The 237067-nt window shown below is 40.7% G+C and overlaps 14 protein-coding genes and 1 long non-coding RNA gene across 21 annotated transcripts; 7 read left to right on the top strand and 8 right to left on the bottom strand.

Annotated features, from left to right (window-relative positions):
• The first annotated feature begins 314 nt into the window (after positions 1-314).
• gtpbp6 (GTP binding protein 6 (putative)) lies at positions 315-4139 on the top strand. Of its 2 annotated transcripts, XM_053322190.1 has the most exons (10): positions 315-996; positions 1076-1213; positions 1295-1365; positions 1444-1574; positions 1682-1752; positions 2596-2754; positions 2839-3047; positions 3145-3293; positions 3675-3827; positions 3906-4139. In XM_053322190.1, exons 1-10 carry the CDS (start codon positions 588-590, stop codon positions 4030-4032), a joined length of 1617 nt encoding a protein of 538 aa, XP_053178165.1. In that variant the 5' UTR covers positions 315-587; the 3' UTR covers positions 4033-4139. The 2 variants fall into 2 exon arrangements, with proteins under 2 accessions (XP_053178165.1, XP_053178164.1); XM_053322189.1 differs by having other exon boundaries at positions 2596-3047.
• Positions 4140-4387: 248 nt separating this feature from the next.
• si:dkey-66a8.7 (PI-PLC X domain-containing protein 1) lies at positions 4388-7391 on the bottom strand. The gene is made up of 6 exons (XM_053322375.1): positions 6986-7391; positions 6438-6574; positions 5411-5539; positions 5171-5326; positions 4890-5073; positions 4388-4743 (listed from the first exon to the last, which is right to left on the bottom strand). The coding sequence occupies exons 1-6, from the start codon at positions 7065-7067 to the stop codon at positions 4490-4492; spliced, it is 942 nt and encodes a 313-aa protein (XP_053178350.1). The 5' UTR covers positions 7068-7391; the 3' UTR covers positions 4388-4489.
• A 3139-nt stretch (positions 7392-10530) lies between these two features.
• Positions 10531-20348, bottom strand: plcxd1 (phosphatidylinositol-specific phospholipase C, X domain containing 1). Its single transcript, XM_053322506.1, has 7 exons — positions 20328-20348; positions 12917-13046; positions 12670-12812; positions 12441-12569; positions 11554-11709; positions 10879-11059; positions 10531-10775 (listed from the first exon to the last, which is right to left on the bottom strand). The coding sequence occupies exons 2-7, from the start codon at positions 13038-13040 to the stop codon at positions 10531-10533; spliced, it is 978 nt and encodes a 325-aa protein (XP_053178481.1). The 5' UTR covers positions 13041-13046; positions 20328-20348.
• Positions 17495-27602, bottom strand: jade3 (jade family PHD finger 3). Its single transcript, XM_053322505.1, has 12 exons — positions 27465-27602; positions 25583-25651; positions 25375-25434; positions 25190-25272; positions 24940-25097; positions 24640-24830; positions 24258-24469; positions 22770-22937; positions 21523-21639; positions 19988-20446; positions 19139-19256; positions 17495-18983 (listed from the first exon to the last, which is right to left on the bottom strand). Exons 3-12 carry the CDS (start codon positions 25421-25423, stop codon positions 18166-18168), a joined length of 2373 nt encoding a protein of 790 aa, XP_053178480.1. The 5' UTR covers positions 25424-25434; positions 25583-25651; positions 27465-27602; the 3' UTR covers positions 17495-18165.
• A 1626-nt stretch (positions 27603-29228) lies between these two features.
• Positions 29229-33655, bottom strand: rp2 (RP2 activator of ARL3 GTPase). The gene is made up of 5 exons (XM_053322054.1): positions 33370-33655; positions 31596-32264; positions 30719-30833; positions 29848-29933; positions 29229-29759 (listed from the first exon to the last, which is right to left on the bottom strand). The coding sequence occupies exons 1-5, from the start codon at positions 33532-33534 to the stop codon at positions 29676-29678; spliced, it is 1119 nt and encodes a 372-aa protein (XP_053178029.1). The 5' UTR covers positions 33535-33655; the 3' UTR covers positions 29229-29675.
• A 3069-nt stretch (positions 33656-36724) lies between these two features.
• slc9a7 (solute carrier family 9 member 7) lies at positions 36725-60652 on the top strand. The gene is made up of 16 exons (XM_053321799.1): positions 36725-37269; positions 39722-39924; positions 40005-40082; positions 41754-41830; positions 41949-42061; positions 42155-42260; positions 42638-42779; positions 42911-43016; positions 43907-43995; positions 44414-44527; positions 44801-44912; positions 45007-45160; positions 51396-51459; positions 52272-52354; positions 53615-53720; positions 56284-60652. The coding sequence occupies exons 1-16, from the start codon at positions 37011-37013 to the stop codon at positions 56545-56547; spliced, it is 2070 nt and encodes a 689-aa protein (XP_053177774.1). The 5' UTR covers positions 36725-37010; the 3' UTR covers positions 56548-60652.
• A 1752-nt stretch (positions 60653-62404) lies between these two features.
• On the bottom strand, positions 62405-65851 carry chst7 (carbohydrate (N-acetylglucosamine 6-O) sulfotransferase 7). Its single transcript, XM_053322175.1, has 2 exons — positions 64518-65851; positions 62405-63065 (listed from the first exon to the last, which is right to left on the bottom strand). The coding sequence occupies exon 1, from the start codon at positions 65817-65819 to the stop codon at positions 64548-64550; it is 1272 nt and encodes a 423-aa protein (XP_053178150.1). The 5' UTR covers positions 65820-65851; the 3' UTR covers positions 62405-63065; positions 64518-64547.
• A 736-nt stretch (positions 65852-66587) lies between these two features.
• On the top strand, positions 66588-75807 carry tubgcp5 (tubulin, gamma complex associated protein 5). Its single transcript, XM_053322004.1, has 23 exons — positions 66588-66934; positions 67056-67109; positions 67429-67537; positions 68123-68219; positions 68324-68403; positions 68527-68662; positions 68837-68954; positions 69620-69709; positions 69849-69942; positions 70038-70290; positions 70950-71152; positions 71244-71359; positions 71471-71739; positions 71855-72053; positions 72467-72655; positions 72760-72942; positions 73058-73142; positions 73227-73347; positions 73861-74012; positions 74648-74773; positions 74877-74965; positions 75196-75296; positions 75410-75807. The coding sequence occupies exons 1-23, from the start codon at positions 66801-66803 to the stop codon at positions 75454-75456; spliced, it is 3045 nt and encodes a 1014-aa protein (XP_053177979.1). The 5' UTR covers positions 66588-66800; the 3' UTR covers positions 75457-75807.
• Positions 75808-78449: 2642 nt separating this feature from the next.
• cyfip1 (cytoplasmic FMR1 interacting protein 1) lies at positions 78450-106495 on the top strand. Its single transcript, XM_053322732.1, has 31 exons — positions 78450-78788; positions 85082-85202; positions 85546-85635; positions 86144-86221; positions 86342-86443; positions 86530-86711; positions 86908-87004; positions 87210-87338; positions 87473-87577; positions 88267-88358; positions 89447-89564; positions 90100-90222; positions 90436-90561; positions 90645-90811; positions 91530-91677; positions 92749-92902; positions 92997-93153; positions 94456-94552; positions 94712-94788; positions 95510-95618; positions 95721-95840; positions 95995-96194; positions 98089-98176; positions 102363-102506; positions 102744-102834; positions 103425-103555; positions 103768-103840; positions 104491-104585; positions 104702-104940; positions 105041-105188; positions 105801-106495. Exons 2-31 carry the CDS (start codon positions 85086-85088, stop codon positions 105963-105965), a joined length of 3762 nt encoding a protein of 1253 aa, XP_053178707.1. The 5' UTR covers positions 78450-78788; positions 85082-85085; the 3' UTR covers positions 105966-106495.
• On the bottom strand, positions 98690-99590 carry LOC128362090 (fibronectin type III domain-containing protein 9). The gene has a single exon (XM_053322740.1). The coding sequence runs from the start codon at positions 99383-99385 to the stop codon at positions 98729-98731; it is 657 nt and encodes a 218-aa protein (XP_053178715.1). The 5' UTR covers positions 99386-99590; the 3' UTR covers positions 98690-98728.
• nipa2 (NIPA magnesium transporter 2) lies at positions 106414-110216 on the bottom strand. Its single transcript, XM_053322739.1, has 6 exons — positions 110051-110216; positions 109111-109341; positions 108628-108684; positions 108171-108261; positions 107903-108063; positions 106414-107655 (listed from the first exon to the last, which is right to left on the bottom strand). Exons 2-6 carry the CDS (start codon positions 109247-109249, stop codon positions 107006-107008), a joined length of 1098 nt encoding a protein of 365 aa, XP_053178714.1. The 5' UTR covers positions 109250-109341; positions 110051-110216; the 3' UTR covers positions 106414-107005.
• A 799-nt stretch (positions 110217-111015) lies between these two features.
• On the bottom strand, positions 111016-113938 carry nipa1 (NIPA magnesium transporter 1). Its single transcript, XM_053322335.1, has 5 exons — positions 113806-113938; positions 113618-113665; positions 113371-113461; positions 112560-112720; positions 111016-112354 (listed from the first exon to the last, which is right to left on the bottom strand). The coding sequence occupies exons 1-5, from the start codon at positions 113936-113938 to the stop codon at positions 111846-111848; spliced, it is 942 nt and encodes a 313-aa protein (XP_053178310.1). The 3' UTR covers positions 111016-111845.
• A 1470-nt stretch (positions 113939-115408) lies between these two features.
• Positions 115409-158520, top strand: herc2 (HECT and RLD domain containing E3 ubiquitin protein ligase 2). 5 transcript variants are annotated; one of them, XM_053322729.1, is made up of 91 exons: positions 115409-115457; positions 116404-116512; positions 117794-117887; positions 118048-118179; positions 120226-120448; positions 121576-121676; positions 123526-123667; positions 123772-123876; positions 124000-124171; positions 124398-124571; positions 124790-124978; positions 125087-125238; positions 125655-125812; positions 125911-126024; positions 126112-126363; positions 126443-126636; positions 126715-126915; positions 127071-127299; positions 127414-127538; positions 127977-128155; positions 128241-128425; positions 128542-128697; positions 128785-128970; positions 129106-129267; positions 129380-129483; positions 129577-129727; positions 129823-130037; positions 130137-130269; positions 130472-130599; positions 130736-130931; positions 132514-132647; positions 133052-133228; positions 133348-133484; positions 133651-133994; positions 134110-134297; positions 134402-134594; positions 134676-134858; positions 134942-135126; positions 135391-135538; positions 135630-135826; positions 135953-136183; positions 136293-136431; positions 136707-136853; positions 137000-137032; positions 137359-137501; positions 137622-137889; positions 137976-138118; positions 138220-138318; positions 138410-138578; positions 138673-138798; positions 138913-139021; positions 139107-139246; positions 139340-139530; positions 139629-139734; positions 139816-139907; positions 139989-140164; positions 140597-140708; positions 141518-141599; positions 141685-141919; positions 142025-142202; positions 142474-142555; positions 142809-142980; positions 143076-143220; positions 143679-143904; positions 144351-144522; positions 145630-145816; positions 146519-146662; positions 146764-146955; positions 147048-147201; positions 147289-147396; positions 147478-147609; positions 147749-147907; positions 148008-148126; positions 148657-148782; positions 148866-149021; positions 149118-149432; positions 149572-149786; positions 150199-150376; positions 150610-150771; positions 151536-151627; positions 151730-151869; positions 152055-152242; positions 152414-152611; positions 152704-152787; positions 153305-153446; positions 153574-153768; positions 154032-154144; positions 156220-156410; positions 156500-156605; positions 156686-156898; positions 157557-158520. In XM_053322729.1, exons 2-91 carry the CDS (start codon positions 116441-116443, stop codon positions 157827-157829), a joined length of 14508 nt encoding a protein of 4835 aa, XP_053178704.1. In that variant the 5' UTR covers positions 115409-115457; positions 116404-116440; the 3' UTR covers positions 157830-158520. The 5 variants fall into 5 exon arrangements, with proteins under 5 accessions (XP_053178704.1, XP_053178703.1, XP_053178702.1 ...); XM_053322728.1 differs by having other exon boundaries at positions 129091-129267; positions 133055-133228; XM_053322727.1 differs by having other exon boundaries at positions 129091-129267.
• Positions 158521-168985: 10465 nt separating this feature from the next.
• oca2 (oculocutaneous albinism II) lies at positions 168986-210923 on the top strand. Of its 2 annotated transcripts, none has more exons than XM_053322734.1 (23): positions 168986-169227; positions 172843-172938; positions 173859-174056; positions 174341-174398; positions 175142-175214; positions 175393-175550; positions 175642-175724; positions 176056-176209; positions 179086-179157; positions 179699-179764; positions 180374-180430; positions 182218-182342; positions 183455-183593; positions 188500-188632; positions 190512-190659; positions 191231-191288; positions 191465-191573; positions 196700-196827; positions 197433-197492; positions 198334-198438; positions 199820-199913; positions 200716-200809; positions 210836-210923. In XM_053322734.1, exons 1-23 carry the CDS (start codon positions 168986-168988, stop codon positions 210921-210923), a joined length of 2538 nt encoding a protein of 845 aa, XP_053178709.1. The 2 variants fall into 2 exon arrangements, with proteins under 2 accessions (XP_053178709.1, XP_053178708.1); XM_053322733.1 differs by having other exon boundaries at positions 172837-172938.
• An 18899-nt stretch (positions 210924-229822) lies between these two features.
• LOC128362091 (uncharacterized) lies at positions 229823-230146 on the top strand. The gene is made up of 3 exons (XR_008321615.1): positions 229823-229892; positions 229968-230038; positions 230114-230146. It is a non-coding gene; the product is annotated as an uncharacterized LOC128362091 (long non-coding RNA).
• The last annotated feature ends 6921 nt before the right edge of the window (positions 230147-237067 follow it).

Genomic DNA, 237067 nt, shown 5'->3' with positions numbered 1-237067 from the left:
ATAAGTATGTGAAACAAAAGCGGAAGTGACGTAAACAGGAACGACTACAACAACGGAGTGCGTATTGTAGTGTAATTTTGCCCTGAGTTTAGTCTTCCTGGCAGCTACTTCCGCCAAAACTTGCTAAAAACCCCTCCAGTAGGATTTACATGCAAACACAAACTACACTCAGGGGCCAATTTCACACACGTTCAGCCTTTATCTAAAAGCATATGACTAACATTGTCCCCTCAATGTGTTACCAAAGTATACACAATGGGAAAACCCGCTGCCTGGAAGTCAGAACTCGGGGCAAACAAAGCACCTTTAAACCCCTGCAGCTCACTACTATGGAAGCTCGTGTAATTAAATAGATAATATGACTTAATGTTTAAATAGCTAGGCTCTATGTGTGAGTGTGTTTATAGAGTTAAATCGCTACAATAGCAGTGTGAGAGTGTCAGGCTGGAGAAGAAGAAGACGGTGCTGATGGTGACCTGCAGCCTCACTGTCACATGTGTTAGTTCCTATACTGTCTGATCAGAGGTGACACTGACATCTAACCGCGGTCCAGATGACACCGATCAGACAGAGCTTCCCGAATCAACATGACCACACTGAGGAGGATCCATTCGTGGTTCCCCCTCCTGCAGAAAGCTGCCGCATCAGCACAATGCAGACCCCCCCTCACCTGTCAGCACGCAGCCTCGGCCATCACCTGTCACCAACACCGGCTGAGAGCTGTCTCCACCCTGCACACCAGAGCCTTCACATTCTCTGCACGCACGCTCAAGAACACAGATGATGACCTCAAAGGTGGACAGCAACGTTTTGGATCCACGATGGAGGAGGTGGAGGAGGAGGAGGAGGAGGATGAGGATGAAGATTTCATCGAGGACAGTGAAGTGGAGGAGCTCTTCCAACAGCAGGTTCCCACAGGCATAGAAGGCCACCACAGGGTCTTCATTGTTCACCCTGATGTCAAGTGGGGAAGCAGGAAGCAGTATCTGACCACCGGTAATCACATTGTCAGTCACATATGAGCAGTGTGAGTCATAGAGGTGTTGTTTCACTCTTTTTACGGCTTGCTTTGCAGCTGAGCTGATGATGGCCGAGGCTGTGGGGCTCGTGAACACATTAGACAACTGGAGAGTGGTGGATCAGATCATCCTCTCCACCAAGACACCGCAGAAAAAGAGGATATTTGGAAAAGGCAATTTCGAGTATCTCACAGGTATGATCCCCCCCTTCAGTTGCCACCTGTGAATTTACACGTGTCTATCTTAATGTGACTCATCATATGTTTCAACTGCAGCGAAAATCAGGCAAACATCAGGAATAACAGCTGTTTTTGTCAATGTGGAGCGTCTGTACCCTTTGTCCGAGGTGAGCTTGTGTAAAAGTCGATCGATGTCCACGTACAGAAATGTTTCATCCACTGAGACTGTTTTTTAATCTTTTCAGAGGGAGCTTGAGGAAGCCTGGGGGGTAAAAGTGTTTGACAGATACTCAGTGGTCCTCCACATCTTCCGCTGCAACGCCAGAACTAAAGAAGCCAAGTTACAGATCTCACTGGCAGAGATTCCCTTATTAAGGTTGTAATTATTGACTACATTTTACCATTTCAACCATTTTTCTTTGGTCACATTGTTACTCTCTGACACCAAAAATGATTCCTACTAATCCACAATACTGGTTTTAGGTCTCGTGTGAAAAATGAAATCGCAAACTTGGATCAGCAGGGGGGAAAGTCGAGATACATCGGAGGTTCAGGTAACATCATGAGTGGTTAACTACAGTGTACAACAGTCAGGTGTCCATATGAACATTGAAAGAGGTTTTTACTCACTGTAATCATTCCTCCTGTTCATACTGGCTATTAACAGATCTTCTTCATACAGTATGTTCTTTCTATATAAGTAATGGAGGTTGGTGAGTCAAAACAATCAATCTGATCAGTTGTTCACAATTTTTTCAGAGTCTCTAAAATCACCAGGAATCTTCAAAACTGAATGCAGTAGAGCTTTATTGCCGGCAGCAAAACCCGGAACCAAAACACACACATACAGTGTCTATGCAGAATTGATACAATGATCCAAGATAAGTGTCTTCTTCTTATACCCAAAATACTGCTGAGGTCCTTGGGAAAGTGACACCCCAACCCCCCCTCCCCAAAACAAAACAAGTTTATCTTATCTCCTTGGCGCCAATATTGTTGTACAGCTTCTTGGTTTTGTCTCAGTTGCACCTGGCTTCTAATCTTCTTCTGAGCGTGACATTCTTCATTCATCATCAGTTTTAGAAAACTCAGACTGCAGTTTTTTTAAACAGAGTTCATCACAGGTCATTTCAATACTGTTCAGTTGCTTCACAAATCACAAATGCTTAGCTTCAGATCAACTTTTAAATACATTTCTACACAGACTGTAGACTTTGCCCTCCAATACTTACATTAGAAATGCATCATATAGGGATCTTCTGATGGTCAGTATGAACAGGAAGAATGATTCAGTGATCATTTGGGCTCCTGACTGTTATTAAGACAGACTTGAAAAAACGGTGAACTTTTCCTTTAAGCTTCCCTGCTGGAATCTAGCTTCAATTTGATTCTTACAGGTGAGACGCTGATGGAGTTCCAGCAGAGACTGTTAAAGGAGCGGGAGATGAAGATCCGCTCAGCTCTGGAAAAGCTGCGGAAGAAAAGACACCTGCTGCGATCTCAGCGCAAACACAAAGAATTCCCCACCGTCTCTGTGCTGGGATACACAAACTGTGGTGAGAGGCTAGAATCACACACACTGAGTCCTGATATTAGCAATATTTACAGTTTGATGACACAATTTATTTCCCTTATTTCAGGAAAAACGACTCTGATCAAAGCACTGACTGGTGACAGCGGTCTCCAGCCCAGAAACCAGCTGTTTGCCACCCTAGATGTCACCGTCCACGCCGGCCAGTTACCCAGTCACATGACCGTGCTGTACGTGGACACCATCGGCTTCCTGTCTCAGCTTCCCCACCAGCTCATCGACTCCTTTTCTGCCACCTTGGAAGATATTAAACATTCTGTACGTAGCTGGCACTCATATCAAAGATGACCATAACTTCTTTTTCAAGTTTCAAAGTTGTAATGCAGCTGGTATCTGTTTTTTTCTCACCTTCCAGGATCTGTTGATTCACGTGAGAGACATCAGCCACCCTGAGACGGTCAATCAGAAAGTGAACGTACTAAATGTTTTGAAGAACCTACAAATCCCAGACAGGCTGATGAACTCCATGATCGAGGTCCACAATAAAATCGACCTCGTTGACGAGTAAGAGCAAACATTCTGTTATACTGTAGGTTACCTGCCAGTTTCATCATGGTACTGATGATCAAGGACTTTAAAAGAATGAAAATAAGATCAAGTTAATCCATAGAGGGAAAAAAAGGGAAATACAGGCATCTGTTGACTAGCATACATAAGATCTAGAAGATTGTATGACAGGTTGTACCTCTCCACATAAAGTTGCATCACAGAAACACATCATTTTACTTATACAACTGAATTTAGGTTATAAAAGACCTTATTTAACTCTACACAAAGCAATATAATGATCTGAACTTAGATAACAGGATTTCAGGCATGTTTATAATTTTCCAAGAACCAGACATTAAATTATAATCTCATCAAATGTTTTGGCGTCCCTTTCAGCTATCAGCCCACAGAGCCCAACACAATGGCCATATCTGCTTTGGAAGAGCGAGGCCTGGAGGAGCTGAAGGCAGTAGTGGAGAAAGACATTGTGAACTCGACGGGAAAACAAATTTTAGACCTCAAAATAGACCTCAGCACTGCTCAATTAAGGTGAGCTGTTTCTCTCGCTGCGTTATTACATTTAGAAGAACAGAGCATCCGTAGTTAAACGTGCGTCTTTCTCCGCAGTTGGCTGTACAAAGAGGCCACCGTTCAGGACGTGCAGGTGAATGCAGATGAGGGATCGGCCGTCGTCAAGGTGATCATCAGCATGGCTGCTTACGGACGATACAAAAAGATGTTCGCGGGGAGATAACGGCGCCGGGAGGAGAGGAAAACTTTTTGTGCTGCATCACCGAAGCTCCAAATAAATGACTGATTCAGACCAGACACACACACACACACACACACACACACACACACACAAACTATAGCAAACACACTGTGAATAAAAGACTCTGTATGTACCAAAGAGTTTATTAAAATATAAGAAAATACAGTATTTGAAAGGAATCATGTACATTCTTGTAAACATATATATAAACTGCACTTTAGAGCTGTATCAGGCAGTATGATTTTGGATTAAAAAACATCATAATTAGCATCAGAAACTCAGATTTGTAAATTTTTTTCAGAGCATCTCTTTTCAGTTATAATTTTTAAGGTAGATATTGGAAGTAACAGAAATATAGAAAAGTGGTAATGAGGTATACATTACAGTAGCTATGTTGGGATCAGTTCCCATTGAATGAAATAGTAGCTATTAACACTGTTTAATCTGATGGAGGTTTTTTTTGAACAAGTTTTTGGTTCAGTCCAATGACCAGAGAGCAGAGTGGAAGTGGACCCACAAAGTCTCCTGCGATGATGTTAAGGCTCTTAGGGTCCGACCCGGGAATCTGCTTCTCCAGCCATGTCCTCAAACACTCCCAGTTATTGAACGTCAGCGTCCGCAGGGATTCCTTCAGGTTCATGGTGATGTAACGTCTGTCAGCTGTCAGATTCAGGCCAGACACAAAGAAGCCCTCTGAGGGAAAAAAACAGATTCATTACTAGTATGTTCAAGAAAATACACTAATATACACACATGTCAAAAATGTCTCTACTATTCTGCACTGTGCTCCCAAGTCAGTGCAGTGACTGTCAGAAAAGGAGAGTGTAAATTAATCTCACCTGGACGCCCTAAGTCTTTGTTCCACTCCAGGTAACTGATCACTTCTTGTGCTGTGCGCTTATTGGCCCACAAGTAAGGGATGGCTGGCCAGAGCTCCTGATGTCTCGCTGCATGCTGGGATTCATAGGACAGCAGGACCTGGTAACCAGATGCCCACAGACTCCTCAAGGTCAGGACTGACTCCTGTGTGAGGCAGGTTAGGCTGTGTCAGGCTCACGCTTGTTTTTAGAAAGTAAATCAGCTGGAGGAGGGGGAGGAGGGGGAGGAGGAGGACACTAACCTTTCTGGGGCAGAGTTTAGAGCCAAACAGCTTCCTCAGGGAGAAGATGAAGGATTCGTGGAGTGCGTCGTCCATTCCCTCTAAATGGCTGCAAGCAAGGATAACAATCTCCTTCGGGTGGGACTTGAGCCAGGTGGCAACAGACGACAATGTTTCCTGTAAATGACAGGTACCAGACGTGAGGGTGCATAAACAATATATGCATATTCCTCAAAAGCCCAAACTGATGGTTATACTCACCAAGACAGTTAAATGTGTGTATATGACGTGTGTGAAATACAGGTCATCTGAGGAGTCGTGAGGCTTGTGTGCAATGCGGAGATCGAAGAAACGAATCCCCATCGAAAGCTGCTCCTCAATGATTTTATCCTGAGAGGAAGAAACACGTTATCACAATATATGTTTGTATCATACATATGCAAGTATGTTATATGAAAATTATACATGTTACATTAATGTAATTAAAATGTATTAATCGTTAGATAACCTACATTCACAGTGCCAAAAAATATGATTGGATCCTGCACCTGTCTCTCATTATCAGCTAATCAATGCTTTTCCAAACATGTTACTTAAAGCTGCTAGAATCATTATGTTAACTATGGATCAAATGACTGTGTATGTCAAAGGTATTGCACAAAGTGATGAAACTCCACAGATAATTATCACCTGACCCTGACCTGCAACCAGCTGGTGAACATAGTGGAGCATTTAGCACATATTTCCCTATCGAGTCACAGGAGGAGACCAAAACAGAGTTAAAAGCGAAAAGGAGAATGAATATTGGACTTACATGTCTCAGGTGAACAGAAACTTGACTCTAAATGATTTATAATGTTGCTTGATAAGTGCTGGATGTGTAAATGAGTCAATTTTGCTGACAAGTTTGCCATATATCAATATATATGTGGCTTTACAGCTCTTCCCTGCTGACTTCCAGTAGCTGAACAAACCAGTTAATGCAGAAAATCAGTAATCAATATACAATCAGGTTTGTCGGTTCCTTGTTTTAATAATTTAAAGCTGGGAATAATGTGAGATCAACAAACCCTATGAACCAATTACAATGATAAACATGTCAGTTGTCCCGCCCCAAACATACAGGACAATCAGGACAATGTTGATCAATTACAGTCTGTACACACAGATCTAGCTGTAGGGGGCTGGCTGGATTTGGATATTGGATTTGGCATTTCAAGCTTTGTGATCACCTGACACCACACCAGAGATACAACTGGTGATGTTGACACTTTTACACCACACATACCTGTGTTGTAGCCCATTTAAAAATGGCAGGTCTGGTAAAGCAGTAGAAAAGTCCATCCAGCAGCCTGAACAGGTCTGATTCAGATCTGACCAAAGGAGAGTTTATATCCAGACAGTAGCTCATGGCATCATGGCTCCCTGCATCAACAACAACGTGAAGGATTTCAATGCTGTCAGCGCTCTGAACTGGGAAAACTAGTTTAACTTTCCATAAGGGGAACATACAAAACCATTCACACTCATTCCTCTAAATCTTATTGTTTCATACTTACTTTTTCTTCCTCAAAAGCCACAGTACCTATTTAAACAGTCCAAACCTAGAGATACTCACTTTACTATCACAAAAGACCCAGAAAACCTACAAATATTCACATTTAAGAAACATAACTAAACAGTTTATATAATTAGTTGAGAGTGTCAATCACACTATCTTTCTTTCTATAGTATTTCTATTGGCTGATCTGTGCTCCTCTGTGCTGTATAAGATTAATAGTTTTATGAATAGATTAGTTTTATTCCCAGCACAAACACAGAGAAGAGAAAAGTTACCAGGTATGGCCAGATCTGTCAGCGGGATGTCCCACAGCTGCTCGGGTAGAGATGACATCCAGTCCTGGCAGCTGTGATCCATGTCTGTCCTAGACCTGCAGAAGACCCACTGAAAACTGGATTATGAGGTCTGAGAAGTCTGTTCGTGTGAAGTCATCATGTGATCAATATCACTTCCTTTAACCAATTCCTTTAAAAGATCGACCACGAATTGATTAACAATTGAGGAAGGGGGAGACTTAACCCTTTTTCCTGATTCATCTGCAGTGCGCGCTCCCTCCAAAGGAAAACAACTGCATTGTTTAGCAGTTAGAGGTGCGCGTTCACGTCTTGAGAGATAAAGGTAAGTATGTCCTTTGTGTGGAAAAAGTCAACATCAGGTACACTTCCCTGACACCTGATCCACTCTCACTGCAGACTACCTGCTTCACCTAACAGCCCAGCTGACTGTTGTGTCGTGTCGGAGGAGGAGGGGCGAGTATGTAGCAATCTGGAAAGATCTCGCGAGAGTTGTGTGTTATAATAAAAAACAAGATCTTTTCCCAACCATAATCAAGTGTTTTTGTGCCTAAACATAACCAAACGATATCCACAGCGCTTTTCTACATCATAAAACACATTTCTTTTGGAATAACAAACAATAAGAAACAACGCGAGCAAAATCTCGCGATAGCTTTGCAAGTGCAGGGTTGCCTAGAGTTGTCTAGACAAGACCATCTCCAATACATTTTGCAACCTGCTTCATTGTAAAACTATAAGAAAACTACAGAGTTAAAAAGGCCTTAAGATCATGTGAATATATGGCAGTAGTCTTTGTATCATGTATATTGATGTTATTTGTTTTATTATTTTACTTTGTCATATTTGTGTCAGGTCACTGAGATTATTTCTTATATGTTTGATGCAAGAGAGTTGCAGTCCCTGTGTGTTGATGCTAAAATGTTTTGAATGGCATATAAACCATAGAGCTGAACATGAATTATATCACCATTCACAATGTAATTATGTAAATTATTTATGCTCATCACGAAATTAATAAAAAAATTACATCTTAGAAATGAGATTGAGAGGCGAGAAGGATTTATTAGTTTAAAAGAATTGTTTCCTTGGTTATGTGCTGCATGGTTTATTTTTTCCTGTTATGTTCATGTCATTTTATGTCATTTATAAAATCTTTGTATCAATAAATGTTTCATCATGTGCAGAGGAAACAAAGTGATATGAATGCTGTTATCTTTCATTCTGGCCACGAATGGTCTTTTTAAAAAAACGGACCTATCTATATGTTTTTAAAAGATGCTGAATATTCTGTTTGTGTTTTAAATGAGTCAGGACAAAGTGCTGATGTGAAGTTTATTTACATACTCCATCATCACAAAAGCAGACAACCTTTCCTAGCTCCAACTGATGATCAACATATCAATCAGCCATCTCACAGAGAAAGTAGCTGCTGACAGGAAGTAGAGAAACAACAAAACTTAAATCTCTGATTAAATGAAGACAGTACAAATAAAAATCCAGACATTCAAAACCTCATCCTTCTCTTTAATAAATTAAGGCTGGACAGAGCTTCTGGTATAACTATAGACTTTTTAGTGGTTAATTATTACTGATTACTGCAATTTAGAAACATTTTTTAAAAAGTAATGCCCACCTTCATTAAATTCTTCTTTTTCCCTTTGCCCACAACACTGGAAACAAATGCCAACCAATGAGAGCTCCAGTTACTCTGTGGGTCAGACTTCCTTTAATTATTGAGAGGATCTTTAAATTGACCTGTGGGTATAACGGAAACTGCATTTAAGAGTGTAAGAGTGTATTTCATTTCATCCTTAAATCTGTAATATGTATATTGTGTATGTATATTTTTTTACCTTTTATTTCATCTTTTTAGATCGTAATTACATCATTTAAATGTAATTCATTCATTAAGGGTTTTCTAAATGCGACAATTAAACAAATAAATCGGAGCAGCGTGCACACTCTTTAGTTTTTAGTTAATTAGTTTATTTGTAAGAGAAAGCTACAGTAGTAGACAGTTCTGTAGACAGTAGTAGAAGCAGTGTTTCATGTATTGTACATGTGTACATAGTAGAAGCTCGTTTCCAACAGCAGTCCCCTGATGGGCGTCAATGGCTCAAAAACTTCATATCAGTGCATATAGTCATAAAACAAGAACAGCATCCCTCCATGACAACAGCATCCCTCCATGACAACAGCATCCCTCCATGACAACACACAAACACATAACAGACAAATAAAACAACATGGAACAGAAAACATTTATAGCATGAACTCAACTGTACAAATAAAAACTGGTTAGTGTCATAATCATATTTGTGACCAAGTTTTAAACAGGACTCGACTGTTGTAGAAAATGTTTTAAAATCCTTACAGAGAGGTAATTCAACCTACGTACAAGCCTTCAGAAAATTTAAATGCACAATTTAGGAGCTCTGTTTACCCTGTGTGAGGCTTTAAACTGCAAACTAACAGTAGAAACATATGTACACTATCTGAACAAAGGCCTTTTTAAAGGTCATTTTCACATTTTATAAAAGAAGTGACAAGGAGAACAAATCTGTTTTGTGGCTCTTATGTTACACTCTCATTTCCCTGTTTGTCACCATGTTGGCTGTCATGGTGACTTTAACAGAACCGTTGACATGAGCAGCCTCCAGTTTAACCACTATATCCCTTTAATGCATTTAACTAACAGCTTACATTTAAAATAGTCCTTTACATTCTTTGCTAATTAATAACTGCAGCTTTATGTTTTTTGCAAGGTAACACAAACTGTCACGTCTTTTATGTCAATCAAACATTTTTATTTGCATTCATACTTCTGAATGATCAGTGAATAAAATGCAATTTATTTCCTTTAAAATGTTTATTTGAAAAGCGGATTTCCACAGGCACAGTGGTGCAGCATTATTTTAATATCAAGGCCGAACCTGCTGGCTAAAGTCAATTATAAGTAGAACAGTCAAGGTTGAGTTCATGCATTAACTTTTGTTTTTTTTCTCCATGCAATTTTGCATAAGTTTCTTCTCTACATTCTCTATGGATTAATACATGTGTTGTAGGTGATATAGTCTAACTACTTCTTAAACCTGCTGCCCACATGTTGTATTTATAAAACACGTGCCCTACATGAAGTCATATGTGGTCAGTGAATACATGGTTTGTGCTTATTCATCTAAAATGCCTACGTTAAAGGTGACATTAGTCGTATCATTATTGCTTCAGTCACCGTAATGTTAAACGGGCCACCTCGCTGACGTGTGACAACTGATACAGTACATTGCATAAATAGTAAACTGAATGTAAACAAACAAAGTGCAGCTCAAGATACCAAAAGTCTGTTTCCAAGCAGCTTTAAGATGTAAATATACAATTCACTGCCTCTGATAAGTGCAATTTATATTTAAATGAATAATTCAAGTACTTAAGTATTTTTCTGTCACTCTTGAAGAAACAAGCTCAAGTGTGTTTCATGCTGTAATTCACATTTTTTTTGTAGAATAATGCATATTGGTAAAAAGTCATGAAGACCATTTCAGTAGTTTCTCATTCAGTGAAACGACAGCTGGTACAAACTGGCTCTCTGTGATAAAGTCCCCAGCGATGATGTTGAGAGAGTCCACTTTGGAGCCGGGAGTCTGCTCCTTCACCCAGCCGAGCAGCGTCGGGTACGTGGACATCACCAGGTCTTTTAGGGACTCTGTGGGATGTGTGCAGATGTACTTCAGGTCCTCTGTCAGATTAATTCCCGTGACGAAGAAACCTCCTGAAACACAAAATACACACAAGATTGAAGTGACAGTAATAAAATGGTAATAATTAACTTTGTCTCTACTATATATCTGATATCAAAGTTACTGGGATATTACCTGGTCTACCACGTTGTTTCCTGTGTTCAAACTCCTCAATGAGAGCCTCAGCTTTGCATTTGTTGGCCCACCAGTAAGGAATATGTGGCCACAGGTCACTGTGACAGCTGGCAATGGTGTGTTCATAGGACACGATCACTTGGTAGCCCATATCCCACAGGTGTCGAAGAGTTAACACTTCCTGAAATTAAAGGAATAATGGGCTGAGTTTCATTTTCATTGTAATTTAAAGGATGAGGCTTGCATTCTTCTATTAGAAAAACCCATGTAAAGATGTAAACTGTCTCTGTCTTCCATCATCTGTTCATTCCTAATTAAGACATGAATCTTTAAAAATGTGTCATATGTACAGTAGTTTCAGCTGGGCTCTGTAGTTTACAGCAAACGTTACTCAAACAGAAGAAAACAGCACATTTGTTAGGGACTATTTTCAGCGGCGGATTAATACACATTTGGTGTGGGATCAGCTAAAATACACTACAATTTACAGTGTGTTTTTAATAGTTTTTGGACAACAATGGAGCTCTATGGCACAGAGGAATAGGATAAATTGTTAGGATAAATGTATTGATTATTTGAGTCTTTTCAGGAGATTTATTAACAACATGAAAATTGTAAAACATCGCCAGGCTTATCGTTTTAACTTCTTATACAAAACAGGAGGAGTAGCCGTACCATTTTGGGACAGAGTTTGGAGGTGAATATGTTGCGTATGGTTCTGAGCAGCCTCATGTGGAGATCCTGGCTCAGGCCGAGGAAGTGACTGAAGGAGAGGATGACCACCTCTTTAGGATGAGCGTCCAGCCACTCTTTTATCTCAATAAGAACAGTCTGTAAAGGAAAACACCAGTTGACATTTATTCTTCCGCAGGATAATGAAAGATTTACAGTTTTGCACGATTGGGACCTGTCACAGGATCTGTTCTGTGGTAGGATGTGATTTTTGGCATTCATCCGAGGATTTACTAATGGAGCGTGTCAAGTGTGTTCAATCTGCCAGATCTGCTCTGGATAAATAAGACTTTTTTTTCCTACTCACCACCTGGCAGCTCTGCTGGAAGGCAGAGTTGAGTGAAGAGCATTCTGATTTATTTCTCATAGATACGTTGAGTAGCACAGCTTTATATTTGCTGCATGATTTCCTTTGTAGCATCACAGATAAGCTCTCTTTGGTGGCCTTATCATCAACATTGCTATGCAAGATTAGCTATGTTTTTTTTTTTTTTTTTGCAACAAGCTTGGTGAAAGATTTACAGAAGTCTAAAGCAGGAACATTTTGTTTTTCACTCTTATCAAAGCAATAATGGGTTAAGGCACATTTAAGAAATAGGTTAAAGAACAGCATTCTAAATAAAATGGCCGCAACTATAATGTTGATTTTTTTTTTTGGAGCACAATAAAGAGAGCAGAAACAGGATGATTTAGTATCTCACTGCAGAATGAGTGAATTGTTGTTCTTTATGTTTATCTTTATGGTTATTGTTCTCGCAGCCTTTACAGGATCGTAACTCTCAGCGTGGAAACATCTTGTGAACATTTGTGTGTGCATGTCATTACTTCACCTCCACAGTGAGCGTGGTGTAAACACCGTGGTAGAAGTACAGATCGGTGGAGCTGTCGTTGGGTCTGTGTGCGATCCTCAGGTCACAGTATCTGACCCCACAGTCCAGCTGCTGCTTTATAGTGAACTCCTGAGAGACACAGGACACACAATATATTACAAGATACAGCAGGAAATATTATTCAAATCGACAAAGAGTATGTTCTGTGGCCTTTTTTGTGATTTATTACCTGGGTTTTTGCCCATTTGTACACAAAGGGGCGAATAAGGGGCTTCATGTACTTGTCCAGCTTTTGAAGCATGTCTGGCTGGGTGAGGTCAACGGGGGATCTGTCATTCATATCCAGACAGTAGGTTATGGCATTGTGGCTGCCTGAGTGGAGAAAATACATTTCATTATTATTTAATGTATTAGCAACTAAGAGAGTCTAGACCTCAATGTGTCTAACATTTAAGCAACAGCTAACTTCAGCCTACCTGGGATGGCCAGGTGGTAGAGGGGAATGTCCAACAGGGCACAGGGCAGGTGAGTCATCCAGCTCTCCATGGGCAGCTCTCCCAGGCTCAGCTCACTCACTCCGGACATCACAGCCGAGGACATACTGAGCTCCAGCTTCTGCAGCCCGTCAGCAAACACACATTTAATCAATGGTGGAGGAAGTACTCAGATCCTTTACTTCAGTAGAAATACTCCATTATACGTAAAAGTCCTGTATGAAAAAGTAAGTAAGTATTATGAGCTTGATGTAATTAAAGTGTTACAGTAAAAGTAGTGGTTTGGTCCCTCTGGCTGACATCATTAGATTATTAATAGTGAAGCATCATGTTACTGTTGTAGCTGCTGGAGGTGAAACTAATTTCAACTACTTTAGTTAGCTAGTTTAGTCCAGTGGTTCTCAACCTAGGGGTGGGGCCCCTCCAAAGGGTCAGCAGATCAATGTAAGGGGCGGTGAGATGATTAATGGGAGAGGAAAGAAGAAAAAACAAAAGTTCTGATACACAAATGTGTTTTCAGTTTTTGGACTTTTACCTCTAATCTTTGATTTTTGCTGAAATATTGGATCATTTGAACATTTATTGAAATGAAAGCATGTGAGAAGTTTAGAGGGAAAAATCACTATTTTGTGGAGCTGTAAACAACTGATAGACATCTGTAAATGTGAGCCTGACTACAAACTGCTTTTTGGAAAAGGTCAAAAGACAAAAGAGACACCACTGGTTAGCTACATATTTAATAATGTGTTGTATTTTAAAAGCTTGTTATATTATGGAGTTGAAAGTAGGATATTTCTATTAGACTTTTTATTGTAGTGGAATGGAAGTATACAATAATATCAAACACAAATATTTAAGTAAAACATAAGTACCTCAAAATTGTACTGGAATCAATGTACTTAGTTACTTCCCAGCACTGCATTCAATAGCAGCCTTTCACCACAGCATGTTTCCATACAGGGATGCTGCTATTGTGTCAAACTGAAACTACATGAAGGCAGTCTCATTTGTGTGGAGGGTTAATTCATATACGTGCACAAAGAGGAACTTGTGCATATAGAGGAACTTGTGCACCGTGTTCACAGTCACACACACACACACACACACACACACACACACAGTCAGTCAGTGGAGCAGTGCTGTTTATCTCACACTTACTTGATCAAACTGACGCTTCCTCCAGTCGCCAAACCAGCTGAACCAGCCCAACCGGCACAGAGGACAAACGCGATGCTGACTACAATTAAAGACGTGTACAAGGAGAAGCGGTCCATCCCAACGCTGTAGGAAATGTCATGGCTGTACATAAAACATGTATGAATGGATCGAGGCAACAAAAAAAAAGAAGCGTGGCCATGCACGTCTCTCCCCCAGCAGCTCCGTCTGGTTACCTTTTCCACCTGCACAGCCCGGGATGCTGAGGACGCTGGGCCCGGCTCATTTTGAGTTCAGCTATTGATTATCCATAGAGAGGATCGATTATCCACGTGCGATCTGCCGGCTGCTCGTGTGCATGGGTTCTCAGTGAGTCCCCCTCAGCTCCCTGCGGTGCAGCGGCGGGATGTGCGGGCAGGGCGGACGGGTAGCACCGCGCCCGCTGACAGATCAGCAGATGTAGAGAGTCTCTGTTCTTAAAGAGCCCGCTGACATGTGGAGATGAGAGTTCACTGTTCACTCACAGAGCACAGAGAAGTGATGTTCATGTGCTGTTTACTGTGGCTAAAAACTACCTAAACTCCCGCTACACTGCTGCTCTGCCCTCACCTGTAGTTACCCCACCTGTCCCAGCAGGTTCCACAACACCTGCTGAAACGTCACAGATGGGGCGTGGCCAAAAATACAACCTCCAGGCATTGGTCCAGCATTGATTGATTTTCAATTTAAAAAAAAAAACATTAATACTGTCATCATACTGTGAAATATATATCAGTTTCAGGTACTCATATAACCATGGTCTGTGGTTCCCAACCTGGGGTCTGGGACCCTCCCAGGGGTCACCAGATAGCACAGCTGCCCTGTGCAGTTTTCTTGTTAAAAAAATAAGTTATGTATCATCACAACACATATTGTGAATCTTTTTCTTTAATCATCTGCACAACCTATTTCCTGCATATTTTAAAACACACATCTCTTTCTTCCCTGCTCTTATTTGCACATTGCTGAGTTTATTTGCATTTCTTACCACCACTGGTATCGATCAGATGTGAAACTGGAGACAGGAGTGTGTATTTTGCCGACAGTGTGCTCACACGCATGTGATTAAAAAAAACAAAAGGACCCACTCATAAAAACATGTCCTCATAGTCTTACTAGTGGCGGGAAACTCCACAGGGTACCTTTATCAGACATAATGAATTGAGTCCTTTATTTTCTCTTCCTTATGGTAAGATGGATGGATTTTAGAAGTTCCTCAAATTCAAATGAAACAAAGTGAAAAGGAAGAAGTGCTTACTGAAACTGAACTGCTTGCGACTACACATTGATTTACTTTGAAGGGTCATAAGTCATAAGATTAGGAACTGCTGACCTAACTAACGGAGCCTGTCTGGGAAACAGTAGTTGTCCATTCTGCAAAAACCTGAATAAGATGTATGCAGGCGGTATCACTGTTTTTATCTCATATACCAACTATGTTTCAGATGGTTCAATATGTTATTCATGTGATCAAAACTGCTGTCACTCATTAAACAGTGACTCTTAAAATGCCTTGATATTCACCTCAGAGTTTGGAGACTGGTATACATGGATTTTTTGGTTGAATGACAGATAAGCGTTGAAATATATCTACACCAGAAGTTGACCTTTGCACTAAAATGGACTTGAAGAGAAGAAACTGATGAAGTTGTCAGTTTGCTTGTGATCATTTGGTCTTTCTCAGCTTCTTCAGCAGGTCAATAAACTCTGAAACAGCACTAACCAGCGTGGTGAAGCAAACTACACAAGCTGCTCCACCGCCTTGCTGACTTTAGATTTAATCACAACAGCTTTCCCTTCTCTACGGCTTTCTATAGAGATATTTTTCACCATGTAGCCGGTTACAGTACTCAGTATAGTTCACGCCGCCTCACTAAGTGCAGCCATCATTAATTAATGTTATTAGTTGCATCTGTGCTTTTCGTGCAATGGCTTGTTCACACATGCCTACCTGCTCCACTGTAGTGCTGCTTTTAGTTAATAGTGTAGTGATGCTGCCATCTAGCTTCAAATCCAAAAAAAGTGATGGAGAATGAAATGATAACCAATAGCACTATTATATAGAGCCTCCTGTTTCTACCACTATTCATCTTGTATTTTCTCCCCCCCCCCCCCCATGACTCAACCTTTTTATAAACTTATCTGAAAAAATTGGGTGCTGCAAATGTTGCTACTTGCAGCTTTCAATGGGAGTTTCCTATTTTATGAGCTAGCTGGCATAAAATAGCTCGACATCTATCCGCACAAGGAGCACAATTTTAATTTTAAAAGTTTATTTTTAAATATGCCTTCAAAAAAGGCAAATAATAATGTATATGCATGTGAAAATACATATCTGGATTATTTATCTCATTAGTGTGCTCCTGTTTTTGCATTTTACAACCAACCGTAAGTAAAAAAATCACACAACATATCTAAAAGTTGCAAATGCTTCCAGTCAGAGTTCATTCATGCTGTACAGTGGGTGCATCTGCATATGACTGCAACGCTCTACTTAATGCATTCTCTGTGATTATTCCTCAGCAGAAGCGCAGACCCTCCACAGCAGCATGTGTTAACAGCAGAGTGTGCATTTGTAAAAACGATTACAGTGATGTAGGTCAGGCATGAAAGCCGCGTCTCACTTTGGCATGACATTTCTGGTTCATGAAAATGTATGTAGCGCTGCCACTTCTGTCTGCTTTCACTCGTTTACACTCCCACTCTCTTAAAAGCGTTTCACAAGGCGAGGTGAACGATTAGATGCCGTCTGCTTTCTCTGACCTCATCTGACTAAGTGGTTCGGTCTTGTTCTGAGAGGTCAGCTCAGGTTAAAGACTTGTCTGTAAGAAGGCATTGGAAGTAGTTGAATGTGAATACTTAAAGCACCAACTGAGATGTGGATGATGAATCGGTGAAAAGGCATCAAATGCTTGTCAGAGGACTTGAAATCATTTTTCATTTTATAACATATTGAGGCAAAGTTCTACAGTTAGTATAAAAACACAATTAAAAACAGTCAAATTTGAGAAGTTTTTCATAAAAATAAAATAAAAATGTGTTTCTTACTAGTGCATCTGTATAAAAAAAAAAATACAACAATATCCAGCCCTAGTGACCCAGCTGTGCCACGGTGTTTATTATCAAATCAGGGACACAAGTAACAGCAAAGACTGCAAATATGCAAAGTATGCACATTTCAAAATAAAAGTCTGTGGTGATGAAGGCTGATCAGTGAGTCTCTCTACCGAAGGACACATCGGGGAATGTTATTACACTTTCTTACACGTGTTTCTTCACATGATCCACGACATACTGTAACCTGCAAACCTCACGGTACTAGTATAGTGAAACTGCATTCCTACTGCACAAAAGGCATGTTGTTAAAAAAAAAAAAAAAGAGAGAAAAAAAAAAAAGACTCCACTACTTTACAAATGTAAAAAGGTTCATCGAGCCGGTTTATCACCTGTGTGTGTGTGTGTGTGTGTGTGTGTGTGTGTGTGTGTGTGTGTGTGTGTGTGTGTGTGTGTGTGTGTGTGTGTATGTGTATGTGTGTGTTTCAGGTTGGCTGTAACAGACAGTGTGCGACAAAACAGGTGCAGGAGATGCTCGGATTCGCTACAGGACTTCCACCTGGCGTGTCAGGTATAATTTGTGGCCGCGGTGATGTTGGGAGTGTCGGCGGAGTGGAACATTTTGTGATTCGGTTGTTATTTACACGCCAATTTCAACATCGTATGTACAAATGTTATAGTCAAAGGCGAATTAAACCGGTTTCACACAAAGTTGTGCAGAGTACAAATGTAACTCAGGAATGATGTATTTGTTCCTCTCAAACTAACACTGACGCGCTTTTGTTTTTTTTGACGGCGAAATCCATCGTGCATCTTCTCCTGCTTTCGTGTGTACAGCACCGTTGGCACTGTGGCGTGTTCTGGTCCCTGATAGAGACGTGTTCAGAGAGACGGCCCCGGCACTTAGGAAGACTGCCAAGAGGGTGCGCGGAGAACAGTGGCGGCGGCGGTATTGGTGAGCGGAGTCAACGAACAAACGGCCGTCACCTCTGCACCGGGTGTCTGGAGCCCAGCGACTGCTTCCCTCTGCTCACTCCTTTCTGACAGTCCCGCCGAGGAGCGTCCGGCTGCGGCAGCCCGACCTGCCGCCGGTGCCTCCCTTTGGCCTCTGGCTCTGAGTCACTGAGCTCCAGGTCCGGACAGTAACCGTCGCTGTCCTGGTAAGAGCGCGCGCTTTTCGCTTTGTGTTCGGATACGGGTTTAACCCATAGTCTCTCCTTGGCGGAGCCCTTACGGGACAGTTTGTCCGAGGCCCGCAGGTCCTCTGTGGTCCGTACTAAGTTAATAGTCGCCTCTTTGAAGGACCTGCCAAAGTGCTCCATGGCAGACTTGCGAAAGCTGCTCTTGTCCAAAGCTGCGTTTGAAGCGTCCTGGTTGCCGGCCGTCTGGCAGGAGCTGTCCTTCTGAGCCACGAACTTCTCCAAGAGGCCGTTGGGTTTGGCTCGCTCTTGGTCGAGTTTGCCGTTGCTGTTGGACGAGTGGCCGTGGAGGGCGGCGTGCAGGGCTAAGGGTTTGCCGCTGGGTTTGACCGCCAACGCAGAGCCGCTCGAGGCGGACAGACGGCCGTTGGAGCGCTCCTCTCTCCGGCTGCGACCGTGCAGCTGAGGCTTCCCCTGACCCAACCCTTCACCGCCATGTTCAGTCAGGTTCCCGCTATGGTCCGGGCAGAGTGGACCATTACCGGATTTGGAGCTGGGGTTCCCGTTTCCAAGTGCTGAGGCTTTGGGCATTTTCAGCTTAAGAGTTATCCTCGGGGGAGGACGAAACAGTAAACCCTCCACTGGAAATGAAGCAGGAAGGCCTTAAAGAGGACAAAGAGACAAATATGTTTAGTTTACACAACAAAACACGACCAAAAATAACCTGAACATTATCAGAATCGTCCGTTAGAAATTGTAAAATGTGTGCTTGTGGTGACAAAGCGATAAGCAAGCTGAAACACAACAGATATCTCACCAGCAGAGAGCTCCTGGTTCAACAGCTTTACATGAAGGTTGAACATCTGCTCCTGAGCTTTACTCTGCAGCAGCTTCAGCTTCTCCCTCCGACTCACCATGTAGCACAAGTTCCTCACCTGCAGAATGAAAAAATGATCTCAAGTCACACTGACTCTTTGGTTTTCTTTGTTTCTAAGCTGTTCTGACAGTTGGTTTGAGATCTGGACCCTGACTGGAACATGTCAGGACATTAAATTTGTTTTGAAGTCATTTTGAAGTGTGGCTTCGGCTGTCTGTTTTCGGGGTTGTTTGATTTGCTGGGAAGGAAATGTAAATCTTTGCGTGTGTGGCAGTTCTCTTGAGGACTGCAGCAGGTTCCCTTTCAGCATATCTCTGTAGTTTTTGGCACAGTTTTACCTTCAGCAGCCTTTCAGCCCTTGCAGAGTCTTTCTGCTGATGTGTGGGGATTGATTTGTAGAGATTTGATTTAGTGTGATTCCTAGTAGAACAGTCACACAGGCAGAAACTCCCCTGGGTCTCAGCTCAACAGACCCAAATAAACACATTAAATCTGTTTGAAATATACTCAGAATGTGATAAACTCAAATTAGAGCATGAATCGAGGAGCAGAAGCACCACGGTTATGTAAACTAATGACGTGCTTACAGGCCAAATTATGAATTCTAACACAGAGAATATCAGGCATAAAGAACGCCCACAAAGCAACCATCATCATATTATGAATACAATTAAGTTCAAACACAGTAGAGAGTGTGAACCGCTCTGAACTCGCTCTGTAAACAGAAAAAAACAAGACTCAGCACTAAAGACTCAAACACTGCAGTCTATAAAAAAAAAAACAACCTACCCTCTCTAAATCCTGTCGCAGATGCATGAACATGCGCATGCGAGTGTGGATGGTGTCCTCCTGAGGCTGCAGCACCAGATTCTCCTCCTCCTCTTTAGGGGGCAGCAGAGCTTTGTTAAAGTTGGCTTTCCTCTTCAGCTTCCAGTACTGGTAGATGAAGTCAGCCAGGTGCTCGGAGAGTCCCAGGACCTGAGCCAGCTCCCCCAGCTGGATTAGAGTGAAGAACTCCTCCTCCAGCTCCTGCAGTCTCTGCGCCCGCTGGCCCACCTTACCCGATTCGCCGGGTGGTTTGGAGCGAGCTGGGCTCAGGCCGGCCTCGCCAGATTTGGACTTGCTGTGCTTCAGGCAGTAAGACTTGAACTTGACTTCGTCGCCTTCGTCCAGGATTGTCTTCATCTCCAAGCTGTGCTCAAAGGCGCATGTCACATGGAAAGGAGTGGTGCAGTTCTTTACCGAGCACTGAGCAGAGAGAAAGAACAGGTAGTGTGTTTACATGGACTCCAGTAAGTGGGAATAACAAGATTATGGTAAGAGTAGGATTTAAATGTATACATTTTTTGCAGAAATCCAGCATCCCCACTAACCTGGGTTTACATGATTAGTTTCATAATTGGATTACTGTCTGGGAAGTTGTGTGTAGCTAGAAATAGCATCTCATCAATGCCGCCAAGTTAAATAAAGGAAAATGGAGGCGGTCAAGGAGACTCATTCAGAGAAACATTGTAAAAGAATATATTAGCTTTCCTTTCAAGAATTGGGTTTTAGATTAATACCAATTTTAATAAAAATGAAGCTACAACAAGCTGTTTGTTAGCTTAGCTTAGCACAAAGACTGGAAACAGCTAGCCTGTCAGCACCAAAGCTCACTAATTAACATGTTATATCTTATTTACTCAGTCCACACACACACACACACACACACACACACACACACACACCCACACACAAAAACAGTGTAAAAAGGCAACTGGTGCTTGGCTGGATGCATGAATGTGTCCTCTGGTTGCCTAGCAACCTCAAGCTGACAACAACCCCCCTCATTTCCTGTCTTTATACTAGTCTAACCATGGGTGTAATTTTCACTGTGGGAAAGTATTCAAAATTATATTTTTCTCCTCTTTCAGGGTTGATTTCAAACAGAGTCCTCTTACTGTCTGTACTCTAGCTAGAGAGAGCTAAATCTTCTACTATCTTATCTCTGCTATATAACGTATGAATGGTACATTTGAGCACTTCATGTGTTTTGGGGGTGAAAATTATTTTGTAGCAGTAACAATAAATGTTAAAAAGACTGCAAATCTGACAGAAGAGGGTTTAGAAAATAGATACATGGAACAAATATCAATCCCGGTATTTGGACCTTTTCCCCAATAAAACTGTTCAATATTAAACTTCCACACTATTTTACCACTTTACAACTTTCCAGAGGGTCAGATTTTGATACTCAAAGGGTGGTTTTAGGGTGAAGTATCCCTTTAATTGAATAAACATAACCTTAAATGAATAACATTTCTATAGCTGTGATCCTCACTCACCTGGATACATGCGCCTGTCTTCACTTTGCACAGACTGCAGATGAGAGACCAGCGGCTGGGTGGGATGTGGGACACTTTGGTGATGGGCTCCATCCTCTCTGGACAAGCAATGCTCACCTACAGAGGAGTAACGTTTACAGCGTGATGAGACATTATTCATCTTTTACTGCGCATTGATATTAAGAGCCAATAGAAGATATACACTCACTGCCACTTCGTTAGGTACACCTGTTCAACTGCTATGCAAATGTCTAATCAGCCAATCATGTGGCAGCAACTCAATGCATTGAGCATAGCATAGCATGGGTGTTGGTGCCAGACAGGTAGGTTTGAGTATTTCAGAAACTGCCGATCTGCTGGTATTTTACTGCAAATCCATCTCTAAGGTTTACAGAGAATGGATCAAAAAAAGAGAAATGATCCAGTGAGCTGCAGTGCTCTGAGAGAAAATGCCTTGTCGATGGCAGAGGTCAAAGGTCAAAGGTGAATGCCCAGACTTGTCTAAGCTGATAGAAAAGCAACAGTAACTCAAATAAGCCCTCGTTCCGGTCGAGTATGCATAAGAGCAGCTCTGAGCGCACAACATGTTGAGCCTTGAAGCAGATGGTCTACAGCAGCAGGAGAGCGCACCAGGTGCCACTGCTGTCATCTAAGAAGAAGAACAAGCGAAGCTACAATTCACACAGGCTCATCAAAATTCAACAACAGAAGATTATAAAAAATGCTGGCCCAGAATGATGAGTCTCCAATTCTGCTGTGATATTCAGATGGTCGGGTCAGAATTTAGCATAAATAACATGAAAGCATGGATCCATCGTGCTTTGTATCAAGGGTTCAGGCTGCTGGTGGTAGTGTAATGGTGTGTGGGGGGGGGGTATTTTCTTTGCACACATCACTTCATTTTCTTACTACTTCCAGTAAGATAACACACCATGTCTCAAAATTCAAATCATCTCAAACTGGTTTTTTAAAACATGACAAAGAGTTCACTGTGCTCAAATGCCCTCCACAGTCACCAGATCTCACCACACCATTAGGATGTGGTGGAATAGGAGATTCACATTATAGATGTGCAGGCGACATCGTGATGATCATATCAACATGGACCAAAACCCCTGAGGAATGTTTCCAGCAGCAGAACGAATGCAGTTTAGAAGGCAAAAATTAGCCCTAGTATTAACAAAGTGCACCTAATAAAGTGGCCGGTGAATGTGTGTGTGTGTGTGTGTGTGTGTGTGACGGTTTACCTCTGGTATCCACAGGGCGCAGCTTACATGTGCCCACTTGGTGCCCGCTCGTGTGGCCTTCATGGCTCCGCCCTTCAGGGGACACAGAAGGCACTGCGGGTCGATGCTGAGGACGCACGTTCTGCACAGCCAGTTCCCAACAGGCACTTTGACTATTCCGTAGCAGGCCTGAGAGGAGAGAGGGAGGTTCATACAGTCTGTCATTAATGTGATAATTAAATTTACATAAAAACGGTGTATAAGACGCACCTTTAACCTTTTAATATTTTTTCAGTTTAAAGTGAGGTGCGTCCTATTCACCAGTAAAATACAGAGAGGTTGGATCAGGATATGATCTCATAGGTATGTAAAAGGTGCTCCACACTAAGAACGATAACTATAACTTTAAACATAATGATGTGAGCATCCATACTTAAGAACTATAACGTCCTATAAATGTCCTAGTGCACACTCTAGCTGTTCTGGCAGCTTATGAAAATAGACCTGTTACCTCTGTATGTTGTGCAAAAAAAATGATTGTGTGTTGATCAGAAGAATTCCGGGACATTAGTTGCTGTGATGTTTCAGTATTACAGAGCAAATGATGTTGAAGTGCGATGTGGAAAAGCATGATTCGAGTGTAGTAGTATATTTACGCACAGTGACAGCTCTGATAAAGAGTTTCTGAGACTCGAGTAAGCACACAGGTACACACTGTATCAAATATGTGAAGTTACTGTGTTCTTTCAAAAGTTCAAAGTCAGTTAAGCAAATAATTACCAGACCATTAACCTATCACTGTTTCAGGTGTAATCTGGGTTTTGATTGTGCTTCTAATAGATGTAAATTGAGGAAGTTTTGGAGTGTAAACATATGTGTTAATAAATGAGTAACTACTGGTACATTCAAATAAACCAGTCTTTAATAGGAAAGTGTTTCTCCCAGCAGACATCTCCCATAATAGACTGCTTTTTATACACCAGTTTTTACGGTAAGTCAATGTGAAAGAAGACAAGAAATTCTGATTAGTAATGAAGTGAAATAGACTAAATGTATCTTTGGATCAAATAAAGAAAAAGAAAAACACTTCTCTACAAATAATTTTGGACATGTTTAATAACCAACCTAACATCCACTACACTTCCAGCACTGGAGTAATTTCCTTATTGATAATTTTGCAGATTATTTTCTCTGATTGATTGGAGCAGGCATCCAAGGTAACATCTTCAAACATTTTGTCTGACCAACGAGCCAAAACCAAAAAAGATATTAAATTTAATATTTAATATAAAAACGAGTAAAACACGGCTTTAGAAATAGTTTTCATACTAGTATGCTGATTCATTTTCTTTTGATGCTGTTGGCACTCTATAGAGACTTGTATTCAATAATAAAGTGACTTAGTCTATTATTATTATTTAGCTATTTTATTTGATTAAGTGTTAATAGAGAATCAAGATTAATATAGTTTCGGTTACATAACTAAATGTTAGGTGTGCTCATGTCTACCTGATGCACGCAGATGTTGCACTTGTCACAGAACACCATGTCGTTCCCTTCCTCGCTGTCGGGCGAGCGGCACACGTCACAGATGACGTCCTCATCGTACTCGATCCCCAGACCCTCCACCGTCTCGATGGCGTGCTTCATGTTGTCGTGGCACTGACTCTCCAGGGCCTCCATGGCGCGCTCCATCGTCAGCTCGTCTATGGGCTCCTCACCTGGAAAACAGACAGGGACCAAAAAAACCCCGGCAGACAGTCAGAACCACATCAGTCTAAATCTTAATGCTCTTATTTCCAGTTTAAGGACACAGACGTCCTCTGCTGCAGAGATAGACTACACCCTCCACTTTTACGGTGGATTATCCCTTCACGATCCCGCTCCTTACCCATGCAGTCCAGCTCTCTGTTGAGCGCGTGCAGCCAGTAGAGGTCCATGTCGTCCAGGTCGTAGCGACACATGGCCTCCGCCAGCTCTTTGATGTTGACATATCCCGGCTCTGTCGACTCCTGGCCCGAGCACTGGACGTACTTCCTCTGGTGGGAGTAAAGCACTTCCTTGGATTTCTCCGCTATAATTCTGAACACAGATGATCAAAAAGAAACCTGTCAGTGCTGCAGAGCTCTTTGAAGGCTGTAACTAGTTATAATAGCATATTTATCTCAGAGCTCCAGGACTTCAGCTTTACCTGACTGACGGCTGTGGGATGGTATCCGGACTGGCCGGCACCTGGACTCCCTTCTCCCACTCCTGCTTCCAGGTGTCTGCCAGCAGGTAGTAGTCCTCAGGAGAGACGTGGTGGGAGTCCGGCAGCTTCATGGCACTGATCAGGTCTTTTCTGAACACCTGTGGGAGAGGACGAGCCACATAAATAAATCAGATGTCGGCCCTGATGGGGTTAGCAGCGCAGCGCCTCATGTGGAGGGAGGGTTACTCACTTCAGCCGGTTTCTTCGGGTCAGAGGCGGGGGTTCCCGATTTACTGCCATATTTGTTGGAAGAGCAGAAGGAGGTTGAGGGACCTAAATCAAGACAGAAAGGGAGAGAGAGGGGTTAAAAGTGAAAGTGAGCTGCAGAAATGATTAGAAAACACAGTCTGTGTCAGGTTACGGCAGGTGACTCACTCTCATTGTCAGAACTGTCGCTGCTGCTTGAGGACCTGAGACGTTTCATCCTGTAACATCCTGCAGAAGACGAGAGGTGCGGCATTAAAACATGACGGAAAAAGGGAATTTAAGACCCTTTAGAAACTGAAATGAGTGTTTAAATCATTATACAATTCAAGCTTAGATGAAAACCAACAGTGTGTGTTCACAGGAGACAGCTACTCACCATAAATTTCAAATTGAAAAGCATGCTAGTGGATTCCTCTGATAAACCTTTAACCACTAAATTTTATACCTGCAAAATAAGAAATACAGCAGTAAGAATTATGGCAGTGCAGTCAACGAAAGATGAAGGTGTAAAAAGATGCAAAAAAAACCTCCCCCAAAACACTGTTCATTATATTGCACAAGTTGCATTTCTCTGATTCTTTTAATCTTTTTTTTTTTCTTCCTTCATGAATTGGACAGCTTATAGCGAGGAGAAATAGAGCAGGCAGACGCCGCAGGTTCACAATACGCGCCTTTAGCCTCCTGAACCGCCGGGACGACTCATTAAAAGGTCTCAAAATACTGAGGGAGTCAAACCCCGAGTAGCCCCAAATACAGTACGCTGTTTCAACAGACAGGACATGCCTCACATTCCCCATGAGGACAGGAGGGGTGGGTGGGTGGGTGGGTTGAGAGCGTGAAACTCACTCCACTCTATACTGAAGTATAAGTTAAATACACTAATGCAAACTGCTGAGGAAAGAGTGGACGCAGTTTTAAAGTAGTTACAAAGTCCAAACTAGACCTCAGTGATTCCTCAGTGAAATTACAGGGGATGGGCGATACACAAAAATTATAAACACTGATTTACTCTGGGGTGTGTAAATCTGACAACAGAACTATAACGTCATTTGTTGTTGGGAGATCTTCCCTGACTTTAAACTCAGTGCTGTTTTAAAGAGTGAAATCCAAGCACAGTAAACACAGAGTGTCCAGCCTTTACAGCACAGACTGTTGTTGTTGTTGGTGGTGCACTCAGAGAGTCCGGCATCTGCTACTGACACCACCGAGTCCACCTGTGAGTTCAGATCACTCAGCACTGCTACATAAACAACATGATTAATAAATTATGAGTTAACGTCTCAAATACAAACCTACAACTCTGACTCGCTGTGGAGAACTGGAGGGAACTTTTACACGATTCAGACAAAGGGTGCCCGTAATCTGAGGCAGGACAATAGTGTTAAACTCCCAGTGATTTAGGAGGCTGGTAATAAAAAGACTAATGTGTTTAATGAAATAAAACTTTTTCAATCATTATACAAAAAAACAAAATCTGTTGGCTGTATGATTCTGTGTTTTCTGCTCTTAGTGAACTCTGTCTTTAAGATGTTTTACTATGTACTTCATCCAACTGCTACTTTATGGCTTAGGTGAGACATCATTATAAAATGTAATGAGACTGTGTCTGTGTCATAACTCTACTCCAGACTTCCTCATACTGCTACTGTTAATGTACTCACATTTAGGGGAGAAGGAAGCCCCTCATATACAGTATAAAGTGGACGGATATGACATCACTCTGATATGAGACTACTGGATAAGAAGCGACAATGAGCAAACTGCTGTTACCACTTTGTTTACATTTCTCTCCTCGTTTTCTTCTGTATGTAATAAAGTCAGGCTGCTAGCTGTACTTAGCTTAACTACAGGGACGTTGGGGGCGCTTTTAGAGACATAAACCCTTTAACACAGCTACACAAAGTGCCCTGCCCTGAGAACATTGGCGCCAAACACATACACACACGCACACATACATAGAGAGGCCTGTTAGCGGGCTGCAGGCTGTGGAGAAATCAAACATGAGCGCCACCGTCGTACAAAGATGTCACTTCCTACACACATTAAAGACGAATATTTCTGGAGCTCGGCGGGGTTAATTATACATTGCAGTGAGAAGAGAAGTATCACAAACGTTTACTTTCCGGTCGTTAACGTTAATGTAGTAAAGAGGCAGAAAGAGTCCCAGAAAAGGAGCAGGCCCCGTGGCCTGGAAACACCATCCAGGGCAAATCCTGGCACACTGAACCCCCCCTGTTCTTTCATTCCTGCCATCTTACCTCCAGTCCTCGCTCTGCTGTCCGCTTTATTCCCACAAACAACCAAATCCTCAACATACACTTAGAAACACAGAGCCAAGCCCTCTATCTGCGCATTCATTTGATGTTTTTTGTGTCCCACCACAGTAGGAACCTCCTGGGCTGCAATCTGTCCACCACCACGGCACAACAGCTCTATTGTACCGCGCGTCCCGCCGGGTCCTAAACCCCGCCGATTTCCCTCCAAACTGTGTGCGCTCGATTTACGCACCGGCGTGTAGCCTGAGACACTAACCAAAGCAACTCCTACACAACTGTAACATAGTGATTAAAAAAACAAAACAAAAGCAAATAACAGTCCAACATTCATCTGTACGCTTTCAGATACTGTACAGTGTTTAATATGAAGTAAGAAATTACACATAAATGTGCATGCATGGAGACAAATTGCTAAAGAAACTAAAAACTACGCTGAAGTACAAAAGGTTCACGAGTACAACAGTACATCACCAGAAGTCCCTATGTATATTTTTCTTAAAGGCAACTGTACAAAACTGTTGGCTAAAACTAACCCTCCAGACATATTTCAATATGTATAAAATACAAAATGTTCCATTATGTTGTTCAAATCCTTAAAATGACACATCTCTTCATTCCCCCTCATTAAAAATTCACAATTTATAAATATGCAAATATTGTTCATTTCAGAATTTTAACTGCTGAACAAAAGATGTCTCCTGTAAATGAATAAATGAAACACAGTCTGGGTGTCACACTATGACTTAATAGTGAGTCAACTGATAGAAATGTTATTTAAGATGGTGAAGAAGGTGGAAGTCAAATAGCTGAAGTGAAAGCTGCTATGTGGGATTAACTGAGCTGTGAATGAGAGGAAGACAGCATATTGTTACTGAGGTCATCATTGCAATACACACGACTCATTCTGCCTGAAGGAAACAATGGCATGAGTGTTTTTCCATTAGATACTGATCTCTAATATATAACCACTGTGTCTGCTAAAACACCACAGAAAATATTTCACTAATTTGACAAGTGATATTCACGAATCACACTTTTTTCCCCCTACAATCTTACACAACATAGGAGCCAGTCAGACATTGAGAGCTTGTTTCCAAAATTTTGATCAAGTTACAAAACGGAAGAAGAAAGTTTCCTCTTTAACATTTTTGTGGTTTTCTCATAGTACATCATTTGTTTAGTAAATGGAAACTTTAACATAATGTGGATGTGCTGGTGACTATAGAAACTAAACTAAACCATTTACTACATTGTGGTTATAGACTGTTGTTACCTTCATTTCATGTCTACAATCATTATCTGAATATATAAAAAGCATGAAAACAAAAACAACAAAAGTCACACAAAAAGAAACTTTTACTAAAAATTATGACAAACATCAATGTGTTTCTATACAAAAACATTCAGTAGAGAGTATAAAACAAATATTACAAAATAAAAATAAAAAAACTGATCACATGAATTGCCTACATCAAAAAAAATCCCAGCAATTTTACACCTGCTTACATTTACACATATTCAGCATAAACTGATCAGTTCAGACACGCGCTCAGCCTTTCACGATTCAACTTTGGCCTAGCATATAATCAGTAAAGATGTAGTTATCATCTACACAGCTTGTTTCAAATATACACAACTTAAACACAGTCCATTATCTAAACCACATACACACATTAATCCTCATCAGAATTAAAAATATTGATTTATATATAAAATATTTTATCCTCAGGCATTCTTGTGCCCCACCCCCCCTTTCCCCCGGCTGCAGAGATTGTTTCAGGCTTTACAGGAAAACAAAGCTTTAAATTAAGAATCACATTTACAGCAAAGAGCTACATTCACAGTTGATAAAAGCAACAGAACGAGCACATACATTCAGAGAAATATAAATATTCACAGCACGCTTAGTTAGCAACTAATGGATGTTAGGTGGTTTACAGCGAATGTTTTACTCCTAGTTTTTAGATGATGATGCAAAGACAGACTCATGGTTGATGAATTTGTTGTTCTATCAAAGGCGTTATCAAACACAGTCCTTAATAGTTTCCTTTTCTACCTAGTTTTTTTTGTTTTAGGATAAAAAGAGGCAAAGAATTGGACGCTAATTATAAATCAACCCAAACTGGACGGCAGGGGTTTTTTTTTTTTAGACACTCTGAATCAGTCTGATGAGAGCTTTGTTCTGAAACTCATTCACAAGCCCATCTGCATGTCAGCAAAGTTGAAGAAGTTGTCCACGTCTCGAGAGGATGTGTTCTTATTATCAGAGACGTAAACCTGCGAGAGAAACCAAAGTTAAATGTTCCAGGCTTGGTGGAGGAATTTTAACTAGAGAAAGTGAAGTTATGTGAGTTAAACTGCTTACCTTGGTCCCACTGAACACTTCGCTTGCAGTGTTCTTGCAGGCTTCCACCACTCCATCACCGTTGAGCTCCAGAGCGATGACGGGACCTTTAGTGATAAAGATACAAGAGTCACAATCGTGCAGCGCAGCAACAACCACCTCCAACTGCTCTAACTTACTATAAGCAAATTCTGTTGTTTTTAAATATAATGACCAAATTTGAGTGCTGACTCAGTAGATTTTTGCAATGTGGTGGCACTGGAAAGTTGGCAGTCAGCAGATGTGTAATCATAAGAATAAGAATCATGTGACTTTATAGGCCACAAGTCTTTCTTAACTTCTGAGAAATGGCAGAAAGAGACGACATAAAGCTGCTTCTAAGTAAGTAGGTGTAAAAAAAAAAAAAAAGGAGCCCAAAACAAACCGATTTCAAATAATTGATAAAGAATGTGCATTATTAGTAGCATTGTTTCAGAATAAGAATCAGCTTTGTTGGACAAGTACATTAATGCATGAAAGGAATTTGACTCTGGTTTCTAGTAGCTATCAATACCCTTAATGTTCAGGAGATACATGCGGACAAACAGCCAAAACAGAGATATATCAATATAAACGTGATTACTACAAGAATGTAGATGGTAAAATATTTGTGGCCAGTTTAAACCTGTTAAGACACATCACGATATTTATTCTGCTCTGCTGCAATATGTACAAAACAACTTAAAGCTTGAGAGTGTGAACCCGTGTTGTATCTTTTAGGCATCTCAACAATCTACTGATTAACATCAGGCATGACAGGCCAACTCTTGAACAGCATGAATTTGAGAGATATTATGGAGCAATATAACAACACAGCGAAGAAAAAAAAAAGGCTGCATAAAAAGAAGATTACCTTTGGTGATCCACTCCACCAGGTCGTCTGCGTTATTCTGAAACACCCTCTTCACATCTTCTGGTCGCATTGAGACTTCCTTTGTCTGAATCAGCGTGAAACCTTGAGCAGTCGCCTGTGGTGACAAGATCATAGCAACAAAGAAACTGTAACTGCCTCAGATGTGGATACACAGTCTAATGCTTGTGTGATAGAGTCATGCATTTTTGTGTGACAACACAAACATAACTGGAATGTTTGAATGGTAACGCAGCTGGCTTAGCATGTTAGCTTAGCATCTCAAATACTTTACAAGTAGTCAGAGTCAACAGAAATGTGGCTCAGACTACCTCCATCTGATCTGAAAATCACATTATTTTGAATAAATCTGTCTCGTACAAGCAGATAACATGTTTATCTGCACGTTTATCTAAATGCAATATGTGGATATCTCAGATATTTCAAGGAATGTTGAGGTGTTTACTTCACAGAGCTAAACAGACGCAAATAAGTGAAATTTTAAACAAGTTCTTCATTTCACAAGCAGTCATTTGATGGTTTGAGATGAACATAACATCAGCTGAGCTTCAGTGATGATGCAACTCGTCTGATTTGGCTGACAAACATTTTAAATTCCTCTATGTTTTAAAATGACTGCACTGAGGAGGTGTGCAGCTGCTTGATCAAAAATCCCCATGTTTAAATTCAAAAAAGTGCAGCTTCTGTCAGTTAACACTGTGGTTTAGCTTTCCTTTCGATTCACACTGCAGCTATTTAAAGGCTGACCCCTATTTCAGTTTTATCAGCAGGTTTTTATGCATCATTACCACCACCGTGTTTCTAATACTACAGACTTCTTCTTTTTATCAACACCTCACTTCCCCACACTCCTCCTCACCTCGTGAATCAGTTTGCGGGCGTTTGCAGTCGTGTACTCTCCAGCAAAGAAAACAAAAAGGCAGGACTCTTCGCTGTCTTTACGCCTCCCTCCTTTCGTCAAAGGCACAATGCTGCGTGCGGGGTCGGTGGAGATTCGCACCGACTTGAACTCAGACTCAGAGTCCGGGGCCGGCACGAAATCCAGGACAGCTGAAGTCTCTGGCAACAGGCTCCAGTTGTTCTCTCCGGACACCGGAGTGAAGTCGTGTATGTTGCTCCAGTTGTTGTTGAATATGCTCAGCCCGGCATCCTTGAAGTGGAAGGCCAGCTCGGGGTAGAAGTACTGAAAGCAAGCGAATTTCATACCTGTGGATGATTCGATGATGGGCTGGGTGGCGCAGCACAAGAACACCTCCATCTTTTTACAGTCCCGCGTGCGAAACTGCTGACAGGCCACCACGCACTTGATGTCCTTACAGTCTCTGAAAAACACACTGCCCTTGATGGGCCCGAGAACGATGCGGCAGTTGACACAGTCGTCGATGGTGATGGTGGCCGAGTGGTCGAACACGTAGATGTCGCAGTTCTCGCACTCTTGTATGACAAACTGCTGCCCGTTCAGTTTGCCAGGCAGGCGGCCCACCGTCACATCTTTGAGCCCTGTCAGCATGTAGTCTTTGGGATCAACCTGTGCAAAGACAACGGAGAATAGATGAATATTCAAATGACATATTCAGAGATGCACAGATAGGCCTTCTTTGAGCTGTGCCAGTATCTCATGCATTTCCAACTCTTGTCATCCAATAACAATACTGATAGTTTTATTCTTTTTTAACATTGTTTCATGCTCCTTTTAAGCCCTTTTAATGTGAAGCACTTGGTGTATATCACTTATTTTGCACTTTGAGCTGCATTTCTTGTATGAAAGGTGCTTTACAAATGAAATTATTTATTTTAAGTGTCTAAACTTCTAGAAACATGCTTGCAGAAGCTTATAAGTTTCTCAAACATGCTTATACAAATAATGCACTATATTTCTTCTATACCTCTTTTATAAGTTGCATGCACATTATATTTTACTTGCAGGTGTGAATTCAACTATTTTAAGCCTGTCAACCGGATGTTGCATGTTGTCCTGCATTTGGTGGCAGACTACTTTTAAAGGTGCAACATCCCATGAGTCAAAACGGAAGTTGAACCATGGCTGTTGACGCCCATGTCTACACACACACGATGTAAAAGTGTGGTCAGCAGCTGCAGAACAGTGAACCACAGTGTTGTGTAGTAATCCGCTAATGAGATAACGTGGGATACACGGAGTGGCAGAGACAGAGAGAGGAAAAGGCTTTGAGCCTAAAACTCAAAGAGTGTTGTCCAAGTGCAATGAGCATTACATGCAGATCCTGGGCTGGTTAGGTAACAGCTGAGTACCTGAAGGCTGCACAGTGAATCTCAGCATCGAGGAAATCACTGTGAAGCAAATAATGTTGTTTTGGCACAACAGTCACTGACACTTTTTAGATTTCGGCATAGTTACGCTCTGCTAGCATTTACAGTATTTTACCTTTTTATCTATAGATAAGATGTGTAAATGTAGCTCACATTAATTGCACCTCTTGGGGGAAAAACAGTATCTAGCTGCCTGGAAGCGACTCAACACACGCGTTAATAGGTGTTTAAAGCCTGCAGACGAGCTGAAGGTAGCTGGTTAAGTCCCCCATTTAACATTCAGCTATAGGTTTGTGTCATTTCATCACTGTATTTAGCATTTTCGCCAGTCCTTTCAGCGTTACCTTTTCCCTCTTATCCCAGCTGTACTGCTTCGGTGGCTCGTCGGTGTTGTTGCCAAGGGGAACCGCGTTGCTTGTCGTCGTAGTTTCGACCGTCGTTGTTGTAGGTGTGCGTTCCTCTTTTTCCGACGACTTTCTTTTGGATTTTTTCGAAAAGAAGCACCCCATTTTGCTCTCTCAGTGGTGGCCAGATGAGACCTGTTCTCTAGGTGTAACGTTTGTGAGAAGAAACCGAGATATGTGACTCAGAAGCTTACGTGCACTTTTAGTTGACAAGATTTTTTTTTTTTTTTCGCTTCCCGTTTCCCCAGCGTCGCTCCACAACCAATCGATGCCGTGCTGGTCGTTATGTCAGCCAATCAAACAGAGTTGGACAGAGTGACGAGCTCATGGAGATGAGCGTGCACTCACGGTGCGTTCAGGTACTATCACAAAACAGAACTTCAGCAATCAGTTCTTATTTAAAGATATTTTAATGCTTGTTTATTAAAAACTACTGGCATATTTTTTGCAAGTTTAATTCAGTTTGTTGAAGACAAAAAAACAACACTTTTTGTATAAAGTATAACTTGATCCAGCATCAGTAGGGTCGGTCCAGTTGCATCAAAGGACAGTTACCATGGTGGTACCATGTACATTTCTTGTTTAAAAGTCAGGGGAAAGTATGGACATTTTTATTTTTTATTGTTCTATCTAACACTGAAATGTGGTAAGATTAACTGCCTACCAGGCAATACAGGGCAGGCATTCTGTTTGCCGAAACAAATTAACTGTGATTTTCATAGATTGAGTACATTGTTTGCAAAACAGTTCAAATATTCAAACTAATATGACAGGTTAAAATAAAAAGTAAGTTAATGAATACCTTTGTAGTGTATGCTGCAACTGTTCCTGTCCTTAAGTGTGGAATCAGTTGCAACACCTGACTTCTTCTTTTCAAATGCAAAATATGAGATTTTATCATACGTAAACATATTTCGATGACATGGAAACTAAGCTGGGAGATATCAAAATTTTGCAATGCAAAAAAAGTGTTGTAACAGTTTCCACTCAGAGTCTATAACCACTACTCAGGAATGCAATGGCGTTCCAAAGTTCATAAGTTCAACACATTTTATGTATTATTTTCCTGTGGCAGCAATCCAGTCATATGTTGTGCATTATGAAGTAGGGTGCCCTCAAAATAGATCAACCACAGCTAAAATCGTATCAGCTTGTATTTTTCAGAGTACCGTGAACGCACCTCCATCAACACATTGGACACACCTCTCTGGGTGTTGCCTTGTACCCATAACAAGCAGCTTACTGTAACCTACAATGTGGAAATAACTTGCCTCATATAAAATAATTATAATACAATGGATTTCAATTAAATGATTGAGAATAATAGTGAGTCATTTATGCAAATGTGCTGAGATGTCTGTGTTTTTTGTTTTTTATTTCTATTTCAACAAGTCTATATTTACAATGTTATGAAGTTTGAGCTATAGTGAAAAAGCACACAATCCTAAGACACACAACATGTAACCATGCCCGATCAGACATCAGATTACCTTGCAACTTAAGCTACAAGGTCACTCTAATAATAGGTAATAATCCCACATCCTTCCTTATGTGAAAGATGCTGTGAGGCCTGGCCTTTCTGTAGGTACACCCACTTTTCATTCATAACCTCAACATGGCAGACACAGAATATCCCCTCCAGGCATGTTTTAACACTTATACAAAATATGTGTCTGATATGGTTTTCCTAGAAGTTCAATTACCTTGTTAAAAATCCTTCAAATGTCTCCTTCATTGAAAGGATAATCTATGATCATGCAACTTGTCATGTAAAATGTCTCCTACTTTTTAGTTGTCACATAACATCTCATGTAAGTTGCATACTGGACAAAGATTGGCTCTAGACTTGTTGTGATGTCACAAATCACACAGGTTCAGTACATGTGTTGAACTCAGATTTAAGGAGAGCAACAATCCTACTTTAGCAGGTGAAGTTCAAACATCCAACAATAAGTAGTTATAATTATTATATTTAATAGTTCCTGGAGTGAGACACCGGACAGAAAGTCACCCATTGTGAGAATTAAAGATTAAATTAATGCTCAAATGGAAGGATTTTGGTGGAGAAGTCTTGTGAACAGCAACAGTATTTCTGTCCCTCTAATAATAAATACACAAGTCATTTATTGTTGTGTCAAGGCTGCCCCTGAATGACTGCATGAACTGTATTTTAAGTCACTGATGCATCACTTTTAAATTCATTTGAAAGAAACCGACACTTCTCACTCTAAGGGGACTTTACTTTTGCTGTCACTGCTGCAAAGCATGGCTGGATTAACCTGTTAGGGGACCTCGGGGCAAATATTTGTGCCCCTTCCCACACACACACACACACACACACAAAGCTGGAGTCATGCTCACCTGCCTAATGTAAGCCCAATATTCAAATGAATCATTATAATAGTCGATAGTAGTCTTTCTGCCATTTGCTGCTGAGCGGTTACCATATCAGGGCTTATTCTATAAAGACAGCTGTGTGATGCTGCTGTAGCCGGAAATGAGGTTAATGAGAGGTAATGGTGAATAAAAACAGAAGAATGGTGGGTCGTAAGACAAAAACAGCAGGTTGAAGGAAGCTTAAAAAAACTGTGTGGTTTCTCAATATGCTCCACCGCTTCCACATTACACACAGTCATTTGACCCATTCCTAACTTAAACTTATTAACTTAAAAATATTGATTGGAGTAACTTTGAGGTTAATGGTCACTTATCTGCTATACTAGAAGGGCCAGATAACATTTCCATTTTGAATTCAAAAGCAGATGTTGAGTATGGTGGTGATTACCTTTGAGTATCAGTTCATCTTTCACTTTACACAAGTAGTTTGATCTATTTTTAATGGGGGGAAAAAATTGAGTAGTGCAGCTTCAAAGTTTTAACACTAGACTTAGAAACAGGTGCATCAGAGTGAGTGTGCTTTTCTGTACATTTTGTGAACTAATGTATAATTTATGAAATGATGTGCATTTGACAAAATATGAAACTGCTATTTCTGGGGCCTATGGGGCAGTTCTTGACTTTGCTCAGCGTTTCCAGCTGCGAACTCCCCCCCCCCCCCCCCCCCCCCCCCCCCCCCGCACACCCCATACCTCCCAATCTACACTACCTCTCACCCCCACTAGTGTCACTACCAAGGCCACATCACCCCACAGCGGATATTTGTTCCTTCTCTTCTTGCAGTAGGTCGACTTTTAACGTCCAAGCACACTCCGTGTCAATTTCCTGTTTTGAAGACTGAATTGCAAAATCATCAAAAATCCCAGGACAATGACTCAGTAGCTTTAAATCAGCCGACTTGGTGTGTGTGTGTGTGCCTGTGTGATTTGGTCTCCTCCACAACAAGGGCAGCGCAGTCTCCCTCCGGATCGGCTCCATCGCCTTTTCTTTTTTTTCTTTTTTTTTAACACCGCGCAGTGTACCTTTAAAAGGTTGACCTCGCCGATCTACAATCTGCGAGCTGTGGATTGTTTTCCCACTCGGCTCAGCTGTGTGTAGACTACCTTCCAGCAGTGACATGGCATAGAGGTGGTGTGCTGTCAGCAGCAACAGCAGCAGCAGCAGCAGCAGCATCATCCTGCGCCATGGAGGCTCTCCGACAGCTGCTGGAGACGATGCTGCCGCCCGTGTGGATCTTACTGATCACGGTGTCCGGATTGAACGCGGAGGGCGACGGAATGGAAGAACTTGCCACGGAGAAGGAGGCAGAGGAAAGTCACCGACAGGACAGCGTTAATTTGCTGACATTCATTTTACTGCTGACCTTAACCATTCTCACCATATGGCTCTTTAAGCACAGAAGGGTCCGTTTCCTTCACGAAACCGGACTGGCAATGATTTACGGTGAGTCTTATCTACTAGGTTATATGTTGAGTACACACACACACACACACACACATACACACTCCTTCACTACCACCACCTTCCCGCAGGCTTTGGTATGATTCAGTCAGCCTAGTGGTTGCAAAGAGGCTGCACACAGGCGATGAGGAGATAAAAACCTTAGCAGATGATTTAAGTCTGACCAAATGCACCGACGCGCCTCCGCATTTCCACCCCGCTCACATTGCTTCTAATTGGCCGGGCCGGCGCTAATTTAATTCTAGAAGGTGCTTTGAGCTGATCAGCCCCGTCTATATACTCTCCACCACCAGGCTGCTGATGCCGCTGCTGCTGCTGCCGCTGGTTGTGCAGCTTTATCCCTGACTGACCGGGGATCAGTGCTCTGACATATCTGAAGGCACTTACGCAATCTCTGTGCTATCATGAATTAGATTACAGTGACCCTAATGTATTTTATATTATCTCATCCCTCTGTGATGCTATTATACCATCCTAAAAATAGATCTTGCACAGTTTTTTTTTTTTTTGTAGGATGTTGATGTCATGTTGAAATGTTTTGATGTTTGATTTAGCATCTTAAAAGCCTCTGGAAGTGCTTCACATAAAAAAAAGAAATAGATAGATGATAGAAATAGAGGCAGTTTTGCATGTGTTTTATAGTAACCCTCACCCACACATAAGCAGAACACATTCTTTTTAAAAAGGAAAAAAAGAGAGATTATCTTGGTTGTTAAAAGCCACAAATTAAAAAAAATGAGATGCACGGCTGTCATCAGCTGGGGTCTGGATGTTTTTCTGTGCCAGTGAGTTTCTGCTGATTTCTATTGGGACATCTACATAATAAACACAGGAGATTGACTGAATAGATGCCAAATACAGTGTAAAGTTGCTCAGGAAGTGAATCTATCAGAGCAGAAGAGAGATATCGAGAGAAGAAAGTCTTCAGTCAACAAATCAAAGTCTGTCTTTATCATCTGAATGAATGAAAACAAAAACAAGGTCAGAGTCAATGGCCGCTGTCTGCAACAACATGTGGCAAGTCATGCTGAGCTGAACCAGGTGGGACAAGGTGGAAGAATGTAGCAGTGCAACATCTGTATTGTGTTTCTCTGGATCTCAGTCACTTATTAACCAGATATCGGATGAAAAAGATAGACTTTGGTTTGTTCTGTGCATGTGTTTCATGGAGGTTTTCCTGTTAATCGGCCTTCATGGTTGAATTAAAACCAGTTTCAGTGCTTTCAGCTTTTAGCAATGACCTAACACTGAATTGAAAACAGAAACTAAGGTTAGTTGTGTTTGATTGTTTCCTGACATTGGAAACTTCTTCCTGCACTTCTGGCTTAGATGTAAGGGTTATGGTATGTGTGTGTTATGTGCTTCAGTAAGACAGGTTCTGTCAGTATGTCAATTTCATATCATTGTTTCCTTTTAAGCAGCTTTTCATAAACTGAAACTCTTAAACATTGCTTTGGTTTGTTTAGTTTGAGAATATGAAGTTTAATCTAGATCAGACTGTTTGTATTTTTTGGACTGTCACCAGGATGGATGTGCTGCCAAGTTGGCATCCTGTTACAATATTGATTGAGTGTATAAAGAGCAACCTCTAAAAGAAATCCCTTTTTTTTTTCTCCAGTTGGCTACCGTGGAGTAATTATCAAGACAAATTCACAAATTGCCAACACAAAGTCTGTGGTGTCAGTTCTGAGAGATGAAAACATGACAAATTGCAGGATCACATCATTATGCTTATTTCCCTTTCATGGAGCTCCCCTTTTTCAAAAAACATGAAAAGCCCCTCCACCACCACCACCCTCCCCCAGGTGGAAAGAACCTAAAGTTTTTGATGGTGAACTTTAAGTCTAGTATCTTTTTTTTTTTTTTTTTTTTTAATAAAACAGCCGGTTTATTCCCAATTCTTACTCAGAGTCAACACTGTGTCAATATGCCTATGCCTGCAGCAAAACTGTCATCATGTGTGTTTGTATATATGTGTCTGTGTGTGTGTGTGTGTGTGTGTGTGTGTGTGGTTTGGCCGAAGCCAGAGTGTGATGTACATGGTTAACTCTCTTCTAGGAGGAATGAATGCAGTGCTGGCAGCGTTGCCAGAGGATTTATGTTCTCTGACTGCCTGCCTCATCTCTTCCTCCTGGCTTTAGCTCTCCCCACAAGCTCCTACTTACCATCTCCCCATTTTTCTTCCTTGCTCTGCTGCTTTCTTGTGTTGTCACAGCCTCAACCTTCGGGCTTGTAAAGCAGAAGCACCTAGAAAATGATCCGGCGCAGAGCAATCGACTTAATGAGTTTGCCTTGGCAGCATTTTAGTTTTGGATAATTGTAGATTCTTTGTAATTATTGTCTGTGTAATTGAAAAGGTTCTTCTGGTGGATGATAAATGCTCACATTTACACATTATTATCTCTCTTCTTCTTTCTTTCTTTTTTTGTCTCAGGTTTGCTGGTAGGTGTGATCCTGCGTTACGGCATCCCTGCTACCAGCTACAACCACAAAACCCCACCGAGCTGCTCGCTGAAGGAAGGGCCTGCCAGCACCCTGCTGCTTAATGTCAGCGGCAAGTTCTTTGAGTACACCCTCAAAGGAGAGATCAACTCCCGCGAGATTCACAATGTGGAGCAGAACGATATGCTGCGCAAAGTAAGACGAAAACATCAAAATCTTCATTTCTTTTTATATTTCTCAGATTGACCCAATTAACTTGTTTTTCCTCTCTCCAGGTGACATTTGACCCTGAAGTATTCTTCAACATATTGCTGCCTCCCATTATTTTCCACGCTGGCTACAGTCTAAAGAAGGTGAGACGTAACATTTTGTGGATATTTCAATTCTCAGTCCAAGGCTTTGTTTGTGTGAGACACGGTAACATGAGATGAAGTTGTAAGGCCAGGTGGACGCACTGTGCCTGCTGCCACAAACTGCTGTCTCATTGGACAGATGGTAAGCTAAGAAAAGCTCTCATTGGCCAGACTGTGACAGCGTCCAGTTTTCACTGTACATAAGTGGCCCTTTTGAGGAGGAAGTCCAGAGCAGATGTCTTTCGTTTCCTCTCTGGTGTTTGTGCTGCCACCTAAAAAAAAAAAAAACGGCTGACGCTGACAATATGAACCGTTTCTTCTTTCAGCCGTTGTGGAAGGGGATCTTAAACTGATTTGTTTTGTTCTGGGGAATCTTCAGTATGTCTGTGCACTTTTCATTATTATTCCGTTTCTAAATCTATGTAAAAATCCAGATTATGGCTCAATATACTTTCTCCATATTAGAATGACAGGTTACAGATCTTCAGTCCAGGTGCTTAAGTGTCCTGGCTTTGAAATAATAGAGTTAACCGTGTTTAAACAGCTGGTGACATCTGATTAATAGTCGTAGCATGAAGGCGTAGCTCAGCCAATTATACTGTGATAGATAATATCAAGGAGAAGGGGGGATGAGGAGGAGGAGAGGGAGGGGGAACGGCCGTGTGCTTTGCTACTGTGCAGATGTGATTGTGCAGTGGTTGAGTTTTAATTCTTTATCTTTATTTAATGTTTCGCAGGGCTGCACCTAAATGATTATTTTGATTATGATGTCATCTATGTGTTTTAATTAATAGTTCATCTTAGAAAAATGACAAAAAAAGCTCATCAAAATTTAACCAAATGAGCCCAAATTACTTGTTTTGTCAATCCAAAATGTAAATATAGCCAATATGATATAATAAGTGTGAAGCTGAAATAGTTCCCAAGCAATTTTCTGTTGATTTGAGTAAACAGATACACTAATATACTTAGTAAAATATGTGAATTATCAAAATTCCTCAATTCCATCATTTGATACAATCAGTCCCTACAATGTTTTTTAGCCACTGAAGCTACAAAGACTCCTGTCTTCACAAGCTTCTCTGTTTTTCTAGTGAAACTGCCCTTCAGGAATTTGCTGAGTACATCTGGCCTCAGGAAATAGGAAGCAGGAGGTCGTGTCAGCCTTTAAGTGGACTATTTTTTCTTATCATCTAATGCTCACTGCGGTCTGTGTGATACTGTTATGCTTCTTTTCCTCCTTACCTTCTCCATTCATTTAATTGTCTACTTTAGATCATCTCAGTGAAACCAGCAGGATTGTAACCGGTGTGCAAGTGTTTGCATAATTAGCTGAGTGTCATTGAACTGGGTATCCTGAACCTAATCTGTCTTCCATTAAAACATCACTCCTGGCAGTCACTGAGAGAAAAGACACGTTTCCTGGGAAGAATTAGCATTTTTTTGTTTCATGTAGACACTGATGGATTTTTAGAAAGAGCTCAGCTATGGAAGTGATCCAGAGAGGCTTTTGTGTTGTGCTGTTTGTTTGCTGCACAACCAGTCAGACAGCTGAACCACCGGCGCCGTCTCTGACCTGAAGCCTAATTTTGTACACTTTAATTACACTTCCCTTTTATTTTTGTTGTTGCTTTCCTCATCTTATTCTCCTTTCTTTTGGTCTTCTTCCAGAGACACTTCTTCAGGAACTTGGGCTCCATCATAACATATGCATTTCTGGGCACTGCCATCTCATGCTTTGTTATCGGGTGAGTGTCCACTTTCTCTTTTAATGCAATGTCATAGTTTCAAATCAGGAACTTACCGGATATCCTTCTGTTGTGAGCTTGGGTTACTTACCCTTAATTTTGCTCTATCTATCTCCAGGAACTTGATGTACGGTGTGGTCAAACTCATGCAAGTGGTCGGCCAGCTGACTGACAAGTTCTACTACACTGACTGCCTTTTCTTTGGTGCCATCATCTCTGCCACAGATCCAGGTATGAGACACATGTGCTGACAATCAGCCAAGAAGATCTGATGCAGTTTACATCTATGTACCTGAAATTAAATGATCATATTCATGTGTGCAGTGACGGTGTTGGCCATCTTTAATGAGCTGCACGCAGATGGGGATCTCTACGCTTTGCTTTTCGGAGAAAGCGTCATGAATGATGCAGTGGCCATTGTGCTTTCCTCGTAAGTCACATTTCTGTCACACTTTCATACCTCCTGCACCAGATACAGGTCTTTATCTTAGTTTCCTAGCCCCCTTTTTCCCCTCCTGATGCTGAAATTCAACACTGAAGTGTGACACAGAGCAGACAGCACTCTGCCGCCCTCTGCTGGAACATTACAGTTCACCTCCTAGTGGATGTGAAAGGATATTACAACTAATTCTTTTACAACATTTTGGTAGATTTATAAGAAAATGAACAAATCATGGATTAAAAAAAAGAAGCCAAAATAAGATCTTTTTATATCATAAAGAGTTGAATTCATTCAAATCAATGTTGGAAAATTTGATTCATTTATGTTAAATAGTGAAAATAACCTGTGTTTCATTTGTATTTCAGGTCTATTGTGGCTTATCAGCCTAGCGGAGCAAACACACACATGTTTGATGCTTCGGCCTTTTTCAAGTCAGTAGGGGTTTTCTTGGGTATTTTCAGCGGCTCCTTCTTGATGGGTGCAGCCACAGGAGTTGTCACTGCTCTCATATCCTTTTCTGACCCATGCTTTAAACAATGAAATGACTTGTATGAACATCAGTCTTTAGTGGGTAGCTGTGATGTAGTTGTGGTGAATAAAATACCCCGATGAGTGTTTTTCTTTAACTCTACCCCTACGTCACCAAGTTCACCAAGCTGCACTGCTTCCCCTTGCTGGAGACGGCCCTCTTTTTCCTCATGTCCTGGAGCACGTTCCTGCTGGCAGAGGCCTGCGGCTTCACAGGTGAGCTGTGCCAGTGCATGGCCTAGAGGGAAGTGGTTGTAGTTTTGAGAAGCAGGCACTAGACGTCTGTGGCCAGAATGCAAAACTACAGAAGCCCACATGTTTGGCATCTCTGTGACCTGAAACTATCAGAATTTGACATTTAAATAAAGGGGGAAAAAGCTCCTGAATCCAAGCATCTGGTGCGTGTAGGCAGGTGGAAAAAAAGCTTGAGTGTTTTCAAGGGGAAAAACAAAAGATATGATGACAAACTATGAAAGAGGAAGGTTTTTCACCATCAGTACAAATTTAATGCTTTTCTTATTATAATTGAACCAGAAATGTAGCATGACCATTTGACTATTTGGACATTTTTTGGATGAGAAGATCTTTTTACATCTGAAGAGCTTCTACATGTTCTTTCTTCTATATGACAGATCATTAAAAAGAAAATCTGTGCTTTCAACAGCATGTTAAGTATGTAAATATATCTACATACTAAACTGTGAATTTTCTGGTTCTCAATCACAACCTCAGTTTACCCACACAGAGCCCTTTTTTTAATGACAATTAAATTCTTGATTACATGGAATAACATAATTTAAGAGCCGTTCACACCAGCCGATGTTAAACCATCCTCATAGAGCTGAATCTGTCTGTTGGACAAATGAAATGTGACAGGGAGTTGAATAGAGATTATGCAGCAGATGTGCAGCAGATGAAATGAACAGACACAGCGCAGCAACAAGAGGATTGAAAAGCTAATCTTTAATGATCATGTTTCCAGATAGGTAAATTGTTCTATTGCATGTCCAAATTATTCAGTTCAACCTCTGCAATACACTGTCTGGTGGAATATTGATCTCTCTAATTGTGTGTGTGTGTGTGTGTGTGTGTGTGTTGTTTTACAGGCGTCGTGGCCGTGCTCTTCTGTGGCATCACACAGGCTCACTACACCCACAACAACCTCTCCGAAGAGTCCACCAAGCGCACCAAGCAGGTAGCATCTGGCCGCTTCTTGCACGTGTCCCCGCGTTTTGATTTGGACTGTTTTGAACCCCCCTGATAGTATGAACCCGCTGCCAGATGGCTCAATGATCAGCCTGCTGTGACCTTAATCGGGGCTGTCTGAGGACATCCCTCCTGACTGTTTTGTTTCCCAGAGGGGGGTTCAGTCTTGACGACAGGGTACAGATTAACACATAGACAACACGCAGCGTGACACATTTGGGCTCAGAACTCCAAGTATCTTGTTATTTGGTTTCAAAGAAAGCAGAAAACTTGTAGTGCATTGGCAAGGTTCAAGTACACGCAGATTAAAACAAGATTATTCTGTCAACATGTTGGCTTTTTTTGTGAGATTTTTTCAATGCATTTTTAAAATTGTATTCATGATGTATGTGATGTTTTCCACGCAGCTCTTTGAGGTTCTTCACTTCCTGGCAGAGAATTTCATCTTCTCCTACATGGGCTTGGCTTTGTTCACCTTCCAGAATCACATTTTCAGCCCCATCTTCATCATCGGGGCTTTTGTATCCTTGAAGCATGTTTTTTTTCTGTTTCCAGTTGGGACAATTAGAATTACCTTTTAAGCTGTATTAGTGGCACAGAGTTGATGATTTGGAGACTGCTGTGGTGTCCCTGCTGTTAGGACAGAGTTTTGATTAAAGTTCCTGTCTTTTAAGCCCAAAATCAAGGTCCCACTTTTAAATATCTCTACAGATAAGTCAGAGAAAAGTTTAATGTATTACTTGTTCTATATGAGTGTACAGTTACAAATTTCTTGACTGCTTCCTGTGTGCCAGCTGTCTATATTCATTGGAAGAGCCTTCAACATTTACCCACTCTCCTTCTTGCTCAACCTCGGTCGAAGGCACAAAATCAAAGGAAATTTCCAGCACATGATGATGTTTGCAGGTACGTAAAAAACACATTGTTTTTTTCTTCATCATGTCAGGGCGGATGTGTTTTGATTCAATGATTTAATTTTCCTGGATGTGACTCTCTACAGGTCTACGTGGGGCGATGGCATTCGCCCTAGCCATCAGGGATACGGCCACCTACGCCCGCCAGATGATGTTCACCACAACGCTGCTCATTGTCTTCTTCACTGTTTGGGTATTTGGTGGCGGGACCACACCCATGTTGTCTTGGCTACACATCAGGTAACATAGACATTTTTTTCTCCCCATTTGTTTTTTACATTTTTTTTTTTTTATAAATGAGACATAATACAGCTGCCAAGATTGAGACACAAACATCTGCCCACCATTTCCACAAAGTTTGTCAGTAGTGTCGCAACAAGCAGTAGCAAAAATAACAATTGACACAATGAAAAGCACAAATCCTTAAAAGAAAAGACTATTTTGTGTCTTAGAACAAAGTGTGATGAACTATTCAACATTCCCTCAACATTTGGACAAATTTACATGTTGCCTCACATTTTTTAATATGCAAGAAAAGGGGCATACAAATCTTCAAAAATACGCCCACGGTTATGCCTCTCTTCAATTAGTCTCTGAAAATGAATTTATTTGCAAAATAAGTAATCATATTTAGTATTCTGCATATTCTGTTTTCTAAAGAAAGATCGAGTGTGGCGTTTTAAATTATACAGACATGGATTAAAAATAAAAAACAAAACAAAAAACCCAGCTTGACTCCTGCCAAGAGTTACTAGCGGCAAGCAGCAGCTCAGCTTTTGACTCATGTAACTCAGTCACCCTTGAGCCTCCTTTTTAAATTACAAATTCAGATGCATGAAAAGAAAATTTAAATATTCTATTAATTTCAATAAATGTTAATAATAGATAGGCAGACACCTTGAAAAACCGAGCTACATTTAATTCCTATAAAAAATCAAGATAAAGTGAATTATTTATGAAGACTGAAGATTATCCAAAGGCAGGTTAAAATATCTACATTTTTGGAATAAATCAGGTTAAATAGAAGAGACTATTGGGTGGTAAAATCTGCCTGAAAAGACTTAAAATGAATGCATCCCTGCTTGTCTATCTGCTACAGAGTGTGCCAGCCAGTCATTTAAACATTAAACCCCTTTTGTCTCAACTTCACTGCTCCTGTAGTTATTGCTCTCTGATTTTGTGTGACAGTTGCGTGCTGAGCTTTAATTATGCATAGCTGATTTCTCCAATGACTTGTAGCTCAGTTCCCATTGACTTTATAAGATTTATCATGTGCTGCCAGTAGATGGGGCCAGAGTGCTCCACTGCTGCTGACTTTCCATCTTTCATTTCTTCCTCCCACAGCTTGAAGTCACTCTGATTTATTGTCTCTTGCGTCTTTGAAGGAATTCACTGTGTTTTCTACTGGCAGCACTAAAAGTCCTCTGCCTTCAGATTGAACACATGAACGTTAACTCTTATTATTATTCCTGAGACAGTGGTGATACTGAATCTACAATTATATCAGGTATTTATCACCAGGCTGCCACAATAGGAGCAGCCCCAATTTGAGATGTTATTAGTAAAGGGTGGATCTTTGCTCCTACTTGTCTATTTGGAGCCCAGCCTCAAATATTTTTGTCTGACCATGATGCACTGAGAGGCTCTATTTGTCATGATAAAGCGGATTATGTGCCATGATGTGTGTGTATGTGTGTGTGTTTGTGTGTGTGTGTGTGTGTGTGTGTGACAGCAGCCGCAGCAGCCTGAGTGAGCAGGCTCTGTTTAATATGAGTAATGCCTCCTCAGTCCGAGTAGGAACTATTGTGTTTGGTGGTGGTTGGTTCAGAGCGCTGCCAAAATCTCCCCCGTGAACTTGTCGCCATGGTAACTGGGACATGTGGCGTATGGCAGGCGGGTATCAGCCGTGCTCCTGTGTGATCCTTGTATCATCCTCTGTATATATGCATACATTTGCACATTTTTCGGCTGTATAGGAGGTACTTTAAAAGCACTGTGACGACATGTCTGCTTACAATACAACCAATCAGTTACTCAACAGTATTTTCTCCTTTTATGTTATACTGGAGATTACATTTGGAAGATGGTGTTTGCTTCTTTTTTATTTATTTATGACTCCTCTGGCCGGGAAGCCAAAAAGAAGCATTGCCTGTGAGACAGTGATGATGATGATGATGATGATGATGATGACTAGCAGGCTGTGATGGAGGACTGTTGCTGGGATAGAAAGTGTTTGGTGTGAGGGGCTTTGAGATGCTGCTGCTTACTGTTATTGGCTTTTGATGGATGGTCTGTAAGCAGGAAGGCGTACAGCTTATCACCAAACCCCGACAGAGCAGCCACCAGAAGAGGACGAGATCACTCTGTGCTCACACTCGGTTAATAGTTGCTGGAGACATTTAGGTTGGACTGTGGTGGAACATTACTGTATAATCCAGAACAGTGGTTCTCAAAGTGGGGTCTGGAGACCTCCAGGTGACCACTGAGGCAATAAAGGAGAATCATTTATTTTCAGTATAATGTCATCCATTATTAAAACAATAACAATGTGTTACTATTTAGGGTCATGGGTTTCATACACTGTCTGTAATAAAACATCTTAAATAAACAATCTTATCAAATGGGGGACTGTGGCCTAATTTGTGGTCAGTTTAGGGCAGGGAAATATTGGCCCATGGGACAAATCTGTCCCTACAACAATATTATTTGGCCCTTTTAAGTTTTCCCCTTGTTAAACATTACATCAATTCTTTTACATGACTCTTCATACCAATGCAAACATCAGACTCTATGTATATTCTACTCAATTAACTCTTATGAGATGAATAAAGGCACACAGCTAAATTTGGCCTCATTTTATTGTCAGTTGTGAGTATTAACATGTGCGCTCTATAAACCAGTATCGGTCTTGAATGAATTGAAGGAAATAAACAAAAAAGGATCAAGGATGTTGCCTGTAAAACATCAGCCACCCAAATAAACAGAGCTGGCTCATGGGTGAACATAATTGCTGTCCCTTGCTTTAGAGGTCCTAAATGTGAAAACTGAAGCGTGCTCGCTGCTGAAAATGTGCTTTTTAAAGATTTTGAAGTATGTGAAATACTGTAAGCCATTAAAGTTGCAGTTTAGGTCAAGTGCACATTTGAAGTTCTGCTCCACTAAAAAAATGTGTTTTTCTTCTTGTTCCTTCAGTTGGATGTTGGGTGTCATCTGTGGAGAATGATGGACGTGCAGAGTTTTATATGCTTTCTGTAGATTTTTGGAGCCAATTGAGGCTCAGTAAACAACTTACCCAAGTGTGATGTGTAAAATCGAAGCCTCCAATGCACTTTGTGACCTGCGGTTAAACTTTTTGAAAGGGAAAAATGTTGGCATATTTATAGATTCTGGATTTTTCAGTGAGAAAGGAGGAGTAGATGCCATTTTAAGACTTTTATTACACCAAGCCAAACATTTTTCTATGTCCTACAATTTCTGGAGGGAGGTATTTAAGTTTAAGCACCGAGTAAAGGGAGTGATAATGCTGAAAGGAGATGATGGTTCAAATGAAGTTCAAGCACTGACAGGTACTTAGTGAGATGACTTCACCTGGAAGTATCATATGTAGTCTAATCACTGAGAGCAGATGAAGGAGATATAAGCAGTGGAAATGTTAGTTGACACTTAAGTGGCTGAAATCAGTCGAATTGTTCGTTTGCGAGCTCTACTTCTTTCATCCAACATTTTTTTTTTATCATTATTTTATGATGTTTATGCCTGAACATCTGCTCAGCCTGTGAGCCAAGTTGGAGGATTAGTGCATGTCCCCAAAACAGAGGATCATATTTGGCTGTGACTGTTGCTACTTACTGTTGGAAAAAAACCCCACTGAGTGCTCACTGTTAACTACTTAATTCTCATTTATTCTTCACCCTCTTTTAAACTAACACTGACACTGACATGACTTTTGATCTGGAAAATGATACGGATGATTTTTTTTTTTTTTTAATCCAGTTTGTGAGAATATAGAAGCTTTTTCATGTATAAAACACTTTGATTATTAGGGAAAAACTCAATTAACAGCAGTTCATAGTCATTGGCATCTGCATCTAATGTTAACATGAAATGGGGGATTTCACAGATATGCTTTGCGCTGTGACCATAACAGTTCCTCTTCTGAGAATCTTAATATAGGACAAGTCTAGTCTTTATACACGCAGATAAAAATATAAATGTACCACTTCATACTTTTCTCTTCGACTCTTATGAGCCTTTTTTTCTCGTTTTAATGTGCTTGATCCTGAGTGTACATGTTTATGATGTGACAGAGTTGGTGAAGATGAAGCATTGCAGGAGCAGCAACGTCACCGTGGATACTGGGAGTACATCAGGTGCCGTATCTGAGCAGTGAACTGTGGTGGTGTTGGGAAAGTGTACTGTTGCTTAAGATGGGGCTCTTTTACCCTGTTTACTTCTGTTTTTCTGGTGATGACATGGGGTTTAGAGAAGTTGGGACTCTCAAGAATTATATGGTTATATATTTTCCAGAGAATGAGTTTGGTGTTTTTTGTCTGATTTCTTTAAAAAAAAAAGCAATTAATTCTTGAGAAAGAAGCTGTTTTCTGTCTGTGGAAATCACTGTGTAGCAGCTCTGGTGGAGCTAAATGCTGGTTACTGTAGCGTGATCAAGTGCTTTGTTCAAGGTTTTCTCTGGATGATGTGAAAACAATAGGTTGTTTTCTCTTGTATCTCTGGAGACTGTGCACAAGTTTATCACACAGCGGCGCGAAAAACACTGTGTTCCCTAGAAACAGCTCGACAGACCTGCGTGAGCTGATCTGAAAACTATTTGCAAAAGAGGAAGGTAATGAGAGCCAGAAGCCAAGCAAACAAAATTGCTTTAAAGGAATATTTGATAGATTCATGTAGATAAGAAGGGGATGTATTGAGGAGAGGGATCCAGGGTTAATGGGTGAACTGTAATCAGTGGAACACTCTCTAATGTATGAGTGTGTCTGTGTGTGTGTCTGTGTGTGTGTGTTTGAGCACGTGTGGCTGTGTGGTATTGTTCTTATCAGAGGAAACGTGCTATAGGCTGAGCCTCGCTCTTCTTGGGGCCCCAGCAGTGTGTCCTAATGCTTAATTCCTCCCAGATCCTTCCTGACGTAGCGCCGCTGGAGTTTGCACCTCTTTGTTTTTGCAGGTTCTTTGACCTCTGTGTAGCCCCCCGCCCCTGAAGATCCTCTGTGTATATATAGCTATATATATATATATATATTTGTGTGTGTGTGTGTAGTTTAGATAGGAAATAGTCCTTCAAGGCTCAACGTTTTCAAGCTATCAGACACTCTAGGACCTGCTCTTTTTTTTTTTTTTTTTAAGCAGCCAGGGTGGAAAACGGAAATAAATGTTTCTGTTCGTCATTGACTCAGAAGTGATATTTATGTACGGCTGTCATGGAAAAGTCTAAAGATAACCATTCACATTAGCTCAACCGTCAACTGCACAGCACCGCTTGTGAGTTCAGATGTAACCGTGAAAGGCTACACTTCTCCGCCTTGGCCCCTGTCCATAAGGATTAGACTCAACTGCTCCAGAGCTTATGTGAATTAAAAGTGCCCCTTTTAAAATCTGCTTGTGTTCAGTTTTAATCCCTCCCTGTTGGTAAGAGACACCAGGAGGAAATTATTCATGCCCCGGCTGTGAACGCTAAAAACATGTACTGTTGTAACTTCAATGGAACAGTTTGAAATAAGATGTTCACTGAGAGTCACATGACATTGATAGCGATCTCAGGTCTGTCTGATTTAAAGGTGAAGATCTTATCATGTAACAAAAGAAAGAAGCAGGTTGTCCTTTAAGTTGTAATAGTTTAAATATGGTAGTTAATTAGTTATGCTCTTCTGCTTTAAGAGACAAACACGCATAATTACTTCAATCATGTTATTTTTCTCGGTTTCTACATGATGATCTGTCTCTCTGGTGTGGGATCATTTATGACTGCATGGGAACTTATTTATAAGGTTGCGGTTTTCTGTTTTGCTCCATAACCTACAAAGGTAATTTCGGTGATCTCTTATCGGCCTTAATCTCCTTTCCTTCCATTGAATTTAACAAACTTTTGTAATATCTTTTGTTGCGTTTTTCAGCCTTCTAGGAAAGGTCTACCAAACAAGCGCTTTGATGTGCAGATTAGTAATGTAACCGAGCCGCAAAGAGGCCAAATGTGACTTCTTGCAGGTGCAGTAGTGGCACAAAAAAAAAAGAAACACACACTCACACACACACAGGACTTTTTGTGTGAAAGGAAACCATGTGAAAACAAAGAAAAGAGGTCAAAAGTAGGGGAATTACATGCAAACAGTATAAAAGAGGGCTGACAAATACTGCGGCTTGTAATTTACATTTAACCAAATATGAGCCAGGTTAAACAGCTTTTTTTAATATTTTTTATTAGTTGTTAATAATATCTTTCTACTTCCTTCCTGTGTTGCAGGGTTGGCGTGGACCCAGATCAGGACCTGCAGCCCTCAGCAGACAGCTTCCAGGTCTTACAAGGGGTGAGGATCTTGCTCAAAACTCATTTTTATTATTGCCTGTCCTAGAAACTGAAACCCCTCTACTTCTGCAATAGGGTTAAGGTTAGAATCAGCAATTCTGAGCACATAGTTCCGTTTGTTGTCAGAAACAGAGACTAATGTCCTGAACGACAAATGAACGGAAGCAGGATGGCGCTATTAGTCGCGTGAGATATGCCCGGAATTACTTTTTCAGCAGATGATGACGAATAATAGTGCTGGTTTAGTGCCGCCTACCCTGTTGAATTGTATCAGCTGTCCCATGCAGTTATAGAATTACAGTGAGCACAGGCTTGGGATTATGTCTGTGGGGGTGGGTGCAGGTTACCATGGAGCTAGGATGTGATTTTAGTACTTACATTGCTCAGATTGCTACAGATTTACAGTATTATTAAGGTGAGCTTGTTCTCAGTATTGTGAGTAGCATTTTCAGTCCTACTTTAAAGCTGCTGAAAACATGGTGTCGCATCTTAGAAGAATAATGCATTGATAAATAAGACTTTGTTGTGTAAAATTGGTGCACTTACCCTTTAGTGCTAAATATGCAAAAGTAAAATGTGTTGCTCTGCTTGCCTTCTTGCTGATACACGCACTCTTATACAGAAATCTCTCATGTGAAATAACCCAAAAAGGCTTATTGAGAAAATAAGTTTTGTTTATCACAAAGTTATTATAATCCCAGACATTATTACATCTTTAATGCTCCAAGTGATTTTTGGATGCAGATCTTATCTTATCTCATGCAGCCTGTGTAGAAAATTAGAATATAATGACTTTTCCATGTTTTTCCTCAGGATGGCCCCCAGGCAGAAGGTCAGAGTAAAACCAAACAGGAGAGTGCCTGGCTGTTCAGAATGTGGTACACATTTGATCACAAGTATCCTTTGTGCACTCTGCTCTACAGAAACAATGAAAAGTTTGAGTTTAATAATAGTTTAAACTAATTGGCATCTCTATTGAACTACCTTACTTTACAACACAATGAAAAATATTAACCACCTCCTCTCTGCCAGATTAAAGTGGATGTGTTTAGCAAATCTCATCCCCTCTTTCCTCTCTGGTGAACAACTGCATCCCCAGGTGGTTGATTGTGTAGCTGCTTGTGAGCGTAGCAGCTGTGCTTTGGAGTGGTGACTTTCTCCCTGATGACACTACGCTAGATGCAGCTGAAGCGTACAGGGGTTGCATATTTCTCACTTCTGAACAACGACACAGAGGTTTGGTGTGGAGAATTCTGTGACTTGTGGTGAGACATCAGGGGATTTACCTTTTGGGTAGCTGATGGCGTACCTCAACCGGGTGTTGTTTTGTTTTTTTTCTTTTTTCTTTTTTGCATCTGCAACGAAGCTCTCGATTCCGCTTTACACAATATAAATGTTCTGACAGGGACCCACAGGGACCCGTGACCTGACTGGTTGAACGGTGCGTCAGGTTTTTTTTTCCCAGAGTGCAATACAGCCTGACTAATTATAAACAAGAGGCAGAGAAGCCTGCCGTTTCACTCTCTGCTGCGCTCTCCGCCAAGCATCACAAAACCACTTTACCCTCAGTTGCTCGCAGAATCCCATGCAGATTTAGACTCCAAATATATCCTGCTGGCAGACAGCCTCTACAATATTAAGCCATAATTCATCCGCTGAAATGTATTGATGTTTCTGGAGGGAAAAGCCTCTTGTAGGAAATGACCTCAAGGTGTGTTTTTATTAAAATACACAGCTAGTTTAAACAGTTTTATATTGGATTTACCTTGTGTAAACTGTGTTTTAAGAGTTGTTTGGCTACCACTTTTGAGTAAGGCGCTATTTCTAAAGTGTTTATAACCTGTGACTAATGGTTTTATTAATGGGTAAGGAATGAATAATGAATAAAGTTAGTTAGATAGTTGTAAGCCATTAAAAAGGAGCAACTTTTGAGATGCCAGATTGTGGAAAATTCTCTTCCAGACACTTGCCTTGTGTTTTTCTCTTATCTTTTGAACAACTCATTACCATTTCTACCTGCACTAATGACTTTTTTAGTGGTTCTTATTAGCCAGTGAGAATCTCACACTTTATTAATGACTTGAATAACTGCTCATACTCACCTTTTAATAATTGTTGTAGAGCTCTTCGGGTCACTCTCCTTAACAACCTCTCAGTTACCTTAAACCGATCCTGACACACAGCGGCCCACCACTCACCTCCACTCTGCCCAGCTACTGTGGTCCGCTGGCGAGCTGTCTGACTAGCCCCCAGGCGTACGAGGTGAGTGTCTGCACGCACATCCACAAATAAATAGCAGGCACACCACAAACACACAGTGACACTCCTACATGACCACCGATCTGTGAAAAGTACATGCTCACATTGCAGAAGTTGCAGTTCACTGCATGATATCTGGTCAAAGGTTTTTAAAGGGATAGTTTGACACTTTGAGAAGTTTTTTAAGTGCTAATTTTGTACTTATTATGGTCCATCTCATTTTTAACTTTCTCTTAAACATATATAGGTAATTATGTGATTGTGAACTGGGTTGGGTGTGAACATGCTTTCATGAGTATGTATATTTTTATGCATATATCTTGAGTTCTGTTTTTAGGCAGTGAACTGATTTCCTGATTTACACAATGACAATAAAGTGATTTTGAATCTTGAAATATGCTCATGCGGTGAGGGTGAAAGTTAGCTGAGAAGATTCATACCACTCTCATTTGCACACAAAATATACAGCCAGCTTAGCTTCTATCTTAGTTTAGCATAAAGACTGGAAACAGCTAGCCAGGTTCTGTCTGTCATTTTAGAGATAGCTTGGCATGTAACTTCTTGTAAAACAGTATTCTATATATATATAACAGTTGATCGTTTTTGGACTGAGCCAGATAAGACATTTCCTCCTATTTCAGGCTATGCTAAGCTAACTCAATTTTTCTTTACAAATTGTGTGGCTAAAAATATTTGGGGAAAAAAATCGATGTTTTGATGCTAAAATAAAAGGATTGATCTCAACTATTGTTCACATTAGTTAGAAGGGTGAGGTCTGTTCCTGAGTCCGGTCCCTCAGGAAGGCTCTCCTTGAATACTGAAGGTTTTTCTCTCAGGAGAATTGTAATATCGTCAAAGTATTCTCAGTGCCTGCCAGTAAACACACAAAGCAGCGAGGCCTACGGCTAGGGAGAAAATGGACGGTCAAGAAGCCTTTTTGCATTCAGCTGGCACAAAAGACCCTTTTCAGCACCACCTCAATGATGATCGGGTTGTGAAAGACGCTGCGCTCCGATATTTTAAACACACAGACACCCATTGAGGGGCCGGTCACACTCGGATTCACTCTTGCAAGTTTTTCCTATTCTTTGCATGTGACATAGTTTCACATTGGAGCTTTTGGTTATTATAGACTCCTTTCACAGTAACCCACAGAGCCTGTCACAGTCAGGCTGCAAAATCCAAAACTGCATTTCTTCACTCTGACATTTTTTTTAACCCACTTTAAAAATCTCTGAAAGTTTAGTTCTGTCTTCTGCTCTGCATCCCTAAATATTCTCCTCTCCTGGTGTGTTGGAGTTGGTTCGCCTGTGTAAGGCTGGCTGGCAGGCGTGCTGAGAATTTAGGTAGTTGCTCATATAATCAGGACCGTCCAGTATTCTGTGTTGCCAAGCGGAGAGAAACAGGATTAAATAAAGCTCCTTGCCTGGTTCTTCTTTGGTTATGGATATTATGAAACCTGGAGGGAATAAAATGCCTCACAAACAAAGGAGATTTTTGGTTCATGCTGACTTCATATTGTACCAAATTTAAAAAATGTGATTATAGATGTATTCCCCAAGCTAGGTAGAAATACATGTGAAATAATACTCAAATACAAAATCCTTTCCAAGCTTTTTATGTAAAATAAACTAAAGGCCTCAAACCAGAAATGTGTTTCAGTACCAGTCTGTGCCCACTGCTTGTTAATATTTTAAAATGGGCCAAAAATATATACTTTAAAAGGAAAAAAGATGTATAATTTAATAAAAGAGGTGAGCACTGTAGTTGTTTTTTTTTTCAGCAAATGTTACTCAAACTATAAGTGCATTTATTGGGGACTGTTTCAACCTCCATTTTTCCCCCTCTCTTTATTTTTTAAAACATTTTTACACTGGCTTTTTAAAATGATATATTTTCCTTTTCCCATCATAACAGTTGTGCCTCTATTTTAATTTGCAAATGACCCGACCCATACTCCTTTTTATCTAGATAAAACTGATGGATTCATAATGAGTGTTTTTCCTCTGCCCAGTTAATTGTCGGAGCGAAGTGGTTATGTAATTTCTTTTTTTTTCTTTTTTTATCCCTTCATCTGAGTAATCCCTGTATTGACCCGACGTTAACTCGTGCTGTTCTCCCCGCGGACATGGCCAGACTATTGATTGTCAGTCAGTCAATTATAGATGTGAGAGCCTCATGGCATAGTTTGAGAGCTTCTACATACTCCGAATGCAATATTCACTTTTAAATTAAGTGTCTAACTTTGAGTTTTGAAGTGTGAAGTGTGTGTTCATCACAACACGTTTGCTGCTTCGCTGTGGGGGTGGGTTGAATGTTTATGCACATCTTGTGGTTTCCTGTGTGCTAGTGCTATTTAATGAAGTTGCTGCAGTAAAGGTAAGTGAAACCCTCCTCCTTCTCTTCTGTAAATCCATAGTGTCCCTTATGTGCCTGTGCACTGTTAATGTCAGTCTGTTTATCTGTTCACATCACATGCACCCACACTGTACACCGTCCTGCGTCTGTCCCTCACCCCCATGTTCGCCATCCCTCCCCTCATGTTCCACTGTGGATGTATTTGCAGAACCACGAGCAGCTGAGGGACCACGACTCTGACCTCATTCACAACGATGGCGACCTGACCTTCATGTTCGGCGACACCTCCATCACAGCCAACGGGGCGTCCGGCAGTGGGGTGGACGGTGCCGGGGGGTCAGGCTGGAGTGCCAATGGAAAAAGGAGTGGCAGCACCTCAGAGGAGGCGCTGGAGCGAGAGTTGGACTCGAGGGAGCAGGAGCTGCTGAGCCGTGGCACGCGCCTGGTTTTCCCCATCGAGGATCACGTCTGACCCTGCCTTTCTCCCGCCTGTGCTGTCAAACCTCCCTGACCTCACCCCTAGACCGCCTCGCCCTCAGCTCTCTTCTCATCCTGCGGGCAGAGCGTCCAGTCCTTCAGAGATAAGACAGAGTGGAGATGGGAGTAGACAAGAGGGGAGGGTTCAGAGTGACTCTGAGCTCCAGGCCCGAGAGCAGAGTTCAAGGAGCATTTTCATCCTCATCACAGAGACGCAGTTTATCCTCTAGGAGACATATGACCTCTTGTGCGTCAGGGGACTAATTCTCCATGCTGTTATACTGTGATTCAGTTTGACTGACTCTTTTGTTGTTTTTGTTTTTTTTGTTTTGTTTCCTCTGCATAAACAGGATTGAAACTTTTATGCAGGACAAGATACGAAATTCAAACTGCACTACTGAAAATGTGACACTTAGTGTGTTCAGCTGGAGTGTAAAAGTAGTAGAAAAATGAAAAATATTGCCCAGCAGCACTCTCCCATCATGTGATCTGACCAGTTTTCTGCCTTCACAGTACATTAGTTAGAAGTGAAACGATGCTTAGTGAATTCTTTGCCATCGCTCCCCATCTAGATGCTAAAAACAAGTCCAAACAAACCAAATGTTAATGGTTTATAGATTAAACATGTCCTCTCTGGTCAATTTGTACCATTTGTCTGAAGCTGCTCAGTGTGTTAATGAAGCTTTGTGCAGTTTCACACAAAAGTATCTGTGTGGAGGAGATTCTGGCATCTGAGTGGTGCAGAGAGGGACAACAAACCTTTTACCCTCTCCAACACCAACACCACCACCACCACCACCACCACCACCACAGCCCGTCATGTGTGAAGTAACATGGGTGAAGAATACAAGCATGTAAATAGCTACAATGCCAAGCTTTGTTTCTCCTTTCAGTGCGTTACATCTCATGACTGATACAAAAAGCATCTGTTGTCTTTGAGCTGGCCCGGATCATTATCTGTGTTAAGGGCTGGTTTTCATATCAATAACAGTAACAAGCAATTGGAGTGTTTCAATGCTAATTACATTGTTTCATTCTTAGGTGATGCTGATTTCCCGAAACTTCAAATATCATCATTAATTATAAACTCTAACACAGTTAAAAAGGAATTTGAACACTGTCAAATAAAAGGCAGGCCTTACTTCTAATTTTGATTCTTTTGCACCATTACTACATTGTCTGCAGCTTGAAAAATGTTTAGAATTATTAATTAAGATGCATCCATTTAGGGAAAATGTGATGTAATGTTTGCACAGGTTGGATTTCGGAGTCCTCACAAGAGCTTTACAAGTTTACAGCAAAGCTTGAGGAGGGAAAAGTTCTTGAAAGACCACAAGATTCACCTGACCCACAGTTTTTAGACATTCTAAAGTCCTGAATATAAAAAAAGAAGCTCTGAATACTAAATGCTTAGTACTGAAGATTAACACTCATACATAACCTCACAAAGCAGAACCCACCTTTTACCTGCATTAGCATCATCTATATATTCTTTAAACTGTGGTGTCTCTGGACTGTTTAGCCTTTATATACTCACATCAAATGCTTGTCAAACTTGCTAGCACTTTAACTGAATTATGGACTGAGTTGGGTCTCATAAATTACTAATGTCAAGTATTTTAATGGGATATTTTTTTAAACTAGTGTCTCGCCTGTTGTTCCAAAACCTTGAGTTCCTAGGTTAACTGCAATATTTATGAACACATATATTTCTAATTTGTCTAGTCCTGTTTCTTGTTTGGAGACATTTTTTTAACATACATTTCCATTTTACAAGAAGAAAAAAATCATGTTTGAATGTCGTTGGATAAGACTGTCTTAAAGTAGTAGTTAAACATGCGCTTCTTCACTTAGATAAGAAGACAAGTGCCACTCTCATATCTTTTTAAATGTGAAGCTACAGCCAGAAGCCAGTTAGCATAGCTTAACACAAAGACTGCTAAACAGCTAGCCGAGCTCTATCTGCTGAGAACAAATATGCTTGCCAGTACTTCTAAAGCTAACCTGTTCGCACATTGTATGTTGTTTGTTTAAATTAAACAAAAACAATAGAGTAAAAATGAAAATTTAACAGTTTTACACTTGATGAATTTTGGGCCAAAGTATTATGAATTAGGCTAATTTTGCTACATTTAGACCACTTTGGCTAGCTGTTATCCTGTTTTCAGGCTAAGCTAAGCTAAGCAGCTGCTAGCTGTAGCTTCATCTAACTCTCTGCCAAACAATGTATATGTGAAGTTGCTTATTACTTCTCTGGCAGTCACTGCTCATAAAAGAATAGAAATCTACAAACTTCCCTTAACATGTGACCTGAATTCCTTTATTCTATTAAATTGGACTCTGCTGATAATAAATAGGAACACATGTTGCTTCCTTTAATCGATAAACCAAAAAAAAAAAAATCAATTTTATTTGTCTCATGTATTCATATACGGGTACAGTCACAGTGAAATGTAATCTCATCACTGTGATTGTACCTTTAGTGGGCTGATGGTATCCTGCATTGTTGGAGAAAATGAGGTGAACCTCCTGCGGTTAACGCATGTCATCACAGCATTAGATCAATTCTTGTGCACAGCAGGTGGATAACATCAAATACAGCATACAATACATGACATCAGTTCACCTGTGGCCCAGTTAGCAGCTACACAGAGCAGTTTAACCGGTAAGAGGCTCAAATCCAGCATGCAAATCCTTGATAAGCGATTGTGAGCTTTTCGAATTTCACTTGCCTCACAACTCTGTGTTGGCTGACATTTTTCCACAACAAACCATGAGCCCTATTGTTTTCTACAGGGTGATTTGTGTCACTCCCACATAAACTACAGCAATGTTTCAATATTTCTCATATATTAATTGGCAACCTTCTATACTACAGTTCTTCACTGTTTGTAGGCCCTGTGGGATTTCCTCCCACACAGCATGATTAAGAGAGGAAATATTTGGTCATTTATCCAACAAATGTAAATAGTAGCACATTATCTGGTGCCCTGTTCTGGATCTAAAGAGCTCTGTCAGCCCTGATTCAGCATACACATACCCATGCCCTTTGCTCTGGGAGTAGGAGGAGGTTCCTCCACTGTTTCTTTCTCATGTTCCCCTTTTCTTAAGTCTAGGAAACTGCTCCCGGTTTGAAATTCACCACATAGCACGTGTCGCCTTTGTTTTCTCCTTTGACTGCACACAGCGGTTCCTGCATTTATGTATGAGTACACAAGTCCAGGTGTGAAAGAGGTGATTGTGTAAATTGAAATCTCAGGCTTCCACAGGAGGGAAGGAGGTCTGCACACGTTTTATGGTTTCACCGGGGAGCTCCAAGAGGAAATGAATCTAGTTATGTAAGCTGTTGCCAAGCAGTACGGACTGTGGGTCATTTAAACTTGAGCTGGAGTGAGAAGTAATGTGAAGCACGGCACTGTGCTTTCTGACGAACATGTCTGCAGTGCGATGACAGGGAAGCTTGTCGGTATCTAGGGCATTAAAATAATCACTTTCACCATTTTTGTCTCAACAATCCATTAATGTTAGACTCTCTGATCCCCACACTGCCTCTTCTGTTATATGGAAAGGTGACGCAGGCATTCCCCATGCTGTGTGATTATGGTATGAATGTGAAAAACAGACCAAACTGTGATTTTTGATCATATCTGTTAAGGATTTCCACACATTTACTGCTGTATTTACTAACAAAAGTGCATAAAAAAAGGCAGAAAATTAGCTCATGTATGTCAACACTCAAGTTCAAACTGACTGTCTTGTGTTTTTCTTCAAGATGTTGGAGCACTTTATAGACAGCAAATTAATGTGCAACTTAAATGTTGGGTACAGGCAAACAAATTAGCAGAGTTTGGCACTTTACCTCAAGCAGAGGACACTCGTGGGACTCTTATATAACCTTCATGCGCACTCATCTCTCTCCAGACTGTTGTGCTGTCAGTTGTCTTTGCTGGCTATATTTACTTGCTCTCTTTACCTGAGAAATATGAAATGTAGCTCAGTTGTCAATATGTGCACCTGTTGTTTCTAGTAGCAACTGGCTGCCAGGTTCTACCTGCCATGGTTTGCATGTCAACATGTTAATAAAAATTGTTCAACTATAAGTCGCCTGGTTGTCTTTGATTTTGCTCTAAGAAGCCGTCACATAAGGTTTGCTTTAACGTTAACTGCATCACATCACATGCTGTCATGCATACTTTTGCGTACTTTTTATCTCCTCACTTACAGCTAACAATTTCCTGCGGTTTCATCAGCTGTTATTTGCATATTCTATGAGCAGTTCCTGAAAACAACATTTAAAAACGACACTTCTGCTTTGTAAATTCTTCTGGAGTTTATATGCTGAAATGACCATTCATGTCAAAATGTGAGCCATGTTATGTAGCCGTCTATGATTTTTCTTTTTGATAACGTTAAAATTAAATTTCAATCCCCACTGATATCCATTGGATTTACATTTCAGCCAGTAACTTTGCTGATATTTCTAAATGATCATTATTGCCAGCTGATCAACTCTGTGTACATGATTTCATTATGATTAAGGTTATATTTAAAAGATGGGTTCACAATTTTTCAAGTCTGTATTAAAACAACAAATGCCCAAATCATCACGGAAATAGTTTTTTCATACTGTAATCATTCCTCATGTTCATACTGACAATTAGAAGAGCCTGTCATCATGAACAAGAATGAATGTATGTGATGACTCATTTGCACAGAAAGGAGGGGTGTGGATTTCAGCCTTCCTTTCTGTGCAAATGAGTCAAATCAAGTAGATATCCTTTAACATTACATTCATTTTTGTGCCAAAGTCGCTCTTTGTTCATCTATTTCCACTACATCTGATTTTTCTTTACTAAATAGGCTGTAACTATGGAATACCATCTAATTCTGTCAGCTAAAGCCTTTAAATACATTTTTGTCAAAAGGAGGACTGTGAATTTTATCCCCCATCACTTACATTGAAAGTACATTATGAAGGAGATCTTTTAATAGGCAGTATGAACAAGAGGAATGATTACAGAGAGGAAAAACCTCTTTCACTGTTCACAACAGACTTATTATATTTCAAACTTAGGATCTGCATAGAGTCCATTCAGATATCAGCTGATCATCATCACCCCCTGGTCAACTGTACATAAGCTCATTATGATGAGATGTACAGTGCATGAGTAATTATAATCTACATAATACATTATAATCTGTGGCGGACCATTGTATCGCTACCATTGTATCTCTAACTTACTCAAAGTGCTGGTATGAAGTACAAACTGTTCAAATGCTAACACGCTCACTGCTGCACACTGATCGACTGTGCATAAGCTCATTATGATAACACGTATGGTTTAATGCATTCATTTCTAATCAAGCAATCACACTCACTTCCTTCAAGACAGGCTTCTCTAGTTTTCACTAACTCTTTATTGTCAGTTTAAATAAGTCTAAACGTTATTTCCTTCTTTAACAAGAGAACTTCTTCAGGTGTTCCACCCACAACAAATATGAACCAACTTCTAAAGTTGAACACATGGATGCTGGTAAACATTTTACCCCTCCTCAACCCACCCTTAAGCGGAGAGATGTCACAGCATTATAACAATATTTTAGACAAAAAAACAACAACTAAAAAACAATAATAATGGCAGATAAAACAAATCAGTACCATCTGTGCTGAAAACTTGCTAGAAAGTTCATTGGCAGAGGACGGAGACAGCTTTCCAACACGCGCCCGTGGGATACTTGAAAATGTCACACCCATGTGAGTGTTTTGTCAGTGGGGCGCTGCAGCTGTCCAGATTCCTGAGGGGCCGGGGGGGTGGGGTGGGTGTGGGTGGAGTAGGAGGGTGGAAGGGGTGGGGGGTGACAATAGCTCCTCAGTCAGGCCTCCTTTAAAGAAAATACTGTAGTTTCTCCTTTCAAAAGTTCTACATTAGCATTGTTAGTGAGCCAAATGCAGTTAAGTATCAGTAAAGTCCGCGATTACTGCTGTGCTTATTCATAGGCTGGACGGATAATAACTCACGCAGGTGAGAGCTATGACCTGACGCTGCCATCCTGTATGGTGCCAGTTGTCTCCCAAGACGGACCCATCTCTGGCTTTTTATGGCCCTCGCCTGCAGGGGATTTGTGGAGGGATTAGTGCTACTAAAAGGACGGAAGGATAGAGAGGCTAGTGAGCACAGTGGCAGCACACACACCAGCCTCATCGCTCTGTCTCTCTCTTCTTGTTTATTTCTCCTCCCCGTGTTCTCTCTATCTGTATAGACCTCACTGGCGTTGAGCAGGCTACACTGTGAAAAAAAAAAAAAAAAAAAAGCTGTCGGCTCCTCGTTTCAAATTCATCTGTCTCTGAATGGCTACTCTTTCCACTCGGCTTCTCTCCAGTTCATTGACCTGGGCTCGGCTGAGGGAAAACAACCCGAGAGAGCCGTGCTCACACCTCCCACTGGACCATATTCCAGCTGCTTATGTTGTTATTCCGCCTTTTTTTTGCCCTCCGCCTTGAATACCAGGCCCCTGGAAGAGAGAAAGAGAGAAAAAAGTCAGCTGAGCATTAAAATGAAAGCCTGAAGTTATGACCAAGCTGTACACAGAAACAGATACTGGAAGCATGAGGACAAGCTCACGCATTCCACAGGATTAATAATGCTGGTGAGCTCTATTAATACTGCTACTGATAGAGCAATTCTACGGGCTAGAGGCAGTGAAACAAGGGGCACCCGCTGCCACCACCCTGTGTCTTGCTCCGTGCTTTGACGGCTTGCAGGCCACACAGCCCTAAAGGGTCTGCTTGTGAGAGCTGGCGGTGACAGGCTGTTGGTAACCCTGGGAGCTCTATGCCGTCACGGACAGCCGCGCACAATGATCCCCTTCTCGACGGCGCAGTCTGAGGCCCAGTGACTCTCTGCCAGCACCCCCCGCTATCCATGAGAGGAGCCGGCAATGCCAGGGAGAAAACAATGAGGCCTCTATTAAAAACAGCAGATCAGTCACTCATTAACAAGGGAGAAATATTTCTGCCCCCCCCCAAAAAAAAAAAATCACAGTGGTGTCACTTGCATTATTGATCTTTTAGAGCACCCAAATATAGTATGTTAATTTAACCTCAACCTTAGTGTGTGGTTGTGGTTTTTATGTGTAAATCTGTTAAGTGTGATTCATTGCCTAGTATGAAAAGGGAAAGCAAAGCCAGATTTTGATGGGTGACAGCAACAAAGTGACACATTAATAGATTATGAGGATACGAAACAGCTGTTATCTACAACATAAGAGCAGAGTCCGATATAACAGATCACACGAGAGGCTGCAATGGTGAAAGTAATGAACAAATGGACACAAGTAACAGGTATATTTTGTCACAGACTCGATCTAATTTGATTAAAGACCGCCTCCAGATGTGTCTCAGCAGGACAAACAAAAAAAGTTAGTTGCAGTTAAGTGTATGTGCACATTTTGAACCTTGACCTAGTGGAGCTCGAATCTCAACTAGGACTCAAAATTAATGATAAAGAGAGAGAAATTGCAGCTCAACACAACTCTATTGTTAAACTCTGTAACCTACATACATACATAGATCTAGCACAGTGAAACTCACAAATACAAGAATAGTGATGATTCATTTATGAGGGTTAGGGTTAGGGTTAGGGGGGGTCTTTAAATCCATCAAATCCCCACTGCCTCCTCCCTGAGCCTGCAGAGTTAAATGAATAAGAATGTGATACTTTACTGATCTGACTCTGTTTTCAATTGGCCTCATTTAAAAGGGAGGCCAAAGGTCAAGGATCAGCCTCAGTATACACAGCAGCATGCACAGAGCTTGCTGGATGGTTTCTGTTAAACCACACACATCCTGCACTGGCGGGGTACATCTTCAGAAAACAAGATGAGCAGTTGCAGCAGAGTTCCATATCACAGTTAAAAAAAAAACACTCTTGACTTAGCGCTCATTTAGTGTGATGTCATTCATACCTTAACCCAATGATTCTTCATGGCGCATCCTCATGTAGTTTTGTCCACGCTGTTCTTCTGATACCCCAGGTGCCTCATAACTTCGCTGCAGTAGGCCTCCACCTGATTTATCTGCTCAACATTGAGTCGCTCCCTCCAGGCGTATATGGCCTCTTTCGCGTCCCTGGATGATATCAAGAAGGGCTTGTCTGAGGAGTAACCATGGCCGTGCGTCATGTTAAGCGCAAACCTCTCCAAAGCAGGGGAGCTGGAGAGGTTGGAGAAACGGAACAGCCTCTGGAGCTCCTCCATGGGGTGCAGGACTAAATCCTCGTAGCGAATCCGGAGGTAGTTCCTCTTTACCCAAGGTGGAGAGTTCACCACCAGCATCATGTCACTCAGCCAGTTGTCACAGATGAGCTCCATGGCGCTGGAGACGTAGCTCTCTGCCCGGTTCACCCTGTTGCTCGGCACCAGCAGGCGCTTGTATTTGTCATTCTGCTTCTTACTCCTCAGCACCTGGATGCTCTCCTTCACCAGGGCCTGCTTGGACTTCAGCCGCGAGTTGTGCACGGCCCTCGGATCTCTGAAGAGCTGAATGATCTGGAGGTTTATCGCCGGGTCTTTCATCAAGGGAACCAGCGTGCTCAGGTCCAAAACGCGGACTCCTTTGATCACCACCACCTTGTACTTTTTACACTCCCTCTCCAGATCCCTGATGTCCCTCTTTTGGCACTTTGCGCACTGGTCCTCTTTCACCAACCCGATCTCGTGTCGCTTGTGCGCCTCACACAGCGGTTCCGAGCATATCACCTTGTTCATCTTCCAGCCGAAGATGAACGACGTGGTGATGTTTTGCGAGCCTGCGTAAAGTTTGAGGACGGAGAAGTCGCAGCGGTATAGAGCGTTCATCATGTCCCGTACTGCGCCCTGCAGACTGCCCGCGTCCCCCGGGTACAGAGCCTGCCATATGTGCCACATCGGTTCATACAGGTAGAAAACATCGGGGTGCTGGTTAAACAGCTCCCCCAAAAAAGACGAGCCCGTCCTCCAGGTGGCATGCAGGTAGATGTGTATCCGAGACTGGGTCCTGTTGACGGCGTACTCCGCCCCGTCGCTGCTGCCGTTGAGTTTGTAGCCGGTGTCCCACAGCAGAGCCACCGTGTTATCCAGATCTGGGCATCTGGGCTGTTGCTGCGGCAGTCCTTGTTTACCGTGTTGAGCGGATTTGTCCCGGTAATCTAACACATAAGGAATTAGAAGAAGTAAACCTGAATATGCTAATATCAAAATTAAGTATTTCTTATGTAGCCTCCTCTTCATTTCCTTTCGCCGTGTGAGGGGGGGCAGGCTAGCTGCTGGTGAAGAGTCGGCGCAGCGATGTGTGGAGTACCGCGGCGGCAGCGACTGTAAAGTTATGTGAGAGGAGGGGGTGTTAGCCACGCCCATTGAAGACTAAATAACATTAGTTATCCTTCTGGTTCGCAAAAAACGATGCCTGTTAACGCTGCTAGATAAAATAAGTGTCACAGAAGCGTTATTAAATACGTAGCTTTCATCTATTTCTGTGACAACACTCAGAAGAAAAGTGTGATGCCTCGTGAAGAGGAGCACCGTTAAATCTCAACCTCAGAGACCCTTTGAAGGTGAGAGGCACCAACAGACACCACCTCCCGTAACCGACCGTAATGCATTATGGGAGAAGTGTTACAACCAGTGCTCCTGAATGAAATAACGTTTCAGTAACGACGCTGAAGTAAACTGCAGATTATTCTCAGTTTCTCAAGTATATACGACATGTATATTTATTTTTACACTTACACTTGTTAAATTTAACACTTTTACATTAGTGTAAGTGATGAAAAAACGGAGAATAAGCCGCTAAATATAATTATGTTTCCTATAATTTTGCCCTTAACCCCGAATTTGAAGCTAACCTCAGCGTCGTCTTTCGGTAGTTTATTGTAGTTATAACTAAATATGAAACTTATTGGCTGCATAAGTGGAGAGTTTTTCATTTCCAAAGAAAATTAATATCAAAACTCTCCTTAAATCGAATTTGAAGTCGCGCATGCGCACTCCTCTGTTGTGGGAGTCAAACGCAACAGCGCGGCATTAGCTGGATGAATCAATGAAGAGATAACTCTACAGCTTTCCTACCATTTACAACAAAGCACATTTAGCTAACATTTTTTTACTCGTGTTAGCACTTTAGCCTCCACTAGTTGTGTACCAGGCCTTAACAGAAAGACAGCTACATGCAGCTAACATCAAGCTAACAGGAGCAGCACTGTCAACATCAGTATGGCTTACTGGAGCACCTTCGAAAAGGAGACAGAGAAAGAAATCAAGACGTTGATCCGGTGTGTCAGCGGGATAGAGGATGAGGAGGACCAGAACTTTCAGCTGGCATTGAAATTCGCCTGGTCAAATTTCAAGTGAGTGGATGTTAGTCACTGACCGGATTGGGGGCTAGCTTGTCGTCTGCTAACTTGTAACCAACCCAGTGTTTATCTCAAATGGTGATGCTAGGAAGCTAATAATGTGATATCTTGTCAGGTTTCATCGTTTCCTGGACGTGGACAGCCATAAAATCCATCGCAGTATAAGTGGGTGAGTGTGTGTGTGGTGCTTGCTGCTGTGGCACAGTCTTTTGCAGGGTGTAAGAGTTATTTTGTAATACAAGGGGTCTATTAGGGTCCTCACAGAAAGTGTCATGCTGCATTGCCTGATATTCTTCATGCTGTACCAAGGCTGCAATATGTATGCATGTTTGAAAGATGATTTCATGACAGAAATGTAAAAAATAAAATAACATGGATTAAGCCCCCATAAATTTCTTCCTCTTGATTGATTTAGCCCCCCACCCCCCATTTACAATATACAAGTGTTTCAGATGACAGTCTCATGCCTAATCTGCTGTGTTTTTCAGAATCTATGAAAAGCTCATGGTTCACTCAGACTTGAGTAAAGCAGAAAGCTGGTTGAGGCTCACTGACGAGTTCCTGAACTCACCATTATCTCATACAGATGGAACAAAGGTATGGCACAGTAAATGGACTCATTAATAGAGTGAAGGTCTATGTTTGTAAAACTACTGTAAAGAAAAAATTCCAATAGATACTTTAAGGGCTGCGACTAACAGTTATTTTCATTATTGATTAATGGTTTTATCTATGAAATGTCAGACATGAATGTAATATGCCTGCTATGTTTTCTTAGAGGTCAAGGTGACATCCTCAAATGACTACAGTCCAAAATCCAAAGATTACTATCACATATGTCACATAAAGCGTACAATCCTCACACACACTGCCACACAATGATTTAAATGAGAGCACTCTGGTAGCTGAGTGGTTACAGTGCATGCTGTATACTTTCAACGTCCCTGGTTTGAGTTTGGCAAGGGACCTTTGTTGCATGTCATACCCCTTTCTCTCTCTCCCCTTGTTTCTTGTCAGCCTCTCTGCCACCAACTATCCAATAAAAGCAAAAAAGCCCAAAAAATAATAATAATAATAATAAGAAGACTTGAACGATTATCAAATAGTTGTAACCGATCGTTGCAGTACTTGATACTTTTCTTTGTGGTTCATGTTTCCTTTTGGCTTTATCTATTTTCGCAGACTGATGTACACCACAGCATACTGTCCCTGCTCCTCTCCTTGTCGGAGTCGCCCTCCAACACAAACTTCACCGAGAGACCCAGGGTGAAGGAGTCTGGTGAGCTGACATTTCCAAAATGTTTAATTTCATGTTTGATGTTGAAGAATCGTGTTGAAACGCTCACCTGTTTAAATATATTTCTTATTCTTGTTTCTCTGCAGAACAAGAGGATGACTTTGACTGGGCTAAATATCTGATGGAGGGTGAGGACATAGACATGGGACCATATCCAGATACCCCTGTGAGTAAATCAGAACCAACCTACTATTCAAGATATTTGTGCTCTAAAACTGTCTTTTTGAACTCCCGATGAATATATTTTTAAATGTAATTTATGAAATATCAAGTGTTATGTAATTTTTAGGAATGGTCTGAGGAGGAAAGTGAGGATGAGGACAGCCAACAGCCAATCAGCAGGGAGGACTCTGGGATCCAGTTGGACAGAACCCCCCAGGAAGACCACGACCACACTAATAAAACAGTTGCAGTGGCATGGACGGGTGCGAACCAATCATATTGTATTTAATAGAGAATGTCATTTCAAACCATGAAATCCTTATAAATAATAATAATAATAATGTGAAATACGCAAATGACTGAGGCAAGTCACTATGTGTTTGTTTGTCCGCTCTGTTGTTGAATGTGAGAATAATTCCAGTTTGTGTTTCATACAGTGGGAGAGCCTGATGCCCGAGCCTGGCTTGAACAACATGTGGTGACACCATACTGGGTGCCTCACGCTCCTCGTTTTCCGCACAGCTTGCATTTACACTCCAACTTGCTCAATGTGTGGTAAGACTCCAGCACTTGTACGTACTTCACTTTAGAACACAGTTGTAAGGGTAACACTTTCAAACTAAGTCAGAAGTTTTAAGAATTAAAAAGTGATAGTTTTGAATGAAAAAGTCATGTCAGTACAAACAAAAGAATATTGAGATGATAACAATGAGAAAAAAGTAATATTATAGGAATAATGTCATAAATCACAGATACAGTAATTATAAGGGAAAAACTATTACCTCCTGTAATATTATTAGAAGATGCTCACAATATTTTCTCTAATAATGGTTGGAATATTGTATAGTAGTTTTTTAAAGCTGATACCAATATCCAGTATTTTCATAAAAGTTGTAGTACAGATGCAGGTTCCATAAAATGTAAAAATGCGTTAAAAATATAATAAAAATTTTAATGATGCTGCACCTTTAATGATGATTTTGTTGCTGATTTAATAATTTAAGAGACAGGGGGAAAATATCACAACATGCAGATTCCATAAATAACAAAAAATCATTTATAAAAAGTATTTCATTGATAGTAACATTGTTTTTTCAAACCAGTTAATAGCAGCTCAGACTAAAAGTTTGTCTTTATAAACTAGAAGGGTTGTCAAATGTAACAGTTTACTTGAAGTTGTTTATGAATTAATATGATTTTAAATGTGTTTCTCTCTACAGGGATCAGCACTTGTACAACACTGATCCATTGTATCTACCAGAAGAAAAAGCCTTTGTCACAGAGTCCCAAGTAATACGGGAGACACTGTGGTAAGATGTAATGATGGGATGGTGTTAACATTTGAGTCATTGTTTGATTATAAAGGAAATAATCTCGGTCTTTACACGCTGATGTTAACATGATTATGTTGTGTTGTCATTCATTTGAGCTCTTGTGATTATATTGCAGGCTTCTGTCTGGGGTTAAGAAACACTTTATATTCCAACATCATGATGGGAAAGTGTCAGTAAGGAATAACGTGGTTGTAACTCACCTGACCAGTGTAAGTTAAAAATCTGAAAATTCCTCGTCTTATATATATTTTTTAAAACGTGTCCTCTGTTTGCTGAAGGAAACTTTTCTCCCTCTGTATTGCAGAACTGTCTGCGCTCTGTTCTGGAGCATATCGCTGTTTACGGGCAGGCCGTGTTCAGGCTGCAGAGGTTCATAGACGAGGTGACGGGGTATAACTCGGAACCGTGCCCACCAGGCTCCGGTTCCTCCCATGGCTCCAAAAAGGGTTCAGAGCCTCCCTTCAGGACTTACCAGGCCTTTGTCTGGGCCCTCAACAAGTACTTCACCAGCTTCAAAGAGGAGCTGACTACAATTGAGAGAGAGCTGATATGCAATGGCAAGTATAAGTATGTTTATGAGATTTAAAAACCATTTGGTAAGATAGTAAAACTCTACATTCACAGTAATTCTAACTTAAGATAGAGTTGGTATAACAACACAGGTGATCTGGTGAAATATATGGCACAACTAGTGACATTGTATGTAGAATCTTAACCTTTATCTTAACACACATATCAGCATGTAATGTATGTGTGATCTTGTCAGTGCCATAAACTAACAGATGGCTGAAATGATAGAAAGCCAGACAGTTTCAAAGTCCAGTTAAAAGAATGTATTGTGATATCAGTGCCGGTGTATCAACCAAAATGTAAAGGAAGTCTCAAAATGAATGCATGGAAAAAGTGAAATAACCCAAGAAGCATATGCAGTTATTAGCATGTAGTGATCAGCATGTAGTGGATTTTTGATAAGATGGTGGAGAGTTTCATGCAGGCGCTAGTGAAGAAGAAAAACCTTTTACAGTGTGTTTATGGCTGATTAATAATTAATACAATAGGAAGACATTTCGACACGTCACCGTAATAGAAACACTGGTGTACATGCTAGAATGAATGATGGCTGAATTCCATTTAGTTTCCCCAGTCATTAGTAATTGGTAGTGTTGGGTTTGTCCCTTACATCAGCTGGTATTTGACGAGTCGCCCTCTTTTGCAGATGAGACGGTGACTCTGTCTGGGGTCCTGGAGCGGCTCAGCCCTCACCTGGCACAGATCAAAGTGCTGCACAAAGTCTTTTGCACCGGGGTCGCCGAAGTCCCACCGGAGACCCCGAACGTTGTGCGGGCCTCTCATTTGCTCAACACCCTGTACAAGGCCATTATTGAGTATGACAGCGTCGGGGAAGCTTCGGAGCAAGCTGTGAGTTGCTTAGCTCAGCAGGTTTCAACACAAGGAAGAGTTCTCAGATGTTAAGGTGATCATTCCTGTGTGTCATTTTCTCTTATTGTAGGTGGCCTTATTGTTTTCACTGTGGACAGAGACAGTCAGACCATATCTGGAGATTGTGGATGAATGGATAGTTCACGGCCACCTGTTTGATCCTGCCAAAGAGTTCATCATCCAAAGGTTTGCACCCCAAAGACTACAAAACATCAATTCCAATATGACCTATAAACCTAACATTTTGACAGCTATGCTACAATAAATAACATTTGATCGGCTGAATTTATTGCCTAGGAACAAGGATGTCCCAGTGAACCACAGGGACTTCTGGTACGCCACCTACACCCTGTACAGCGTGTCTGAGACGGTGGACAACGAGGAGAAGCTGAACGACGCGGCCAGCGGGAGCTCCGGAGGCGACCAGGGCTCCAGCAACAGGCAGCTCACCATGGTGTCCTTCCTCAAGCCTGTCCTCAAGCAGATCATCATGGCCGGGAAGTCCATGCAGCTGCTCAAAAACCTGGACTGTAAGGATGAGGAGCAGTCGGAGAGATCTTCCAGAGGTCAGTGTTCTCCCTGCGAGCGCTACTGTACTTTATTTGTGCACGTGGAACAGTTTTGAGGCGGCAGTTTGCAAAATGAAAATCTTTTAAAAAATGCCAACATATTACATTGCAGATGCAGAGAGGAAGAGTTTATACGCACTGTTCCTGGAGTCAGTGCAGTCACGCCTCTGCAGCCAAGAGTCATCTCCAACCGACACAGTGACTGAGCAGCAGGCCACAGAGAGGAGCCTCATAAAGATGCAGTCCATCATCGCGCAGCATCTGGAGGTAGATCACGTCAACGATCCACTGCTGGCCATCAACTTTGCCAGGTGAGCAGTAATCACAACACACTGAATATTAGCTAACAAGATAACCAGAATACCAACTGACATACCAATACAAACTTTAAAATCCTAGCAATCTTTGAGGTAAATGTCCACGTTTAAATATCAAGACTCCACTGCTGGTGATAGAAGTAAACATGGATGCATAATGAAACGCCAGAATTTGAAAAGTAAAAACACTTTTGTAGTCCACAACTTAAGAATAAAACATTCATTTCATGTCATAAATTTGTAATTTAGAAAAAAAGAAAACATTATATAATGCCTTTTTGCAGCTGCTGCTTTCATAATCTCACAAAAGGCACTGTGTAAAGATGATTAGATTTTCAAAGGGATTATTTATTTTTTATGTCAGACCTACATGGATAAAATCTGAAGTGATCTGGGTTTTCTTTCAGACTCTACTTGGAGCAGAGGGACTTCCACGAGCGCTTCTCAGGAGGTGATGTCATCGTGGACCGCTCCTCTCAGTCTGTCACCTGCCAGACGTTTGAGCTAACCCTGCGCTCCTGCCTCTACCCGCACATTGAGAGGAGGTACATCGAATGCTGCGGGAACCTCATGAAGACTCTGAAAAAAGACTACAAGTAAGCATCACATTCAGGGGTTACATAATTGAGCATTAATATTAAATAATGACTTTCTGTTGTTGCTGCGTATAGAGAATTTGAACTGCTTGATGTCTCCGCAGGCTGTTGGAATACCTCCAAGCTATGAGGAACTATTTCCTGCTGGAAGCCGGAGACACCATGTATGACTTTTACACGGCCATCTTTGAAAAGGTGCAGGAGAAAGAGAGCTGGCAGCAGCTGTCTTTTCTCAACGTTCAGCTGCAGGAGGCAGTCGGACAGCGCCACCCTGAGGACAGTGGCAGGTACTGCATGTATTTGCGTGAAGAATTCAATTGATTTAAAAAAAAAAGATGAATGTGACAGGAGAATGTAATAAAAATGTGGGTATTTTTTCACTGTTTTTTCATATTTTCTCAGATTGTCAATCTTCTTGGAGACCATTGACCCTGCTAGGAAAAAACACCCTGTAAATAATCTAGAAGTGCTTACTCTCAGTTACAAGGTAAACAAATTGAATGTGTTTGTTTAGATTTTATTAAGAATTTTTTAAAATGCTGAGCTGACACTGACTTATTTTTTCTCATAGGTTCCCTGGCCTGTTGACATTGTGATCAGCTCAGAGTGTCAGAAGATCTACAATCAGGTGTTTCTCCTCCTGCTGCAGATCAAATGGGCCAAATATAGTCTGGACACACTTCGATTCAATGGTATGACTTTGACCATGTGTCTAGACAGCAAGCGGTCAGATGTGTTTTTTTTTACACGCAACATATATGCTTCTATTTTAATTTATGCAGCTGTCTGCACCGGCTCTTTGAAAGTCGCGTGTCAGCTGCGTTTCATTGCAACCTAAGCATTCATTTATGCTTCTAGTCTATTTTCCACACATTTTACATGCGCCACTACAGTGCACTATGTGTATTGAGCTACAACTGCTTCTAAAACGCGGGTGACCTACACTCAACATTGTACCTGAACTTCACACAGACAGCTGCTACTGCTCTGCTGATGTGCTGCTCACACTACGCTTGCCGTCTAGACATGTAGTTAGTCTTCTCCAAAATAGGGCTCAATTCAGTGATTTGTATAAAAACATGTTTGTGATGCATGAATATCTTCAGTATGCAGAGAATCTCCCCTGTAAATTCAATGATGTCCCACTTTACCGCATTGATGCTGCGCGTTCTCTTGAATATCTAACATATGTTTAATTTTCACAGAGTTCATGAACATCGCTAAGAAACTGGAGGGTGCTTTGGCTGAGGAAGTCAAAGTCAAAGATCAGATAAATCAGCAGATTCACAGGATGTGTCTGCTGCGAGTCAAACTGATGCACTTTGTCAACAGTCTTCACAACTACATCGTGACCAGGGTGAGACAAACAATGGACCTTTTGACTTTTCATGGCAAGAAAAGCACAGGTGTTACTAATAACATGAACAATGGATCTGTTATATTTAAGTGTCCCAGTTAGCTATGACAATGTGACAGTTATCCAGCATGTGTAACACCAGGATACTGAAACTGAAGCAGCTACATGCAATTCAGTCATCATCCATATCAATATTTACACCTGTGCTTTTCCTTTTTTTTTTTTTTTTTACATTACCATCAGTTTCCAAAGTATATAATTCTGACTTTATGTTGTTCTGTTTTTGAAATGAGACAGTTTTGAAATATCATCTTTGTGGTGGATTTAAGGACATTCCAATTGACCAGATTTCTGATTAAACTGTCAAACGTCAACTTTGCTAAAAACAAGAAAGGACCAAATTTGTATTGAGCTCTTTAGAAGCAAGTCTGCAGTTGATTTTCAGCAGATGTGAGAGTTAACAGAAAACAGCAAATGTCTGGAAGGTAGAAAAAGAATCTCGAAGCAGATGACATGCTTTGGAAAATGGTTAGAGGCATTTATTATTATTTAATTATAGAGGAATTTATGCACAACTGCCTTTTTAAATTGAACCTTTATATAATCTTTTACTTGTCTGGGATGTTTGTTGGCAGATTCTGCACAGCACAGGACTGGAGTTTCAGCACCAAGTACAGGAAGCGAAGGACCTGGACCAGCTGATCAAGATCCATTACAGATATTTAGCAACTATTCATGACCGCTGCTTACTGAGGGAGAAGGTAAAACCTCACTTCACTGATCTGTGAAATCTTGTAATGTTACCTTACTCCCTGTTGGTGGGAGCGGGCAGTTCATTTATCTGCTGTCGTCCTCTCCTCTCAGGTCAGTTTTGTGAAGGAGGCAATAATGAAGGTTCTCAATCTAGTCCTCATCTTCTCAGACCGATGGCAAGCTGGATTTGGAGCCTGGAAGTAAGAGCTCTATTGTAGACAGAAGAGAAGTAACAAGCTTTAATTTATAGTGAAAATTATATCTTTCTCTTTAAGAAATAAAGGTGTGTGTGTGTGTGTATATATATATATTTGTGAAGTTGTGTAGAGATGACAAGGTGTTCATGATGTTTTTTTTTATGCCAAGCAATTTAAAAAGTGTCTTGGCAAACCTTCAGTGACTAAATACTGTGTTTATCTTTTGATTACAGGATTGAGTCCATAGATAAAATGGAGTCAGATTTCAAAAACTGTCACATGTTCCTCGTGACAATACTCAATAAAGCTGTATGTCGCGGCTCCTTTCCTCATTGTAAGTAAAACACTGATTCTTGCTTGAATTATTACGGATTTTTGCACATTTTCTAACCATATAATTGGTTAACATGGAGGTAATGAGTTTTTTTCTTTGCTTTTCCTTCACAGTGGAGTCTCTGGCGCTCTCTCTGATGGCGGGGTTTGAGCAATGCTGAGGAATGTGTCCGCTTTGGCGCGATTAGACTGAACTCTGCTGTTTGTTCCTCTACCTCATTATCATCTCTGTTCTCTGACTGCTGTCATTGTCCCATGATGATGTGCGACATATGATGTCACTGTGCGATCAGACTGTCGGAGACGGACTTGGACTGCGTGGTGTTAGAGGACAATATGTGTCTTTTTAGGGCCGTAGTTAAACAAGCTGCTTGTAAACACACAGTACTACGCATCAGCTTCTTGTAAATATTGAACAAATTGTACTTTTTGTAAAGGACTTTTTCTATAAGCTGTCATGTTGATAATATTAATAATGTGTTATATGTGAAGCACAATAAATCTATGCTATGATGTAAGTGTATTTGTCATATTTAACATAATCAACCTTGTTTTATGATAATGGTTTATTAATAGTATTGAGTGTGTAATCAAATAGTTTGGAATGATAGGGCAAGTTAAGTTAAGTTTAATGTATGGTTTGATAGCTTCTGAAATCATATCTCATTGCATTGCACAGCTCTGCTTTAAAGGAAAAGGTCACTACAAAACTGAATTAATTATTGAAGGACACAAGAAAAATGTATTTATGATTTAATTATGATCTTTTTTTCAATTATTTCAGTTGAATTGGATAACCAAGGCATAATATACTAATATACTAAGGCACAATATAATACATACTGTATATACATATATATAAGTATGTAAGTATACTAATGTAAGTAAGGGTATGTATTGTTAATTATTGAGCAGTGAAATTTTGACTGCAAGTATTAATACAGTTCTATTACACTGGTTATTTTCCAACCAACAAGTAAAATGTATTCTTTATGATTAACAGTTTACTTTTACAAGGGAGAATGTGTTAAAAGGGTTAGGGTTTAATAAACATCCATTGGCAGGCCTATCCAAAATGTGTGTGCATAATGCCTTTTCTTTACAAATTAAAGTCAAACGCTTTGTGCCAGGAGTCTATTATAATCAGAACTTAGTTGTCTCTGCTGTAAGTGGGAGATGGCAGGCTACCAATGGTTCCTATCAAAGGGCCTAACAAAATAGCTTGTCATCAGCACACTGAGGATCATTTCTCCTGACGTTGTGATTCAGGGCAACCACCAACATTTGAGGTATTGCAGAATGCACAGGACACTAACAAAATGTGGTCATTCTCATTCAGCAGCCCACTGTAAGCTGTGATTTAAGGCTTTTTAAAAGTGACCTTTCCAGGCAACGCCCACCTGATGACTTTTAATAGTCATGAATTATAATGCCTCATTGCACAACCTGTGTTGCTGTATGGCTTAAATCGAATAGATAACCTTAGGTAAATGTACACAACAGAATTTTCTCATTCTAGATAATGTTTACTTCTGTCTGGAAAAGGAGAGAGATTAGACTTATTCTGTTCTTATTTATCTTGTTTCACTTGTGATAGTTCTGATAAATATGTGGTTATGCACAATGGTTAGCAGTGTTGCTTCACAGGCACCAAGAAGGCCCTGCATCATCAGTATGGCATTTAGAGTTCCTGTGTTTGTTTGATTTCCTGTGCTCCAAGCTTCACACCTGTATGGTCAAAGCGAAAATGGCTCCAGCAACTTCTAATAAAGTTGAATTGTAAAGATCAGATAATTTAATAATCTAAGATTAAATCAATCAATCAATCTTTATTTATACAGCGCAAAATCACAACAAAAGTAATCTCAAGGCACTTTACTCATAGAGCAGGTATAAACCGAGATTAAATTCATCAACTAATTCATCTGCTGCACCACACTTGTGGAAAAGTCTTCCCAAACATCTGAGGGCATCATAGAGCCCCAAAAACCTTTCTATTCAGGAAGTCATTTATTTTTATTTTTATTCTGTGTTATGTTCTGTGTTCTATGTTATTAATGTGGTAACATTTTCAGTGTATTATTATTATTATTATTATTATCATCATCAAAATATAATATTAAATCTAATCATATCACCCAGTTGGTAGTATCTATTTTGGTTATTAGGCTACTTGATGAACTTGTAATTGCTGTAATGTTATAACTTGTCTCTGATTTGAACATTTTTCTAAAAGGTCAACCACATGGTATGCTATATTTATTAGACAAATGGGTCAATGATGTTTTTTTGTGTCCATGTGGTTTAGTCAAATAAACGTATAAATACTATAAATAAGACATCTTTTAATTTCTGCTTTTAATTCATTTTGAGAGAATATATTGAAGGATTATGGCAAACATATCTAACAATACAATAAAACAATAAAAACGTTGTACTAAATAAAGGTAATGGAAAACCATTGTTATTAATATTAAAGTTATTCGAGATAATCATGTAAATCAGGAACCATTTCAATTTTTTTTTTAATTAAGTAATTTTATGTATAAGTACACTTAAATACACATACATATTTATCATTCTTTTGTGGTAACACCATTTAACATTTTCTGGAGCATTCAGTCTTACTTTTGTTTTTTGTTTTTTTTTTAAATGGTGCAAATGACAACATTGAAAATATTTTTTTCTTAAATTGAGACTTTTCTCCCTTATTCACCATCCCTTTTTTATATAATGGATTTAATATGGTTGATATTGCTGCAAGATTCATGATGAAGAATGATTGCTATATAATTCACTTGTTCTTTTTCTTTTCACCTTTTAAGAGCTTTGTGGTTACATTGATGCGTAAGATTTATGAGCATTCTTAGAATGTGTCATTTTGTATCTTTCTAATCTTTTTAATGGTATTTTCTGACTTGTGATGCATTATGCTTCAATTAAGTTCAAGGTACCACCCCTATAGTCTTCTGATTGGACGATTGAGGTATGTATGTAAAAAGTTCTTATTATTTTCGGGGTTTTAGATTACTAAAATTACCCATCTTGAATAATTCTTTTTTAATAAAAAAAAATTCCAAAGACGACTCCATGATGTTACATGCCACGCTATGTTTGATGGATGGGGGTAGTTTTTTTTTCTTTTTGGGCACTATTCACCCTCCATAGCCTTCGGGCACGCTCCTACTGTACATTCCTGTGACTTCAGCTTTCCCTGCCCTAGTGGAGGAGGCCAGCACCGCAGCTCAGAGCAGAGTTTCCTGTTGAGTTTCCCTGTTTGAGGGACAGGAACTCCCTGCTCGACTTCTCTCCCCCGCCCATGATAATAACACCCACCGAGGAAACTCTCCTCTGACCGACGACTGGAAAAACTTGGAGTGAAGACTTCCAAAGACTTAGCAGCCGCTGGAAGTAATCGACTATCCGGCTAAATGGCTCTCTAGTCGGGTCAATAAACGCACAAGTTTTCCCTGATAATAACCAGCAGCTCCGGGTGAGTAGGAGTGATTCATCGTGAAGTTAGTTTCAGAGACTATTTCCAGCTAACTCCCCCACGGAGGAGAAAAAAAGCTGTGCCGCGGTGCTTTGGGTGTAGCCGTCCTTACGTCGCTTTGTTTAAGTTCTCCGTTAAAATAATTGTTTAGTTGAAATGTTGACCAGACTCATAAGCTTTAAGTGGAGTAAACAGCTTGTTGCTTCGCCAAGCCATTTTCCTGGCTCACAGGCCCGAGCTGAGACTAATCTCAGGCCACGGCAGCGAGCCTGTAACCAGCCATACCACGGCTACATGGTGGAGGCTGCTCCTCACACAACTTCTCCACTTCAAAGGCTACAAATTGTTCAAGTTTCTCAGGCTGAACTTAATTATATGTGGATTTATTTGACTAGTGTTGGAAGTGAGCAGTGTCCGTCAGGTGTGAAAGAGAGTAAAACTTCTCAGTATTCAAAACTTCACTGTCAGCTACCGAAAATGAACAGTTTATGATATTTCTGTGAATGCAGCCTCTTTCTCTTTCATTTGTTGCTTTGGGAATGACAGAAGTAGGAGAGATGTTGTGTTCAGGAACCTGACTGTATCACATACACACTTCTTGATGTTGCGTTCAAGGCACAGCCGCCTCACTGTAAATACCAGAGCACTCTGCCATTTCAGACATTTCTAAACGTGTGCGTCACTTAGATATTTTAGTGTTGTCTCAAGAATAAAATATCATTTTAGGGGCAAATCATGACACTGCCATGTTGAGTCTCCATCAAAAACAATTGGAAACGTGTGTGCCTGTACAGTAAAATGAGGAGCCAAACATGCAAATTGTTTTTTTTTTATTATTCAGTGTTAGCTTGGAGGAGGGAAAGAAGAGGGTGATGAGGCATGAAGATACTTTAGGTAAAGCCAGATCTTATCTATCTCATGTGGTGAAAGTTGTATTTTTTTCTCTCTGTGTGGTTGAATGCCTTCTTCAAAGATGCTGTGACGTCAATTAACAATAACACACTTCAGGTGATATATCACACTTACCGTGTCTTATAGAGCAATGACGCCACTGAAACTGAGTTGATCTCCCACAGTTCTTCTGTATTGATCACATTAAACTTTTGTTAGAATGTGGATTTTGTCAAAGCCCTTAAGAAGGTTCAACTACTGCATGTTTGGAGGGCTTTACTAAATACTTCACTAAGTAGGCTTGAAAGTTTTGTTTTTGACATTGACTAGCACTCTATACTTGCATTTGGATGTTCCTTTTTAATAGATATGAGTTCAAAGAAAGTATGTGGTCTGTTTTCTCCATTGCCTTCTATACCAAATATGTTGAGATCAAACAAATGTAGATCATGATTTATTTAGCAGTGATAGGGACATAACTGTGGTTATGCTGTGAAAATGCATTATAACACCTCAGACTAAAGAAACGTCAACAACTTCCTCCCGAGTAACTGGTACACTACAATGGCAGTGTAACGATTAGCCATCTTTTGTTGAAAGCTAAAAGTTGTGCAGAGCCTACATTATTGGTGTTGCATCTGTTTCTCACTTGAAATGTACTGTAAATGTGACTTCCTTTCACAGCTTTAGATATGTGATATCTGCGTGATCTCTGTTGGGTTTTTGTTTAGAACCTGTTAAAGTGTCAAACTGTTTACCCACTGAGCTGCTCTATCAAGCGCGAGACAGATGCAAGTCATACTGTATCAAATATGTATGTTTCCTCTTTTGGAAAGGACTTTGCACGACAACTGTTTGCATACAGTAACTGCCTTCAATTAAAAGATCTGTTTGCATTAAAAATGAATGCATAGGCTACTAATGCTGATAGCTTGTGTTTCAGAGTTTTGGAGATTAAACATTTCTGCTGGTGCTCCACTACAATGAAAGTGAATGGAATTTAATTAAGTCACCTGCAGCATAAAAGACATTTGAAAAATTAAACAGCAGCATGTCTTAAGGAACAATGTCCAAGTTAGTCTAGCTCAATAGTTGCCCATATTCACCCGTGTTAGATGATTGTAACACTATTCATGAGGTAAAAGTGGACATTGAATGGTCAAAGTTCAGGTTGATTTAGTCAAGTTATACTTTTAGAGCTGCAACTATTAGTGTGATTTGACTGAAATAAAAATGCCTAGTGTTTTCTAGCTTCTTGAATGCAGATTTTATACTGGTTTTTTTAACTTTCTGTGACAGCAAACTTAAATACAAAACATTTTCACCATTTTCTGACATTTTATAGACTGGATAACTAATTAATTAACTGAAAGATGAATCAAATAGTTAGCTGAGGCCCTATACTTATTGCACTATATGGGACTATTTGTTTGAAAGAAAGTCATCACTCCTTTGACCTGGTTTCTTTCTTGACACTTTACGTCTCTTGGCCAATTTTGTAATTACATCTTGTCTGATAAAACTCCACAAAGTGTCAAGAGGCTCCATTCAGCTACTAGTGTTATTATTACTACTATAGTTGTCTGGTGGTGGCTTCTGGTTGACCTCTGCTTCTCACACCTAGGTTACCTACTTGAGGCTGGTTTAAGCTCCTTATCGTGTAATTACCAAGGGAGCCCGACAAACACATGCTGTGCAACTTCAGCAGTGGGCATATTGGCCGACAACCTGACACACTACATTAACACTACATTAAGAGACATGACTTTACTAATTTGTCCCTTGTCTGGCTCTTGGTTTTATCAGAGGAGACAGCTGTAGAGACTGCAGTCTTAAGAGGAACTGTGCTCTCAAAAAAAAGCCACCAGGGTTCCTTTTTTTTTAAAATTAAGTAGAAGTGGTTTTCTTCCTAAGTTAAAAAAAACCAAAAGGTTCAACAATAGCTGACTTTTGTCAAATCTACTGTGTGCATTTTACTTTCTGTGCACTTCATAAGAACACTATCCAAATAGCCTACAATGTTTATTTTGAATGTTGTGTACCTTTCTCATGGGCTACTTTCGGTTTCTTGGACATCAGTGTTTCATGAAGTAGCCCCCCCCCCCAAAAAAAAAAATCAAAAAATCACATGGTCTCATTGTCTGTGACTCATACTTCCCATTTTTGTTGCTGAGACTGTACTCTCCTGTGCTTCTTGCTTGAGTCAGTTTGTCATACTAAAAAAAGAGATTGGGCTAAATCATTAATGAGACATGCTCTGAGCGTCACTTTGTATAGTTCTCCCCATCTGACTTCCTTCCCTCTTTCAAAGACCTGTATTTTGTAACTAACCACAGCTATATATACTCTGACTGTAGATAACTTCATTATGGCAGTGACACATTTATTTTGGTTTTGTTGGCTTTCTACCCTCACATATCGGATATGAAATGCAACCCTATGGGGATCAAGCGCTGCCTCGCGGTTTTAAATTGCAGTGAAGGAACTAAGATATGTATCCAAAGAGTTACAGTTCTTTCACTTCTCACCCAATATATACAGTCATTGTGTCACTTCAAGCTAATTGTGCTGGAGTACAGAGCTTAAATAATGTGTTATTGTCCAAATGAGGAGGTGCATTTCATTGTTAATACGTTTATGAGGTGACAAATTTATTTATGGATATGCACGTTTATTGCTCATAGCAAGATGCTTTATTAACCCCAAGTTGGTCTTCTATTGCTTTATAAAAAGGAGGGAATGGCGTTGTACTATTAAAAAGTAATTTTCAGAATTATACATTTAATGTAACATAAGCTAAAAAGTACCCTTAAAGGTACCCTGTGGAGTTTTTTTGTAAACAAACATGCTTCTGTTTACAATGAGCATTACTCACCGAAATGCATCATGTGTACCTTTTGATATCTAGCAAATGTGTGGAATGCATTTATTTCCTCAGAAAACACAGCCGATTTCTTTTTCTTAAATATTGCATTATATTTAGCATCCTCTAGCTTGCGGCCTTGTTCTTCTACTGCTTTCTTTGGAGCACTGCTGTACCACTGGTAGATCGGTGAAATTGTGTGAATTTGTTGGTAAACTAATTTGACTATGCAGTATCTGGCATCATTTCCGTCATGTCATTAAGGCATAGAGGTACCATTCCAACCCATATTTGTGTCTATGCTTCATTTTTTGCTTGTGTAATGATGTGGTTTGCTGTGGTCACTTTGTACAGACCACATGTCTGGGCTTGTAGTGGCTGTCTTCTGTATTAATTGCCTAAAATCTACTAATTAATATTAATATTATAGTGATATAGCTGACGTCTTATGTCCTCATCTAGCTTTCTTTTGTTCCACTAACATCTCTAACTCAGTTTATTTCTAAGAGTTTGTTTCATCAACCTTACTGAAAAGCTGAAACATGATGTTGGAGTACCATACCCCTCTACTGGAAAACTGGAAAAAGATCTCCATTGTGTATTTAACTAAAATGATATAGTGATTAATCAACAGCCAGATCTCATGATTCAGAGGGGTGGGACAAAAACTCTATATCTGCCATTGTAATCTCCTAAATGAAAGTGTCATGGCAACTGTCTTTTTTTTTCTCAGTAGACCCCCTAAACAAGTCATCTGCCCTGAATGTTTTAGAAGAGCTGACAAAGACATGAAAGCCACTTGATCAGTGTTTTAAAAATTCAGTATTCTATAGTAGTCCTTTTTAATTACATGGATCCTTTCTCCTGTGCTCTGGGCTGTACTTCCATCTACAGAGCAGTAGGTCAGTGACCTCCTCTGACCCCAGGCCTGTGCACGCAGTTACTGCCAGGCTTTTGTGTTGGTGGATAGTCACTGTGGATTGTTTGACTCACCGTCAGTTCTGATTGCAATAGGTTTTTTGATTGTCAGCAGTCAGCAGCAGCAGCAGCAGCGTGAGAATGCAAACCAAAGCATACCACGCCTCTGACCGATGCAGGGCTACAGTTTGAGCATTTAACTGATTTTTTTTATTGACAAACATGATCCTATTCATATCTGTTCATGAGGATTTTTTTTGTTTCAGGGATTTTTCTGCAATCCATTGCATAAACTACACTGCTGTTATTGCAATCATGAATTTCCCTAAAGAGCAGAAGAGCAACTTTGCACCATCGTTTCCAGTCTGAAATGGTCTATTGGTTTATTAGCAATGTAGTACACAATTGATGACACCAACATACTCATGACTTTTGGGGAAGTTCCTGTCATATTAACAACAGCACATGGAGCAGTTTCTTAACATGCTTGTCTGTACATGAACTAAACACAGAGAATATGTCCTGGTATGAAGATGGGCATGCAGATCTCTAGACAACATGAAATAATGTGTATTTGTATGATATACCCCTGCAAATATCATATATACTGTCCACTTCATTTGCAGTCGCACCAGTTTTATGCATGTTTGCAAAAGTGACAGTGTGAAAGCCATGCTTGTTCTCTTTAATCACACAATATTGATGGAGGAAGTATGTGGAAAGAAGACGATAAGATACTGATATAAATGATAATTAGATAGATTAGATTAGTTTGTAGTGCAGAGTCCATGATTCAGCACTGACGTTGTTCCCCTGTTTGGCTGTTTGGACAGGAAGTATTGTGAAGCCTGGTCACTGTTTATATAAAGGGGAACTTAAAGCATCCTGTGAAGCTGCTTGTGAGTGATTGTTCAGAGATAAAGACGTTGTGTCTGCAGCTAAATCTGACTACTGTGGCGGCAATTAGTTTTAAGCATGAAGTTCAGTTTAGTTCCACCAAGCTTTCCTCTGCTTTGCTGCTGCCTCCAGGCTGTCTAGTGACACCAGAGCCCCCTCCTTCTAACCCCAAAACAGTCCCTCGACCCCCTCCTACACTGTCTCATGTTATCAAAGCATTCAAAAAAGCATTATGCTGTTTTTAGGCATGTGGCAGCTGGAGTCCAGGGATTTCATCTATGTCAGTTGGTTGGTTGGCCACCAATCCTACACTGACATATTTCAAACACGACTACTAAAGTCACATTATAGAGCTGGAGTCTCATTTCTGTGCCTATTTATTTCTAAGAAAGAGTTTGTTTTATCTGCCTTCCTGAAAAGTGGAAACGTGATACTGTATTTTTTTAAATCATTATTGTAAGATACTAATCTACGCTACTGGATAGCAAAAATTGATCACTGTTATTATACCTTCATTGTGTATTTAACCGAAATTATATGGTGATTATTCATCAATATTTTAAAAAACTACTAGATGGATAGCTACTAAGCGTTGTGCAGATTTTCCTGGTACCAAGAGGATGAATGCTATTTACATTTGTGGTTTGGTGTGAACTCTCTAAAGCATAGGTCATGCCTTTTTGGACAAACGTTTTAAACATCATTCATTTTTTGACCTTTCCAGCAGTATGACGTCCACTGTGACCTTAGAGGATGCTTTGTCCAACGTGGACCTGCTGGAGGAGTTGCCGCTCCCGGACCAGCAGCCATGCATCGAGCCCCTCCCCTCCTCGGTCATGTACCAGGTCAGTGCTGATGGTGGCGATTTGCGGCTGCCCAGCTTTTCACTTATGCAGACTGATAAAGGCACACTTATTCTCTAGGCATACAGTTATGTTATGATAATGATTGTTTTAGTCAGACACTTTTTTCACACACATTTTCTAACTATCAGTTTCATCATGAACAGCTGTTCAGTTAGTTGACACTGACCACTTTATGCTAAATTATAATATAATAAAGACACAATCAGGCCACATAAAACAAAGATGTTTTGACATGTCACTTGTAGCATTTAATGTAAGCATTACTATATGTTAAATATCTGTACCAGTGTCATTTTCATAAACATAATTTTTCTTTCCACAGCCCAACTTCAACACCAACTTCGAGGACCGAAATGCTTTCGTCACAGGCATCGCCAGATACATCGAGCAGGCCACCGTCCACTCCAGCATGGTACAGCAGCAGGGTCGCATATACAAGAAGCAACTGATTAGCGCTTCCTCCTCTTTATTGTCATTCCTCTCTCTCACCTCAGTAATGACTCAGTAGAGAAACTAAATTCACCAGAATGAGGGCAAAGGCTTGTTTGAAAAAGGGACAGGGACTCGCCATTCCCATCAGAGATTTTGGCTTTGTCTGGCGGGCAGCTCATAGGATCTGGGGCCAGGAGCGAGACTCTCAAAGGGCCCGAGGACAAACGCATGCTTTTGGGCCATCTCTAGCAGGAATACTGAGGCTTTGTGTCTAATTAGTGAGGGATAATTGCTCGGGGGGTCTGAATCAAACAGCACTTTGTACAAAGGCAGGGCTGACTTGAAAGCACCTCGCTGCCACCCACTGGGAAGAAATGACTTACAAAAGAAGCAACGGTGCATGCTTAGTTTACTGTATTTTTTTTGGGGTGTGTGACATGTGAGCGCGGTGTTGTGAGTATTAACATAAGTTTTGTTTCTTGCATTAGAATGAAATGTTGGAGGAGGGGCAGGGGTACGCCATCATGCTCTACACTTGGAGAAGCTGCTCACGTGCAATACCACAGGTAGTCATGGTTTTCTGATACCATTGTGTGTTCTTACATGAACAAAAACTGCATTCTCTTTCACTTGCTTAACCTCACTTCTTTGTAGCAATTCTTGATGTCTTTTCTCTGTTTCTGTAGGTAAAATGCAACGAACAGCCCAACAGAGTGGAGATCTACGAGAAGACAGTGGAAGTCCTTGAGCCTGAAGTCACCAAGCTGATGAATTTCATGTACTTCCAGGTAAAATCACTTTATCAGCAGCAGGTATCCTCCTTAACTGTTGCATCAAACCAATGTACAATCTCCTTTCTCTCTCTTTCTTCCAGCGCACAGCTATCGACCGTTTCTGCGGGGAGGTCCGTCGTCTCTGTCACACCGAGCGCAGGAAGGACTTTGTCTCCGAGGCCTACCTGCTAACGCTCGGAAAGTTCATCAACATGTTCGCCGTGTTGGATGAACTGAAGAACATGAAATGCAGTGTCAAGAATGACCACTCTGCCTACAAACGGTACTCAGAAACTTTGAAAACCTCCCAGATATTAATCCTGTAATTACCAAAACAGACACTAGATGGCAGCATAGGGCAGCCCCCTGAAGAATACTTTTTCTACCTCACTGACTAATGAAGTTGCTCACATTCTGCCTGGGGTTTTTTTTTTTTAAATTATTAAAACAAAATCTCTGTCTTTCTTTCTTTCTCTCAGTGCTGCTCAGTTCCTCAGAAAAATGTCTGAGCCCTCGTCCATTCAGGAGTCTCAGAACCTTTCCATGTTCCTCGCAAATCACAACAAAATCACTCAGGTTTGTCAGATATGCATCACACTGTTCATCCAGCATCCATGATGAAACAATTTTTATCCTAAGCAGCTGTGTTGTTGCTTTAATCAAGTCTTTTACGGTTAAGTAAATGTGCAGAATATTAAAATGGGTCGATCGAAACCATATGATAGGTTGTATTATTATATTATTATTACCTTTCAATCATCTGTCCTGTACTGTCTGCCAGTCTTTGCAGCAGCAGCTGGAAGTGATTAACGGATATGAAGAGCTGCTGGCTGATATCGTCAACCTGTGCGTCGATTACTACGAGAACAAGATGTACCTCACTCCCAGTGAGAAACACATGCTGCTCAAAGTAAGTAAGGCCCGCACCTGCGAGCGTGGATTGGCTTATGATTGCCTTTGTGATCCCACTCAGTCTAAACAATTTACTGGAGAAATGTTGTAAGTAATGGACATCCTATATATAACCACTGTTCCACTTCTTAGGTAATGGGTTTTGGCTTGTACCTCATGGATGGGAACAGCAGCAACATCTACAAGCTAGATGCCAAGAAGAGAATTAACCTCACCAAGATTGACAAATTTTTTAAGGTATGGTGGTGTATATGTGGATATGTAACTTATTACATTACAGTACGTTGCGGTATCATAATACAAATCGTAAAGACAAATATTGAAGAAGCCATAAGGCAGCTTGGCAACCAGACACAGTAAAGGAGGGAGAATAAAAAAAATTGGATACAGTTGGTCTCTATTATATTTCGTGCAAAACTATAATCTTCATGGAATTGGATTTTTGATTATAATTGCATTTTAAATTATATGATTCCTCAGTAACCCCAGGGTGTACCTACTGTGCAGTGGTCATTAAGTAGATCCATAAAATCCCTCCCTTCACTATTACACATTGATCCAAGTGTGAGAACCTGACTGTACTACTGATTAACTGAAGGAAGTGTTTGTGGCCAGCAAATCATACCTTGTTACGAAAATGTAGTCTATAGCTATCTCTTGGTAAATCAACATTTACACATTAAGACAGAATTTCAAGAGATGTTAAGTCTTACATGACAGGCCTTTTATGTGCATCATTTTCTCATTGGTAAAAAAGGATAAAATACCCCCCAAAACAAGCTAATGACCACTTTTAGTTTTACATTTTACAACTCCACTCATCACTGTAAATGCTTGATTGAGGCAAAGTCTTCCTTTTAAATTTGTTCTCCTTGTTATTTAATATGGTATTAAACATGCATTCCCCATGTCCTCTGTGTTCACAGCAACTCCAGGTGGTTCCTTTGTTCGGTGACATGCAGATTGAGTTGTCCAGGTACATCAAGACCAGCGCTCACTTTGAAGAGAACAAATCCAGGTGAGAGTGAAAGGCACTTTGCTGCAGGGTCAGAATGTGTCTATGAGTGAGGGTCATTGACAGACACATGAATTACCAAGTAGATGTAATGACGTATGAAGAATGAACCATAGAGTGTTTGTTTGCTTTTCTTTATCTATTTCTTGACCTAATGCCACCTGCAGTGCAAAAACACTTGTCAGTTTGTCATGCTGAGTTTGTCATATTAAGTGGATATCTGCCATCTGCCACACAGATACAGTTTTTTTAAGCATAACATTCCCTCTTTGTGTTCCTTCAAAAGAGTGTCCTTGGCACTAAAAAGACAGTAACTGTGAAAGATATCTACTTGGATGGCTGACACATCATATTAAAGAGTACAGCCTAGACCTGCTCTATGTGAGAAGTGTTGTGATTGGGCGCTATATAGATATATATTCATTGATTGATTGATAATAGCTCAGATGAAGGACTGTGGATGTTGGACCTCATCACTTACCTTGTAAATGCATCATGAAGTGATCTTCTAATGGTATGAACAGTATGAACAGGAGGAATGATTATGGAACCTTTTTAAAGAACACATTTCAGCTTCAAACTGACTGTTGAATGATAAATGCTTTTACATATTTGGCCTTCACATTCTCATAACTAAAGATGTCTTTCTTTGATACTGATATACTATATCACCATGTTTGAATGTTCCTTTTTATTTGATCATGGAGATTGTCTTTTAATATTTAGATTGTCAAATTAATAACAAAATGAAAGATTTGTTTTTTCTGTCTTTTGTTTAACCACCTCATACCTTTTTTAAAGAATAAGGTAATTCTTTTTTATTATCAACAACTCACCTAAAGAGATAAAAACAACAATGAATTGATCCAGCTAATATATATTGCCTGTGTAGCCATCCCCGAACCAACACGTCTTTCCTTATTTTGCGATTGAATAGCATCTTCCTCCTTTTTTCTTCTTTTTCTTCTCCCTAAATCCCCGGGTGGTTTTTCAGCATTGGCACATTTTCTTAACAAGAATATATCCTTTATTATTTCCCTCATTTCTCACTCTCCTCTCCTGTGTCTCACCCCCCCCCCCCCCCCCCTCAGGTGGACTTGCACGTCTATATCCAGCAGCCCCCAGTACAACATCTGTGAGCAGATGATTCAGATCCGCGAGGATCATATGCGCTTCATCTCGGAGCTGGCTCGTTATAGCAACAGTGAGGTTAGTATGTAATGGGGCTTAAAGTAGGAAACCTGACACCTACGCCGCCGCTGTAAGTTGGTCATCAGCGAGGTGTTAGATCGTCTTTGAGATGAGCACAAGGTGACAGAACTGAAGAGCAGATCAGTACATTATATGATCTCTGATATTTTCCTGTTACAAAAGGAGAAGAAATCAAGAGTGTATTTTATATCCATCAACTTTAAAAGTAGGCTTTCAACGAGGTCTCTTATTTGAGGGATGGGGCGGCAAGACATCTGCTCAGGGGTCACAATCAAGTGTGCTTCAAATGCAGATTCAAATGACTGACTCACAGATCAGAATCACTGATGTGCTGCTAATAGAAATATCAAGTCATTTTAATGATCACATCCTCAACAGTGCTATTTTGTACTGGGTTTTCTCATTTTGTCAGTTTAATGAAAAACGCTGAATAGTTCAATTATCTTGTCTAACCAGCACTGTGAGGAGGTCAGGATTTTATCGAGCGGGCCTTCAGAGTTCTGAGAAAGCGTGTTAATTTGTGTCCCTGTAGGTGGTGACTGGATCAGGGCGACAGGAAGCCCAAAAGACGGATTCCGAATACAGGAAGCTGTTTGACTTGGCCCTGCAGGGTATGCAGCTGCTCTCCCAGTGGAGCGCCCACGTCATGGAAGTGGTGAGGACGGACAAATTGCACAGAGAAGAAAATATATAGAGTGGATTAGTTGAGACTGTATTGATGAGTTTTTTTGCCACTGATTAAAGCTGCAGGAGTCGTCAAAGTCATCAAGTTGAATTTTGTATTGGTAGCTTTAATGAAGTGATTGCTTGATTTTCAATTGTTTTTCTGTGTTCAAATTTTTAAAAACTTTTCGGCTTTCCCCCGCAGTACTCTTGGAAACTGGTTCATCCGACAGACAAGTACTCAAATAAGGAGTGTCCCGATAATGCAGAAGAATATGAAAGAGCCACCAGATACAACTACACAAGCGAGGAGAAGTTTGCCCTCGTGGAGGTCAGTGGTGACTCATCGCATACATGCATTTCTGATTTCGTTAGCGGCCTTTTCATCGGTGAACGTCGTGTTTTTTTTGCCAGGTGATGGCGATGATAAAAGGGCTGCAGGTGTTAATGGGACGCATGGAGAGTGTGTTCAATCACGCCATCCGTCACACCATCTACTCGGCTCTGCAGGACTTCTCTCAAATCACTCTGCGAGACCCGCTGCGGCAGGCAATCAAGAAGAAGAAGAATGTCATCCAGAGGTGCGGATCACATGACCACTAAGTTTTCGGTTATAGTCAGCACATCACCTCTACATACTCACTTTATACCAAATCCCAATCAGTTCTCCAGAGGAAACAAGTCATTCAATCTACATAAAATTTGGAAAGACTTTGCATGATGGGTGATTGTAACAAAATGTTGTGCTGCAGTAGAGTCAAATAATGTAGTTAGAATATGAATACAAGCTTTTATGTCCTTTTACAGACTACAAAGAATGAATGATGAATAGAGCTTATTTGATTTTTTTGAATGAACAGAGTACATTTGTTATGTTAATGACAGCAATCTACTGCTTTTGAAATCATAATTGTTCTGTCTTACAGTTGTCATAACCTTATTTACTGTAAACATCTTTGACACTGTTTGCTGATTGGAAATGTGATTGCAAATCTGATTTCCTGAAGATTTCCCCCCATAGCTCTAGTATACTGCTGTGTAGCTGTTCCCCAGGAAATCTCTGTAGTGTATAATAGATCGAACCCTACTGAGCTGCTCAGACCTTGCAGCAAGGCTTTCATCTTCTTCATACTTCTTCCCTTTCATTATTCACCATTGAAGCTGAATGCAACCGTCTGTGTGTGTGTGTGTAGTTGTTTGTGCTTGTACGCAAACCTCCAAGTCAATGTTTGACAACCCCACTGCCCTATTTCTGCTCATACAACTACGCTCCTAACCATATTTGTCATCTTACTCCAGCGTCCTCCAGGCCATCCGAAAGACGATCTGCGACTGGGAGACGGGCCGCGAGCCGCACAACGACCCTGCCCTCCGCGGGGAAAAAGATCCCAAGGGTGGTTTTGACATCAAGGTTCCTCGCCGCGCCGTGGGGCCGTCCAGCACACAGGTGACACCCTCTCACCTCTGCCGATTAACTCATTCTCTACCCCCCTGACTCCCATTTATCATTCCTCTCGTTATCCTTTCCCACACCCCCCTCTGAGAGGTCTTACACACCGTGACCCGAGCAGCTGCCAGTCAACACTGATCAGGCTTATGAAGCTCACAGCGCCCCTGTAGCACACCTGATTTGAGCTCAGGCCTTCCAATGTGTCATGTCGAAGCCGAATCACCTCTGGATAATGGGGCAGGGGGAGATAATACGAGCTCATAAGGTCTCAGGCCTGGCTGCGATGCCTCATAAACCAGCCTGTTTTGTATTCTGCATTTTTCTCTCTTCACATCATAGAGCTGTAGTGTTATATAGCCTTTCCTCTCAAAGCGTGTCCCTGAATCCCTCTAATGAAACGCATACAAGCACAATTCTGAATAATAATCATCTGCACAATTTAGTTATATATTCACACATGTTGTCATTTTGTTGTAGCATACCTTATGTTGCATGAACCAACCAGATTTATCCGCTTAGTGCTCGGTTCCGAGAACTAATCTTGTTTTCAGGTGCAGGACTTTAAAGCCCAACTCCACAATCACTTCTGTTTATCTACATCGAACAGTTTTTAAACCCCAGTAGTGTTCAGTAGTAAATGATAGAGATTATGAAAATGGGTCTAAGAAAATGTTCCCCCGCTGAGGTGAAGTCAAAGCTTATTTTGAGCTATAATCAAAAATAAAATGGACTACAGACTCCCTGCAGATGCATGTGTGCTGTTGTGGTTAGACTGAGAAAAGAAAACACAAGGAAACATTTCACATTCCTGGTAAATATTCAGGTACATTTTAACGTGGAGGTGTTTTTTAATTAGTTAATATTCTGTAGGTAGCAACATAGAGAGGAGGGCTTTTATACAAGCCGCCCACCTATAAGATTAGAACCGGTATTTGAAAGATCTGTGATGTGGCTCGTAAAACCTCCGCTGTGCTACCATTTATAAGATTTCAGTCCCCTGTGGCTCTTTTTAAAGCAAAATAATCACATACATGGCTTTAATGTGCGCCGCTTTCATTTTACATGCAGCTCTACATGGTGAGGACTATGCTGGAGTCTCTCATCGCTGATAAAAGTGGCTCTAAGAAGACTTTGCGCAGCAGTCTTGAAGGCCCCACCATCGTGGACATTGAGAGGTTTCACCGCGAGTCCTTCTTTTACACCCATCTGTTAAACTTCAGCGGTAAGGAGTAAACCTCTGGGAGCCTTTTGTTTAACAGCTGCGTGATGTTAAACTCTTCTAATAAAACCTGTGTCTCTCCACATCCTTCATGCAGAAACCTTGCAGCAATGTTGCGACCTCTCCCAGCTCTGGTTCAGGGAGTTCTTCCTGGAGCTCACCATGGGCCGCAGGATCCAGTTCCCCATTGAGATGTCCATGCCCTGGATCCTCACCGACCACATCCTGGAGACCAAGGAAGCTTCCATGATGGAGTACGGATGATCATCTTTTTTATCTGTTTTTCGTTGCAGGGACTGCGTGGGAAACATTATTTTTCTATTGCTTCCAACTGCTTCACACTTCTAACAAATTTAAGATCTTCATCTGGGGCTGCACAGTTAATTAAAATAAGATTACAGTCTTTGATCTTGTATTAGCTTAGAGATCCACTGCATCAAGATAAATTCTCCTAATTTCTCTTGAAGCAGCATCAACAAATAAAGTGCGCATTACTCCATGTGACAAAGAAAGGGGGTAGGAGTTCCAGTAATGGTGAGGAAGAACAAATACAGTACATTCCTCCACCCCCAGTTCTGAGAAAAACACTGAGCCTGTACTGTAAAAAGTTGGAAACGAGAGTCAAACGCAGCTACTTCAAACTGATACAACCAACTGAAATGTCACAAAAAGTCCAATATTGTCACAGTTATCTTGAGTGAGTCATCCACCTAGTAGTGTTAAGCTAGATGGATGTGTGGAGCGTCTCCCACCTCCAGACCATGGTCATTTAAAGTTCACTGTTGTCTGTCTGAGAAACTGTTGTCTAACTTTGAAATAATGAGACTTTTTGATACAGTGAAGTAGCAACTAATGGATTTAAAAATGTCAGTGTCAGGTAATGGCACCACTAGCTTGCTTTCTCTATGAAACAAACAAATATGTTTGAAGTTTGGGTGAGCAATGATGCCACACTGTGTCTTTGCCCTTTCCTAGCCAAATTTAGCGCTTCAAACTTCAGTGATTGTTTCTTTTTACCTTATATTTTCAAACAGGCCCCCTGGTAAAATCTTAAAATTAGAGATAAACCATAACACGCAAACTGTCCGGAATTAAAACATTAACATTAATTTACTCCAAATTGCTAGATATAATGCTATAGATATTTGACTTATAATTCATGGAACCAAATTAACTTCAAATGTATGCTCTAATATCCTTGTCAGCTGTACAGTACATGGGAACAATTGAGTTCTGCTAATATGTGAACTACATTAACAGAGAAGCCGGGCACTCACATCCTTTATTTTAATTAAGTTTTCCATTTCTGTGCTCGCGTCTGAAAAGACTTAGATAAATGAGTCATCAAGACAGGGAGTATTTTGTATGACAGTTATAATTGTGTTTTTACCCAGCCCCAAATATAGAGGCCTCGCTGTCTCCATCCATTAGCTTTCTATCTTTTTAACATGTTGCTATGTTCCATCTCAGCCTGTGTGTGTGTGTGCTTCTTCACATCCGAATGCAAATGAGAATCTGTTGGTATAAATGTTCTTTTTTGCTTGATTGTCTTCCAGGTACGTGCTGTATCCTCTGGATTTATATAATGACAGTGCACACTACGCCCTTACCAAGTTCAGGAAGCAGTTCCTCTACGATGAAATAGAAGCTGAGGTAATAGATTCAAATATTTGGTGTTAACATGAGTGTCACTTGTCCATAGTATCTGCTATTATGTCAGAGCTTTCTTAGTTAGGTAACTGTTAATATAAATCCAAAAAGCTTTGTTGGTGTGTGTGTATGTGAAGTTAATTTCAACTTTGCTTATTTCAGGTGAACTTGTGCTTTGATCAGTTTGTCTACAAGCTGGCTGATCAAATATTTGCCTACTACAAGATTCTAGCAGGAAGGTAGGTGAAAAACCATTGTTTTTTCCTTCATACTGTAGCATTAGCATGGATGTGCTGGATTGCATTAGTTTTAAGGCACTGATTCCCAACCATGGTTACTTGTGACCCAGTGGGTACTTACACACTTTCTTTAGGGTATGTGGAAAGATGGAAAGTTGTTCAGTTTTACTAATTTCAGAAATTAAAAATGATAATTTGATTAAAAGAAATATTGACATGTTTGTATTTAGATGAAAATAACTACCCAAAATTGAGAACTGCATAGAAGCAAAGAAGTAGAATTAGTTAGCTAAAAGTATTTCCTCTTTTAGTTAAATAGTTAACAAAGAGAGGAAATAATTAAACAGTAAAGCACACAGTGTTTAAATAAGTAATAAAGGGTAATGGATGAACAGGTGAAATAGCTAAAACTCATGTATAAATGGTTGCAATATCCATATTTGTCACATGTGGTAGAAGTATCAAAGAAATGAATTGAATCTATGAGAAAATATTGCAAGAGTATCCACTTTTTGCAGTGTTACTTAACATCCAGTTTGAAATCAACTGAAATGAACACATTAGGGACATGTATTTGATTGTGGTGTGGGGTAAAATTACACAGAAAACACTGGGAACTGTAATGTGCGTCATTAAAGAATAAATATGTGTTTAATAGGCACATTGGCACTTCTGCTACACCCTGTATGTGACTCTTCCTGTTTTCATTTGAATCCCTCAGTCTTCTGCTTGACAAACGTCTGAGAACCGACTGCAAGAACCAAGGAGCCAACATTCCCTGGCCGGCCTCCAACCGCTATGAGACTCTACTGAAGCAGAGACATGTCCAGGTATTTACCAGTCATGCTCATATACTGTACCTCTCTGTACTCCTACCTGTATTATGTTGGTGTATTGTTGTCTATGCCTGTCTAACTGGTTGTGAACTGCAGCTTCTAGGCCGCTCCATTGATCTGAACAGACTCATCACTCAGAGGGTTTCAGCTGCCCTTTACAAGTCTCTAGAGCTGGCCATCAATCGCTTTGAGAGTGAGGACCTCACTTCAATTATGGTATGTTCATTTTAGTCTTATAAACAACGTTATCTTTTATTCCATCAGTATTTTTGTGTTTGCTTCTTTCATTTATTCATGTGCATTCCTAGAGGCAGCCTTGTGTTTTTGTCCATAGTTATAGACTATTGTCATGTCTCTTTCTCGGTTAAAGGAACTGGAAGGGCTCTTGGACATCAACAGATTGACGCACAAGCTGCTGTGTAAGTTCTTGACCCTGGACAGCTTTGATGCCATGTTCCGCGAGGCCAACCACAATGTGTCAGCCCCGTATGGACGGATAACACTGCACGTCTTCTGGGAACTCAACTATGATTTCTTGCCCAACTATTGCTACAACGGCTCCACTAACAGGTTTGAACCACCGTCGGAGTCTCATTACACTGTTGGAGTTAATACTATGCCTATCACACTATGTCTATCATAATAATATCATAGTGTCTATCATAATTACCAAAAGCCCTAGCTTACTTTATTTGCTTATATTGTCCAACCAACACTAGAAATATTTGGGGTGTTTTTGCTTTGAAAATGACGTTAACTAAGTTGTTAACTGTCAAAATTGTTGCCTATTATTTCTGTCAATCAACTAATCAATTGATTATCTATTTTCGAAAGAGCTTGTTGGTTCCTGCCATGTACAGTGAGGGTCAGCAGGGTCCAATAGCACATTTTTAACCACTGACCCCGTAGATATAAATAGCAAACTTATTACCAACTACATTAATCAAAACGTAATGTCCTGAGTTTTAAAATTGAGGGATTTCTATAAATAGCAGCAAAATAAATTGCTTGTTTTAGCCTTATTTTATTGAAAGGTCCGAAACCCTGCAACCGAGTTCTTGTGTCAAAGTTGGACCACAGTCTGATTTATGATAAATCTCCATATGCAAGTACTGTATCATCTGTTTGGCTATATGCTGCTCATATAGATATCAGATGTCTGACTGCAGTAGACAATATGTGTGATAAACAGATAAAATGTGTTTTGAGCATCTTTGAGTGTTATACATGCTTCAAATATTCATGTTTAATCTATTCATATTTTATTCTTGTATGTAAGTAAAGTTTATTTGTGTTGCACCTTTCACAGATACAAAATCACAAAGTGCTTTACATTAATGAAAAACTATTTAAGGCAATATTAAAAAATAGCAGTGATAACAAACAGCACAGGGCTGACAAGTTAAAATCACAGCAGCAACAAACAAAGGAGGACAGAGACGCATAAACAAGAACAAGAAAAAGCAATAAATAAAGAGGAGCCACTATTCAGACCGGCTAATCAAAACCCTGTCTGAATAAAACTGTTTTTATAAAGACGTCATAGGAGTCCAGGGATAGCAGCGATAAGGGGAGAGTGTGCCATCATTCTTTTATAGATTTGTTTTATAGTGGGACAGCCAGTAGTTAAAGTTCAGCAGACCCATGAGCCTGATTGGACTTATAAGGAAGAAGAGGTCAGCAATATACTGGGGTGTTATAGGCTAGCAGCAGTATTTTAAGGTGGATGGGAAATTTAATTGGGAGCCAGTGCAGAGAGGATAAGATTGGCTTGATATGTGATCTTTTGTCATTTCTAGTAAAAATCTGAGTAACTACATTTTGGGCATTTCAGAGAAGTTTGATTTAAACAGATAAAAAGAGTGTCCTGATAATCTTAAAGAGATGATGATTCATGCTTTCATTTCCTCTCTTTCTCAACCTTGGCCACCACAGATTTTAATTTAACAATGTTCCTCAAATAGAAAAAAACATGAGCATATAAACTAACATGATAACCAAACAGGGATTGGTCATAGATGACACCTAGATTTCAAAGGTCATGCTGAACACAAACACTTAGTGAGTACATATACTGCTTGAGGTTTGGTATAAAATTTACGAGAGCAATCATAAGAGCTTTTGTCCTGTTCGCCTTCAGCTGACCGCTGCCTGGCATCCAAATCTTGATAGCATCTAAACATTGATTTAAAATGGACAATTGCTGTCATAAGGTTCAAAAGAAAAAGACAATGGAATATCATCGGCATATAATGAGCTTCCGCTAAAATGTGAAATAATCTGTCTAAGCGTTTTGCTTTTTTGTATCTCTCCACCACTTAAACACAACACGACTGTGAGGTTATCTATAGCAGGACTGGAGAGGGAACTTTTACAAGTGTGCCTGGATGTGTTTTAAACCTCCTGTTTCCGATCACGTGCATCATATTTTAATGTCGGTTACATTAGAGATGTCTGTGTTCAGGTTTGTGCGGACCATCCTGCCCTTCTCTCAGGAGTTCCAGAGAGACAAGCCGCCCAATGCTCAACCCCATTATCTGTACGGGTCAAAGGTCAGTACATTTTTATTCATCATCATCATCACCTACAGAGAGAACATTGTCCTTGTTTAAATGAATTTTCTTATATTTCATGAGTGGATGATCTGCAGAACATTCACTACAGATAAGTAATACATGTATTGTAGATGCTGGTGGAAAAGCATCATTGTATGGGTAACAATGTCTGAAATGTCTTGTGTGTGTAAGTAAAGGGTGGGAACATGTAGATGTTTAAATTCAGAAACATGAATGCATATCCATGGTGCATAATTTAAAAAAAAAGTCCTTCATGAGCTTCTTGTTATTTACAAGAGAAACATTCACATTCAGTGGATCAAACAAATACAGACAGGCAGACAGGATCATGGTTTTTTCATTCACAAAACATTTGAGATGTTTTGAACATCATTGAAAACTTTGAAGTGGTTCAGCAATTGAGTTTCAAATGGAAACATTTTTATTTCTGTTAAACACGAACAGGATTTCATCAGTGGGTAAAAACACTCAACAGACAATTCAATCCGTGCACAACAATACTGTGATGATGACCTCAATCCAGTTGATTCATACTGGCTCGCTGCCAGAGAGCTTAGCAAGCGTTCTCAGTTCATGGTCCTTGGTAATGATGTGGCCGGTGGTCTGCACTGAGAGGAGCGGCGTTTGCATGATGGCGGCGTGTTTGGCGCCGCTGTTGCCACAGCTGCCGCCACTGCTGCTGCCACTGGGAGTGTAGAGCTGTCTGGATCCAGAGGTGTCTTGGCGGGCCGCGTTGGTCGCCGTGTTGCAGCTGTCGGCAGCCTGGCTGGCGATGGAGCAGGTGTTGTGGAGACATCCCCACAACAGGATGCCAGCGATGACCAGGAGCAAGATGCAACAGGTCAGCCAGACACCCATTGCGAGCTCCCAGCCGGCCCTGTCGTGACCGTCGTTGCTCTCGGTCAGAGTGCTGAACACCTGGCACTGGTCCCGAACCGGATTGGCAGCCTGACATGTCACGCACAAGAAGTAGGCGGTCTGAGGGAGGAGGTTGGCCAGGTGCGTGCTGGTCTGACTGACGGGGATGCGTTCCTCGTGCATGAAAGTCTTGCGCTTGTAGCCCATCAGCAGACTGTTCCAGTTGGGGTCGTACATGACGCTGTAGAAGGTGTCCAGGCAGCCAGGAGACGACGGCCAGCTCACTCTGGCAGAAGTGGAGGAGATATTGTAGACCGCAATCCCCATGATGTCTGTTTGTGTGTCTGTCTGCTTCTGGAGGTGTGTTATACTGAGGGAAGCGTTCCCACAATTATTTCAGTCTTTGTGTGCTCACAATGTAAACTGGGCTGGAAAGAGAGATAACACATAGATGCAGAGTCAGACACACAGAAAAGATCATTTTAAGCACAACTCTTTTTTTTTGTGCTTATTTCCACCGAGGCGTTTTAAGCCTCCACCTCACAATTAGTCATTAAATCAGCATGAAAACAGCAGATTTTGGTCGGGGCTGTCATGCTTGTTTCCTGTGATACTGTGAGACTCTTTTGACCACTTTGATTACAACACCTTTTTCTCTTATGAGGGCACATGAAAAAAAGAATTCAAACTCGCCTGTGGCCAAATGAAATATAAAAGCAGATTCTGTCCTATACCTCCCGCTCACTGAGGATTATATTAAACACTATTAATGAACAATGTCACGGCCACCCACCAACCCATCCCACATCATACCAAGCAGAAAACAAGAGGCATGACATCAGAAGATAATAAGCATTGTAGAAAGGATTATCTGGAGCAACGGGTAGGAGAGATGCCACGCATACCTACAGATGTTCGGCAAATTACATAATGCAGCTCATCTGTGCTGTGAAGTCACCTGTTATGGGAAAGGTGATGATCTGCTGACCTTGAAGCGCATTATATGATATTTCTATTGAAACTTAGCTCTATAGAATGTAATAACTCAGTCCTGACCTAAAACCAAGATGTCAAGTGGTCGTAATAGAAGCCTGGAGGGAAAACTCAACAAAAGAATAATGTTCTGAAAAGCCAACATTTGACTTTCAGAGTATTTTTCATTTAAATTTTCTATAATGCTGTCTGGTGTAAAATACTTGACTCTTTGTGCTCATTTTGCCTCCTCCCGTATGAAGTAATGCAGGGTGGGTGTGGTGCACATTAGAAACAAGGCAAAGTAAATGATGTAGTTAAGTGTTATTTTGCCCAACAGGGTTCTCTAATTAAACCATCATGGAAATTACCAAAGCAGACACAGATAGTATCACAAGAACAAGAAGATAATAAATCCATTGTAGAATTATTAGATTAAACCAAACCAGAGAGCTTACATGTGACTTATAAAGCACAAGTCACTTCAGATGTATTTCTATTTTATTCTAACTATTAAATCCAGTAAATGCATCCTTCCACAGGTTTTTTTTTTCTTTTTCTGTTGCATCAGCTGTAACCCGTAGCAACAAAACAGATGTGAGTTTATGGTAATAAGCCATGTTAAGATAGTCATTCGAAGTCACCCATTCAAAGCACGATTCGGAAGCAAGACTTACCGGGGAAAGCGGCGCCGGCACGTGTTGAACATACCAATCTGTAGTGCCTGTGGTTGTTGAGATTATTCCTGCACTCCAGTTACCCCTCACTCATATTAGCAGCCACTCCACTGTCACTGTATGAGCTGCTCTGATGCTGGATGCTGCTGCTGCTGCCGTGTAGGTTTTCAACCTCAGGACTGGACTGGAGATCGTTGTGTCCTCGTCTACGCTGCTGCCACACTAGTGGGAGTGCTGCTTCAACTCCCTGCCGACAGGGGAGAGAGGGAGCTGAAATCTCCTGCTGTGAATGTTAGGAAAGAAATAGTGCAACATCAAAATGGCTTATTATTTATCACTTATGTTTTATAAATAATATTCATCTGCTATACCTTGCTGTTTCATCCAGTGAGACTAATCATTTCACTTTGGTGAAGGCCGTGGTATATTTAAAACTAGTGACGCAGAGCCTCTTGTGTCAGTGGAAGAGGGAGCTGAAATTTAGTTTGTCCATCTGTCAAAACATTTGGTTCAGAGCAAAATCTCTCAACAACTGCTGGCCAGATTATCGTGACATTTACTGTGGGATATTCATGGTTCCCAGAGGGGGAGTTTCTGGTGATCCCCTCACACTGACATTACCAGAAATGTCCAAAATCTCACAGAATGCTGTGAAATGTCAGTGAAATGTTCTCTGACACTTTGTGAGTTTTCCTCTTGCGCCTCCTTCAGTCCAAAATCTCAATTTGATCTACAAAAGGAGGTTACCATTAAATTGGAAGTGATTATCCCATTTTTATTGAGGATCTCGTGGTAGGACTTGGTGAGTGGGCTGGTCAGTCGTTCCACCACTTTGGTCCAGACTGAAGTATCTCTAACTATTGATGGATTGCCGTGAAATTTTGTACAGATATTCATAGTCACCAGAGGATGAATCCTTACCAACATCCTGCCTTCTACTCCTTTTGTTTATGACCAAACAACTAGCAATGTGGCTGTAGACTCCCTCCAGAGCCTCACAAGATGTTTGGCAACTGTTTTTAGGGAATGGTACTTCATGTGATGAATAACGCTGAACTTCGTGTATACAATGTAAAAATATTTTAAATCTCTGTTAGCTTTTCTCTAGCACCACCCTGAGGTCAAAGTCTCATTTTGCACCCATAAACCACCATCATACCACTAACATGATTTACCCATTTTTAATAAATTGTCCCATTTAGCAGAATATTGACACCAGTGCTAAGAATTACAAAATGATCTGTGTATTGTCTGGGTTTCATGAGGGTTGTAGCCTCTGTAGGGCGCTCACATGTTACACTTACATATTGTGTTTGATTTCCCACACATAGAATGTGTTTTGTTGTGTCTGGGGATGATAAAGTGTTAAGAGTTTTCATTGTGACAAAGTGACTCATCCCTGCTGTAGATGTTAATACGCCCACGGGGCTGAATTTACCTTTAGAACCCATCTGATCATGAGGGAGAGGAGAGTAGTGAGCAGTGGCTTTAATTAAAAAAACACAATCAATTTTTTTGTCTTTTAAATACTCATCCTCACTCCCTGATGCATCACAGATGATTGAAGATTACAATGTTTATTCAAGTGATGAAATAAGTGCCGATGCTCTAAATTGAATCATGTCTTCTTGTCAATTCTCCTCCTCTGAATGCAGACATTGAACCTGGCGTACAGCAGCATATACAGCTCATACAGAAACTTCGTGGGCCCCCCGCACATCAAGGTCATGTGCAGGCTTCTGGGTTACCAGGGCATTGCCGTGGTGATGGAGGAACTGCTGAAGGTTGTGAAAAGCCTGGTGAGTGGGACTTTAATGAGTGATGTCGTGTGGAAGGCATAATTGGGGTAGCTGTTACAGAACGGAGGACGTCACTGCGAGGAGGGGGATTAAAAGAAGGCTAGTCATGAATGAGAGTGATGTCATGGGATACTGAATGAACCGTAGAAAAATGTGAACTTTTGTCGCTTTGGTTAGTTTGTGTCTTCAATGATTAGTCATATCAATTCTGGTTAACACTTAACTTCTCATGTGTAGCTTCAGGGCACTATAATGCAGTATGTGAAGACCCTGATGGAGGTGATGCCCAAGATCTGCCGGCTTCCCCGCCACGAATACGGCTCCCCAGGTTAGTGGAAATGTGACGTCTGCATTTGAATTTAAAGGATCTTCTCTTTTATTCCAAGTTATTATCAGCACCCGATTGCATTCCGTTAGATTTTCCTGAAGAAATGGGAGCATTTATTTTGATCTTACAACAAGCCAAGTTCTAAAAAAACTACAAAAATGTCCCACATTGGATGCTGTGAGCCAGGAGGAGGCACCACTCCAGTTAAAAGCAACCAGCTCTGAAGCCACTGAGCAAGATATTTTAATTGAAGCTTTTCAGCAAATAACGTGGCGTCAAATCTCCATGAAGTAGTAGAACAAATACCACGGTTTTATATTTGCTTAGCTCAATTTGCTCCTATTCAGCTTTTTCTAAATCAAATACAGGAGAACAGTTAGGATTAGTTACACTGAGCGCCTTCATTTTACACAGAGCTGACGTCCAAGAAAATGAGCCGCTCTGCCACCTCAGCAGTGCACGTGCTTATTAACTGGATAGGTTATGCCGGGTCCGCTGCTGTGATGATGGACATTTGAAGGCGATTAAACTGTGCGACAGAAATGAAATGAGGTGTAAGGTTTGATAATCGGGGCCGTATTTGGTTTCAGGTATCTTGGAGTTCTTCCACCACCAGCTGAAGGATATTGTCGAGTACGCTGAGCTCAAGACGGTGTGTTTCCAGAACCTGAGAGAAGTTGGAAACGCCCTCCTCTTCTGTCTGCTGAGCGAGCAGAGTCTGGTACGCTTCACAGGCCAGACACACCTTGTTGAGATTATACCTGTAGATTAGTATGAACAAATACGTCTTTGTCATCATGTGTGTAATACTGAATTTAATGCGTTTATAAGTGTCATCCTCTTTCAAGCTCTTAAACCACATCTATGGTATAATCATTATGCTTCTGATACTCATGAGGATAGATTATAACTTCTGCTGTATTTTCCTCCCAGTCACAGGAAGAAGTTTGTGATTTGCTGCATGCTGCACCTTTCCAGAACATTCTTCCCAGAGTTCATGTCAAAGGTAAATACAAGAAAAACATTATTTAGCAGTTTTATTTGAACGTTTGATTTCAAGGTGTTAGTTAATGTCCATGGCATGTACTCTACAAATCCTACAGTTCAACACAGCACAGTTGTTAGATGCAAAAATTAACATTTGATGATGAGAGTAGTAAATCAGTTGATTGCAGAGAATGCAGACACAGCCCAAAATCAGCTTTCTGTGTAAATCTTAACAAAACAAGATAGAATATATGCTTTCACATTTAGAAAAGACTTTATCGTTTTTAAAACAGCTAGTCGTTGTAGTTTGTAGCAAATGTTACTCAAATGGGAGTAGGTGGTTCATTTATTGGGGACTTATTTTCAGCTGTGGATTAATACCAGCAAGTTTTTAAAGCCCCATGACTGTGTGTCTGGCATTGAGTCAAGATAAACCTCAGTGCCCATGTTAATGGTGTCGATAAGTACAAACCTGTGGTGCAATGATGTGTGTTAAATAGTTTTTGGACAACAATGCAGCTCTATAACACAGAGGACACTTTAAATGCATTTTTGCTGGGCCTTTTTTTTTAGGGTATTTGTTGACTAAATATAGAATATGTATATAAAAAAAAAAAGAAGAATATCACCAGACTCATCCCTTTTATATTTGTCTTCTTTGTAATGCAGAGGGGGAGCGCCTTGATGCCAAGATGAAGCGCTTGGAAGCCAAATACACAGCGCTGCATCTGGTTCCCCTGATTGAGCGCCTGGGCACCCCACAGGTATGACCTGTCCAAATATGTCAGGAGAGGACGCTGTCATCACAAGTAGAAGATATTAATAAAGTAAGGTGCTCAGTATTTGTGACATAAATCCTCCTGCTTCACTTCTCTCTCAGCAAATCGCCATCGCTCGTGAGGGAGACCTTCTAACCAAAGAGAGGCTGTGCTGCGGTTTGTCCATGTTCGAGGTCATCCTCACACGTGTGCGCGGCTTCCTCGAGGACCCCATCTGGCGCGGCCCTCTTCCCAGCAACGGAGTGATGCACGTCGACGAGTGCGTGGAGTTCCACCGTCTCTGGAGCGCCATGCAGTTTGTGTACTGCATCCCAGTAGGAGCCCACGAGTTCACAGTGGAGTGAGTGCAGCAGAGAAACACAGACTACTTTTCACCACCTGATTTGTCAGCGCCACATCTTTTATTCACACAATTCCTTTTTTTTTTTTTTTTCCTCCAGGCAATGCTTTGGAGACGGCCTCCACTGGGCTGGCTGTATGATCATCGCTCTCCTAGGACAGCAGAGGCGCTTCGACATCCTCGACTTCAGCTACCACCTTCTCAAAGTGCAGAAGCACGACGGCAAGGACGAGGTCATCAAGAGCGTGGTGAGTCGGGAGAAGCGAGGGAACATCAACGCTGACACACTATCTGTAAAACGGCACCTCGTCGGGCGAAATGCTTGACGTGTCACAGCTGTTGTCTAATTCCCCCCCGTATTTAATGTCACGGAGCAGAGAGGCAACAGAGTATGTCAGCTTTCTCATAACTCATGACTGTGATAACCCTGTTTGTTGGTTCTGGTCATGACAGGATTATCAGTCTTACTAAGTCACACTTCCTTCAACTTAAAATTGAAACTAGAGTGTTTGTTACTTCATATCAGCTGTATCACATTATTTTGAACCATTCCATTCAGTGTATCGTAGCATATTGTTGCTGTGACATGAATCTGATACACAAGGGCTTATTTATAGACTACTTGTATCTCTTCTAGCTGAGAGTTAGAGGATAGATGCTAAACATAAAGCGAGTGAGAGTGGTAACAATCTTCTCATTTAATTCTAAGAAAGCGAATGTGTACTTTGTAAAATGTTAAACTACTTCTTAAAAGCCCAGAATCCATAAAAAAAATGACCACATGTAACACTGACCACCCTTTAAAAATAACTTAAGTACATTTTAATGACAAAGCCTTTATGCTCCGTTTCCCTTTTTAGCCACTGAAGAAGATGGTTGACAGAATCCGCAAATTCCAAGTCCTCAACAATGAGATTTTCGCCATTCTGAACAAGTACCTGAAATCCGGAGACGGAGAGAACATGCCGGTGGAACACGTCCGATGCTTCCAGCCACCGATACACCAGTCGCTCGCCAGCAGCTGAGGCGCCTCAGCGCGCCGTCGACACCGCGGACCAGCGTGAAGTTCCAAAACACTGTCAGCATTACCAGACTATCCACAAATATTCCTATTCATTTACTTTTAGGTCTTTTAGTAGTAAATGACCATTAAATGTAAGGAAGTTGGGCCACTTTTTTTTTTTGTCAGAATAAATTGTTTTTGTATTCACTTGTGCCTTATCAGAAATGAATAGATATTTTCCCCCTTTTTTTGATGAACTATTCTTTGTTTTATACTTGCAGAAAGATATAGATCAGGGAGGGGAAATTAGTTTTTATCAGATAAATATTTAAAGGGTTTGCAGTGGTGGAAGATTAAAGGTGAACAGTGACCTATTTTAAGTGGGGGGTGAAGGTAAATTTGTATTTTCTATATTGTTTAAACATGCATGCTAAAACATTTTAAAAAGAAATTGAAATGTAACAAGCTCATACTCGTGTTAAGCATTTATTCACTGTGCCTTGTGTTTTCGAATGTTTTAATCATTTTAATTCAATAAATATGTAACAAATCTGTGGGTTCATCTCGAGAGCTTTTCATGTTAACGCCACATAAAAAAAGTTCGCAATGACCTCCAACAAAAATAGTTGTTACTTTCAAGTATCACGAGAATCCAAATTATAGTGACAGTCCTTTCTTTTTAAATTTTGTCATTTTTAGCAGGACTTCATATAGAATATATATATATATTAAAACCTTTGATTTATAGAAAGTAAGTCAGTGCATGGATATGCATGTACATATAACAAAACATTTGTTTAAAAAAAAACAAACCCAAAACATATTTACAGCGCTACAGAGGAATGAAATTAAGGTTTAAACTAAGTGAATATGAGCAGGTCATATTCTGAGAAAAGTAAGGCAAATTAAAACATTAAGTACAATCCACTGGTCTGTCCGAGTCACTTCCCCCTCACAGGTGATTGTCTTATTGTTTCATACACCAATGCCTATAACAATGCCATGGCTGGTGAGTCAGGAGGCGTTTTTGTTAGTGGCCTGCAAAAAGTTTCCACCATCATCCTATGATGATGTCATCGCCCCGTTTCTTCTGGAGACATTATCGAAAGGCAAGCCCATTTCTCTGTCCTCCATGCCCTCGCTGGACTCATTATGTAGTAGTTCATAGGTACTGTGGGACGCCATGCCGTTAGCGGCGGGGAACGCCCGATCATCCTTCCTCATGGACACAGCGAGCGTAGCCAAGCTGACGCTAATGTCTTTGAAGGCGTGGAGCAGGAAGATGCCCACTATGATTGTTAGGAAGCCACTGAGGGTGCCGATCACGTCGTCAGTGCCCATGTGCTCCCACTCCTTGAACAGGATGGCTGAGCAGGTGAGCACGGACGTGGTGAAGAACACGTAGTAGATGGGGGTCACCAGGGACGTGTTGAATATGTCCAGAGCCTTGTTCAAGTAGTTGATCTGAGTGCTCACGCAGGCCACCAGACCCAACAGCAGGATCCATGCCAACGGGTTTTGCACTACGTTTTCCCCGGCGATCGCTTCCTTGATGGCGATGCCCAGTCCTTTGACGCAGGATACTGATAGCGCCCCGATCACTGAGCAGATTGTGATGTACACGAGGATATTGGTCTGACCGTGGCGGGGACCCACAACAAAAATAAAGATGAGGGCCACGATGATGACAAGTGTGGCAAAAACGAAAAACCCTAGGAGAAAAAGAAGGGAGGATGCAGGTGTCAAACTGGGCTTCACATGAATTTAAAAGAATAAAACATGAACTTAGTGGTAATGTTTAGGCTTAAATCAAACAAAACAGGGAACACTCTAATATGGAATAGCTCTATTTTATGTATTTCACTTCCACCTTTTAATACTTAATAATATATATATGAATTGTGGCTCAGAAAGGAAAAGTTACAGGGCAGGATCTCTGATGTATAGCTTGTCGTTTACCTGGGTCGACCAGCTTTTTGGCCATATGCTCGAGGCTGGTGATCTCTTCTTCTTGTGGAGCGTGAATTACCATGGTGGTTGAGCCTAGGATGCTGAGCAGGCAGCCGAGCTTCCCGTGCAGGTTTAACCGCTCTGTCAGGAAGTACGACGACAGCACGGCGCTGTGAAAGACACACATTTACACTCTCGTCTGCAAATCTATACGCAAATGTGAGAAAAAAACCTATGTAGGCTTAACTGCCTAGTCCAAACAGTGAGTTATCTGTACCTGACAAGCACGCTGAGGGCTCCCAATGGAGTGACGAGAGTAGCGGGAGCGAAAGCATATGCTGCGAAGTTGGCTGCTTCCCCAGCTCCCACTATAAAGAGGACAGAAGCCCATAAAGTTAACTGCCAAGTATAGAGAGCATAACAATGTTGTAATGGAGGCAGACAGAGTTGCCGGTAAACACAATTTAGTCTGAGTGTTCCAACAATGAGTACAAAAGATACTCTTCCATGTAAGCACAGGTTTGGAAATTTGCAAGTAAAAAAAAACAAAAAAAAAACATGGAGGAGTCTCAGTTTAAACTAGTTCTTTTGGATTTGTAGGTTAAATGGTTTCAATTACATTTTAATTAACATATTTCAACTATTCCAATAGTGCTAAAAAACAACAATTAAGTGTAGTTTAGCTGTGAAAAACATGTCAATTTAATTCAACCACAATGTGTGTCATCACTTACTTGATAATAAACCAGCCCACCACAGCCATTCTTTTAAATATGCATGACCACCCTGGCCTGAGGAGCAAAGAATACATATTTAAGCATATGTGATTCAACTCATATAAACAACAACACTTGAATGTAAGCAAAATCTGAATTGTGCAATCATCCTAGTAGTAAAAAAAAAAGGTGTTAAGAGAGTGCTGAGGACTCACACACACAAAACTGGGCAAGCCTGATATGTAAGCATGGTGTGCTAATGACAAGTCCCCTGGCTTGACTTCATAACCGGCTTTTGTGTGTTGCACAAGTAGCAGGGTGTGCCTCTGCTTTATTGCCGAAATTGCGCCATTTGTTATTTGCTGACAGATTAGAAGGAATGATGCACATTTGATGTATGTACAAACACACACACACACACACACACACACACACACACACACACACACACACACACACACACACACACACACACACACACACACACACCAAGCTTATTACCTGCCCGCATTGATCCCTTCCTTGCCAACCTCAGAAGTCCTTTCTTCTTGAGGATAAAACTGCCTCCGATGAAGATGCTGGAGCTAATAGCCAACCCAAGACCAAGGTAGAAATCATACTTCCCCCTGTCCTGACCCATAGTGAGGCTGGATGTGTTTGTACGATCTGTCACATTTACTACCAAACAGTGCAGATGCTGACCCAAAGTGCAGTCCTGGCCAGCCCAGACACCTGAGAGCAGAGAACATGAGACACAACAACAAGGTGTGCATAAGCTGCTGTGAAAAGTCAGGAAAAACACAGTTGGATCTTTCTAACACCAGTTTAAAAACAAAGCCTTTACCGTTTCCACATGTGACAGTACAAGCTGGCGAACCATAATCTAATAGTGTGTTAGAAGAATCCATGAGTTACAGCACATGTAGGAGCTCTAACTTTCACTAACAGCTGCTCCTATATAAACACACAGAAGTGACTGTCGCATGATAAGTCACTTGTGTGGGTGTTGAACATTTTTCCCAAACGCCTTGTAAAACTCGGTCACCTGCTCTGTCAATATATTCACATGTCAAGGCTCAGGAATTCAGGAAATGAGGTTAATGTTAACCTACACACGCTAGGTGCGGCTAACGAGCTAGCCTGGGGCAAAACTCGCCCTTTCGCATAGTTGTAGTTTTAGAATTACCCACCTACTACATGTCAGCACATTGCTCTAGACTCTTCTCAGACAGTGGCTTCATCGTGGCTACACTGTATTACATTTCAAAAAACTTTGCTAGTATCTAATTGCTAGCTACTATAACCGCTCGTTAGCCACATTAGCTTTCCCATTAACGCGGCGGGCTAGCTGGTTGGCTAGCGAAGTCAATCAGCGTTCACTAAGAAATTGAGCGTCCGGTTGTTTGCGAGGTTTGAGAAGTGGTGAATGTGGGTTAAATACCTGTTCAGCAGCTGCTTGGTTTTTCCCTCCCAGACGTGAAGACTCTGGTAGCAGCTGGAGGATTGCTAATAGCTCGGCTGCTTCCTGGCTCTGAGGCTAACCATCACATAGTGCCCTCCTCATACACCCAGCACCGACTCAGCCGGACGATTGCCGCACTGCCAGCCTCCTCTTCCGCCTATTATCTGGGATGTGACCGATGAGCTGTGTGCCCTCCGCAGGCTGAACTCCAGCATGTCCACAGTTCAGATAAAAACACCGCACCCCAATGCAAAGTCGACTCACGGAGTAGTTATCACAAAATTATTTATTAATTATAAATGCATGATACATTATAAAAAAAAGTTACAAAAGTATGATTTAAAAATCTTAGTTTACAGAAAAAAACATAATGTACAGTACTGATAATAAGGATTATAACATCAAAACCAAAACGTGTAGGTATTTAAACTTATTATTTTAATCCCAACGTTTTAGTAAATAATTTAGAGGAATCATTTATTGTAAATCACTTTTATAGTCTGTAAGACAATCAATTCAGCAGTTATCATTGAGAAAGTGGTGATTGCAATTCATAATTTAAAGTCAGCTCATGAGTGACAAAACTATAAATATAATTGAAATGATCCAGTCAATTTTTAAAGCAACAATATGAGACATGTTCAGCTTTCAGCCTTTCAAATGTGAGGATTTTTTGCGTTTCTTAATAATTTATCAGTAAAGTGAAGATATTTGCGTGGTGGGCAAAGGGTAAAATAAAAAAGCAGATCTTATTTTGGGCTCTAAGAAATTACAATGGATATTTTTAGACAAGAATTTGATAAAGATCATTGGCAAAACAATTAAAGATTAATTAATTAAAAAAAATATTACTTGCAGCCCTTCAATATCTCTTGAGGAATAGCAACATAGGTATTTACATTACTCCCCCCCCCCCCCCCCCCCCAGAAACCTTAAAATTGTATTAAAGATCTCTTGCAAATAATTGTACAAGCCAAAATATTTTGTGGGGTATGCTGAAATGTAACCCTTGTGGTTTAGTTTTATTATTTGCAAATCAACACTTATCAAACAGAGCTAAATAAGGACTGCGTCTCACACACTTTAATCGGAAAAAAACTGTTTAAGATTTAAAGTGGTCTGTCAAGTCACAGTCATCACTGACACATACAGTAATAGAAATTAGTGTCGACACTGTAATGGAATAGAAATAAATAACCCAGTTACCTTTATAATCACACGCCTAAAATAAGTAGCCACGTTTAATGTCATGACGAACCAGCTGTTTTTATATCAGCCTTACAAATGTTCCCATTAGATCAAAACACCTGGTCACTGTTGATACTCATCTTCTAAACAACTCTGGCACTGAAGTGACTGCTGCTGAAATTACACTGAATAATTCAAAGGCACACTGAATAAGTCACAGTGTAGGTGTTTCTGCACTGAGGCAGTCTGGCACTGGGAGAAAGGGAAACCATTCAAGAGGTCTATAAAACCCTTGAGAGGAACATTGTCTATTTGAAATGAGTGAAAACATTAAAGTCCCCAGGCTGTATTTTAAGTGTGCTGTTAAAAAGCTGTGAGACGTCAAGCAGCAGTCTCATGATAGTGGCTGACGGTTATTTGTGGGTTACACAGTAACTAGGAACTAGTTCAATAGAAACCACAATAAAATTCAAGTAAACATTGAGTGGAACCAGTTATATAACACATTGTAACTTTGGTCATTCAAGTATAGACTGTTATAAAAAAAAAGGCACAAAAGTCATAGAATTATAAAAAGTCATGTCAATCAGTCTGTCTTTTCTCGTAACCCCTTCTGCTTCCAAGTAAGCGAGGCCTCCTGGGATATTCGCAGTAAAACCACCCCGACGCACACTGTTGTCAAACCACAAAGCATGGCGAGGCTGTCAGTTAAAGTTAGCGCAGTCCACTCTTTGAAGAGAAGAGCAGAAGCAAGAATCACAGTGGATGTGAACGTCACGTAGTAGACGGCTTCAAACATGTTGGAGCTGAACGACTCCAGGGCTTTATTGATGAAGTAGAACTGCGTGAGGACGCTGACAGCCAGCGTTCCCAGCAAGCCCAGGAAGAGAGCCAGGGCCCCGCTGCTCGGAGGCCCATCACCGAAGATGTCTTGTGCGGCCAAGCCAAGTCCTTTGCTGCTTGGAACGGTAAAGCTTCCCAAGAGGGAACATATGGCAACATAGACCATGATGTTTGATGTGCCGTGAGTTGGAGCCATCCACACGATTAGCACGACGAGCATCAGGACCACCAAGAGGGCGTAAATTACAAACACTGCAAGATGAGAAGAGAGATTTTTTTTGTTATTTCTTCATTTATAACTTTGTTCTATTGTATGCACTCAGAAAAGATGTTTACTGGGATAGCACATACACTATTGTACTACGTATTTCACTTCAATAACCCTAGTGGCCACATTTATCTGTTACTGTTACTCTAGAGGAGACTAAATAGGCAAAAACAAACTTGACTTATTCACCTGGGTCCCATAGCCTCTCCTCTAGCTCCAGCCTCGATGTTACAGCCTCCGCTTTAGGGGCATGAATGATGAGCATCACGGAGCCGCAGCAGCATAACACACAGCCCAGCTTCCCCAAGATATTTAAATGCTCCTCCAAGATCCAAGAAGCAAGCACAGCCCTGCAACGCATAAAAAAAGCCTCTTTTATCAAACACACCTAAGGCAATTCATAGAGTCCCAGAAGTATTTATACAAACAGGTTTATATCTTCACTGTGCAGGTTTCTACTCACTGATGTGAGATGTTACAGTGACATAATGAGGTTAAAGCACTTCATGATTTTTTTTTTTTTTTTTGTGTGTAGATAGTTTTTGCTTGAGTTTGTTTTTTTCTTGCTTGGTGAGTTGTTTCATATTTTTATTATTATTTATTTATTTTTATTCTCATCTGCAGGATCATTTTTACTCCTGCAATGCATTATGTTTTTCTGTCTCAAATGAATAAACTAAAACATGACAACAAAAAGAACAACTTTAGCTTTGCAAATGATTGATAATTAACCATAACTTTACAGTGTCTGAAAGATTCAACCTATCCACTCATTGTCCAACACCAAAAAAAAAAAAAAAAAAAACTGCAACCCCCTCCCACAGTTAAATAAGAAAAAAAAGTTTCAAATTCAGTGCCTGTGACTGTCAGATACTGAATAAAATCAAAACATATGCTGCAGTTTTTGTAATGATATTTCTCATCTAAACAAACCATATATCACAATGTCAAACACTTATCAAAAGCAATGTGAGATAATCCAATTCTGTCTTGGACTTACCCAAATAACACTCCAAGGGCTCCTAGAGGTGTCACTATCACAGCAGGGGCCACGTTGTAGGCCAGGAAATTCCCAATTTGACCAACAATCACTAAATGAGATTCATAAAAAGTTGTGTCATTACATTTGATATTAAAATGTACGAAATACTTAATGAAAGGTTCTGTTAATGCTGAAGGAAAGGGACAATGCAAATGCAAAAAAACTGTGAGTGTGAGACTGAGTCAACAGATGGCGCTATACTCACTAGCCACTGTACCACTCCACCACACAGCGTCTACGAGGTACGACTCTCCTGGACACAAAATACAGAGACAATTCAGCAGGCTTTTCTCAACTTCATGATATAATTTGTATGCTTCTCCTACTTCATTTCATATAAGAATGATTTAATAAAATGTCGCGTTGGTCTACTTATCTGCTGTTTAAGTTTACCTCGTTCTCGGGAGCGTAATATTCCCTTCTTTTGCAGCACAAATGTCGACCCGTTGATGAAACTTGATATTACAGCTATCGCTATTCCAGCAACTGGTAACGAGACGGTGCTTATGTCCGAGTCTAACGCCATTTCTGCCATTTCTGGCTTTAGTTTGTTTGGTTTAGCAGCAGAGAGTCAACAGTACTCAATCAATGTTTGGGTTGGGAAATGTGGTAATGCGCATGCGCGGACAGAGCACCCGGCTGCAGCCCTCATGCTTTTCTGCCTTTACTCTCCAAATGAAGTGTCTCTACAGCAAACTCCCCAGTGATATGGGATCCAGTTTCATACAAGGACAATGATTCTTCATCTATGAACTGTTAGACTTATATGAAAGCTTCTTTGATTATTGTCACACCCCTATACATTCGTTTTGACAGATCAAATGAGAGTCACTGTAAGTCCATCCCAAAGATACCACATTCAAATTTCTACTGTGGATAGGATACTATACTCTATTGTGCCATTAATGCTGGAAAGCTGCCTACAGTCTTCCTCCTGACTGATGAAGCAAAAATATGACCTTAAGCTAAAAACTAAGGACACAGACTGAACTGTGCTGAACACACTCTTAAATATCTCGCCTTGCTGCTGGAGTCTCCATGAGCAAGGCACTAAATGCCCACGAAGACAGTTTTATATCAAAAAAAATTTCCAGCAGATTTGTAAAGCCTAATGGTATAGTGTCACTCTGAACCCTAACTTAACTATACACAACATGAACCCCAATTTAACTTTTTATCAGTGGGATAAACACTGCTTCTTGATGTGACATGACAGCACCAAAACCAAAAGGAAATTTTACATTCTGTAGTGAGATAACTTCAACCATGCTCTAAGCGCCTGTGTGTAGCCTATATGTAAGTCAGATGTTTAAGTTATTAGTTGTGTATTTGTTTCAAAAGAATGTACACATTTTGAGGCTGTATTTGTATTTTCTGTTAGGTATTATTCATCAATCTTGTACAATTAGCACATTTTTGTTTCTAGTTAAAGGTATATTTAAATTATATTTAAACGTAATTTCAATATTGTCTATTTATGATTCTCCTCTGCATGTTTTTTTTGTTGATTTCGACTTGATTTGTTTTAGTAAATAATGTAATAAATGAAAGACGTGATTGTGTGTTTAGAACCATCACTGCAAATGTATTCATCTATTTATCTGTTTAATTTTTCAGTGATGTTAGAGGGGGGGCACCCAATATACAAGTGCCAGCCCTGCCTGTCAAATAAATACCCCCACCCTTTCCTTGAGACGAACCGCCCCCTAGTGGTGGACAGTGGGCCTTCACTCCAGGCCAACCCCGCCCCTCCTAAGTCCCGCCTCAGATACAGACGGAACGTACGTTTTGTACATCCGCCAGTGCACGCGGGCGGAGTAGAGCCTGTCTAAGGTACCACAGTAGCGTGAAACCCCGCCTCCGGAGACGGCGGTGATAAATATCAAACGAACAGTTAGCACTACGTAATTTGTTTCCATGCCGCGTGCCCATAGACTGTATAAGAGTGGCCCAGTCCGCGACCTGTCAATCAATTCCATTATGCACGTCCTGTTAATGCAGCAAAGCAGCTGAGGGGACGAGAATAGCATAAGAAGAGACCGCAGGTAATTTAGAAAATTTGTTATTAAAATACAAATGTTATATGTTATGTTATTAAACTTTCCTAAACGCTGCATCTCTCTCGGTTCAGTGTCACTGAGGCTCGTTCATTGCTGCCGGGATGATGAGAAGTGGTTCAGCGTTAGCAAGCTAGTTAGCCTAGCCGCCAAGCTAACGTGAACGTTACCTTGCAATATGTTTTGCTTCATGAGCGTGCTGGTGCGGTGTCACTGTGTTATTAGTTGCTGCAGTGGTGTATGTAATAGTACACATATGTTAACCTGGTTATAACCACTGTGTCAACGTTAACAGAGACTGTGTCCTTGCTAGCATTTAAATGCTCTCAACGTCATTTAACGTTACAGTAAAGGATACATCTCTGGCCCTAAACCTGAGCCTTGTATATGTAAATTAAGTCATATTACTGAATTTATGAACTTATAGATATAGGCATGTTCAGACGTATCACTGAAATAGCTTAACCAGCTTATGATAAAGCAATTTGGGTAACTTCACCTGAAACATTCATGCTGAAAAGCAGCAACATTTCGATTTAACAGTTGCAGAGTAATGTCAGCTTCTGTATCAAACACCTGTCATTGAATTTTGGGAGTGGTTCAGTCCTGTGCTGAAGATATTAACGGTGGGCTACTGTTTTGTTTACATTTGGTTTATAATATCAGCTGACTGCGGTTTCTTCTGATTGTGAAAGTCAAGTAGTTCACTAGCTTGAGGTTTTGTTAGTACAAGCGTCCATTGTCAAATTTATAGATGTTGACATTTGCGGGCAATTCAAAGCAAAGCGAAAACCTGCCGTGATGAGTGCATGCTGATGTTACCTGACCTCACACTAGTAGTTTGATAATCATGTTACTATAATTCAGATCTAACGGTGACTTTGTAAGTTTGACTTGTATTAGTAACACAGCTGTTCATCTCTTCATCTTGCAGGTTGGCTGCGTTTGCAGCCAGGAGAGGAGAGGGGAAGATGCCTTCTCCATCTTTTACCCTCGATGCTCAGCTGAGATTTCATGACAAATGGCTGAAGATAGACTTACAGGTACACTACTCAAGTGAAGGGGGGGGGGGGGGGGTCTCATTAAAATATATGGTTTTACAGATTAAGAGGACAGCATGATATTGTTTGGGCCCAGTCACATAAGACTACTGTAAAACCTTTAAATGTGGATGTCTCTCTGATGAATGTTGAATAGATTCTTCTTTTCTGAAGTGATTTACTGAGTCATACCTTTCACTATCTCAGAACTAATCAGCATAAACATCCATAATTCTGCGATTATAACCTGATCAGAGTCAAACATAAAGATTAACTAAAGGCGTCATCATCTTTTCAGCCATTTCTAAAAGCAGTAACTCTATCAAGCCTTTTGCACAGATGATTATTATTTTCCATGTGTGCTTGTGAAAAGAGGCATAACCTATAATAACACAGTAAATACAGGGAACTTTTACTTTTTATTTAAAGATCTATGTTGTGAAAACAGCCATGTGTTGGTAGTAATTATAAAGCATTGTCAATATAGGATGGATTTAAAGAAGATTGATAGGACAATCTGACTCTGCTCTTCTCCTTGCTAAATTGAAGCCTGTCTGGACTCACCATGAACTTGGAAATTGTCTTTTGGACATTCAAAGCACAACTAAGACTGGAGAAGGGTGTCAAGTTTTCTCATGGTTAGATCTCTCTCCAGTGTTAGAAACAGTGTTATAACTGTTGTGTGTCTGCTGTTTTTGACATTTGAGACATTTGATCCCCTGAAAGCAAGAGTTAACTTTCCGTGTGTGTGTGTGTGTGTGTGTGTGTGTGTGTGTGTGTGTGTGTCTTAGTAAAGCAAAGCTGTGCATCAATAGTTTACTACTACTCTGATGAGCCAAACCTTATCACAGATGTGTCCTTGAGTCATTTGGAAACTAAGAGATGATGCAGCTGTTTTAAAGTCTCTATTAATTGCTTACTATTGATACTCGGTTTAGTTGGGGTTAATTTCCTTGGCTGCGTTATGAAGATTGCACAACAGATTTCTTTCAACATTTGAAACAGATGGAAGAACTTAAAGAGGAATGATATACAACAATATATGCAACATCACACATATTGAAATCATTTTCTAAAAATGCCGCAGCGTGAGGAAACATTTTGAGCTGATACTGTAGCGCCAAAACAATCAGAGACCCTGGATTTTTTAAGCTGCAATTATAAAACAGGTTAATGGCCCATCTGTGACACACTCAGATGAACTTACAAAGCAAACACATGAATGATGGAAATATATGAACATTTAAAACATTTGATAAGCGACTTTCTCTCTTCTTCCTGCAGCGGGCGTTCTCTCCGGAGGGACTGAGCGAGATGTGGAACGAAATGGTAAAAGACGAGGAGATAACGTTCAACGGAGAAGAATCGGCTCACCCAGGTACGCCGCTGTGAGATCGCCGCGTTCATTTACCCGCATTTCCACTGCACTGCCATTTATTTAGGAAAACACACTAGATGTCTACACACTGTTAAACGATGACTCAGGAGCCCTGAAGGAGGAGACGAAGGTTAACGTTAATGTTTTTTGGCTCTTTCAGAAGATTGCGCTGAATGCTATGGAACCCCAAAGAAGGATGAACCCAATGACAAAGAGAAGAAAGAGGAGGATGAGACGTCGACATCAGTACATCACTCCATCATAGAGACCTGGGACTGGGGGCGGCAGCCAGGTGAGAGCGCCTGAATTAGTACACTCTATCATGTCGTGGCTGCTACTTCTCTTGCTGTGGCTCTCATTTCTCTTAATTTCACTCCTTATCTCTGTTATTTTACGCCTTTTGGATTTCCGAGTAGGTTAATTAACACCGCGCCGACACACAACAACCCAAATGTCTGCTTGGGATACGTTGATACCGGGGCCGTCTCGCCGCACATGGCCAGCCCTCTCTGTTTATCAATTTTACGTCCGTCAGACCTCGCTTGTGTGTGTGTGTTTGTCTGTGTGTCAGTGTGTGTGTGTGTGTCCTGCTTGGCAAGCAATGTGTGGAAACTGCAATGACAACTTGCAGTCTGCAGGTCTGAGTGGTTATTTTTACCCCTCCAGAGTGTAATCTTGGTAGGCGTTATAATGTTGATCCAGCGCGGTGTAACGTCTCTCACCCGAGCTGCATGTGTTTACTGGCAAAGGGGGGGCAGGCTGGGGGGGGTGGGGGGTGGGGCTGGGTAGGATGATGTTATGGTAGTGGGAGATAAGCTTTTGGTGTGAGGGGGTGGGGGGGCCTGCTGGGGGGCCATGCTTAGCAAAAGTAGGTTTTTGCTTGTAGCTAATTGGCTACTTCTCTCTCTAGTTTTCGTTTTCTTTCTTTCTTAAAAAAAAAAAAAAAAAAAAAATTGACTGAACCTGGTCTGATTGTACAGCGAGTGTAACTGGATCACCTCACAGACGAGCTCTCTGTCATTGATGCTTAAAGTTCAAACAGCACACTTCCTGCTTTTCCATTGAGTGGTCCGATGTCTGGAACATGTTGATGTCAGCAGTTAGGGCTCAGACACGACCTATTGTGTTGAAAATCAGGTTGCGGCAGGGGACACATGACAGATTCACTCTGCTTCCTTGCAGTGGATGTATTTTATGTCCCCACTCTCTCTCTCTCTCTCTTTACCTGTCCTCTTTTATGTAAGATCTTTTAGCAATAACTGATCAGCCGTCCACATGAATGTGTGTGTTCTCCTGTAGTTAGTTTCTAGCTGATGGTGATGTATAATAAATAGTGGGAGTGTGTCTGAGCGGGATACATATCTATCCTGACAGCCGTGCACAGCTGACTGTAGCGCGGCTCCTACAACCTCAGGCCAGTCTGGCTTACATAAAGCTTAAGTGGATTTCAGACCTGCTATTTTGGCCCATCTTGTCTTCCCTGCAGCGCCGCCGTATAGCAACATAATGAAGACATTTTTCCTTTCCAACCAAATCAGGACAAAGGATTTTCAGTGATGAAAGCCAGAGAGGGAAACTTTTCTTCTTTTTTTTTCTTCACATGGAAAAAAAAGAAACCGTGTAGGCCACAAGTAAAGCTGAAGGAGGTTTTTTTAGGCTTTCTTGAACACAGCTCTATTAGTTTAATAAAGAGCTGTGACGTAATGAGGGCGTGTCATTGTAATGATGAAATGAAATATATTAACTTGAGATAGATAGATATTTTCTTTGTTGGTGGTTTATTTTATTGATAAACAGAAATGCACTGAACCTTGAGGGTTACATATTAAAAATTTAAGACAGTTTGAGATTGCAGATTGTAACATAAATGATTCAAGAGTAGCAGTATCTTTGTAGAATGGCATAAAGGATTTTTAGTTATTACATGTTTTTGTTTGTCATGTATCATCTGCTTTTTTTTGTATATTTTTAATCACAAAATGTGAGTTTTTGTGAGTAGTATGGAATATTTTCTAAAATGACAGTGAACGTTGTTTAGTAGTCACACAAAGGGCCGAGGCTGTTTTTCTGGTGACTTATTAAAATTTTGTTCACTAGCCAAATGACTAGTGAATGTTGAAATTTACCAGCTACCAGTTCCAATGATTGGCAGGTCAGTGAAGCTAATTTACCAGCATCTGGCTTCTGCCTGGTAAATGGTTGATTTTGTGGTTACAATATAAACTGCACATACATTTTTACATATATTGACTCTTGCTGCCAGAAATTGGTTTCAAAACTGCAGAAGAACAACTTGAAATGTAAATAAATGAACGTGTGTGTGTGTGTGTGTGTGCAGATGAGACGGAGCTGAAGGACTGTCTCATGGTCCTGGTCGATGACCAGCAGAAGCTGTCGGGCCAGATGGCCAAAAGCACCCTGTCCGCCCAACGTCTGCGCCAGCGCCTCCTTATCCTGGAGCGCTACCTCATCTCTCTCAGCCACAGCATGATGGAGGAGAAGTACCAGATCCGCTGGAAGCTGCCCTCCAGTCCCCCACAGCCTGCTGCTGACAATAAGAGGTGAGAATGAGAAAGCTAGAGATGATTTAAAGCTGGCGTGGCGCTTGAAGAAGAAGAAGAAGAAGAAGGTCCAGGGTTCAAATCTGATGGTCCAGCTGAGCTCTTTTGGGAGTGTGCTTAATCTTTCTATTTTTGTATTTGTCTCCTATGGTTGGATTTTTCCCACAGTTCCGGGCTGAGGTGAATTGGAAGTATGAACAACACAGGATAAACAGATAGAGAACGAATGGATAGACACTGACCATTACTTGTTATTTAAGTTGTTTACTGACAGGCCTCTGAAGTAGATAACTTGTACATTTATAGATTCAAAGTTACAAAGTACACAGGACTGAACAGTATCTGCCTGGTGTTTACAGCACACTGACATTGATTGTTCATGCTTGTCTCAGTTAAACCCTACAGCTCAGTGTATGAATGCACACAGCTTTCCTTAAGTAGGACTTTAAAGCGCACACAAATATGCATTTCAAACATTCAAAAAATCTTGTTTCCATAGCCTATGTTGCACTTTGTTCCAATCCAATTGATCCAATGGAGTAACATGGTTTAGTCACAAGCTCTTTTTAACGCTGTAAATTGATTAAATATTTATGAAACCCACAGTTTCACAGACAGGGTGGCCAATGGCATTGATTTATGAAAAAGAATAAAAATGACAAAATATGGAGATACAAGGTTTCTGCCCTACAGCAACGACTTGCTTGTAATCTACTTTACTTTTGTATTTGTGTTCCAAACTTGTTCTTGTAAACTTAGAAAAATCAGTTCTCAAGGTTTTTTCTGCTTAAGTACTTATCTGAATTTCTTCAGTTTCATATCAGGAATGCATGATTATCTTTTGCTGTATTTTCAATTTGAACAAGTCAGCACACCCTGTTTGTAATCCCAAAAACATGCTAACCCTGCTGCAGTGTGTGTTCAATGACATTTTAAAGGGAATAATGATAATTTGCAAACAAACTTCCTGAACAAACCAACCAGCAAACATACAACTTGGCTCTTTTTTTGGTACTCCATTACACAAAGCCCTATACAATGAGCAATACAGTTTACTCAGTGGCATTAAATATATTTGAGTATCACTGAGAAGATGACATGGAGTTGTTTTAATTTTGTCATTTCAGCCCTCGTCCAGCCAGCAAAGGTGTGGAAGGTCTGGCCAGAGTAGGCTCCAGAGCAGCTCTCTCATTCGCCTTTGCTTTCCTGCGTCGGGCCTGGAGGTCAGGTAAGAAGCGTCCAGGAATACTAACAGTAGACACGTTTTGCCTCTTTCAGCGGTGGTGATGATGGCTGCTGTCATGGTAATGGAGCTGTGCTCAACAGCTGGTGATGGATGTGTTGCACCATGGTACAAGTAAAGTAACAAAGTAAACAAGGCCAACGCATTTCGTAACGCTATGTTTTTAGCCTTAGCCCTGCGGTGTCCAGATGAATGATTGCATGAGTGTTTGGGATGAGGGAGACTCGTTGGTAACATTCCTGCTACTTTGGGAGAAGATATTCCCAAAATTAAAGATGACTGGGTTGAGTCTGACACTTGATCAGCACCACTAAAATATAAAAGTCCCCACTATAGACAGATGAAATTTGGAACTAACCTTGAATCTCCCCTGACTTTTAAAATAACATTCAGCTGCCTAGTTTTGTAATATGTCAAATCAAACAAATAACTAGCAGACAAGACTAAAAACAGACTTACAGCCACTAAAAACTTTAAAAATGACAACAACAAAAAAGTTCAAATAACAAACAACTTTGCCAAGAAGGATATACAGCTACATTAAAAACAATACATTGTAGATGTTGTACAAGGTAGAAAAAAAGGAGAAAAACATTAATTAATGAGTCAATGTATCACTGGTCTAATAAATGAAATGAAAAACGCCCAATGCTACTTTTCATTGACCAAGGTGACATTTTCTACTATCTTGTTTTTGTGCTGCTAAAAAACCTTCAGGAACCTAAAGATAGTGAGTTTACAATGATATATGACACAGAAAAGCTACAAATCCTCACATTTGAGTGGCTGGAATCAGATACATTTAACAGTTTTTCACTATCTTTGGATGATAAATGATTGAAACAATTAGCTGATTGCTATTATTTCTCATCTGTAATCATTTCATGTTCATTGAAACAACCTTTGTGATCTAAATCAATGCAGAATACCAATAGTACAACAATAAATCCTTACTTTAGGAATGCAAAAAATGTGGTTCTGAGCCTGCATTGTATTGAAAGATGATTTTAACAGTTAGTTCCCCTGATTTTTGTAAATGAGGATGGATTAAACTTCAATACAATGCAATCCAGTACAGTAACACTTAAGAGGTTTTTTTAATTTTTGCAAGTAAGAACTGCTCTCTGTGTTATGTTCAGTGATTTAAGCTTGAGAGCGAGCTGCCTGTCCACAGGGACTGGGTGGGAATAAAGAGCTGGCCTCTCCTCTGTAGCTTTCTTGTAACATGAGCAGCACACACACACACACACACACAGAGTTAAGCCTCTCATCCTCATTCTAGCCGTGTTCCTGGAATACACTGCAAGAAAAGCAGAAGTGAAAAGTGAAACAGTGTGTTCTTTCACTCGCCACCTGCTGAACGAATCCTAGTTATGATAGAACTTTATATTGTTGTGGCAGGTCCTTCAAAGGCCACGACCTGGAACGTTCAATCTGATTGGTTACTAGTTAAGCTTGTGGATTGAAGGTTATAGTCTGTTAAGTGCATCCAAGGTTGAGACCAGGGCTTATATTCATCAGGTCATCACGTCAGAATCAATATCTGATGTAAAAATAGGTCTTTGATGGCATTTGCTGACTATTTTTGGTGTTTTGTTAGTAAGGGAAGTCTGTGTTAGGCAAGATTGTGGTAAATGTATTATTCTAAGTGTCTGTATATGATTATGTGCATTACAGTTTAGCATTTTAAATGTAGGAAGACACAACCTCTAATTGTTTAACTGCTGGGCTGAGCTACCCGTAAACTGTATATTCTTCATACCCTCTGTGTAATATACTGTAGCCACTGCAGTTCCTTTTTTATAAAACAAGACCTTTTTGTTTTTTGCTACAGGAGATGATGCGGATCTCTGCAGCGAGCTCCTCCAGGAGTCTCTGGACGCTCTGCGGGCTCTGCCAGAGGCCACGCTGTTCGACGAGGGAACTGTGTCATCAGTGTGGCTCGAGGTCGTCGAGAGGGCCACCAAGTTCCTCAGGTTCGTCGCTTACTGATCAGTTGCTACCTTTTTAAACATTACAAGATATATTCACATGGATAATCCTGTGTCATTCCTAAATCTTTGTCTCCCTCTGGACACAGTGATGTACATGGAAACGCCAGCACCAAAGGCAACATTCCTCTTCAAGACCAGCATTTAGCCCTGGCCATCCTGCTAGAGTTGGCTGTGCAGAGGGGCACGCTTAGGTACCCGGATACACTTTTAAAAAAAAGCTTATTTGCTCATGCTTATATTCTATTGCAGTTAAAATGCACCACTTCCCCCACCGCTCACTCTATCTTTACATCATTTTTTTTTTGTCTCTCTAGTCAGTTGCTGTCCGCCGTTCTGCTGCTGCTGCGCCTGTGGGAAAGCGGCACAAGAGAGATGGACAACGAACGCTCCACGCAGGGCACCAGCGCCCCTCTGCTGCCCCTTCTGCAACGCTTTCAAAACATACACAGCAGTAAGGAAGAGCCCATCCCCGAAGAGGAAGCAGAGGTGAACATTCCCTTTTTACTAGAGATAGCAATGATTCAGTTACACACCCATATGAGTAATATGAGAATATTTAACTTGATATAATTTGAAGATGAAGATTTGACGAGTAATGATCTATTGCCTTGTGTGTTGCTTGGAAACACATGCCTTAAAATACCACTGTTCTCATACTCTTGATTAAGAGGCAAGCTAATAAGTGCTTTGTGACTGATTCTGTGATTTCCAGATTCTAGCAGCTCCTCTCAGTCCAAATGAGAGCTTCCTGCGTTACCTGACCTTACCTCAGGATAACGACCTGGCCATCGACCTTCGGCAAACGGCCGTGGTAATCATGGCTCACCTCGACCGTTTGGCCTCTCCCTGCAGCCCCCCACACTGCAACTCCCCGACGTCACACAAGGTGACAACTCTTTTTTTTTTTTTTTTTTTTTATCAGTTAGCAATGAGTTAGGTTTTCTTTTTCTTTTTTTATAGGCTAATAATGCTACTTGGAAGTCAGAATTTATTTTCCAACACTCATGCCAGTTAGCCACACAAATGTAATTCCTCCATTAGAGAAGCTTGGCCAGTTGTTAAAGAAATGTGAGAAGTCAACATGTCCATCTTTTTTTGTTTTAGGGTTCCCTGCAGGAGGTGATCGCCTGGGGCTTGCTGGGCTGGAAGCTCTATGCCAATGTTAATGGACCCATTCAGTGTAAAGCCCTGTCAAGCCTTGGAGTCTCCCAAATAGTCTGTTCAGAAAAGGGTTTTCTCATTCTGTCCAGCACTGGTGCTGTTTATACCCAGAACTACAAGAGCACAACCCTGGTCAGTACTGTTGTACAATGTTTATAATTAATCTAATAAAAAAAGAAAAAGAGAGAATATAAGTTCCTCTCTTGCTGTAGATTGAGCCTCTGCATTATTTTGTTACAGGCTCCCATGCTAATCCACAGCCTGAGCTCTAGAAAGATTATGAAGCTCGCAGCTCATCCAGATGGGCAGCACTACTTGGCCTTGTCGTCCAACGAGGAAGTGTTCTCGTGGGGCTGTGGCGACGGTGGCCGCCTCGGACATGGAGACACTACGTAAGAAACTGGATTCAAGCTGATATTCACGGCCACCATTGTGTCATAATATAAAATATGAAGCTACCTGGAAATTCTGGTGCTTTGAAATTGGAAGGACTTTGGGACACAAAATACATTTTTTGTAAATCTATTTGAGCTAGATGATTGATCTGAAATATTCCCTGATTATTTCTCAAATCGCAGACATTCCTATTAATTTTGTTATGCTAATACACCACAGATCTTTACATTTTAAGCAGAGATGAAAACATCCAACCTCAACAAATTCCTTTAAACTGAATCAGTGGTATTAATATTTCCTAAAAGAATGCTTAAAACATAAATTATTATTTTTCTTAGTGATCAGAACATTTCTTGAGTTTGTCAGAGAAGCATTTTAGTCATGATCCATCCTACTTTTTCCTTGATTTCAGATATCTAGAAGAGCCTACAATAATTGCAGCCTTTAATGGGAAACAGACAGGAAAGAATGTGGTGCACATTGCTTGTGGGAGCACGTACAGTGCTGCGATCACAGCTGACGGCGAGCTCTACACGTGGGGCAGAGGGAACTATGGTCGCCTGGGCCACGGTAAGCTCCATCTGCTTTAAAACTGCCAGACACAGTCTCATCTATGTCTGCTTTATCTCTGAAAATAAAATATCTTCTGACTGTTTGTTTGTTTCCAGGCTCTAGTGAGGACCAGACTACACCCATGCTGGTGACGGCGCTGAAAGGACTAAAGGTGATGGATGTGGCGTGTGGGAGCGGTGATGCACAGACGCTAGCTGTGACAGAAAATGGTAAGAACAACATTTTTTTTTGGGCTTGAATTCTGTCCAAAGAAGAAGCCATCTGCATTTTTATTCATCTTCTCTGTGGTGCTACAGGTCAGGTGTGGTCCTGGGGGGACGGAGACTATGGAAAACTGGGCCGAGGAGGCAGTGATGGCTGCAAGACCCCCAAACTGGTGGAGAAACTGCAGGATCTGGACATAGTGAAGGTGTGCTGCGGCAGCCAGTTTTCAGTGGCCCTTACCAAAGACGGCCAAGTGTACACTTGGGGAAAGGGAGACAATCAACGACTGGGTCACGGCACTGACGAGCACGTCCGCTACCCCAAGCTGCTCGACAGTCTACAGGGTGAGTGGAATATGTGAAGATAAATCCTCAGGAGCTTTTAGAACACAAAAACTGATCTCTTTCTGTTATTACCAAACAGGGAAGAAAGTCGTGGATGTGGCTGTGGGGTCGACACACTGCTTAGCTCTCACTGACGACGGAGAGGTGCACAGCTGGGGCAGTAATGATAAGCTACAACACTTTGATACCCTCTTTTCTAACAAGAAGCAGCCTAAAGCACTCCCAGGGTTAAACTCCAAACACATAGTGGGGATCTCCTGCGGTCCAGGACAGGTAATTTACAGAACTGTCAGGATTTTAAAATTCTCTTAATGATGAAACACAGATTTAACTAACTTTATTTGTTTTCAGAGCTTTGCGTGGTCCTCCTGCTCAGAGTGGACTGTCGGACAGCGCGTGCCCTTCGTTGTGGATGTGTGCCCCATGACCTTCGAGCAGCTGGACCTGCTCTTGAAGCAGGTCAGCGACGGCATGGACGGCAGCTCAGACTGGCCTCCTCCACAGGAGAAGGAGTGCATGGTCGTCGCCACACTCAACCTGCTCAGGCTCCAGGTAGGGAGCACTCTGTCAACAGATGTTTTTATTCCAGATGTGGCACTTATTTATGCTCCAAGAATCTCCACACTTTCTATTATGCCTAGTTTAACATTACAATGAGAAGATGAATTGAACAGCTCTAAAATCTTCTCTACTGAATGTGTCTTCAGCTCCATTCAGCCATCAGTAATCAGGTGGATCCAGAGGAGCTGGGATTGGGGCTCGGCAGCGTCCTGCTCAACAGCCTCAAACAAACCGTGGTCGTGCTAGCCAGCAATGCCGGGGTGCTCAACACTGTCCAAGCAGCTGCTCAGGCTGTCCTCCAAAGTGGCTGGTCAGTGCTGCTGCCCACTGCTGAGGAAAGGGCGAGGGCGTTATCCTCACTTTTGCCTAATGCCGGTGAGTGCAAAATCTGCTCACACTGATTAATATTCCATTAAATCTGTTCCTTTATCAACATGGTTTGGACCAGGGAGATAGATTTGAATTTTTAAATTTTTTTTTCTCTTCCAGCATCCGGAAATGAGATGAGTGTGAGCCCCGGACGTCGCTTTATGATCGACCTTTTGGTCAGCAGCTTAATGGCTGATGGAGGTTTGGAATCTGCACTGAATGCAGCCATTACTGCTGAGATACAGGTCAGTGTTCAAATGCACCAGTCACTACTTCGCTCTCATCTCTTACGTAATGTATTCATAACTGCCTCGTCTGTTTGTGTAACAAAATGATAAAATTATCTTTAGAGTTCCAAATGACCAAGATACAAGATATTTTCAGCTGGTCCTGTTTGGACCACTGAGTCATAAAACCACTTGTCACAAGGCAGTTTTTTTCTGGCTCTGTTAAATTACTTCAGACTTGGTTTTAATTATCTTCTCCCAGAACTGACCTGAAACTTTAGATAACCTTTTAGATCAATTTGATTTCTTCGGGACAATTTTATTCATAATTAAATGTACTGTTAGAATAACTAATGCAGAATTTTAGATGTCAATGGTATCCACATCCCTGAACTCTTGGCATAACCCTGCTCACTGGCTAAGGAAGTCACACTTTGTATTTTTTTTTCATGACAGGATATTGAAGCCAAAAAGGAGGCTCAGAAAGAGAAGGAGATAGACGAACAAGAAGCCAACGCATCCACCATGCACCGCTGTCGCGCCATGCTGGACAAAGACCTTATCAACACGGGCATCTACGAGTCAGCAGGGAAACAAATCCTTCCTCTGGTGCAGCTTGTGCAGCAGCTTTTAAGGTACGTGTGCTTTGCCTGGGTTATGCCACAAATACAGAGTGAAGGAGTAGATTGGTGCAGATTTACATCAATTTGATTTCTGCAGGAATATCGCGTCCCAGACCATCACAAGGCTGAAGGACGTAGCTCGGCGTATCTCCAACTATATAGAGGCAGAGCATGTAAGCAAGGAGCGCTCTGCATCGCTGGATCTGCTGTTGCGTTTCCAGAGGCTGCTGGTCAGCAAGCTTTACCTCGGTGTTAACGGCACAGAGAATGTCAACGGATACAGTAAGTTGTGTATTTCAACTTTTTGAAATGACCTTTCTAGACTTCCAGATCGGAGTGAGTAGAGATCAAGTTTGAAAATGAGTTCTAAACGGGCAGCGCTGTCTGTTGTTTTGTAGATCCTGAGCTCCTGGGTGTCGGTTCGCTGTTGAAGAAGTACATCGCCCTGCTGTGCACTCATATCGGAGACATCCTCCCAGTGGCAACAAGTATTGCTTCTACCGGTCGCCGGCACTTTGCTGAAGTGTCTCGTGTTATTGAAGGAGATCTAACCGGTAACTCCCTCTCTTAAAAGTTACTGAGTACAGGTATGTGTTTATGCATCATGAGTTGTGGATGATTTGAGGTCTTTTCTCTTGTAGGAGTGCTCCTGCCTGAGTTGGTGGTGTCCATTGTCCTCCTCCTCACCATTGACGCCGGTCTGATGCAGGAGACAGGTTCCATCCCTCTCCTGGCTGGACTCCTGGAGCACGTAGACCGATTTAATCACCTGGCTCCAGGTCACGAGAGGGACGATAATGAAGACCTGGCCTGGCCGGGTATTATGGGTATAACACCAGTTTCGTCTTAAAATGTCATTGAAGAGGATTTATTAGTATCAAGATTGTAAATATAAGGGAGAAACTTTTCAAATTAGAATGTAACTAGCTCCTTTTCTGCTGTGGCAGGATCCTTCTTCACAGGACAAAGCTCCAAGAACAACGAAGAAGTGTCCCTCATCCGCAAAGCTGACCTGGAGAATCACAACAAAGACGGTGGTTTCTGGACTGTCATTGACGGAAAGGTCTATGACATCAAGGACTTCCAGGCTCAGTCCCAGTCACTAACAGGAAACAGTATACTGGGTAAGGGTAAAAAGTTATTAGTTGGAGAGAAATGCATTGTATTAATCAGAATAAATTGGACTTAAAGATATATTAGTGCTTCTGTGGTGTAATTAAATATCTCCACTTACAGCTCAGTTTGCAGGAGAGGACCCTGTGGTTGCTTTGGAAGCTGCCCTACAGTTTGAGGACACTAGGGAGTCAATGCAGGCCTTCTGTGTTGGCCAGTATATGGAGGTACCAACTATCCAAGCATACATTCTCTACATGACATTTCTTGCTTTGTAATTGGGTATAGTTTTTTATATTTTAATGTTTTATCATTTGCAGCCTAACCAGGAGACAGTCACCACTCCAGACCTAAGCAGTCTGTCCTCCCCACTCATCGACACAGAGAGGAACCTGGGGTTGCTGCTGGGTCTTCATGCCTCCTACTTAGCCAAGAGCACTCCCCTGTCCCCCATGGAGATCGAATGTGCCAGTGGGTTCAATGTTTTTTTGATAATCCAGGTGATGCTCTTACCCAGACTCAGCATTAGTTTTAAATTTTAATACCATTTTTATCTCTTTGCACAGAGTGGCTCCAGTCCTCTATATTCTCTGGGGGTTTGCAGACCAGTCAGATCCACTACAACTACAATGAAGAGAAGGATGAAGACCACTGCAGCTCCTTGGGTACCACCACTCCAGATAAGGCCAAATTGTACTCCCGCAGAATAACCCTCAGCGACCACGCACAGCCTTTCCTGCAGGCCATCGCTGACAACAACACTCAGGACCACACTGTGAAGGTACAAGCATTAAATCTTTGAGTGTGGACTGAAGCGAATAGCCGCACCGTGGGCGTGAAACTAAACAATTTCACTTTTCTTTTTCGTTTGACACTTTAGGACTTCCTGTGCCAAATAGAGCGTTGCTGTAAGCAGTACCATCTTATTACGCCCATCACCTTCCCCCCGGAACACCCTGTGGAGGAAGTCGGCCGCCTGCTGCTCTGCTGCCTGCTCAAACATCAAGACCTCGGTAACCTAGCAACTGGCAGGCTGCATGAGGAGGAATTAGGAGCAATTTTGGCTCGCTTGAGCTTTGCAATGGGTTTTTTATAATTGTTACGTGTGCTAAGATGCAATTAGTTTTTCTCTTATAAACCAACAAAGGGAAATCGTCACATCTGTAATGACCCACACTTGTACACCAGTTTAGTGTAATATCTCTTCCTGTGCAGGTCACATCGCACTATCACTTGTCAGTCAATGTGCCTTGGGTGTGGACCAAGGGAAACAGAGGTCCCTCCCTAAATCTGTGATTGACGTGTGCCGCATGGTCTACCAGGCAAAGTGTTCTTTAATCAAGGTACGATCCCTGCTTTTAACTTGTGTGCTGTAATAAATGGACATTGATTATAATAATAATATTTTGAAGGTAATTTGTTGTAAGGGGAGGGAACAAAGCGAAACAGGGCTTATTTTCTTTGTCCCACTTATTTTAGACCCATCAAGAACAAGGACGCTCTTACAAGGAGGTGTGCGCCCCTGTCATCGAGCGTCTGCGCTTCCTGTTTAATGAGCTGCGTCCCGCCGTGAGCAACGACCTGTCCATAGTGTCCAAACTGAAGCTGCTGAGCTCTCAGCCGCGCTGGAGGAGGATCACCCAGAAACTCATCAGGGACCGCAGGAAAAAAAGAGGCGAGCAATTCTAAACTAGATATTTATTGGGAAATCTATAAATCACAGTAGGGCTATTTTGGGGAAACTAACAGGATGTCTGAGGAGAGGAGAAAAAGTGATTTTCAAGACTAATGGTGATGTGCAGGGCTGTGGTAATATTACAGAGGTGTAAAGTTGATCAGTCACAGCATGAAGTTATGGGAAAAAAGTAGTGCAGAGGTAATGATCAGTGAGCAAGCAGTGTGGTTTCATGCCAGGATAGAGATGCAAACAGATGCAGTGTTTGCTTTGAGAATGTTGATCGAGAAGTATACAGAAGGTGTGAAGGAGCTATATTGTTTCTTTGTGGATCTAGAGAAAGCATATGACAGGAAGCAGAGATATGAGTGGTGGTACTTTTATGAGGAAATTGGGAGTGGTGCAGGATACGTATGATGGCAGTGTGACAGCTGTGAGGTTTGTGTGGTTGGAGTGGCGGGTTAGGGTTAGATCAAAGATTGCCTGCCTTTTTGTTTGAAGTAGTGATGATTGACAGGTTGATGAGATCAGGTAGGAGTCTCTGTGGAATATGATGTTCGCGGATGACATTGTGATGTGCAGTGTGAGAGTAGGGAGCGAGTCTGGAGAGGTGGAGGTATGCACTGGAGAGAGAAGGATAAACACATGATACCTTTTTAAATGTTATGATGGTATGATATTTTACAGTGTACAGTAAACAATATTGTATAAAATGACATCAGTAAACTTCTCTGGAAATGTAATAATTAGAATTAGCTTGTTTAAACATGTGTAACAAACAAATAAAGTATGAAACTTGAATTAAGAAGGACGGTCAAATATACATAAAATGCTGCCTATATAGTTTTAGAAAATAAAAAACAATATTTGCACATATCGGACAACATATTCACCGGTACAGATAGGTCAGTATCGCCTGACCTGATATATCAATCAGGCTCTAGAAGGAATGAAAGTTAGTTGAAGCACGATGGAATACATGAGCGGGATGATACATGGGAGGGAGGACAGTGGAATGGTGAGGACGCAAGGAGTGTAGAGCTGATGGAAGTTTAAATACCTGGTGTCCATTGTTGAAAGTAACAGGGAGTGCAGGCAGGGTGGAGAAGAATGTCAGGAGTGATCTGCAAGGGAATGTTTACAAGGGGGTAGTGAGTCCTGCTATGTTGTGGCGATGATAAAAAAAAGATAGGAGGTGGCAGAGTTGAAGAAGCTAAGATTTTCATTATGGGTGAGGAAGATGGACAGGAATAGGAATGAGCATGTTAGAGGGACAGCTCAGGTTGGACAATTTGGAGACTAAGTAAGAGGCGAAACTGAGATGGAGGAGAGATGCTGGTTATATTGGGAGAAGGATGCTGATGATGGAGCTGCTAGGCAAGAAGGGAAAAGAAGAAAGCCACAGAGGAAAGTTTACAGATATGGTGAGGGAAGAGAGGAAGGGATGGAGACAGATGACCTGCTGTGGGGACCCCTAACAGGAACAGCCAAAGGAAGATGATGATAAACTATAGTAATAAGGTGTTATTTTTGTGTTCATTATTTCTGAATTGAAATCTAAGTATTGTTTTTTTCCCTTTAGTGCCTAAAAAGTCAGAGTCTGCTGACATTGAAGAGCCAAAGCTGGAGAATGAAGGGACCAATGAAGAAGAACTTAATGTTCACATCAGCCCCACACCTGCTGATAGGAAATCACCAATGAGCAAGACATCCAGGGTACTCGAGTTTAATTCATTATTTTTTTTTCTTCATTTAAACAAGATATCAAAAGGGTATACATTTTGAAAGATATATCCACGTTATTTATATTAGTTATGGTTGACAGTATTAGGAAAAACCTCACTGCAACGTTAGTTATACAAATCAGCAGCCTCCAAATTTACTATAAAGTCGAATCAACACCTCTGTAAATCAGTTTCAGTAAAAACTGAAGATTATAACCATGAAGGTAGAATATAATGCAAGGCTGCTGTATTAGACTGCATTACAGTAAGTTTATGATACACAATAAACTGGCAAACTTGTGTTTGATTGTTCCCTAATGCAATCAAAATATCACGGCAAAAGATGTTGTATATGTTTGTAGTTTAACATCCCTGTATTGTTTTATTCCTTTCCAGCAGGACAAGTGGCAGCCGCTTCTTAACACCGTTACCAGTGTCCACAAGTACCGGTGGCTGAAACAAAGCGTTCAGGGTGCCTTTTCTCAGTCCAGCCTTATGGCCACCATAGTGGAGTTTGCACTAAAAGAGGAGCCCCTGGATGTGGAGAGGATGAGGAAATGTCTTCTCAAACAGGTGATGAGAAAGCAAAAGATTGTCACTATCTTCAAGTAGTCAAAACAAGTAGAGGCAAATAAAGAATGCAGTATGTTGTTATGGATACAAGTTAACCTGTCAACTCTGTCTCATTGCAGCTGGAGAGAGCTGAGGTAAGGCTGGAGGGCATCGACACCATGCTGAAGTTGGCCTCCAAAAGCTTCCTGCTGCCGTCTGTGCAGTATGCAATGCTCTGTGGCTGGCAGAGGGTCATACCAGAAGGGACCAACATTGGGTAGGTTTTTGGAGTTTGCATACCAGAGGACATCACAAAAGCACTTCATGTGATCTTGGGTGTCTGTGAAAGCACATAGTCCACTAACAATGTTAAAATGAAGGAAAGTGTATTAGCTTTCGGATATGTTTGGTGTTTTAAGTCACGTTTGAATTATCCTTTTCAGAGAGCCCCTGTCTGACTGCCTGAAGGACGTGGATCTGATCCCTCCCTTCAATCGCATGCTTTTGGAGGTGACATTCGGCAAGTTGTATTCCTGGGCCATCCAGAATGTTCGCAACATCCTGCTCGAGGCCAGCGCCCGATTCAAAGAGCTCGGTGTGCAGCCTGTTCCCTTGCAAACCATCACCAATGAGAACCCAGCGGGACCAAGCCTCGGCACCATTCCACAAGCCCGCTTCCTTCTGTCCATGATACATATGCTGTCCCTCAAACACGGGGCTAACAGTCTCAGCCTCTTGCTCAATTCTGGCATCCTGGCCCTCACGCAGAGTATCCTCAGGCTCGTAGGTGAGTGCTGTGTAATCAAATGCTCGGCAGTCGGAGCCAGAACAGAAGCGGTGAGCACCTGTGCTCATTTATGGATAGAATATAAGAGGTTTTTAAAATGTCTCTAATTTTCCAGGACCGAGCACAGACAGCAGTGAGGAGGATCTGAGCTTATGTGCACATGGAGGCTCAGCCACAGTACTCGAGGAGTCCAGAAAGGAGGCTGCCCCTACCCCACTACCTGCTTCCGGCCCCGAGCTGGCTGCCATGATGAAGATTGGCACCAGGGTCATGAGGGGAGTCGACTGGAAGTGGGGAGATCAGGTACTTGAATACAATATACAGTCACTCTGGCAGTTGATTTGTAAAACTCAGGTAGAGTGATAAAGCCAGGTTTAGTACGTGACCCTCTGCGTGCTCTTGTGCAGGACGGTCCGGCACCGGGTCTCGGCAGGGTTATCGGAGAGCTGGGCGAGGATGGCTGGATCAGGGTCCAGTGGGATACAAGCAGCACCAACTCCTACAGGATGGGCAAAGAGGGCAAGTATGACCTCAAACTGGCAGAGCCGCCACCGGCCACCCAGCCCCCCACCGAGGACTCAGACACAGAGGATGACACGGGTCAGTTCACAGCACCACAGAGCTGTAAGCAAAATGTGAGGTTCAAGCAATGACATCAACAATCTCTCCTGTTTGTTACAGAAGGTGAGCTGATGGAGAAGAGCAGCCACCCGACAGCTATGATGCTAACCAGCACCGTCAACCTGCTGAAGACATTATCTCTATCATCTGGAATGTACGCAGATGTGGTGCAAACTGACGCTACACGGACTCTGTGTGGGCTGCTGAGAATGCTTGTGGAAAGTGGAGCTAATGACAAATCAGGTAATGAACTGCCAATTTGTCATTACACAAAACACCTTATTTTGGTATTATCTGACCTGACCCGCCCTTTTTTTCCCCGTCAGGCTGTCACTCCCACAGGCTGGTGTCAAGGGAGCAGCACAGAAGCTGGTGTACACTGGGTTTCATACGCAGCATCGCTCTCATGCCCCAAATGTGCAGCACCCTCAGCACCTCTGCATGGATCGGCCTGCTTATCCGAATCGTTGAAGGACACCAGTCCTTCAATGCTATCACTCTGCAGAGACAGGTGGGTTACAGAAATTGTGTGTCTTATTGCTGTTATGATGTGTGGTTTATGAAACATTTAACAATAGAGGTTCTGTGGGGGGGGGGGGGGTGATCCAGCACCCCAATTCCATTTAAGAATCATTAAAGAGGCCAAACTTTTCTTGACTGAAAATGGTTAAAATACTTGAGTTTTTCTAGTGCTTATATATTAATAGTGTTGTAGAAAGGAGGATGATTTCTGAAAGTAACACTGGCTCGTCTTGTGCCTTCTCTGCATTTCCAGATCCTGGCCTTACGTCTCCTGCAGGCAGTCCTGCCTTCGTGGGACAAGATGGAGCGCTCTCAGGACATGAAGTTCCTAGTGGAGAAGTTGTTTAACTTTTTGGGAAGCCTACTAAGCACCTGCTCATCAGATCTGCCACTTCTCAGAGGTGTGCTTATAAATCACACTCATCCTTCAAGTGAAAATCTGGTATTTTTTCTGTAGTGTGAATTTTTAAATTTGTTACTTCCCCTTTGCAGAGGGTTCCCTACGAAGAAGGAAGTCTCGCCCTCAAGCATCTCTCACTGCCACTCACAGCAGCACTCTGGCTGAGGAGATTGTTACTGTCCTGCGTACTCTGCACTCTCTGGGCCAGTGGAACAGCCTGATAAATGATTATGTCAACACTCAGCTGAGCTCCATCGGAGACGTGATGGCCAGCTGCCAATCTGAAGCAGTAAGAATGATTGCATTATTATGGATCCAGCTATTGTGTCCGTGTTAGTGTTTTCATTCTGACTTCATTTACAAAATTGGTTGTCTTCTAATGGTGATGATAAAAGCCCCCTCTCCTCCATTTCAGTGCTTCCTTGAAGAGTATTTTCCTGATTCTGAGGGTCCTCGAGTGGGCAGCCTGATGGCAGTGCTGGCAGTGATTGGAGGGATTGATGGGCGCCTCAGGTTAGGAGGTCAGGTCGTTCATGAGGAGTACGGAGAGGGAACAGTCACGCGGATCACCCCTAAAGGACGCATCACTGTCCAATTTCATGAGATGAGGACATGTAGGGTTTGCTTGCTCAGCCACCTCAAACCGGTATGAAAGTGTTTGATACTCATGGTTGCACATCTTGCAAATTAGCTCTACTTTCACTTTAGGTTAAGGAATGACAATAATACTAAATGTCTTTTTTTGGTCTCCTCAGCTGCCGGCAGTATCCTTCAGTGTACAGAACCTGCCCTTCACTGAGCCCATGTTGGCAGTTTGGGCCCAGCTGGTCAGCCTGGCTGGAAGCAAACTGGAGAAACAGCGCATGAAGAAGTCCCTCAGTCGAGGGCTTACAGGTACAGAATCTGCTGAGGAGCACAACACAAATTTTGTAGACTTGATGGACTCACATGTGACTCAAACAGAATAGAAAATAAAATACTGTTTACTGTAGTTAGACTGATCAGGTGTCCTGGCAATAAGCAAGACTTTGTTCTAGCGATAAAGGATAAGCTTGTCTCTTTTCTTCCTTTCAAATAATAACCATGAGAAGCTGTTTTTAAACTGTGGAGGATGCTTTGATTTTGAGGGTCTACTCCAATTCATTTAATCAAAGCCATTGTGTTTCCAGCTGACCAGGTGGACATCCATTTGCTGCGCTGCCAGCAGCTGAGGCTGTATATTTTCAAGGCAGCACGGGCCCTGCTCTCACACCAGGACAAACTCAGGCAGATCCTCTCCCAGCCGGCAGTGGCAGACATAGGACCCAACCCCAGCGGTAAGTTCTCACCCAGTGAAGGGTTGCTGTCTGTGAGTGTTGATAGAAGAACTGTGGAGTTGGTCAGGAAAGTTTTACAGGAAAATGATTACTTGTAAGTCCAGTAGAGTGATGCAGAGTTTCATTTCTTCAACTCTGCTGCTTAGGGGCATCATCCTGGCACCCAATGAGTGGACTAGGTGAGCATTTGGTCACGATGAGCTGTGTTTGCACATTAAATACCAATTATTTTTGACACGGTGCAATATTTACTGTGTGGGAGGGCAAACTTTGCAACGTCTGCTTAACCACACTGCTTACCTTGCACAATTTGGAGGCTTCCCCAACATTACATGTGGGTGGGTGGATGCAAAATGAGTTTATGCACACATTTTTTTATTAACATGGCTTTGAAACACCATCCTGCTGTTATCCATCTTATTATTATAATAATAATAATAATGTTTCATTAGATTTAGATGTAATGAATCTTTGTTGATGTATCTCTTTTGTTTTTTGTTTGCAGAGGATCCAGTGGTGTCCTCTCCCGATGTGGGGGACCTGTCACCTGAAGGACCCCTCCCTCCGCTGATCCTCCTGCAACAGCTGCTGTCAGCTGCCACTCAGCCCTCTCCCATCAAAGCCATTTTTGACAGGCAGGAGATGGAGGTGAGGCTACAGGCTATACCTTAGAAAGGCAGTTTTACATCAAGTGTTATGTTGCATACATTAAAGCGTGTGTGTTTAGTTTGACCTCAGTGTTATCTGCCTATCATTGTGTACATGTAGGCGGCAGCTCTGGCAGTGTGTCAGTACCTGGCTGTGGAATCCGCCCACCCGTCCTCTCCGCTGTTTGAGGAGAGCAGCTCCAGCGAGGCCACCACACCTGTCACCGTACAGCACGTCAGACCCCCTAAACAGAAAAAGCAGAAGACCTCCCCTGTGCCTCCATTACCCATAGTGCTCCAGCTGATGGAGATGGGGTTCCCACGGAAAAACATTGAATTTGCCTTAAAGTCACTGTCTGGAACTACAAGCAGTGCATCCGGTGTTCCAGGTAAGACATAAAACTGAATACACTCTCTCCTTCTATAGAAACAGTCTCAATGTGCTTTTTAGAGACTAATTGAGCATGTGCATCAGGTGTGGAGTCTTTGGTGAGCTGGCTGCTGGACCATCCAGATGTTCATGTCATCGAGCTGTCAGACGCAGACACCGTGTCAGATGAATACTCTGATGAAGAGGTTCTGGAGGAGCTGGAAGAGGTTGAGCCGACATTCCCTGTGGTACTTTGCTTTCACATTTCACATTTCCACTCAGTAATAGTCCTTCTTGTGACATAATTAGTAAAAAGCTGTTATATAATATTGCCTGTGTGTTATTTTAGCCTTCAGGTGCAGTGGTGACCGAGAGCCAGACATTTAAGAAGAGATCAGATTTCCAAAGCAACGACGATTACGCCGTGTATGTGAGAGAGAACATTCAGGTAAGAGCCTTCTCAGGGTCGACTGAAACTGCCATTAAGTAGTGCGACACAAGAGATGGATCATTAACCTTCCATTCTGACTCCTCCGCAGGTGGGGATGATGGTAAAGTGCTGCAGAACGTACGAGGAAGTGTATGACGGAGATGTCGGGAAAGTGATTAAGCTGGACAGAGACGGGCTTCATGACTTAAATGTGCAGTGTGACTGGCAGCAGAAAGGTGGAACATACTGGGTCCGCTACATCCACATCGAGCTGCTTGGTAAGCTTCATTCATGGCAAACGTGACTGAGAAGCAACTTTATGCTGGAATTAGTAACAAGAAGTGATTCTGACGTGTTTTATTTGCTTTCTAGGATTCCCACCACAAAGTTCTCCTTCCCATATAAAGATTGGTGACAAAGTGAGAGTGAAACCTACAGTCACAACACCAAAGTACAAATGGGGCTCTGTCACTCACAGGAGTGTGGGCGTTGTGAAAGGTAAGCCTGTTTCTTAAGCCTTTAAATTATTTATCCACAAATCCTTCCATTAAAGATGCTGTGAACTGAATCCTCTTGTTTTCTCTACTAATGGAGCTGAATTGTTTGTTTTAGCTTTCAGCGCCAATGGAAAGGATGTGATAGTAGACTTCCCTCAACAGTCCCACTGGACTGGTTTGTTGTCTGAGATGGAATTGGTCCCCAGCGTTCACCCTGGAGTGAGGTAGGGATATGTTTAAGTTTCTTTCCGCCCGATTAGCTGTTTATCTCAACATGTTTTACACATGCACGCTCTGTCTTCCCTGAAGGTGCGACGGCTGTCAGATGTTCCCCATAAATGGCCCGAGGTTCAAGTGCAGGAATTGCGACGATTTCGACTTCTGTGAAAACTGCTTCAAAACCCGCAAACACAACCCAAGGCATTCTTTCGGCAGAATCAACGAGCCTGGTTAGTGACCCATCCGCTCAGATAGTATCCCTGCTCTTTCTGTGTGCACGCATATGTGTGTGTCAACCTGTTGTTTATCTCCTTTGCAATTAGGCCAGTCTCCAGCATTCTGCGGCCGCTCAGGAAAACAGCTAAAGAAACATCACAGCAGTCAGCGTGGGATGCTGATTGATGACTGGTCTCGCGCTGTCAAGAGCCTCAACGTCTCATCGTCGGTTAACCAGGCCTCACGCCTCATCGACTGCAGCGATCAGTGTTGGCAGTCCTCCGGCTCGCAGGGAAAGGTGGGAGATTGAATTGCACACCTAAATAGCCCGAATGGCAGTCAATTTACTGTCGCTTTGCTTTTTTGCTTTATTGAAGTGTCATCTTGTCTCCGCAGCACTGGATTCGGCTCGAGCTCTTTCCAGACGTTCTCGTGCACAGACTGAAGATGATCGTCGACCCGGCAGACAGCAGCTACATGCCCTCGCTAGTTGTGGTGTCAGGTGAGTTAGATTGATGTTTCTCCTCCTCGTTTTGAAGATGTTTTTAATCAGCAGAAGTAACATTTTTCGCTTAATATACAGGCGGAAGCTCATTGAACAACTTAATCGAGCTGAAGACGATTAACATCAACCCCACAGACACCACCGTCCTTCTTCTTAGTGACTGCACTGAGGTTGGTTGCCTTAAGACTTTGTAATTGACACCGACTTTTAATTTTTCTTAATTAACTCAAACGTCTTGTCTTTCCCTCCAGTATCACAGATACATTGAGATTGCGATCAAGCAGTGCCGCAGCTCCGGGATAGACTGCAAGATTCACGGGCTTGGCATCGTGGGACGCATTAGAGCGGAGGATGAAGACCTGGCTACAGTACCTTTCCTGGCTTCTGACAATGAAGAAGAGGATGATGACAAGACAGCCACTGGGAGGTATGGTGCCAAGAGATGAATTTTTCAGTGCAGATTGGCCAATGCTCTCTGCGTTTAAACAGTATGGTCAATTCAGGATGTTTTCCTCATCTTCAGCAAGCATGAGGAATCTTACTGCTCCCACTCATCTTCATTTCATTCTTGTTTGATCAATGTGACAGTAAATTGAGGGTTTAGATACATATCTTCACAGGTTTCTAAGTATAAGTGCTCAAGTACGTTGGTTACTCTCTTGCTGAAAGATTAGAAAAACAGAAAGCATCAAGTACATCATACACAAGTGTCTTTGATTTGTTTTTGTGCTATAAATACAGAGCTTAGTTAAGTAGGACACCAGTGTATTCTGTCTTCATTTTAAAAATAATCAGGATAAAAAAAAAATGTAGCAGATTTGTATGCCTGACCTCACTGTGTATTTGTTTTCCCTCTCAGTCTTGCTAGGAAGAAGTCGTCAGGGTTGGAGTCTGCTGCCACCATCAGGACCAAAGTGTTCGTCTGGGGGCTTAATGACAAGGACCAGCTGGGTGGACTGAAGGGTTCTAAGGTGAAGTCTGCTGCAAAATCAAATAATAATTCATGTCCAAGGCTTATTCAGATGACTAAATTAGAAACTGGCCTATGGTTTAATAACAAAGGTAGCTTGAGCTCTATATCTAAGTGTTTTCCTGGTTAGATCCCAGGCATTATATTTACTAGCTTTGATTTTAAAATACAATTTGCACAAATATATTTATCAGATAAGTGCACTTCCTCCTAAAGTCAATTTCCATTTGTTCTGTTTGGAATACAATACTCCATTTCAAGTCCAAATCCCCTATACATTTTTTTTTATCCAAGACTATGAACGTCTTATGCATTTACATTATCAAAAATAAGTTATCATGCAGCAGAAAGTCCATTTCAGAATAGTACATTATATTATGTTAAATACTTATTTATTATACCTGCTGCCTTCATATGTAAAAAGCATTTAGATGTTACTACTGGTCTAGCTGGAGGTAGTTTTAAATATCTAATCTGATTATGAAATCCTATGATTATGTATCTTGCAAGGACCTGCAACAAGACGAGTACCTATAGCTGGAAATACTCAGTACTTGTGAATGTGCTTACTTTCCACCAGTGACTCCAGTGTATGCAGTCTGCTACACAGTCCTCTGCTCTGTCTTGTGATTATGTGACAGTTTGTGGTTACTGTATCATAAGCACATTTGAGGATGTGTCACACTCTTATAACCACTGGTGTAGAGAATATACTGCAGAGAGGACCAGATTCATCCTTGAGGAGGAGCCTGTGTGAAAAGCTCAGGAGCTGCTACGTTCTCTAATCACTTCTGTTCGTGTCCTTCACAGATCAAAGTGCCCTCCTTCTCTGAAACCCTCTCTGCGCTCAATGTAGTACAAGTGGCTGGCGGTTCCAAGAGCCTCTTTGCAGGTGGGTGAGAAAAGCTTTTATAGTGTATGTAGTAGTTTTACAACATGCAAATACATCATACGTAACCAATATGTTCCTGTTTCAGTGACGGTCGAGGGGAAGATTTATGCTTGTGGAGAGGCTACGAACGGCAGGTTAGGCCTGGGCCTGTCCAGTGGGACCATCCCGATCCCCCGTCAGATCACTGCTCTCAGTAACTACGTGGTGAAGAAGGTCGCCGTGCATTCAGGAGGACGACACGCCATGGCCCTGACTGTGGACGGGAAGGTCTTCTCCTGGGGAGAGGGAGACGATGGCAAACTGGGACACTTCAGCAGAATGTATGAATCTCAGTTTTAGTGTTCTTTTAAATGGCTAGATAGGTCATAATGTCAGTCATTATTGTCCAGAATCTGAATCCCTAACAGTAAGATTTTCCATCTCAGGAACTGTGACAAGCCTCGGTTGATTGAGGCGCTCAAGACCAAACGAATCCGCGACATCGCCTGCGGCAGCTCTCACAGCGCTGCCATCACCTCCAGTGGGGAGCTGTACAGCTGGGGTTTGGGGGAATACGGTCGCCTTGGACACGGAGACAACACGACTCAGCTAAGGCCAAAACTGGTATGTGTGTGACCCATATCAATACATCAAGCAATTTCTTTTACTTGACAGGAACACTGACAGCTTGATGTGAGATCTTAGATATTCTAATAGGAATCGACTGCCAGCAACAAGAGGATAATTTTACTTTGGCAGTTTTTTTTATATCATCCCTTCACACTTTTACACTTAATCAAGTTCTACCTAAAGCACTTGTAAGTTATTATGTGCTCATGAATCCTTTCTGCCTCCGTCCCTGATTGCTTCTGCTTTCCTTGTCTTCATCATCCAGGTCAAAGTGCTTCTGGGGCATCGTGTTATCCAAGTGGCTTGTGGGAGCAGGGACGCCCAAACTTTAGCTCTGACGGATGACGGTATTTCTGTTAATCTACTTAAAAGAACCCTGTGGAGTTTTTACCAAGCATGGAGCAATGCAGTGCACTGAACATGTGTCATAGGCCTTAACATTTCACACAGGGCATTGTGGCATTTTAATGAGAAACCCTGAATATAAACAAACACTTTAAGGCTCATTAGAAGTTTTCTGATCTTTTGTTTTGGTTGTTGATGGATATGTTTCAGTTTCCCATTGGTAAAATATTTTTTCTTTTCTTTATGTTTTCCCAGGATTGGTGTTCTCCTGGGGCGATGGAGATTTTGGAAAGCTGGGTCGTGGAGGAAGCGAGGGCTGCAACTTCCCTCAGAACATAGAGAGGCTCAACGGGCAGGGAGTCTGCCAAATCGAATGTGGAGCTCAGTTCTCCTTAGCTCTTACCAAATCTGGAGTAGTGTGGACCTGGTAAGATGAATGAATGAATGATGATTAATTGTAATTGTTCATTCATCATTTACTTTTGGCTAAAAAATGACTGAACTGCTTGTGTTTCCAAACAGGGGCAAAGGCGACTATTTCCGACTGGGCCACGGCACCGATGTCCATGTGCGGAAGCCCCAGATGGTGGAGGGGCTGAGAGGAAAAAAGATCGTCCATGTTGCTGTTGGAGCGCTGCACTGTTTAGCTGTTACAGATACAGGACAGGTTTGTACTGACCTCAACCAGCAGAGTGTTAAGAACCAGAGCACATCGTTTAGGCACTCTGCTCATTTACTGCTGGGCACCGTTCCAGATGTGTGAATTCCTCCTGATTGACTCCACTTCTTCAGGCACCTGTGACCTTTGCTGTTAGACAGTGGTGTTTAACACCTTTCTTCAGAACTAAATTTAATACTGTTAACACATCACTTACGAAGAGGAGAGGCAGCTAATCAGTGTTTGACCACGTTGGGAGGTTGTTAAGATTGAGAGCTTGAAGCAGTGTCATTTCTTTAGTCCATAGCTCATGGGTTCCTACATGGTGCAGCAGTAATGTAAAGTTTTCTTTGAGCTGTTGTAAAATCACACCTTTTTTTTTTTTACTCTGAGACACATAAGCTTGAAAGTTTGAACCTGGACACTGATCGAAATTAGCTCTAATCTAAGTTGTGTTTCTCCGTCAGGTGTTTGCGTGGGGCGACAATGACCACGGACAACAGGGTAACGGCACCACCACAGTTAACAGGAAGCCCACCCTGGTGCAGGGTCTGGAGGGACAAAAGATCACTCGAGTGGCATGCGGCTCCTCCCACAGCGTGGCCTGGACCACTGTGGATGTGACCACACCCTCGGTTCATGAGCCAGTCCTTTTCCAGACTGCCAGAGACTCCCTTGGTGCATCCTATTTAGGTAATCCTCCCTCTCCACATTACTACTACTACTACTACTCACACATTCATTGTCAAACCTGATGGTAGGGATAATCAATATAGATTTTCTTAAATGTGAAGCAGCTCTTGGAACTGTCCAACCTGTCCTACACATGCCAACATGTGCCACCTGCAGGAAAGGAAAGGAACAGCAGCAACATTTTTGACTCGGAGATGCTACATTTGTTAGAGTTGTTGCATAAGGTTTTTTTTTTTCTTGCCTGTAGATGGCAGACGTTAGCTAGCTCTGTAGGTCTAAACTGCTGCTGGTACTTTTCCTTCTGACAGGTGGCACAGGTCAGATTATAACTGCAGCTCTCAATCTGCTGGAACTGCAGCGCCGCAATTTGCCGATTGATAGTAGTGGTTGGTTTAGGGTACTTCACATCACAGTGTGTCTCATTGTTTTTGTGTTGTAAACCACAGGTGTCCAGTCAGACAGTGACTCATCAACAGTGAACAACAAGTTGAGCGGGCAGAGCAGCGTGAAGCCTAATCGACCCTCGCTGGCCAAGATTCTCCTCAGTCTGGACGGCAACCTGGCCAAACAGCAGGCCCTGTCTCATGTGCTGTCAGCCCTCCAAATCATGCATGCAAGGTATGTTATCAACATGATTCCACATATACATCCTGGTGGCTCAGAGGACTCGAACCCCATCAGACGTGCACAGCTTTGCATAAATCTGAACTGAGCAGGTTGTTCTAAGGTCTGAATAAGCGCCCAAGTCACGCCTGCATTTCAGACCTAGTAACATTTTCCAAACACTTTCAACATAGCGCAAATCTGAATTGTTGTAGGGTATAACCACACACACACACACACTCAAAAAAAGAGCCAATTTAAAGTTTTTTAGGAGAATCAGATCAGTCTATAAAAAACTACTCCTCCCCTTCAGCTCTCACATAAAATACAGAAATTACATGTAATGTGTATACAAAGATATCTTCATGAACAAAATGTGTGGGAAAGGCATCAAAGCATTCTGTTGCCTTGCAAAAATGTAAAAAAGGGATAACAAAGAGGAATGAGTAGAATAAAAACAACTGGGGAAAAATAAAACAACAAACATTACAGAATTTAAATTAGGGACAATGACTGAATCTTATCAAAAGTATATTATTTATTAGCTTTGAAATCTTCAGGCTCAGGATAATATCAGATGTGTAGAGTAAAGAAGTCTGTAATGTAGCTAGATGCTACATATCAATGTGCTTGTATTATGAGAAGTAAGATCATAAAATTGTCTCTGAAGTAAACATGTAACCAGATAAAGACATTAAAGATTCAGGATAGGGTCGTGTTTGTTAAGAAAGGAAAAACTGGGGGTTGTTGTCGTAGCTCAGTGGGTAGAACACCAGCCCCATGTGTAGAGGCTACAGTCCTTGCTGCAGGCGACCCCGGTTCGAATCCCACACCGAGCAGTCTTACCCTGCATGTCATTCCCCCCCTCTCTGCCTCCTGTTTCCTGTCTAGCTCTACTAACCTGTCCAGGCAAAAAAGCCCAAAAAAAAAAAACTTTAAAGAAGACCTTAAGACCTTAAGTTAAAATGTCTGCATAGACAAACTAGAGTTGTGTGAAGTACTGTTGAGGCAGGACGATATCAAAGTGTGTTTGACCTCTAAATAATCGAATCTGCTGACTGGCGCTGGTGTTTGTCATTAGTTGGTATTATTGTTGACAGGACCTGTTGTGTGTTTCCCCAGGGATGCGGTGGTTGGTGCTCTGATGCCAGCCAGCATGATCCTGCCAGCAGAGTGTCCTTCCAGCTCACCTGTTCCCCCGTCAGACTCCTCGTCCTCGTCCACCGTGAGCGACGAAGAAGGCCCTCCTGTCCCGCCCGAAACGGAGGAGCGGGTCAGCCCTAATCCCTGGCAAGAGAAGAAGGGAGAGGTGAGGAACACGATGCGTACTTTGTCTTTAATGAAGTTTATCATTTAATAAATGCCAGCGAGGAGGAGGAGGAAGGGGGTGGCATGCTGTTTGTCTTTTTTGAATTAAAGTGCTGCCTCCATTGCATTTTGTGCTGATTCACTGGAAAACAGCGGACCATGCAACATGCATTTTTCTTCATAATGATCAGGTGTGCAGCTGCAACCATCAGCAAACTATATTTGGGGCCAACCTGGAAAGAGCAGAAACTCTCACAGGGCTTTGCTCATAATTACAACTCTTCTACTAAAACTTTCTCCCATTTGCATCCTGGGTGTAATAAAATGTCAGCCGGCTCATTAAACAGAAAAGCAGGGAAACTTCGTTGTGGTAGATAGTAATTGTACTCTTTAAAAGTTCTCAACATAGGGATCACTCTCCTCAAACCCACAGACAATTTTGGATTTGCGTATATTTCATAGATGACATTTTTAATTTAATGGAAGTATGTGGAAAAACAGATAATGAATTCCAGCTATGGAAAATGAATTGTGGTTATAGAATTGTAGAACTCCATATAAAATAAAAGCATATTTGACACTGTCATACAGGTTTTAGTTAATGTAAACAGATTCTGACAGTTTAGAACAAAACTTAAATGTGTGATCATGACCCTGCCATGAGTGTAATTCTCTGTGTGTGTGTGTGTGTGTGTGTGTGTAGGTTCCCTCCTCAGAAGATGCCGTCACCCCGTCATCAGCTGTGACTCCCTCTGCCTCTGGTGCCTCCTCGCGTCCTTTCATACCTGTCACTGACGACCCTGGAGCAGCCAGCATCATAGCTGAGACCATGACTAAGACAAAAGAGGTTAGAGTATGTTTTGTTAAGTTTTTATCCTCAACATCATAGTCCTGACTCATTCAAATTAGTCACTTTTTAAAATTTTAATTTGCACGTTTTTCTTCAAGGATTCTGAGAGCCAGAGTAAAGTGGTCGGCCCTGAGCCTCAGTACCTGGACGAGTTCACGAGTCTGCTCGTGCCTGATGACACACGAGTAATGGTGGACCTGCTCAAGCTGGCTGTGTCCTGTCGCTCTGGAGAGAAGGGCAAAGAGGTGCTGTCTGCTGTCCTATCTGGCATGGGTACAGCTTATCCTCAGGTAATTTATTGTATTCTCTGTTAGATTCTGCATGTATGTAGGCCTAAGATTTGATTAACATCAGACATTTTGGGGTTGTCTGCGGTGCGCAGGTTGCTGACATGCTGCTGGAGTTGTGTGTCACCGAGCTGGAGGATGTCGCCACAGACTCTCAGAGCGGCCGCCTGTCCTCGCAGCCAGTCGTCGTGGAGAGCAGCCACCCGTATACAGATGACACGTCTACCAGTGGCACTGTAAAAATCCCAGGTAAGAAAATGAAGCTTCTTGAGAAACTTGAACAAACAGGATCATCTTTTAGGCTGTCGTGGTTTCAACTTTTATATCGTCTTATAGGTGCTGAAGGTCTCAGGATAGAGTTTGATCGACAGTGTTCAACCGAAAGACGCCACGACCCGCTTACAATCATGGATGGAGCCAATAGGATCGTCTCTGTCAGATCAGGTGATGAGAGGAAAACTAGATTGTCATCAAATATAGCCAAAACTTAGCCAGAAATTAATGTAGTGTGTGTATGTGTTTCAGGTCGGGAGTGGTCCGACTGGTCCAGTGAATTAAGGATTCCAGGAGATGAGCTCAAATGGAAATTTACCAGTGATGGCTCAGTTAACGGCTGGGGCTGGCGCTTCACCGTCTACCCCATCATGCCTGCTGCTGGTGAGCCACATCTAACCCATACAACACAATGCTGACACTAGTCTCCTCACTAGATATTAAACTGCACTGTTGTGTGCAGTGTATTGTTGTGGAATGTCTGAAATAGCACTGGCACTGAGGTTTGTGTGTCTTTCCTCAGGTCCTAAAGACTTGCTGTCTGACCGCTCCATCTTGTCCTGCCCCTCCATGGACTTGGTTACATGTCTCCTGGACTTCAGGCTCAACTTTGCCTCCAACAGAGGCATCGTGCCTCGTCTAGCAGCATCCCTCGCTGCTTGCGCTCAGCTAAGCGCTTTAGGTATGCTGTTTAACCAGATTTTTATTTAGGATATTTATTTTATTTAACAGTGTGCTAAGAATGCTCATGCTGATTTAATCGTTACTTTGTGTTTGTACAGCTGCCGGACACAGAATGTGGGCTCTGCAGAGGCTACGAAAGCTTCTGACCACAGAGTACGGTCAGTCCATCAATATAAACAGGCTTCTGGGAGACAGTGAAGGCGAGGCTCGCTCTATGGTGAGTACAGCCCGATCGCACTCAGCAAACAGCTCAACTCAGATATGTGTTCATTTAACAAAAGACTGGCATGCTAACTCATTTTGATGCAATTCTCTTTTTCATTATTGGATTTTCAGTGTAAAATTCACGTCTGTCATTAAATGCATAAGCAGATAATTTCATATTATCAGTTTGATTTATTTTGTTGTCTCTCTTCAGTAGTAATTTTGTTTATTGTTATTCACATTTTTATGATTTATGATATGATTTATAACTATTTGTCTGGACTATTTACATCTTACTTTCTAATATTGCACTTTGTTATTATAGATTTGGTTTTACCTCCTCTGCATAACCCGTCTTTCCTTCCCCTTGTACATCATCTTTTTATTCAATTATAATATACTATCATCCTATTATGCTTTGTGTAATTCTTTGAGAAATGCAGCAGTGAACAAAAACAGGAATAATCAATGCAGAGCCAAGTCTCTTATTAGTAAATTGAAGCCCGCATTTTAATGATAATAAAATAATCTGTTCTTTCTCAGAGTTTCACAGGCAGTGCTCTTGCTGCTCTGGTGAAGGGGCTACCAGAGGCTCTGCAGAGGCAGTATGAGTACGAGGACCCCATCGTCAGAGGAGGGAAGCAGCTTCTACACAGTCCATTTTTCAAGGTAAAAAGTGGAGTGAGGTAGATTTCCACAGATTATTAGATACACTTTTCTGTCCGGAGCTAACTTTTATGTTTCCTTTTTAGGTCTTGGTTGCCCTTGCTTGCGATCTCGAGCTCGATACCTTACCCTGCTGTGCTGAAACCCACAAGTGGGCATGGTTCCGCCGATACTGCACCGCTTCCAGGGTGGCCGTGGCGCTGGACAAAAGGACTTCGCTACCGAGACCCTTCCTAGACGAGGTGAGTGTGCCAGGCTGTGCTGTCTGTGCTCGCCTTCACTTTGATCTCAGAATTTTTCTTTCATCTGTTTTCCTCTTTATTTTTCCTTTTTTGAAGGTTACAAAGAAAATCCGCGAGCTCATGGCTGATCACGAGAGCATGAACGGCCTCCACGAAAGTCACGACTTGTTCAAGCGCGAGCACGACGAGCAGCTCGTACAGTGGATGAACCGGCGGCCGGACGACTGGACCCTCTCCGCCGGGGGGAGCGGCACCATCTACGGGTGGGGGCACAATCACAGGGGTCAGCTAGGGGGGATCGAGGGGGCAAAGGTCAAAGTTCCCACCCCTACCGAAGCCCTCGCCACACTGCGCCCGGTGCAGCTTATCGGAGGGGAGCAGACTCTGTTTGCTGTCACCGCTGATGGCAAGGTGAGTCCTAATGTTAGACTCCACTCTGTCTCCTTTATCTGACACTATGTAGCACTACCTGTGTCAGCATAGATCAACAATGGCAATTTGATGACGTACAGGAAAATGCTGCTCTAATTTACTTCATCTCAATCCTCAGCTGTACGCAACAGGATACGGAGCTGGGGGCAGACTGGGAATCGGAGGCACCGAATCGGTATCCACCCCCACCCTGCTGGAGTCCATCCAACACGTATTCATCAGGAAAGTGGCTGTGAACTCTGGGGGAAAGCACTGCCTGGCACTTTCATCCGAGGGGGAAGTCTACTCATGGGGAGAGGCTGAGGATGGAAAACTTGGCCATGGGAACAGAAGGTCAGGACTGCACCTCCTCTAACATTTGGCACTTTTTAACTTTCAGTTCATAAAACATACACACAACACATCCATCTTACTTAAGTTAAGATGAGGTGTTTTCAGTAAATGTGGCTCAGGAGGTAGAGCGGTTCATCCACTAATCAGAAGAGATTTGATCCAGCCCACATGTTGAAGTGTCCTCGGGCAAGCTACTGAACCCTGAAATGTATTGTGTGTGTGTGTGTGTGTGTGACTGTGTGTGAATGTGAGCTTCCCCCCTGATGAGCAGGTTGGCACCCTGCCATGTATGAATGCATGTATGTGAAAGGGTCAATGTGACTTGTAGTGTAAAAGCGCTTTCAGTGGTTGAAGGAGTAGAAAAAACGCTATATAAGTACAGTCCATTTACCATTTACCGTCTTGCCTTTAGCCCCTGTGACCGTCCTCGTGTAATTGAGTCCCTGAGGGGAGTTGAAGTGGTGGACATCGCTGCTGGAGGAGCACACAGCGCCTGCATTACCGCCAGTGGAGAGCTGTTCACCTGGGGGAAGGGTCGCTACGGACGACTGGGCCACGGAGACAGCGAGGACCAACTCAAACCCAAACTGGTCAGTGAACTCTCTGCTCCGCTCTGTATATATATAGCACGCTCCGGGTTTGTCAGCACACTCGGCGTACTTGAGAAAATAACTGTCAGCTCCGATGTGTCTTTTAAAAACACGTGTGTCTCAGTGTTTGGACAGGACTCAAAACGTCTGCTCTGCCTTCTTTTGACAACACCCCCCCTCCAGACAATCACGGAAAGGTAAAGCTCATGTTTGTGTCTGTACGGTTTATTCAGGTGGATGCACTGCAGGGTCACAGGGTCATCGATGTAGCCTGCGGCAGCGGGGACGCCCAGACGCTGTGTCTAACAGATGATGACATGGTCTGGTCATGGGGAGACGGGGACTACGGCAAATTGGGCCGCGGAGGCAGTGACGGCTGCAAAATACCGATGAAGGTACGACAAATTACACAGCAGAGCCAATAAAGGTCAGCACAGGTGTCACTTTATAATCGTTGTGTTATTTTATATCAGGTATGAAACACTGAGAGGTTGTCTGTGTTGCACTGACTCTAACAGACAGTGTTGCATTATGGGTTCTTTGTAAGCCCAGTTGCTATAAAGTTAGGCTATAAAGTTTCTTCAAGTCCATTTATAGTGTGTCGTATAGAGTTATTCATCCCTAAAGGTGTCCAGGAAGTTCAGTTAAAATTACAGGAGTTTCTGAGCTCTCTGAGGGGTTTTTACTGCAACGGAGGAAAGAAAGACATGAGTAAAAACAGGTTTAATGTGTCCACCAGAGACATGAGGGGAATCATGAGGATCTCAAAAGACAAAAGTGCAAAGAAAAAAGAGAATTATTCTGACTGCTTCTCAACGCCTGTTCCACTTTTACAAGAGTCTTACAATCGAGGTCATCTTATATTCTAGCCAATTCAGTACTCTCAGCATATGTGTAAGCACTGCACATGTTAAAAGTAATATAAATAATCTGCTTTGAATAATAATTGTATCTATTTAGTTGTGATGTCACCAATAAGGTGACATCGTGATTTGGCGTTATACAAATAAAGATTGATTGATTGATTGATTGATTGATTGATTGATTGAATAAGGCTCATAGGTGCACAAATTAAAGTTGAGTACAGAGAGCAGCAGTTGGATTTAAAAATCACTTTCTAATGACTGAATTAATTAATTAATTGATTTGTTATCCACAGATCGACTCTCTCACTGGCCTCGGAGTGGTCAAAGTAGAGTGTGGCTCTCAGTTTTCTGTTGCTCTCACCAAGTCTGGAGCAGTCTACACCTGGTACGTACAACACCGTGTAGAGCAGTGAATCAGTCACAGCCTCTTGTTTCACTGCCAATATTAGAAATGAGGAGCATACTCAGTTATGTTTGTCATTCACAGGGGGAAAGGGGACTACCATCGACTGGGCCACGGCTCAGATGACCACGTTCGGCGACCCAGGCAAGTCCAGGGGCTACAAGGGAAAAAGGTCATCGCCATCGCCACAGGGTCTCTGCACTGCGTCTGCTGTACTGAGGATGGTAGGAAGGACAATTTTCTGTATATTTTTTGCCGTCTCTTGCTCTCCACGAATGTATTTGTTTATTTCAGATCAGTTTATTGCACTCTTTGCCATCTTTCCATTTACCGTCAATGAGTCCAAAGCAGTCGAGTCGGTGTTGGGTTTCAGCTTCACAGGAAAGCTTTGATGTTGTGTTTGGCTCAGGAGAAGTGTACACATGGGGCGACAACGACGAGGGCCAACTTGGAGACGGGACCACTAATGCCATCCAGAGGCCACGGCTTGTGGCTGCGCTACAGGGCAAGAAAATCAACAGGGTGGCCTGCGGATCCGCTCACACCCTCGCCTGGTCCACGAGCAAGCCCACCAACGCTGGGAAGCTGCCTGCACAGGTACAGTATTAACCCCTGCTTCACAGAACTTCTTCACATATCTGAATGAAAAAGTAGAACGTTCTCCTCTCAGAGCTTCCAGTAGATGGCAGTAAAGCTACGCACTCACACACCTACAAACACCTATCAAGCCACCCGTCTCTGACTATGTGGTGTTTTTTTTTTTTAAAGGTACCCATGGAGTACAACCACCTGCAGGAAATCCCCATCATGGCTCTGAGGAACAGGCTGCTGCTGCTGCACCATATCTCCGAGCTCTTCTGCCCCTGCATACCCATGTTTGACCTAGAGGGTCGGCTGGGCCAGACGGGCCACGGACCCTCAGTGGGCTTCGACACGCTCAGGGGGATTCTGATCTCCCAGGGCAAGGTGGGGATGGTTAAGAATTCAAACCCAGAATCGTGCACAAGAAAATGGGCACAGCAGTGTTTTTATGTTTTTTTTATTTTTTTTGTGAACAGGAAGCTGCTTTCAGGAAAGTGGTCCAAGCCACCATGGTGAGGGACAGGCAGCACGGACCTGTGGTGGAGCTGAATAGGATACAGGTGCAGTAGGAAACAAACATTTTTTAACATCTTACAACACTAATAATCTATCTCACAGTCACTCTTCAAGTCCTCTGCTCTCACTCTCACCCTCACCCCTCCTCTACTCCCTACTCCTCTCTCCTCCCTCCTCCTCCCCTCACTCTCGCTGTGAGGCTGTGTTCCAGACAGGCTCCTGAGCATTACATGTGATGTCTTTCATAAGGGGATTTTTCTTTTTGCTTGTGTGTGTGTGCACGCTCCAGTCTGTCTGTAGGGGTTCCTGGTCTGAGATTTTAGACCACATAAGAGTCTCGGTTCGGGCCACTGCCTCTGTGCACACACACACACACACACACACACACACACACACACACACACACATCTCTGTACTGTGTACTGTAGCTCCAAGTTGTATCAGTGGTGCAGAGAGCTGTCATACTCAGGAATTCATGCCCGTCAGTGTTCTTTCTCTCTGGGAGGAGGTTATTAAGCACATAACAGAAACAAATCAACCCCTAATCTCTTCACCCTGTAGGTGAAGCGTTCCCGTAGCAAAGGGGGCCTGGCAGGTCCCGACGGAACCAAGTCTGTATTTGGTCAGATGTGTGCCAAGATGAGTTCCTTCAGCCCAGACAACCTCCTGCTCCCTCATCGTGTCTGGAAGGTCAAATTTGTAGGTAGGTGTCCGTGGTCACACCATGTCTCCTGTGTGCCCCTATTTTTTCTTTAAAAGTAACATGCAAGTATCAGAAATGATGGTCTGCGTGCATTTTTTGAGACGCTCTGCTCTACTTTTGTCCTCAGGGGAGTCTGTGGATGACTGCGGCGGAGGCTACAGTGAGTCCATCGCTGAAATGTGCGAGGAGCTGCAGAACGCCCTGACCCCGCTGCTCATCGTCACCCCTAACGGCCGGGACGAGTCGGGCGCCAACAGGGACTGTTTCCTGCTCAACCCCGCGGCCAAGTCCCCTCTTCACATGAGCATGTTCCGCTTCCTAGGTATAATCCAGTTAATCTCCCAGACAGGTCTTCTGGGGTGTTAATCCTGGATAAACAAAAACTGAAAATATGCATGTTTATTTTTAAAAATGTGCAAATGCTTGGTGTGCGTTTTTGCTGATAAAACACCTGGCCCCAACTGTTGAGCATGCTTCATTTAATATCGATCATTCTCTTTTTTTTTGTACTACATAGACGCTGCAAAATACAGTGATTGTTTGTTTGATTTGTGTATAATGTGCTCTACCTTGCCGTGTCTATAGGAGTGCTCCTGGGGATTGCAATCCGCACTGGAAGCCCTCTGAGTCTGAATCTGGCAGAGCCTGTGTGGAAACAGCTGGCAGGCATGAACCTGACCATCGCTGACCTCAGTGAGGTATGTATGTAGCCTCTGTGCACAACAGGGCTCTCAGTGTGTATCCAGTAAGTGCTGTTAATGATTGATTGACTGAAAATATAACTAATATTACAAACATCAGGCGAGAATCACTCCTACATACAGATATTGTTCTAAAGTTGCAAATTCAAGTCATTTCAGAGAATTTGTCGTATTCATCAGTTCTTTTATTCTTCTTGGAACAAACAGGCCTGTTTACAAGACATGTAATTTAAATAGGGTAAAAGATTATGTTAAATGACTAAACTAATCAATTTAATCTTATGTTCACAGGGGAAACATTACTCTAACCCCCATTTGGTATTTATAAGCAGTATATAAACATGCAATAAATATTGTACAACACACTACAATACATATATAATCTAATATGATGTTAATATAATGTTATTAATGCAGCAACTATTATTTCTCCTATAAAGACATATTTCATATTATTACAACAGTATTTTACTATATTGTCATATGACCATATATGGTCATGATCTATTTATAGACCAGCACCCACGTACGGGTGCCCACTGGAGGAGTTGGCTACATTAATAATCATAGCTGCTTACAACAATAATGTGTTGTAAAAAACATTTATTAATTGTTTATACACTGCTTATAAATGCTAAATATGGGACTTTAAGTCAAATGTTTAGGTATCATCATGGCAGCAACTTATAGAGAGATTCCACATATTTTAAGCATATTTTGGCAATAAATCATAAATCCAGTATACAGTTGTTGTTGTTTTTTCTCACTACAGCAGCTGATTGTATTTAAGTCACTGTCCAGGTGAACATCCTCTGTTGTACTCAACAGTGTAACATCACCAGCTGTATAATTTTCTCTTGCCCTCCTCCATCACTGTCAAACCCATTTGACCTCCTCCCATCTAAGTCATGGACCCTGTCATAGAAGGATTTTTTGTATCAAACTTCACATCAAACCATTCCCTCACAGTACAGAGGTCCCCTAATATGACCGCTGACATTGTTGCATTTGTTACATTTTCATCAGCTGATTTACAACAACAACAATAATAATGATAATAATAACAATAATACAATGGATTTTAAAGCTCCCTGATGTGAAATTCTTCTTTTTGCTTTTTTATGTAATGCTCTTGCTCTTTCTTACGTGTGAAATTTGCCCAAAAACCGAGCAGAGAAGTCTTAAATGGTAATTTAGGGATGTCAATCATGCAAATGATGAAATCTCACAAACACGCACCCTCTCATGAACAGGTCACATTCATCAGGTTAAAATAAAACTTGTAATTTACAAATTGTCGCATTTTAGAGAGTTTGATGAGTCTGACTCTGACACTCTAACAAGAAAAGCTCAGTGTTGTACATGATTTTAACATCCCAAGAAACTCTAATTGTCTTGGTGTAAATGAACATGTCCACCCTCCAGCAGCGAAAAGGTATGCCTCCCTTTATGTCAGATATTATGTAACGTATTTAACCCTAGTGATCTGCATTATACCCGGCAAAAAGAACACATTCCTATACATTCCTTCTCAGATTAAAACCTTAAGCCTGTCGGCTCCCTGCTCACTGTAAAGGATCTTAATGGTACAGCACGAAGTACAGACTGTCACAGCGAGAACCGCTTCTGTAAACTCAACAATGTACCTGTTCTTCAAAGGTTAACATCCAACTTCATTTCAGTACAAGCTGTGAGCCACAGCCTCAGCTTTTGTTTTAAGGGCTTGGCGTGAGTCTACTCCTGCCCTCACGCTGTGATCATGAGCTCCTGAACTGTCTTTGGGAGAATACTGTAGCAGAAAAAAGCTTTTTTACTCACAAAGCTGCTTTTGTTTTGTGCTTTTTGCCCTTGAGATACTGTAAAGGTTAGATGGGAAATGATTTCAGCACAAGACTTAAGAAAGAGTGGAGCTCACAGGAAACAAGGGCATTGGCACGCTCACATACACACACACACACTCACATGCTGCACATACAAACATTATGATTAATAAACATATAGTTAGATGGATAGATAGATAGCAGGGGATATTACTGTGTTTTTGTGTAATTATGTTGTGATGCTCCTCTCAGGTTGATAAAGATTTTATTCCTGGCTTGATGTACATCCGGGACAACGAGGCCACAGCTGAGGAGTTTGAGGCCATGACTCTACCCTTCACGGTGCCCAACGCCAGCGGCCAGGACATCCAGCTCAGCTCCAAGTACTCCCACATCACCCTGGAGAACCGCGCAGAATACGTCCGCCTGGCAATTAACTACAGGTGAGAAAACACGCTGAATTAACAAAATATGACGTTTTGTTATTGTGTTTACCCCTTTTTTAAAATCTTTTCTTCCCTCCACCCCGCAGACTCCATGAATTTGATGAGCAGGTGTCTGCAGTGCGTGAGGGAATGGCTCGAGTGGTTCCCGTTCCCCTGCTGTCGCTTTTCACCGGTTACGAACTGGAAACTATGGTGAGTGAGCGCAGTTTTAGCTCCCTAAATTGTTGGTGCTATGTGCAGATTTTTTACACTAAATGTCTCCTTCTCCTCAGGTGTGCGGAAGCCCAGACATCCCACTCCACCTGCTGAAGTCGGTGGCCACCTACAAGGGGGTGGAGCCGACGGCGCCGCTAATCCAGTGGTTCTGGGAAGTGATGGAGTCCTTCTCCAACACGGAGAGATCTCTCTTCCTCAGGTTCGTCTGGGGTCGTACACGTCTGCCTCGCACCATCGCTGACTTCCGTGGGCGGGATTTCGTCGTGCAGGTAAGAAGTGTAAAGGTAACGGCTTAAAGGAATAGTTTGACATTTTAGGAAGGGCACATATTGGCTTTTTTGCTGAGAGTGAGATGAGAAGAACACCTCACTTGTATCTGTCAGCTAAATATGATGCAACAGCTAGTAGCTGGTTAGCTTAGCATAAAGACTGTAAATACGGGAAAGCGTCTATCCTGGCTCTCTCACCTTTCAGGTACAATTTGTGGTTTTACAGGGGGGGTTATGAGCTAGAATACTTCTTATCCGGAAGCAGTGACTTCTAAGAGGCTTGTCCTCACTGTCAGGTTGTCAGGTAACCAGTCACTGCGCTGGGCTTAGAAATAATCCCGCACATTACCCCCCATAAAAGCACAACTTTTCAGTTTTAGGCCTCAGTTTTTATTGGTATTAGACAAAAGGAGATACAACATGTACAGTAAGTGAGCTTAAGAGGTGCTGATAGTTGGATTTTTATACATTTTGGATAGAACCATGCTAGCTTTTTGCCTCTGCTTCCAGTCTTTATGCTAAGCTAAGCTAACTTTCTTCTTTATGTCTAACTCTACATATTTCCCTGAAAGTCAAATTATTCCTTTAAGTTATTTGTTGTGTATTGATGTTAGACACTCTAATAACACCCTGCTAACTTTATCTTCTCCGTCTCTAGGTGCTGGACAAGTACAACCCCCCTGACCACTTCCTGCCAGAGTCCTACACGTGTTTCTTCCTGCTCAAGCTGCCCAGGTACTCATGTAAACAGGTGCTGGAGGAGAAACTGAAATACGCCATCCATTTCTGCAAGTCCATCGACACCGACGACTACGCCCGCATCGCCTTGTCCGGAGAGCCCGCCGCTGACGACAGCAGCGAAGACTCGGACAACGAGGACGCCGACTCCTTCGCTTCAGACTCCACCCAGGACTACTTAACGGGACACTGACCTCTGACCTTTTTTCCAGATTGAGTCCAAGAAGAGTTCCAGGTGCTGCCACACAGAGACTGCATTAATCTCACCTATTAATACACACATTCATGCAGGCATTCTACTACGACACAAACGTCTGTGGGGGGAAAATGTGCAATGAGCTTTAAAAGCATTATAAGCTAAAGAGAGGAACAAAGACAGGTTTGCTCTTATTTAGTTTCTTTAAAAAAAATAAATAAATAAAGATGGGGTGATCAGCTGCACACGTGATTGTTGTGTTACATGGGAATTATGTATATTATTACAGTTACAGAGTTAAAAAAAAGAAAAAGGCTCCAGCCTAGCACTGTGGTAGATCTCTCCCTCTGGTTTGTGTGAATTACCTGTCCCTAGTTTGTATATAGAAAATCGATGTGCGACAAAAACAGTAGTATTATTTTTTGTTTGTTGGTAATAGCCATGTTTCTTTTATTATAAAAACAACAACATTTTTAACTTAAAAAAGTCAGTGTTTCTCACTCGGCTCACGTCAGTCAGAGCCTACTGAAGGGTCGTTTTAAGATTTACCCCCTCCTCTCCCACACCATGTTTGTGCACTGTCTCCTTTAAAGAATGTATATAATATGATTGTGCCATGTATTCACAGGTCTCATTCCTGCATATTAAATGTTAATAAATTTCTGTTAATAAATTCAACTGAAAAACAAAAGAAATGGAATGACGTGTTTGCTGCAATGATTATGTGTTGTATTCTGTAACAGCTGGATCAGAAAGGTTTAAAAAAAGAAAAAACACACATACAGAAAAGAAATGCAAGACAAATTGATAAAAGCCGTGTTGATAATCATTTGAAAAGTCCATCCATTTCCTGCGTTCTTTTTCTTTTTTCTTTTTTTTTCATTGCAGTCTGGATTAAGGTTATTATTTAAATGCATTCGGAAAGAGTTAAGGGGCCGCGTTCCTCATCATAAAACCGTTGTACTGAATTTGTCCAAACTAGGTCAGAGGTTCATTTCGGTTTCTTTCCCTCCTTTCACCAGGCATTCGGTGCTTTAGCCAAAATGAAATCAGATTTTCTTTTTTTCTTTCTTTACCAGCCCCTATTTATTTATTTTTTTAATATATGGCACAAAGGTTGTAGCAGGATGGCGGTGGAGTGTTGCCCTGATGTGGGATGTTGCAGGTCTGTGGGATTAAAGAAATCTCCTATAATTACCTCTGTGGCGTGCTGTTGTCAGCAGTGCTCTGGCATCATGAGGGGACGGAAGGGGGGGGGTCGTGCCTCCTTCACGTGCTGGGAAAAACAGTGATGTGATGTAGCTCTTAAGACCCCCCCCTCCAACCCACCCACCCACTCCCACGTGCAGACCTCCTCAACTACACATTCCTCATAGTGTAACTGGCTGTAGTAAACTCACTCAAGTGTGTGTGTGTGTGTGTGTGTGTGTGTGTGTGTGTGTGTGTCTGTGTCATCTGCAGCCACTTCTCCACTCGTGTAAAATCGTGCATAGTTCTTTGTAGTTCAAAGGCACAAGAAGAAAAAAAAAAAACCCTTCTGTTTTATGAAAGCTTGATTTGGCTTAAAAATCATTAGCATTCTTTTCAGACTTAGTTCTTTTTTTTTTCTCCCCCCACGGTAATAATCACCAAGTACATTACGCTGGTGGGAGTCAGGTGCTTTTCAATACAGTCCAGGCTGAAGGCGGGAGGGAGGAGAGCAGAGACAGGGAATGAACAGTCTCCTTCAACTGTGGCTTCATAGTGTGTTAAATAACTTAGTCAGCAACCACACAGTATGACTGGATTTGTTCATATTGCATCAGAAACACACATTTTAGTATTTAGTTTGTTTCCACCCTGCAGTCTCCATGCACATTAATGCAGCATTTTACTCCCTTAAAGGCCTTAAAACCAATTTTCTTTGCCAGCTTCTTACTACAATACAACAATGCATGAAAAAAAAAATCTGCCACCAAATTTCAACCAGCTTTGGTTCATTTCACATGAGAGATTTCTGCATTTGTCTTTTTTTTTTTTTTTTTTTTTTAGCTGTTCCCTAGTTTGAAGTGGCTTGCCAATGAGTTACAATTGTTACTTTAAAATATATTTTGTTGTTATTGATTGGCTTGTTCATCACATATGAATACACTGAAATGGTAATTATTAACAAAAGAAAATTAGATGGTGGAGCTATTTTGGGGTGTATTTTTTCTTTCTTTTATTCCAGACAGCAGGGAGCTGAGAGGTAGGGCATTCTCATCACATGGCCAGTTTCTCAGTCCCATAGCTGTGGGTGAGTATTTTTTTTTTAAATGAGTATAAATACTATTTATATCATATACTATTATTGATGTACACAGTAGCTAAACAGTATATAGAAGGACAGGACAACTGACAGGAAGCTGAAGAGAACTGATATAACTGCTTTAACCTGTGGTTCATGTGAAGGTAATATGGACACATCCTGCAGATTTGATATCTTCCTTTTAAATTAAACATAACTACACTGAAAACTATTTGCCCTTTATTTTAGTATTAGAAGTATTAAAAGTAACTGAATTATGCTTATCATTAATACTGGCTGATTTAGTTTGAGCATGTATGAGCAGCATTGTGTCAGGCTGTTCATGTCAATAGAGAATTCTCAGGCTGCTGTGTTTGGATCACATGGGGAGGGTGTGAGGGATGCTGCCTGGTTCAGGATTGTTTAGCTATACAGACAGACAGAGGGAGAGGAAGCAGCTCTCTGCGTCTGCAGCGGCATGTGACTGCATGTGGGAGGTAGACAAAAGAGCATGATGGCCTTGTCTGCAACTTTCAAAAAGCCTCTCCTTGTCTTTCTATTGATGCTGCCTCCTTTTATGTGGTCTATTAATCAGTGTTGTAACTACTAAATGTGGCTGAAAGGACCATTTCTACTTTAAAGAGATAAGTAGTGAAATTGTGAAAGTACACTCTGTGGTAAATACTGTCTCACTGCATTTAAAACCACTGGAATTCTCTTTCTTTTGGTCCAATATTAGTTTGGTTTTAGATGTTAGGCACTCATGGGTTACTGCAAACTCTAGTTTAGGACTGAGTGGATCAGTCATAAGGGCAGTAAAACTTACACGATCAAAGTATGCATAAATGTGGCCAAAGGAAGGAGGGCCAGTGAACTATGTATGAATTCCTGGAAAGGCAGACTAAGGGATTAACTCCTGAGGGAGAGTTCTTGGAGGGAAATGAGACCTCACCCAAAACTAAGAACATGCAAGGGCTGTTATACAGTAGATACACAAATAGACAATGTTTAAACTGCCTTAAGAGTTGGTTTCAAATCATCTCTATAACATAAATATTCATTAAAACTTGAAAAAAAACTAATTATCCTTAGTTATTCTTAAGAGATGAACATTCAAATCTCCATCTTCAGTTTCCAATGTTCTCCATCTTTGTTTGGCGTGGTTGTGATTGTGAGAGAAATCTTTTTCTACTATAGATATTAACCCAAACAGGCTTTCTTCCCTTAACTGATAACCCATTAGTTTACAGTGTAGACTGATCCATCACTTTGTCACTGTCCTAACAGGCATGACATCACATTTCATACACAATTTCATGGAGTCTTTAAGGCTTGTACCAGCTGCTAATGACCTGTGAACAAATAATTTCATGCCACATCGATCACATCACTGACTTCAGATCCCACCTAATATTAACCTTGTCCCCACCACTTCATACAACGGATTCTGTCTGCAATCTCCTGAGTAACTTGACCGTATGCCACTGTTAACCAAAACAGCCTTTAATGTAGAGCAGCCAGGCAGCTCCTTGCACCCCTAAAGGATCAGAGGATCGTGGGAGCAAGACCTTAGGCCTCAGAACAACCTATAAAAGAATTATGCCAGCACTGTCGCAGCTACTGCGAAGCTTAAACTATTGACCCATGGTCGATTGCCACATTATCCAAAGGGTAAGCACTTAAACTATTCTGATGGAGGCATGAAAATATTCAGTGGGATCAGACTATCATCCAAATTCCATCATGTCTCCCCCAAAACAGAAAAACACTAGCACAATAATCCCTGCAAAAATGGCCTGTTTTGGGCTAAACCAGCTACTAATGATTTGAAAGACCTTGCTTCCTTTAATGTACATGTGATGCAGAACCATGTCCAAACCTAGGAGACTGAGACAGGAGAAGAAGAAGAAAGAGGATCTGTGCTGCTAGTGAAGGAGCAGTAGTCTTGGTCATTTTGAATTTATATTGACCTGAAAGGTCACAATCGGCTGCTATGTGAAAAAGGAGGAATTATGTTGTGGTTGAAGGGTTGCCGAAATGATGGTTGGTGCAATTACTGCATTCTCTGATGGACGACAGCAGATTAGCCTTTAAGTTACAAGCACCAGTTCAAATTGACAGGTTGGAGTCAGGAACAAATAGAGAGAAGACCAGTAGCCCAAACCCTACAACCTTTGTGAGTTCCTTAATTGGACTTGTGCTTTTTCATAGAAGCTGTCCCCTTAGGGCAGTGAGGCATTTGGTTTAAGATGGTTTTCTATGGGCCGTAGCTTGAGAAAAATGTATGTGAATTCGCTCCATGAGTTGCTTGGCTTTGAGCCATGTGTGCCAGAGCCCTGATGAACTGGCAGAGGTGGTTTAGGACTTGCCTATTGATGCTCTGAAAATAGTTGGTTAGCTATCTGTTGAGGCAAAGAGGGCACTCAGTTGGCAGCACATGATCCTGCTCATCTACAGTACAGTGAGAGGTAAGAGAGTGGGTACAGTGCAGGCCCTTAAGCTCTATAACGGAGCCAACATCTGATTCCCACCAATCTGATGAGAAGTGTGGCAAGTTCTTGACCTTTGGCATTATCAGTTGAGAAAACAATCTCACTACAAGGTCTGTTTAGAGGTTGTTCTGGAGCTTTTGATCAAAAGCATATGAACTACATCAGCAGATGGAGTTTGCGCTGTTTTCATGGAATTATTCAAAAGGTGCAGTGTGTAGAATTTAGTGACACCTAGTGAAATAGATTTGGCAGGAATGGAATATAATATTCATTAGTATGTTTTAATAACCTGAAAATAAGAATGAGCCCTTTATATTTACATAGGGAGCGGGTTCTCTTCCATGAGACCACCGTGTTGCACCGCCATGTTCCTACAGTAGCCCAGAATGGACAAACCAAACATTGGGTCTAGAAAGACCAAATCCAATCAAAATCCAATGATCTCTGTGAGGTTGTTCATGCTCATGTTGCTAGAGCTGTCAATCAAACATAAAGATTTTTATTTTGGGGCTTTTTATGCCTTTATTTAGACAGTCTGGAAGAGATGCTGACAGGAAGCAGGGAGAGAGAGAAGTGAATGACCTGCAGCATAGGTCCCTGGCTGAATTTGAACCAGGGATGCTGCGATTACATGGCATGCGCTCTAACCACACGACCACCAGGGGGCTCCACTGTCAATCAAACTTGATCAAACCACACCCATACCATCCTGATAAAGCAGAGTAGCTTAGTTTACCAGCTAGTTTTGTGTTAAACTCTTCATAAATAACAGATAAAATGTAGAAACCTGAAACCTCCAGTGTACATACACTCGAATGTACATCCTGTATCCTGTCGTTAATTAACTACTTAACTAACTACTACTAATTTAACTATTTTTTGGGGGAAACATATAAGATACAAATTAGTAGTCATTTTTATATGTCTTAAAATATACGTGGAGGAGATCTTTAAGAAACCAAGTTTTCAGGGTCTTAAAGATCTAATCAAAGCCTGTACACATACACTGGGAATAGACATCTTGTATCCAGCAGCTTAAACTAAAACTATTTGCATATTCATAGATTCTGGATTTTCAATGAAGGAGTAGCTGTCATGAAGTTTTTTGGACCCAAATAATTAGTCTTAAAACATGTGAAGAAGGGTCCTTTAACATTTTGCACTCACTGACATGGGTGCATGATTCCTCATTAGTACATTAATGCATATCCAGTCATATGGATTATGAGTTATGGGGGTAATTACACCTCAAGATGACCACCAGCGTTCATGCTCATTCACCTTTTTCCTAAGGACTATAATTTCACGTCAGGATGATGATGATGATTTCTGTCTTCTGTCATCCCGCATCACATGACTTTGTTGTTATGGATGAGAATAATTCTCATTCATCCAGGCCTCACAGAGCCGTAGTGACCCTAGCCACTGGCTCACACTCTTTATTCTTGTTGTACATGTGATTGCTCCTTTCTTGTTACTATATCTCACATCGGCCCACAAGACCCGTGTGCAGTCTCCCCCCTGGACATCTTCTGTGTGTGGCTCTCATCTTCTGGTGTCACAGGAAACAGTGAGTCCAGACCAGGTGACTGCAGCCACTCAATGGGAAACATTGTCTTTGCTGATTTCTGAGAATGAAGAGGGCCAATGCTGGAATCCCACAGACAGTAACCAATTAGCTGCAAGGATCATTTTGGGAAAAGTATATTTTTGTCGCTTACTTTATTCACTTAACTGCACAAATCGTTTTTATAGAGGAAACTTTTTAAAAATGCTATTTAGGCACAACAAAAAATGACACCAGCTAAAGCTAAAGCTAAAAACAAAAAGCGGATATATTCAGATATGTGTGGCTTTCAAATACACTGAGAGTGTTCAAGTGTTCGCTGACATCTATGTCTCTGACCTGTCTGACCTTTTTACACCTCCTGACGATGGAGAAGGCAGTTGCTGGAATTCCAAAGACAGTAATAACTATGGTGATCACTTTGGGAGGGAGGGTTAATGAAAATATATTTTTGTCACCGATTTTAATTCAGCTGACTGGACAGATAATTGTTATAGGGGAAGGTTTTAGTGGTAGAGTTTATAATGACTTTGATCCTTTTAGTGTGGTTCATTGATTTTTACTCATGAATGACAGGATGTTAAAATCCTAATCTGCTCAGATGTGTTGGGTCAAAGCAAATATATTAAAAGATTAAATTAAAGATACACTCACTGATTTTGTCATAGCATCCCCCAAAATCCCCCAATTTTTTTTTTTTTTTTTTTACAAATGTAACTGTTGAATATGTGATTGGCGCTGGCAGTTTTAAAGATACATTTTCTAGCATTGAAGACCAAAAAATTCATTCACACATCTGTAGTGTTAGCTGTGGGTGTTTCCTGACTATTTTATATAAGTTGATGCGTCCATAGAAATATGGGTGAATTTGGAAAGTATGAAAGTATGAAAGTATGTAAAGGTCTTCAGGTTTACTCTCATTCTTTCTGGCCTTTAGGGATTTGGGCTTGAACATGAACTTTCTCTGCTGATTAAAGTTGGGGTCATAGCTGAACCCTTTATAGTATTGAACCTTAACTTACAAATACTTTCTTGTACCAGAGGGACCTTTGTTGGACAGGGGTACATCATTGTCAATTTAATTGGGCAGTTTTCACAAGTTATTCTTAAACCCTCTGATCCTCTCACCTACTTTTTAAGTAAAACCCCTGCCTCGTAGACACACTCATACAAACCTCCCACCTCGAACTTGTGTGAATACTGCCAGCAGATATAGAATATTACGATTTGAACAGCTTTTAAATCACCCACAAAGGTGGGGGGGTGGGGGGGGGGGGGGGGGAAGACATTCTGAAAGTGCAGCCTGTAGGTTTAAGTTTTCCTTGAAACTCTGCTGTCTCTGACCTGTCTGACCTTTCTATACCTTAAATCTTTGGAGTTGACTCACCTTATTATAGCAAGTTAGGCTCAGTTGTTGACATTTGACAGCCCTCCCTCCAAGAAAATTCAATCAGCAGTGTCAAATCACACACGATGTGAGAAATTCAGTATAAAGTCACAAATCACTGTAAATAAAACTTTATATTACCATAATATTACCTGTCTGAGTTCTATTTACAGGTTCAGGAGGCTTTGGGGATGCTATGACAACAACTTTAAGATATTTATATTATATTTTTTCTTTCATTAACCATCTATCCATCAGAATCGGATACAATCTGGTTCAAAATTATAATAAAATTGCATCAATTGTGAAATTTTACCTACATTTTACATCTAAAACTTGTATTAATTATTTCTTTTCAACAGTGGATTTGGACTGCAGGGGGTTGCAGGGTGGTGGTGGGGAGGTGGTGGGGAGGTGGCTAAGCAGCGTGGGGAGTTTGGTTGTATGAAGGAGAGAGAGAGAAAGAGAGAGAGAGTGAGAGAGAAAGAGTGATTGAATGGGAAAGTTTTCTGTTAAGCTGCTATTAGTGGAGAGCAAATTGTACCACTCCTCCCCCACCCACCAACACTCTAGACCCAGACTGCTCAGGAACATCTCCCTTCTTTGCTGGGGAGCACAAGAGAGGAGAAGAAACACCTCAGCCTCTCTCACTTTTCTCCAATCACATTCCCCACTCTGTGCTCCAACCTACCAGCAAAAAAACCCCACAGAGAAACAGTCCCAGCATCTGTAGCAGCATCAGCAGCAAACATCTGGACTGTCAGCGTCAATTTTCTTGTGATTTTGCTGTTGGATGTTCATCGTTTTAACATCACAAACTTGATCATCATCACAGCTGCTTACCGTCATCATCATCATTCTCATCATCACCATCATCATACCATCTAAAAGAACGTTAGTTGAGGTAAGTTTGATCATTTTCATCTCCATCTCTCCTCTTCCATAGCCAAAATTTAATATAGAATCTAATTTAAAAGTTAGCTGCTGACATTTGCTTCAGTTTGTGTTCATTCTGTGTGGAGTGGATTTACTCCACAGTATTACAGTAGTGGGCTTTGTTTTAAGGGGTTTAAGCATTATGCCCTAATACTGCTATACAGTACAAAAGCTTTGTAAAAATCCCTTTCATTCCACTAATATGTTAATTCATGAAAATGCTGGAGGACATATCCACTCTATCCTATATACTGTATTTTGTATGAGGCTTTGTATTTTTATATATTTTAAAGTGCTGAAAAAGGGATGTAAAAAGCCTTCACGATGTGGGATGTGTCTCACACTTGACATGTCTAATCCTTTTGTTACAGTAGTATTGAGCACTGTGGTTAACTTCGCCTAAGTCTGATTTAGTTACAGTGTTGCTGCGCTCGTTTAAAGACATTCATCTTGAATTTTTAATAGCTGCGAACAAAGGGTGGTGAATTTTAAAAAAGCAGTTTGTGTTTTCCATCTCACCCAGCCCACAGGCAGGATGTCTTGTAAAAAGGGATCATTCTTCGCTCTGATGGGGCACATCACAAGCATTGGACAAGGCTGTTATGTGAGGTGGAACAAAACTGAGTGACATCAGCCAGTTTGAAAAAAAAAAAGTTACATGTGAATCTGAGAATAATTGTGCATCATTCAGTAACTTTAGAAGAGTTGATTTTTGTGTCTGGGAATGAGAAATATGTGTAAAAGGTTTAGAATGAATATATTAGCCCAGAAATACTGTTCTCTATTGACAGGGCTTGTCATATAAGCTCTTCTTGTTCTCTTTCCACTGGAGAGAAGCACTTGAAGTTTTTCTCTCTCTTTTTTTCTGCTGCAAATTATTAAAATGATACTTAGTTTGACTCTGTGCTGCCTCTTGACAGGACTGTAGTCTCACTCCTTAAAGAGGTATTACTGTAGAGAGCTCATATGTCACATGTGAGTTCCTGTTGCCTTTCATGTGAGCAATAATCCTGCTGAATTCATGCGACCTTTGTGTTGACGAGGACCACATGTCTGCTGTAGCTGACCTCGTCCCCTGACCTCACACTGTGCTATAGGCACTGTGAAACAATCAGCTGTTACAGTGCATGTTGCTGTTACTGTGTACATTTATAATCAGGTACAATACCTTACATGTACACATAGAGTATTTGTTTTATACTGTACTGTACTGTAGCAGTATAATCTTTATGGCCTGTGGCTCAGTCAGCATTAATGAATGGCAATCTGCTCAACAATAGAGCTCCTTGTTCTTTTTCGCCCAAGGATAGGAACATTAGTGATGTAAAGGCAAGAGACTCATGCGTCTAACTCATCTCACGGTCTGAATGTGATGTCATACCTACATAGTTGCAATCAGTTGATGAGAAAAGTTATGAAGTCACATTTTATTTGTTGTAAGTTAAGCAGACGAGGATTTTTTAAAATTAAGTAAAAAGTATAATTCACCATTCAAATGAACTAAATTTAAAGCTGCTATAACCAGTGTTTTAATATTCATAATGGATCATGTGACTACTTGCATGTGGAAAGGAAGGCACTTGTGGCGACAGAACGATACATTCACTACCTAACTCTGCGGTTACTATTTGTTCAGCCAAACTGTTGTCTTAGTGTCTTTGAGCTCACTGTTTTGATTTTTTCAACTTTAACAACAGAGATAAAGTTAGCGACTAGCTAATGAGTGTAGCTGAGCTGTTACAGTAGTCGCTAGAGAGCCAGCTATGTCCCTCAAGGGATGGTGGAGACCAAAAACAGAAATAAAAGGAGAATGAATATTAGACTTACATTCATTAGGAGTCAGTTTTCACAATTTATTTTTAAATTCCCTAATCCCTATGACCTTTAGACCTTTTTCTTACTAAGTCTGGCTTAGCCCGCTCCCCAACTCCTCTGCCCACCAGACACACTCATACAAACATCCCACTTCGAGTTTTTATTTGCATTAATACTAAATAATTTAATTACCATTTCATTAAAATAATATGTAGTCATATTACAGAATATTTAGGTTTGCATGGCTTTCTGATTAGCCAGAGAAGTCATGCAAGATAACTCAGTCCAAGAAGTGCAGTCTGTGGGTTTAAGTTTTCCTGGAAACTTTGGTGTCTCTGACCTGTCTGACCTTTCTTCACCTTAAATCTGTTAAGTTGACTCAGCTTGTCTAAGTCCTTTTTACAAGTTTAGGCTTTGTGAACCCAATGGAAACAACTGAAACAGACTTATGACAGTTTTTCTGTCCTAAACCAAGGGACGATACAAATCTATTAAAATTTCTATCAGAACCTGCTGGATGTATAAATAGGCAACTGTTTGCTAACATGTTCACTATCAACTTAAAACATGATAATATGTTGGGTTTACATCTTGTGTCTGAGTTATTGCAGGTTTATCTGTAAACTGATTATAGCTATTTTGTAATATCTAACAAAACACTGCTTTCTTATTCCCTCCAGCGGTCTCATCATGTATTTGGAGAACAAAAGCAACCTGGAGATTGAGATGTCACAAGCATCAGCCCAGGGCCATCAGGGCAGAAACGGCCTGCGGTCACCAGAGGCTGTCGCAGGGAACTTTGGGGAGCTGCGTCTGCTGCAGGGCATCTCAGAGAGGAGAGAGACCCAGAAGTTACAACAGTCTGCAGTTCTGCCCTCGGGACAGTGCGTCATCCATGCCGAAAATTATGTCCCTGTTCGACAAGAGGATGGGTATGACTCTCTAAACAATGTCTTCCTTAAATATCTGCAGAGCGTTTTAGTGTTTTTTGGGGTTTTTTTTGGGTAACTTTACTGTTTTGGTTCACTCTCTCAGCTCTCAACAGCATTGTTGTTTCTGGGTAAAGCACTCTGATAAACCCACTGTACACAGAGTTAGTGGCTAGATAGTGAACATAGTGGAGCATTTAGCTGCTAAAGAACCTGATATTTCCCTCAGGAGTTGGTGGAGAGCAAAATTGAGCAAAAAGAAGAGTGACTGTTGGACTTTCATTAATTAGGTGACCTTTGATGCAACTAAAAATGAATGCTAATGTTACTTCATATCTGCTGAATGTGTAAAAAGGTTACCATTTGCTAACAAGTTTCCCATACTGACTTAGAAGGTGACAAAATCGTGGATAAAAAAATGTAGGTTTAAAATTGGTGTTTACATCCTTGGTCTAACTTTAGAGAGAGATTAGCACTAATTTTCTTTTCTCACTGGGTTACTTGGAATTGAGGCGTAACAACATTGTAAAGAATTGGGAGCACACGTGCAGAATAAATATTAGTCACGCCCCATTGGTTAAATCTTCCAGGTGATGTATGAACACATGTGGAAAACACAGGAATTTTCTCCTGAGTTATGAACGTTCACAGACAGAGAGATTTCAGTGTGTGTGGCTGTGGGTGTGTACCTTAGTCACTCAGGGAGGTGCTAATCTCTAGCCCGTGGCCGTGACGTTATTGGGATTAAAGTGGGGAATTTTTTTGCTTTGTGCACAAAGTCAAAGTTGCACATGACGAAGAGTGCACTACAGCTGATGCCTTTGTGTCTCCTGCAGGTCAGGGTCAACGGTAAGCCCTTAGCACACATGAAGATCATAGATGAAGTTTCAGGACACGTGCAGTATGTAAGGAAGGCATTCAGCAAGGCGACAACAAATAAAGTACATAACATAAAGAGCCATTACAAGATATGACACAATTGAACAAGAAGTATGGGTCAATTGTGATTCTGATGTACAATCATCAAGAGGATTATTAATGGCTACATTAACTGACAGGGTAAATGAGTTAAGTTTGGGTTGATAACGTTTCCTCTCCGAGCTAAACTTGCTTGCCTGCTGCATGTACTGTAGTTTCTTGCTTAGTAAAAGCTGTGGGGAAGCTCTGAGGTTAAAGATTTGAACATGATTGCTTTTGACAATATTTTTCCGTCCAAGAAGATCAGGACCTCAGTAGAAGGAATGCTGCAGTGTTGTGAGGTCTGTCTGGCACTTTCAGAGCATATTTGAACACAGACCAAATTCAAGAGGTGAGGTATGATAGAGGCTTTGGCTAAACTTAATGGTTTCTTAAAAAGCCAAATTAGATTGATGTGAACTGGTTATTTACAGTAGCTATAATCAATATTCTAAACATAAACAATGGATTAAACCCACAGAGAATTATAACCTAATTCTGCAGTTCCACATAGCTCTATATTTCAGCTTCTTTTAGCTCATTGTTTTAGTTTTCTGTCCTACACAGTGACCATTTTGATTCAGTGTAACATGAAGCCAATTCCATGATCAAGCTCTGATAAAGCCACTGTACACTACTTGAACATAGTAGACTGTTAAGTAGCTCAAAAGACAGATATTTCCCCCAGTACTTGGTGGAGAGCTCAATTGAGCTAAAACTACACTTACATGTATAAATAAGAAACTTTCTCCTGGATCCTTGTCCTAATATTACAGTAATATTACTTGATTATGATACCTACCCTGTGTACACAAACCAGCCCTAATGCAAACCAGTGGATGACGTCACACCTTGCTATTTCCATCTCTAGAGTCTGTGGTGATAATGTGTCAGTGTTGTGTTTGCAGCTTGTTTCTGCTGCCCTCAAGAGGCCAAACAAAATCACTTAATACAGGCTTAAAGTCACACGATGACTAATTAATGCATTGTCTATAAAGAAAATGGAAGCAACCTCCAATAGCACCCTAATAAGACAAGATAACCAAATTTCATATTATGACCTGACACAATTGTTTTGCAGGAGATAAAGTAGGAAATTGGTAAACGTCTTTCTGGAAGTGAAAATGAGCTACTCTAATATAACATAATTGAAGACTTATTTTCTAATTATCAATACCACAGTGACTGGTCCTTGTAGGTGTCCTAAAAAGACTTCTGTATAATTCAGTCTAATTTCAGCTTCTGTTTATATTCTGTCTTTGGCTCAATATCCTCAGTAAAATGAGACCAGGAAATCTCTCTGCCAAAGTCACATCCAGGGGTCAGCAACAGAGTCTTGTCAGAGAAAGATGAGGGAAGAAAACATTTGTAGACATGCAGTAAATCTCTTTATAGTTGTATAAGAGTATTGAAGAGGATTAACGTGGCAGACTTCCTTAATGTAATCTACTCCTTTATCCAACTCCGTTGCCACGTCCATTGATTCAAAGCACCCAATAGTCTGCTGTCTGGGGGGAGTTTGGTAATAGCTGCCATACTTGACAATAACAATACAAGTAAGACATTATGAATAACTGAATTACCTGTGAGGTTTACTGAAAGTTAAGAAAAAAACATGTTTTCTCACAAAACTGTGTTACAGCCAATGTCGTTCCCTAATGAAATTCATTAAATAAAAAATATTAAGAATATGGAAGAAAAGAGCTTACGGTGTGAATTAAGTGAATTAGTGGCATCTAGCAGTATAATTTTGGCAGAAATGAAATATTATATTCATAAGTATGTTTTAATCAGTGTATAATCTCTTGAAAATAAGATTCATTGTGTTTTTGTGATCTTAGAATGAGCCCTTTATATCTACATACAGTGAATACTATGAATTCTAAGAGAGGGGTAGTTGGTTTGGATGAAATCTGCAATGTCACCACTAGATGCCACTAAATCCTACACACTGGTCCTTTAAAGCACTCGGCCATTTTGACAGGCAGGGGGTAAAAGCCCTTCAAGATTATACGATTAGCAAAGGGGGGCCTCTAATTTTCAAAAAGACTTCCATCTAACAGTTTTGGCTTAGTGGGTGTTACATAACTCTCCTCATGACGTCACTGATGTTGTCCAAGTAATTGCTTAGATGACAATGGGCCGGATGAAATAGTGGATTGGTGTATTTCTTAATGTCAAGTAAAAAATAATCCAATTCAATTATTTTATTCATTTACTACTTTTAACATAAGAAAATAATACTCACCTGCACCAGCTTTACATGTTTGAGTGTCTGTGCATTTATCTTATGAGAAGAAGACTGATGGAGAAATGATGTGTTTGTGCACATGGATTTGATTGTTGGTTGAGACCCAGCAGTGATTCTCTTGAGGGTGGCAGCCTCCAGGAGCCTCAGGGATACAGTGCAACAGCAGGGTGACAAAAGACCCTTTAATGATCTCCTCAGGTGTCAAGTCACCAGCTGCTCGACCACCTTTCTGCCACCCGTGGGTTTACAAAGGGTCTTTAACCAGTGAATGATGGCTGTGAGTTGACAGCGAAAGGCTTCTCCATTAGGGTCATAGTTCATGAAAACTGTTTTTCAGTGTTTGAAAAGCACACACATTCTTTATTTATTTTTATTTTTTTTCTGATTGTATTCCATTGCATTTTTTTCAGGCACAGTTTCAGCATGGTTAATATTCTCAGAGGAAAAACAAATTCAGCCAACCTTACAGAGAGATCGCCTCTGCTGAGATTCTCTCAAGATGACAGGTGAGTAAATCCTCAGCTGTAGATTATAGATCTGGTATAGAGCCCCAAGGTCTTATTAAATAAATAAATGAGACCTTTTGAAATAAATCAATATGACTAAATATGTACAATATATACATTGTATATTGTGCAGTTAGTATATAAATGTAAGATATATAAATTAACCAGTTTTAATGTATTTACCAAAATAAATGAATCAGAAGTATACAAACTCAACTTTTTATTTAGTTATTATTTTATTATATATATAGCCTACTTTTTAATTTCATAATGTACATTTTCAAAACAGTGTTGGTATCACTGGTTTGTCTTAGCAAACAAGCTAAAACAACTGCCACACACTTTAGCTATTAAAATAATTATGATGAAATAACATTTCATAAAAATGACTTACAGTAGTTACTTCACAATATATTTGCCATTTAACATATTTCACACATTTTATTGCATAATGTCTTATTTATTTATTTGATATTGAATTGGGGGCTTCAGATGTGTGTCTGTAACTTATCTGTATTGAAGCAGTATTGCAGTTATCTGTTTTTCTACCTGTTATCTAGTTACTGGATCTTAAAAATAAAAGAAAAAAGGATAATCTATTTTTCATTCATGTTGCCATGAATCAGGATGACATGTTAGCAGTGCTGTTTAATAAATGGTACAACTCATAATAACATGATTGTAAAACCCTCCTTACAGCGATGTAATTGACAGTACAATGCATGCAATGAAATTATGATTATAGGTTGCCTCTCTTTAAAAGACATTTACTTGCTGCCCAGTATTAGGTACTTTTTAAAAAATCAAATTGAGAGCTTAAATCCACAGCTGGTGTCCTTAATGCCAATGTAGTGTCTGCTTCTGTCACTGAAAGTATAGTGGTCCATGCCAGAAGGCTGACAGTGATTATTCTTTTTCAGTATAACCTACATGACCCTACATGATCCCAGCTTCGTTGGGGGGGAAGAACTTTGGGATAACAGCTCACTGGACATGGAGAAGAGGTACCGACTGGGCAGTGAGGTCACCAGCCTCTCCCTGTCTCGCTCCAGCTCCTCAGAGAAGAATGATCCTCTGGACAACCTCAACCTCAGCTTCAGACTCACCAGTAGTATGAGGTGAGATGCCTCCTGTCAGATGAGGTCTTGTTTTGACAGTGGAACATTATGACTGACTGGAATATTTTATATACCAATGGTTCCCAACCTTTTCTTTCTTTATCCTTTCATGTGTTCTTCAATACAAAGCCTAGTCTTCTTGCAATGCCTTATCAATGAATAGTGAACCATTCTTTAGTTTTCATTATCTCCCACACTGGGAACCACTGGTATACAGTATACTATCATACTGGCCTCTGTTCTTCTTTCATAATATGTAAATGATCCTTTTTTGTTTTTTTCAGATGCTGCTTCAAAGCCTCCAAAATTGCCACCATGTTTACTATAGTAGTGCTCTGCAGTGTAAGTGGATGTCATATTAATCCTCTGACACTATTGGTGCAATAAGACAAAAATGATACTGTAAAAAAATAAACAATGATTAACTTTAGCTTGGGGTCACAAAATGTACAGATTCTATGTATTATTAATTTCTTGTTCATTCCTATTAACAATCTCAATATCTTGGGAAATCAGCTAATTAACCTTCTTTCTTAGAGTGAGATGAAAAGATTAATACAACTCATGTCTGTTCATTCAATATGAAGCTACGATATAACCAGGAGATGGTTAGCTTAACATCACATAAAGACTGTACACACCTACCAAGCACATTAATAAACACTTAAATCTAGAAATGGTAGACTTATATACTAAGAATACAACATATTAGCTATTATCTATTTAGCATCTGACTGTGGCTGGTTTGCGGTTAACCTCACAGTGTCCTGTAAAGTAACTGTGCCAAGACCTGATACATCAAGAGCTATTCCTAGAATGTAAACCTCCTAAAATGATGAGAGTGATCCCGGAGTCAGTTTCACTGGCTGAACTCTATTACCATTACCTGTGGTTTAGCATACCAACTTCTCTATAATGTGTTTACTGAACATAAGGGAAAACAGTCTATTTAGAATACATTTCATTCATCTTCGTAGATTTAAAAAACAAATATATAGGTTCTTTTTCCTCGGTATCTACAGTATATATGGCATGAGCTGTATGGATAAGTGAGTAATGTGATGTTGAATGTATTCTGGTTTCAGCTGTTCTTCAGCATGTACCCAGATCGAGACAACCCCTGGAGGATGTTGGCAGTCTCTTCAACAGACAGTTTCTGTATCCTTTCGTACTGCATCATTTTCATTTCATCTTCTGATATCAGGGAGAAAAAAGTGACTCCATAAAGCAGAATACTGTATCTGTTCCTATCTGCTGTGCTGCTCTTGGTTTTACAAAACAAACACAAATTACATTCATCGTTCACATTTTTCTCTTAACGGTCTACGTCCAACAGCAATGAATCTGACAGATTTTCGGGACAATGCTTTGCTAAAGCTACAGGTGGGAGGGCCTTTCACAAAAGGGATGTTTGACCTAACCAACCAGGAGTATATCTTGATCCAGGTGGAGCAGACCGAGCCAGCGGGACAACGTAGGAGGAGGGCTCAGCAGGTAAGAGTGTCTATGTGGGACATCTTGCATCTTTTTTTTGTTTAATGGCTTTGGAAGGCTAACTCATTTATCAACTGTCATTTGTTAACAGGTGGTTCATAATTGGACCATTCCTCTCCACAATGAACGAAGTGACCAGATACTGGTGACCAAAACGTTTGAGATGCTCAGCAGGTATTCATAACACTGTAAAAAGACAAAGCTATATAGGGGATGGCTACACAATAAGAAGATCACATCATATAGGCATATCTTTATGGACAGGTTAACATGTCTCAGTAGATAAAGCACATGTAAATGATAAAATGAGTGGCTGAATTCCAATTAGCTGCTTCAGTTTTGTAATTTTCTTATGGCATTTTCTCTCTGCTGCTACACTTCAGCATCAAAGCAATATACACAATAGATTATACACAGCATTTTTTGGACTAGGATTACTAATGTATAATGAAGGAAAAGCATCCATATTCACCCTTGCTGCCGTGACGTTTCCTTTACCGCACAGTGACCCCATCGTCATCACGATCCAGGCCTTCATGCAGGATAATGAGGTGGTGCCGTTATCCATGACCCACCAGTCGCTCTACGTCAGCGTGGAGACACAGGTGGCCATCGCTGGAATGATTCTGGCTGGGGTCTATGTTCTCATTATCTTTGAGGTAAATGGACATGTGATGCTTACACTGTGGAGACATTTGTCTAACAGTGAGCACAAATTAAAGGTTGTATACACCCATAGTGCATTGTCACAGGTGTTTTCACGTTATGTAATTAAACCTCTCCTCCTGTCTGTGGGCGTTTGGAAACTGTGATTGACAGCCCCCTTACTTACTGTTGCTACATCTGTTAAACTGTGCCTTCTAGTATGGCACATATGCAGTTTACGGTGATAATGGTGGCAGCTCTCTGAGAATTCCCCCTTCTCAATATTCATAGTAATTTTCTAACAAATATGGGTCTAAAGAAAGTGGACATTCATTCTAAATACTAGTTTTTGACAATAAAGAAAATACAATAGGCCTTTTTCACAGTGGTAATTTTTACATGTCATACTAGGAATATGAATATAATTAAATGAATGATGCCTGAATTCCATTTAGTTAATCCAGATTCAGGGTCCTGGCATTGTGTTAACACCACTACTTTTGCAGTCATGCATCGTCTTAAACAGTCCAAATCCTTTCATGTCAAATAGATGGGAGTGTTTCACATTTCTGTCATTTTTCCTATAATATGAGATGAACAAAGCATCAATACATGGACTGAGAAGCAAAGCATACAGTTATGCTATAAAGTATAATAGTACTATAGATACTGTTATACTATATTTTTGTAGTAGGACACATAAAGCTTATTTATAGTTTGCATTTCTGAATCATTAACAGACTATTTAAATTTGAAATGCTAAATGTAAATTCTGAATGTAGTCCTAACTAAAATGTAAAAAGTAATTGATTGATTATCAGTTAGTTGATAGTTAATTATTCCATTTAAATTAATGACTTACTAGATATTAGGTAATCATGAATTCCCCACACACTAGCTATCATTAATTTGATGTGTTGCACACTAGCTTCTCATTTTACAGACTTGTTGAGATTTGTGTTCTCTGGACAAACATCTGTAATTTTCATTCATTTCCAGACACTGTTTGGTTTTAATTGGACAGGCTAATCTCCCTGAGCGCGACAAGGTGTGAACTCACTAAAGTGTGCCGGCGGGGGCAATACGTTGATGTGAAAGTCAACAGCGGGTCGTGAGAGATGACAGCACAGTTATGCTCGACACACACACTCATGTGTCAGCTCAGTTACTGACAGGCCTGCTTGCAGAGGCTGTAATTGAGAGTGTGGGGAATGTCTCTAAAGTACAAGAGAATACATACATACATGGCTATTCAGACATTGTCAAGATGTCATCTGTATTCAGCTCTGTCGGGCTGCAGAGGTTTGTTTTCCTCGATTAGACTTTAGTCTGATAAGAACATGACAAGCCTTTTAATGAGTGAGCACATACATTTTCTCTCACATTTAGGATATTGTGATTTTCTGTATGATAAATTCAAACAAAGGGATGTGGTAATTGGACACCAATTTTCTTATTTTTAATGGGCACTTCAGTAAAATGTTCTTACAGAGGTCTAAAGAATCGCAGTTTTCTTTTGTTGTCTTTAACAAAGGCGGAGGCAGAAAACACGGATGCTTTTGTTCGCCTTTATCTGAGCAGATGTATTCAGACAAAAATAAGTTTCTGAGAGTCTGTAGACTAGAGTTATTACTCATCTTCAGTGACCCAGTTTAGTGTTGAGTAGTTCAGCATGGTCAATATGCACTAAAGGCATGTGATTGTTCTTATAAAAAAATCTTTTATAAATGACAGTCCAACTAACACGTAACAAAATAATTTCTTCCTGCCACAATAGATATATTTAGATGTTTTCCTTCCCTCAACTTTTCTTTATTAGCCCTGTTGTGATTTTGAATTTAACATATCTGTCCTTGTAGTTTGATTGTTACGTCTAATCTATGCATAGGATAACCTTATTTTATAGGGGTGTCAGGCAGTATTTTAGTACTAGTATTTTTTCCTAAAACTTACAAATGAGCATCGGGAACAGTCTCAGTATCTGCCAATATACATGAAGTGACCTGCTTTCCTGGAATTCATTGCAATGGCATAAATGTCAGAGGAGCAGCTCTGCTTTCTGATAACACATCCATGCTTATCACAGGACTCAATTTTTAATAACGGGATGCATCATACATGAGTGTGGGGAGGGAGCCTGGCAGAGAGCGACTTCTAGCAGCACCATGGGTTGGGCTGTAATACCTCACAGACACTTTGCATTTCTTAATATTTCACACAGGATTAAATGATGGAGCATCACAGACCTGATGGAGCACAAGTCTCAACAAGATTTCTTTTTCTTGTTATTGCAGCTGTAGACCAGACATGGTTTGAGAATAATTCATTTAAATTAGAATATTTTTTGAAATGACCTCTGTAAATGAGGTGTAGGTAAAAAGAGAATGGAATCGGTTCTCGAGCTGACCCCTGGGGTACCCCAAAGAGCATCTCTGAACACTGAAGAGTTTTCAATCCCAGCTGGTCAAAGTTGTAACATTATCAGCATTGTTTCAGTCTCATGGAGGCCTAGAACAAACGAAAGGTTTAGACCAGGACTAGAATCCAGAAGTCAATGAGTCCTACTGTAGCTGTTATTCTTATGTGACATTCACATTCAGTCTGCTGGAACAACATTTTTATTGCAGCTTCCTCTCAAACTGCATCATAAACCACTGCACATCAGCTTCCAACCAATTATCTTCTTGATGTAGGGTGGATGTAGATGAAGAATATGTGAATCAGTGGATTTTGTGCCTGTTAATGTGAAGGGTGTATTTTGATGTATGTGTGTGAGATTGAAAAATATCATTTGTACCTATACAGTATTTATATTATAATATTTAGATAATGTAGCTTTCTTCAATTTACAGGTATTACATTTTGTTTTTCTTGTCATTTGAATTGTCAGATTGTACATCGCACATTGGCGGCCATGCTGGGATCTTTGGCAGCATTAGCTGCTCTGGCTATCATTGGAGACGTAAGTCTTGTACACTCTTATTTTTTAGTGAGCTGTTAATTAATGATTGATGCCTGGAACTACAGTACTTAGCTTATTCAGACACTACATTTTTGTCAAAATATGTTGGCAAACTTAATTTAATTTGGCTGCCTTTTAGGTTTGAAGGTGTGTGCATGCTGGCTCTCTAGGACACTAATGTGGAGCAGAGCCACTGTTAGTGTCATTAGTTCCACTTCCTATGACAAGTCAAAAACTTGTCTGTGGATAAAGAGTTACAGTATAGCATCCAAAGGCAGGATCTGGGACATAGAGGAGTTACAGCAGTGTTCAAAGACAGTTAACACATACATTTGCTATGAACTTTGAACATTTTTTATACTGTACTGAAAATAACAGTTTGTCAGATCTCAACTACCCTCTGTAGTGTTGCTGGTGAAAGGCATTAATATATCTAACAATAAATAATTGACTCTTTATTTTGTTCTTTTTCTTCACAGATATGTTAACTTTTAAATTATCAGCTGTCAAATCTAATCTATTTTGTTTGTTTGTTCCACAGCGACCCAGTCTGGTTACTGTGGTAGAGTGGATCGACTATGAGACGCTGGCTCTTCTCTTCGGCATGGTGCGACTCTTAAGTATCAGATGTCCCTGTTTACATGTACTCATTATATCTCACTTAGGACAGTCAGGTTTGTCTGGTTATACATGACAGAACTCCATCATTACGTCTTTATTTAGTATTCCTGGACATTTTTAAATTTCCCTTGGCAGTGACATCTGTTTCTGTGGAGGCAAGTGAAAATATAAAATCTTGTCCCCATGGAAACAAACATGTCCAGTTTGGTTTAAAATTGAAAAGTAAGCCTGTGAAGCTGCTGTGAACCCTAAAATCACACTGGACAATCCTACAGGCACATTTTTATCTTTAAAGCAGTTTAAATATTCAGATCTCATTATTCAGATAATTATGGAGGTTAGTGACACCTAAAGTTCACATTGATGCATGAGCACCAATGGTATATCCCTTTGGACAAATTCCACTGTCATCAGCTGACACTGAAGACAATTTATCCTAATTTACACTGTACCTATACACACCACATTATACTATATATAGATCAGTCATATTGAACTATTTATGTTATACATTATTTTAAGCAATTGCTCACTGTCTATGATAGTTCAAATTATTATAATGTTCTTTTTAACCAACGTGTCCTGTTTCTTACAGATGGTACTGGTGGCCATTTTTTCAGAGACTGGCTTCTTTGATTATTGTGCTGTGAAGGTGAGTTTGGTTGAATGATAATAAGATGAGTCACAACACTAACATAGACAATTTAACAATCTGTGGAATATAATAGAGATAGCAACATATCATTTTAGTAATATATAATTTGTTGTTGATTATTAATTTGAGTGACTTATTGTTAATGTGGCTTTTCAAGTGTATGAAAATAGCGGCCAACTTGTGACTGGTGACAGTCTTTTGCATGTCTGCACTTTTTGTTTTGACTTAAAAGATATACCTGAGATAAGAAAGGCCTTTACAATATAAGATGACCTAACAAGTTTTGATGCCCATCTTTACATCCTGACTCAAAAGTACAGCACTATAGGCGCTCCCCAGTAGCCTGCTGGTTAAAGATGCATGCCACGTAACTGCAACATCTGCAGTTTGATTCCTTTGTTGCATGTCATTCCCTGTCTCCTTCTCATCTCGTTTCCTGTCACCTCTAAAAACTTACACTGTCCAATAAAGACATGAAAAATAAAAACATGGCCAGAAATATACATAAAAAAAGTACAGTAATATAATTGGCTGACATGAGTGCCATGTGTTTTGTTTTGTGGGAAAGTTCAGAAAACTAGGTCAGCACTGTCTACTGAGACAAGCTCAATTTGTTCAGTATTTCTTATTATGAGAAACAGAAAACATGTTTCTTACTGAAGGTGTTCTCAACATGACCTAAGAGACATCCCTGTTAATACTCTGTTTCTTAATTCATAGATATACTGTAGAAGTGAATTTAACCACAGACTTATATCTGCTCTACAGTATTAACAGTAATATCTCTCATGCACATTCTCAAATGAGTGTGTAATTCAACAGTAGAAGATAAGACCTTCATCCTCCCTGTACAAGGTCAACATTTCCAACCATTATAAAAACAGCTCTGCAATGCTCAGATATAATCCTGAATATTCTTCATAGATAGTGGAGGAGGGTGAATGTCTTTGTCCTTCAGGTACAGTAGCACTCAGACCTGGAGAACAGAGACATCATGCAGGCTCATGAATTTTAAGTGTGAGTTGGGTAGCCACTCCAAATTGAAATACCTTCTCAGGGAACAGCTTAACAGCTCTGACACACTGTGCCATGACATACAAAGGGTGGCCATCCTGAGCCACTCCCATGGGCTTAACACTGGTATTAGCATTAAAGATTTGGGGCTTTAGGAAGGTAGTGTTTGTGAGTGAATCTGGGCGTAATTCTGTCTCAAATGACTATTTTTGGAATCCTACCATTTCTAATACCACTTCATTGTATTTTCTGTTGTTTGTCATTACACTTTTATGTAAAGTTAAATTTTCAAAATCATGATAAAGCAGCAGCAGTATATAGATATATGATTATATGTGTCAGGAAGTAAATAACTTGTTTGACTGAGTAAAAATAGACACACTGAAAGTCTGAAGCCATATTTAAGATCAGCAGCTGGGTTCTTGATTTGTTTTATTTTTTTATTCTTCCACAAAAAGCACCAGCTCATAAAACATGACATTAATGGCTATCCTACTGAGTGGTTATATTCCCTATAAACTTATTATTTAGGTTTAAATCTAACATGCTTTCAAGTGTTCATTTATAATATTTGATAAGCTTTGAAAGCTTGAAACACATCTCAGACGTGTCAGAACTCCTGACAGTAACACCACTCAACCATTACTTTAACCCAGTTTCCTTAGATTTGAAATCAGTCCTGCACTCAAGCTCAAAGTGAATCAACACATCAATTTCCTAGTTGCCAGTAACATCAACTCATCATCCTATTATTGTGCTTGTGTCTGCAGGCTTACCAACTAGCCAGAGGAAGAGTGTGGCCGATGATCATCATCCTCTGTCTCATCGCCGCCATCCTCTCTGCTTTTCTGGACAATGTGACCACTATGATGCTCTTCACCCCTGTCACCATAAGGTACAGCCATTTAAATGTTCCATTCATCCATTATCTACCGTACTCTGCTGCATAGTGGATAGGTGGAGCCTATAAACTGGTTACATGAGGTGAGAGGTGGATTATATTTCAGGGCCAATTTAGAATCTTCAATTCACAAAGCTGACTGTCTTTATACTCCACAGTTAAATGTGTTACAGAAACTAGCTATGATATTTCTTTCCAACAATCCTTTATGAGCAGTAGAATTATAGTTTAGTCATCTGTAACCTGACATTGTGTGTGCTGTGTAACTTCATAATAGGCAGAAAATCAATATTCAAGGTCTGGTTCAACATTTAAATCTTAGACCTTCAGGAAAAATAATTATATTCAGCTATACAGAATACTTTCTTGCTGTGTAGTATTGTAGTTTGAAATAAGTTTCAGTTATCAAGCTGCTGTTATTCCATTGTTTTGCTTCTATATAACTTACTTATTTAAATCCCTTATCCCTTAACCCCTAGGTAAATCTTATTCCTCCCTACTGATATCTTAGAGTAAATGTATCATCTTATACAGTACATTTAGACAGTTTGATAGAGAAATATATATATTTTTTTACACAAGCTTGCTTATTTTTCCCATGATTTTTCCCCCTAAAAGTACTTGTATCAAACAGTTAATTAATATAAAGTAACATCAATCCAGAGGTCAACACCTACTCCCTAAAAAAGAGAAGAAACACACATCACATTCCTAAAAAACAAAACTGCTACAGAGAAGCTACAATTTACTCTAGTGTAATTAATCAACTGCACATGTGTGTGTATACCGCCCACCTCTGCCCCTCCCTCATTGTTAGCATCTCTGTTTTCTGCCCTTGAATTGAGTCTTTACAGTGAAGCATTATTAAGTTCTCAAAGCTAGTCTTGCTTGAAGAAGGTCACAAGATATTCCACTTAAATTACTACACTAAATACACACAGCACAGATTTGTGGTTATCCTGCACAAGCTCAATGTTAAAGGACCAATGTTTTTTTTTAATATTCAAATATCCTTTTTTTTTTTTTTTATTCCTATGTTTATTTCTCCCACTCGTTGCAATCTAATCGGGGCTAAAGGGCTTTTCTGTCTCTATCTGATTTTGCAGGTTGTGTGAGGTGCTTAATCTAGACCCCAGACATGTCCTGATTGCAGAAGTAATCTTCACCAATATTGGAGGGGCTGCCACAGCTGTCGGAGATCCACCCAATGTGATTATAGTATCAAATCAGGACCTGCGCAAAGAAGTAGGCACTTTCACAGCTCTCTGACTAAACTTGCACTAATATAACAGATCGGCTCAGAGTAATCTGACACATGAACCACATGCCTGGTAAAGCAAACATAATGCTCCTTATGTGTTGAGAGAATAATAAGATGAAGGGAAAATATTAGTCATGACCGTCACCTCTATCCCTTTATTAAGCTCTTTTGTGTTGATAATCAACTGTTCCTTTGAATAGAGGCAGCAGCGCTAGGTTAATTCCTTGGACTTTGTAGCAACTCCAAATGCTTAATTACACTTGAGTGTTGCTTGAAGATTTTAAAGCAGACAGTCACTAAGGTCAATGCCATAATCAAAAGATGAATTAATACCCTTATGATTTATTGTGTTTGTATTGATTCATTTTACCCTTGCCCTCAAGGAATTGAGATATTTTCCACAAGAAAAAGTGCTTAAATATATCACAAAGCCTCTGACTAAAAACAAGCAAACACTGAATGCCAGTCGAGTGCAACCCTGTACATACATACTGTACGCCAGAATGAATAGATGAACATCTTTGACAGCGTGGTTGGCCCGTTACTACTCATAATACCATAATATGTGTGACTACTGTTTTGAAAACCTCATGTTATGACAAGGTGATTATGAAAGGAGCATCACAGCAGTGGCAGTAATAAATGCATATTGGGAAATGAGGCAGGCAGTTATTATTCCAAACAACTCTGCAGTGACAGATTGGGGCTGAAGCACCACTTTAAAGCTGAATATTAACATGATATCAAATGACTTCCTGTAACGCCGGTCCCACCCAACTCTGCAGCTGCATGTAGCTTTTAGCTCTTCTTTTATAGGTTTACTGGTCTTGATTTATGTTTGACAGCAAAGTACTCCATTTGTAAGTCCATGTTGCTATGGGAATGTTGGATGTGTAAATATGCAGCTGTTTGCTAACATTTCAGTCATAAGAACTAGATCAGACGCAATGACGCAATGATTATTTCTGCCCTCTAGTGGTCATAAAAACCCTCATTGCAGCTTGACCTAACAAAACACATGACAGTTCCTCCAACAGGCTGAGTTTATCCTGCAAAATGAGAACTTACCAGCTGCTTTACTGAAGAAATCTCAGACTGCTGCCATATTTTACATTGTTCCAATCCATTTGTTGGTTTGTGACATGATGTTACAAGCAGTGTAGCATGTTGGAGATTTTTTCCTGTTAGCTGGGAAAAAGGGTTTCATAAATTCAAGGACTGTTTTGTCTCTCCTCATCAGAGTAAGTACTGCTCTATCCTTCAACTCAAGTTAAAAATATGTGAAGGGAATTTGGAGGTTTTCACCTGACAATGACAAGTTGTGAGCTGCACTTATTTCTCTCTCTGGATTTTTTAAAATACCGAATAGGAAGCTTTTCATTGAAAGCATTTGTGGTCATATTCTCAAAAGCTCTGATATAAGCTTGACATTGCACACACACTCTTAGACAGGTGCAGACATGCCTGTGCCTCATGAGTGTACACAGTGGATAGATTTAATAATCTGTGTTTGTCGGGTGGTACATGTGTTATCTCTGTTCAGCACGATTTCTCTGTGTGTGTGACTCGTGACCCTTATTTATGTTGATGTACAGTTGATGAATGGAGACATAGTGGCAGGGAAACCAATTTCTATTTTTGCTGCTGCCATCATAAATCACCAGAATTAACAATGTCAAAACAGTAGAGGAAGAAACTGTAACTCGTTCCCGTTTCAAGGTAAAAAAACCTAGCATGAGCTTCTTATTGTCAAACGATTATAAGGATAAACATTACCCAGCTGTACAGTACTGGAGAGAGTCAGAGAGGTTTATTACAAGCAACGTAACAGCTCTCCTCTGACACATTTGATCATTTCTGAAGCCTGCATGGAGTAACACCTTCCTACTGCTTCCCCTTTCCTGAGAAATACTCACCTACACCTCAGCAGCAGCTGCTTACATAGGTGTGTAACAAGTGGCATGCTGGTGCACACCACAGACCCTTTTCTTGGAATTCATCTGAAAGCTTGAAGATGAGACGGTCTCAATCCTGATGCAATCATGTATGAAACCATGCAACCGGACGCCCGTCTGTGGATGACGCATATCACACTTAGTTGAGACCTTTTTGACAACCCACTGTATGTCTGATAATGTTTGAAACATGTGAAAAAGAAGGATTTAAAAATGTTTATATTTAACAATTCTTCATTTCAGTAAGCTAGTCTCCTTGTAAATATGGAAGATATAGAAGCAGAAGTAGATTCATAGAAAAATCTACCCAAGAGATGAACATGCATCATGGAAACTTCTCTGATTGGATTTAGGTCTTAAATATAGATCTACAACTTAGTCTGTTGTTTGATATATTGTAGATTCCCACCAGAACAGGACATCTCATATCAATTAAAGCCTTAAGAAAGCCAAGTCTCATTGGTACGCCTCATGAACCTACATTTAATGTTAGTTTTGATAGTGTAATTGACACTGAAATTAGGACTAAAATGAAAATTAGTTTACATATTGTGACATAAAAATGATGTCAGCAGACAGCAGTGGGAATAATAGGAGCGATAATCAGAGCAGTCTGTTGGTGTCTGAAAAGGGCAATGACTTCTAGGCTCTTCCCATAACCTTCACTCTTCTTATACTCACAGGGGCATAATGCTACATCACTAGAAGATATGACATTTTCCCAGCTGCTTGATGTGGCATCTGTTCACTGTGCATGACATTTTAGCCTTTGCGGGTGCAGCAGTATGTGGTCCCCTCCGGTATACAGTAGCTTCTACCGGATCGGTCTCTCACGATCCTCTGTCCAGTTTGTCTTGGCTGCGTTTCCCAGGTGACAGAACCGCAGGGACACAGCGACGCACTCACTCAGTCATGTCTGGCCTCTGATAAGCACAGCTTGTGTGTGCATGCATGGTTTGCCCGCCTGTTTGTTTGTTTGCATCCTGCTTGTTTGTGTCAAGGGGATTTCGGGAGAAATTCAGAGATAGAAAGAATGGCACAGCTGTGAAGTGTGTGTTTAGGTGATTCCGCCCCTCATCAGAGTGTCCTTGTATTTGATTTGTTACAGAGCACGGTAGCATGGCGCATACAAAACCTCTGCCTCCTGTTGGTATAATTTCATTGAGCGACTCTGGTGGTGCCCCGTGCCAAATGGATCTCCTCCAACCAGTCAGAAGAGTCGTTGACATTGGCTCTGAAATATGGACACACCAGGGTCACAGTTTATGGCAGCAAACAGAGATACATTACAGCAGCAAACACATAGATAAAACTTAGATTCTTTAGCTCTCAGGTTTCTTGTCCCTTCCTACGCTTTGCAGCAGTGACCGGAGATGTCACAGAGATTCGTTGAAGTGATAAGAGTTTTCATTTAAAGCCGGTTTGCATGAGCTGCTAGCCTCGACCCACAAAGGCCACATAGGACTGAGGGCGGGTCTCTTTTGGAGACATGAATAAAGAGGCAGTCAGACTTGTACTGCATAAGAGGAAATGAGGGAGCAAAGTGACAAAACGAGTTTGCATGAATGAAGGGAATCATTGGCATCAAATCTGTTGTAACACTAATGAGGTATTTTAAAGGTCCCATCCAAAAGTGTTATGTGATATATAAAAATACTTTGTTTTGAGTAGGAAGATTCATTTATTTTGTTAAAAAATAATTAGAATGACACCAAAATCTATGAATAATAAAATATTTCATGTCCCAAAAGCTTGACTGTTGGACACAAGATGTCTCCTACTTCACTAAAAGGTCAATTCTCAGTGTAATGTTTGCTGGAGGTTGAAAGTTTACACATCACAGTTCTGTAACACCACCTTGATCAGCTCCAAACTAGCTGTGATTTCACAGATAACTATCAAAAGTACACGCCTTTATCTCAGAGCTTCAGTCACCTTGGAGAAATCTTCTTCTTTCAGCAGATAATTGTGAAAACAGCCTTCTAGTGTCAAACCTTGAACATCAGTTAGTCCAGGGGTCATGCCCGACTCAATTAAGAGTAAGAAAAACACATTTTAGACTGGAAGTTTACTGCACACAGCTCTTACTATAGAGTACCTTGAAATCAAAAGCACTGACATAAGCTTTATTTTTCACACTCAAACCGTACCTTTATTTTAAATAGTGTATTTGTTGATTTGAGTTATGGTTTAATGGCAGCTTATTTCATTGTAGTGCCCTCCTCTTACTTTACCTTGGACTTCTGCTGCAACTTTAAATTGCAAATCCTGTAGAGGTCACTATTAACCAGTTTTATCACTGACTCTCTGTAGCTTCAGTCTTGACACTGTGCATGTATAATAAATAAAGACTGTAAGAATCACTCACAGCCCAAAGTCAGATATTATAACATGCATTTTAAAGGCTTTCTTTATTTAATTTGGCATGTTATGTAGATGATGCCATAAGAGGACACATTTTTAATAATGCATCTGATCAAATTATATTCAGTGTAAAAGATTTGCTCTCAATTTGAGGACAAGCCCAGCTGGGAGCTGTTATTTCTAAATCACACAGGAGGTAAGATATGCTTCATGCCAAATGGGAACTTGGTGAACCTAAAAAAGACCTTAAGGAAGCAGTTATCACCAGCCTGTTGCGTGCAATAAACACATTTCATTTCCTCAGACTGCTGCCACATCTAAACCTGTTTTAGTTCATGTATTATCATGTATTATGGTGATGTAACATACTGATTAGAGGTCAAATGCACCTGTTGTTCTACTGCATATCTCAGAGAATCAATAGTTCAGCTTATACTAACTAGATGCTTTATCCTTTATCACTGATGGTTATATATATTAAGGGAATTTTGGAGCAGTCTTTATTTCAAAAGACTCTATTGTTCATATTATTAACATGTTATTACTTTATTTATTTATTACCCTCTCACAGGGGATTGATTTTGCCAGTTTCACCGGCTACATGTTCCTTGGAATATGTCTCGTCCTTTTCACCTCATTTCCCTTCCTACGGATGCTCTACTGGAACAAGAAACTCTACAACAAAGAATCCATCGAAATTGTTGGTGAGTCAAGACATTTTTTTTCGAAAGTAATTTTCCACATAGACACTGATTTTTTGAGGCAATGAAGGTTGCTGTTGGGTAATGGGGTTATCATGATGTCATGGGGCTAAGTGCTATGGATGCAGCACAATCTACACTCAATTATGAAGGTATTTTATTATTATAAAGGGTAATAACTCCACAATAACAGCTGTGTACTTAATGCTACCACCCTCACACTACAGCAGCTCACCTTCTCAGACGATGCAACGACCTCATAGAAACTTCATTAACTGAGTATTAGAGCCTCAGCTCTCTAACTCCCACATGTAGTGTATAGTGACCTCTGAACTGAAGACTTCCCCCTCTGTCTCAGGTAGTTTCCTCAGTGTTCCAGACATTGTCATCATGTACTAGTTAGTAAAGGGGAAGATCCTTCTGCAGTTGTGATGTAATGGATAAAATGGTAGTGGTTTAAATGTATAACTAGGTCACAGACATGTTTTAAAACGGGTTCAGTTAAAGTATGTGCAGTGCCTGTGTTGCTCATGCTGTTAGACTCTTAAGTTCAACATCATGTACTGGGGTGAGACACTTTCACCTTTTGCCTCTTTCACCAGCTCCGCTCCCTCCAGAGTCTGGTGAAACACCCAGAGTCCCCGGTGCCATATGGCTCATCTCAGAAAAAGCCCCTGACTCTGACATTCAGCTGTTGGCTTTGACTATTTGGCAGCGAAAAAAACGGCTTCACTCTTCCAGAGAGCAGCCTGAGAGCAGCACAGGGTCTCCATCTTGGTTTCACTGTTACTGCAGTCCAAAACTCACACTCTGAATTTCCTTTTGAAAGTGTGCTGCTGTGTAAACGATTCCACTAATCTGGCACACCGTAGCTCTTTAATATGTCTTCTTAATTATCCATTAACGAAAGAGAAAATGATTTGGTCCTCCCCTCAAGACTTGCTAGATTGTCCAGAGGTAAAATAAGGTAATTTAACAACCACATGGTTTGTTTGGTTTGGATAGTAGCTGTGTCGTCCATCCTGGAATCTATATGGTGCAACTACAGAATTTTGAATATGAGACCCTAGGGATTTGCATAATGGCCAAACTAATAAACAGGGATAATTGTGCAAAAAAATGTTTTCAGTTTTTCTAAAGATACAGTCACCTCTTATCAGTGTTTACCCACAATACTGCACTGTCCCCCCTCTGAGACAACCTCAGCAGGGGATCATTAAAACAGAGACCACCGAGCTCCCCAGTCGTCACCACGCTGCAGCTCCCGTTTAAGAAGGGAGCAAAATCGACTGTTTGGAACTGCATCATCACACTGAGCCACGGGCAGATTGAAGGAAGTCACTGCTGATCGCTGTGGTGACTGTTCAATGCGGGCCTGATAGCCCATCTGTAAATCCCACCCTGTGGAGTTTCCGCTTCCCCCGCCAACCCAGTCCACCTGGGAGAGCGTGAAGCTAAATCAGCTCAAAGCCCCTGCCACGTCTGGTAATTGTACAGATTCGCTTACATCCAGTTAGATCCTATTAAGGTCACCTAGCAACCTTCTTGAAAAAGGATAGCACCTACTGATATCTATGCAGGCGTCCAGCTCCCTCAGGCCGTATCTCTGCCTCAACACTGGCTGATCCTGAGCTGGTCAATGTGTCCATTGCCTGGCTGCATTAGGCCCTCAATGGGGGCGCACAGCGTATTGACTGAGAACATATTAATATCCTCTCAGTCAGCCTCAGCTGTAGGAGCTATGACCAATCAAATCCCCAACTGTAAACATGCTACACACTACTATAGAGCTCCACCTTTATAATGGCAGTGTAGTTCCTGTGTTTAACAGACACTAAACAGGCATCTTTCTCTCCTGATCTGTTTGTTCTGTTCCCTTCAGAGCTGAAGCATGAGATCCTGGTCTGGAGGCAGACAGCTCAGCGCATTAACCCCGCCAGCCGAGAGGAGACAGCTGTGAAATGCCTGCTGATGCAAAAAGTCCTCAACCTGGAAAGTCTGCTCCGCAAGATGATGAAAACCTTCCAAAGGTTAAAAGACAAACAAAAAAAACAAACAAATATCTTGTTATTGCTGAAAACACTGTTATCACCTTACACACAAACACATCTCTGTACTGTTTTTCCCATTTTATAGAGGAAGCAACATTATTATTACTGCATACTGCATTCATTATGATTATATGACCTTTTTTTATGTGTGCTCATGTTGTTGAGTTTATTATTGGTAATTTGATAGTTTAAAACATGACACGTAGCATTTTCTTTTCTTTTTTGTTGAAAAGACAAGGAAGTCCGAGAATAGTCCAATAATAGTTTCCTTTATTTGTGCCCTTGTAGCATCCGCACAGCAATTATAGCACAAGTCCAAAAATACACTATATATAACACTGGAAAATACAAACTAAATCAATATATATATATAACATTAAACAAATAAAAAACAGCATATATACTGTTCATACAATGCATGCTTTTACTAATATTTTAAACCTTTTAAGAACATGATTGGTCTATATTTTAGACTGTATAATTAAATATTTGTTTTTTTATGATGAGAAATGAAATTAATACAGGATTAACATGTTACTGTGTCTCACAGACAAATTTCTCAAGAGGATAAGAACTGGGAGCAAAACATTCAGGAACTGCAAAAGAAGGTAAGCTTTCATCTCAGGCGTATTGTAACCCTCTAGGATTGCGGCACATTGATGTTATCTCAATAATGGAGTTGGCCCTGTCTTTGAAACTTCCTTTAAAACAAATACTGTCAGACATATGATAAAATCTGCCTTTTCCCCCTATTCAGAAAGAATATATATTTTCTCCTCCACAGCACAGAATAACTGACAAGGTTCTCTTGGTGAAGTGCGTGTCCGTTCTTGGCGTGGTGATCTTCATGTTCTTTCTCAACTCCTTTGTTCCCAGCATTCATCTTGATCTCGGTAAGCACTGAAGTGTCTCATTACCGCACCGTTTTTTGCAATCCCCACAGGGTGGTTATAGGGTCTGTCATGTAATTATGAAAAACCGCTTCCTCTGTCCTCGCATTTGAAATGAGCCCAAATAATGGGCTGGCTAGCAAATCCAACCACCAAATTACATGGATATTGAGCTGCATTTAGCCCCATTATATTACATCTATATATGCACTCTAACTTCAAACATTTGTTGATGAATATTGTTCTGGTAAGACCACACTAGGAACATTGATACAGTATTTTCCCAAAATCTTATTTTAAATTCTCTTTTTGGGGAGTTTCTCTGCAGAGATTTGCAGCAATAAAACTAATCTAAAACTAAACTCAGAGCTGTAAAATCACCAGTAAGAATCACATAAAATCTCCAACCATAAAAGCAATTTAAATGCTGTATAAAACCATTATACAGTGACTTCATAATCCTATGAAATGCAGGTCCTAACAAAGCACTGGCAGCCAGATGAGACTGTCAAATTCACACATCAATGATTTACATTGTCTTTAAGCTGCCATAATCAAATTTAAAATAATGAGACTGGATCAAAAGACTTGTATAATATGAAGGCTGGAGCTTGCAGTGACAATCCCACAGAGGGTTATTACCTAAATCTGCTGTTCCCTGCAGCTCTGCGTAGCTCCATAGCATCCTTCAGCTTATTGTTTTGGTTTTCTGGAGCCTAACTTTCCCTATTTACACTCTCACAGCTCTCTGCAAGGTCGACTTTTGCAGCAGCAGCAGCAGCAGGAAGGATTTTTCAGCAAAAAACTTTAAAAATCCTCTCTACTCTAAATGTCGGTGGAGCTGAAAGTAGAGTGAATATTGGACTTGTAATCATCAGATGGACACAAACATGACTCCAAATGAATGCTAATGTTAGTCCATATCCGCTGGATGTGTAAAAAAGCAACAGTGTTTTGTTTTTAGTTTGTTTCTGCTGCAACCAGGCAAGGCAAGGCAAGGCAAGGCAGTTTTATTTATATAGCGCATTTCATACACAATGACAACTCAATGTGCTTAACATAAAACAGAAAAACATGTAATTTGAGAAACATTAAAACATACAATTAACCCCCCCCCCCACCCCCCAAAAAACATGCCTTCATCATTAATTTGTAACAAATCTCAGTGGTTCATTCTGTGTCCATTAGAAATCCATTACTTAAAGGTTGTAGACCTGTATGAATATGACAATCAGTCGCTAATCAGCTGATGTAAGCATGACGTTAGCGCTCTGCCTGAACAAATGCAAACCTCTAAATCTATGTTGCTTGCATATATTGTTCATGTTAGTAAATCTGGACCTGTGGTTTAGGGTGAGGGTTACATCTTGTCCGTCTGTTGCCTCTGACTGTGATGTCTCTGATGTATGCTCAGCAGATGACCTTAACAGCATCTCATTAATGCTGAAGCTATCCCTAAATGGAGATGACCGTCTTCATACACACGCTGTCATCTCTCCCCTCGCTGCAGGGGCCATTCAGTCACCAAACATGCTCAGTTAATTACAGGCGTTGCTCAGGTTACCTCTCTGTGACATTTATTAAATGGGAATGACCCCACATCGGTGTGTTTTCGGTCCCTGCGGAGGGATAGGCGCCTGTCCAAACATGACTCTCGCTAATGCATGCAGTTCACAGTCAAGGCTGATCACTGCAACAAGCCCAGTCCGTTTATTCACACTTGTTTTAAGAATGGAGCCTCATTAAAATGTAATTACCTTCACACAGTAAGCTTTAATTTCAGTTTCATTATAGCCTGATCATTTGATCCTTCTTATGTGACTGTACTTATATAGGCACAACTTTGGTTAGGATGAAAACTCATTAATCCCTGTGTGGAAATCAGGAATGTATATGAAAGTCATAGATAATGTTAAAAAAACAAGCATGGCCGGATCTACCATACGGGCCCTTTTTTGGTCAGGCTTCACAGAAATATGAGATTAGAGTTGACCCATTCTCTTGATGCTGATAATTATTGTGGCTGTCGGAAACCTTGTATGTCCAAAATGAAATATGGAGTTGCATAGTTTCCACCTGACAGCAGCATTATCCAATCACAATTTAAAAAAAATTAAGTCTCATAATTGACAGTTTTATTGTCAATTCGATGATTGATTAACAGGCATCAATGCACTGTGGTTAGGTTGTATGGAGTGTTTGGGAAAAATGACCAACTTGTGGAAAATGGACAGTGCTAATGGTAACCAAAAGATCAGCAGGGGCTGCCAAAAAGAAAGAAAAAACAAAAAGAAAAGGATGAAAAAGAAGTGGCCGCAAGGAAAAATGTTCTGCAAAGAAATAGCTTTTCTGAAAGGCTAAAAATGAAGAAGAGGAGGTTGGAACATAAATTATTTATATTGAAAAATCTTCTAAATTTAAGATTGATCTTTAGATACTGGCTGATTAATGTTAAAATTCTGTCTTCGGTTACATTTTGACATTTGAATGACTTTCAAAAACTTCAGCAGGAGTTTTTTAAATGATATTTTTTAGCCTTTATTATTAGACAGTTAGTGGCATAAAGGCTGTTAGGAAACGAGGAGAGAGACAGAGAGAGAGACATGCAACAAATGTCCCTTGCCAGTTTCGAACCAGGTACCTTGCGGGTATGCATGCACTGCACTGCTATTCTCTGACCATATGTTTACACATATGTTTACACATGCTGGAGCACAAATCTCTATATGATTTGAATTTGGCCTTGTGTTAATTAATTTTGTTGTGTACCTTAAAGACAACAGGGGTGAGACATCTTTCACAGCACATTTCCTGCATCAGACGCTGCTGTCTTGTGAATGATAGATGAGTCTATCATAAACCGATCAGATCCGCCTAAGAGCTCTTTTTAATTGGAGAGCTCTTTAGGTTTGTTGTCTGCTGCTTGCATCTATTTTTTGTCTTTTTTATTGTTTTATGTTGCTCGAATGAAACATAGAACTTTGCAGTCATCTGTGTGTTGTTATAATCTGCTAGATGCTACAGGGGAGTTTAATATCTTTTATTAATCGAAGTAGTAGTAGTTGCTGAAAAATAGAATATTTGCTGGAGGAGACGTGCATCAGAATGAATCACATGAAATTTGAATTTATTTGCATTACATTTACATTTCTTTGCAGTATCACACTGAAGCATAAAAGCTGTTAGAAAATATCAGCTGAGAGTTGGCTTAAGATGTATGAACAGACTCCATCTAACAAGAGAAATGTCACACTTTTCCTCTAATGAAGACCAGCTGTCCGTGGGGAGAGTGTAGCTGGCAGTAGTGTTTTCTAACCCTGCTGACCCGCTCTTTGTTTCTTCTTTGTACTAAACTCTTCATTTCAACCTCATTTTGTTCCTTCTGAAGACTGTAAAAAATTATGTAAATGAAGAGTATTGCTGACTCCTTAGATCTGCTGCTAACAAGCAGAACTTTAGCTTAAGATATGTTAATATAGAAATTCTCTTTTTATTTACTAGTTTTATGTGTCAAGATTTCATGTTTGCATTCATATGATGAACTTCCACTCATTGATATACTGTATATGAACAGGCGGATATACACTAATACTGTGGACAATCCTCTAAAGACATTTCTTTGTTTCCTACATGCAGTTGAAAATAGCTGGACCTTGTATGCTAATGATACACAGGCAAAGTTTTCAGACATTTATAAAGCTTTAAAGCACTTTACATGAACAATTGAAAGAAGAGGGGGTCGCTCATAACTCAAATAACTCTGCATTTCTTCAACAGCCCTTTTTAGTGTCTTTCAGTTCATTGTTTTAGGCTTGTTTAGTTTTTTTTACACTCACAGAGCTAGCTTAGTGTTAGCTAAATGTTTCTGGAAACTGGTGGCTAGAAACTTTAAATTAATGCTAATGTTGCTTTGTGTGTCTGTTATAGGCTATGTGTGAATAAGGAACTGTCTGCTAACACGCTCGCTACGTCAATTTAATGGTGTGATATGTCAGTGTTTTGTTTTTACAGGTACGAAGTTGCGCTACTCCCATATCTGCCAGAAAAAAAAAAAGTTTAAAGAAAGCTTTCTCAAAAATACTTTCTCATTAAAAACGATCAACTATGAAAACAGTATTCATCGGACATTGAGGAGATTTGGTGGGCAACAACATCAAGCTAGCTGCAATCTTAACAGCAACAACAAAAAAACCTTAAACAATTATAAAATAGTCATAAAATTGAAGTGAATAACTTTGAAGATGTTTTTAGGAGTTTAGACTGTGTACAGAATCTTCACCTTGAGAGAAAAGCCAGTATTGAAACCCCCCCACAAATATCCAGCCCCAGATCTCTTTCCTAACTCTGTCCGAGGCTAACAGCAGCCACTCAGCAGTTTCTGAGCATGCAAACATGCTGTGAACCAGCAAAAATGTTGATCCTCCTTTTTCAGTCTTGATCTTCTTATCAGTCAGTCTGTGTCTGCCATCTTCCTCTGTGGCTCTCCTTTTTGTGTCCTTCTGTTGATTCCCATCACTTGTGAAATTATTTCGCCAAAGGCCTGGGCCAAGGCAATTACCGGTGCTCACCTTTTTAATCAAATTTTCTCCAAGTGGATGCACACTCTTCCATCTTTTCAGAAAACCCTCTCTAATTGTAAATATCAGCGGGCCGGTGCCAAATTGTGTCCTCTAGACCACAATGTGTTGAAATTTGTGATAGTTAATGCAAATTATGTCATGTAGCACTTAATGGTATGATCTGTTTATTAGATTATAGTGATGGTATATGCTGAATCCTTGCAATTTCATTTTCACATACACATTTGTTTTATGTATTTTTCATACATTTATATGGGTCAGCAAAGACAATGTAAAGAATTGAAGGTACAGTAGGAGCACTAGCCCTGGATGTAAAGATATTTAGCATCTGTAGCTACCATTGGAGAGTTGTGATTACAGACACATTAAGTAAATGAATAGCAGATAGAAACCCATTATAGTGTAGTCTCCTAACTATGCACATGGATTGTGTGTGATATTTTCCTTAGTGTGTTTTACTCTCATGAGGTCATGAAAGCATCTTTACATAAGTTTGTTTCCTGGCTTTAAAGGAAGATGTCAAATGTTTTTTCTTCTTCTCTTGCTCAGGTTGGATTGCTATTCTGGGTGCACTGTGGCTTTTGGTTCTGGCTGACATCCAGGATTTCGAGATCATCCTGCACCGAGTGGAGTGGGCAACGTTATTGTTTTTCGCTGGCCTTTTCGTTTTGATGGAGGTATTTATTATACAGTCCATTTTTATTTAGATTTTTTTTGCATTTGACAGTGAAGCAAGATTTTGGACTCCACTCAACATACTACAACTTCTATTTGTCACACAAGAAAATTATAAGAAATAAAATGTGACCCAGAACCAAGATTAATGTTGGGTACCCGCACTCACCTCTGACAAGCATCTTTACAAGATACTAAAGAAAAACAGGATCTTTGCATAGATCTATCAGCAGAACACAAATTCAACCTGTCAGTGACTTTACAATCTGAAAAGTAATTATCTATTTCTTTACCCATGAGCCTCCCAGTGAAATGATGAGATAAAGTGTAATGTCAGCACAATGTCTGCTGTTGTTGTTTCTCTCCTCTGAGTGTTTGGTACAGATGGGGGCCCTGGCAAAGCTTTTTGTTGGATGCATTAAACATTGTATAGTGGTGACTGTCATATCAATTTTTTGTTGTTTTCAGTGTCAATAATGATAAAAAGAATAGATGTGTTCTTGTGTAGTAAATGGCTGCTAAATTGCCTTTCTTCTCTTCGTTTAATCTCACCTATAACTAATTCCCTTCTTTTTTTTAAATTAATCTTCTCCTCTTCATTTTTCAGGCTTTAGCACAGCTGCAGCTCATCGATTATATTGGAGAACAGACAGCACTGCTTATAAAAGTGAGTTTTTCCATTTGATTCTCAGCCTTAAAACTCATCTCCCAAGGCTGCACCTGACTACTATAATTGATAATTGGGCACAGGTGACATGATATTGCATTTCATGCATATAGATCCTTCATCCTGCACGGCTCTGAATTCAATTATTTTGTTTGCATCTGATTCTGTCAGCGGATGAAGAGGTCTGAGGTAATTTTTCACCAATATTCTGGCCTGTGTGCATCATGCAAGTGAGGTGTCTCTCAGCTGAGAATTGCACTAGTAAATAGGTATGTCAGCTTGCGTTTAGACCGTGGGCCTCTATAACTCTAATAATCACACATGACAGGTGGTGTGCTATTCATGGTTTCTGACCTGCTCCATGTCCCAGAACAATGGACAACATGCTGGTTAGCATCGCATGGCCTTTCTCTCTTGATACAAGTAGTGGACAGCTGATAGGAGGAGATATTGCCTCCTTTAACCTGACTGTGCACACCTAAGAGCAAACTATCAAGAAGGTTCAAACAACACCATGCTTGTCACATGTGGAGAATGTGTGTGTGTGTTTGTGTGTGTGTGTGTACGGCACAGCTCAGAGATAAAACTCAAAGACACCACCGCCACTTTTGGTTGTGTCACACTTTCAAACAGCTTCATCCTCTCCCAGCCCTCCGCTCCCTGATGAGAGGTTCAGTGTCAAAGAATAAACATAATTGGTTTGATTTAAATCAGTGACAGGCTATGTGAGGGAGTGTATGTGTGTGTGGTGGAGAAGCTGTGCGGGTGTGGAGGGCATGGGCATCTGACTGGTAATGGAAGTAGTAGTTATCTGTCGCTCTCATTATCTCTCCTCTCTCAGGCAGTGCCAGAAGACCAGCGTTTGGCAATAGCCATTATCTTGGTGATGTGGGTCTCTGCTCTGGCGTCTTCTCTCATTGACAACATTCCCTTCACTGCCACCATGGTAAACCTGATGTTTTAATCTCACCCTGCTGAATATATTTACGAGATCACACAACTGCACACAAACACAGTTCAAACACGTCTTAAGTCATTTAAATTGAGATGGGCTTCACCATCATGTATTACTTCATTTTGCTTTGGATAAACTAAAAAACTTGACTTGTGTAATTTTGATCAATACAAACAGCATGGAGTGTTTTGAGTGGAAGAATGTGACCAAAAATATTGCAGGTGCAGATGACTTTCTGTGTGTGGAATAGTATTTAGCTATATTTTTTGTTGGGGTGACAGTAATCTGACCATCAGCTGTTACCTTTTAAGATATTCAGACACTCATGAATTACACTGTAGTTTGTGGGGGCAGACATATTATACAGTTAATTCTATTACAAATATCAAACTGACTGCTTTCTCACCACTTTTTGTTCTCAGCTGTCTGTTTTGCTGAAGATTAATAGATTGTATGGCTATCAATGTTTCAGAGGGGCGCCACTGTGCCCAATTAAAATGACAGTGAGAAAAGAAAAAGATGTTATCCAACTGACAGTATGAGATGTGGCTTGCAAAAATTAAGACGCCGGATTTTTTAACTAGTCTTCCCCGACCCCCCCCCCCCCCCCTTACAGTTTATCCAGAGGTTTTTTGTAGATGTTCCATATTTTCAGGCCCCATGCAAGTATTGTTCTACCTAAAAGGTAGACTTCAGACTGCATCCATTTTCAATACAGTCCACAGCTGATAAGAAAACATGTCCTGATTGTCACAATAAAGCTAAAGCTGAGAGATTTATTTCAGTCAGAGCAGGGAAATAAATTGTCTCAATTAAGCAGCTCTTTAAGCATCGTTTTTAAACCTCAAGTACAAACTTGGCCTATTCTACAGCGGCTAAGCAAATACAAAACATGAAGTCATTATGATACAGTATATTTTTCACCCTCATGTAAATACTCAGTGAGGCTTAGCTTTCCCACCCAGGGGCAGACATTTTGATTGATATAAGGCGATGTACAGTGTATACACGCTCTGTTAGTATGGTTTGTGAAAGTGAGACGCACAGCAGCACTCAGTCATGCAGCAGCTGGTAACACCAGCAGGCACCAATGGAAATATTCTCCACCATGCTGCACATGAAAGCTTTAATGTTTCATTTGTGGACTCAGAAATTGCCAGGGAAAAATAAAACCTTGTAAAATCTTCAGAAAATTCTAAAACGGTTGGGACACGGATGAGTACACACTGTTCTGCCATCATAGTGTGATCCTACCAGACTATTAGATGACTAGAAAATTTCTTACGAGAAAAGTTGCCTATTAAAATGATTTTTGGTCCACACTAAATCACTGTCATTTTCAGTGATTTTCAATCTGTCTCCATGCCCACAGATTCCAGTTCTCATCAACCTGAGTCAGGATGCAGATGTGAACCTACCAGTAAAACCTCTCATCTTTGCCTTGGCAATGGGCGCATGTCTTGGGGGTAAGCATCTCTATTTTATCATCCTCACGTAAAAAAAAAAAAGGTGTATAAATTATAAAAATAAAAACATTTTTTTGGGTAAACACACAACAAGCTTTCCAGAGTTGCTGACAGACACCGGAGACTTTATAGTTTATACCTGTTTGAAAGGTGTGGATCTTTATAGATATCCTCTGCCAGAAGGAGACATCATGTGCTTCAGCTGACAGCCACACTTTGTACAGCTGTGTCACTCTTCGGGGAGGTCAGGCTGTGTGCTTTTTTTGTCAAAGCAGCCCAAGGCCGTCCAAACGTGCCTTATTCAGGCTCTACCACAGCCCAGCGGCCGCCCCCCCTCAGCAGAGTGTGTCTGTTTGGGTGAGAAGGACACAAAGAGAGAGAGCTGTCATAGTGTTTCAGTTTAATCAACTGCACTGTGACAGGTCCTTATCGATCGGCAGTATGATGTTGCCACTGCCCGGCTCCATCCCCACACTGACACCTTTTGAGATGTGAGCAGTATCGAACGGCAGCATGGGTACGCACCATGACTGTCAAAATGCTGCCAACAGTAGATTAAAAACAGTAAAACTTAGATTAAAGTTAAAAATATTGAGAGAATGCTGAAAGATGATGAAGATTTTTTATTATTACTCCTACTACAGCAGATAATACATGTTAAATATTGTAATTTTATTCTCCTTTTGAGCTCATGTTCTCTTGCTTAAGTATGAATAATTGAGATCAGACCTGAATATCTAGTTGAAAAGAATGAGTTAGATTTCATTTAACAGTTTTCTATTATGTCTTTCTCTTTGTTCAGGGAACGGCACATTGATAGGAGCATCAGCCAACGTCGTATGCGCAGGAATTGCTGAGCAACACGGCTACGGTTTCTCCTTCATGGAGTTTTTCAGGTAAGCTCTCATTCACGTAACAGCACTGCACATATCACACAGCTCACAGTTAGAAAAAGGTCATTAGCATCATTTTTCAAAAGACCCAATGAGTCTTTTTATTTTTAGTTGGTCTCGTGGGGAAATGTCAGACTTGCGCATTACTGGGAAGCCTGTACTATAGGCTAAACCGCCTAAAGAGGTACTTACATGTTAATCTGTCATATGTTATCATAGAAGATGCCAAAAATGAGCATTGAGGTTTCATCGAAATGTGTATGAAGTGCCAGAAGTTGCTTTCCTCTCTCAAAGGCTGCTGCTGGTATTGTGGGTATCTGTCCAAGCAGGAACCAGGTTTTTTTTTTTTATGTTTTCCAACTGACATTGCTTGGGACTTGTACAGCAGCTGCACATACTGTGTGTGTGTATATATATATATATATATATATATATATATATATATATATATATATCTATATCCCTATTTTTATAGTCAAACTGCATGTGTGATTGACACTAAATGTAACACCCATGGAGAGCTTGATTTGAGAACTCTCTGGTATTTAAAAAAAAAATGAATAGAAAAAAATAAATGGCGAAAAATGGCATTATATATTAGACAGGATGTTAACGAGGCCGCCTGCCAAGTTGCCACCTGCTCACTAATAATTTTCATTCTGGTGACGTCACACCCAAAGTACTTTGCAATTTGCTTGTAGGAGGTTAGGAAGTGGTCAGTGATGTTGAAAGAAGTCTGATTAGGCGTAATGTGCAATCACTCAAAAATAGCATGTTATAAGACTCATGAGAGTGAGTGTTCTGTATGTACTGCAAGGAGGAATAGATAAAAGGAGATTGAGTGAGGCCTGTTTCTTGAGGGATTCTGTTCGGTAACAGAAAATTGGTGACTTGAATGTCTGCAGGTGGAATTTTCACATTGAAACATTGATTTCCTCTCAAGAGCACCACTCCATACTCCGGTATACATCTAAAGATTCAGTAACACATGTGCCCGTCTGTAGATTACCGTCACCAAATGTACATCAAAGTATCATTGGAGCGGGTGACAGGGGATCGATATCTGTGGACAGATCTGCGGAGAAGCTTTTTCACCTGGCGCTGACATGAGTGACATATTATTTGTCTACAACTCTTCTTTGCACATTTATGTTGTTGGGTTTTTTTTATCTATTGTGAGATTAGCTTTTTTAGCCACAACAGCAGCATGGGTTAGGTGGTTGACATTTGTGGTTTTGAGCAAAATGTCAACTATTGTAAAGAAAGGTAAAAACAAACTGCAACCTCACAAATGCCAAATGAGAAAGATTTGCTGGTTCTAGCTTCTTAGAAGTAAAAATGTATTACTTTTTTCTCTGATTTAGAGATTTTTATTTTAATGGCGAAACTAATCATTGAAAAAAAGAGATAAATAACAGAAAAATAAGAGATTCATTTGCCAATAAATAAATATAATTGTTAGTTTCAGCCCTAATTATAGTAGTGTTGCCTCCTAGCTTCATTTAGTTATGTCAATCATGTTTACTAGTGGAAGATTTTATAATTATGAGGGTGTGAGCATCCATCAGTCAAACATTTAACAATAAAATAATACTTTCTCTGCACTGCAACATCAAGGTATGACTTCAGATTTCATTGACATTGATAGGAACAGTTGCACCATCTAAGCTTTACTCCCTTCACCCTGTAGCTGTTGTTTACAGTGACTGGGTAGAAGCTTTGCTCTCAGTTGAAGCGCTGCCTGTAATTGGCTGTCTGTGGCAAGGGTCACAGCTGTTCATAGAGACAGGTAAGGAGGAAAGAGGTCTGTCTGTGACTCCAAGCAGCTGGGACTGACTGGTGTTGAATCAGGTGGTTTAAATTCAAGGTCCAGGTGAGCCCACAGGGACACCATCACCAAGGAAAATGAGTGGCCCTGAATAGTTCAGCAGTTAGATAGTATGGTCCCTGTTGCTTCCTTCATGCATCTAGGCTGTTATCATCTTCTTTTAAAAGCATTAACCTCGGGGAGCATGGCAACAGCCTCCACTCTACATAGTGCAACTCCACAGGGTATGAACCACTGCTACAGCACTTTTGTTCAGAGTGAGAAATAGCCACTGTTACAATCTAACACCTTGATACCTGAAGGTATTCAGTTGCATTTTCACAGTGATGTCAGTGATTGAAGAGATATACAGATGCTGCAGTAAATGCACTAATACAACAATGAAAAATGACATGCTCTTTGGTAAAATGGCCAAAAAACAATCATGGGCATCTTAAATGTAACTAGACTGGTAGACTAGTATCTCATTGTTAGGGATCTTGTTTAATCTTATGTATTTATGTCTATGTAAATCTTAACTGAACTGAAAAGTAACTGGAAACTACTAATGTCAAATAAATATAGTGGAGTAAAAATGAAATGAAATGTTTTGGAGTAGATGTATAAAGTAGCTTAAAATAGAAATAATCAAGTGAAGGATAAGTACTTTAAAATTGTACCAAAGTCTAGTACTTGAGTTAGTGAACTTACTTTCCACCGCTGATGTTTCATTCTGTCATTACAGTCTCATCTGCTCTTTAAATCAAGTTGTCTCCCAGCAGATTAATGGCAATGTCAGGATGTCCGCCCTCAGCCTTGAAGGACGCATAAAGCAATAAAGAGAGGCTTCTGATCAAAAATTGAATAACCACACTGAAACACATTTCAGTTTTTGATTTTTACTTTGTTAGAGATCCTGCTGTGTCACTCCCTGTGTGCTGACCACCAGCTACTATAAACAAATCTCAAATCTCCTGATCAAATGACAGTAAACATTGTGAACTGGTTCATAGAGACAGAAAGAGAAAGAGAGAGAGAGGGGGGGGGGGGGCTTTATTCAGTTTCAGTTTCTCTCCACACCTTGGGCTGCCTTCCTTTGTAACACCATGTGACAGAATTAATATTCCCATTCATACGCCTCTCTGAGTCTGCAGAGGGGAGTTGTGTGGGAACAATGGTCCCCTGCACCACAGACTGCAGGTGGGTTACCTTAATTTGTAGGAAACTACATGCATAGTAATCAGGGACAAAAGCTTACACGATGACAGAAATAAATATTTTTCCGCTACAGGTTTGTGCATTTTGCAAATCTTATTGCTCATAGAACAGCACAGGTCAAGCCTTGTCATAGACAGTAGCACTGCTCTCCACAGCCAGAGGAACATGTCCCTGGGGTTTATCTAAGGAGACTCTTTGAGATTGCATCAGGACTTTCAAACAGCTCCTATCATATGCAATTAAAGCAATGTGTGAGATCACAAGGTACGATGGGATTTTTTTTTACAAAAGGTGAACCTTATTCTTTTCTACTGCTGTATTGTGGCAACTCTTTCATCTGCCCTCTGTCCATTCATGCTGTGCCCGTGACGGGGAAATAAGTATTGCTCAGCAGAAAGGGATTAAGTCATGTAGAGGTGACCCTGGGTCTGACTATGGTCACAGTTTAGCTACATAAAGGGTATTTCAAGGTCCTCAACCCAAATTTGCCATTTTAAATGTTTAATTTAAATATAATTTATAAAGTAGAACTTAAATGCCATTATGTGTGAATGTGGCAGAGACAGGGAACATTTGTGCAGCAGAGAGATAACTGTATTGTTCAACTACAGATCAATATACCACTGAGCTGTTGTGATCCTCCATCTACACTGCTGAATGCTGCATTACTATCCGGCTCTGGAGTGTTTTTTTAAGCATTGATTCTTTAGCCGGAGGGTGAGCCGAGTGGTTAAGTGGTCTGAAGTTTTCTGCTCAGTAGTAGACCCACTTCGCTTAAAGGTTTAATAATCATCGTCTGATGTAGGTGTGGGTTCTGTGCTCTCATAAAGAAACCAGCAGTTTCGAGTAGTTTCATTCAGTCAGCCATTCTGCGCCATTGTGTGCAACTAAAGAAAGTAGTTGAGCTCCTCGAACAGCTGGAGTGCAGTATGTTCAACAAGTCCTCCACATTAAAAGACAAGATGTGTCACCGGTTGATGAAACACAGAACAACACATAGAAAAGTTTCTGCAGATATCAGGAAGATGACGTCAATTGTCTGCATCATCCAAAAGTATTACAAACCACTTCCGAAAATGAAATAGGTTTGATCCTTTTCAAATGTTAAATAAGTACTGTAAGACCTGTCAGTGGTGTTTAAACTGATAGCAGCAGTTTGTTAGCATTTAAAGTGGTAATTTGACAATTTTGGAAACACACTTATGAGCTTCCTTGCAGAGAGTTTGATAAGAATATCCACACCACTCTAATATTATATCATCATGAAGCTGAAGCTGGAGCTGGCATCGGGTTAGCTTAGCTTAGCATAAAGACAGAAAACAGGGGGAAACAGCTAGCCTGGCTCTGTCTGAAGGTAAAACAATCCACCTACCAGCACCTCTAAAGGCTTAAATAACACTTCAGTACATTTGTGTAATATCCATGAAGTCACTAATAATTTTGCAACACTTTGAGCTAATAATGGCAAATGGTGACTATCTGTGCGACCAAATATTAACTAGAGGCTAAAATCTTTAAATAGGACCAATCAGTAGGACAGACCTCTGGTAATAAAGGAATGAAAGGTCAGGTTCTTGTTTCAATGTTCTCAAAACCTTTTTGTTGGAGGTTTTCTTTCATTTTTCAGCCCTTACTAAACTTTTAATGTGTAAATAGAAAATGATGACTCTGACCTTTGTAACTCAACTTAACTGGCCACTCGGAAAGTCTGACTCTTACATTTTAAATACACCACCAGGCCGTATTGAAGGTGTTATTAATGAGCTTAAGTGCTTGGCTATCCTCATTAATCTGTAGTTCAAATACTAATTTGACATTTCCACATGCATATTAGATGGAAAGTGCTTAATTTTATTCATCTGACTGAAGAAAGAGATAATGCAATAAAGAGCAATACATTGGCATGCAATTATCAGACATGCTTTCACACATAGACCACGTACTCTTTTATTAAGGACCTCTGGAATTTTCCTTGCTTTTTCTGTGCCGATTCAATACATAGTAAAGCTTTCTGGAAGGTCATCTTAACATGGGGCTTCTGATTTAGAGGACCTCATATAAGAGAGAGTGAACACATATAACAGGCCAAGAGCTGCTAAGTCTTCACAACTCTGTATTTTGATATTGACAGTGTTTTTGTGTGTGTGTGTGTGTTTGTTGGCAAAGCATTTCCACAACCCGTATTTGTAATTTGATATTTCTGCTATTGATATTTAATTAGACAGTTCTTATCCGGCATATTCATCATGCACCATAATAGAGGATAAAAACGATGACTAGTTTTTAGGGCACTGCACTGAGAGCTGAACCCCTGACTCTTTTCTGTTACATATTAAATCATCCAAACATATAACGTTTCTCACACAATATCAAAAACATATTAAATAAGGAACTCATGTAGTATATAGTCTTAATTACACACATGTGGTTATCTTTAATTAAAGTGTTAACCCATTTAATATCTGTAACTCTGACACCCATGATCAGATTCAGTGTGGCCCTTTACTATCAGGGGAGATTACTACAGTAAAAAAAAAAAAAAAGTGGGGACAGCAGCAGGAAACTAAATTCAAGTGGTCTAACACTAAACATGTAGTCAAAAGTCATCCAGTCATTGGAGAACCTGCTACATTTCTTTCTGGATAACCCAAATGACAAAAACCAGTATGCTCAAATTTTGTGGCTGCTACTGACCATCAATATTTATCATTCATAGCTAAGTGAGCTAAAGAGAAAGTTAAAGGTCCTATATTGTAGAAAGGAAGATTTCTTTTCTTCACTATAAAGCAAGTCTAGGTGTTGTATAAATACTATGAAAGCAGAATGCACACAGCCTGTATTCAGAAACTGTGATCTTAAATGAGCCGTTTGGACTTCAGTAAGGTTGTGATGTCACAGCTCACAACTATATGCTCAGCATTTGCCTTGGAAGGCCAGGCTGTCCCCCCATTTTAGTAAGATAGAGGTGCCTCTTCCATGACTTGTGCAGCTGTAACTAGGTGCTTTTTCTCCATAAAAACATGTTTTTTTAAATAGACCACTGACTAGACCAATAATATCTATCTTACATAATTTTCAGTGAGGCCTTTTCCCTGTGAGTGCTAGTTATTTTAATGAAACATACAGAGCATCAGCCTGTGTCTCACTGAAAAAATAAAACTAAGCCTATTGTTAAAACTCTATTTAGGACAAGTGAAATATAAAGTTATGTTTCTGTTTGTTTCTAGCCAAACAAACAACTGTCACCCCGTTGTAATCATGCTTCATGATCATAATAATTGACTACGCATTAGAAATCACTCACTTTTATCACTGTGTCATTAATCTCAATAGGGAGATTAGCAGTGCTAATAAACACAGATGTGAGCCATCATCAGCATGAGCTATGGAAGCAGCGGGTTCATGGTTATTTTTCTGGTTTATTTGGTCATGACTTATTCATTGAGTCTATCGATGACTTGGCTTCACACCTCCTGCTGCACCATAACACTTGTAAGCAGCATCTGCTCTAAATGATATTTTAATGATATGGGTTCCCTTCATTGTTCAGTAGGGGTGTTGTAGCTTTAATTACTTCATGCTACTCTGACAGAAATGAACCAGTAGCACACTAAATGGAGAGATGCATCAATCTGACACTAATATCAGATATCAGATCCAATACTGACTCAAATAGATGGATCAGGTATCAGTGACAATGGGGCTGGTCCTTAAGAACTTTCTAACACTATGAGAAGTTGTTTGAAAGCTCTCTTTTGTAAATAGCAGCTGTCCTGAGGAGCCTGTATAGTCTCAATAAGACCAGCTATTGTAGTTAATCCTGCGAAGAGAAAACCAGTCGTGTTTGCTATAAAATGTAAATAATAAAATGTAACACATCCGCTAATTAAATCCAATGCAACATAGAACTTAACAAAATCCCCCGAATATCTGCTTTATAACTGTGGTGATTATGTCAAAGTAAGGGACTAATAAAAGTGGAGTTTCCATGGCTGGCAGTCAGCATTAGCACTGCTCACTTTGGGTTTCCCCCTGTGGGATTACTTTCCCTTCTTGGTCGTGTCATTGTCACTCTGGCACTGTTGGGTCAGATAAAAAATATATGGTCTCTTGGTGTTTCTGTCAGTTGGCTTAAAAAGTTGAATTTGTTCAGGTTTCTGTGTTTCTGAACCTATTTATTTGTTACATTTTATTTAGCAAAGTAAGGAAAGTAAAGTCTAGTCACACATACACATAAAAGAATGATCCCAGTCTTTTCCACACAGTGAGGTATGAACACCGGTATCAGATTGGTACTTGGTACTGTTCAGGTATCGGCATCAGGACTGAAAAAGACAGATCAGTGCCTTTCTAACTAAATACACACATCATTTCTCTTCTCTGTCTATCCTCCAACACTGATCTGTGACTGGGGGCAAACATATCTCTGGCCCTCGGAGCAGCCATGTGTCCATATAGGACATGGTAGACATCCAAATGACAAAACCATCTGCACCTCCGGGGTCATCTAAGGACACATTTTAAACTGATGATGCTAATTTGGGAATAAAAAACTGGGAGAGCAATCTGTAGACTACTTAATACAGTTTTCCGTAATCATTTTTATGGCAGTGATGGCCACTGTTGCATCAGAAAGCTAACTACATTTCATTCATTACAATGAGGACAGAGCTGGCCTTTACAAATGCCAGGCATTATCACAATTTCACATTATCATTATCGTAAGAGCTCTGAGCCAACTTTGGCCTGTCATAGGGGTCAAACTTTGGACTGGTTTGTATGCACTGCAGGGCTTTACAGGTTCTTTCGACAAGGTTGACGTGTCTCTGTTTGGCAAATAATATGCAACCCCCTTTGTAAAATCTTATGGGGACTGTCTCAGAGTAGCAGGAAGACAAACCTTCTGCAGGCCCAGATGTCCTTGAGCGAAACTCTGAATTCGCACCGGCTCAATCAGTCCTGCAGCTCTGACCTCCTGTGCAGCCGGCTGAGTGAAAAGAGAATTTCCCCTATGGGCCTAAATAAAGTTTCACACATCAGAGCAAGAATCTGTATAACCGTCCAAGAAAGTTTGCACATATGAGAAATTTGACTGTCCGTGGCTCCAAAAAAGGTCGAAGTAGGTCGAAAAACAAACCAGAACCATAAAAACGAGCTCAATAAAGAGAGGCAGCCAGCAGCCGTGAGACAGTAAAAGAATAAGACGAGCGATCTCAATGAATTTTTCAAATAACCTTTTAAACCATTTGAAATTATGCAATAGGTCTCCTCGAGGTGTAGTCTATATAGACACCTGCTTGAAATTGCCAGTTATTTCCTGCTTATTGTAATTTGTTTCTGGTCTATTGAACTCCCACCAATTTAAAAAAAAAGCTTCTTCAGAAGACAACAGCATAAAGATACCTGATTATAAATGTCAGGTCAGCCGCATGCAGGCAGCTACTCCATTTAAAACTAAGTGTTGTTCCACCTGTTAATCCTGGAATTTGCATAACAGGGGTGTCCAATGAAAGAAATTAGAGAAGAACAATATATAATATCTTTTATATTTTAGGCCATGCCCTTATCAAAAAATGACTACTCAACTGTTAATATTCATAGCGTTTGAATTGTATCCAGCTCGTCTCTTGGCGCCCTGAAGTCAATTTACCGGCTGTTCTCTTCCTAAATCTCAGTTACAGGAAATACTGTTCCATCAGGTGGTCTCATTAATGTCGTCTCGCCGGGATCTGCTTAAACTCACGGTGTTTACTCTGCATCGATTGCTTCTTCCTCGACCTTTTGGCATCCCAGATGAACATTAAACCGAACTCTTTTGAGGAGAGACACAAAATAGCTGTGGATGGAAGCTGTAAAATCAAGTGACATTGTAAAACACCAACAGCCTTTTCAAACATTTATTCAGGAACAAGCTGCTCCTGGGGCAGGCAAACATGGCCAAATGTGTCTGCGATTGCATATTTTTTTAGGATTGTGAAGCGAGGTTTGATAAATGTTCAGAGAATGTAGCCAACTATCCACTAAGGTATGAGATATGAAGCATGCCTGAGTTACAGTATACTTAACAGTAAACACTCTTAAGTTATGTTATTGGTATGTACTGTATGTGCTGAACATACAAAAGCCTGCATTACATTACCACACAACAATGGCTACACTTTGACAACAACAACAACAACCTCTGACTCATTCATTCCGGATGATCCAACTGCATTTCCAAGTACTTTTTCATACAGTAATGGCAATGAATGAATAAATAACTTAAAATTAAAAACAGATAGAGTCCAGGAAAACGAGCAGGCAGCTTAGGTAAAATCAGGAAATGCTTTCCAAAAAAGTGCGTTCCAAGAAGAGAACTTGAAACAAGGTACTGACGCAGACAGCTTTATTTCCTCAGGCAGGTTGTCTAGGAAACAGTCTAAAATGGGCAAAAAAACTAGTATGGCCCCTAATAAATCAGGTTTAGAGCTGCTTCCTGCTTCTGAAGTGAAAAGCTCCAAAACTATTATCTTTGAGAGTTTGTTTCCTCTTCAGAATAGTATCTGTCAAAAGCTTTTACTATCAGGGGAGATTACTACAGTGAAGATGCTATTTTTATAGTAATTACACTGGTAGTATGCATTCCTAATGAATGTTGTACAATACATAGATACAGATAACAGATAAATGCCTGCCTATATGTCACTCTGAGCAAAAGCTGCTTACTCATAGGAGTTAAAATACCTATACTCCACAGTATAGTGTTAACATGATATACCATCTATCCTATGAGGCTATAAAGCTCATCCCTCACCAGAAAACCCAATTGTTGGATTTGAAGAAAAGTGCTGAAATAAAAGCGGTGCACTGTGTGAAGGCCATTTCTGTGCTTTTCATGCTTTGCTCTACAGTATGTGGTCAGGCTCAGCTGTACTAATGCTCGGCTCAAAACGCTCAGTTTAAGTGTGAGTAAAAATAAAATATTAATTCATAACATTGTTGTCTTGCTTTCTTGCTTTTTACAGGTTAGGATTCCCCATGATGATAATGACATGCATGATAGGCATGTGCTACCTGCTGGCCACCCACATCGGACTTGGATGGAACATGTAATCCACAACTGCTGCACAGAGCCAAAGAATGTGTGTGTGTGTGTGTGTAAGTGTGTGTGTGTGTGTGTGTGTAAGTGTGTAAGTGTGTGCATGTGACCATTCCTTCAAGCATTTAGAGTTTCAGCTGACTGTAATGTGATATGTAACCTGATTGTGTGGTCAGATTACAGGCGCTATAGAAAGCACAGCAGCCATATTTAGTATGGATAAGTGTCTTTTTCTAAAGTACAGATCAGCAGGGACCAGAATTACTGACTCATTGACCAAAGCTTTGAATCAAACATCTATTAATACTGATGCATGTGAATAAAGTTCTTGGTCCCTTGTCACCCTTTTTGAGTTTTACCAACTTTTTTAAAACTTGAACTCAATCCAAGGGAAGGAGATGTGTCTTTACTGGAAAGAAAATTGCCCCACTCCACAATGCTGAATATGGTGCTACTGCCTCAATGGGTATAACTGGTGTAAGTGTTTCCATCCATCACCTCTGATATCAGACTGTTCAATCTTTTGGAAATCCATGTGGTCTGTTTACAAAAAGCAACAACTGATTCCTGTAGACATGTATTACACTGATTTGCTTTTGGAGACATGTAGAACTGATCATTACTTGTTTTAGGCAAATGTTTCACCCATGGTTTACCAAACGTATGTTTATATTCTAAAGGAACCACAATACCCAGTGAAAGGGATTTTATAATGTCTAATATTTTTGTCAGATGCCCAAATATCAATGCCTTGAATCTGAAAATAACTAAAGGAGCATCAATTAAATTGGAAAATAACAATGATTAAGTAAAACAGGTGTAGACTGTTAACCAAATAATGTATACTATCTACTGTACTGTGTACACAGAGATCTTATATAACCTCATGATTTTTTTCAGTTAACCATATTTAATGTAGAAAAGATGTAATCATGTAAATGATCTTACATGGAATGGACAACATCCTCTTAACTTGTCCAATTGAAACTGTTACCTGTATTTATTGTACAACCTGACAACCTGCAGGACATCTAAAGTATGTTCAAAGGTTGGAACTTTCAGAACATTAAGATCAACATGAATAATAAAGTTTGTGAAGTTTCTGGAATTTTTTTGATTGTCATTTTTTATTTTAAAAAAACGAGGGGGGGGGGGGGGGGCTCCACCGATTTTATGCATGCAATTATTTCTGATGATGTCATCAAGTTACAGTATCTTAAGTTAGGTTTGCTTCAAATTCATGGCAAAAGGTCATTTCAAACTAAAAGAAATGGGCATTCACTAGGCAGAAAGCATCTAATTAAAGGTGTAAGTAAGTAAGTTGCATTATGGGATATGTAGGATCCAGTGCTTTTGTAGCTTAACTCCTAGTAGTGACTATACTTGATCATTCTAATCATGCTAGTCCCTAACTTTTTAGAGGTCCTATAGCTGGAGTACACCTTTACTATTGTATATATAGTAATCATTGTTTTTCAGGGGTAGACCTGTCAATTTAAAAGAATAATTCACCATAAACACTGGATATACTTAATTTGGCACAGTACCTGCTGCATGACTTTCATTTTTATTGATTTCCACCACAACAACCAATGTGATTTAATGCCAGAAAACTTCTCAGCTAAACATCACTTCTATGTTTAAGCCAAACTGATGTTGTGATTAGTACAAGAGACGTGACTCTCACTGTGTGGTCCTTGTGATGAGAGAAACACCTGCTGTTGTCATCCTTGTACTATGTTGACATTATCAGGATTGTTCTGTCCACCTACACTTTCCCACTCAAGCTTTAAGAGTTCTCAACATGTTTGTAAAATGCTGGAAATTGCTAAATATAAAGTAGAGGATGCAGATCAGTGGGAACTTGTAGTGGTGGTACAGTGTCTCCATGAACTGAGAGTGGCTCTATGCTTGGTGGTTTGAGATCACTGAACGACTTAGTAAGTTGTGCTTAAATAACCAATAACACAACAAGTAGTAGTAAAAGAAACAAACTTGTAGCCAAAGTGTTGTCGATTGAGTTGGATTGGTAAAAAAGATTGATGGTTAGAAAATAATGGCATTTATTTAAAGCTCCTTTATAAATGCTCCATTATACATTGTACCAATTTCTGCCATATTGCCCTTTTCAAAGTTTTCGGTAATGCACATAATTGGGGCTTAAATATATAGACCACACCAACTCAAAACAGGTCGGCGATGTCTCGGTGGCGTAATAGGTTAGTGGGTTGTTGGTTTGAACCCACCCAGGGTTCTAGTGAGTTAAAGCAAACAAACAAGTAATATAATATTAGAAGTAGAAGATAAAGTCCTTAAAGATCTTGTCCTTCAATATGCCATGGTGCCAATTTTTTGCCATAAAGCCCTTTTTTTAGTTTTTGGTATTGCACCTAATTGGGGATTGAAAATATAGGCCACACCAACTCAACAACAGGCCAGAGTTGTTTCTGAGGTGTAGTCCCAGGGGAGCGTGACAGCTTGGGGTGTGAAACCTCTCAGTTTGTTACAGTCATTGGAAATCTGTTTGTGTTGTCCACTTTACTGCCATTACAGAGCTGTGCTCTGGATCACAGCATTAATTAGCACCTAATTAATTAAAGAAATTTCCTCCCACAGAGAACTTGACAACATTATACATCATTAATGTACTTAATGTGATGTAGGAGTTAAGAGTAATTTACAGTGAATTAAACAACTATTTTCTTTCTACTTCTGCACTAAAGCAAGCCCTCCCTTACATGCCTTACAAACATATTTCTTGTATAAGCTGAAATTCTTTCACAGTTTGGACAAATACTACTGAATCGTGAGGTCTTGAATCGATTTAATGTCTTAGATTTAGTGGCACAATATAAAATCATTCTGTTTTGAAGGAAAAGATGCATAATGGATGATCCAAACCTACACATATTGTTTGCAAGGAGCCTCGAAGTCAGACTACACCACACAACAATAGGCAACATAGCATCAGCAGATACTCTCTAAAGACCAAAACCAACAATGAATTGATCGTACAGTAGCAGCAAGGACTGTTTGTATATTCAGGTCTGATATATCATATTCCTGTGTGTGTGTGTGTGTGTGTGTGTGTGCGCGTGTGTGTGTGTGTGTGTGTTTGTGTGTGTTGTCCAAACAATTTTGTAAAACACATGAACGTGAGACACTGTTACAATAAATAACATGTTCCTTTTATGACAATGAACAGGGACACTCAATACCAAATATGTATTATTACGCAGCTCAAAATAGTCCCCATTATCTGTACTATTTTCTCTTGTTAGAATAACATTTGTGTAACACTGCAGTGCCCAGATGTTTCGTAAAATGATTCAGCCTCTAGATTCAATTATACTCTGTTTTTGGAACCTATTTTAAAAGATTGTAGTTATCAGTAAGAAAAAATTGACTTTGTGTTGAAAACCAGACAGTGTTGACATCAGCACTGAGGAAAAGCTAACTCATTGTTTGTTTTAGTCTTTTAATGGGATATGACGACAATAAGAAAAGGATAGAATAAAGTCCGGTGTCCAAACTACATTTTGAAGCTGCTATTGGTGTTTTCCTCTCTTCTGTGATGGATTCGTCTGTACCATCACCGAGCATTGGCACAAAAAATGGAAGAGAGCAGATTTTCCTTTAGTTCTGATGGACCGATACCAGGAAAAACATATTTTTGCTGCTAATGTTTTCAGACCAATAAGAATATTTCATCTATTAAACTCACACATCAACACGTAGCGCTGTACTGTCTCTGTACTTTGATAGCTTGTGAAAAACAGAGTCAAATGTCTCCTACTGAGCACTTTCTCCCTTGATTGCTTTGCTTTTTTGCAAAACTGCTGACATTTTGTTGGAGTTGGAGCAGATCCAGCAATTCTGTGAGCCACTTAGGTTTGGCCTCACATTCACAGATATGGGCCTTGCTTTACAAAAACACCAGCGAGTTAGACACTGACCCAAATGCTTCCCTTAAGACAGCTCAGTGAGTATTCAATCTTCACTAAAAGGAAGCAACACAGTCTCAGATCAATGATAATGAGCAAATATTTCAACTGCCTGAATAAGAAAACTACTGTGAGGCTTCAAGGCCATTGGGAATTAGTCAGTGCTGTTTTTCCTGTTTTGCTCATTGACAGGATGTGTAGTAGTGAGAACAATAATAAGAGTGGCAGTGTAGAGGTTTCTGGCACAACTTCACCTACTTCCAAGTTGCATGGAGAATAGGAAAAAAGTATAAAAAGGTCAAAGCTCCAGCAACACTTGAAGTATACAGAACAACATTGTTAGATCAATGTATTTTAGCTTACAGCCTTCATTCAGGTCATCATACTGTAAAACACACTGCAAAAAGCATTTAAAAAGGGTAGTTAAAAATTCAAAAAGGTAAAAAATATACAAAAAATTACCAATTGTGTCCATCCAGATATCAGCCAATGATGTATCTACCAAGATGTGCTGAAGTCATCAGGTGGACACAAACACAACTTTACATGTTTCTCCATGACATCTGTGTTAATAAGTTACTCTTTCAATCAATTTCAGTGGCCAAAAAACAATTCAAAACATCAAGATAAAGAATGCACAATATACTGTACATTTATATCATTTTGATTGGTTGCTAAGCTTCAAGAAGGCGGATCTCACTCAATATGAGCAGGGCAGACGTACACCATGCTGAGAAAACTAGTAAAACCAGTACCTGTTCTGTGACAACATAAATATTAAATTATGTTTTTTGCTGTATAACAATGTGATCAGAAGAGGCAATGTGATATATAATCAATATACTCTGACAACTATAATAAGATTTCTTATTATGAGGAAAACACTTCTGTCAGCCTGTCTTTATCTCTTATCTTGGATGTTACATAGTTGCTTTGGTGTTGGAATTAAGGCATACATGTATGTTGGGTTATATCCAATTTCTGCTCTGATATTTGAATGTGACAGATAATTGGAGCAGTACCTCTTTGTGAGAAAAAACATTTTAATAAGTCTTATGAAGATATTAGATCATCTGCTATTTAAATGCACATTAAGCAACCAGAATACATGTATTGGCTTGACACGAGCGATGAGTAAAATCATTTATATCTTATTACATTTGAACCCTATTCGATGCATCAACACTATACTGTGTTAATTGTTGCTTTAATACGGATGTATGCATCCTAATCATTCATCATAAATCTCATTTCCACAGGTAATGTACCAGTTGAGTCTTTACAAATAGATAATGAAGTGAGAAATCATTTATCATGCAGGCAACAAGGCCAGCGTACAGGGTGTGTTCACTGCTGAACATGTTGTATTTTGGTTTCTAGTGACACTATTGCTCCTCTGACCATCTGAACTAATTAATTACAGCAGTTCAATAAGAATTCATTCGATTTCCTCTAAGAAGTCTCTTCTTTCCACGGCTAATGCTCCTTTTCATCAAGAATGGATTAAATGTGTTCTGCCCTGCGTAATTAAGAAGAGGGGTGAAGGGGGCTTAAGAGGATTGACTTTAAAGACTATTTTTAAAAAGCCTCATCCTCCTGCTACAACACAAAGTAATATGATACGGACTGAAATAAACATTACCCTAACTTCGGGGACTGACCTCATGCAAGGTCTTTCATTTTAATTACTCTGAGAGTTAAAATTGAATGGCGCTTTATGAAATACCATATGGAAGAGGTCTTTTATGTGCAATGTTATTGTTAGATTAACATTTACCGATGATTAGCGGGTTGTAATTGTAGCAGCTGTGGAAAACATGACAGTTTCAAGCGTGAAATAACAAAATCAAAAGTTCTGAACGAAGTATGAGAGAAGAGAACAAACATAATGGCTATGTGCTGCTGTGCACTTTAAGCTATACTTATGGTAGAGCTTCAACTACAAGCTGCACAGTGATTCATAATGATGCTGTAAGGACTCACGTCATGATGTGTTTGTTATATACAGTACCATGCTGGTCTTCAGTGGAACACAATATTTGAGTACTTACAATTAGAGTGAAGCAAAGAAAGAAACTTTATGACATGATGCATATTATTGAATGTTGGTTTAATCATATGAAAACCACTAAACCTGTCAGCAGGCTGTAAATGACTTGAATTCATATATTTCCTCATTTCTACATTTTGACAAACAGGCTGAGAGTATGCTTGTTGTTTGAACAGTAGAGAAAAAAAGTAGAAACACTTGCTGACACATAAGCACATAATCATGCATCATCCTGAGGATTTCTGAGTTCTTTAACAATTGTTACTGATTAGTCTTTTTCATCCTGAAAAGACTGAAATAAGGTAGATTACCTCCTCTCAGGCTTTATATTACAATCATCTGATTTTATCATGCTTCATCTTTAAGTGTGTGCTAAGGGGTTCTTCCTTTTTTTGAGTGCAGATGAAACAGACTAAGTTATTCAGTGTCTCACAGAAAGAAAAAAAGGGCAGCTGATTCCCTCTGTGACTGACATAAAGCTGATATCACCAGTGTGAAAAATCAACATCTGTGTCTTTTTGGTTTGTTACTGATTAGTTTTTGTATTGCTGACAGACTATTGTTAAAGGACACAAGATGATCACTATACAACAACAATCCCACGTTGGGTGCAGCTTTGCTATTGTAGTGGGAGGATGTAATCCTGCAGGTTTCCCTGAAAAAGTATTCAGCCTGATTAACAACTGAAGTGAGATTGTAAACTTGTTCCAAAGCCCATTGAAAAAAAAGATTGCTGGCATACAGCTGGCTTGTTTCTAAACAGGACTTACTGTTGACTTACTGAATGACTTATCAATGTTGGCCACCTCTAGAGACAAGTTTCTCTTATTGCCATGCGGCTCAGCTGGTGGTATCAGTCAACACCAGTGCAAGCATAAAGGAAGAAACATACACAGCTTCACACGCTATAGAGTTACCTGGTTCATAGTGATGAAATGATAACTCAATTAGTTCAAACAGAAAATCATTCTAATATGGTCTTTTCTCATTATTGTGACATCTGGTAACTTCAGATCACAATTCATTCTTTTTTTTCACATTGTAAGATTGCATGTCCTGATCAGCTTATTCCCCTTTCAGAAATCAATACTGTTCGTTGCTTTTCAATTATATTTGACAGCATGAACGCAGTATATTTTGGCAGCATCCTTTAATGAGGTTTTTTTTTTTCAATTACTAAATGTTGCATTGTGACCAATTACTTCATTTTGAAAAGAGCTCTAAAAACAAGTTAATTTCTATGTGATAGTGAAACAATAGGAAGAATTCTGGTGTAACTGTGGAAATAATGACAGTAAGTGCTATTTGTCATTCCAGGAAGAAAACATCTAAAATCACTGTCATGGCCTTTTTAAGAGTCAAGCTTTGGATCACTATCATTCATTAAAAGTGATTTAATGGCATCATCTGACATTTGGCTAAATGCACTTGTCTTACCCAGAATAACATAAAAAGATCAAGTTCAAAATGACCTGTCTGTACATCATAGTGTAATTCCATCTAAAGGGACAACAAAAATGGCAAAGCTGTAGTAAAACTTTGTGCATCCAGTATGGTTAGAAATAAAAGACTTGTTAAAACTTCAGCTGAAGGATTTCTGGATGACTGCTGGGTGCAGTGATTGAGCACAGCATGTAGCCGGCTGCTATGGAGGGTCAAGAAACTGCAGGTATTCTTTCTATCTAAATGTTAAAGCAGCTGGTTTCACTGATTGGCATGTTTAACCAGACAGGAAGAAGTAATCAGAGAGATCACCTGGTGTATAAAACCTGCACACCCTCAGACCTCCAAAGCACATATCTTCACTCCGCTGATTCAGACTGAATGGTGCTTCTCTCTCTACTATGTTCAGGTTAGGGGTGATAATAATCTGCCACAGCACCATTCAAACATCACAAAGTCATCAAAAAGAGCCATTATTTTCTTTTCAAGCCAACAGCCGAGAGGTTTTACAGACCAGGAGCTGCAGTGTCTCGTCCTGGTTTCACCTCAGTTGTGATCATAGCTGATCAAAGCCCACTTGCCTTGTTACCGTTCCAACCCCTAATAATAGAGCATTTGCATATCTATGACAAAAAATGCATCACACTCTCAGTGGCTCATTGTTTGTAGACATGTACGAGATGATTGCAGAAATGGGAAAAAAGACTGCTTGGCATCGACTTAATTGGATTTCTTATCTGGGCATTGTGTGCATGATGAAACAGACTGCTGGTCTGAGTGCTGAAGTTACGCAGGGTTAAATGTTCAGCAACTGTTTTGGCCAACATTGTTGTCTTTAGTTATTACCAACGTTCATAAAAACTTCTGATTTGTACGGTTCACGTTGCAAACACCTGGTGGAAAAAGTGGCATTAAAGTGCACATGTTCATGAGAGCACCCTTCTCAACCAGGAAGTAGACAATGTTTCATATTGCATACTAACATTCTGCCTACTATATACTCAATCAGTATGTACTGCATACATGCCTGCTAAATGAAGGATTAAGGACACCATTACCAGCAGACTATGGACACTAAAGTACACTCAGACTCTGACTGCATCACATGAGTGTATCCCAGTCCATTATTGTGCAGTCTGAAGAGATGCCATGCAATTTGGGGAAGTTGGCTACATCTAGTAAGCCTTATTTCTAGCCAATAAGAGGCAGAGTTGGGTGGGTCATGACTTCGCCATCCTAGGAAAAAAAGGGATCCGGCCTAGTAAGCTCACACTGCATATTTAGAAATTCTTGGTAAACATCTGGGTATTTCTCTGATTTATACACAAAATCCACAAACTATTTGAGTGGAATGCACTACATAATCCATTTGATTTCATACCTAGCATGAGTAGTACTTTAGTATGCAATTCCATACATAGACAAGATTAGAAATCAAAGCAAACTAGTTTAGTATATCTACTCAAATATTTTGCTTTATTACTTTTACACTGAAGCTCACAAATTTAACTTATACACTGCTACTGGTCAAGAAATAGTAACCATAAGCCCTTAGACTTTTACACTTTTGGTACAAATGAAACAAATGAGATACATTATGGTAATGATTACATTTTAGAGAAAGCAGATTTGTTTCACCTTTGGACAGGAGGGGTTTCACCCTGTGTCCAGTCTTTATACTAAATTAGCACACCGACCTGAGAGCAGTATTGATCTTTTTTTTTAAATCAAACTCTCTGCAAATGTTAAACTATTCCTTTAACTAATACCTCATTATAGACAACTACCTGAGCATGAACAGATACTGCTAAGCAGGAAGACATACCTCCTGATGACCTGACAGCTCAGTGTGATGGAGATCAGACTGCTCTTCACCCTGACAGACAGTAAGAGCCCTGTGATTTACTTGCATGACTGCTCCTTTGTACAGCACATTAAAAAAGTGCTGTATGCTCCAAGATGCTAAAGACTTACCATCAATATGTTATCAATATATTACTTACATTCTCAAGATGGAGTATGTCAATTTTCATGAGGAAAATTTGCCAATGTATTGATACACATCGATGCCTCTTGTATTCCTACTCTAAATGTGCCTCTATATCAAAGTAGTCTTGAACTTTGGAAAAAACAGCTCAGGGTCTTCTATCATCCCACAAAAGCATTTTTGGACACACAGCTCTGATGAGTGGAAGACACACACTTGGAGAACGCTTTGATTCTTCAGAGTTTTGCTTGTAGGAAGATGACAGAAAGTAGCCATGTGTGTGTTTGTCTCAGATTGAGAGATGTTCAAAGCCTTGACCACAGCTTCATGGCAATAAAATACTTGTTCACGAAGGCTATTTCAGCTGGACTCACAAAGAAAACGTTAAAAGAGTAAATACACATTCAAATTCTGCTAGCTCTCTCTCTCTCCCAGCACATTTAAAAATGCAACAGAGGACTGGAAAGGACAATGACTGTAGATAAATCAATCTTTATTTGTATAGCACCAAATCACAACAAAAGTCATCTCAAGGCACTTTACACATAGAGCAGGTCTAAACTGTACTCTTCAAGTTTAATTTTAAAGAGACCCAACATTCCCACATGAGCAAGCACTTGGCAACAGTGGCAAGAAAAAACTCCTTTGTAACGCGAGGAAACCTCAGGCAGAACCAGACTCAAAGTGGGCGGCCATCTGCCTCGACCGGTTGGGGTAGAGAGGAGAGAGAGGAAGGATAGGAGACAGAAGCACATTGAAAATCAACATTGAAGTTAGAAGGTCCGGGACTGGAATCTGTCATCCGGACGTCTACAGGCCCAGATTACCTGTGAGACGAGAAAGCACAGACAACTCCGGGGAAGAAGTTTAGCTTATTGAATGAATTAATAGTTCATGAATATTAATGGATATAGATGGATGGATAGAGAGAGAGAGAGGGAGGAGGAGAGAGGAGCTCAGTGCATGTAAAAAAAATAATGTAGCCTTCATGATGTCCCCTTTTGAAACCTTGAGTTTGGCATTTTGACTGTTGCCATCTTGGATATTTGGAACCAGAAGTTACCATATTTGGATGAGAGGGTGGAGCTGACCTAATGCTAGCGTGTTTAGCACGGTGCATTTACAGTTTGTGATAATTCTAATGTTAATGAAACTTATGACTTGTGAAAAGCAAACTTATTTTGTTTGGCTTAAAAGTTGCTGAAATTGTTAAAAAGTTACAAATCCCTAGAAGCGCATGGACAGGTTTGCAATGGCAGTGGTCACATATACTTAAATTGAGCTCAAAGTGAGCTATATCTAATTAGTTCACACAAGTGATTGCATTGTATTTACATTGTAGCAGATGAGGACACATCTACTGTTCATGTCCACTCTGTCACAGTCTGTATAGAGATGAACAGGAGTTTGAAGATTCACAGATATCATACAAATCTATATTTTATTAATGTACTTGTTAGCCGAGCACACCTGGCTGTGATTCCTCTCTTCTTTTCCCTCGATATTTATGTCAAAACCTAATCCATTTCAAACATCTAATTGTCTGAATGTCTGCCCACTCTGAATTTATGTTCAAGTCACCTGCAATTATGTTTATACAAAACTCATAGGTACTGATAAGTTCTATATGTCACATTAAATACTTAGGTACAGGTAGTGTATGATGGGACATGTGAAGGAGTAAACTAATATCCAGCAGCCACAGTCCAACCCAAGGTGATGCTCCCATCAGCTCACCAACCCAGGGTGCCATCATGCTGTCTCTCCTGACTGGGCAGACTGAAAGGCTGATATTTATCTAAGTAACAGCTGATGGATGCCCTGCAGCTTCTGCTTCAGTCCTGCATCAAGCTTCACTCTCTTCAGGCATTCCATGTTGCTGCTGTGGTCTTCATTACTCACTGTGATGCAGGTCTGCCCCTCTCTGCAGTCTTCATCACTCACTGTGATGCAGCTCTGTCTCTTGCTGCAGGCTCTGGGACTGTTGATTTACAGAGATATAACAACACCAAGATCTTCCAGAGTTTAAATATTATATTTCATGTGATATTTAAACAGGTAGTGGTTCATGAGTAAATCTATTCTAAAATGGAGTGGGTGTATTGTGCAGTTATATCATCTGTTATCAACAGTAATTGTCATATCACAGTCAAATATTTTAGGAAGCTATAGTTATCTGGGGGATTGTATAACATTAATGGATGTGAACTGACATAAAAAACGCTGTAATGTTAGTGTGAGTGTATGAGTTACTAACAATTAGTCACTAACATCAAATTAAAAGTTGATTGATAAACAAAGCTACAGGGATTAACTAATGCTAAATCGTAGCCAGTTAGCTTCAGTGTGTCAGTTTCAGAATGAAGCTCTGGTTCAAACTTGTGCAACATATTTATTAACAGAGAGTACCTGTGCAAAACACATTTACTATCTCTGAACTGTGAACTTTCTAATAATCATACTTGGTCATGATATTCATACTCTGATAATAGTGCAGATGCGAGGGCTGTCATCAGGGCAATAGCCAATGTTACGTCATTCAGTGTCAGATACTGACTTAGCATAATGAAAATCTGCATCGATCCTCAAAATTGCCACTTTATATGCAAGTCATACAAAACAAACATAGCATTACATTGCCAACCAAGGAACCTTTACCATGAAGAGATAAGCTGGACTGCTCTGAGTTTCAGTTTACTTTGGCTGTTTAGTTAGTTTGACTCTTAGTTTCTATGAGAGTCAATGAAGCAAACAACAGTATCTCATGTGGTCCTTCAATATAATTTACAACCTCTAATCTGTCCTTCTCTCCCTCAGCCCAGTCTTACCAAAGTCTGAGAAGAGGTGGACTGGTGCAGGGACATAGAGCCAGACTCGGACAGAACCATAACAATATTAAGCATTTGATTTTAATTAGGTAAAAAAAGAGCAGCAAGTACAGTATAATTTAGTAATGGACCACATAGGTAATTGTGCAGCTTCCATAAACAGCCCAGGTGAATTAAATTAAAGCCAGTATTCCCTATTGATTTCACTATTTAACTTCCTTGTAGTTATTACAGGGATCAGCTTAAAGAAGAAACTCACATTGTCACAAAGAACCTTTCACAGACAGTCCTGATGGCGTCTTTCCCTTCTTGTTTCATGATCTGCAAGATTCTCTACAGTCATGTTAAATTCTGCTGAGTTAGATTTGGTCAAGCTGGACCTTGCATTCATCTGTCAGTGTCTGCAGCCATATATGATCAGCCTGTTTTGTTCCATGTTCCTTTTTACTCTTCTTCCTGGGCAGCATATGTTGTGGCAACTAAGTTTAACAGGTGAGCTGGCCTGTTTGATGTGGAGGAAGTTGGTATTCAAGACCACTGTCTTCTTCTGAGATGCTGACTGTGTCCTGTTAGTCTGCTTGGGGCTCTTCATCCAAACTCTGCTTCCTCAGACTGACTCTGATTGCCAAACACACCGAACGCTTTAATGAAGTTTGAACTGCTGTCGGCCCTATGTGAGCGAATGTCAATGAGGCCACCTGCTAGAACATCAAAGTTGCGAGACCCTCTCAACCTCTTGCAGGAAAGTGCAGCAGATCTTCTTTCCAATGTTTCTTCATCTATCCAGTAAGCAGTGACGCCGATATAGCTTCACAACAAGCTTCTTCTCTTTTCTTTCAACCTCTCACTCACATTTTCTCTGTGGTCTTCTGGCATCAAGTCAACTCACAAGATTTCAGAGCAACACTTCTCCTTGAGCAAGCCTTGATTTGACACAATAACAAAAAGACTGGATCAAGCGAAATGTGAAGAAAAAATGTTTTATGTCTCTGTATGGTTCTTTCCATAATGTTGTCAGACACTAATAATAGCAATCTGAGCCTGTCACAGGCAAAAACAAGCACTTTTAGTAGACATACATTGACAGTATGCTATTGCCCCAAAGGATTACATTACAAGCCATTTCAGTCTCTCGTTCAATACTGGACCAATTTTATAAATTGTTGTCCCCATTAGTCATTTAGACACAAAAAGATGGGAAAATAGGGTCCAGGTTGAAAAATACTGAAGTCTCCATTTAATGGAGACCAAGACAGATTGAGAAGGAGAGTGACTATTGGAGTTACATTCAACAAGAGGACAGAGACACAACAAATGCTAATGTTGCTCCTTAGACAGCTAATAAAATGTCACAGCTTCTTTTTGCTGCTAAGAAAAGTGGTTCCACTTCTGAATTTCTTCCACTTATATGCAATCAAGATTTGTGTGATTTTATTTGAGTTTATTGTGCACTGCACTGAAACATTAAAGAAAAGAAAAGAATAGCATCATCTCTTTCCAGAAAATCTCTTTATCTCTTTCAACAGGAAGTGTTGTAAGTACTACTACTAATGTGGAGAATCCGGGACAATGTTCACTGGTTTCTAACAAATAACCTATTTCTATGTATTTATTTATTGTGATTTGATACAGTGAACCTCCAACATTTTATCATTGAGGGGGTTTTAAATGTTTCACCTGAGCTGAACTCCACATGCATAATCTAATTTATTAAAAAGAGGCACCCCATCTGACAGGGACATGAGTGGCCCATGAAGGAAGAAAAAAAAAGCAGCTGTCCAGCAGCTGTATTGTTTTTGTGAATGAAATAGCTCAGGGCGGGTCAGTAAGGTAGGCTAGCTGAGTGGCTGGTATGGGAGGAGGAAATGATAATTTGTCCAATCACCTTGATAGCTGTCAGTCATGATGAGTCGCGATGACGTGACGTAGTTGTTTCTCCTTTCAGCAGGAAAAAAAGCAAGTGGATGAAAGTTGACTAGAAAAGGTAAAAATATCATGTATAGCAAGCCAAAACAAAAAAGCAGCGCGCAAAAGAGGAAGGAAAGAAAGAAGCAGGGTGAGGGTAAAGCTAAAATGACCAAATTAGACACGTTTTCTTTACTCAAACCCAGGCAAAAGCTAGCGTGACGCTGGAGGCTAGCGGTAGCTTGCCAGCTAGCTCCATAAATGAAGCATGAGCGTACCTATGTTCCCCGGGTCCTATGTTCCCCGATCGCGGCTAACTCGGTTGCTAGCTCGGCGGCTAACTCTGCTGCTAACTCGGCGGCTAATTCGCCTGCTAGCTCAGCGGCTAACTCGGTTGCTAGCTTGGCGGCTAACTCATCTGCTAACTCAGCTAACTGTAGACGGGATCATCCCTATGTTCCCCGGTCACATACAAAGCGGGGAACATATGACCCGGGGAACATAGGGATGATCCCAATGAAGTGCCATTGACCCTACTGCCGCGTCCCGCTTCTCCGGTGTTACAATCAACTGGTTTTCACGTTAACTGGTTACCTTTGTTTGTAAACATTAGGCCTCTGTCACCGCTACTGCAGATGTTCCAGTCACGGAGAGAAAATGTAGCTGACCTTGCGAATGCCTGAATGCACGTCCACATATATATCTGATGATCTCTCACTTCACCTGCTTAATCCGAGCATGATGCCTCATGTTGTGAAGTACAATTGTGAGATCCGAAATACTGGACACCATATTCTGTGTACGTGTTCAAATAAAAATATATAAATAAAAAGTCACCCGACACGGGATTTGAACCAACTGCAAAATGTTCTCAACCCAGTGATTTACCGTTAGGCTACATATTCACACAGCAAGTACTTGTCATAAAGTCATACAATTACTGTTGAATTAAAAATGACGTTTGCATAGCCACGACTGTCAACACACCACGGCCAAATTAACTTGTGACCACTGTTATTGCAATGATAACACTTTAACACTTTACAGGTCCAGCTTGTTGCACCCCTGAAAAACATTTCACGATGATCAAAGATCAAGTCTGGTGAAGATGGTCGAGGAAAATCACGCATTTGATGTTTTGGGCACGTTTACGTCCGTGTGTTGTAAATCATGTTGGAGCAACAGTGTGTAAAATAAAACAATTTGAAGTCGAGCGGAGTAACGTGTGGCATATAGGATATCCACACATATTGGTACACCCAAATATAATTTGATACATTTAAAATATAATTTATTACATCACTTGCCCACACTAAGCAGCTGTGTGTCATCATGAGTAATTGGGTTGATCCTAATGATGTGTTGGACCTAATGAAGGCAGAAAGCATATATAAGAGAACTGAGCAGGACTCAACAGCTAGGCTACAGCAATGGATAGCAACTTAGTGAAGGAGTTACAGGATTACCTAATCCTCCAAAAATTTCCTGATGGCTCTGGTAAAAAGGAGTGTTACATCATAAAAAGAAGAGCATCCAATTCTCTAATCAAAGGTAAATATCCCCATTCCTTTCCAAACTGTGTTCATTAGTGACATGTTGGTCCATGGGCAGCAAAAGGGGGTGAAAAGTTAAGATGCTTCCAAAGGACCATGTCTGACAGAGGCCTTGGTCACTAGAACATAAATTCATGTTTGTAAATTGTCATTGTTCATTACATTTAGAGTTCAAAATACAGTCTGAACCACATGTCCTGTAGAGGTTAGTCAGTAAATATTGCACAGTTAGTGTTGAACCACAACACTTGCCACCATGTACAGTGTAATTTAAATTGTTGAATGGTGTGGTCACAGCAATTATGCATGGTTGATACGGCCTGTGCCTGGTGGTTTGGACAAATTTCATGTCTATGCATGGGCTCAAAATCCCTGGCAGTGCCCAAGTGTGTCCTCAGTCAATTCAAGAACCTCACCCTCTGTAGATGGAGAGCTCTTCTACATTTGTAGAAGAAGGCAAAATGGACAAGAGCATTTGGCCAAGGTGGTCAAATTGAAGGAGGAGGCAGACATGGTGTTCACGGACATACACAGCAGTGACATTGGTGCCCACTGTGGCATTGATAAGACACATAATGCCATAATCCAACGTTTTTACTGGCCTGGCATGGAGGGGGGACATCAGAAAATGGGTAAGTGAATATAGCACTATACCTCATTTTCTCATTAACCACATACAATCCACTCAATGATTACCATGTGGCAATGTGATTATTAGCATCTATGATTAAGGCACAATATTGTGGTCACTATGATATGAGGACATGTGGAATAAGTTTCCATTCATCTGGCAGATCAGTCAATGCCCAGAGTAGCAGGCCAGGCGGATCAGCCTCAAGGAGAAAGTCCAATACAACCCAATAGAGGTGAGGTGATTTGTGTGACTGGATGTGCTGACTAACATTTTCACTAGAGCATACTGTGGTTAACCCTCAGTTGTATCTTTCAGGTATCAGAGCCATTTGAGCTTGTGGGAATGGACCTTCTCAAGCTCGCTGTCACTGAGAGTGGTAATCAGTACATATGTGTAATGGTTGACTACTTTACGAAGTGGGCAGAGGCCTATCCTCTTAAAACCAAAACAGCAGACGAGGTAACCAATTGTATTCTTGATTTTGTATACAAATTTGGGGTACCTCAAAGACTGCTAACAGATCAAGGGACAGAGTTCAGAAACAAGGTTAGAAAAGCTCAATAGCAGTATTCAAAGGTAAGTTGCATTCATAATGCTCAGGACCACATCACAATAACTAATTGCAGATATATACAGTTGATGTCATACTCACATGTATCTCACATGTTAGATGTCTGGGCAAGCTCACACATAACAAGCCTGGAAAGTGGGACCATTTCTTGAGACAGACCATGTTTGGTCTTCGGACAAAGGTCCACCACACGACCAAGTACAGTCCGTATTATCTGATGTTCGGGAGAGAGGCACGATACCCATCAGAGGTCCTGAGCGATTATGAGGTAAGGGCATCAAGGTATTGAAATGTTTAACATAGGGCAATCATAGTGTGTGTCAATCAATCATGCACTTATGTTTCTGCTCTTGTAGATTACGGATGAGAAGGTGGAAAAGTTGGTGGGGAGCGAGACTGTCTGCGTGGGTATTGAGCTCCTCCCCATAGTGTACGAGGAGGTGAGGGACAATGTCACTAGCTCCCAGAGGCGAGTGAAGAAAAGAAAGGAGGATAGGGGCCAGGAAGACCAGTTCCACATTGGAGATCATGTTCTCATGAAGAACATCCGGGGACAGCAGAGGAAGGGGGGGGAACTTGAAAGGGACATGCTGGGACCCTATAAGATCTTGGACCTGAACAACAAGGTCACACACCTTCGACCTCTCACGGGCACTTCTGGCACAATCATGGCAAACATTGATCATTTGGTACATCAGCCAAACTCAAAAGAGAGGTAAGACCCTCTCCTCTGGCTTCAGACAGCAGCCCATCACTCACTGGCACCCCATCCACTGTTTCATGCACCAGCAAGGATGGTCATACAATTGATTCTCCAGCCGCAACAGATCCTCTACACAGTAATGGTATGTAAATGTAAAATGTGTACATGTAGTAGTATCATCATTCTGTCTTTACATACAATGTTGTTTTCCAGTCATGAACATATGGACACAGGGAAAGGGGGAGATCTTATGGTCCAAACTGGGTCCATACAAAATCTTTACAGCAGATTTGCAAAGCCTTGCCCCTGGACAGGAGGTAGAGAGTGAAGTATGTATTCAGTCCTAAGCAGGTGTTCCAAATCTAATTAATGAGTCAACTCTTTGCAGATATTGAATGCATTCCTATTGCTGATGGCAAGGAAGGTGCCACTCGAGATATTTGTGATCGACACATATGAGATGACAGCCATATGGAATGGAAATTCCCGTGGGTTGCGGAAAGTGAGCATCATCATTTTAATTGCAATAATGATTGACATAGTGGAGTGTGTTGGTGGTTGAGTGGTCAAAGTGCATACCACAGAGGTGCAGTGTCCCTGACTTGAATCCAGCCAGGGACCTATGCTGCAGGTCATTCCCCTCTCACCCATTTTGTTTCTCGTCAGATACTATCTAAATGAGCACAGCCCAGAATGACAAAAACGGAGAAAACAACGACTTGTGTAGAATAATAACATTATTGTCACTCTTTGTAGCTGGATACATCAATATATGACATATTGATTGGAGCTGTTTGTAAAGGGAGGCACTGGATGCTAGTGGTGAGTACACTTTTGTCCAAAATGGTATGTTCATCTTTGGCACACTTGCAACGGTCATGCACATTTAGGACTCATCTGTATTTTTCACAGGTGATGTATCCACGGGAACGGAGAGCGGTATTTATTGACCCATTTGGGGCAACAGCTTCCCAGTTGCAACAGTGCTGCAACACGACAAGGTAAGCCAATCTTCAATGATCCCTCTTAGTGGGCCAAAAATCTGGTGTGCTAAATAAGCAGCATCTCATACTTTGACCTCTTTCTTCATGTAGAGCCTTCATAAGAAGTATTAACATCTTGCGGTGGACATGTGGGACGGTTGTCCACCCCCACCAACAGGACACCACATCATGCGGGGTGCTAGTGTGTAAAGTAAGTTTCGTGGTGTCAATTAATCCCTGTCTTTGAGTGGGATAGCTTAATCCTATCTGTATTCAAGATGGCAGAATATCATGAAGGGGACGCCACAAGACTTTTCTGTGGACACAGATAGTGTCAGAAAGATGAGGCTGGAGATGGCGAACATCCTAATTGCAGAGTCAGGTAGTGATTGTCTTGCATAAATACTTAACAGAAGGTAATACTTTAATAGTGAGTTAAATGACTTCATTCTGACAGATTCCATGAAAGACTTGTGCCACTGCTGTGGGGAGAGGAGCCACAGTCCAACTAGTGGGCATATTGACTGGGTAAGAAACCACAGCTCTGCTTCATGATATTGACTTCATTCACTTTGTGATCCTAACAGATGATTTCTTTTTCAGATCCAATGCACATTATGCCAGAGGTGGTACCACTGAGGGTGTGTGGGGAAGCCTCCCACGGATGAGGAGTACTTTTGCCCTGTCTGTGTACAGTAGCAGTCCCTTTAATTTAATTAAATTTTTTAAAATTAAGTCACTGTGTATTTTTTGTTATTTTGTGACCATTGGAAGTTATGAATCTGATCGAGTGGCTTGGCGTGCTGATAGACTCTGACCTTCAGCAGTCACATCAAATCAATCACCAAAACAGCCTTCTATCAGCTTAAGGACATATCCAGAGTGAAGGGTTTTATGTCTCAAACAGACCAGGAGAAGTTGATTCATGCTTTCATCTCCAGTAGACTCGACGACTGTAACGGTCTTCTGACTGGACTCCCACAAAAAGCATTAAACAGCTGCAGCTCATTCAGAACGCTGCAGCTTGAGTTTTAACCAGAACATTACTCCAGTTCTTCAGTCTTTACACTGGCTCCCAGTCAGCTATAGAATAGATTTTAAAGTTCTGCTACTGGTCTACAAATCACTGAATGGTTTAGGTCCAGAATACATGAATGACATGTTAGTAGAATATAAACCCAGTAGAGCTCTGAGATCTACTGACTCAGGTCAGATAGTTGAGCCCAGAGTTCAAAATAAACATGGTGAAGCAGCTTTTAGCTGTTATGCTGCACACAACTGGAACAAACTACCAGCAGAACTGAAATCAGCCCCAACTGTGAACACTTTTAAATCCAGGTTAAAAACATTTCTCTTCTCCTGTGCTTATGATTGAGCTCTACTAAAGCACTTTACATTTTAATCTTTCATTTGCACTCTATGTCCTTTTTAATGATTTTAAAGCTAATTTATTTTATGCTGCAATCATTTTATTTCTGTTGTGTTTTTCAATTGTTCTGATAAAGGATTTGTGCAATTGAGAAATATTATTCTCTTTCATTTCTATTAGATTATGTTTTTTTGTCCACAGATCTTGTTGAATTTTTTTATTTAACGTAGCCTATATTTTTAGATGTCCTTGTGGACATACAGCCTAATAAGTAACTGCCAACTACAGAACGCAGCGCAAACCGCAGTTTACAGCTGCTCACTTGCACATGCTCTAATGGAAAGTGTGCTCCAATTACATGGAGTATTGTAACTGACTGTGCCAATATGTGTGGATATCCTATATGCCACACGTTACTCCGCTCGAATTCAAATTGTTTTATTTTACACACTGTTGCTCCAACATGATTTACAACACACGGACGTAAACATGCCCAAAACATCAAATGCATGATTTTCCTCGACCATCTTCACCAGACTTGATCTTTGATCATTGTGAAATGTTTTTCAGGGGTGCAACAAGCTGGACCTGTAAAGTGTTAAAGTTTTATCATTGCAATAACAGTGGTCACAAGTTAATTTGGCCGTGGTGTGTTGACAGTTGTGGCTATGCAAACGTCATTTTTAATTCAACAGTAATTGTATGACTTTATGACATTTGCTGTGTGAATATGTAGCCTAATGGTAAATCACTGGGTTGAGAACATTTTGCAGTTGGTTCAAATCCCGTGTCGGGTGACTTTTTATTTATATATTTTTATTTGAACACGTATACAGAATATGGTGTCCAGTATTTCGGATCTCACAATTGTACTTCACAACATGAGGCATCATGCTCGTTGTGTGCTGTTGTGTTTTGTGATTTGCTGTTGTGTTTTGTGATTTGCTGTTATGTTTTGCACTTTAGGGCCACCGTAGTTATGCTTATGGACATACTGTGCAAGATATCTTTGTGGCTTTGTTAGTGTTGGCTATATTTGAATGTTTGATAGTTTTGAGACATCGTCAGGCTGTGGTAGTTTGAACCCAGGTCAGGGCAGGCTGTTAGATAAGTGTTGATATGGAGCTTCGGTTGCTGTCCAGGATGAGTGTGTGGCCAGTCACCTGTAATGTTAGCCTGCATAGTGACAATAGCAGTTCTCTCTAATTCTCTCGTGTGTGTGTGTCCAAGCATGTGTGTGCGCGTGCGCTTGTGTTTAGGGCGGGGGTGGTGCACCGGGGCCTATCACCATGATGTTATGCTGCTGGTCAGACCTGACCCAGATAGACCTGAAGATAATGAATCAGTGCTAGCAATAATGCTGTGGTCATTTAATAGTATTACTTTTTACATAGGCTAATTCTTAAAATATTTTCTTCCACTATGATTATGGTGCACCATGATGAAAGCACACACCCGAGACCAGTGGCAGTAAAACAAGACCCTGCTAGACCTGATTAGACTATAATTTGGACCAGGTCTGAGCTGGTTTCCCAGAACCAAGTTTGTCTCTACATTGAGAGCTATTCTGATGATGTTTTGTGTTCAGGTGTCAGGACCAACACACAGCCATAATTTCTTTTTGGCTGTGATCAAACACTTTCCTAAGTGACACGCAATCGTGTTACATGGCCAATCCTTTAGGTTGAAAAACCTTATTGAATTTTAGAGGTGTACAATTGAATTTGAAGACTGACTTGGGACCTATTTATTTTGATTTTAGGTAAAACATACACAGACATTGTGTTTCCCTTAGACAAGAATTTTCTCATTCAGTGACTAAAATGGTTCACAGCTAACAAATGGTTTAAAGTCACTCTCCACTCAATAGTTTCTTTTTCCTTCAGTTGGATGTTTGAGCTTCTCTGTGCAGGATAATGTATGTGCACACATTAACACTAGAAGGCTGTTTTCACTTTCATCAGCTGATAGAGGAAGGTTTCTCTCTGTTAAAGGTGTGTATCTACGAGCAGGACTTGAAACATCACAACTTACTTGGAGCCAATTGTTGTACAATATGCAACTTAACTATGAAACTTCAAGCCTCAAGTGACCAAACACTGAGAATGGACAGTGAGGTAGGAGGCCAGCAGTTGAAATTAGAAATATTTGTATATGTGTAGATTCTGGATTTTTAATCAGGGAGAAGGCGTAGATGTCTTCAAACGTGTGTGTGTGTGTGTGTGTGTGTGTGACCCCAATAGGTCCTGTTATGCTTCTCAATTTGCCCAAAAATGTATTATAACAAAACACCAGTCATGTACAAACAGCAGCTGAGGTAAGATATCTATTATGAGCATAATTTCAAATAAAAACATCAAATCCTACTTCTAAAATGCCTTTAATAGTTTCATAATTGCATTTAAACAAAACACTTTTAAATACAAAAAATGATTGCACTTATATATATTTATGACAAAGAAAAGTTTTATTTTATTTATATTTTCTTGACCTTTGTAGTAATGCACATTTCAGATATAAAAAGAACCATCGGTATGAAAATAGCATGGGCATCAGAAATGGATTGTAGATGCTGTAGCCAAAGGAGCAATATTATGAGAGCAACCCCACTCACTGGACACCACGCTGTTGAGGAATACAATCTCAACACTTGCACTTGACTGTACCACTGAGTAATGAGATATCTATGTCACACTGATTCCACAAATATGAAAAACACAAAGCAGGAAAAAGTGTACAGTAAGTTAAGATAGGAGATAACACATGTTAATAAAAATGTGATTCACCACTGTTGAAATACACTGCAGATAGCAAAGGTTTGGCTACAGAATGAAAGCTTGTGGTAGAAACACACTTTCTGCACAGCAGCAGAGACACTTTTTAAAACCCTCTCCAGCTTCTTTCTTCCACAAATAATACAACAGTAGATGGATTATCAAATCATCCAATCATGTTCAAGGTGACTCCACAATACTGTACTCAATACATGACTAAAAACAACAATTTCCTCTAACATGATTTCAACTATCAAAGAATAAACACAAACAAAAATGTCTTTGGCTTTTTCATCACAATATTTACTGAATCAATGCATGTGTACTGTGCACTGAGTTTATTGTACTATTGTACTTATTGTACTCTTACCAAAACGGCATTCAGCCTGAACATTTGATCACAGTTAAAGTGACAAAAATGTCCAAATCACAAAAACACCAGAACGTTCTTAGCAAGGGGTTTACATAGCACGTTAGTGACAGACAGATAAGCTTCATGTCTAAATGTCTGTCACCGGCTGAGTCCCTCAGATGCCCCATCTGCATATAAGTCCTGCTGATCCTCTGCACAGATGACACGCTGCCCAGAGCTGGTTCACTGGTTCAGTCTGGAGCCACACACATGCCCAAACTGGCCTGGGATCAAATCCCAGCCTGAATCCCTCCTTGTGTTTACCCTCTTGGCTTTCCCAGTGTCTGGAAAGATAATTACCAGAAAATGTGGACTCTCCAGTTGGAAAAAATGTAATGTAAAATCATGAAAGAAGAGAGGAAATTTGACTTTTTAAACTCCAGATGGCACGTTGGCCGTGGTGGGGACAGCCAGTGGAAAATCAATTTAATGGCACATTTCATTCATTTTGTCCAAATGTTAAATAAAATCCCAACTTTTCACCTCCATGAACATTCTATGTCAATTCCTTTTTCAAGTGTAAAGCCTGTGCTAAAAAGCTCTACAACTTTTATTTAACCATATTTAACAACATTGCAGTCTTGACCGGATCTTTTTCCTGTGTAAATCCATAAACCGCCATATGACAGAAGCCTTTTTTAGAGAAGAGTATACAATGCAAAATAAAACCATCTGGAGCCATGTTCACAATAACTCTTATACATTTAAATATTACAGAGGGAAAGCTACTCAGTTAAATGATGCAAAACCTTTCCTGTGTCTGTTGCTGCTGTGTGTTTTAAACACTATTGCCTGATAATACTGAGTGAGACAAGAATGTGGTTAATTGACAATCAGTATGATTTTAACAGTCAAGTCTCTGTCACTTGCCTCTCTTATTCCTGTCTAATAAAGGCAAAAAAAAGCCCCAAAACAGTGTGTAATGAGGCTAAATATGTATGTTGCTTTAACCTTTTACTTTAATTGGAGTGTGATCTTTTTTTATTCCAAAGTGGAAATGCAAGAGTTATTGTAAAGTATAGCACCATTCAGAGTACCTTATTGCATCCCCCTTCAACTGCTGGAAGAGGGGAATCAGAACATCTGGGCTGCCCAAACAAACACTGCAAACAAACACTGATCACAAAATGTGCTATAAATTAATAGTTTTGCATTCACATTGTGGATAGAATGTGGCAGGTTAGTTTTTGTGGACTTTGTTTATTTAAGGACTACAGTGTCAAAGAAAGGACCCAAAAGGACTGCCAGAAGAGGTGCAGTCAGTAGTTTGGATTTGTTGAGGAGACACAATGAGCAGGTGCACATACATATGTGGCTACATCCATTTTCATTCAGCATCTTGTTTGTGTGCAGGCACAGTAAGCGGCACTTAACACCAGTGCTGGCAGAGTTTACTGTTGTTCTCCTTTTGGAAATAATGACCATTCACTTTCACATCTACTGCCTACCGCCACAATGTGAATGCAGCAGCAACCCCAGCACTTGTTAAGTACTGTAGAAATCAAAAGCCAGCATTGTATGTATTATTTTTCTTCTTCCAACATCTGCTGTCTAAACAAATAAACACACATGCATGCACGCACGCGCACACACACACGCACGCACACGCACCCACACACACACACACACACACACACACACACACACACACACAAACCATATTATAATGTATGTGCAGTATATTAAACATATAACCATTTAAGGGTTGTTCAAACTTTGTTGAAAACAAAAATGACTGGGCACATATGTGAAATATTTGGCACATACATAGCAAATATAATAAAAAGAAAACAGCTCATTAAGGAATATAAAAAATTCCACTTAAGTATACTGCCCAAGGCATAAGAGTAGCCTTCGCTGAACTGTGGTCTTCACCACGTAAGGTTATTATCAGAGGTAAATATGTATTTCTGGTGTTCATCTCAGCTCTGGGCAGGCTACACTAAGGCAATTCAACGGTTGCTAATGCCAAGTCTAAACACAGGGAAATCAAATTATGATACAAACAGTCCCATATTAAAAACTAAAATTCTATCTCCAAACATATTACAACTTCTTCAGGGTAATGTTTAATTGTCCATTGCATGCAAACAAGAGTCAACAGCCAAACAAAGATGAGTGATCCTAATGAGTGGGATTATTATATTTGTGCCTACAGTAATGTACAAATGATACCCATAATATTCAATTTGGGCATCTTGTTCACCAACTGTGTTAGGAAAAGGACCGCCGCACTGATGTTAGTTTAACAGCCAAAAGAAGTAATTCTTTGCCTATTCATTTTATCTGGTGTGTATTAACAACAAGAAGTGGCTGCAGAACAGCACCAATCTAAGGTGCAAGTATGTGTAACATGAAACAGAAAAGTAACACTATTTCCTGGGTGTTTCATTTTAAAAGGCCTACATTTGTGACAGTTTGTTAGACCTAGTGTATGTTTTTAACCCTAATTGATGTATTTAACCCAATATCTGTTCTACTTACAACCTCCAACCCTAACCCTAACCCAACCTCTAAGTATCATGAATAAAGAGATGACCATAAACTGTTTCAGAATAAGTTCACTATTGTTAACTGTCTATTTAGACAACACTAAATCAGAATTATATGGTTAAATAATTAGGAGTGGGGATCAGTGATTGGTCATCAGATAGGCTCGTTAAGGTCCGGCCAAAAAGTCGCTAGATTTGTCGCAGTCTGAAAAGTTGCTAAATCTTGTGACAAAGTCACTAAGTTGGCAAAACTGCAGCCTGCTGGCTTTAGCTTCATATTTAGAGTACAGACATGAGAGTGGTACCAATCTCCTCATTTAACTCTTGGCAAGAAAGCCACCAAGCGTATGTATTCCCTTTAAGGAAAGGTGTCTGTGCTGGATTGCCTTATGTACCCATTATAATTGATGTCCTCTTGGGCCCCTGGGTGCACACCCAGGACTCCATGATGATAGATCTGGCAATGTACACACACAAATACAAACAAGCTATACATAACCATTAAAATTA

This window comes from Scomber japonicus, chromosome 7 (genome assembly GCF_027409825.1).
Source record: "Scomber japonicus isolate fScoJap1 chromosome 7, fScoJap1.pri, whole genome shotgun sequence".
Taxonomy (NCBI): domain Eukaryota; kingdom Metazoa; phylum Chordata; class Actinopteri; order Scombriformes; family Scombridae; genus Scomber; species Scomber japonicus.
The sequence above is the reverse complement of the archived record's forward strand: the minus strand, read 5'-3'. Positions and strand labels throughout refer to the sequence as shown.

Excerpts from the sequence above, each read along its gene's own strand:
- gtpbp6 (XM_053322189.1), top strand. The coding sequence starts at position 588 with ATGACCACACTGAGGAGGATCCATTCGTGGTTCCCCCTCCTGCAGAAA. Across the intron at positions 1,214-1,294 it reads CAATTTCGAGTATCTCACAG|CGAAAATCAGGCAAACATCA; the intron begins GTATGATCCCCC and ends TTTCAACTGCAG. Across the intron at positions 1,575-1,681 it reads GCAGAGATTCCCTTATTAAG|GTCTCGTGTGAAAAATGAAA; the intron begins GTTGTAATTATT and ends TACTGGTTTTAG.
- si:dkey-66a8.7 (XM_053322375.1), bottom strand. The coding sequence starts at position 7,067 with ATGGATCACAGCTGCCAGGACTGGATGTCATCTCTACCCGAGCAGCTG. Across the intron at positions 5,074-5,170 it reads CTAAACTCTGCCCCAGAAAG|GAGTCAGTCCTGACCTTGAG; the intron begins GTTAGTGTCCTC and ends TGCCTCACACAG. Across the intron at positions 4,744-4,889 it reads CAAAGACTTAGGGCGTCCAG|AGGGCTTCTTTGTGTCTGGC; the intron begins GTGAGATTAATT and ends TTTTTCCCTCAG.
- plcxd1 (XM_053322506.1), bottom strand. The coding sequence starts at position 13,040 with ATGTCCTCGGCTGTGATGTCCGGAGTGAGTGAGCTGAGCCTGGGAGAG. Across the intron at positions 12,813-12,916 it reads CTACCACCTGGCCATCCCAG|GCAGCCACAATGCCATAACC; the intron begins GTAGGCTGAAGT and ends TTCTCCACTCAG. Across the intron at positions 10,776-10,878 it reads GAAACAACGTGGTAGACCAG|GAGGTTTCTTCGTCACGGGA; the intron begins GTAATATCCCAG and ends TTTGTGTTTCAG.
- jade3 (XM_053322505.1), bottom strand. The coding sequence starts at position 25,423 with ATGAAACGTCTCAGGTCCTCAAGCAGCAGCGACAGTTCTGACAATGAG. Across the intron at positions 24,831-24,939 it reads ATCCCACAGCCGTCAGTCAG|AATTATAGCGGAGAAATCCA; the intron begins GTAAAGCTGAAG and ends ATCTGTGTTCAG. Across the intron at positions 19,257-19,987 it reads TGCGACAGGATTTAGAGAGG|GTGAGGAACTTGTGCTACAT; the intron begins GTAGGTTGTTTT and ends TTCATTCTGCAG.
- rp2 (XM_053322054.1), bottom strand. The coding sequence starts at position 33,534 with ATGGGGTGCTTCTTTTCGAAAAAATCCAAAAGAAAGTCGTCGGAAAAA. Across the intron at positions 30,834-31,595 it reads CCCGCAAACTGATTCACGAG|GCGACTGCTCAAGGTTTCAC; the intron begins GTGAGGAGGAGT and ends TTGTCACCACAG. Across the intron at positions 29,760-29,847 it reads AAGTGTTCAGTGGGACCAAG|GTTTACGTCTCTGATAATAA; the intron begins GTAAGCAGTTTA and ends TTTCTCTCGCAG.
- slc9a7 (XM_053321799.1), top strand. The coding sequence starts at position 37,011 with ATGGAGGCTCTCCGACAGCTGCTGGAGACGATGCTGCCGCCCGTGTGG. Across the intron at positions 42,261-42,637 it reads GTGGCCATTGTGCTTTCCTC|GTCTATTGTGGCTTATCAGC; the intron begins GTAAGTCACATT and ends TTTGTATTTCAG. Across the intron at positions 51,460-52,271 it reads GCTTCCAGGTCTTACAAGGG|GATGGCCCCCAGGCAGAAGG; the intron begins GTGAGGATCTTG and ends GTTTTTCCTCAG.
- chst7 (XM_053322175.1), bottom strand. The coding sequence starts at position 65,819 with ATGAAGAGGAGGCTACATAAGAAATACTTAATTTTGATATTAGCATAT.
- tubgcp5 (XM_053322004.1), top strand. The coding sequence starts at position 66,801 with ATGGCTTACTGGAGCACCTTCGAAAAGGAGACAGAGAAAGAAATCAAG. Across the intron at positions 67,110-67,428 it reads ATCCATCGCAGTATAAGTGG|AATCTATGAAAAGCTCATGG; the intron begins GTGAGTGTGTGT and ends TGTGTTTTTCAG. Across the intron at positions 67,538-68,122 it reads CTCATACAGATGGAACAAAG|ACTGATGTACACCACAGCAT; the intron begins GTATGGCACAGT and ends CTATTTTCGCAG.
- cyfip1 (XM_053322732.1), top strand. The coding sequence starts at position 85,086 with ATGACGTCCACTGTGACCTTAGAGGATGCTTTGTCCAACGTGGACCTG. Across the intron at positions 92,903-92,996 it reads CCATCTGTTAAACTTCAGCG|AAACCTTGCAGCAATGTTGC; the intron begins GTAAGGAGTAAA and ends TCCTTCATGCAG. Across the intron at positions 98,177-102,362 it reads ATTATCTGTACGGGTCAAAG|ACATTGAACCTGGCGTACAG; the intron begins GTCAGTACATTT and ends CTCTGAATGCAG.
- LOC128362090 (XM_053322740.1), bottom strand. The coding sequence starts at position 99,385 with ATGGGGATTGCGGTCTACAATATCTCCTCCACTTCTGCCAGAGTGAGC.
- nipa2 (XM_053322739.1), bottom strand. The coding sequence starts at position 109,249 with ATGGGTCAGGACAGGGGGAAGTATGATTTCTACCTTGGTCTTGGGTTG. Across the intron at positions 108,685-109,110 it reads GAAGGGATCAATGCGGGCAG|GCCAGGGTGGTCATGCATAT; the intron begins GTAATAAGCTTG and ends TTTGCTCCTCAG. Across the intron at positions 107,656-107,902 it reads CAAAAAGCTGGTCGACCCAG|GGTTTTTCGTTTTTGCCACA; the intron begins GTAAACGACAAG and ends TTTTTCTCCTAG.
- nipa1 (XM_053322335.1), bottom strand. The coding sequence starts at position 113,938 with ATGGCGTTAGACTCGGACATAAGCACCGTCTCGTTACCAGTTGCTGGA. Across the intron at positions 113,666-113,805 it reads ATTACGCTCCCGAGAACGAG|GAGAGTCGTACCTCGTAGAC; the intron begins GTAAACTTAAAC and ends TTTTGTGTCCAG. Across the intron at positions 112,721-113,370 it reads GCCCTTGGAGTGTTATTTGG|GGCTGTGCTTGCTTCTTGGA; the intron begins GTAAGTCCAAGA and ends TATGCGTTGCAG.
- herc2 (XM_053322727.1), top strand. The coding sequence starts at position 116,441 with ATGCCTTCTCCATCTTTTACCCTCGATGCTCAGCTGAGATTTCATGAC. Across the intron at positions 124,979-125,086 it reads ACTACAAGAGCACAACCCTG|GCTCCCATGCTAATCCACAG; the intron begins GTCAGTACTGTT and ends ATTTTGTTACAG. Across the intron at positions 146,956-147,047 it reads TGGGTACAGCTTATCCTCAG|GTTGCTGACATGCTGCTGGA; the intron begins GTAATTTATTGT and ends TGCGGTGCGCAG.
- oca2 (XM_053322733.1), top strand. The coding sequence starts at position 168,986 with ATGTATTTGGAGAACAAAAGCAACCTGGAGATTGAGATGTCACAAGCA. Across the intron at positions 179,158-179,698 it reads CTCTGGCTATCATTGGAGAC|CGACCCAGTCTGGTTACTGT; the intron begins GTAAGTCTTGTA and ends TTTGTTCCACAG. Across the intron at positions 180,431-182,217 it reads TTGATTATTGTGCTGTGAAG|GCTTACCAACTAGCCAGAGG; the intron begins GTGAGTTTGGTT and ends TTGTGTCTGCAG.